At 43.2% G+C, this 288,358-nt stretch overlaps 1 protein-coding gene across 2 annotated transcripts; it reads left to right on the top strand.

The window, feature by feature from the left end:
- The first annotated feature begins 74,416 nt into the window (after positions 1-74,416).
- LOC102455952 (protocadherin-8-like) lies at positions 74,417-80,035 on the top strand. 2 transcript variants are annotated; one of them, XM_006119374.3, is made up of 5 exons: positions 74,417-77,069; positions 77,631-77,698; positions 77,793-77,926; positions 78,739-78,825; positions 79,302-80,035. In XM_006119374.3, the coding sequence occupies exons 1-5, from the start codon at positions 74,673-74,675 to the stop codon at positions 79,679-79,681; spliced, it is 3,066 nt and encodes a 1,021-aa protein (XP_006119436.3). In that variant the 5' UTR covers positions 74,417-74,672; the 3' UTR covers positions 79,682-80,035. The 2 variants fall into 2 exon arrangements, with proteins under 2 accessions (XP_006119436.3, XP_089631576.1); XM_089775450.1 differs by lacking the exon at positions 78,739-78,825.
- The last annotated feature ends 208,323 nt before the right edge of the window (positions 80,036-288,358 follow it).

Here is a 288,358-nt window from a genome sequence, read left to right as displayed (position 1 = left end):
ATCAAACACACGGTGCTACATAGTCCTGTATTTTGTTTGAACTTAATGATGAGTGGTTCTTTAAAACCAGTTTCAGCATACAACACGTTCCATACCTAGATCATTATATCACTCAGATCTTACCCCAAAATCATCTTATTGCTAATCTTTTAGTACCTAAAATCTAAAGGTTTATTTTAAAAAAAGTAAAGTTGTGAGTTAAAATTGTTTAAAGGAATCAAAACATACAATACTTGTCAAGTGCTCGGTTCAGGCTTTTGGAAGTGAAGGAATAAACTGCTGGCTTAAATCAAATCTCTGGTTATTTCCAAATCATTGGAGGGTCCTCAGTCCATTGGTTAGAATGCTCATATTAGTACAAGTCCATAGGAAAGAGGCTGGAGCAGAAAAGAGGCAAAATGGAGATGTTTCCTGCACCTTTTATAGCTTCTCCCACATGGAGGGAAACCATTATTTCAAACAAAGCCTTCAGCGCAGTTAGTGGAAAATCAGATACAAGATGGAAATTTGAGTCACATGGGCAAGTCACATGTCCATGCCTGACGTTGCTTAGCCACAGCAGTAGTCATTACCCATACTGGAGATGGAACCATCACAGGAAAGTCCATTCAATGTAGATAGGTGTCTTCCAGAATGGGCCACTTAGTTTTAATGATGTGTAATACCTTCTGAGCATTTCCACAAGAGCCAACATATTTAAAATCGAGATATAGAACTAATACTCATAACTTAAAATACAAAAATGACACATGTATACAAACAGCGTAATCATATTCAGAAAATCATAACCTTTCTACAGACACCACATTATGTACAAGATTCATTGCAGTAAAATCACAGTGGTAGCAATAATGATCCACATCAGTGTTTCTTAAACTTTTTAAGACCAAGGAACACCAAATAATTTTTTTTTATGAGGAACACCAAGGATTTTTTGTTGAGCCCTTTAAGGGCGGCCATTTTGAACACTGTTGTTCTCCACGGCACACCTCCGACTGCCTCACAGCACACCGGTGTGCCACAGAACACAGTTTAAGAAACACTGATCTACATGGTCTTATTTTAATGAAATAACATCAGAGAGAATTAATTACATGTCTAGTCCCTGTATCTTAAGCCCAGTCTAGTTACCATTTAAGATCTGGTTTCTCAAGGCTTTGACGAATATTTCTAAATCTGACCCAAGCAGTCAATCCTATTGCCTAAATCTTGGATTCTTAACAGTATACCAGCAGCTGAAAAGTGACAGTCTCTCCTTGGTGACCAAAAAGAAAATCTTGGGGAAAAGAAACCCTGAAGTAATTTGTAGTTTGTAAAAGCCCACAAGACAACAGTGTGTTTCTGTTATTTGACCTTGTAAGGACCTTTTCATTCATTAGCCAAAACAGGAATTTCTTTTTCCATGGCTGAACCTCAACTGGAATAGTTCAATAGTTCAACTGGAATAGTTCATCTTTCTCTACCATGACTCACTTAAAAACTTCCTTTCTCTGGTCTGTAGAACCATTCAGTTCTGGATTCATTTGGGTTTGTTTAATCTTCGCTGTCATACCCAAAGCACTTTCAGAATGAGCAGGGAGTTTACTCCTTTTAGGACCTGACTCAGAGCTCTCCTCCCTGCACTAGGAACATTGCTATTATAGCCAGTGGATTTTTATAGTTAATTTCTTTTCATATTTCAGATTCTAATATAGTCTAAAAATCCCAATGACTCTCAAAGGCTTTCTAGAGGTCTATTATCTCACTATCTTTTACACTGTATATGGGGACTACAGTCACCAGTACTACTGAGAGAACATTTATTGGCTTTCCAAATCCCACTACTGCCTTAAAGAATGAAAAGTGTTGAGGCATGTATATCTGTGGACTTTTGGGGGTTTTTTTTGTTACACTTTCACCCACTATCTGCTTCTAAAGGAAGCAAGACACTATAAGAAATGAAAATCGTATATGACAAGTGCTCAATTGCCAACCATGAACATAGAGCGCAAAAGCAAATTAAAAAACCCTATGCCAGGAGATACCATTAAGAGCAATTTGACATTTATTGAACAACAGATGGTGATTAAAAGCATAAAACCTAAATTGTCTTGCTAAAAAAAGGGCAGCTCCATTTTAAAAAGTCTAACGTTTCAATTAAAATACCTCTAGATGTCAGTTAAATCATGTGAAGATCAACCTCATAAGGGCTTCTATCTGCACTATAATCAATAGCGCAGTTAAAATTGGCCATCTAAAAGCAGCATGGCTTTTAGCTTGATAACTTGCCCAAGAGATTTAGCCAAAGCTTGAAGGGATCTTCCCCGCCCAGACAGAGTTCTCTGTGTAAACACTGAACAAGGAGAACAGTTATTTATAATAAACAAGGGGAAATTATTAGAATTCCCTTTCCCCGTTCTTCACCCTAGTCTTCCTATCTAGCCTGGTTTTCAGTGGGTCAAATCCTGACATGCTTCTCCTCTGCAACAAGAAGTCTGAACTGGGATTATTCCATTTTGCTAGAAACTGTACAAACACCTAGTGAGAAACAGTCAGGGTCGTGAAGAGCTTGCTTTCTAAATAAACAGGACAGGGAAATGAAATGAGGCCCAGAGAGGTTAAATGACTTTCTGCAGAACATGGGCAGAGCTTAAAACAGAACCAAATTCTTCATATTGATGCCAAATCCAATGCTCTAGCTCAGGGTTTGGCTTCCCACAGCCAGGAATGGTCGAACCGTGGCTACTTGGAGCTGTGGGGATGCCATGCCTGCAGATGCACAATGTAAACAAACTGTCTTGTGGCCAGCTAGCGAATTTCCCTGATGGACTGCACACCAAAGGTTGCCAACCCTTATTCTAGCCACTGGATCACACTGACTTTCATTTACATTCTTTTCTGGGTTCTTACGTGGTCTCCAGCACCCTGCTGCCTTCTGTAGCCAACCTTGGCCCTTGGCTGTGAGGCAAAACAAAATCCTGGAAGAGGCCAGGTGGCCAGTGAGCCAAATGCAGGCTTTCAGGCCTTCATAGATGTAAATAGCATCTAAGGCTTTGGGGAGCGACATCAGGCAACACAGTAGGGGTTGGGCAAGACAAATGACAGCAGCGCCTCAGAGCTGGCAGTCTGAGACAGAAATGTCAACCAAGTCAGACAGGCCCATTGGGATAATCCCCTAGCAAGCTGATGGTGATCATAGCTCCTTGTTACCTCCCCTGCCTGTTATTAGGCTTATATGTAAATACATCTGTAAGCTGAGCAATGAGTTTTGCTTCATCCCTTCCCCAGGATATTATGTGCTAAGCAACTATCTTTATATTTTGGAAAAAAACAAACACAATGAGGATCAGATGGTGAGGGAGACCTGGAGGAGCTACACCATAAAAGTGCAGGATAACTCTGCTTATTTAACTGTGTTTAATTGTCTGCTTCCCCAGTTCCTATCTCACTGCCCAGTCATCAGTTATCTAGCATATCCTCCACCCACCCTCGTGAGAAACTCATCCCAATCATTGCTTGTCATTACTCTTCCTTTTCTCTCATGCTAACACCTCCTCTTTGCATTAGCATCTCCTTTCTCTTCCTCTGTCCCTATCGCCTTCCCTCTTCCCCAGCTTCTGTATTTTGTCCTTGATTCTACCTTCCCCTCATATTGTACCCACCTTAGTCAATGAATTTTGGATTAGTAATCACTGGCTTTTGCACTGAAAGCCCAAGTAAGAGTTATATTCACTCAGCCAGTGAGCAGAAATGTGCCGTGTGACCCTATCAACGGACACTGCGCAGCTCCTCTTCTGGTAGCAACTCTGGAAACTCTTGTGTATATAAAGGTACTGGTTACTGCTGACATTTTAACCACGGTGGTGTCTAGACCTGGCTGAGGAGGGTACTGGCTGCACTGATGTTCCTGCTGCAGGTTGTATCTCTCTAAACCAGGACTCTCTGGTCCAGCAATATCCATGGTTTGGCAGGACCATGGATATTTTAGGACCAGAGAGTCCCGGTGGAGGACTGGTGGCTAGGAGCCCTGAGGGCTGGCAGGGCAGCTCAGAGCGACTGGGAAGCCTGGCATGCAGCCCAGTGGGACTGTCCGGAAGAACCAAGAAGCTGGTACACGGCCCAGCATGGTTGAGTGGAGGGACTGAGACACCTGTGGGTGGCAGTGACAGAGAACAGGGGAAGAGCTGGCAGCAGGGGGACCAGAAATGACCTATTCTGTTTCAGCAAAATCCTTCATCTGGGATCAGTCAGGTTCTGGGGGTGCCAGACCAGGGAGGCCCCACCTGTACTGATACTATTAGCAGAGCTGCATTTATGGTAAGAATCAGACATTTCTGGCAAAGAAGCCTGAGATAGGCCCAGACAAGTCTGTAGACAAAACGACATGAATGCTGAATACGTGAAGCAAACAGCTTGTGAATAGGATAGAGATGAAGCATTATTTCCCAAAGTTATGCAGTGAATAACTTAGAATAATGAATACAAGACAAAAAAATCACAATCTGCTCACAAAGCTTGCAAACAGAGGGAAAAAGGGGGCAACATTTGTCAAATAAATTATTCATGCAGTTTTCACTCAGTTCTAAGAAGGAACAATGGCATACTCTTTGCTGGGTTTCTAGGCTCACCTTTGGCCTCCCGAAAATAATAATAATAATAAAAAAATCCTCTCGGTTAGATTGGGCAATGAATTTGCCCATTATATTTTGCAAAAGGGTGAAGAATCTGTAAACAAAAAATCAAACAGGATAACACATTAAAGCTGGAACAAGAGGGGAAAACAATTATGAGACAGGGGTACAGCATGAGAGATGTAGTTTGATCAGAAAGCCCAGCCTACACAAGGAAATGGACACACGAGGCATTAAAACTACAATTTCGATGTGGTAGCATGGCAGCATTTCAAAATCAAAATATTCCTTTTTGCCAAAATATTTCAGACTTTGATTTTCCTCAAAAAGTTGCAATATTCCACAGGAAAACAAAGAGCAAACAAGCAACCCACACTTTTCTGACTAACTCTCTAAATACAGTTTACTACATGACTACAAGAGCAAGAAGGGGGAAGAGACAGTTGTTAAGATCATTCTTCAATGGCAACATAGAAGTTTGCATGGGGTTAGTGTGACATTGTTCTAAATGTAGGCATAAAAAATTGCAGAAAATCAAGGGCATCCCAGATAGTTAATGGAGCTACATTTTACAATTTACACCACCTCAGGATCTGGCTGTGTGAGTGAAAGGAGAAGATAATGAGCAGCTAGGCAGGCCAGTAGAGAAGAGCATAATGAGAGATGGAGCGATTGTAAGGGGAGAGTGGAGGTGTTGGTGTGGCGGAGTTTTGAAGAGCCTTGAAACTGAGGATCAGGAGTTTGAAATAGATACAGAAAGCAAGGGAGAGCCAGTGAAAGGTGTCAAAGGGGAGAGGCAAGATACATGGCTCAAACGGCAGGTGAAGAAAGAAATCAGAATACTTTGTTATGTTTCATGATATTGCATAGGTTCTTCTGGTCCAACCTTCAGCCAAAGAAGATCAGTATTTTAATCCAAACACAAACAAATTGCATAATCTCTTTTAATCACAGACTCAGCTACCCCAATGCTGTCACAGATTTTATATCCTTTTCTATTGGAACCCCAACCAAAGCAAACCTTATTCACTTGTATAGGTTTGCAAAAGTTAACATATTTGCACTGCTACAAAAGGAGGGAGGGACACACACACACACACACACACACACACACACGGGAGAGGAAGAAAGCAAACATTTACTTTCTGCTTATGCCAGCAGTAGGTAATAACAATATCAGCGGTAATGAACTATTAATGTACCACAAATTAGTAACTGATTGGCTTTTAAAAATATGTTCATCAGTTAATTCATTAAGAGTGTTTGTTGTGAGGTTTAAGACGTAGGAGACAAAAACATCTCATTTGCAAGTAATTAATACAGAATTACTTAAGCAATACAATTTCACATTCAAATGGAATACTTATATTTGGATTACTTTTAATCCACTTGAAAGAGAGGTTTAGATGTTTAATCGTGAGATAAATTAGATATGTTTAGCAATTACCTATCAATCAATATTCCACTTTAGCATCCACATTGCTTTAGCAAAGAGCATGCTGTGTGGACAAGATTGTATTTATCATTAAATGGTCTTTCCTATTTAATTTTATTGGTGCAGATAGAACACAGGGAGGTTTTATAGTTAACCAGTGCAGATATTCAATAATTCAAGGGAGAAATATTATTTTTGCCTCCCCACTAATGAAAGCAAATACCCAATGAGGCTTGAGTTTGTATTCCTGCGGAGGCAAAAACCTCTCTTGACTCCAATGAGCATGTATGTACTGTAATAATTTCCGATTAAGTCACCTTGGATTTACTTTCTACTTTAGATCCCAATGCTTGTCTGAGGCTATGTCTAGACTACAAAGAAAAGTTGGAAAAAGAAATGAAAATTGCGAACCGCAATTTGCGTATGTTTTTCTGCTTTTCTTTTGAAAGAAGCTTTTCCAAAATTTGGCACATTTACATGGTGCCAAATTTTGGAAAAACCTGCTCTTTTGACACATCCCTTATGCCTCATAGAACGAGGTTTACAGGGATGGTGAAAGAGTGCATCCGCTTTTCCTAAAATTCCTTGGACATGGCATTGTGTTTCTGGGATACCTCTGGTATCCCGGAAAAGCACTGCAGTCTAGACATAGCTTCAGTGGTTTTACAGCTGGGTACATTAAAGGACCCAGGTTCCTGACTGAGGAGTTTAGAGCCTAAGGGATTGCTCTGAAAAGGTGTGTGTGTGGGGGGTGGGGGTGGGAGAAGGGGAGCAATGTGCATTAAGAGCACTCAGCACTTTTCAGAATTGGCCCTTCTCCTAGAGCAATAAAACAAGATACAGATACCATGATACGCTGGGGTGGGAAAGAAAGGGGACAAGTGAAATGACAAGAAAACGGGGGGAAAGAGTGAGCAGTAGTAATTTTTCACAATGCAACCAGCACTGAATTAAAAAAAAAGATTTTTAAATAAAAACGGCTCATTTAAAAAGGCTAAAATGAAAGAAAGATTAATATACACCAATATTAGGCAAACCCACCTATCCCTTACCAGGAGCCCTAAAGCTGGGGCCACTGATTGCTGGCCACAACACACCATAACCAGAGAGAATGCAGGTGGCCTCTTGTGCCCAAGCAACCTCTTTTCAAATGATAGCAACATGTCAGATCTGCACTAACAACAGAGTGCATGAATTTTCCCTGCTACTAGCAGTAATTTCTTGGCGGGGGGAGGGGGACTTTAGTCACATGGGGATAAAGAAGGAAATGCAATTGTACATGGAACCAGTACCTAGGACCCAATGGGACAGAAGGCTTCTATCTTACCTTGCCCACACACCTGGATCCAGGACACAATTTGATCCTCCATATTAAAAATGGTCAAAAAGGAATTCAGTTTGAAGCAGACTATTTCCACCAGTTTTAAGATAGAATCTGAGGTGAAAAGCACTGAAAGAAATAGGGGTCAGGAATGGAATGCTGACACAACCTTATCTCCAGCACTTTTAGCAGCTCTGCTATAATAAAAAGAGTAAGGTTCAATAAAGCGCAAGGCAGAAATCATAAATAATATTAGATGTGACACATTAGCCATAAGGCCTTTCCTAGAGCACAGTAGAAACATTTAGGACAAGGGTATGGTAGTGTGTTTCTACCCATGCTGTGAGAAAGGCCTTCTACCCACAGCATTCCCTCTAAACTTATTTTCTATTTCTAGCGTGTGTTTTATGAACTTTTATTTTTGTTTTGCAGGCTAGACACACAGGACCCGCCTTAACGTCAAATTAGATAATGAACTGTAATGTTCATTTTAAAGAAAAATAATTCAAATAACTGTCATGTTGCATTATAGCTCTTGCTGTTAGCAAAAGCTTTAATTAAGTCATAGAATGGTTCTCGTCTAACCCTCTGTCTTTAGATGCTTACAGCTTCCTGAGCAATTTTCTGTTCGGGCTGCATTTTTATATGCACAGACATAATCCTATTTATGGTGCAAAGAAAAAACACATTTTGTCGGGGCTTTCACAAGGTTAAGACCATTTTGCAAGTTGTAAGAGAAAGGCAGGAAGCCTTCATTTTGGAGGCTGTCAGATTTCATTTAGACAAACTCTAATTACTATTGCACGCTAGTGTCTGTAACAGTCAGAAATATATTAAACGGTATTAGCAAGATAAGGAAATACTACTATGAGCCAGACCCTGGCCCCTTGATATGGCCCCTTTATGCTACCATAAAGCTGCCCTCATTGGTATCTGATGACCCCCTTTGTGGCGCAAAGCCAAGTTAACTGGTTAAGTGGTTTGCCCCAGGAAAAGGGCACGTCTGGCTCATTGGTATGTTCCAGCAATCTTCATATGGAGTAGTGATTTCCAGCTGGGTTCTGATACAAGCTATTCTGAATTCTGCTGGGGGCTGACTTGACAACCTTAGCAACCAGGAAAGTGCAGAGGTAGGTGAGCCAGCTTTGCCTTTGTGCCTTGGGTTCTGGGATAAGTAAGACACAGCTAACCCAGTAGAGTGGACCTAATACATGCAAGGCACACACAAGGTGAAATTAATGTTATTGCAGGACTGGCAAACACATTATCATCTAAAATGTGTGAAGGAAAATCAATATAGTTAGCCCAACTCCACTTTAATTTATACCTGTATAACCCTGTAGCCGTGTTACTGACTTCACAGAAATTATTCTGGATTTAAACAAATGCATGTAAACAAATGCCGTGGGAGGGCGTGATCAAGCTCTTGCGGAAGTCAGTTGAAAGATTTCCATTGATTTCAATTTGGTTTGTCCCCAGAGGACCAGGCTGAGACAGGAGAGGCCCAGGCTAAAGGGGGCAGGTAGACTGGCCCCATTAGCGCTCCCCAGTCCCAGTCTGGTAGGCAAAGTGAAGGGCATGCAGGGGCTGGTGTGAGGTGGCTTTGCTGGCTGGCCCTGGCGGTGCTTTCCGGGCTGGGCCTAGGACATGATGAGGGCCATGCAGGCCATCTGGAGGACAGGTGTGCTGGGTGGTCTCGTGGTGCTCGGGATGATCTGTGGGTTCTCTGGGAAGGTAGTGGGTACTTCTTCCCCACATTTGGCTGGTTTTTTTCTTCCCTCATCCAGCAGGGGCCTTTTCTCCTCCCCCATCTGGCCGCAATCTTTCCCCCCCCATCTGGCAGGGGCCTTTTCTCCCCCCTGACTGGTGGGGCTTTTCACATCCAGAGGGGCCTTCTCCTCCCCAATCTGCAGGGGGTTTCTCCCTCCCCACCCACACTCTGGCCCTGTGGCCAAGGGTTAGGGGGGAGCAGTTTGAGGCAGGAGGACCACTTACCTGGCCCAGTGGCTGGCAGCCTGGTGAGCCCCAACCCCATTCTCTTAGTGATGCAGCTGTCCTCAGTGGGCAATTTGATGTCCCAAATGTGGTGGTGCCTGAAACAGCTGGATGTTTTGTGAATCAATAGGGATGGCCTTGCTCACAGTTAATAAAAGGACACACTTTGTCACACAACACATAACCTGATAGCTTTCTTTGACAGGATAACAAGCCTTGTGGATAAGGGGGAAGCAATAGATGTGGAATATTTAGACTTTTGTAAGGCATTTGACACAGTCTTGCATGACTTTCTCATTAATAAACACTAGGGAAATACAACCTAAATGGAAAAACTATAAAGTGGGTGCATAACTGGCTGGATAACTGTTCCCAGAGAGTAGTTATCAATTCTGGGAGGGTATAACGAATGGAGTTCCAAAGGGATCAGTTTTAGGACCAGTTCTATTCAATATCTTTATCAACTATTTAGATACAGGTCAAACTTCCCTTGTCTGGCACCCTTGGGACCTGAGTGGTCCCAAACTACAGAATTTGCCAGACAAGAGGAAGTCAAGGCTCCCTACCTGTGTGTAGGGCTCTGCTCCTGGATGGGGCTGTGCTCTGTACCTCCTGTCCTGCTGCGTCCAGCCCTCCATTGTGCTAGCCCCAGACAGGGGCCACACCGCTTCCTCCAGCCTTGGCCGGGAGCTGCGCCCCCCACAGCACTGACCTGAGCTGTGTGCCCAGGTGCTGGCCTTGCTGACTCCAGCCCCAGCCAGGCTGCATTCTTCATCTTCAGCCCTATCCAGGGCTGCGCTCCTTGCCATCAGCCCTGAGCAGGGCTGTACTCCTCATCACCAGCCCCTTCTGGGGCTGTGTTCCTGGCTGCCAGCTATGCTGCTTCAGTCCACCGCCAGCCTTGACCTGGGCTGAGCCCCCCATGCTGTGCCAGCCCCGACTGAGGCTGTGTTTCCCACCTTGCCAGCTCCAGCCAGGGCTGTACTCCGGGCTGCTGACCTCGCTGCTTTCAGCCCTGGCTGGGGATGTGCTCCTTGCTATCAGCCCTGGCCAGGGCTGTACTCCCCACTGTACCGCCCTGCTGGGGCAGCGCTCCCCACTGCCAGCACAGCTTGGGCTGTGCTTCTGAACCTGGCCAGCTGGGGCATTCTGGTCCAGCTATATCCCTGGTCCTGCTAGTCCACAGATGTTGCCGGACAGAGAGTCCTGGATTTTAGAGGTTCAACCTATAACAGTATAGAGAGGATGCTTCTAAAGATTGCAGATGATACCATGCTGGGAGTGTTTCCAAGTGCTCTGGAGGATAGGATTATGATTCAAAATGATCTGGACAAACTGGAGAAATGGTCTGAGGTTAATAGAGTGAAATTCAATAAGGACAAATGAAAAGTATTCTGCTTAGAAAGGAACAATCTGTTGCACACAGAGGGCATGTCTACACAACAGGGCAAAAGTTGAATTAAGATACACAACTTCAGCTACGTTATTGTGTAGCTGAAGTCAAAATAGCTTAATTTGGCTTTTGGCACTGTCTACACAACAGGAAGGCGAAGGAAGAACACTCTTCCTTCGACTTCTCTTACTCCTTGTGAAATGAGGGTTACAGGAGTCGGAGTAAGAAATCCTCCATTTCGAAATAATGGCTTGCTGTGTAGATGTGCTCTTGGTTATTATGAAATAATGTCAGTTATTCCAAAATAACGTTGCTGTGTAGGCATGCCCATACAGAACTGTGAATGACTGTCTAGGAAGATTTTCTGCAGAAAGGAAGCTATGAGGTCATAGTGGGCAACAAGCTATGAGTCTAAAGTGTGACTGTTACACACACACATACACACACAAAGCAAACATCATTCTGGGATGCTTTACCATGAGTATTGTAAGCATGACATGAGAAATCATTCTTCTGCTCCACTCTGTGCTGATTAGACCTCAACTGGAGTATTACGTCCAGTTCTGGGTGCCACATTTCAGGAAATATGTGGCCAAATTGGAGAAGGTCCAGGGAAGAGCAACAAAAATGAGCAAAGCTCTAGAAAACCTGTTGTATGAAGGGAGATTAAAAGAACTGGGTTGGTTTAGTTTGGAAAAGAGGCGACTGAGAGGGGACATGATAGCAACTTTTAAGTACCTAAACTGACATTACAAGGAAGAGGGAGAAATAGAGGCTGTGTCTAGACTACATGCCTCTGTCGGCAGAGGCATGTAGATTAGACACATAGGCAAAGTCAAATGAAGCTGCGATTTAAATGATTGCGGCTTAATTTAAATTTACATGGCTGCCGCACTGAGCCGACAAACAGCTGATTAGCTGTTTGTCCGCTCAGCGCACTAGTCTGGACGCTCCCCTGCCGACATCAAATCCCTTTGTCGGCAGCCCCGTTATTCCTCGTGGGATGAGGTTTACCGGGGCTGCCGACAAAGGGCTTTGATGTCGGCAGGGGAGCGTCCAGACTAGCATGCTGAGCAGACAAACAGCTGATCAGCTGTTTGTCGGCTCAGCATGGCAGCCATGTAAATTTAAATGAAGCCGTGATCATTTAAATCGCGGCTTCATTTGACTTTGCCAAAACAACAAATCTACATGGCTCCGTCGACGGAGCCATGTAGTTTAGACGTACCCAGAGTGACCACTGGACTATCTATAGATTCCAGCAACCAGCCGCATCCCCCAGCTGGGCCTCCTCCCCACAGATTGCCCCCACTCACCAGCTAGCAGTGATCAGTGCAAATCTGGGCCATAGAACTCAGGAGGAGTGGGGGGCAAGCGTGCAGTTCATGCCTGGAGAGAAGTATCGGTTTCCCTTTCAAAGAGCTGCTTCTCTCTAGCCAGCTGCTCCTCCTGGAGTCTGTTGGTCTGTACTCACACCACTTGCTACCACCTGTGCCTCCCCCGAGGCTGCAAGTGAGTCTCTTGGCCTGCCCTGCCTGTCTGTCCGGGCTGGGAGAGTTGGCAACCATAGCTCCTGCCTCCCACAGCTTTTGCCTGCACAACCCCTACCCCTAGGGGGGCTGGATGCCAGTGCTGGGCTGATTAGGGCACTGGTATTATTATGGATGGCCCATATTGTTAATTTTCCACCTTCTAATTTAATTGAATGGGAATGAGAGGGATGCACGAAGCTGTGTACTTTCCTCTTGCTCCCTCACAGTTAGGAGATGGGGAAGAAGAACAAGCAGTGTTCTGGTATACATGGCTGTATGCTGCCCCCCTCCTCCTGAAATGGTGTCCTTGCTTTATAAAACAGCCCATAGAACTTCCTCAAAATAATTCCTATGGCTTTTCTTTTGGAAAGATGCCTATTCTTGATTTAAAAATGGTCAGTGATGTAGTCTTCCCTACAGCCTTGGGTAAATTGTTCCAGTGGTTAATTACTCTGAGGCTATGTCTACACTGGCGCAATGTTGCGCCAGAAATATGCAAATGAGGCTAAGCATGGAATATCACCGAGCCTCATTTGCATATCTAATGAGCTGTCATTTTTGCAGAAGAGGCTTTTGCACAAGAAGGAGCGTTTACACTGCCCCTTTTTGCGCAAGAAAAACCCTCTTGCGCAATGCAATTATGCTGATTATTTTCAGGAATAACGGCATTGCGCAAGAGGGTTTTTCTTGTGCAAGAAGGGGCAGTGTAGACTCTCCTTCTTGCGCAAGAGCCTCTTCCGCAAAAATGACAGCTCATTAGATATGCAAATGAGCCTCGGTGATATTGCATGCTTAGCCTCATTTGCATATTTCTGGCGCAAGATCGCACCAGTGTAGACAAAGTCTGACTGTAAAAAGCTTACATCTTATTTCCAGTGTGAACTTGTTTTACTCTCCCGTCTAAAGTTGATAGTGTTATACTTTGATTAAATTGAAGATGTCATTCCTAAGTAGGTATTTAGAGAATATAATCAAGTCCAAGTAGTGAGGGGTGTGTGCTCACTGACCCCGAGGGGGAAGAACCCCTCTCTAAGCCTGCGTGGGCCGATCTCCCCAGAAACCAAGGGGCGGGGCAAGGAGGATAAAAACCCAGCCCAGGAGCTCAGTAGGGTCTCAGCTGCCAGAGAAAGCAGAAGTCTTCACTGAGCTCTCAAGCCAGGAGGGCCCAAAGGACCTTGGAGGGATTGAGGACATGGGTGGTGAGTTATATGGGCTCTTGGTGCTCATGCTCCAGCAATATTCAGAGCCAAGGGCACTGCTCCACCAATATTTGGAGCTGGGTCTCTCCCCTGGCTCTACCCCCCACCTGCTGGCTCCCCGCAGGTCCTCCAGCCCCAGAGCGTCCCCCTCGGCCCCGTCCCATCCGTGCCGAGTGCAGCTTTCAATCCAGCCCCCCTTGCACACTGCTGGCTGCTGCTGCCATGCGTGGCGTTTACAGGTGAGCGGGGAGACGCCCGGGCATGACGTAACATCACGGCCTGGAACTTTAAAACTGCTCGGCGTGGTGTTGTGCCATGTGGCCTAGCTCCAGGTTCAGAGTCCGGGGACTTCTGGGGCTCGAGCGCAGACTCCAGCCCTGCAAAGTGGAAGGCAGAAGGTAGGGGATGGGAAAGGTAAGGGCAGGAGGAGGGGGAGAAAGGGGCTTGTGCGGAGGGGGAGGGGGAAGAAAGGGGAAGGCACTAAGGGACAGCATGGAGGAGAGACAAATGCCAGGGGGCCAAGTGCAAACAATGAGGAAAAGGGCAGGAGGGGAGGTGTCAGTGGCAGGGGGGACAGGATGATGCTGGGAGAGGAGAGAGTAATGGCATCAGACGCTAGAGGGGGGAGAGGGAGGTGCTGGGAGAAGGCTTTGACAGAAGGGGTGGGCATGAGAAAGATGGGGATGGAGCAAGTCATGTGTGAGGGCACAGAGGGGCATGAGAGGAATGGGGGCAGAGAATGGTGAGGGGGTGGGCATCAGGGAAAAAGAGGGCAAAGGGAGCAGGGGCAGTAAGGGAAGGGGGAGGCACTAGGAGGGTGCAGGACTAAGGGAAGGTGCAGGTGCCAGGGGATTCTGGGGTGAAGCAGAAGGGCAGACACCTGCAGGGGAGGGACCAGCACCAGAGTAGAGAGGCAGGGCAGGTGTGTAGAGGGAGGTGTTAGAAGAGGGGATGAGGAGGGGTAGCTCACATGATCAGAGTGGGGCTACTGCAGGAGTGGGCACAGGGGGCAGAGAAGGGCTGGTGGAGGGGGGCAAGTCTCAGGAGGGCTGAGGGCAGTGAGAAGGGCAGGAGTCAGGACAGCAGAGAAGGGTGACGAGTTGGGGGGCAGCTGGCACTAGGCGAGCTGGTGGAGCAAGGGGAGGAGACATGACAGGAGATAGAAAAGGCAAAGGTTTATAAAATATTTATTAATAACTTGGGTGCCACAGTGGCACATCCAAACAAGCCACATGAACTCAGTACTGATGCACAACACAAAATTCATTCTGCTCATGGGAGGAAACTCTTAGGCTATGTCTACACTGACGGGTTCTTGTGCAAGAAGTCTTGCTCAAGAACACGTCCACACTGCCATGTGCAAGCTGTGCTTTTGCACAAGAGCATCCATAGCAGTGTGGACGCTTTCTTGCGCAAGAGCTCTCCGATGGCCATTTTAGCCGTAGGGGTTTCTTGTGCAAGAAATCCCTGCCGAGCATCCACACTGCCCTCTTGTGCAAGAGAGCTTACACCTGTTAGAAAAGAGCGTAGCTCTTGCGCAAGACACCTCTCTGATCACGCTGTACTGTAAATTTCTTTGCGCAAGAGCAGGCGGGCTGTGTGGATACTCTGTGGGTTCTTGCGCAGGAACGGCTGTACTTGCACAAGAAGCCACGAGTGTAGACCTAGCCTTAGAGGGAACACTTCCCCCAGCCTCTCTGCCCCCGAGTTAATGTCACACACAGTGGGTTAATGCAATTGCAGGATAGTTGCATGAGGGGGGCTTGGTGGGGGCCAAACTAATCCCTGTTGGTTGGAGGATGGTGGGAAAAGTCCTTCGAGGGGGTGACATGACACCTTTTACTTCTGGTCATGTGTCCATCTTGCTCCAAGAGTGTTACCTCCAGAGGCCTAGTTAACGGGGGTTGGGGCCGTGGCTAATGGGGCACCACCAAGAATTATATAAACCTGCCACCCCTGACTGAAGACTGGCCTGGACCTTGCTCTGAAGAGGAGATTTTCTACACTCTGCCCGAGGGTTCAAGACTACTATGACCCTGAGAAGCAGCAGACATCATGGAGCCAGGCAGATGTTGAGGGGGAATTAGGCAGCGGCCCAGGGGAAGTCAACAACTGTAAAGGCTGATTTCTAGAGTGTGTCAGCATGTTGCAGGCCAGATCCCTGCTGACCCCAGTGGCACCCAGGGCCTGGTTCTTAATAACTGAGACTGCGTTTGTTTGCTGCCCAGCCCTGAACCAGGGCCAGGCCTTACTGACCGTGGAACTGTGTTTGCCTTGCTGCCCTGCCCTGAACTAGGGCCGGGGCCTTACTAACTGTAGGACTGTTTGCTTTTCTGCCCTGCCCTGCACCAGGGCCTGGGGCCTTATTGGCTGGGGGACTGTGTTTGCATTGCTGCCTGTCTTGTCCTCAGGCCTGTGGTGTGAAAGGAGCCACTGGATCTTTATTTACAGGCCTAAGCACAGGTTAAAGTCCCAGGACTAAAACAGCTGGCTTACAGACCCTCTTTAACTTTCTCTTTGTGAATCAAATAGATTGAGCTCTTTGAGTCTGCAATTCTATGAAAGGTTTTCAAATACTTGACTCATTCTTGGGACTCTTTTCTGAACCCTCTGCAGTGTATCAACATTCTTCCTGAATTATGGGCCCCAGAAGGGGGCACAGCATTCCAGCAGTGTTCTCACCAGTGACCAATAGAGAATATAATAACCTCCCTGCTCTTACTCAGGATACCTCTGTTTATGCATGCAGGATCACAGTAACTCTTTTGGCCAGCTTGATAACAATGTTAAAGAGTAGGGGCAAGAATTTTATCTCTCTAGAATTGCATGGAAGCACACCTGCCTCATGATTTTTCCATTTACAGTTACATTTTGAGATCTATCAGTTAGCAGTGTTTAATCCGATTAATTTGTGCTGTGTTAATTTGATATTCTTCTGGTGGTTTAATCAAAATATCAAGTCAAATATCTTAGAGAATCTAAGAATATTAGGTTAACACTTACCTTTAGCAACCAAACTTGTAATCTCTTGAAAAGAAAGAGGAAAATATACTAAGTTATTTTGACAGGATCTATTTTCTGAAAACCCTTGCAGATTTGCTTTAATTCTGTATTAATTGAGTCCCATATGATACACCCCACTATCTTCTCCAGGAGAGATGTCAAACTGACAGTTGTAATTACCTGGGCCATTCCATTTACCCTTTAAAGAAATTGACACATTAACTTTCTTCCAATCTTATGAAAATTCCCCTGTGCTTCCAGACTTATTAAAAAACATCAGCCTTAACAGTCTAGTGAGCTACTCAGCCAGTTCTTGTAAAACTCTTGAATGCAAGTCATCTGGACCAGCTTTTTTTACCTGCTAAGGCAAGAAGACTTTTTTTGGTCTGATTGATAGAACTGAGACTAAGAACTAGGAATGGGGGCTTATTTGCATACTGAACTGAACGCAAGATCTATGGCAATCAGATGCTTTGTTTTTCAGCCATTTTCCAGCACCAGAAGTCCTTCCGTTGACATTACTGGGCAAACAACTGTCCTGTTTAGTGAGAGTTCTGCTTCAGCAAATGTCTATTGGTGGACTGGTGCTATGATTCAATTCTGCCTTCTAGTCCTAAAAGTTAAATTCTGGAGTCTGTATTAAATGCAAGAGGTATATGGATGGAAATGTAATCAAGGCTTCTAACACAGCAATATAGATTCCGAAATAGCCACAGTAAGAAAAACCAATGAGCCAGACTAGGAATGTATAAGATTTTCATTTGTCTTCATCACTGTGGGAGGAAATGCTCTCTACCTTGATAAATATTAACAGTTGTTTCTGCTGCTTCTCTACTGGTGCTGGTGATCTAAGATACACAGGAGCAAATGGAAGATTAGGATGGCAGGACAGAAAGATTATTTCATCAAAGTGGAAAAACTGTCAGTCCAACATCGCCTTAAGATAAACACGGTACAATGCTTTTGTAGTTGGAAAAGTCTAAGTATCTTCCAAAAAAGACCTTTCTTTTTGATAAATTTCCCCAAAAAGAAGGCCCTATAGACATTTAAGTCCTTAGTGTCATGACTGCAAATCTAGTTACAATATCAAAGGTACAAGAATAAATTGAACAGCCCATGGGTACTGGAATGTTGAAATAATATTGTCAACCTCATAAAGCAGAAATTGAGAATCTATCTAAAAAAAGCAGACTCATTGTTTCACACCCTAAAGGCACTTCTTTCATACAGTTAAATTAACTTGATATTGTGATTTACAGAAGAATATGTTAGTACATAGAATGTGGCATCTATACACATTGATGGAAACCACTCATACGTGAGATGAATTGTAAATGAAGCAAATAACTTAGAGAAACTGCTTAAATATGAACAGGATTGTCTGGTCTAAAAATAATTAATCCTTCTAAACACACCCTGATTTGTTGTTTAGATTCTAGTAGCACCCAAAGTGTGATAGGCACTTTGCAGGCACAGAAGAAGACACTGTTCCTACCCTTCACAAATTACAGCTGAAAAAATGACAACTCACACAAGGCAGGAAAAGGGAAGGTGACATACAAGCAAAGGTATTGGGGGGAGGGGGAAGGTGGAAGATAGGCAAACTTGTTACATAGAGAGGGGCAGGTGAATTGGTGGTGTAAAATGAAGTGAAATGAAGGCTATTTTAAATTCCCTTTGCACTGCTGCAGAGGGATAAAGAGAACTATATTAGGACTGGGATCTAGCTCAAACAAAAGATCCCAGGGGAATATGAGCTACTTTGTTCATCTTCATGCAATGTTAACTCTGAAACCTAATGTTTCACTGCTACAACCAATAGTCTAGTAGCACCTTAAAGACTAACAAAACATCCAGAATTCTAGAATGGGGGTGGAATGTGAATTCTGGGAAGAACTGAGTAGAGCACTAACATTTTTCCTCATCTACCTCCAAACAGTCTTCACTCTTCCCCCAGTGTGTTTAAACAATTCTAAAAATCAATCAGCAGGCAAATTTCCAGTCACATGGATTACAAAATATGATTTCAAGCAATCAGAACTTAGTAAATAAATAATGCTGCATATGATTTCACCTAAACTTTTAGGGTGTGTCTAGACAACATGGTTTTTTCCGAAAAAAGTGGCCTTTTTCAAAAAAACTGTATCCGTGTCTAGACTACTGCTGCGTTCTGCCAACAGTAAATCGAAAGAACGTGGCAGTTTTGTCGACAGCAGTAAACCTCATTCTACGAGGAATAACACCTTTTTTCAAAAGTCATCTTTTGAAAAAAGGTGCTATTGCATGAAAACAGGGCTTTTTCGAAAGCGTCTAGACTCTTTCAAAAAAGCAAGATGCTTTTCGAAAGATCTTCTTGTCTGGACACTCTTTTTCGAAAGATACTTTCGAAAAAGCCTCTTGCGAAAGAGGCTTGCAGTCTAGACGTAGCCTTAGAGAGGACATAAAGATACAGAGGAAGGAGTTTTGAAGTCCTTGACTGACAGCCTTTTTTCTTCCTCCCCTCTACAGAAGGGAAAAAAGATCACCAACTAAAGTAATAAAATGAATGGTCAGTGTTTCAAAGAGTTTCCAAATCTATTTATTCAAATTGTATGCCTACCGATTTGCATGTGTAAGATCAATATTTGAATATGCAAATAAAAATTATTACTGATAGACCTGAGCTGCAAAATTCAGATCCAAACACTTCCAATATTTGAAGACAGTTGATTTCATAATTTCAGTTTCTCCTTCAATGGAATTAGAGAAATTTGGATCTAGCAAAACCACTTCTCCAAAGGTTGAGTGTCAGGATCTGTGTATTAGTTATGCTTACAGCCCTACTACTCTATTATATGCTTACAGCCTTGCAATGGTTGACATCTTCTGACAACTGCAGCCAGGACATTTATAATCTCAGTTTTGTGGGGGTAATAAAGTGTCCCACAGGCAAAGGGTCCAGTCACTGTGTAGATCCATATGCCTCAGTCTGGGCTCTTTACTCTTTGCCTCCTCTTCTGCAGGGAGAATTTCCTAACACCTTCTGGGGAAAAACTTAAAAAACAACAAATAGTATAGTAGCATCTTAAAGACTAACAAAATATGTAGATGGTATCAGAGCTTTCGTGGGTGCAACCCATTTCTTTGGGATTGGTAGGGTAAACCAGATCCACCCTTCTTTCTGGGTTCCAGCCCAGAGGCCCTGTGTTTAAGCTGTTTGTAACTGCTCATTACAATTCCTTGCTGCCTTGCTAGAATAGGTCCTACATCTTTTTGTCCAGACACACCATTCCTAGGACACAACCCTCAAGTACCCTCTCTCTCTGTGGAAGTCCAACTTCTTGTGTGGCTACTTACCAGTCTTCTTCTTGAGGAACTGCCTCTTGGTAATTCTCTCAGGAAACCACCTACTCTATCTGATCTGTAGCCTTCTTTCTCTAGCTATCAATGGCTCAGCAATTAGCCACAACAGAGGTAGCTAATCTATCTGATACCTCTTTAATGACTGTGGTTAGGATGGGATCTATACCCCCATCAGAGTTCTTCTGAAAAAGTAGCTGTGGAACTTGAATCAGTTGAAGAGATCTGTGCTCTGTAGTTTTAGACATTAGGTTGAATGACAATAAAGGATAATCCATTTGGGAGTAAAGGAACTATAGCTAATAAATGACTGGCTGGACATGTACAATTTTGACAGCATTGAGAAACATGTTTTAGGGGCTGATGGTACTTGATCTTTTTAGCAGGTTTTGATCTTGTTGATCCAAGCTGTATGTTTTAAGGCAAAAGAGCCCATAGATGGCAGCTCTATGGCTATAACTCCAGCTACACTCCTGCTATAACTCCTGCTATAACTCCTGCGAGAGGCCGCTTCTTGGCACACAATACATATATCTAGCTAAACCCATGTACAACCCTATATCAGTATTGCTAATCCTGAGAGATTAAAAGTGAGTCAACCCCTTTAGAATCATGAGGGAACCCCTCAAATCAAGTTTTGTTCATTTTAAAAAAATGCAATACTGTATTTTTTGGCCTCAATTTGAAATTTTGATCGCCTGCCCATCCCCATGACCTGTCTTTGGCAATTAGTGTACTACCATTCCAAAATTCATAAAGTAAGGTGATTCAGGTCCCCTATGCATGGGTTCCCACGGGCTGCCAGATGGCCAGGAGCTTCTAGCCTCTCCCCCAAAACCAGCATCCTAATCCCTTAATTTTATGTCTCATCCTATCCTCTCACCAATGAATTATGCATACTGCCTGGCCCACACATCTCTCTCCCACCAGCCTCCCCAACAATTCTGTCCCCACCTCTGACTTTCCTCCTGAACCCCATGTGTGCTGTTCCCCCATCCCAGCCTCTTTTCTTCTTCCATGGTTCTTCATCTCCCTCCCAACTAGGGTTGGGGCAGATGGAGGGGATAGGCAGCTGCAATGGAGTCCTCTTCTTCCTCTCTCCAGGCTTTCAGGGAGGGGCAGTTCTAGCGGTTTTTCATCTCCTTTTTTTCCCTTCCCAGAGCTATTGTTGACAAGATGGAGAGAGGAGGAATAGAGAACATACTGACCATTTGTTCACTGGAGGGGAGGAGACAGAAAAGAGCAAGACCTCAGTCTTAAAAAAAAAAAAAAAAAAAAGCTTTGCAATTACCTACACATTCTTTTGTATTGTGAATTTTTGTGGAAAATGATAAATCTGCTGAATGGGAAAGAAAATAATGATTAAAGATAAACTAAAGGATACTTTCTCAGTTGAATATTAGAAAACATTATTCTGCAGCTGTTGTCTTTTAAAAACAGGTTTGATTATGGCCGGCACAGCATACAGGATAATATAATAACATAAAGAAGAAATGAAAAAAACACCTGCTTTAAATACAGCTGATCCAGTGCTTGTCTATTTTCCAGTTTATTTTTGTTATTTGCATGAAGTATCCTTGAAATGCATCTTAGATGTTTAACTGCATCCAGGTAAGAACAGCCAAAGGTCTGTCTATCCCAGTATTCTGCCTTCCAACAGTGGCCAGAGCCTGGTGCTTCAGAAGGAATGAACAGAATAGGTAATCATTGAGAAACTCAAAGCAACAGGCCCTGTCTTAAAGCTACTGAGCCAGTTTCCTGTATATGCTATTATACATCATCACATACTGGGGTCAATGGCACCACTAACCAGTATCTTGGGTTAGGATGCAAACATAAAAGCTAGATTCCCCTGTTGCCCATTACCAGTGTCTGGCAACCAGAGGCTAGGGATGCCATCCCTGCCCATTCTGGGTAATAGTAATAGTTCCTTAACGAATTAATATAGTTTCTATAGTCTTGGTCTTCACAACACCATTTGGCAAGGAGTTCCACAGGATGACTGTATACCGTATGAGATTCTTTCTTTTGTCTAACAAATTCTTTCTATTGTCTAAGAAATCTCCAGGACCGGATGGCATCTTGAATACTGTGTACAGATGTCGTCTTCTCACCTCCAAAAAGATATTTTGGCCTTGGAAAGGGTTCAGAAAAGGGCAACTAAAATGATTAGGGGTTTGGAACGGGTCCCATATAAAGAGAGGTTAGAGACTGGGACTTTTCAGTTTAGAAAAGAGGAGACTGAGGGGGGATATGATAGAGGTATAAAAAATCATGAGTGGTGTGGAGAGGGCGAATAAAGAAAAGTTATTTATTAGTTCCCATAATAGAAGAACTAGAGGACACCAAATGAAATTAATGGGTAGCAGGTTTAAAACTAATAAAAGGAAGTGCTTCTTCAGACAGCGTGTAGTCAACCTGTGGAACTCCTTGCCAGAGGAGGCTGTGAAGGCTAGGATTATAACAAAGTTTAAAGAGAAGCTAGATAATTTCATGGAGGTTAGGTCCATAAAAGGCTATTAGCCAGGGGTTAGAAATAATGGCTCTGGCCTCTGTTTGTCAGAGGCTGGAGAAGGATGGCAGGAGACAAATCTCTTGATCATTGTCTTCGGTCCACCTTCTCTGGGGCACCTGGTGCTGTCCACTGTCGGCAGACAGGCTACTGGGCTAGATGGACCTTTGGTCTGACCCAGTACGGCTGTTCTTATGTTGTCTGTTAAACTTTCTGTCTATTAATTTCATTTGGTGACCCTTAGTTCTTGTATTATGAGAAGGAGTAAATAACATGTCCTTATTTTCTGCACATCAGATATGATTTTATATATCTCTATCATATCCCTCTTTATTTATCTCTTTTCCAAGATGAAAAATTCCAGTCTTGTTAGTCTTCCTCCTATGGAAGCTGTTTCATACCCCTAATTATTTTTTTTTGTCCACTTTTGTATCTTTTCCAATTTCAAAATTTTTGAGCTGTGCTTAAAATTGCTTCAGAGAAAAAAGGGTAATAAATACTGATTTTCAGTTCAGTTTCAAACCTGATCTGTATGAAGTCTTAAAGATGTGGGAATACCATGGATTTATAAAGAAGCAATATGATATAGATCCTATATTGCAGTCACTATCCTTTAGAAAAGTGAATATGTCCTGCTGGGATGTGATACTTAATGCAGAAAATATTTCAGTAACATACAATTTTACAACGAAAGGGAAAGATCAGGTAGATTGTTGCTGTGGGGTGATTCAAACATTTTCACTATTTTCAGAAATGCTACAAATTTACCTAATCAAGAAAAAAAATTAAGGGAAATTATTTTCTGTATCGGGAGAAGGGTTATTGTGGCTGATGTTGCAAAAATGTGCTTAAAGTATTTAGATCTGGTGAAAAGAATCAATTTGATGGTTAAGGAGATAGAAGAACACTCTCTTCAAGACAAATACAGTCTGCACATCATTACAAGATCTTCAATCTTACCCTGTCCTCTGCCTTCATACCACTTTATCTTATTTTGTTGCTATTATGGCCTGGAGGAAACCAGTTTTATGGAACAGTTCAGTTTCTCAATTCAGTTATTATTACTTGGGAATCTCAGCAGAAAAGCTATGTCACTAGTGAATGGAGTTTTGTGATAAGACACCTAACCAACAAGAGCTGTATTCAGACAACATAGACCTTTGAGCAACTATCAGAAGTTAATTGCAATGCCCATTAGAAACTCAAATTACCATTGTTTAAATGGAAAGCTCAGAGCTTTTATTAACCATAAGAACTCTTTGCTTGGTGTGAATCAATTCTTGGAAATGCTCAGAAGCTGAATTCTAGACCAGCAGTGCATCTCTTTATTTGCCTACTTAAAGAGGTGATACTGGTTCTGGAAGTAATGAATTAGTGATATTGCAGCGAGAATAATTTGGCTATCATTAGAGAGCTGGCAAGTTTTTCCCGAAGTCGAAGTGGTTCTTTGAGAGGTTGTATTTCTCAAAACTATGTTCAAGACTACACCTCCATAAGGTGTTTAGCCATTATTGTGGAATTTGTTTACTGCACAATAACAAATTGTGTTCCCTGGGTGCAAAGAATACTACCAACTTTCAAACTGGTAACATGGATAGATAGGGCTTAAAATAGCTTCAGAGAAAAATGGGTAATAGAAACACTGATTTTTTTTCTCCAGTTGGGTTTCAAATGAACAGGTTTTGTGGGTACAGTTTCTTCTGTAGAAAACTGCAGGCATATTTAAAAAACAACAAATGGTCTGGTAGTACTTTATAGACTAACAAAACATGTAGATGATATCATGAGCATTTGTGGGCACAGCCCACTTCTTGTGCCCACAAAAGCTCATGATACCACAAAAGCTCTGTACAGGATAACTCGACTACCCCCTGAAGCTTCTGTAGGCATATTGTCATGCCCATAGTTAACTGTAGGTACAATATTGTTAATGTTTATATATTTGATTTGTGAGTATGAACAGGTAGTAGGGAGGCAACTGTTTTAAATTGCACATGCAAAACCAGAGTCCATTTCTAAAATGTGGGTCCTGAGAGCTGCCCAATATTACCTTATCATAAGTGATTTAAAAATTTCATAACTGATTAAATAGTAGTGGGGGAAAATTTTCAGTGGAGCATATTTAAGGAGACCGCTTGGTTATTTAACATCTCACCTTTTAATTCTCCAGTGCATAGTGTCTTCTGTGTCATATTACAGACTAATCTCTTCAGGACAAAGGTTTATGTGGCATTGTTCATTAAGCATTGTCAGAGCTATTTAAATGATAGATATACAATTTAAAAAAGAACGATTTCACCTACTCTAGATTCAGTTGTGTTTCTATTCCAATGAAGAGTATTTAAAAATGGTAGCTTCTTAATCAGTTGATCTGTTCCATGTGTATGTTCATGGTCATATATGCCACTTTTCTGAAAAAAGTAGCTGTCAGTTCTACGGAACCAACCCAGCTCTGAGAGATGGACTGGAATTCTCTTGCTCCATTTGCATCATCATCATAATCATTGAATAAAGTCTATTTGCTGGGCCACCTGTGCAATCATATTGTCTTCAGATCAGGCCCTCATTTACATATGTGTATCCCAGAGAAAATAATAGGCTTGCACAAGTGTCGCTGAAGACAGATGTAACTGAAAGCAACTTACGGGCTGCAGAATATTTATTTCTAGTGATGATAAAAGAGCAAAGCTTGACTTAGAGATCCCAATATGAGTTTTCAGGCCTGGCAGTTACGATAGGAATAAACAGTTTTACACTTGTAAACTCAGCACATTTTGCATGGAATTCAAAGAGACATGATAAATGTCAGACCCCACATGCCATTTTCTTAAAGCCACTTTCAGAAATAGAAAAACTCAAGACTGCTCTGCACCTTGCTTTTCCTCTTGTAAACTGCCATTGCAGGCAGGCATTTTGCCTGTGGTAAATGCACATGTTCAGAGCGCATTTCCCTCTATTAGCATTTTTCAACTCTGTAGCAAGTGCTTTTCATTAAAATATTTTAATTTATGCAGAAATTATGTGGTTACATTTACAAATTCCTTTCATAAGGCACATCCTGTAATTTCATGCTAATAATTTTCTGTCAGTAATGGTTATGATGAGCGGGAAACTATTCCCCAAATAACAGCAGTTTGCATTATTATTTCTCACTGGATGGCATTTTCTTTCATACATTTCTCATTATAATAGCTGCCTTTTTAAATAACTTTTACCTCATTTAACAGCATTTATTAAGTACAGGTTCTGATTCCAAAAAGCTTTTACATACATGTAACTGTCCTTGTGGTGTTCTATCATATAATGTACCACTAATATCAGTGACAGTCAGATGGACAAACAATATAGTCTCTTGCATCATTTTTTAGGGGGCAACCATTACATACTCCACTCTATCAGATCCAGTTTTACCAGACTGCCACTTTTTCAGTTGAATATTTCCTTGAATGGACAGCACAAGTATTAAACACATCTGGCTGTGTCTAGACTGGCAAGTTTTTCCGCAAAAGCACTTGCTTTTGCGGAAAAACTTGCCAGCTGTCTACACTGGCTGCTTGAATTTCCGCAAGAACACTGACGATCTCATGTAAGAAATCAGTGCTTCTTGCGGAAATACTATGCTGCTCCCGTTCGGGCAAAAGTCCTTTTGTGCGCAAAAGGGCCAGTGTAGACAGATTTGTTTTGCGCAAAAAAGCCCCGATCGCAAAAATCGCGATCGGGGCTTTTTTGCGCAAAAGTGCGTCTAGATTGGCCACAGATGCTTTTGCGCAAAAGTGCTGTTGTGGAAAAGCACCCGTGCCAATCTAGGTGCTCTTTTCCACAAATGCTTCAACGGAAAACTTTTCCGTTAAAAGCATTTCCGGAAAATCATGCCAGTCTAGACGTAGCCATCTCTGTATATGGGCCAATGTTGTTTCTGATTATTTTTTTTCAGGTATCGGTTGTAATTAGCTATTGCAAAGCAGTGATCACATTTCTATTTTTATAATGGACTAAGGAGCTCAATGCACTGACAAGGAAATATGTAGCTTTTTTCCATCTAGGTTGTTAGTGTGAATACAACTCAGGTTCTTAGTGACCGACAATTGCTACCATCTGCTGGCTGCTTGGAGCCCTCTGTGAAATAAGCGGGTGGTTTCAGTCCCTTTTCTAGCTTGCACATCTATATACTACAGAAAGAAATTAGCAAAGTGAGTCTTGTATATATAGGGAAATGATATCACAGTAATATTTTCAGAAGCACTTTCAGTGGGACCCAAGCTCTTAAGTTATTCAGGTGCTTCTGCAAATGTTGCTCTGCATTATCTAATAATGCTGAACACTTAGTTTAGACAAGGTCTGTCATGATAAAATCATGCCATCTGATAATGACTGAAGCACACCCAGAGCAAGTGATTTTAAACAGGCCAGTCTTTGTTTGTCTTAAATGCAAATCCTATTTAATAACATACTACTTACCGTGTATTAGCTTTGAATTAAAGCACAATGTGACTTCCCAGTGTAGACAAGCCCAAAGGAGCTAGGGGCTGATGGAATTCGGAGACTGAGGGTATATCTAGACTGCAAAAAAAGACTTGCAAAACTGAGTCTCAGAGCTTGCACTCTATGGCTAAAAATAGTAGTGTAGAGATTCAGCATCTGCTTAGAACCTGGAGTTGGAAATCCAGTGGGGGAGATGGGGAAGAGAGGGCAGGTAGCTCCAGCCCCAGCCTGCTGTTTCTGAGACTGCAGTGGGTTTTGTTTTGCAGTATCAGTGTATCTTGACCGATCCCTTCACCCATTAATGTGATCCCTCCAGATTGGGCCTGAAGGATTCTGTCTGAGGAGTTAAAGGAATATTGCTCTCTGCTGTCCAGGTTGTCCTTCTGTGAATAAACCAAAGAATGATCTTCTCCAGAGTTGACAGCCTGGCACCTTTCATGAGCACCATATTCAATTTAAAATAACCTACACAGCACCACGAAGCCAGCTTACATGGAGCTGCTTGTGCTTCAGTGTCTGAGGCAGACTCAAAATGTGTTATAATGGACATAGCCTTTTTACAATTCAACGTAGCCTTGTTATAATGGAAATATAGCAGAGAAGTTTATTTGAACAGCCCGAGGCAGGGGTGGACTAAAGTTGCAGAGTTTTGTGTACAGCAACACTAGTGAAACCATTGTGAGCTAACACAGCATCATGCTAATTTCCTCTTGGATTCTGACTCAATCCTGGCTGCCGAGAGCTGAGTTAGTCCCACTTTCCAGGCCACCTTACACAGCTGACAACATCCATGCCATTCATGAATGTCCCTATTCACTGTTCAGTCACCGTTCATTTTGAATACTTCTCCTGCAAACACTTCAGGTTTCCCTCGAGTAGCTTGGAATGGCATCTCCCTCAGCCAGGAGGGAGACACAGTAACACTGTTTCTTGTCCTGTTTCAGGCCCCTCAAACTATATTACCTGCTGCTCTTCAGGAACTCCATCCTGGGGCCAATTTACTTTCACTGACCATTCCAAAAAAGAAGCCTTTCCATGATGAAGTTATGCTTGATGTCTGTGAGGTGGTACAGTAGCAGGTCAAGTACCAGAAGGAGAGAGCCGAAAGTACAATGCCATGCTGACAGCCAGGTGGAGAGGCTGAGACTCACTGCTGAAGGGAGCAGAGCATTGCAGTGAGGGAGCTGGCACTTGCAAAGCTGTTCCTGGAATAGGAATAGTGGCTAAGGAAGGAGGAAAGATCTCAACAAAGAGAACTGCTCCAGCAACTCCTGTCTATAATGGCTGCAAGAGCATCAGCTGCTGCTGCCTGTCCGATACTATAGCATGATGTGCAAGCAACGTACCCTCAGCCCAGCAGTAGCTTGGACGGGGGTGGCCTAGGCATTCAGGACTCATGAGTAAGGCTATGTTTTGGTCACAGATATTTTTAGTATAGGTTGGGGTTAGGTTATAGGCAGTAAACAAAAATTCATGCCTGTGACTTGCACTATGTATCCCTGAATAAAACTTGGCTGCTCTGAGGGAGGCAGGGGCACTGTAGGTTCTCTGAGGAGGGTGGCCCAGGGGCACCATGGGTGCTTTGAGGAGGGGAAAGCTTGGGATCCCCATTGGTCCTGGAGGAGTGTGGATGGGGGCTGGGGAACAGCATGCAGCCCCAGATCATCAAATTTGCTGGAGGGGACAGATGGTGGCATGTGGTCTAAGACCCATGCTGGGGAGGACGGGTGTGGTGCTGGAGAGGTTGGCAGACTCTCTACCTGTCTCTGAATAGCTGCTGGAATTGGCTGGCATTACCCCGTGGCCTCTAGGTAGAGGCATGGCCAGGGGGCTCCACAATCTGCCTTAACTCACAGCACCTATTGGCCAGGAACCACGGCCAATGGGAGCTGCAGCGTGGGCATCAGCAGGCAAAGGCAGTGAAGAGCTGCCTGGCCACGCCTCTGCCTAGGAACTGGACATGCTGGCTGCTTTCAGGAAGCCTCCTAAGATAAGCACCACTCAGAGCCCTCCCTTCTGCATCCCAATTCCCTGTCTGAGCCCTGAGTCCCTACCCCCCCCCACGCCCAAACTCCTGCTGCTGCTGTGGAGGAGGGGTGCAGTGGCCGAGACCTTCCCAGTGGCGGCCAGCATGGCTGGCCCAGAGGCAGCCCCTGGGCCAGCTGTGTCAGTAGCTGCAGAAGCCATGGAGGAATCTGTGACTTCTGTGATGTCCATGACAGACTCACAGCCTTACTCATGAGCAGCTGGGCATGACAGCTAATTACCATGCAGCCTTTCTCCTTCCACCCCCCCTCCTGTGGAATCCTCTGCCCTCCCAAAGCAGACAAATTTAAATTTCTGAGCACTCTCCTGACTGGCAGGATATACGGGCAATTCGAACATCCTGAAATGTGCAGGGTGGGCAGTGGAATTTTCCCACAGTGCACCACTTTTCTAGAGCTAGAGGGAGAAGGAAGTATCCGTGATACAGAGGACTCAAACTTCAGAGACTTTCTCTATCAATGTATTGAATTGAAGCTAGAAATTATTAGTGAGCCAGCCATATTTATGTGGGGCACCAGGGAAATGTGCTTTTTCAATCACCATTAAATAAATGGGCAGCTGCTTTTTGTGCAATAGTTGAAATTAATAATGATCTTCATTAGTAGCTGCATGGAGAGCATATTAAGCAGCTAAGGACCTAACAGGACTTCTAGGCTTGCAAATCTTAGGCTTTGTCTACATGAGCATGATTGTCCACAAAACATTTATTGGTAAAGGGTGTGAAAAAACCACCTCAACAAAACACACCAACAAAAGTACTAGTATGGACAGTGCTATATTGGTGGAACATGGTTAATGCCACTTTGTGAGGGTGGTTTAATTTTGCTGGCAAGAGAGCTTTCATCTCTTATAGCAAAAGAATTGCTACAAGAGGCACCTTAGAGTGGCACAGCTTGTCATGGTACATCGGTATGGTTGGAAGGTTCAGACTAGACATAGGCTTGGTAACAAAAGGCAGACGTTACTCCTTCAATGGATGGGAATTGTCATCTCCACCTGCATCCCGATAGCCCACCAACATGTTCTCTGTTTTAATAAGCACTGAACTTTCATAAGCCTTGCTGTTGCCCAGATATTGGAAAGACTGAGTCATTGCACTATTCAACAGATGCAGTAGGGGACATGGGCTGGAGCAGCATCAGATCTTTCAGCACTGCACCCCTAATTAGTCAGGTGCGAGTGAGTTGGATGGCCTTGTGCTGGGTCCTCTTCTTCCTGAAGAGAGCCTAAAATTCTTCCCTCTAGCCTTGCACTTGTGGAGCCCTAATAGGTTCCATTGTGTCATACTCTTCTTCAGTATGTATGGCCGGCCGCTAGAGGGGGGCCAGAAATATTATGGGCTGCCACCACCACCATTCTGTAAAGGCAGCTCTGCTCTAAATCTCCACTTCTCAAACTCCATTCCTGCAGTTTGCCAGTGCCTGGCTGAATGTGGATGCAAATGAGAATGAACTAGAGCAGTGTTTCTTAAACTGTGCTCTGCGGAGCCCCAGGGCTCTGTGAGACATCTCCAGCGGCTCTGCGAGGTTGCTAAACTGGAAACATCGATAGGTACAACACATACAATCAGTGGACCACTGGAGCACTGCATAAATTTTTACTCATGTAAAGGACTCCGGAGCCCAAAAAGTTTGAGAACCGCTGAACATGTAACCCTGAAAAACTGGAACTGACGCTGAGTGGTAAGGAGGAGGATTAGAGATGGGGAGTAACTCTGCTTGCACCAACAGTTTGGGGGCATTTGCCCACCCTTTGCCAAAATGGTCTTCAGTCAAAGGGCCATGCTCAATCTGTCATTGCATATCCATTTACGGACTGTCGTGATGGCTCCTGGTGCCTTTTAAAATATTTTTTGACAGAGGACTGAAGCGTCTTCCCGTTCATGAGGAGCTTGTCACAGTTATTCATGTCTTTGTCACTTCCAGACAAGATTACTGCAGCGTGCTGTGTTTGAAAGGGATTTGGAATTGTCAGCTAATGCAGAAGACAGCAGTTCCTTCCCTGTTTGGTCACTAGGTGCACATTATAGTATTGCTCTGAGTTGTGATCTAGCTGCTGATTTGCTTCAGGGTGCAATTCAAGGTGTTAATTATGACCTTTAAAAGCCTAGATGGAGAATTTGTCAGGAAAAAAAAATGTTTTGCCATGAAAAATTCTGTTGAAATTGAAACAGCTGCTGAAATTAGACTATTTTTCTTTAGAATGGAGAGTTTTTAGTTTACATTTTTTATGAATTCCTCTTAATTTTTGACAGATTTTTTTTCACAAGAATTTCCATTCAGTTAAAAAACCTTTTTCTACTTAAAAACCATTTTGATAGTAAATTTTCAATCACCTCTGCCTGGATTGAATAAGACCTTTGACACTGTCTACTGCTCTTCTACTTGGCTATGTCTAGACTTCAAGTTTCTTTCAGAAGAAGCTTTTCCGGAAGAGATCTTCTGGAAAAGCTTATTTAGAAAAAGAGTGTCCAGACAGTAAAAGCACAAGGAAAAAGCAATATGCTTTTTTTGAAAGATAGTGTCCACATTGATTGGACACTATCTCACATTTAAGTTGTGATTAGTATGGCTGGAGTGGCCACCAGGGCACCTGTGTTATTTCCTGGAGGCCTCTTCTTTCCAAAAAAAAAAAAAAAACAAAAAACCCTCTCCTGCATTTACACACACCTTTTTCCGAAAAAGTTTTTTTGGAAAAAGGTTTCTTCCTTGTAGAAAGAGGTTTACCACAGTTGGAAAACCCCTCGTTTTTTTTTTGACTTTCTGTCAAAAGAATACAATAGCAGTGTGGATTTAAGTAAAGCTTTTTCGGAAAAATGGCCATTTTTTTGGAAAAAAGATGGAGTGTAGACACATAAGAACGGCCATAGTGGGTCAGACCAAAGGTCCATCTAGCTCAGACAGTGGCCAATACCAGATGCCCTAGAGGGAGGGATCACAACCGGTAATCCTCATGTGATCCCTCCCCTGTCACCCACCTCCAGAGAAACTGAGGCTAGGGATACCATTACTACCTATCCTGGCTAATAGCTCTTGATGGATCTAACCTCCATGAATCTATCTAGCTCTTTTTTGAACCCTGTTAAAGTTCTAGCCTTCACTGCATCCTCTGGCGAGGAGTTCTACAGTTTGACTGTGCACTGAGTGAAGACACACCCCCTACAGTGGTTAAAAAGCTTTGGAGGAGTAGTCAAGTTTGTCTGTAACTGTAAAAACTTAAAAAACAATCAATAGTGGAAGGGCATCTTCTGTGGAACATATTAGCCCAGGTAAAGTGACACAGCCTTTGGTCTCCAGTGCATGGAGTAAGGGATATTTGTTTATAGATTCTTTCATTAAACATAATGCCTTAGCAGATCTAGAGTGTATTCTTTAAAAATGGTTATTGCTAACAGGATGATTTTTTGTTACTTTGCCTTTTTCAGATATTGCCACTGTGTGGGTGTTAAATTAAAATATGTAAATAAATCGACTCTTTCAGATTATATATAGTCAGCACAAAATTTTGCCTTTATTTCTTTCCCTGAAAAAAGACAAGAACGGTAATTCAGAGCTCCTAAGTCAAAACATCTAATAATTTCTCAGGAAACATTTTCCATTTTGAAAGTGTGAAAAATAAACTTGAGCTAAATCTTGCTTGAGGTTTATAATACCTGACACTTTTTAAAAACTGGGACATATCTGGATGTTTTCATGGGCTGCCAAGATAAAAATGCCTCAGTTATAAATGCTGCATATTAGATACTCTTGTCTTGGCTTGTAATTGCCTTAAAGGTAAAAAAGAGCCTAATTCTAATAAGTCCCCTAGCATATCTCTTCTCCATTCCCATTCCACACTGAAGATAGAAGATGTGGTATCATCAAAGAGGCATGTGTTGAGAGAGGGGAGAACTAATCCTTAAATAGTTGTGCCCTGCATCTCAAATAGGAATGAAAAACTTGTGAAAGCATTTCCAGAAGTCTTACATATAGTATTTCCCTTAACCTATTAACCACTATAATTATTGCAGTAAGATAAGATCCCTCCAAAAGTAATCCAGGCTGGGTGGCCCTAGGTCAGAAACTATTTATTAATAACCCAGAGTTGTGCCATCCAGAGATAGTAATGGAACATTGGCAGACCAACCCTATCCCTGTCAAATAATAGAAGTGTGGCTTCATTTTAACCCAGATGCTTTATCAGGGTCATCTGAAGAGTATTCTAGTAGGGAATTTGAAAAGGAGGTTCCTGATTGTGGTGGAATTTGAAAAAAGAATAACAACACTGAGGGCTTTCTTTCTTATCCAGAACATTTGACCAACAGAAACAGACTTGATTCCTCTTTGCCTTGTGCCCTCAGTGCTTTTACATCAATTCAAAATGTTGCTAGCTCAAAAACACTATAATTTCATGCACACTATGCACTGATGCAAATAACTTACCCAAAACACAGGGCACTGAAGAACTGGGTTCAAGGAACTCATCTAATACTGCCTAAATAGAGTAGTATTATTGCCCATACCATATAAATGGGGCAAGAGACACATAAGTGATGGTCACAGATCAAGTTGCTGGCAGATGCATGACTAGAGATCACAAGTTCCTGACAGCCAGGTGTCAGTGCTCTGGACTCTGAGATATGAGCAATGCTAATTCTTTCCTCAAAGGGGCAGTAGAGAGGCATAGCTGACTACATTGGTTTATTAAGAGCTTGTCTTACTACTGCCAGTTTGTACATATTCTGGGATGGTAATAAATAAAAAAGCCCATAAGAGAATCAGTGTCTGCTTTCACATTCTGTAAGGATCACAGACACGGTGACTTAAACAAGGAGAGACTATGTGAAGGCATTTGAAAATTGTGATAAATCTTCGGCAGCACAAGAATATCATATGAATTATTTGAAATCTTAATTAAAAATAAGCAAACAAGATACCTCAGTGAAGAAGCAAGATGTGAAGCTCTCTAAAAATAAATAATTCCTTTTTATTCAAATAAGAAACACATGGCATAATCTAACACAGTGAACAGTGAAAATTAGGTTGGATCTGAATCTGAGATAGTGGAACAACAAGTTAAAAATTACTTAGGTTAGATGCCTTCAAGTCAGCAGGGGTTGATGAAATGCATCTGAGAATACTCAAGGAGCTGACAGAGGCATCTCAGGCATTAGCAATTATCTTTGAGAACTCATGGAAGACAGGAGTGATTCCAGAGTACTGGAAGAGGGCAAATATAGTGCCAATCTATTAAAAAGGAAATAAGAACAGCCCAGGGAATTGCAGACCAGTCAGCTAAGTACTCAAAAACATAGTGGAGCAAATAATCAAGCAATCAGTTTGCAAACATCTAGAAGATAATAAGGTGATAAGTAACAGTCAACAAGGATTTGTCAAGAACAAATCATGTCAATCAACTTAATACATTTCTTTGACAAGGTAACAAGCCTTGTGCATGTGGGAGAAATGGTACATGTAGTATATTTTGACTTTAGTAGGACCTCTGATACTGTCTCACATGACCTTAGCTTATATTTCCCTATGTTTGTTTATGATATGCAAGTTCATAACTGGTTGGAAAACTTTTCCAGGGAGGAGTTATCCTTGGCTTACAATCAAGCTAGAAGGGCATATAAAGTACTGCAAAGATCAGTTCTTGCACTGATTTGTTCACAGCTTTCATCTCTTCACAGTCTTCAGTTAATGATATAGAGAATATATATGTTTTAATGGTACCTACCTGGGAGAGGTTGCAAGCACTTTAGAATATAGGATTAAAATTCAAAATCATCTGGACAAATGGGTCTGAAGTAAATTGGATGAAAATTAATAAGGATCAATGCAAAGTACTCCACTAAGGAAGAAACAATCAATTCCACAAATACAAAATAGAAATGACTACCTAGGAAGGAAGAGTGCAGAAAAAGATCTCTGGGTTACAGTAGATCACAAGCTAACTTTGAGTCAACAGTGTAGCACTGTTGCAAAAGAAGAGAACATCATTCTGGGATGTATTAGCAGCAGTGTTATAAGCAAGATATCCAAAGTAATTCTTCCACTCTACTCAGCACTGATAAGGACTCTGTTTTAGTATTGTGTCCTGTTCTGGGCATTACATTTCAGGAATGATGTGGGACAAATTGGAGAAAGTCTAGAAGAAAGCAACAAAAAATGATGAAAGGTCTTCAAAATATGACTTATGAGGAGAAAATGAAAAAAATGGCTTTACTTTGGAGAGGAGAAGATTGGGGTGGGGGGGATAGTGTAAGTACCTAAAAGGTTGTTATAAGGAGAAGGGGGAAAAATGTTCTTAACCTCTGAGGATAGGGTAGGAAACAATGAGCTTAAATTGCAGCAAGGGAGGTTTAGGCTAGATACTAAGAAAAACTTTCTAACTGTTAGGGTAGTTAAGCACTGAAACAAATTACATAGGGAGATGGTGGATTCTCCATCACTGGAGATTTTTAAAAACAGGTTAGACATATACCTATGAGCAATGGTTTAGTTATTACTTTGTCCTGCCTTGAGTGCAGGAGACTGGCATTCTATTTCTCTGTTGCCATGATTCTATGGAATTAGAAAAGGTACAGGAATCTCTCCCCCTCTTCCCGATTATGAAAACTAGTGTCTATACTTCACATTACTAAGAAAATGTTTGAAAATTAATGACAGGTACCCTTAGCTACAGCTATATAGCAAAGGAATGATATGCATTCTAAATATTGTTCCCCTTCATTCCTATACAAAAATTGGTCAGATGAGGCACTGACTGACAGATGTAAGCAAAGTTTGAATGACTTCCTCCCTGACAGCTTGTTGGGAAGGGGAGAGACTTCAGAAGCAAACTGTATTTACATGAATATATCTACTCTGCATAAGTACCTAGAAGACAGGAGCTATGTTGCTCCAAGGGATAACTTTGACTGGAGATTGGTTGTAAATCACTTTAGCACTTATCATTATTGTCTGAGTAAAGGGGATCAGAATTGTGCTTAATCTCTTCAACATGAGGGGAGTCACCCTCAGCTGAAAGGACCTTGTTTTGCCAGGGGCTGGAATGCCAGACTCCTGTGAAAGCAGAGCCAGCTGCCCCAACCAGGAAGTATGCTAGGGTTGCCAGGTATCTGGTATTTACCTAGACAGTCTGGTAAAAAAATTCAGAAAATACTGGACATCTAAAATGTCTGCGATTTTCTGTTTTTTTCCCCTACCGGGAGATGAAAATACCAGACACCTGGCAACCCTATGACACACTCAGCAATTGGGCCAAGCCCCGGGACCCTCTGCTTATCTGGTTCTGCAGAGAAGCTCCTTTCTGGATTGACCAAGAAAACAAGAGGGCTACGGGCAAAAAGCCTAAAGGCCTGAGCAAGGGGAAGCAATGCCTTTTCTGAGTCTTAGTGCTCAACCTTTCCTCGTCCTATCCCTATTCTAACTCTGCATGCACTTAAAGGGGCCATGCTGTTTTAATGCTGTTTTATTTAATTTTATTTATTTATAATATGTGGTTTTTGCTTAATAACTGTTGGGTGCTTTTTTTTTTCTTTCTCAACAGCTTTGGTTTCCCCTCTTTTTTTCCCCCCTCAACAGAATTTTTCCCCCAGTGTTTTTTTTTGGGGGGGGGAGGGTGTTTGGTATTTTTGGCTAAACCATCTGGCAACCCTAAAGTATACACTCTTCCTAAAGGTTTCCAAAAGGGCCCCCTTCTGGTTTAACCTCTTCCTCCCTGCTGTTCAAAGACAGAGCTAAATGTGTTTCATTAGGGGCCTTTTGATATTTTAAGTGCACAAAAGTGCTGACAATAGCTTGTGGTAGAGCTGAAAATCAGTAAGAGCTGGGTGGAACCTCAAGAGAGTGACCTGTAGAGTTCACAGCAGAGAGGCAGGTGGCAGAAGGTGACCAGCAAGTGGAACAATGGTTGGTGAGGTGGCAAGTGGAGTGGAACTGAAAGAAAGGCAGAGTGGCCAGCGGAGAGGAATGGAGACTGGCAGGGTAGTAACTGGAAAGGAACTATGGCTAGTTGGGCAGCCCGCCAAAGCAAGTGCTTAGATGGTGGAGCAGGCCAAGCACCTTCTTCACTGCGTGGGAGGTGAACTCACACAGATGCACCTCTGAACTCTCAGTCTGCACTGACCAAGGACAACCCAAGTGAGGGGGGTGTGGTAAGGAAACAGGGAGGACTACAGAAAAGGAAGTTTTGGTTGCATAACTCAAGAACAGGCAAAAAAAAAAAAACCCACCAAAGCCTCTGCTTCATGCACTCTGGGATTCATGCCCTGCTCAGTTTTATGATTATATATCCTGCTTATGGCATTTTTCCTAATTAATGTCAGATGACTTCCCTCCTTTCATTAAAAGTTCCTTTTCGGCACTCAGACTCTGTGCTTGCAAGTGGGGAAGTATTGCCTTTCAGAAGTGCCCAGGGATGGTGTGTGATTTTTCCCAGGTTATTGGAAGGAGGCTTGAGCCGATTCTGTGTTCCATTATTGAAAAGCAGCCCCTAATTATTGAACTCAAGACCTGCCTACTGCGGGCTTGTAGGAAGAAGAAATTAAATTACAAAGTGAGTTGCAACTGCTTGAAATTCTGAAATAATAGGTAGCACCTTGATTAAAGTAGAGGTGCCTAGGCAGCTAGGAGAGGAAGGGTGAGCCAATAGTTTGAGATAAGACTTGGGAGCAGAGTTGGCTGAGTCTGGCATTGGGACAGAACACATGGCAGGGCTGCCTGACAGCGGGAATCCTGCCTGAGATTTGGTGAAAGTTCAGAAAATCTGCCTCACTTTTGTGAGATGTGTTAGTTATGACAAGGAAACTGTTTTGTCAGAAAATTTCATACCAGCTCTACTTGGAGGCATTGGTTCCATAGCCTGCTTTGCCACAGACTTCCTGTGTGACCTTGGGCAAGCCACTTAGCTGTTCTGTATCTCAATTCCTTACGTGTAACATGAGGATAATAGTATTTGCTCACTTTGCAGGAGGGACTGTAAGGATACATACATTAAAATTTGTGAGGCACTCAGCTGTCTCCCTTAGTTTTTGAAAGTTTCGGCCAACATGATTCAGCTGTTTCCAAACAAAGCTAGGAAAAAGTAGGTTGCTTTGCTTGTATTTAAAAAACGCAAACTGTTCTTTGAGCAGATCTTGCACTGCCATGCTTTGTAGTGGGGATTTAAAATTTGTCAGGGGGAGGCTTTTGTGTCAGGAAAGTGCTTTCTGTTATTGCTGTGAAAATCCTCTCAAGTTTGGGCAAGTTATAAGCCTTTGGAAAAAATCACAGTTTGCTATTGCTGAATAAAGACTTAATGCTCTTAACAACTAAAATCTCCAAAGATTTTTGTCACTGAGCATGCTTGACCCTCTGCTAAGTCCTAGAAGCCAGTTCTCCATGTGACCTTCCTTTCTCTTCTTGGAATCCCATGGCTCATTCACTATACATCTTCCAACTTCTGCAACAAATAATAGAAATGTATCCGTGTTAGTCTGGTGTAGCTGAAGCAAAATGCAGGACTATGTAGCACTTTAAAGACTAACAAGATGGTTCATTAGATGATGAGCTTTCCTCAGAAGTGGGTCTGGCCCATGAAAGCTCATCATCTAATAAACCATCTTGTTAGTCTTTAAAGTGCTACATAGTCCTGCATTTTGCTTCTGCAACAAATAAGACAGAGGACCTACGTGTAACAATTCATCCTCAGAGCAAGCCCATTCTGTGTACTGAATGACACGGAGTCCTGTGAGGAAAATAGTATGTGATCATATAATTAAAGACTAAATCACAATGCATGTGCATATGGGGACAGATTAACGTGGCACAGCCAACCTTAATTCTGCCATTTCCTTACTTTTGAGTGTTTAATGCTGCAGCATGGTTATTTATGTGCTTTTTATATACAGCTCATTTAAGGCGAGACCCTCAAAACTATGCTTCCTTTGCTTTTCCACTGAGGTACATCACAGTTGTATATGAGAGAAGGGAGAATGGTGTCTCTAGCTGATTGAGGATCCTAGCTATATATTATTAACCATTGTTGACTAGTCCAAGAGCTTGTCTACATAGTGCATTAGTCAGCAGAGCACAGTGTGCTAGTAGATTGTGCACTAACTGGCTCACGAGGGCCCTGCAAGCGTGCACTGAAAGTTTCCCTCGTGCATGTTAATGTAGTTCCATCCTCACTCTTTAGGCTTCAGTGTCAGACCTCCTGTCTGAGCTGCAACTTCAAAGCACAGAGCTATTTTTAGAGCACTCACCAGAGCTTCACAAGCCCAAGGCTGTCCACCCGGGCTCGGAGGCTTCCTGCTAGTGGACTGTGTAGTCGTATCCTTAGTGCATGATATGCTAGTGGGCACTAGAATTTACACCCCTTGGAGATGGACTAATGGATTTAGTCAAGCCCTTAGAGTTTTTATATTCCCTTTATGCAAAATATTTCTTTTAATTTTCATTGCATACACGTCTCATTTCATAACTTTCCAGAGTCCTAATCTTAGAGTAGAATGACAACAAATTGCACTGAGGAGAATTACACACAAACTCATGTGGCTGAAGTGGATGGGTTGCAGGAGTGGGGAGAGTTTCAAATACACAATCATTATTATAGAGGGTTGAATAATTAATCAGTTGAAGAGAGTTCATTTGATAAGTTTTGCCTCCTTTTTTGCTGGGGGACTTTCCGTGAAAAGATTGCAGTACTCTTAAAATATATTCATTATTCAAAATTATTCATCAAGAAATTCATTCATTATTCAAAATCATTCATCAAGAATGGAGTCTCTCATGCTTACTCATATTGAAGTGTGTCCAATTGTCTATGGAATAAGCTATTGCCTTGTGTACATAAGGATGGTAAAACCTGGTCTCAATTAATTTATTCAAATAATTCTTCATCTGTAGCTTGCTCCTTGGCAGCATTTTGTGTATGTGGTTTTCAGTTATGTGAATTGTTTTGATTGATGATCATTAACACGGTCTGTATCCATTCCATGACTGCATTTACATACCTCTTTGCATTAGGTTTCCAGTACCAATATCACACTTTAATTCCAAACTGGTTTTCTGTGAATAGTTTCCAATATTCACATAAAAGTCATTGTTTCTGCATTTTTGAGAGGGAGGGAGAGACACAAGAAAACATGGTCATAAAAATAAGCAGAGAGAACAAACACAATAGGGATGCAAACACAACTGAAGTGAGCTCATTTAACAGTCCTCAAGATCATGTGTCAGTTTTCTTTTCAGTATTTGCCTAGCATCATAATTAATGACTGAGGAAAGGATTCCATTTAGTGAAGCATATGAGAACAGTCAGACAAGAAAACAACCCACACAATGCTACTAAATTCTGTCATGGTTTTACACTGAAGAGGAGATATAACTGTTTTGCAGTTAGCAAAATGTTATGCTTTATAATATGCCTTTTATGCTGGTTTGTTGGAAAGCTTTTATATTTTGGTTGTTTGCCAAGGAGGCAGAATGGCATAATCATTCTTATGGCTTACAGTATGCAGTTTTATCCATTTGAGCAAGAGTACTTCTGAATGTGACCTTTTGATTGAATCGGGCCATTCCGTTTAATGCCATTAAGAACCTTTGCTGTTCTGTAAGCATTTCTTGAGGCTTATACATGAAGAACAATGGTAGGTAGAAAGGGATGTTTTTATCATCACTGATTCACATCTAAAACAACATACTCTAGGGCTACGTCTAGACTGGCATGATTTTCCGGAAATGCTTTTAACGGAAAAGTTTTCCGTTAAAAGCATTTTCAGAAAAGCACGTCTAGATTGGCATGGACGCTTTTCCGCAAAAGTACTTTTTGTGGAAAAGCGTCCGTGGCCAATCTAGACGCGCTTTTGCGCAAAAAAGTCCCGATCGCCATTTTTGCGATCGGGGCTTTTTTGTGGAAAACAAATCTCAGCTGTCTACACTGGCCCTTTTGCACAAAAGTTTTGCACAAAAGGGACTTTTTCCCGAACGGGAGCAGCATAGTATTTCCGCAAAAAGCACTGATTTCTTACAGTAGGAAGTCAGTGCTTTTGCGGAAATTCAAGCAGCCAGTGTAGACAGCTGGCAAGTTTTTTCATAAAAGCGGCTGATTTTCCGGAAAAACTGGCCAGTCTAGACACAGCCTAGAAGAACAAATTGCTGACAGCATAAGATAGAAATGAATGCTCATAATAACATGCATGGAAAAACTCCACAGATGTGAGTTAATTTTGGTGGCCTGATTTGAGGGGTTTGGATTCTCCACCATTTTTTCCATGGCCTTCCATTTGGAAAAATGATCATTTTTTTCACTGGGCTATTTTGAAAGGAAGCATTTGACTTGAGAAAGGCCAGTAAATCTTTCTTCTATGCCTGTGACTTAGCTGTTGTTGAAATTTAGTTGTGAGTTTTTTAAGTTAGGGTTTTCCAGAAATGGTGCAGCTGAAAACATATGTTTTTAAAAATAACAGCATGGCCAGGGGGACATTTTCCCCATTTAAATGTGGAAAGTAAATATTTACTGGAGTGGAAATTTTAGACCAAATGACATCATATGCATAGGGATGTGACAGGGCAGAAGACACCCTTTGTTCCAGGCCTACCAAAGCAGGTGACTATAGATAGTGGTGAGGCATGCAGCAGGGGCATGAAATGGGTGGAGCTATTTTCATTTTCCCTATGCATCAGGAGAGCTGCACTGAGGGTCATACATCTTTTACAGAGTTGAAATAGGTCCTTTGGCCCAGATGTCTCTCCAGCTCCAGGATGCTCTACAGTCTTTCAAAGGCATAATGTTCTAAGCATTACTTCTGAGTTAGCGCATCTTCTGCTACCTCCCCAGCTTTGCTCAGTTTTATGGGCCATAATTATGCATTCATAGTGTGAAACTATCCCTAAACATACAGATAAAGTGGTTGGCATTAGCTTATAAAGATACTCTTGACACACTTAGGTGTGTGTTGGGAGGGAGAAGTGACTGTTAGCCAGTTTTGCATTCTTACCGAGCTTGAGTCTGGCTGGTCCCTGAGGATGCTCTAAGTTAGATCTGGCTCCCCATGCCCCCAAAAGAAATAGGAATGTCCTAGCCAGGCAACCTTTCTTCCAGATATGCCCAGTATGTTTGAATCCCAAACTGGGACATTCCTATTTCTTTTGGGGGCATGGGCAGCCAGAGATGCATGGCATAGAGCCTCTTCACTGATACCTATTTATACAAGCTGAATCATTAGGCAGGTAGCTGCACTGTCTTTCCACCTCCTTTATGGAGTGGCATAAAAGAGCTAGAGAGGATCCAAGAATTGGCCCATTGCCCAAAGCTCTTTCTCTATTCACAGCCATGCTGTCTCTGTTGCTTTATTTATGAACAGGAACATGGGAGTGCATTACAACTCCTATACATTATCGGTCTTAGAGGGGATTTGTATTGCTTTCATGTTTCCATTTTGCTATGTATTTAACCATCTAGTTGCAAATCTGGAGAGTGCATTATGGGCTTTGGTGTGGAGAAGGATATAATTTTTAAATTCAGTGACCAAAATGGAAATGGAAATTGTCTTTGTATTCAGAGGACAGATAGAACATAAGCAGAAGTTCAGGTTTCTCCACAAGACCCACAGCTTTGATAAAAGGGAAATTTTCTAAGATAATGCCAATCTCTTATATGGCATTTTTATCACCAGATCTCAAAATACTTTACAAAGGAGGTCGATATCATTATTCCCATTTTTTTCAGATGGAGAATGTAAGCACATGGAGGTAGAGTAGGAAAGTTTTATCACCTCTGAATTTGACACTAGTGTGACTATTGCTAGTGCCTATGATTCTAGAAGGATATAGATAAATTGGTAGAATTCAGAAAAGAGCAATTACAATGGAGTCATCCATTTGCCGTCCAGACCTGGAATTTCAAAAAGTATGCTGCTTCCCAGGAGCTCGCATTCAGGATGTGACTGAGAGTCTTCCAAAACCGATCAAATATTTGTATCGCTACCCCTTCCAGCTTCTCCATGTGGGAACTAACGATATGGCCAAGAATGACCTTGAGCGGGTCACAGCAGATTATGTAGCGCTGGGAAGAAGGATCAAGGAATTTGAAGCACAAGTGGTGTTCTCGTCCATCCTCCCTGTTGAAGGAAAAGGTCCAGATAGGAATTGTCGAATTGAGGAAGTAAATGCGTGGTTGCATAGGTGGTGTCGGATAGAGGGCTTTGGTTTCTTCATCCACGGGACTCTGTTCCAACCAAGGATTGTTAAGAAGAGATGGGATCCACCTAACCAATAGAGGAAAGAGCATCTTCATGGGCAGGCTTGTAAACCTAGTTAGGATGGCTTTAAACTAGGTTTGTTGGGGGAAGGTGACCAAAGCCCTGAGGTAAGTGAGGAAGTCGGATACTGGGAAGAAGCTCAAGGAGGAACGAGCAACAAAGGAGGACCCCTGATTCGAATGGAGAGGATAGGGTGATCAACTGGTTATCTAAGGTGTTTGTACATGAATGCAAGAAGCCTGGGAAACAAACAGGAAGAATTAGAAGCCCTGGTCCAGTCAAAGAACTATGATTTGACTGGCATAATGGAGACTTGGTGGGATGACTCGCATGACTGGAGCACTGTCATGGAAGGGTATAAACTGTTCAGAACAGGCAGGGGAGAAAAAGAGGAGGCATTGCATTCTACATAAGAGAGTATGATTGCTCAGAGCTCCAGTATATAGAGGGAGAAAAGCCTGTTGAGAGTCGATGGATTAAGTTTAGAGGTGGAAGCAACAGGGATGATGTTGTGGTTGGTGTCTGCTATAGACCACCAGATCAGGTGGATGAGGTAGACAAGGCTTTCTTCAGACAACTGAGAGAAGCTTCCAGATCACAGGCCCTGGTTCTCATGAGGGACTTGAATCACCCTGTCATCTGTTGGGAGACCAATACAGTAGTACACAGACAATCTAGGAAGTTTTTGGATAATGTTGGGGATAACTTCTTGGTACAAGTGCTGAAGGAACCGACCAGGGGCTATGCACAGCTTGACCTGCTGCTCACAAACAGGGAGGAACTAGTAAGGGAAGTAGAGATGGGTGACAACCTGGGAAGCAGTGATCATGAGATGATAGATTTCAGGATCCTGACCAAAGGAAGAAAGGAGAGGAGCAAAATATATACCCTGGACTTCAGAAAAGCGGACATTGACTCCCTCAGGGTATGTCTACACTACCCCGCTAGTTCGAACTAGCGGGGTAATGTATGCATACCGCACTTGCTAATGAAGCCCGGGATTTGAATTTCCCGGGCTTCATTAGCATAAGTGGGGAGCCGCCATTTTTAAATCCCCGCTGCTTCGAACCCCGTGCAGCGCGGCTACACGGGGCTCGAACTAGGTAGTTCGGACTAGGTTCCTATTCCGAACTACCGTTATTCCTCGTGAAACGAGGTGTACCGGTAGTTCGGAATAGGCACCCTAGTCCGAACTACCTAGTTCGGGGTTCGAAGCAGCGGGGATTTAAAAATGGCAGCTCCCCGCTTATGCTAATGAAGCCCGGGAAATTCAAATCCCGGGCTTCATTAGCAAGTGCAGTATGCATACATTACCCCGCTAGTTCGAACTAGCGGGGTAGTGTAGACATACCCTCAGAGAACTGATGGGCAGGATTTCCTGGGATACTTACATGAAGGGGAAAAGAATCCAGGAGAGCTGGCAGTATTTTAAAGATGCCTTATTGAAGGCACAGGAAGAAAAGCAAATATGGTAGATTACCAGATTGGCTTACCCAGGAAATCCTTGGTGAGCTTAAACACAAAAAGGAAGCTTACAAGAAGTGGAAACTTGGACAGATGGCTGGGGAGGAGTATAAATATATTGCTCAAGAATGCAGGGGAGTTATCAGGAAGGTGAAAGCGCAATTGGAATTGCAGTTAGCAAGGGATATGAAGGGTAACAAGAAAGGTTTCTACAGGCATGTTAGCAATAAGAGGGTGATCAGAGAGGGTGTGGAGCCCTTACTGGATGAGGGAGGTAACCTAGTGACAGGTGATGTGGGAAAAGCTGAAGTACTCAACGCTTTCTTTGCCTTTGTCTTCACAGACAAGGTCAGCTCCCAGACTACTGCACTAGGCAATGCAGTATGGGAAGGAGGTGGACAGCCCTTCTTCTTTCCTTGGTGGGGAAAGAACAAGTTAGGAACTATTTAGAAAAGCTAAACATACACAAATCCATGGGTCCTAATTTAATGCATCCGAGGGTACTGAGGGAGTTGGCAAATGTCATTGCAGAGCCTTTGGCCATTATCTTTGAAAACTTGTGGAGATCAGGAGAGATCCCGGATGACTGGAAAAAGGCAAATGTAGTGCCCATCCTTAAAAAAGGAAGAAGGACAATCCAGGGAACTACAGACCAGTCAGCCTTACCTCAGTCCCTGGAAAAATCATGGAGGGGATCCTGAAGGAATCCATTTTGAAGCACTTGGAAGAGGGGAAAGTGATTAGGAATAGTCAACATGGACTCACGAAGGGCAAGTTGTGCCAGACCAATCTGATTACCTTCTGTGATGAGGTAACTGGCTCTGTGGACATGGGAAAGTCAGTGGATGTGACTTACCTTGACTTTAGCAAAGCTTTTGATACGGTGTCCCACAATATTCTTGCCAGCAAGTTAAGGGAGTATGGATTGGATAAATGGACTGTAAGATGGATAGAAAGCTGGCTGGACTGTCGGGCTCAATGGGTCATGATCAACGGTTCGATGTCAGGTTGGCGGTTGGTTTTTAGCGGAGTACCCCAAGGATCAGTTCTAGGACCGGTTTTGTTCAACATCTTTATTAATGATTTGGATGAGGGGATGGTTTGCACCCGCAGCAAGTCAGCAGATGACCCTAAGATAGGGGGAGAGGTAGATATGCTGGAGAGCAGGGATAGGGTCCAGAGTGACCTAGACAGATTAGAGGATTGGGCCAAAAGAAATCTGATGAGGTTCAACAAGGACAAGTATAGAGTCCTACACTTGGGACAGAAGAATCCCAAGCATTGTTACAGGCTGAGGACCGAATGGCTGAGTAGTAGTTCTGCAGAAAAGGACCTGAGGATTACAGTGGATGAGAAGCTGGATATGAGTCAACAGTGTGCCCTTGTAGCCAAGAAGGCTAATGGCATATTTGGTTGCATTAGGAGGAGCATTGCCAGCAGATCTAGAAGAGATTATTCTCCTTTATTCAGCTCTGATGAGGCCACATCTGGAGTATTGTGTCCAGTTCTGGGGCCCCCACTAGAGAAAGGATGTAGACGCACTGGAGAGGGTCCAGCGGAGGTTGACCGAAATGATTAGGGGGCTGGAGCACATGACCTATGAGGAGAGACTGAGGGATTTGGGTTTGTTTAGTCTTCAGAAGAAAAGAGTGAGGGAGGATTTGATAGCAGCCTTCAACTTCCTCAAGGGAGGTTCCAAAGAGGATGGAGAAAGGCTGTTCACAGTAGTGACAGAGGGCAGAACGAGGAGCAATGGTCTCAAGTTACAGTGGGAGAGGTCTAGGTTGGATATTAGGAAAAACTATTTTACTAGGAGGCTGGTGAAGCACCGGAATGGGTTACCTAGGGAGATGGTGGAATCTCCATCCATAGAAGTTTTTTAGTCTCAGCTTGACAAAGTCCTGGATGGATTGATTTAGTTGGGATTGGTCCTGCCTTGGGCATGGGGCTGGACTTGATGACCTCCTGAGGTCTCTTCCAGCTCTATGATTCTATGAATGATTAAGAGATTGGAAAAAATGCCCTTATAGTGATGGACTTAAGGAGCTCAGTCTATTTTAGCTTATAAAAGAAAAGGTCAAAGGGTGACTTGATCTACATTGGGAACAAATATTTAATTTTCCATCTAGCAGAGGAAGGTGTAACAAGATACTGTGGTGCAAATTGTGTATCTTATTTTGAATTTAGGGTGCTGTGTAGATGCAACCCTAGAAGCATATACTTGTTTACCTGACTCCTAGAACACTTGGGAAATTTGCTTTTCACAGAAAAGGGTTTGTGTTGTTTCTGCCTCTAGATTATATCCTTTTGCCTCTGCTGCTATAGAAATAGACCTATTTTCTGAAATTTCTGAGTCGTTATCTAACTTCAAAGGACACGGAGCCTCCACATGCCCATATCCAGGGTCCTGCCAAAGTCATGGTCATAAATGGATCATGAAATCTGGTCTTCCCTGTGACTATGAGTGTTTTGTGTGCTTTTACCCTGAGTTATACAGATTTCATAGGGAGATCAATGTTTCTCAAATTGGGGATCCTGACCCGAAACAGAATTGTGGGAAATGATGGTATTGCCACGCTTATCTCTACACTATCTTCAGAGCTGGGTGGCAGGAGAGCAGCAGGTGTTAGTTTGGCACCCAGGATAGAAGGCAGTGCCCTCTATGATATAAGAAAAGATGACAATGTCATACAATGCTACCCTTCTGTGCTGCTACCTTCAAAACTGGGTGGCTGGTGAGTAATCGTTGCCTACTGTGGATCCAGCTCTACAGGCAGCAGTGCAGAAGTAAGGGTGGCAATACCATACCATATCATCCTTACTTCTACAGTGCTGCTGGCTGCTTTTCTTCCTTCAGAGCGAGGCCCAAGCCAGCAGCTGCCACTGCCCAGCTCTCAAGGCAGAGCTGCCACTAGCAGCAATGCAGAAGTTGAGGGTAAAACAGTACCACAAGTCCCCTACAATAACCTTGTCACCCCACTCCCCCATTTCTCTTTTTGGTCAGGACTCCTAAGACTACAACACTGTGAAATTTAAGATTTAAATAGCTCAACAATGAAATGTATGATTTTAAAAAATCCAATGACCATGAAATTGACCAAAATGGGCTATGAATTTGGTAGGGTCTTACCCATATCTCTCCCTTTTCAGTTAGCAGCATGAGGTGAATGCCGGTCTCAGGAGACTGATGCCTTTTTTTAAAGAAGAGCTGTGTTTAATATTTCATATATAAGAGAATTGAATGTTTACTCAGGAAGGAATTTGGAGCCTTTTGTTTGCCTTTTGTTTTTTAATATTTTTGTTAGATAAAGGGAAGCCACTCTGCTGTTCATAGACTAAGTAGTTTTATGAGGAAACTCTCAGGACAGAAGAGCTATTCCCCAATGCTTAAGCATTATTCTTTATAATTATGGATATTTTTTTCCTCCAAAAATATTTTTTTAAGCAGCTGACATTTCAAAGGCTTTCAGTTCTGTGTGTCATTATCAAATAATCTTTTTTGTACTTGGCTGTTTATTATTGGATTGCAACAACGATAAAGCTCTAGGGGTTTTGTCTCCTTTGGTATGTTAATTAGCCATTTTCCCTTTGATCTTTTTCTTACTGAAAAGAGTGAAAAGCTATCTCGGTAGGGAATCTTACTGATGTACATTCATCCCCTCATCTCCATAATCTGAGGATCAGAGGGAGACAACAATTTCACTGCTGAATGAGGTTGCTATAGGCTTTAGTTATAATGTACTCTGCTTCTAAATAATCCCACCACCATTTATATTCGGAATATTGAAGAGGAAACCTCTGAGAACAAGAAATGCAAAATCACTCATTTTTAAGCTGCAAACTACCTTCATTAACTTAACTTTTTCTTCAAGTTTTAAACTCATGCATATGCTGCAAGCCTCCTTCTTTTCCTGTTGACTTGATGTATTTTCAGTAGTCACGGTAATGAAATATAGGATGGATGCCTAGAAAATAGGATGACTATCAAAAGAACTTCTTGAACCCTGGATTGCAGAATAGCCTTCCAACAAAAGTGGTGAAAGTCATATTGTGTGGGACATTAAACTGGGACTGAACATATTCCATGCAGGGCTGTTACACCGAGGAGGTTTTCAGTCTCACCAGGAAACATCTATAGCAAAACCCTTCATGTTTGAGTAAGATACTTTCAAAACTGCAGGAAAAATATTCCATTGAGGGAGTTGGAACAGATCTATTCTATATCAGGGGAATAGAGGAGCTGCTAGATATTTTCCATAGTTATTCTGAGCATGGCCATCCATTCCCATAGGGTAATATGTGGAAGTAGAGAATTTACTAGAAAATCTCATTGTAGTGAAAACCTTCTGCCAGGTAGCACCAGCAGCAGCCAGGGCTGGGTTCAATATCTAGGGGTTCCTCTCCATTCATCCAACACAGAACTGGCTCGACACAGTCATCTGGGAACATAGTCATCTGGGAAATTTGCACACACCCCTGGGCGCCTCTCAGAGGCAATGTTTCCCCCCTCACAAGCACAGAGTCTGAGTGTAGAAAAGAAACTTTTAATGAAAGAGGGAGAGAAATAATGTGGCATAAACTTGGGAAAACATCACAGACAGAATTCATAACCAAACCACGAGTAAACATCCCAGCTAAAGTAGATCGGGCAATGTCCTTTGCCTCTCAGGCTCACAAGTTCTGTCACATTCACATGCCCAACCCTTCTCTGTACCCCACTCACAGTTGCTGCCCTTGGTCAAGGCAGACCAGAGTTCAGAGGTGACCTGCAGAGCTCACCTCCCATCCTGAGGTGGGGAGAGGAAGTAGGAAGCATCTCACCCACTCCACTAGCCACTCACCATCCACTTGCTCACTGCTTTCGGGCTCCACCTTGCTGGCTACCTGCTGGCCACTCACTGCTGCTCCTGCCAGCCATCCCGCTGGCCACTCCCACCACACACCTACCACTGCTCCTGCTGGCTGCTGCTCCCACTGACCAGCTGACCCGCTGGTCACCTGCCACCCCTGTGATGAGTTTGGCTTTAGGCCAAACCTAGTGATTTCAGATCTTTTTGATGTGACTTTCTCAGTGATTTCAGCTCTTGACCCACAACTCAGGATGGCCAAAAGATTCCAGCATCCCTTGGAATAACATTTTAAAAATAATAAACAGATTTTAAAAATCTTACAGCTCATGCTTGAATGACATATAGTCTGCTGGTTCAGAGCTCTACTCTTCCCCCCAATTTATTTCACTAAGTCAGGAGGGGAAAGCCTTGTCCATCCAAGATGCTTTACAATGACAGTATCTCTCCTGCAAGCATTGGTGTCATATTTTACAATCCTTACATTTAGGGTTAACATGGTTTGGTGACCCCACAACAGCCAAATTAGTTACAATAGGCAAAATACCATTCTAACAGCTGGCTATCTATCAGGTCTATAACGCTGCCTGAACTGTATTTACATCACCACACCCAGGATTTCTTTCCTATTCTAGCATGAACTGTATTTACATAACAACAGTTGAATACCTTACAGGGCTGAACATAACCACACCCAGGATTCCTTTCCCCTTCCAGCTGCCTGCACTGGATGCATCGATTCAGATTCTACTTACGGTAGAGATACTAAGCTAGTTCCCTGCAGCCGTTTGTGTGTGCTAGCTAACTACTATTCTCATACATGTGAAGGGATAGGCTGAAGAATGAATTAGAGGCTTGGCCTCCTGACCATGTGGAGCTCAAAGAGCCACTGGGAATTCTCTGTTTCTTTAGCAGACGGAACAGGATTTTGTACATCTAAGGTTCCTATATTGTACACTGTGCTCTGGCCTGTTATACAGGAAATAGTAGTGTGAAATCAGAGTGAGTGTGGTGCAAAGGGCTGGCGTGGTTTTCTTATTGATCTCTCCCCAACCTTGGCATTTGGGCATTGTTAGCCACATGCATCACATTGCTATTTCCCCTTTCATGTTGTGTTTGGAGCAAGGTTAAGGAGCTCAGAGAGGCACATACGATGAGAACAGAGGAGAACTTGATTATGACTTCCCAGAGAAGGATTGAGTGTACTCCTACTGTACCAAGACCTACACTGGTAACTCTGCCTGCAAGCTCATCTTCCACAGGAACATCCTTTCTGATATCCTTATGGCCTCATTCTATAACACAGGTTTTCTCCATATGGGAGGGAGGGAGATGCTGAAAGGCAAGCAAAGGAGGCATGGAGAACACTGAAATATATATGGGTATGTCTACACTACCCCCCTAGTTCGAACTAGGGGGTAGTGTAGACATACCCTGTTACAATATAAAGGAAAAACGGTCCTGTTCTCCTACTTTGCACACACCCTTACTCTTCAAGGCAGAAGTATGTATAAGGGGGGACAAGCAGGGGCACCCCCCCAATAATCAGCAGGGGCACAGACTCCTCTGGACCCAGGGCTGAAGTGAGGAGAATTAGTTTCTCTGGTCCTGCAGTCACAGTGGGAACTGAGAGCTCCTCTAATCCCAGGACTGCAGCAGGAAGAGAGATCTCTTCCAGCCCTGGGGCCATAGCTGAGACTGGAGGAACTATCTGTCTTTCCCTACTGCAGCCCCAATCCACAGGGTTCCTGGATGAATGTGACAATCCCCATCTGCATCTTTATGTCCATAATTAGATTTCTCAATGTAACCACTAAAGCCCTCCTTACAACCTTAGCAATGGACCATGTGAAATGAGTCTTTGGGAGGGCAGGCCTTTCTGCAGTAGCTCTTGGGAGTAGAACTTTTTCAACCCTGGTGTGTGACCAATGAGTCTGCCTGTTTTCTGAGCTGGGGCTTTTCCTGATCTCACATCCATTTTCACAGTACTTAGTAGCGTTCTCTCTACATACGTGTAGACTATGGAGCTTTTCCGGGGTACCTCTGGCATCCCAGAAAAACTCTGCCACGTCCAGGGAAGGTGTCTGCTCTTCTGACATTTTTTGCAGAAGAGCAGACACGCTCCTTCAGAAGCCCTGTCTTTCTTGTTTCAGTGTTCTAGTGTAGACAGGCCAAATTTCGGAAAAGCCTCTTCTGAAAAAACAATCGGAAAAATTTGCGTATCTTTTTCTGACAAAAAACAGCAGTCTAGACATCGCCTCATTGGGTATGTCTAAACTACATGGCTCCGTCGACGGAGCCATGTAGATTTGTTTGCTTGGCAAGGGAAATGAAGCCGCGATTTAAATAATTGCAGCTTCATTTAAATTTAAATGGCTGCCGTGCTAAGCCGACAAACATCTGAACAGCTGTTTGTCGGCTCAGCGCGCTAGTCTGGATGCTTCTGCGCTGACATGAAAGCCCTTTATCGACCTCCCTGGTAAACCTCATCCTACAAGGCATAACGGGGAGGTCGATAAAGGGCTTTCAGGTTGGCGCGGGAGTGTCCAGACTAGTGCGCTGAGCTGGCAAACAGCTGATCAGCTGTTTGTCGGCTCAGCGCGGCAGCCATTTAAATTTAAATGAAGCCGCGATCATTTAAATCGCGGCTTCATTTCCCTTTGCCGATCAGCCTAATCTACATGGCTCCATCAATGGAGCCATGTAGTTTGTAGTTTAGACACACCCATTCTGTCTAAGGATTCAGCCCAGACCATTCTGTAATACAATGGAAAATTAAGAAACCTAAGATTTTTCCAATAGCTAGTCCTAGACCCCACTCACCTGATTTCTTTCTCCCACTTGAGGAGAAAGCACATCCACTTGAGGCTGGGGGAGGGAGAAGATGGCAGCAATTATTCTTGCAGTGAATTGCAGCAGTGGAACGGACTCAAGGGCTGTCTCTTCCTTTCAGCTTGCCCTGCAAAAATCCATCTCTCTTCTCCTTTTGTCTATTCAGTAATTAGTATCTAAGGATATGTCTACTCTATCCATCTTACAACAGTACAGCTGTTCTACTGTAATGCCACCCGACTATCTGCTCTATGCTGACAGGTGAGAGATCTCCCACCAACATAAATACACCACCCCTCAGGAGAGGTGGTAGCTGTGTTGGTGAGAGAGCATCCCTTGCTGACACAGCACTGTCCACATCGGTGCTTTTGACAGCTGGTCAAATATATTGGTCCGGGGGGTGTTTTTTCTCACCCTGATTGACAAAAGTTTTATTGATAATGGTGCTAGCGTATGTGTAGATGAAGATACTTATATGCTCTGCTTTGCCATGTATCAGATCAACTCGCATACAATGATGTGTGTATCCTCAAAACACCCCTGTGAGGTAAAGTTATACTATTATCCCATTTCACAGGTGGGGCTCTGAGACACTGGGGTGGTTAAATTAACTTGGTGAAGATCACACAGGAACTCTATGGTAGATGAGAGAATTGAAACCAGCAGTCTTAAGAGAACACCCAAATTTCAGGTTAGCAGGGATTTTTATGATCAGATCAGTGAAAACATCAGGGAGCTTGGGGGTCTTGGGAATTTTGCAGAAAATAATATTTTAAGCTCCAAAATCTATACCAAAAGAAATGGTGCTAATGTTTGCTTTCCTAAATTTCCCACTTCCACCCATCCTTCTCCACAACACTTCCAGTTCATGGATGACCTTTCCCTGCATACTGCTGTCTATGTCCTCTTCTGCGCAGACAGCATGGATCTCTCCTAAGAGATGCCACCACAGGCTTCCACGCTACCTCAGTGGTTGCAAATGTGTTCTGCTCATTATGACTAAATAGATTTCTCCCTCTCCCCTGAAACTCTGCAAAGCCCATCTTTGTGGAAAGACTTCTGTGAGCCTGGAAGGAAAGTGGAGAACATCCTTTTGGCTTTGTTCCCCTTCTCTTGATGGTCACTGATCTGAATATTCTCCTCCATACTTCCCATCAGCGTTATGCAGTGGAAGGAGTGATAGGATATAACTGTTTTTATTTTGCTGTCTGGCAATAATGGCCTTGGATTGTGCTAGCTACTTGCTTTAAATTTAGGCCTTGTCTACACTACTGTGGTCCATCGACCTAAGTTATGCACCTTCAGCTATGTGAATAACTTAGCTGAAGCTGGTGTATTTAAGTCCGCTTATTACAGTGTCTTCGCTGTGGCATGTCAATAGCTGACGCTATCCTGTTGACTCCGCTTACTCGTCTCGTTCTGATGGATTACCAGAATCATCAGGAGAGCACTTGGCGGTGGAACCAGCCTGTAGTGAAGACCTGCTCTCGGTATGGCGGGAAGGATGATTGGGTCACACCAGACATTTCATGTCAAACTTGCAAAGAACAAGGCAGCAACTTCACATCACAATCTGGAAATCGATAAATAGGAAGGGAATACTGTTCTGGAAAGCTTGGCCCATTAAAAAGAAATGATGCCTGCAGTATAGTTCTTGATCCTATGGATTTATTTAAACCATTTCCACTTTTGTTGCCCTAAAGACAAGCTCTCACTTGCCAGCCTGGCACTGGTCAGAGGCCCAGCAGCACCCCTCTGGTTTTCTAAGGGCAGCAGCAGGCTCTTTCCAACTATTTGTTGGTGGTTTAAAACTGCCAGCTTTGCAACACGAATTTGCTGAAGTTGCAAGCAATGGTCAGATCATGTCATCCAAGAGAGCTGATAAGTCTGAGAGGAAAGCAGCTGGGTATGGCTCTAATGCCACACAGACGACCATTTCCAGACTCATGTCATTGCTTTCACCTACTGTATCACCGGGGCTGGGTGGGGTGACATTTTCACTGCTTTCAGCTGAAGGTGCAGAAAGGCGCCACGGTGTTTTCATGGTAAAGTGCTAAAGCAGACACCCAGCCTCGCTTCTCCCCATTTGCTTGGCTTAGGCAAATGCCCTTCCATTTGCTCTGAAGCAAAGTGGCAGGAGAAGTCCAAATGCTGTGTAAACTGCATGCGGCTACTAATTCCAATGACTACCTGGGGTCAATGTGGCAAATGTCCTGGTTCAGTCCAAATGGATGTTTGTGTTTATTTTGACTTCACAGAAACAAACTGGCTTGATCATATCTGATCCAAAACATCAGGGTTCTGTGCTGAGATATGGTAGCATTAAGCAGAGAGGTGAATATCAGCAGCACAATATGAATCTCAAGCTGAACCCAAACTTTCCTGAAGTCCCAGTTCAGGAGGATTTAGATTCAGGGTTTCAGGTTCTTTCATAACTAGAATGATGCGTTTAATTATCCTTTCTGAATCTCACATTTTTAGTATTGCTGTTGGTGATGCCTTACTGTTCACAAGTGACACAAAAATATCCCTTCCTTGTATTTAGCTGTGACACTGTGAGGAAGTGATGTGATAACAGACCTGATGAAGAACTCTGTATAGCTCAAAAGCTTGTCCCTTCCACCAACAGAAGTTGGTCCATTAAAAGATATCAGCATACATACGCACGGGTATAAGCATAGTATATACACACTCTGTTTATATTACAAATACACACAAAAACCTCCCTCTAATAAAAGAACATTAAAGTTTCAAAAAGCTCTCAAAAAAGTTAGGAAATGCTAGAATTAACGTTACCTTAATTTGGCCTCATTGTGCATATGCACTAGGCCTGGGCTGAGAGAACTGGGGCTTTATGTGCAGTATAAACATACCCTTAGTATTCTTAGTGCTTCATCATCCTAATCATACTTTCCTGAGTTTGGAAAATTCTTTAAACTTCTCAAATGAAAGTGCTGGGGAACTTTTAAGTGATCATAAGTGGTCAGAACACTGCTGTATATCTAAATCTGAAATATGGCAAGGCAGGTAGAACAATTAGGACTTTTAAAACTAGATGGGATAAACGACTAAAATATGCATTGCATGGAACAAGATCTTGTTGACAAGAAAATGCACTCAATGACTTAACACATCTTCTATAGCCTGATTTCTATGATTTTTTGAAGGCCCCGATGGTTTGTTTATAATATAAACTTGCACCGATTTAAATAAATCTGTTTTCAAGTTACATGTATGGACTCATTGGCCCTGACTGGGTGCTTAGCACCCACCAGGAGCCTTGCTATCTGTGCTTGCTCCTCCGCTCAGCTGTGCCTCCCCCTCTCTGTCAGCACCTCCTGCCCACCACAGTCTGCTATTCTGAAGTGTGCAGGAGGCTTGGTGGTGGGTGTTGAGGGGGAAGAAGTGGAGTCCGGGTACACTTGGAGAAGGGGGACCAAACCGGATGGGAAGAAGTGGGCAAGAGGCAGGATGGGGGCAGGAGTGGGGGCCTGAAGAGGTGGAAGGGGTGTGGGGCTTTGGAGGAAGGGATAGAGTGGGGGCAGGCCTGAGACAGAGCTGGGGGAAGCCCACCCCTGCACATTAGAAACTCAGTGCATATATATGGATTTGCATTTCATAGAATTATAGAAATGTAAGGCTGGAGAGTGTGAGGAAGTGGGGAGTTTTGGGGCTTCAAAAGGGCGTTGCAGGTAGAGGGGGCACTTAGTGCCCCAGGATGTTACTGGTTAAATGTGACAAGGGGAGAGGGAATTTGTTGTTTCAGATTACAGCACAGAACTGGAGCCCCAGCAACTGGTGCCCTGGTGACGGGCAGAGCCGGCTCACAGGACACAACTAGTTCCGGCCAGATGAAAGACAATGGGCTGCAGAAGGAGACCTCGGTGACTGATCTAACTGGTTCCAGCGAGGGGAGAACGCTGGATGGAGGAGAGGGGAGGCAGAGAAGAGAGGGGCCCAGGTGACCCTGACTACCTGGAGAGAAGACAATGGACAGGGGAGGGGCTGTTGCTGGGGATATTGGAGGTTTTGCTGGAAGACCTTCTTCTGGACAGGGAACAGATCAGGCAAGGCTCACCTAGCTGCAGTGGAGACTCAAACGTGCAGGTTTGAGGGAGGCCAAGCCTACAGGCCTGAGAGATCCTTTGCTGCATTCAAAGCACAATAAACCCTCCTGTTTTGTGCTGGCTGAGAGCCGCTCTGGTCTGGAGAACAGGGTTGCACTATTCCCTCTGGGAGTGGAGGCCCCAGGGGTCCAAAGGGAGTGGAACTCCCAAGGGGGCTCACGGCAGAGGCAAGCGTGCTGAAGGCCCTGAGAGGTGCCATCCCAGAGGTGGAGGGGCGCACCCCCCAGGTGAGAGTGGGAACCCCAAGAGGGGTGCACCGGAGTGGACTCCCTAAGAAAGGGCTGTCTCTCTGCCACTGTACTGGAATGGGCTCCCCAAGAAGGGGCTGCCGCGCTGGAGAGGGGGGTCATACCTGGGGACGCATCGGCCTAGTGTGGGCACGACCTGTGAGCCATGACAGAGAGGACCTCAAGAAGTGATCTAGCCCAGCTCACTGCCCTGAAGCTGCATTAAGTACATTTATACCATCTCTGGCAGGTGTTTGACCTATTTTTATAAAACCTCCAATGACAGAGATTCTACAACCTCCCTTGGAAGCCTATTCTTACAGTTAGAAAGTATTCCAAGTTCCTAACCTAAATCTCCTCTGCTTCAGACTATTCCAGGTATTTCTTGTCCCATCTTCAGAGGACATGGACAATTGATCGCCATCCTCTTTATAACAGCTCTTAATGTAGTTGAAATCTAATACTAAGTTCCCCCCATTAGTCTTCTTCTTCTTTTTTTTTTTTAACAATGCTTAGTTTTATTAGCCTTCCCTCACAGGTCAGGTTTTCAGAATAGAAGTGGCTAATATTGATGTAGCTCCAGTGAACCTGTTACTGCAGCGGTTCCCAACTGCCAGTCGGCAGACCAGTGCCAGTCCGTGAACTGCTGGCTGTATGGGAGTAAGGACTGGAACAGGACAGGGTACAGTTACTGTAGCTCTAATATCTATGGCCAGGGTGGTGATCAGAGCTAGAGAATGTCCAGCGGAGTTTCATAGGTCTGTTCAGGAGGCAATAGTTGCCCTTTTGGGTAGAAAGTCCACAGCAATATGAACAGCATATAGCTAATCAATTCCAAGTTTACCACACCTAAGATTAATATTACAAGGGAATTTTATTACATATGCTATTATCTGTTAACCTAAAATGAATATTAAGGGAAATAAAAATAAGAAGAGAGATGTGCTTTTAGTAAAGACAAGTGATGAAAATGTTCTTCTAATTCTCCTGTGTTAGTTTTCAAAAAGTGTTGTCTATTTTGTGACTATTTACATTTTTAAAATAATGATAATTAAAACAGTAAGTAGTGAGGTGGTGGGAGGACTACATGTTCCTCCTCCTAGTCCTTGGATGGAAATCAGAAGCTTCAAATGCTACTGTAAAAGATAAAAGGCTTGTTGTATTGGCAACTTTACAGTCATTTTTCTAAACTGTCAGGTAGCCCTGCTGTGGTATCAGTCATTGTTCTTTTGGGTGCCATATTCTTCTCTGGTTTGATTAGGAAGATTCTATCATCATTTAAATTATGTTCCCTTCCGAAATTAAATTGACAATGAGACTCTGCAGATCGTTCTTTTTAAGTGAGAGAATACATCTATTATTTATTAACATCTCCAGCCCTGCCATTGCTGCAGCTCTGATGGAGAAACTCAACACACTACCCCCTGCAACAAGAGTAAAATAAATGAAAATGCTGTCATGTATTGAATTAAAGTATTGGCAATGCAAAGTTCTACCTTGATGTTGGGATTGGGGGGGGGGGGGGGTGCATTTATGTTACTGCAGTTAAGAAACGTAACCAATTCTTTTCAAAATAATTGGCTTCCTGCTGTCAGAAGTTCTGAGGAAAGTTGGACCTGTTTGTGTTTGGATGTGTAATCATGCTGTATTTATGCATAATAAGGCACTGTCCATATTGGACAGATGGACTTCCTCAGTCAAAAGTGAAATGTGCCATGTCTCTCCAACAGTCTAAATACCAAGCTGAGTGTGGATATGTTGCACTATATATATTCTCTGTATGTGTGCCTTTAAGCTATTTCCTTTGGGAAGAGGGCTATAAAATCGCTATGAGGCTAAGTGAAGAAGAAGTAAACAAAATTCTGAAAGAGTTCAGCTGCAAAGTTTACAACAGAGTGCTGAAATCCTCGCTTGGAAGGGTTTGGAAAGGAGTCGTGCCCTCAAAGCAACTCTTATTTTTTATCTCAGTCTAAGGGTTCAGAAATAGATCTCTCACACCATCTGGCAGGGAAAAAAATAACAGGCTGAGACCATGGAGAGGAAACAAGTAATTGACCAAAGGTTTTTCACTCAAGCAGCGCTGAATAGCTATCAGGCTCTTTCCCATCCTGGAGTGTTCAAATTACCCAGTGAACCTCTTCTCCAAAGTACAGAATTCAAGGATGCATGTGTATGTGCGGGAGGGTGTGGGTCAGGCTTGAAAATAAAGCGATCGATGTCTGTAACTGAAAAAGCAGCCTGCTTAGTTACAGTAAAACAGCATGTGACAAACAATACACAAAAATAGTTGGAGTTTTGCATTAAATCACAAGGCAATTATAATCAAAGGGAGCCTGGATAGATGTGATATGAAATCCTGAAGTTCCCTTAGGATAACATAGCCCCGCAGGGCTCTTCCTGACTCATGATTCTGCATCACATTGAAAAGAGAAAATAGGACACACTAGCTGATAAAATGTAGATAAAGAAGTAATAAACTCAGTATTAATGGCTGACTGTACAATCTCCCTCCCTTCTCTTTCTACTTTGCCATAAATGCAATTCTAATCTTCAGAGGGAAAATTCTGCTTTCCTTTACACCCTTAGTCAATAGAATTTTGAAATGTAGCTAACGGCATAATTTGGGTGGAAAAGCATGGCTTACTTGTGCTTATCTCTCAGTCAAAGCACAGTGTCTGTGCTTGGCAAGTGATAGGTAATAATAACAATAACTCATAATAATCTGTCTTTGCAACAGGTTTATTTTGCACATGATTATTTGATTTTCTTCTGTGTGGCTAAAGACTAAGATTGCAATCAAAATAAACTGTGGCAATAAATATCTTTCTTGGGAAATGAAAGAAATACAAAGGTGATTAAAAATGATCCTTCTGTCTTGAAGACAAGCTGTCTAAATATCAAAACAGCTGACACATACCAAAATATTAAGGCAGGGCTGTTTGTCTTGTCTACACTGTTTTCTGCATAGTTTTTGCTGCAGTTCATTTTCTGTTGCTTGTGTCTAATATTAATTGCTGTTTAAATGTCACATGACTCATTTAGAGACTCCTATTATCTCCAGTGAGCCTTGGCTCACACCCTAATTTAATGGTGTGTGTGTGTGTGTGCGTGTGTGAGAGAGAGAGAGAGAGAGACAGAGAGACAGAGAGAGAGAAAGAGTATGTCAGAGAGAGAGAGAGAATATTTCTTAAGCATATGAATAAGATATAGTTTTGGCATGGATGGTGAGTATGGCAGATCAGGTTGAGCCTCCCCAAACAGCCCTGCCTGGACCTGCCCATGCTCCATTCCCAGGCCCCCTCCTGCTTCTTCTATGAGCCTGTATACAAATGCAAGGAGTATGAGAAATAAGCAGGAAGAACTTGAAATGCTAATAAATAAACACAACTATGACATAATTCGTATCACAGAGACTTGGTGGGATAATATACACAACTGGAATATTAGTATAAAAGAGTGCAGCTTGCTCAGGAAGGATAGGGAAAAAGGGAGGAAGTGTTACCTTATATATTAAAAATGTATACACTTGGACTGAGGTGATATGGATGTAGAAATAGACTTGTTGAGAGTCTCTGGGTTAATTTAAAAGGGGTAAAAAACAAGGGTGATGTTATGCTAGACCACCTACCCAGAAGAGCTGGATGAGGTTTTTTTAAACAACTAACAAAATCATCCAAAGTGTAAGATTTGGTGGTGATGGAGGACTTCAGCTATCCAGACATATTTTGGGAAACTAACGCAGCAGGGCACAGATTATCCAATAAGTTCTTGGACTGCATTGGAGAAATGTTTTTTATTTCAGAGGGTTTAGAAAGCTACTAAGGGAAAAGCTATTCTAGATTTGATTTTAACAACTGGGGGGAACTAGTTGAAAATTTGAAATTTGAAGGCAGGTTGGGTGGAAGTGATAATGAAATCACAGAATTCACGATTCTAAGGAATGGTAGAAGGGAGAACAGCAAAACAGACAATGGATTTCAGGAAGGCAGATTTTAGTAAACTCAAAGAGCTGGTAGGTTCCATGGGAAGCAAAAGTAAGAGGAAAAACAGCTGAACAGATTTGGCAGTTTTTCAAAGGGACAATATTAAGGGCCCAAACCCCCACTGTATAGAAAAGATCTTAGATGATCTAACAATCAAAAAGGAGTCATATAAAAAGTGGAAACTAGGTCAAATTATAAAGGATGAATACAAGCAAACAAGACAGGTATGCAGGAGCAAGATTAGAAAGGTGAAGGCACAAAATGAGCTCACTCTAGCTAAAGACATAAAGGATAACAAGAAGACTTTCTACAAATATATTAGAAGCAAGAGGAAGATCAAAGACAGGGTATCCCAAGCTACATCTACACTGTAGCCTTCTTGTGAAAAAGCTTATGCAAATGAAATTCGGCGTGAAATATTGCTGCACTTCATTTTCATAATTAATGAGCAGCTGTTTTTGCACAAGAGGCTTTTGCACAAGAGGAGTGTAGATGGCTCCTTTTTGCACAAACACCCCCTCTTGCACAAGAGCAGGTGCATAACTGGCTGGATAACTGTTCTCAGTAGTTATTAAAGGTTCACAATCATGTTGGAAGGGCATAACAAGTGGGGTTCCACAGAGGTCTGTTTTGGGGCTGGTTCTGTTAAATATCTTCATCAATGATTTAGATGATGGCATAGAGAGTACGATTATTAAGTTTTCAGATGATACTAAGCTGGGAGGGGTTTCAAGTGCTTTGGAGGCTAGGGTCATAATTCAAAATGATCTGGACAAACTGGAAAAATGGACTGAAGTAAAAAGGATGATGTTTAATAAGGACAAATGCAGAATACTCCACATAGGAAGGAACAATCCGTTTCTCACATACAAAATGGGAAGTGACTGTCTAAGATGGAGTACTGCAGAAAGAGATCTAGGGGTCATAGTGGACCACAAGCTACGTATGAATCAATAGTGTGATACTGTTGCAAAAAAAGCAAACATGATTCTGGGATGCATTAACAAGAGGGTGTTGTGTGGTTCGATTTATTTTATATCCAAGGGAAACCAGGACACTCCAGGGAAACTTAACCACTTTCTTATTTATTGCAAGCTTTAAGCAGTTAATACAGTTGTTTAAGTTTTACAAGCCTTAAAAACAATTACTATACAATGTAAACCTTAAATATTATAAATTATAAAACAATTAATACAGTGCAAAGCAATGCAAAAGCTATTAATAGAAGATCTACTATAATACAATAATAAAGCCTAGTTCACTTACACTTCACTCATACACTATCCACAGTACCGGGCAGGAGGTCGTGGTTCCTTTTCTTCCCATGCATTGGAACACCACGCACTGGGTCGCTAGTGTAAAGGGTCCTGTGATGGGTCTGTGGAGACCCTCACTGAGACCAGCATACCACCAGCCACTTCCCCGAAAGGTGGGGAAAGCTGGGGAAAGCCGGGCTGGGGATGAAGCGACTCGCAGGCGGCAGATGCAAGGCTGCTGGTGGGTGGCCGCTGTGGGCGGGGGCGGGACAAGGCAGGGAAAGCATGGCGTGACGTGGCATCGGGCCACGGCTGCAGCATTGCCTTGAGCTGTCCCTGACGTTGGCAGGCTCATTCAAAAAGGCGCCCAGCCAAGGCAGCAGGGGGGAGACCAGAAGCAGAGCACCGCCCAGGAGAACCAGCCACCACGGCAACCAGAAGGCCCAGAGGAACTGAGGGAGCCCGGGAAGGACCGCACCAGGACACTGGAGGAAGGGACTATAGTGAACTCGGTAGGACTCCCGGTTGGGGCACGGGGAGGGGGGAAGGAAGCAGACTAGGACAGGGCAATATTGGTGCCCGTGGGCTGATGAGTTTTGGAGAGACACCCTGTCCGCCGTGTAGGGGAAGACACTCCCCTACACTTTAGGGTCCTGGGCTGGGACCTGGTGGAGAGGGAGGGCCTGGGTCCCCCTCAACCCTCCTCTTCCTGGTACAGAAGGGAGAGTGGGCTAGCACTGAACACTGCCTCAGCAGCAAAGCAGCCTCTCGTTCAGGGCACTAGAGAATCGGACTTGATAGACTCCCAGGATGTTGGGGGACAATAAGGCAGTGAGGATACATGGGGCCACCTCACCAGACTTGGGGTGGGGGACCCTGACCCAGACAAACCCGCCACAGGCCTATTTACTTCTAGTTACACTGAGCAGGACCTGTGGGTCAATCCTTCCCATTCCCTCCCATCAATTGTTCTTATTAAGCCCATTTCATAGCTAAGTGAGACTTGGTTGTTCTAGTAATATTTATCAATTGATTACGTATTATGTAGGATACGTAAGATGCCCAATACCCTATTTGGAGTACATTCTGTCACCCAGGATGTTGCTGCTATGTGCGTAGGTGACAGTTGTATGGCTGCTTCTGTAATTTTTACTTATCAGAAAACAGAAGTACCAGTACAAGGTTGCTTGTCATATGTTCTTGACATAGTCTTGCATACCATGCTTAATCTGCATTGTTATTCAAAACATTTCTGTCTCCCAAACCTTGCCTGCAAGCTTACATGCACCAGACTTGAGACAGGCCTAGGTTTTGCTTTTTCAAGATCCGTACTGTGTACAAAGCAGATATCACCATTTATTGTCAAGGCAGGGTAGTCCAGGCTCCCCTACAGAAAGTTGTGAGCAAGACATGAGAAGTCATTCTTCTGCTTTACTCTGTGCTGATTGGGCCTCAGCTGGAGTATTGTGTCCAGTTCTGGGTACCACATTTTAAGAAAGATGTGGAAAAATTGGAGAGGGTCCAGAGAAGAGCAACAAAAATTATTAAAGGCCTAGAGAACATGAGCTATGAGGGAAGACTGAAAGAACTGGGCTTGTTCAGTTTAGAAAAGAGAAGACTGAAAGAGAACATGTTAGCAGTTTTCAAGAATCTAAAAGGGTGCTATAAAGAGGAGGGAGAAAAATTGTTCTCCTTGGCCTCTGATGATAGGACAAGAAGCAATGGGCTTAAACTGCAGCAAGGGAGGTTTAGGTTGGACATTAGGAAAAACTTCCTAACTGTCGGCGTGATTAAACACTGGAATAAGTTGCCTAGGGAGGTTGTGGAATTTCCATCTCTGGAGATATTTAAGAGCAGGTTGAATAGATATCTATCAGGGATGGTCTAGATAATGACTGGTCCTGGTGTGAGGGCAGAGGGCTGGACATGATGAACTCTTGAGGTCCCTTCCAGTTCTAGTGTCCTATGATTCTCCTATGACTGGGCTGAAGCTGAGGCTGGGGCCAGGGTTTGGGGGGGTCTGGTCTGCAGCCCAGGACTCCAAGGCTGGGATGCTTGGGTGGTCTGGGACTGGGACAGAAGGGCCAGCAGCCACAGTGGGGGGCCTGTGGGCTACAGCAGAGGTGGGGCCTCAGGCATAAGGGGCAGGGCAGGAGCTAGTCTTTCTGATCCAGCAGCTCATGTACTGCCCATGAGTTTCAGTTTTCTTTTGGCACTATTGAGTACATTGATAAGTACTTGGGAAAGCTGAAAAATGGCAACGCTGAAAATTCAGGCACACCAGTCTTGGCACATGCAAACTTCCTCTCAGTTCCTTTCTAATTTGTCCAGATCTTCACAGAGAGCCCACCTGTAAATGGGAGAGGAAATTTCATTCTCCAGGTGCAGGGAAATGTTGCAATCTCTGCAGAAACTTTCACCAATGGTGCCAGATGTGGCTGAGAGTTGTGTGGGTACTTACCACGAGGGATTGGCCTGAGATCACCAGAGTATTTCCTAAAGGCTACACAACAGACATCACAATTTTAGTTCCCAAATTCAGGTCACTACAACTAAGCTGGTCTAGATTCCAATTAGTGACCTATGCTAGAGGTGAAAGAATGCATCTCCCATTACCAACTCCCTGATTTCTTCAGTTTCCCAAAGCAATTTTATTTTGCTCCAAGCCTGCTCTTCCAGACTACTGATTTTATATTTTAGCTGAGCACAAGCAGGAGTTTAGTCATTAAGTGTAAGCACAGAATTTATTTTATTGTGTAAAAATCAACTCATCCAAAAGCCAGTACAAACCCCAAGTAATTGAAATGGAGCACAATACTCTTTGGGGTTGAATAATACAAATAATAATAATAGGGGCTAGAATTCATACCATCACATTCCTATGGGCAATTCACAGTACAATTCCTATCTGGCAACTCTTCTGTCTTGGCCACCATATGAACTCTCCATCTGTATCTACACTGTTAGGGGCTATGATGATCTCAGAAGGTGCAAAGGGCTTTGTGTGGTATTTCATCCATATAAATATATTTCCCTCAAGTCCATGCTATGAAATGATTTATGTCAATATTATCCAAATTCAGCAGAACAGAACACATCAGCCTCAGGAAATTCTTGAAACATCTGAGCCTCTGACAATTCTGAAAAGTCATGGAGGGCTGAGGAGGTACTAGGATGCACCAATCCTCAAAAAGGACAGGCAGCTGATTCTGGCAATTGCTGTTGGGGGAGTCTAATTGATGTCCTTGGTAAAATAATGAATCAACACTCTGAGAAATATCACTAAATATCAGTTGACATTCAATTACAAACAGGAATTACAATGAAATCTATTTGTAAACCTCAAGTTTTGCAAGACAAACTTGGTTTTTCAAAATATACAATTAAAAAATTAGTGCCAGATTATGAAATTTGATCTGCCTGGGTTGATTGACGAGTTCATACGTAGTCCCAGTGTTACCTGAAAGTGAAATGGTCCACGTGGGCTAATCAGGTGATAGGATCAGGACTGCACTGAAGCAAACATTTACGATTGGGTACACTGTCTCAAAAATCTGATTTTCAGTATGACTTGGCTGTGAAGAATCTCCTGGGGAGGAAAATTAGAGTGAATGCTAAAAAAAAAGGCGGGAGGGGAACGTAGATGGAAATACATTGAACTGGGAGAGGCGTACACAGAAGTGACATATGGCAAAGTATTATATCAAATTTTATTTAACATCTTCAATAAGGTACTACATGACTGGGTAATAATTTGTCAGCATAATTCACAGGTGGTGTTAAATTGGGAACCATTGCAAAGATGAGTGTGGACAGAGAAATAATTAAAAAAATGGACCTAGAAAGTTTAAAAATATGGGTGGGAAACTAAAACTAACTAAATAAAAGATCTGATCATTGAAAAATGAAATGCACAAGCTAGCACATCTGGGGAAAATAATTAAAGCACAGATCAATGGGGTGAAGAAATGGAGTGATGTTGAGCAGCAAAGCTGTAATGCAATTTGGGTTGCATGTGAAGAAGCATCATTACATGAAAATAATATTTATCTATATATGGCTCTTTAATATTCTACTCAGTTCTGGAGATCTTAAATGACCAGAATGTCATCTCTCATTCTAGGAATATTGAAAAATTAGAGGGCATTTAAAGGAGAACAAGAAGAATAAAAATCATGAAAAGGTTGATTTGTGGGAAAAGAATACATGGTTTGGAAAAACAATAGATTACTGAAGGAGTGCAAAATAACAAGACACAATTCAAAGATGCAAAGATCAAGAAAAGGAGAAGTATTGTTTAGAGTGGCATAAGGAGAAATGGAATTATTAGGAAAGGGGAAATTCAGATAATACTTTCTGACAATGAGATCAATTAGATTATGAAACAGCCTCCCTCGGGAAGTAATAGAAGCCTCATAACTTGACGTATTTTACATGTTGATGGCATAAAGCAATAACAGCATTTTTCAACTCAGGTACATTATGCATTTCTTCTTTAGATGGAGATCTTCTTTAAAAGGGCCACATCTTCTGCTTCCTGGCTTAATATTTATATTTGGTCAAATTATTTTTCCTATTTGTGAGTCATACTCAAAACAAATCCTGATGTGTATGAATGATTTCTATTCGCTACACATAAGCATTCACCAAATAGCTGATGAGAAAAAAATTAAAAGCTACACTTGTTCCTGAAATGTTTACTTGGGCTATTTATTACAGAGACAGAATCAGGAGTCAAACCAGAAGTAGTGTGTAAGAGCAGGGACCTTAAGTGAGGTAGGAAAGCAGTAACTGGAAATAGTCAGAGGACTTGGATAAGGGAGACAGGAATAGGCTGAGAACCAGTAGCCAGGAACAGGCACAGCTCAGGAGTTAGGTAAATAGGCAAGGTTCATAGTATCTGCCAGCCAGAGAGTCAGTAAGTTACTCAGACCAGTGATTTAGCCAAAAGAGCCCAGTTGGGTAAGCCCTGATTTCAGCCTCCCAGGCTCAGTCAGGGTTAACCTGGATCAAAACTACATGGGCTACAGTCCACTCAGGCAGACCTGTAGCTACCTCACTGATTCAGATATCTTCCTGTGCCACTTTCTGGTTTAAATAGTATGTTTCAGCCAATTGGTGGGGTTGGACATCTACTCAAGTCAGAAGCTTCAGGTTTCATGTTTGGGGACCTTTGTGAGCTAGATATTTACTACTCCTCGTCTGCAGTGATGGGTGGTGGCCATGGTCTGAGCACTGCCTAGAACCCAGAGGGCCAGGCATGAGGCCTGCAATCCCTCAACTAGTGTCCACACTGCCAGGGATGCTCTTGTGCAAGAAAGCTCTGATGGCCACTCACAGAATTCACAGAATGGCCATCAGAGCACCTGTGCTTTTTCCGATATGGGTTTCTTGCACAAGAAACCCTTGTTGTCCGTCCACACATGCCTTTTTGCGCAAGAGATTTTGCGCAAAAAGGCTTATTCTTCATGGAAAGAGAAAGAACTCTTGTGCAAAAAGACCTGTCTTCTGCTGATCTATTGTACTTTTTCTTGCACAAAAATGCACTTGTATTGTGGAAGGTCTGCGTGTTTTTGTGCAAAAACAGCTGTTTTTACAAGCTCTGCAGTGTAGATGTAGCCTTAATTTGAGATTGGGCACTTAACTCCCATGAGATTGAAATGATAGACCCTTTTAAGTGGGAGAACAATAAGAACACAAGTACACAATGATTCATGAACAACAAATAACTAATAGTGAGTAATAAATGACAATAGTATGAAGTTGAGAATGCACAAAACTCAGCAGCCAACCAAATACAGGTAGTCCCCGAGTTACGCGGATCCGATTTACGTCGAATCCGCAGTTACGAACGGGGATTTTCTCACACCGGAGGACGCGAGCGGCGGGACGCCTGGTCCTGCCGCCCGCCTCCTCCGGGGCGAGAAAAGCTGCTCCCCGTCTCCCTGGTCTGCTGCGGGAGCTAGCAGACCAGGGAGATGCTGAGCAAAGCGGCGCAGGACCCAGGGCCGGACCCGCAGCCGCTTCCAGATCAGCTGGAAGTGCCGCGGGTCGGGCCGGGTCCTGCGCGGCTCAGGGAGACGCTGAGCAAAGCCGCGCAGGACCCGGCCCGACCCGCGGCGCTTCCAGCTGATCTGGAAAGCGGCCGCAGGTCCGGCCCCGGGTCCTGCGCCGCTTTGCTCAGCGTCTCCCTGGTCTGCAGACCAGGGAGACGCTGAACAAAGCCACACAGGACCCGGGCCGGACCGTGGCGCTGATCTGGAAGCACCGCGGTCCGGCCCGGGTCCTCCGCCGCTTTACTCCGTGTCTCCCTGGTCTGCTGGGGGGGAACGCAGCTAGTGCCCCCCCCCCAGCAAACCAGGGAGATGTGGAGCAAAGCCCGGGGCCTGTGGTAGAGCAGGTGGGGCGCTGCCGGTTGGTCCCGCAGCACCGCTCCTTGGCGCTACTGGACCAACCCGGCAGCACCCCAGCTGCTCAGCCCCAGGAGTCCTGATTCAGCCACTGCTGATCAGTTTCAGCAGTGGCTGAATCAGGACGCCTGGGGCAGAGCAGCTGGGGTGCTGCTGGGTTGGTCCAGTAGCTCCGAGGAGCGGCCGCGCTACTGGACCAACCCATCAGCACCCGAGCTGCTCTACCCCAGGCGTCCCCAAGTTAGCCGCTGCTGAAACTGACCAGTGGCTGACTACAGGAAGCCCGAGGCAGAGTTGCTCTGCCCCAGGCTTCCTGGAATCAGCTGCTGATCAGTTTCAGCAGCAGCTGACTTGGGGACGCCTGGGGTTCTTAAGTTGAATCTGTATGTAAGTCAAAACTGGTGTCCAGATTCAGCGGCTGAATCTGGATGCCAGTTCCGACTTACATACAGATTCAACTCAAGAACAAACCTACAGTCCCTATCTTGTACGTAACCCGGGGACTGCCTGTACTTACCATCATGCAAAAATATAATTCCATGAACAAATGCACAATAAACTTGCTATGTTTATTCATGAAAGAAGATGCAAATCCTCTTTTGTATTATCCTCCCAACCCTTCTGACTTCATAGTTCTCCAGAGTGCTTTGGCTACAATCATAACATTTTTTAGGACAGCATAAAAGTAGACTGTCGAGCCATTTTGTGCCTGTGTTGTTTATTTATTCTCTTTGGCTAAAGGATTTTATTAGTACTGAATCTCCCCTCTCCTCACCCTGTTGCTTTTCTGCGTCTTTTTGCAGTTTGTGTTTGTCCTCCAGTGTTTGCTAATCTCCAGTTTTGATCATGGTTGGATTTACACCAAAGAAACACTCAACAAAAAAAGACATGAAGCAGCTGTGTAGGCTGCAGATACACACTTGTTATTCTGAATTTAGTTGATCAAAATACCCCCTGGAACTCTCAAAAGAGTCCTGTGCTGGGCTACAAGTACTGTAGCAGGAAAGTGTCACTGCTTGCAGAGTAACTGATGTTTCGCCATTGTGACAGAAGCAGCGCCAAGGGCTGCATTTGGAGGACCACTGCACTAGAAAATACACAGCAGAAGTGAGCTTGTGTTGACAGTGGAGTAGATCACATCATGTCTTTTATCAACTCTAATGTCTATGATTTCATGAAGGATCAATAAGTAAAAGATGTGTCCCATGATATTTCTGGTCAGACAACAATCTGTGGTTGAAAGCTGTAAACTCTTTCAAGTTAATAGGGCTGGGGCAGGGGAGTGTTAGGTAAAGTTTGATGAAATGCTTGCTTTTACACACATAAAATTGTCTTTGATCAGTAAGGCTATGTGACTTCCCCCATGGCTAAATACACTGGGTGCTGGGTCCCAAGAGCTTTTAAGAATGAATGGGCCAGATCCTTTCCTGGAAAATTATTACAGCTTTCCTGATGATGGTGTGCTCAAAAGATAATCGCCAGCCTGTGTTGTTTACGTACCATAATTGGTAACTTAAAACCACAATGAATAGATGATATTGGTGGAAGCTTTTCCTGCCTAAAGAATGCAAGATTATTCGATCAATAAAGGGTACTCTCATACTCTCTCTCTGATGCGTCTAAGACACCTGCCACCTGAGGAAGTAGTGTGATCTAGCAAACAAGCACTGACCCAGGAGTCAGAAAAGCTGGACTCCATGCCCAACTGTGCCACTGACCTGCTATGTGACTTTGGGCTAAACATTTCACCTTCCTATACTTCAGTGTCTCCATCTAGAGAAAGAGGATAATGTGACTTCTGTTGCAAAGCCCTGTGATTGATTATTACTCGTAATGTGGAGAATGGAGAGAGGGTGGGTGGTCAGGTCCATGCCCTGACTCTAATGTTATTACATAATCAAAATGCCCCAGATCTAATGCGGAGTTTTGCCCATGCAAGGACTTTTTGATGAAAGTATTTGTTAACAACAAAAAACAAAACTGTATTAAAATGATTAAACTGACCTTTATTTTTATTATCATTACAGCATTCACTTTATAAACATAATGAGCAGACCTGTGGCACCTTGGAGACTAACAAAAATATATAGTATCATGAGCTTTTGTGGGTAAAACCCACTTTATAAGATGAGTTGCTGAAGCGGATTTTACGCATGAAAGTTCATGATACTCTATATTTTTGTTAGCATCTCAGATGCCAAAGAACTACTCATTGTTTTTAAAGTTACAGTCTAACACAACTACCCCCCTGAGTCTTTATAAACATGTTTCTCAATAAATACTTTGGGGAGAAAAGGCTTAAAAGATTTGAGTTAAGCTGAAGTGATGTAATTCAATGAATTCCTCTTCTGTATTCAGGTTAGATAACAATTAGTTTGGATTCTTCCTTAATTTTTCCTAGGTTCAAGAAAATATGGCTTTGAATTTGATAAAGATAATTTGCTTCTCCACAGCTTTGCTTTAATAATATTTTAACCTGCCACTAGGGTGCTGGATATATGGCATGCTTAGCTCTATGTGATCCTGAATTATCTTCTCAAAATATATTTTATTAAATAGATAGGTATTTTTACTGATATTTCTTCACAAGTCAAACCCTCTGGTTCTAATCACAAAAAAATTAATATCCAACAGTCTATTAAAAATATGCAATAACATGACATATCTCATTTCTATGTTTCGGCTCACATAAACTTTGGTTCTGTTTCAAGGAATGATTATAAAACTAAAACTAAAATAAAAAAGTCCCTGCCCTTCAGGTTTATTTTTCAAACCAATATGTCTGTTTCCTCTTGATGGCTTTGGGTCCTGGTGATTAAATCTTGACGTTATTGTACATGGTAACATGCTGTCATTAAACCTCCAGAATGTGCATGCATTTGAGAAATGCAAATTATTTTCAGCCTTTATAGGAATCTGTACTAAGGATAAAACTGTACAGAAATTGTTCATTGCAGAGGGAAAGCAAATTCGAAGAAGCAAAACTTTTCAAGGTCTTGTAAAAGTTTCTGTTCCCATTAGAACAAACCTTATCACCACTTGCTACATTACATTTGGGGAGTTTGAAGCAGCCTCCTTGTGGTTTCATTTGCTCGGAAGCATGCTAATGATAGTTTCATGATTAGGGCTAGTGGTTATGGAGTGTATAGAACGAGATCGGGAATGAACTTGAGAGGGCAAGGAAAGTCTAAATTGTATAGCCAAACATTTCACAACAGAGTTATTATCTTGTAATATTTTCCGAGTGGGAGTGGGAACAGGAAGGATAGCAAAGCAGTTTGATGATCTTGAAGGCTTAAACCTTGTCTAAAGCGGGATTTCAGCCACTGGTGCATCAGCTGAACACTAGTCCCTTGTATAGAACGAATTTCCAACGGTGCTGAGCCATATGTGCAGATTACTCCATTTTGAAATTGGGGCTAAACTGCATTCAGGCAAGCTGTATTGAAGGACTGTGAACTCGTATACATTAGGGATGCGATTCTGTGCTGCCCTCTAGCGCACCAAACCTAGCACCGGGTTTTGCGAGGTTTCTGAATTCACGTTGATTCAGTGCAATTGAATTGATTCAATACATGAAAGGGCAGTCTGCGGCGATCTTGCTCAGTTCCTCGTTTGGCGAAAAGCCTTCCCTCTCCTTCCACTCCCAGCCAAATCCGGGTCTTTTAGAGGAGATTTGCATGAAGGGACAGGGCTGGAGTGAGAATAGCAGCCCCAGGGATTTGGATCAGTGCAGCCCCTACACTTCTGGCTGAAATCCCAGTACAGACAAGGGTGGAGAGGCAGATTGTGAAGTCCTTACACACGTCGAGTAGCAATTTACGCTGTAAGTAGACACGAAAAAATGGCACGACTCGGTGAGCAAACTGCTACTCACTGTGATTTAGGATGTTAGAATTAGCTCTAATTTAGTTACACGTCAAGTGGAAGACAACTATTTTGGGCACTATCAGTGTGTGTTCGGCCACTCAAGGTTAGACATAGCTTACATTTAAACCATCCTTTCCGTCTCATATTATTTTCTCTTGCAAAATTGTAAATCCTGTTTGACGGATTTGATGTCACAACAATTTGGCGAAAAGTTAAGTGTATCACGGGGCTTTTGTTTCAGAAACTGAAGTGAACTCGCAGGGCAGAAGGGTTTTGTTTTGATCTTTTTTTCAAAGCAGCATCATTTGCTTTTACTAAACTGAACAAGAGGAACAAATTGCTACTTTCCTCGTCTGCATTCACTCACACTTTGCCCCGTCTGCTGCATTTTTAACTTTATTTTGATTTTGTTGTTTTTTAGCATCTACGAGGGTCCCCATGAGGTTCCTAGACCCACCTTTTGTCGGGGGGTGTTAGGAAACTTGAAAGTAAGTGTATCTTGCCCACACAACTTTTGATGGGAAGATCGATTGCTTTAATTTAACCCATGCCTAACAGAATGTAACGCGTGTTTCAACAGCTCGGGGTTGTAAACACAGCATGCTAAAGCCAGATGCCTAAAGGGACACATCATACGGTTTCTCTGTTAGCTCTCCTGTCACTCAACGGCTCCAGCGTTGATCTTGCCTCAGAAAACGTCTCTTTCCTTCAACTCCAAATGCCCTTCATTAACACAGAATGCTTTGTTTCTAATATAATTGTTTATTATAGCAGTAGTCATAAGTAATAACACAGTCTTACTGCACTTCGTTAGCTCCAGCATGAATTGATCATTTACACATCACGGAGGACTGGAGGGATTATAAAATACGTCCAGCTATAGATGACACAAGGATTTGTACTTTGTGCTCGATAGACTACATTTTTGAAAAAATAAGACCAAGAGATGCATGCTCATTGATATCTTTGGCAACCTAGTCGCTAAACATTAAAAAACATATACTGAAAATGAAACAATAATACTCGGGCTAATACTGAGTTAGTAGAATTTAATTTTCTGTAAAATGTAAGACAAACTTTGGACATCAGATGGTGAGCAACATATGCTATGGAACTTACAGCAGAAAGGGAATATTTATTATTCCTATAAAAGTGTTCCAAAATAATTTTGACAATATTGATATGATCAGAAACATATAAGGAGACCCTCCCAATACTGCCCTCCTATATATATATATATATGTAATCAGTCAATCTCAGAAATAATGAATTCTAGAAATAATGCATAATGCTTTCACTGTGTCATTTGGTTTAGGTTCTTTATGTGAAATTTTTACCTGATTTTTGGACTCCATTAATTTCTTTGACACAGGAGGTATAATGTCTTTTTTTTTTGTGTGTGTATGGAAGAAGAGAAATGGAGGAGCGGGATAAAACTTATGTGAAGTGATGCCAATATACATCAGGAAATCAGGCACTTTTTCATCACCACTTTGTAAACAAAGGTTAGAACTGTCAACAAGGTGACACTTTGGCACTGTTAGGGAACTTGACACCTAACGATTTGTTGCCACATGGCATTTGGGCAGATGGTTTCATCCCTGTTAAGCCTCCCACTTTTCAAACAACTGGGAGCTTCCTCAGTGAAAGGACTTATAGAATAAATATTCTAACAGCAATATTTTCTGGGAGTGCGCACACGCACACATTCACACCTTAAGCATACACCTTCTCTTCTTTCTTTCATCACCTAAGGAGACAGTACTGGAATTAAAAGTTGGTGGGCTTCCTGCCTAGTCTCTTGGTGATTAATTCCACCAGTTTCTCATTGATCAGCCCTGATACATACTGAGGTGGAAGGACTGTATTAATTCGTACTATTTAACCCATAAAATATGGTAAGGACTAACTATGTAGCCTACATAGATACACCATAAGTACCTGCTAATGTGGGAATCTGTGTCATTATCATTCTTCCTGCTACTGCCCACCTCTCTTTATTTAGACACATGTACATGCTTGTTTTTTTTTAAATAGTGTTTTCATATGCACATTCTGAAATGTATTACAGGGAAAGAGTCTCTACTTTTGTACAGACAGCAAGTTATTCTAGTGGGAAAACTTTAGTCATCAAGTGTTCTGTACAGCAATGTGTTTGCACATGCATAATTGACATATTGTTAATTTATTGGGGGAATGTCCCACAGAGCTGGTGCAGGGGGCTCTCTGACTCTGGTGTGCACAGGGATCAGAAGATTGGTCAGGGAAGATGCTGATTTGCATACCCTTATATATATAACCTCTGAGAAGGGTGCTGAAGGGAGCAAAAAGGAGAGCTCTAGACTGGAGCACACAGAGCTCCTTACAGAGTTCAGGCACCAATCACACAGCAAGTTTTGAGTCTGCCCGGATGTGCTTAAGGGGGGAACAGTGATCGGTCTGTGGATTCAGGAGTGCGGGGCGTTCGATCTCTTTCTTATCTGGCATTTTTAAAGCTTCTAAAACTCAAATTGCTAGTGGATCTGGGGGTGAGCGAGGGTGTGCGGTAAGATCTCAGAGGCTATGTCTCCTACTCTCACATTGCCCAAAGCGGGGCTAAGTTCTGCGCTGCTGTGTCTCCTGGTGGCAGGGGGCCTGAGTGAGATAGTCCGATACCGCATCGACGAGGAAGAAGCCCCTGGTACAGTCATTGGGGCGCTGCGGGACGATTGGCAGCCCCGCGCCGGGGACAGACCCCTGGGCGGTTTCCGGCTGATGGAGCAGTTCAGCAACAGCTCGCTGGTGCGGGTGCGGGAGGCGGACGGGCAGCTGAGCGTGGGCGAGGCGGGCCTGGACCGGGAGCGGCTGTGCGGCGCGGCCCCGCAGTGCCTGCTGGCGTTCGACGTGGTGAGCCTGTGGCAGGGGCAGTACCGGCTGGTGCACGTGGAGCTGGAGGTGCGGGACATCAACGACAACGCGCCGCGCTTCCCCCAGGCGCACATCCCGCTCGAGGTGTCCGAGAGCGCCGCGCCCGGCACCCGCCTGCCGCTGGAGCTGGCCCTGGACCCGGACGCGGGCTCCAACGGCGTCCAGCGCTTCCAGCTCTCGCGCAACAGCCACTTCGGCGTCGAGGCGCAGGCGCGGGCGGACGGCGGGAAAAGCGCCGCGCTGGTGCTGCTGCAGGAGCTGGACCGCGAGCGCCAGGCCGCCTACACGCTGGAGCTGGTGGCGCAGGACGGCGGCAGCCCGGCCCGCGCGGGCACGGCCACGGTGAGCGTCCGGGTGCTGGACGCCAACGACAACAGCCCGGCCTTCCCGCAGGCCGCGGTGACGGTGGAGCTGGGCGAGGACGCGCCGCGCGGCTCGCTGCTGCTGGAGCTGGCGGCGGCCGACCCCGACGAGGGGCCCAACGGGGAGATCGTCTACGGCTTCGGCAGCCAGGTGCCGGCCGAGGCGCGGCGGCTCTTCCGGCTGGACCCGCGCTCGGGCCGCCTCACGCTGGAGGGCCCGGTGGACTACGAGCGGCAGCGGACCTACGAGCTGGACGTGCAGGCGCAGGACCGGGGCGCCAGCCCCCTGGCGGCCACGTGCCGGGTCATCGTGCGCCTGGCCGACGTGAACGACAACGCGCCGGGCATCAGCGTCAGCCCCCTGAGCGGCGCCCCCGCCGGCGCCGGGGTGGCCTACGTCAGCGAGGCGGCGGCGCGCGACAGCCTGGTGGCGCTGGTCAGCACCTCGGACAGGGACTCGGGCCCCAACGGGCAGGTGCGCTGCGCCCTCTACGGGCACGAGCACTTCGCGCTGCAGCGCGCCTACGCCGACAGCTACGTGCTCGTCACCGCCGCGCCGCTGGACCGCGAGCGCATCGCCGAGTACAACCTGACGCTGGTGGCCGAGGACCTGGGCGCGCCGCCCTTCAAGACCGTGCGGCACGTGACGGTGCGCGTGAGCGACGAGAACGACAACGCGCCGCGCTTCGCCAAGCCCGCCTACGAGGTGGCGCTGCTGGAGAACAACCCGCCCGGCGCCTACGTCGCCACCGTGGTGGCCCGCGACCCCGACCTGGGCCGCAACGGGAAGGTCCTGTACCGGCTGCTGGAGAGCCAGGTGCTGGGCGCCCCCGTCTCCACCTACCTCTCCGTGGACCCGGCCACCGGCGCCGTCTGCGCCCGGCAGCCCCTGGACTGCGAGGCGCTGCCGCTGGTGGAGGCGGAGATCGAAGCCTGCGACGGGGGCGCCCCGCCGCGGTGCCAGCGCGCCCGCCTCCGGCTGCGGGTGGCGGATCAGAACGACAACGCCCCGGTCATCACCGCCCCGCCGCTGGCCAACGGCTCGGCCGAGCTGCTGCTGCCCGCCGCCGCCCCCCCGGGCTTCCTCCTCGCCCGCTTCGCCGCCCGCGACGCCGACCAGGGCGCGAACTCCAGGCTCGTCTTCTCCCTCCTGGGCGGCGCCCACCCGCTCTTCGCCATGAACCCCGAGCGCGGGGAGCTGGCCCTGCGCAGGCGGCTGCCCGCAGGGGCCCCGGCCGCGGCCTTCTCCCTGGTGGTCGCGGTGCACGACGGCGGGCGGCCCTCGCTGTCCTGCACGGCCGCGGTGCGGCTCCTCCCCACGGACACGCTGCCCGCTAACGCGGAGATCGTGCTGGTGCAGCCCGCGGCCGAGGAGCGGCCGCTGCAGCGCCGCCTGGACCTCTCCGTGGTGCTCATCGCGGTGCTGGCCGGAGGCTGCGGCGTGCTGCTGGTCGCTATCCTCGCCGTGGCCTCCACCTGCCGGAGAAACAAGATGCACTTCCAACGTAAGCTGCTGCAGGGCTCAGGCCCCCACTCAGGGAACTCCTCCCCGGGCCAGGCAGAGCTCTGCCCGCTCTCAGTTACCACCCCGTCTGACCGCCCCAGTGACACTTTCCAGGCTGAGGACTGTAGCAGAGAGTCCTTGTGTCATCATGTCCAAGAAGGGAAAGTCAAGGGCAGCGACTCCCAGGTAAGCACCCCTGATTTCTTTTCAGCCACTTGGCAACGCATTCATCTTTTAAATGTTCAGAAATCTTCAGTAAGTGCTTGCCATGACAGATGTCACCTTGACAATTCAGTTTGATTCATAGCAGGACATTTTTATCTTAGGAGAACTAGATCTGTGTTATTAAAGATATAGTGGACACTGGATTTAGCATCTGAAGAGCTGCATCTGTTTTCTGGTTCTGCCACTGAGTTACTGCCTATATTTTACCTCTCTATATCTCAGTTTCTCTATCTGTAGAATAGGAATAAGGTTATGCATCCCCTTTGAAAAGTGTTTTGAGATCTACAGATGAAAAGTGTTTTGAGATCACAGCTAAGTATTATTATAGAGATGGCATGTGTTTTAGTTGATATGTTTTGACTATGATTTATTGCTATTCGTTGCAATTATTATTTTTATTGTCTCGTGTTAGCATCCCATTTTATATCAATTTAAGTAAGCTTTTTCTTTGAATTATTGTTGGGCTACTTTTGTATTGAGGGATGCAAAAGTACTAACGTGGCTATTTCTTCCTTTTGCCAGGGTCAAGATCTTGTTCCTTTTCACCCGCCATCTCCTTGGCAAGAGCATGAGTCTGCTTCAAGTTTAAGGTAAATTAGTGTTTTCCCTACATTTAATATTTTGGGACATTTATAGAATTTCACATTCAGGCAGAGTACACTAATTGGTTCTTTTTGCTTTCAGCTCCCATTCAACTCCTGATCAGTTTAGTGTGCAAGACAGTGGGAAAGGAGATAGCGAGTTTAATGATAGTGCTTCTGATATCAGTGGGGAGGGGTTAAAGAAACCACCTTCACAGGTAGCTGAAAAGCAAGTTGGTAAGTATAATTTAGCTTTAATCTCTTTATGGCAATATGTATAAAAACACAGTTAAACTATAATGGCATCCCTTTAACTATACCTAGTATTAACAAAGACTGTAACATTAGATTGTAAGCTTTTTGGGGCAGAGATCATAGACTTGAATCACTGGGGCATTCATAGAATCATAGAGCTGGAAGAGACCTCAGGAGGTCATCAAGTCCAGCCCCCTGCCCAAGGCAGGACCAATCCCAACTAGATCAACCCAGCCAGGGCTTTGTCAAGCCGAGACTAAAAAACCTCTAGGAATGGAGATTCCACCACCTCCCTAGGTAACCCATTCCAGTGCTTCACCACCCTCCTAGTGAAATAGTTTTTCCTAATATCCAATCTAGACCTCTCCCATTGTAACTTGAAACCATTGCTCTTTGTTCTTCCATCCATCACTACTGTGAACAGCCTTTCTCCATCCTCTTTGGAACTTCTCTCGAGGAAGTTGAAGGCTGCTATCAAATTCCCCCTCACTCTTCTCTTCTGCAGACTAAACAAACCCAAATCCCTCATCTCTCCTCATAGGTCATGCGCTCCAGCCGCCTAATCATTTTGGTCGCCCTCTGCTGGACCCTCTCCAATGCGTCCACATCCTTTTTGTAGTGGTGGGCCCAGAACTGGACACAATACTCCAGATGTGGCCTCACCAGAGCCAAATGATCACTTCCGTAATCAATGGAGTTGCTCAGGCATGAAACTGTAATGATTCAGTAGAGATTTGGGTCTTCTAGCCTAAATTTACCAAAATGTGACCAACTTTAGGATCTTCAATGTTTAGGTAACTTGGCACACATTAAAGGGGCCCATTTGCAGAAAGTGCTGTTTCCCTACTTTATGGTGTCTCAAGCTGAGCATCCCAAAATAGGTACTCAAAGTCATTTGTCGCTTTTGGAATGTTAGACCCCTGTCTTTCTGTAAAGTGCCTACCAAATGTTTGGGCTTTTAACAAGTAAAATGTTTTCAGATAAATTACTCGTTGTTGAATCCTTTATATATCACACTGGCTTAGCTATTAATAAAGCCTGATCTTAGAAAACTTGTTCTCAGATTGGGTTCAGTTACTCATATGTGTAAGTGTTTCTTTGAAGGAGCCAAGTCTAATTTTAGGACTTGCTGTTGCTCCCATTGAAATCATTGGGAATCTGCTCCTTAAAATAATCACAGAAGTGTGGATATGATTTTCTCAATATATAATTTTTTTGGTAGAAATAAACAGGTTTAATTTCATAATGCTGGTGAAAGTAATTTATTCAACCCACTCTTATGGAAATTTGATATTTCTCTTCTGATATTGTATTCCAGGAAAAAAGTGTGATTGTTAAAATATTACTTCTCTTTCAGGTACTGCAGCCTGTATGGCTGGAAGGACTTATAAGGACACAGAAAGATACTGTAGCTTGTATGCCCACCAGTCCCAAAGAAGTAAAACCATCCCATTGCACTGTGAAAGTGATTATGTGATTGCATATTCTACAACTCCAATTTATCAGCCCATGGTTCAGCTTGAAAAGTCTCATTTTCTTCCACAACAGGCAAAACTGAAAGAGTGTTATCAAGTTAATATTCCTAAAACTGAAAGACTACAAAGTGTGTATGAAAGAGTTCTAAATGGTGGGTCAGAAGTGTCACCAACCAGTCTATCAAGACAGTATAAAGGACTAAATCACCCTCCGCCGAATACTTTCTTCCCAAATGCCTCTGAAATAGCAACATCATTTTGACATAGTTTAGGATTTCTTTACATTGCTGTCATTGGGGATATACTCAATGTGTTTGTGTTTATGTGTAAATGTTACCAGCCGAAATTCGTAAATGAAATCCCACTCAAAAATCAAATATCACTTTAAATTATGGCAAAAGCAATCAATGTCTAGACAAATCATCCTTCTAAATTTGTCCTTTTTATTTACCAAAGAGTCAAACAAAAAAAAAAATAAAGAATAAAAAATTAAAGGACGTAGTGACTGTTGCTAAAAAGGGGGTGAGGTAAAGCAAAGATTTATGTTTTATATTGAAACAATTCATGTAAATAAACAGTGCAGATGTACATTTTAAAGGTAAATGTGTACCTGTGTCTGTTTTGTTTCTTATGAAATACTTATTTCCTGATTTATCAGATGATCCACCTGTTATATTTGTGTTAACTGTCAAATAGTAAACACAAATTTAGGTGCCAATCAAATAGTAAACACAAATTTAGGTGTAACTGGATACAAGGCAGGACAGAAGCATTAGGTCTACACTACAGAGAATTACACAAGAATGGCCTGGATAGTTGACTTGGGCTTGGGGGCTCAAGCTAAGGAGCAGTTTAATTGCAGTGTAGATATTTGGGCTTGGGCTGGAGCCCAGGCTCTAAGACCCTGTGAAGGGGTAATGTCCGAGGGCTTGGGCTCCAGCTTGAGCCCAAAAGACTACAATGCAATTAAATAGCCCCTTAGGTCACGTCCGCAAGTCTAATGAAACTGGCATGGGCCAGCTGTGTGTTTTTCACTATAACATAGGGCATACCCTAATACTTCTACTTGTAGGTGTCTAATTGTAGGGCAGACATACACAAGTTATGTCTACACTACGAGTTTTCTTGGCAAAAAAATATGCTAATGAGGGACTCCTTTGCATGAGTTGCGATTTCATTTGCATATTTTCTGCTGATCCGTTTTTGTGCTAAGGTTTTTGTGCAAAAACAAGCAGTGTAGACATTTTCTTTTTGCCCAAAACCCCTTTTTCCGCAAGACCCCTATGCCCCAAAAAAGGAGGTATACCAATCTTGCGGAAAAAGGGTTTATTGCGCAAAAAGAAAACGTCCACACTGCTTGTTTTTGTGCAAAAGCCCCAGCCCAAAAATGGATCGGCAGAAAATATGCAAATGAGGTCATGACTCATGCAAAGGAGTCCCTCGTTAGCATATTTTTTGCCGAGAAAACTCGTAGTGTAGACGTAGCCTTAGAGACTAGTGTGAGTAAAGGCTGTAGTAGTGGGAGCTTAATACCTGATCAGGAAGACTATGTTGAAGGATTGAATTGTTCATGAGCCTTTTGAACAATGCTACAGCTGTGTCTCAGTGTACCTCTAAACTGATTCCCACTTAACAATTCCCTACACATATTATGTGCGTGTGTAAGAGAGAGTAATACTGATGCGAGGAGGATAAAGATAATAAGGTCAGTAGGTTTTACCACAAGGTCAATGTTAAATAAGATATTTATGAGTATGGGGCTGAAAGGAGGCAGTTGAGAGAGGGGGGAAAGATGGACAAGCTGAAAGGGAAAGTTACACCTAAGACAGCTTTCTCAGAAAAGGCCAGAGAGTAATTCCAGCAGCTGTTGCCTTTCAGACAGGGTCAGCTCAGTTTTTAGAGAGAAGCAGAATCCCACTGCTGTTCAGTAAAAGTTTTTATTGAGGATGGCTTCAGGGACACATGATTGTTGATAGGGCAATGTAGCTTTTGGAGATAATGGGGCAGGCATGAGGAGATCCTAATAACACAGGGAACATTAGAAAAAGAGAGAAGATAGTTAAGCAAAGTTATTAATAGCTTCTCTGAATTCTTATATCTTGGGAGCAAACTCATACACCCAAATTTGAGAATTTGCAGTCCCAGTACAAATCAAAACTTCCCCAAATTTCAGGGTGTTTAGATGTGGTGTTCACATTGAGATCACTTAGAGCTACATTTGCATACTTGGAGATATATCTGTGTGGAGACCTACACTTAACTAGTGTGAGTTACACTAGCTCAGTGGTCCCCAACACTGTGTCATGGCGCCCGCCGGGGCATTTATGTACACCCGCCAAATGATCTGGGCTGCCCCACCCCTGGCGTGCGGCACATGTGCGGTGCCGACCCTGGGTGTGCGGTGCATGGGCAGCCCCTGCCCCCGGTGCGTAGCCCATGCGTGGTGCTGGCCCTGGGTGCATGGCACATGAGCGGCCCCGTCCCCGGGTGCGCGGCTCATGCATCGCCCTGCCCCTGGTGCCCGGCAGCCCCGAAAGATTGGGGACCACTGCACTAGCTGGATATTGCTATACTGATTGCATATGGTGTTGGTTTAGGGTACATGTAGTCACATAGCCTTTCTTATTATATACCCATGACCTGTCCTCTACACCAACCAATAGGAAGCCAGCACGGAGCCCCTTTTCAGGGTTAAGTAGTGTGAAAAGCCTTGCAGCATGGGAGAATTTCGTGCTGTAGGAAATCAGGACTATATTTAGTAATGTAGTTACTCACTTTGTGATATATTTTCCTTTCATATATCCTCCATTTTACATTTCTGCTCTAATTCTAGTGATCCAGTCTGGAAATCAAAATATTGATATTACAATAATTCATGCTCTCAACCAATAACCTCATGTGGCAGGGAAATACACTATGTGTAGGGGTGTCTGGTCATGTATAGTCAGGGAACATCCATCCCAATTGCTAGTCTCTCTGATATTCTAATCCACAAGGGTATGTCTACACTAGCTCGTTAGGGCTAGGTAGGGTAATTAGGGCAACCGGAGTTACAAATGAAGCCCAGGATTTAAATATCCCGGGCTTCATTTGCATGTTCCCGGGCGCCGCCATTTTTAAATCCCCCTTAGTCCAAAGTCCGTGCCCATGGTTACACGTGGCATGGAGTAGGTAGTTCGAGTTAGAGATCCTAATTGGAAATACTGTTACTCCTCGTGGAATGTTTGTCCTAATTACCCTACCTAGCTCGAACTAACGAGCTAGTGTAGACATACCCCAACATGGGAGAGTGTGATTACTGATCAGAATTCTTTGGCCATCCTGGCTCCCAGGACAGTGTGACCTAGCAATCAGTGTAGATTGGGCTGTCACCCAGGGTATGTCTACACTACAGAGTTTTGTCAGAAAAAACTGCAGTTTTTCTGACAAAACCCAAGTTACGTCCACACTGCAATAGTGTTCTTCCAAAAGTAAATTGAAAGAACAGAGGGGTTTTTCCATCATTGGTTATCCTCTTTCTACAAGGAAGAAGCTTTTTTTCCAAAAGAGCTGTTTCAGAAAAAGGTGTGTGTGGATGGGGAAGAGGGAGTTCTTTCAAAAGAAAAGAAAGAGGAAAAAGCACAGGTGCTCTGGTGGCCACTCCATCCATAGTAAGCACAGTTTAAATGTGAAACAGTGTCCATTCAGTGTAGATGCTATCTTTCGAAAAAGCAGATCTTGTTTGATGTGCATTTGTGTGTGGATGCTCTCTTTTGGAAGAAGTTTTTTCAGAAGATCTCTTCCGAAAAAAGGTTCTCCCGAAGTCTAGACATAGTCTCAGGGTCTCAGGCCCTCAGGTAGGGTGGAGCCACAAGCCAACAGTCTCAACAGTCCAGTTTCGATTCTGGTGAATGGTAGACAACTACAAGCCTCCAGGCCTAAGGTGGGAGGAAGCTGTCATCCTGATTTGGGGTTTAAAGCAGAGGGTAGGTGGCCCTTGACCTACCCACTCCACTGGGTCCCAGCCTAAAGCCCTAACAATGTCAGGGTGGGGAATGGGCCACAAATGGGTAAGCAAGGGTCCCACTGAAATATGCTGATGTGTTTCCCAGTCTTATGAGCAGACCAGTGTCTATTTCCTCAGGGCCATTTCCTATCCAGTCTCCTAGTATAGCAGTTCTTGGATCTTTTTGGTCTCTGCAGGTCATCAAGTTGGCCACCTGGATTTCCATGTGCCTGACCTCTGTAAACGGGCTTCCAGAGCTTTGTGTAGGGCGCTTACAATCTGCATCCACCTTCCTCAGTGGTCTAACTCAGGTGAGCGGTGGTGCTTCCCTTTATATCATTTCCAGGCTGAGCATACCCAGCAGTGACAGAAAGATGTGGCTTCTTCGGCCTGCAATGTTGCTTTTGTTGCTAGTGAGGAGTAGATACACCCTGCATATCCAAATAAACTGTTGTGATTGATTTGGTAAATTGGGAGCTGCCTTTAGTATCTCTTTGTATCTTCAGATAGCAGTACAAGAAAACAAAATTAGGGACATCAATGAAAAGCTACTGAAATAAATCAAGGGGATATTTCCATCTCCAAAAAAATTCTAGCTCTCTGATAACCCAAAAGACTCATACAAACTTCTACAGAACCATTTTCAGAACTAGAAATTTGGAGTATTAGCTGGTCGGAGAAGGAAAATGTTAGTTCATCTACAAAACGAGGCCTGAGGGTGCAGTCCCCACTCAACCCTAGAACTCTTTGAGTCTCAAAAATGGCCCCACAGTTATAAAAAGTAACTTGTAAAAATCAAGACAAAATATCTCATCTCAAACTCTCATCTTGTAGGATGACTGACCATCATAAGACTCCAGATCTATCCATTGGTAACAGGACATATCTCTCTCCTTCCCACTGTTGTAGGTTGCTGCAAAAGCCAATTAGATTCCCTTCTTTTAGTGTCCACTCTATAATTTATTCAAGTCCTCTTCACCAACACCTGTATAGCACAATACAACAATTTGAATACATTTCAGCCCCTGTTCCTCAGGACCGTGGGAGGAAAAGCATTCTCATGTAGTGCAGCTATAGCTAGCCATAATCCCCTAACACTTCCTTCTTGCCTTCTTTGAAGCTAGTCATTTGATGGACTAGTTAGTTCCTTAGCTTATTTAGCCTCCCCATTTGATTGGCTAATGCCGTCCTATTTCCTCAATCAGTCACCACTGGGGAAGATAATCAATGCCACAGTGAGCAGAATGCTCCTTAATCTGTTAGGCCTCGGTATTCTGTCACATCCCTGCAATAGATTCCCCAATTCCTTATATGGTATGTAGTCAATTACAACGTCACAGTCTGTTCACTGAAGGAATGTCGAGGCACTATTCTGACTTGGCAGTTTTGTACCTGCTTTCCTTTCCTTTTGCACATCTGTCACGGACTACACAGGCAATGCAGATGCTGAACCCTGCCTCCCCAGCATCTCCTGGCTACCTTGACTAAGGCGTCTGCATGCAGTTGTATGAGGGAGTAGGTTTTGCCTTCAAGATTCATGGCCAGTTCTGGTTAGTTCACAGGAGGCAACAGCTGGAATTTAAAACCAAATATATCATAATGGCAACACCTGGAGATATGTTGTATTATGTTAATAGCGTTAAATACATCCTAATCATATGACAAATATAAATGATGCAATATGCTATCTGTTCACATGTTATGCGCTAAGGAGCTATGCAGGGGTATGTGAAATAGCTACAGAAGTGAGTGCAGAAAATGCTGAAGATGGCAGTACCACCTGGTTAGTGGGGCACAGTGACAGGTGGTTAGTGGGAACTCACTATGTTTTTTCAGGTATAAATAGTTGCAACACTTGTCTGTATCATTTGTCCCTGAAATGGTACACTCCTTTAATGAAAAGGGACTTTGGAAATTTAGCGTGAAATCCTGGCCCCACTGATATCAGTGGGAGTTCTGTCATTGGCTACAGTAATACTAGGATTTCACGCTCTCTGCATTTACTGTTATGTATGTTCTTTGAGGCGTAGATGTGCCTTCTTTTGACAGAAGAGTGTATGTTTTCTGGAATGAAAACATGAGCTACCCAACAACAGGAATTGTGAAAGAAACAACAAATGGTGGGCATGTCAATTTTCTAGTGTATCCAAGAAGACAGCATTTTTATTGGAAATAAGTGGCTAATGTGCTAACCTAATGGTTTGAGTACAGTGAGTACAAGTACAGTTATGAGTATAATGAGTACAGCATTCCCTCTGGCAAAGTTTAGCTTGGAAAAATCCAAGGCTGCAGTTCTTTTACAGTACATTTTATTTATGCAAACATACATTACAGGAAGAAAATTAAGGGGAGATCACCAACTTATCTACAACACAATCTCTACAAGAGACTGGCCTTATTAAAGAACGTCATGTCTTCAGAGATAGCTCCAAAGAATCCCCAAATGTGTGAATTATAATTGTGCTCCAACTTAGTTGAGAAGATCATTTCAATTAAGCAATTGATTATTCTCAGTCCTTTAAGTGATGGCTCAAGACAGGTTTCACTGTATTGTAATTAGCCAAGGAGGAAGCAAATCACCTTATAACTTAGTTCATGCCTGCAGTTGCTGTTTTGTGATATGCATGAAAATTAATTGCAGTTTAAATTTACTGAACACAAAGTGAAGCTGGTGAGTCACAATTTGCAGTTCATTGAATAAATGTCAGTTATTGATTTTTGTGGTTGAGCACTGGAGAGGTAATGGGATGTTTGCTCTCATTAGAGGTGGCGTAGCACAAGATACCATAAAATGTAATTAGGAGAACATCAATCATTTAAATATGCAGCCAAGATTAAATATATTGCCATGCACAGAGGAATGAAAGAACTCATTAACAATATAGTCTAATGCGACAGCATGAGAGGGCTTGATTTTCAAAAAAGGCATCTTCCAGAGTATTGAAGATCATAACAGGCTGTTCTTCATGTTTTAATTGAGGTTTGAATCTAATTTTACTTCTGTTGTTACGATAAATGAACTTTTATGTATGTGATTTGATAAAAAATGAATGTTTGTTAACTGTTGATTCGCAGAACTTTTTGCTATTGTGCACTTAAGATCATGCAAATATATTTTGAACTATGTATTCAGCTCATATTTGCCATATGGGTTTGGTGCAGCTTTTTGATGGCACCTTAGTCCAGTATGTTTCCATGTTCCTTCTGATATCTGACTCGCAGAGATAGACAGAGAATGAGACACAGAGAGGCTTTGGCTAGCTGGGAGCAAACTTCATTTTAGTCTGATGGTAGAAAACCAGGGGTTACCTTTTTTTCCCTTCAATTTTACATGTAATGCAAGTTATAGTTTTGGTGGTGGGAGGTGGTGGTGATTCTTGCTGTAGTTTAAAGTACTGTCCTAGTCAATGGGCTACTAGAAAAGCTCAAGACTTGTGAGATATGTAGAAAAGACTAATTTTAGCTCTTTGCGCAATGAGAGGATCCAGTTTGTATGAACTATAAGAATTATGGCTCTCTGATCTCTTCTTTCCCGCTTGCAGAGTCTCTCAACAGGACTGTCTTAGTGTGTATTCCTTTATGCTGTCATGCTGAAGCAACATGTGGGAATTAAAGTCTCCTAGGAGGTGAAACCCTATCAAATGGATTTATTAATTCTTTCCTTCTTTAAAACTTGTAACTGTAAAAGTTACTCACTCAACGGGCCTTTTGGATTTTAAACACAATTCATTTTTAAAAGCAAGGGTATGGGAGACAGGCTTTTATTGTACTGGGTTCTGAATGGAACACAGAGGTCTACCACAAAGGAATTTTCTCCTCTTTTCAGTAATTATCAGTAGTCCAACCCTTACTGTTTCGCTTAAATGTAGCAAAATTACACAAGTATTCCACTTTGTGTTACAGGCTTTTCTTTTTTAGATAACATGATAAAGAAAGCAAGACTAAGGTTTTTTTTAAAAAAGGCAGCAAAAACATGGCTATTTTAACTCTGGGCTCCCCAGAAAAAAATTTCTCTTTTCTTTGTTCTTGCCCCTGAGTGAAACTGACAGAATCTGTGTAAATATAAATCTAGAAATATGCTTTCAAGCAATATGTGCCTTTCAAGCTTCTTTTTTTTATTCTGAGCCTGACAAGGAAATTGTATTGTATTAGGAAGCTTTCAAAAGATATTCCAGAGAGGACTTTTCACTGTGTATTTGAGCCTCTTGGCAAATAATTTGTTGCATCCCCACATTATAATATTCAGTCTACTTAGGAATGCAAATAATAGAAATGTTTTTACTTTCCCTGAATTGTAGCTCATGTTTCCCATCCTTTGGCCCTATGACTTTTCTTGCTTCAAGAGCTTTCTTTTCCTACATAGTGATCAAAAAAGCCAATGATTCTGAGAATACAGAGGGACCAGACTCTGTGGATCATTGTCACCTCAGTATAGCATCCTTTTCTGTACATGATGCCCCCAATCCAATAATGCAACATGGCTGCCTTTGCTCCATTGCTTCCATTACTCCCTTCAGGTGATTTAACTATGACTGAACAAAGGGACATAGTCTCCTTCCAGTCAGATCACATGGAGGAACAGGCAACCATGCCCATCAATTCCAAGAGATTTGTGATTGCCATAGATCAAAGTCACACTTGCTGGGAGTCACCTATTCTCTAGCATAAAAGTATTAAATATCTACTGATTTGTATTGTGACTTTGAAATATATGTAAGCGGGGGAATGGTCCCGCTCTTGTGGGGAACTTTCCTGGCTTCTATACACCCCGGTGAAATGAACCAGCGAAAGGATCTGAGTCCCCGCTCCCACTTCCTTTACCCCACGGCTCCCTGATCCTGAGGGCTCCCCCTCCACTCTCCTGAGTAGCAGAGCCCTTGAAACCCCAACAAGGCTGGGCCCAGGTTTCCTGGGGCTTAATCCCTGACCTTGTAGTCACTAGGGGCAGGAGTTAGGGTGTCCCCACTCCGAGGTGCTCTCTTTACACTGCAGGCCTTCTTGGCCCAGTGATCACTTCATAAGGTTCAAAGCAAATACAATTTATTAAACATCAACTGATTAAAGAGAATAGAATAAGAAACAATGAGAATGGTTAAATGAGAACACACAGCCCTGCTCTGTAGCACAGGGACATCAAAACAGCAGTCTGCAGAGTGTAAGGACAGTTCACAGTCTCTTCCTTAGAAGCCCTGGATGTGCTGCAAGGGGCTGCAGGCTGGACACGCTTGCACTGGCAGTGACCACACAGCCTCAGTCTCTAAGTGGCCAGACCCCTCTCCCAGTCCAGAGCCTTTCCCCACACTTTGCAGGTCCCAGTAGCTCACCACATCCAGCTGCAGGCTGTGCTGCTTGGCCAGTTCCAGCTCCTTGTGTTGCCTCTCTGTTCCTTTTGGCTTTCTGAGCACTGCCAGTCTGCTGCTCAACACAGGGTCTGCACTGCTTGGCCTGTCTGTGTCTGGTTCTGTCGCTGCAGGACTTCTTCTTGTACTCCTCTCTCAGCTCTCTGTCTTTGCAGGACCTCTTCTGCACACAGCTTGTTTGTTCAGAGACAGAGCCAGAACAATCCCCACTTACAACCTGTCAGTCAGGCTGAGCTGGAGTGTTGACTGCTTTCCATTGTCTCTGGGGTCTGTCAGTCTCATGAACCCTTCCCCTTCTGAAGCTGGTAAACCAAAAAATTCCCACAGAGTTTTAGTAAGGGGTAACAGTCCCCTTACATATAACCTGATTGATAATAAATGAGCCCGAATTAATTATCATTAACATACGCCAATAGTTGTTTATGTGCCACATTCACAAGCTCCCACTCCCAAAGTTAACAAAAATCATACCCACATCTACAGATTACCTTGAATAATCAGCATGAAGATCACTCCACAACCGCAAGAGAACTTCAAAACCACAAGTCTCTACCCAGTAAGTTCAAGGATCAGTTTCAATAGATTAGTCATTGCAGGGCATTGATTAATACAGTGTTTCTTAAACTGTGTTTCGTGGCACACCATTGTGCCGTGAGGCAGTCGGAGGAGTGCCGTGGAGAACAACACAATTCAAAATGGCCACCCTTAAAGCGGCAAGTGACTTTTTTCCTCAATAACTTTCCCCCTGACCCTTCCCTCCCCCCACCACCTTTTTTCCCCCCCCCAACAAAAAATCTTTGGTGTTCCTCATAAAAAAATTGTTTGGTGTTCCTCAGTCTTAAAAAGTTTAAGAAACACTGGATTAATACATACAAGAGCAAGTCTAACACGTTCCATTCAGTGGGTGGCAGTTATTCATGTCCTGTACACTGTGGGTGAAATCATCATCCCATTTAAGTCAATTGTACAACTCCCAGTAACCTCAATTTTTTTCATTTTGATTTTTGAATTTACATTTTTTTTCTACAGCTGGGCTGGGAAAAGATTTTCCCATTCCGTAAAACTGAGATTTCAAAAAAAAAAAAAAAAAAAAGTTCCTTCCAATGTCAGGATGAAACTATGATCTTATGAAGTTTTCCACAGAGAGAGAGAGAGAGAGAGAGAGAGAGAGAGAGCAGTTAATAGCCTGGTGGTCAGATCACTTAAGGTATATCTACACAGCAGGGCTAAAGCAGAAATAGCTTAAGTTGAAATAGCTTATTGCAGCTTTTGGTGCTGTCTACCCAGCAGTAAGTCCAAGAAAGATCACTCTTCCTCTGACTTCCCTTACTCCTTGTAAAATGGGGGTTCCTCTGACTTCCCTTACTCCTTGTAAAATGGGGGTTCCTCTGACTTCCCTTACTCCTTGTAAAATGGGGGTTACAGGAGTCAGAGTAAGAAGTCCTTCAGCTTGACATTATTTTGACATTATATTGAAATAATTGCTTGTAGTGTAGACACAGACTATGTTATTTTGGTATGTCGTCAGTTATTCTAAAATAAAACTGCTGTGTAGACGTTCCTTTACTATGCTTAATTCCAACCAGGGTCCCTTTGTGATAATACACTGTGCCAACAGTTCTTGTTAGGCCTGAAATACTCATTACATCTAACACTACTACAATCTGTAACTAAATGGTGTCATAATACATCCCTGGAAAATTAACAGCTCACTGAGTATTGATATTTTTGCATGCTGTATGTATGGGGTGTGCACAAAGAGTTATGAATATGTGACAGAGTTATGTTATTTAAATGTGTTTGACAAGTAAGGCATAAGCCCAGGCTTCCCTAGACAAAGGAACGTATATTTGCTTGTCTGGCAGAGACAATGAAGGTCTGTTTACATATGAAGTAATCAAACCTGTCAAGAGGGGAAGGGGCAGGAGAAGACAACACAACATCTACACCCCAGAATGAAAGAGAATCGTCATCAGGACTGTAATGACAGGGGGTCTCTGAACCAAACGTAAACAATAGGTAATAGAAGCAATTGTAGTATAAGAGTGCATAGAATGAGCTCTTTTCTGGAAGCTAACAACACCCAGCGAAATGTGTACATGAACACTATATGAGAAAATATGATAATTAATGATCTTATGTGTTAAAGTCTGCGATCAAACACAGGGAGAAACAGGCACATATGAATCAGCAAGGTGATGGGAAGCATGAGGTCTGAGTCTGGAGACAAAACAAAGAATTTGGGAAGGTATGAAGTGAGAGAGAAGAGGCCATTTTGGCATCCATCACTGGAGTACAGAGCTCTTGCAAGTAAAGAAAGATAATTCCCTTAATGTGGATGGGGTGGGGTGGGGCGTGTGTGTGTGGGAGGGGGAGACAAGGTGGGGAGGGGCAGGACTGCCCTGCACTCATTGGTGGGCAAGTGGAATGATGCATCCAGGAGAGTAGAGCCCTGCTAATCCATGAGGTTGCCTTGGTTGGGAGAAGAGGCAGAATGGGGGCAGAGCAACGGTGGAGCATAGGCATGGAAAGGCAGGGCTTCGGGTCAAGGGGGGTTGTCCTGGTCCTTCCGTAGGCTGGGGAGGTCACATGGCCAATGACCCCCCACATCTTCCCTCACCAGTTGCCCCTCTATCTTAACCATGAGAGGGGAAGTCTCTGGCAATGGAGGGTTAGAAAGGAAACAACCTTGTATCTTGTTAAGTTAGATCTTAGCCACTAGAAACCCTTCCTGGCTTTATTCCTGGCAAGAGCTTTATTGGTATCACATAACCTCTGTCCCTTTGCTAAATTTGTTTTCATTTTTACAATAAACCAACTCAGTGCCGTTCTTGAAGGGAAAGGTGAATTGACCCCACTTAGGTTAATAAGCTACAATGTGCTTTCGTCTCTTTAAAGGAACAAACAAACCTGCTCTGAGTGTTCCCCTCCAGAGGGCTGGGTGCCTATGGGCTTTTTTTTGGGGAGAGGGAAGGGGAAAGAGGGGGAGAATTTGGGATTGGGAGTGTGGGGTTACCTGGGAAGTAGTAACCAAGACTGATGGGTATTAGTGAGGGGCTGTTGTACTGTAGGCAGCTTGCTGGGGTCAGAGTGCTGAATCAGGGTTCCATAGTAAACAGACATGCAGGAGACTGCATGATGGCTACTGACTGTTGATGTCCAGGCTATGATTCACAGCAGCAACGCATTTTAAGGCCCGGAGGGTTACAACAAGGCAGGTTTGACACATCCTCTAGGGCAGTGTTTCTCAACCAGTTGTACGAGTACCCTTAGGGGTACTTGTGAGTAGTCTGGGGAGGGGAAGATACATCAACACAACTGAAATTTGGAGAAAACTGAATTTGTTTTAAGTTTTACAGTACTTTATTACTTTTGTACTTTTTACACTCAAACGTTTCATTACCCGCCCATGATTAAGTCGTTTAAACAAATGTGTTGCAATGGTAGAAAAAAATTAGTGTGACTGAAAACTGTAGGTAGTGGAAGGTACTTTAAATATATATTTTAAAAGGGGTACTTTACAAAAAAAAGTTGAGAAACACTGCTTTAGGTGACAACAGGCAAATTTAATTCAGGCATTTCCTAGCTTTTGAGTGTTTGACTTTGCAACCTTAACAATGTTTTTATAAGGTCATTTGTGTGTGTGCTTCCTCATTTAAAAACAAAGAATCTCAAAAAATAGAAATCCCATAATGTAGCATTTTATTAACACTCTCTTGGTTCATCACCACTGTTGGAACCTTTTGATCCAGCACACAGCCTGCTGCACTTGATTAACAGAGTAAGGCATAGCAGTAGCAGGTTATCAGGCTTAATGTAGGCCAGCACCAGAGAAGGATGGGACTCTTTGCTAGTGTGTTCCACAAATATTTGTTGGCAGCAGAGGAAGGGTGAGATTCAGGGAGCTTGGGTTGCATTCCAGGCTCTGGTGTGGAACATACGCTAGGGCAGTGGTCTCCAACCTTTTTAAGCACAAGATCACTTTTTCAATTTAAGTGCAATGTAAGATCTACCTCAAATCCAAATGCTCTTGCTCCACTTCCTTCCTGCCCCTTCTTTGAGTCCCTGCCCCTCCTCCACCCCTTCTCCATGGCCTCACCTTGCTCACTCCATCCTCCTTCTTCCTCCATCCTCACTCATTTGCACAGGCTGGGGTAGGGTTTTGGGGTGCAGGCTCTGGTCTTGGGCCAAGGGGTTTGGAGTGTGGGAGGGGCTCAGGGCTTAGCCCAGGATGGGGTACTGGGGTTGTCATGACCATGAGGGTTAGCCAGCAGCCTGAGGACTAAGGGGTTAACTGTACCTAGCCAGGTAGCAGTCAGCCAATAGAAATGCAGATAGGGATTTCATACTGAGACAAAGAAATTTTGGGGTAGTTGACTCTCCAGCTACTGAGGTGGACAGACAACATGTCTCTCTCTAAGAAAAGACTCTTCACTATCTGTAAGTAGGGTAAAGTTTAGATAAATCCGTTATGTTTTATTGTTTGGGAATCTGATGTCTGTGCATTTTGAAATGGGTTTTCCTCTCTTATGTAACTAAGTTTTGTTCCCATGGGAAAATTCCCCATGAGTTTATTAATTGTTGGCTCTTACTATCTAGCCAATCCAATCATGCTTGTAACAGGAGTATTGTGGTGATAATAAAAGTTCTTTCTTTTTTATTAACCTGTTATTGGTTAGTTTGTGTGTCCTGGTTTTACTTTAGGGCTGAGATTTCCCAAGTGATCTCTTCCCTGGTTTTCTTACCATTACTTGGGAGGTGGCAGCAGATTTTTATGCCCAAAATCTAGTGTTTTAGTATTTTTTGGGGGAAGTTTTATACCAAAGTCTGGAAAGATAAGGTTTTGGGGTACTTTTGGGCTCCCACTTCTGCATTCATCATGCCAGAGTGGGGAATCAGCCTTGACAGAGGTCCAGGAGGCGTTTCAGGGTGCAAGCTCTGGGAAGGAATTTGGGTGCAGGGGGACTCATGTCTGGGGCAGGCGGTTGAGTATAGGAGAATTTTCAGGGTTGGGACAGGGGTTCAGGAAGCAGGTTCTGGCTGGACACCATTTAAATTGAGACAGCATTTGGATGGTGGGGCAGTAGGGTTAAGGCAGGCTTACTCTTACCCTGGCCTTGCACCACTCTTGAAAGCAACTGACATGTACAGCAATGTCTCCATGTGCTGCCCCTCATCTACAGGCACTGAGCCCACAGCTTCTGACCACTGTTCCCCATTATTGATCAATGGGAGCGGCAAGAGTGGTGTCTGCAGGCAAGGACAGCATATGGAGACTCCCCAACCCCCCGGCTCTGTCTTTTTCAGGGCCTGCATGGACATGCCAGCCACATCCAGGAGATGCAATTACCATTACTCCAGACATGACAGGTTCAGCATTTTAGAACTCACTCCTCAAAGAATTATATTTAAGCATAAGAGAAATGAAAATTATGACATGCACAGACCAGTCAAAAACTAAAAATAACCCACCTTGCAAGCAGTAACAACAACCCCCATGTTGGGTCAGGAGATGAGTGAAGGACAGAGTGCATTTGCGAGAACAGACACACACAGTGTGTGAGTGTGACAGAGATTTGCATTTCCAACCTCCCTCCACCCCCTTCTCTCTGTGTGGAGATGGGGTTCAGAAGTGAGGGGAGGAAGGACACTGACATCAGCGCCCCCTTCTCCCTCCTGCAGCCTGCACAGCAAGCAGGAGGCTCAAGGGGGGCAGCTCCAAGGTGGAGGGCAGGAGCAGCAGGATAGTAGGTGGAGGGGCAACTGAAGTGCCAGCACTTGAAGGCTTCCTGGCCAAACCAATCAAGATCACTTGTCAGAGGCTCCAAGATCTACCAGTAGATCCTGATCTATTGTTGGTGACCATTGCTCTAGGGGTTACAGACCCTTGTATATTTCCCTGCAAGCTTGACCCCTTCTGGTTCATTCTCTCCATGGGCACATCTAAACTACATTCCTCTTTCGAAAGAGGAATGTAAATGAAGCACGGATTTACAAATCTCATGCTTCACTTGCATAATCACGTGAGCGCTTTTTTGAAAAACGCCTTTTCAAAAAAGAAACTGCAGTCTAGACGGGGTTCTTTAAAAAACAACCCTTTTTCGAAAGAACTCGTATACCTGAAAAAATGAGGTGTACGGATTTTTGAAAGTTTTTTTTCCCTGAAAGAATTCCATCTAGACTGCAGATTCTTTTTAAAAAAATCCTTTTGAAAAAGCTCTCACGTGATTTCGAAAGAGGAATGTAGTTTAGACATAGCCCATGTATCCATGTCTTTAAACCTGTCTCTGTATCCAGTTGTCTTCTAATAATCTCCACTGCTCATGCTTCCTATGCCAGTCCCAATATATTTGCTCAATAAATTTGGTCTCATTCCTCTGGACTCCTTGTTCTGGTCCAATCCCAGTCTCTTAGCCCAGCCATTTCTGGTTCTACCCACTCCAAGCTTCTTTTCTCCTGTTTCCTGTCTCAGGCAGTCCAATGCTTCCCCTACCCCCACTCTCGGAGGCACCTCTTCTGATCTGTCTTTTCCCCCTCACACTGGTTTCCAATCACCACCATGCACATTCCATATACCCACTGGCTCCCAGACCCAATCTCTCTCCTTGGAGTCCTCATCCAATCTCAATGTTCCCCTTACTCCTTATCCAAGTCCCTTTTTCTAGCCAGGTCCAGTTCTGGTCCTGCATCCCATCAATGTGCCAGGTCTGCCACTACCCCTCTCCTCTCTGTACCATTCTATACCCAGCAATGTGCCACTACCCCACTCCTCTCTGTACCATTCTGTACCCAGCAATGTGCCAGGTCTGCCACTACCCCCCTCCTCTCTCAATCCCAATGTCCTTGCCCAAACAGTTCCACTCTCCCACCATTCCAGCTTCCAGTGTCTGTTTCCCTCTCCCCTCATCAACTCAGTTGTGTGCACTCTCCCTCAGGCTCTTGTCCGAATCTGCTCCATACCTCTCCCGGCTGCATGATTGGTTCTTGTACCCTCTACCTTTGAGGGCAGCTTTTGCCGTCACATATGCAGGGCTCAGAAATGGAGATGGGTCAAAGAAAACATAGGAGAGATGAACTTCCTGCTTCTAATTCAGGAGAACAGACTAAGGATAGTAAGGACTAGTCAACTATCTGATAAGCAAATTCTTATTGGATACTCAAGTTGACTCGTCAATCCCCCCTTCCTGCCTCTATCAGATAGAGGCAGCAAAGGGGAAGGGGAAAAGAAGGGTTACTTCAAAGTGGCAGCACCGCATGGAGCCCGTATTCGGGCTCTGTGTGGTGCTGCCGCTTTGAAATGCTGTGGCAGCGTTTCAAAGCAGTGCCGCATGGAGCTGACCCTTGGCTCCATGTGGTGCTGCTCCTTTGAGGGGCAGCACCTCACAGCTGAGCCCAGGCTCTGTGCAACACTGCCCATTTGAAACACAGCATTTCAAAGGGACAACACCTAGGATCAGCTGTGCGGTGCTTCCCCTTTGAAAAGCCACCGTGGCATTTTCATGGAGTCTGGGGTCAGCAGGGGACTCCCCAGGTTCCAATGCAGCACGCAGAGCCCAGGATCAGCTGGAGAGTCCCCTGCTGACCCCATGATCTGCTAGGCACTTCAAAGTGGCAGCACAGCATGGTGCCCGGGGTCAGTGGGGGGGACTCTGAATCCCCTGCTGACCCCGGGCTCCATGAGGGCCCTTCCGCTTTGAAATGCACAACAGCCCCAGTGAGGGCTCTTGTACATTTCAAAGGAGGAATGCAGAAGTGCCTATCAACTAGTCAATGGAAATTCCATTGACTACTCTACTAGTAAATTACTTGATATTTAACATCCTTAGTACAGATCTGACTCTGGCCCAGCCTACATCAGTATAGAGCTGTGACTGAAAAGAAAGTTCTACTCCACCCTGGGCGTGCAGTGTGGATGGAAGCTGAGGAATATAGCTGGTCAAATCTAAGAAGTCTCTTTTTAGCATGTACATGCTGATTTTTTAAACGTGATCCAATTCGGGCATATGTAACTGGGTGCACCCTTTGTGCAAGGGCCCCTTGGGGAGTCTTACAGTTTCTACTCACCTGTCTGCAGGCAAAGCAGCATCCAGTAAGTGGCCAGAGATCAGGCCTCTTCTTTTACCACTCCCCAGGTGCAGTTTGCAAGGGCAGCAGTGACACCCAGGCCCACCCACTCCTCTAGGTCCAAGCTCAGGGACTCTACAAGTAGCAGTTACCTGCTGAGTTTCATGTAATTAGTTGCTGTCATGTCCCTGGGCCACTTCCCCAAGATGCTGTTTCATCTAGCCCTTCTCCAGGGCCTTGCGGTTGAGTTCCCCTTGTCTGGGGTTCTTCAGGGTTGTCTTTGGCTTCCCATCAGTTGCAGGACCTAGCTCTGACCAGGTACGATGCCCAGCTCCCACTTAGAGCTTTCCAGAGTGTTGGTGTTCCCCAGTCAATCCTGAGGTCTGCCTGGTTCAAGCTCCAAAAAGGAACTGACAGGTCCTGGCCTAGCAGCTCCTTTTATATCAGTTTGCTGAACCATAATTGGCTGCAGCGAAGGCTGCCACTCTGTTCTTCTCGGAGGACCTCTCTACTGCTCCTGTTGCTGGCCAGGTTGCTGAAAGGCCTCTAGCAGGGATGTCGGGCTTTGTCCACCCCATCAGAGGCAGATTTTCACAAGAATGGTAAAAGGCACATCTCCGCTGGAAAGAGCACTGCTCTGCCAAATATCAATCCTCTGCTCCAAAGCACAAGGATTTTAGTGCTTCCCAAAGAAAAGTTTGCCAGAATGTTTTAACATGGGCAAAATATATTTTTTCTCTAACCCCATTGTAAGAAATGGCTGAACTTATTTTGCCTGAAAATTTCCAGCATAATTCAGCCTGAGACAAACACTATGCATGGAAAATTTCAACTCAAATGGTTAAATGTTGACAAAGCTATAAGCAACCATAAATGTGGATTCATAATGGAAACTGTTGAGTAATCTTAATTATACAGGGTGCTCGGAGCACTGCCTTTAATGTCCATATAATATTTTTATATGCATGTACAACATAAACCTGCACTGTGTTGGTCAATTAAAAAGGGCATGAGAAATTGCATATGCTGATTATCTGATAAAATTTCTGTGCTGAGACTGTAATGAGTTGAGGCAGTAATTGAAGAAGTTATGAGTATTGCAATTTTAGCTGAAAACTTATAAGCCTTATCTGCTTAACTATACACATTAAAATAATGTTTCATAATTCAAGGAAGACATGAGAGTGTAGGAATTAATCCATGACAAGTTGTGTTGAAAGCACCACGCAGAATATATGAATTTATATAATGAATTCACATGCATGCCCAAGTGAAGCAACTCAGAAGTTCAAAGCTAGCCTTTGTAAGAGCCTCTGTTGCTCTCCCTTTAATCTTCATTTTAGACGTGGAGGGATATTTTTTAAAAAGCCATTTAGCTAAATCAAGAAAAATAGACAATGTAAGAAAAAGGTCAGGAGCCAGCCAGCCAGCCTTGGCAGGAGGCCATCACACTACATAGGTGAGAGTGAGAGTTTGAGGGTCACTGAACACTGCATTTCCTAATGCATCAGCATTACAGAGACAACTGTGCTAAAAAGCCTTCTTTCTGATACAGTGTGGAAACCTAAAATGCATTTATTAGTCCTCTTAATCATTTGTTTGGATCCTGTGGTAAGGTGGTCAAATGGTTGCATACTGAGTTGCAGAGGAATAAACACAAGCACATTAGTTTAAGGATTTGAAAGATACACACACACACACACACACTATAGGCTGACTCTTTAATTAATGTTTTCTGCATTTATATCCAGAATATTTAAATAGGGTATTCTAAGAGTCTATATGCTAATATGTTACACAAAGAAGACATGAAAAGACGAGGATCTGGTCTAGACTGGAACCTTACATCAATATAGCTACATCTCTCAGGGGGGTGAAAACCCCACATCCCTGAGAGATGTAGTTATGCCAATCTACTCCCTGGTGTAGACAAAACTAGGTTAGCAGAAAAATTTGTTCATTGACCTAGCTATTACATCTCAGGGAGGTGCATCATCTATGTCAACAAGAGAATCACCCATCTCCCATGTGCATAGGCATGTTTACACCAGTGGTGGACAACCTGAAGCTTGCAGCTCACCAAGGTAATCCACTGGCTACGTCTAGACTACAGGCTTCTTGCGCAAGAAGCTTTCTTCGGAAGAGATCTTCTGAAAAAACTTCTTGTGAAAAAGAGCGTCCACACTGCAAAAGTGCTTCGAATAAGTGATGCACTTTTTCGAAAGATAGCGTCTAGACTGCTTGGATGCTATCTTCCACGTAAACAGTGATTGCTATGGACAAAATGGCAACCAAGGCACCTGTGCTTTTTCCTCTTCCCTCTTCCGAAAAAAACCCTCTTCCCCGTCCACACACACCTTTTTGCAAAAGAGCTGTTTTGCAAAAAGGCTTCTTCCTCATAGAAAGAGGAATACCAGTTGAGCAAAAACTCTAATCTTTCAATTTACTCTCAAAAGAATGCGCTTGCAGTGTGGATGTTCCACGAGTTTTGTCAGAAAAACTGCTGTTTTTCCCGACAAAACTCTGTAGTCTAGACATAGCCTGACAGGCTGAGACACATTTTGCTGATATTGATTGTCTGTAGGCACCATCCCCTACTGCTTCCAGTGGCCACAGTTCACCATTCCTGGCCAATGGGATCTGCAGGAAATGGTACTGGACACAGGGACATGCTGGCTCCCACTTCCTGCAGCTCCCATTGGCTGGGAAAGGTGAACTGCAGCCACTGGGTGCTGCAGGGGTCTGTGCCTGAGGATGCTCAATGTCAGGAAAATGTCTCATGGCCTGCCAATGGATTACACTGATGGACCACGTGTGGCTCGCAGGCTGCAGGTTGGCCTCCAATGCTCTAAATAGAAGCATTATAGTGGCACAGTTGCAATGCTGTAGCTGTACCACTGGAGTGGTTTAAATTTAGATATAGCCTAGGAGAAAACATTGAATCAAAGATATGAGACTACAATTGAACTAAACAATCTTTCACTCTAAAATCAAGACCATTGCTAAGGAGGAATGAGCAAGTGAAGTGACAGGCAATGGGTGTGATAACTTAACAGTTTACGTTTCTATGATGTTGTGATGATGATAATGAGCCCATAATATCTTAACTTTGAAATGCATTTGTGTATTTCATGGATATGTTGGGATGCGGGAAGGTAATCATGGCTGCCAGCAAATGTCTTTGATTTATAGGCAATTATTGACCTCATTCAAACAGATGGACAGGTTAGACCCCCTTTATCATGCTAGCTAAATGGAAGAAAAAATTGAACTCTTTTCTGGAGTAAGACAGCTGAAACAGTAGAAGCAACTGCCCAAGGCATTAGGCCACATAGGAAGACCTGAGAGAGAACTAATAAAGAGAATTACAGGGATTTCCCTGGGAACTGATAGCAAATGCGGAGGTTGGGGCATTGCTAGGTTGTAGTTGTGTTTGTGTGGGTGGGTGCCAGAGTCAGAAATCAACCAGAAATCCAGAGAAGCAGCATAGACTAAGGGACCAGAGAGAGAGAGAAAGTTCCATGAGGCAAAGGACTGGAAGGAAAAGCAGTCTTGGATTTCTTTGAATGGAAAAGTACCTCCTGTTATTTATCCCTACTGTGGCCAGGGAAACAAGATTTTGTGTACATTCTTGATAGACCTACAGGATTTCCTTAAAGAACTACCTGAATATCATCAATTTCTCCCCCTAATGGCACCAACCCAATGAGACTCCGACAACTGGCTAGCCGTTTGGGCCAATGAGGCCATAATATGATAGAGAGAAACCACCCATGTTGTCTGATGTCATTTTTATCGACTGCATAAATATGGAAGATATTAGTAGGTGAATTTCTAAATTTGTTTTGTAAAAATATAATGTCTCTTTGAGCCAGGCCATTTGCCAGCCATTCTGTCTCTGTTTGCATGGCAGCGAATCATGGTTTTGTTTAGAAGTGTTGTGCCTGACAGAAGAATGATGACTCATGACACTGAGCCAGATTTACCACTTGCATGAGTGGGTGCTGCCTTCCAGGGAGCTGTGCCTGATTACACAAGGATTATGTGAGAGACAACTGAACCTAAAACCATGGTTTTGATAAGACTATTTTTACACTGGCAGAGATAAAGTCTAACCTTTGATGCGCAGACATCATGTTTAAAACTCCTGTTCAAAGTTGCAGTGCTTACAGCTGCTTAGTACCAAAATGTAACAAGGGAAGCATCTGTCTATAGCACATAATTATTGCTTAATCTTCAGATAAGGATTTGGATTGTGCTGTTCTATGTGATTTCTGTTCCTATTTTTTTTTGCTAGATCTGTTCCTTTCTTTTCCCACTCCTCCCCCACTTATTTTGGGGTTTTGAGTTGGAACTTCTGTAGGATGTTTGAGATAGTGTGTGTTCATTGACAGAACTGGGAAGATTCACTCATATTTCCTTAGAGGAGGATAGTGGTTTGCATAAAGGTATCTCATCAAACTCTGTTGGGTAATGCTACTGGCTTAAGAAAGGGAGTGCTCTCTTTTGACTCCCCAAGATGAGTAACTACCAGGATCAGCCATCATCTTTACAACCACCTTCAGAGAAAAACCATTGCTTTTTTCTGATCGCATGGTGCCACCATGCTTCATGAAGAAGACCTGCTACCTCCATCATCCTTGCCAGCCACTGAGGCTATGTCTACACTGCAATTTGCATATCTTTTCCTGCTTTTTTTCCAATAGAAGCTTTTCCGACATTTGGCCTGTCTACATGGGGCCAAATTTTGGAAAAAACACCTCTTTCAGAATATCCCTTCTTCCTCATAGAACGAGGTTTACAGGAATGCAAAAAAACCGCGTCTTCTTTTCTGATTTTTTTTCAGAAAAGCAGACATGTTCCTTGGATGCTTTTGTGTTTGCAGTGTAGACATGGCCTGAGGCATAGGAATACAGCAACAATCAGGGTTTAAAATTTGACATCTACATACAAACAGCCACTAGCTAATCAGCTTTTGCCACCTGAGCCACTGAAACTTCTGGCTAATCCCTCCATTCAGTTTCCTGAATCTGAATGAAACCATGAAAATCACAACCACAAAAACCAGAATCAACTTTTTTGGTGCCAATTGCAATCAGTAAAGGAACTTCTTTGCCTCATCTCTCTTGTATTTGTTTTTCAACTCCCACAAGTGACTGGGAATGGGTGTGTGCATACACTGAAAGATGTAGGTATACCATACTGAATTTGTCTGAGAATGCAGCCTACAGAATAGTTTTTCAAAACCACAAAATTGTGGTAGGAGAATAGCTCCTATGTCTGAAAGGCCACACGCATTTATGAATTGGGAGATGTGATTAAGTCCTCAGAAATTGTTATTTTCATCTAGTTTCTTGTGTGCCAGTTAATATGGAAAGCTTTGGCATCCTAAACCATGATGGAAGGTCTCATATAACTCTATGTGGTGGGGAGACATTTGCTATCATCTAACCATCTGTGAGATGGGCAGATTGCTTTAATTGGCTGAAGTCTAAAGTTTCAACCTGGGAATCAATTTACCCTCCCAGTATTAACTAGGAGGCTACGTCTACACTGGCCCCTTCTTCGGAAGGGGCATGCTAATTTTGAACTTGGGAATAGGGAAATCCGCGGGGGATTTAAATATCCCCCGCGGGATTTAAATAAACATGGCCGCCGCTTTTTTTCCGGCTTGGGGAAAAGCCAGAAAAAAGCGTCTAGACTGTCGCGATCCTCGGGAATAAAGCCCTTTTCCGGAGGATCTCTTATTCCTACTTTGAAGTAGGAATAAGAGATCCTCCAGAAAAGGGCTGTATTCCGGAGGATCGCGCCAGTCTAGACGCTTTTTTACGGCTTTTCCCCAAGCCGGAAAAAAAGCGGCGGCCATGTTTATTTAAATCCCGCGGGGGATATTTAAATCCCCCGCGGATTTCCCTATTCCCAAGTTCAAAATTAGCATGCCCCTTCCGAAGAAGGGGCCAGTGTAGACGTAGCCTTAGTGTGGAAAATTGAGATTGACAAGCCCATATTATTTTGGGGCTGATAGCTAAACAAGGTCAGCTACTTTTTCAAATTATTAGATAAAGCTTGCAAGGAATTGTTTTATTTGGTATTTATCTGTCAGGGATGGTGTAGATGGAGCTTGGTCCTGCCTTGAGGGCGGGGGGCTGGACTCGATGACCTCTCAAGGTCCCTTCCAGTCCTATTATTCTATGATTCTATGATTAACCTGATGATCACATTAATATTGATATTAACACACTTTCTTTGGATATGATTTTATGTGGTTTATGTATAGAGCAGTTATTTAATTTGGTTATAAAACCTCACAATTGGAGAATTGTGTGGGCAGATGGTTTTCCCCCAGATGTCAGGGTCTAGAACTGTGAGAACTCCAGAGTAAATATGAGATAACTGGTAGTTCATAGAACCTGCCAATTATAATCACCAGAATGAAGTTGGCCCTTTTTATATGAAGCCTCTATAGGAGAAACTTAACTGGGATTCGGAGATGTGCATATTTCCAGTTAAAATACATGTACAGGCAGTCCCCGGGTTACATGGATCCGACTTACATCAGATCCCTACTTACAAATGGGGTGAGGCAATCCCGCACTAGCTGCTTCCCCCCAGCAGAGCAGGGAGACACGAAGCTAGCGCGGCCCCCTCCCCTCCAGCAGACCAGGGAGACGTGGAGCGGCTTTTCTCAGCAGACACCTCAGCTTGAGAATAAAGGACTGAGGGAAGTGAGGTGTGGGAGAATAAAACTGAGCTCTGGAGAAATCTTTGGCTAGAGTTTCCCCTACAATATGTACCAGTTCCGACTTACATACAAATTCAACTTAAGAACAAACCTACAGTCCCTATCTTGTACGTAACCCGGGGACTGCCTGTACTTTCAAAAATGTTATGACTGAAGCTGATCTTTGAAAGCAAATGTATTTTATCCTTTTATTAATAAGCAGACCCCAATCCAAGGAAATTCCTTGATTTGGAGTAGAAAGTAATTTAAGTCCAAGTGCTAAGTGATATTTACTCTTTTACTGGCAATGACCATGAGCAAAACATACACACTATGCTGGGACATGGACAGCTTTCTCCATCATGTGGTGGAACACGGAAGCTGTCAGAGACGGTTTTGTGGCTTTGCCTGCCAATATTTTGCAGTTAATCATGGAATCATAGAACTGTAGGATTCGAAGAGACTGTTAGAAGTCACCTAGTCCATCCCTGTGCCCTTAGGGTGTGTCTAGACTACCTAGTTTTGTCGACAAAAGTGGACTTTTGTCGACAAAACTATACCAGCGTCTACACTACCGCTGAGTTCTGTCGACATAACGTCGACAGAACTCAGCAGTTTTGTCGACGCTGGTATACCTCATTTTACTAGGCATAACACCTTCTGTCGACAGAACTCTGTCAACAGAAGGTGTTATTGCCTGTAACATTGCGTCCAGACTACGGAGTTCTGTTGACACAGCAGCTCGCTTTGTCGACAGAACTCAATGTGTCTGGACGCTCTTTGTCGACGGAAGTTTTGTCGACAGTATCTGTCGACAAAACTTCCGTTGACAAAACGCGGTAGTCTAGACGTACCCTTAGGCAGGACCAATTGTACCTAGAGTAACACTAATAGGTGACTATCTAAGCTTAAAAAATAAAATACTTCCAGTAAAGCCTGGAAGCCTATTCCAGAACTGAACAATATGTCTCCTTGGAAGCCTATTCCAGAACTGAACTACCCTTGTAGTTAACCATTTTCCCTAGCATTTAATCTACACCTCTCTTTCTGCAGGTTAAGCCCATACAAATCATCAAATTCATAAAAAATACATAAGAAAAGATACACAGGCAAGCAAGCAGGCTAGCCCTATAGGTGACAAGTCCTAAATCGACCAGTCAGTTTTGCCCAATCTCCTCAGACCCTATCTCAATTATGCCTCTATACTCCTGCATTTACCTGACTCCCAAACCTATCAATTAACCATTTCCCCTATCTCCCACATCCCCATGAGTGCCCATTAACCAGTCCACCAATTAATTATGTATCCCTCCCAATCACTACATCAATCATGCCCCTCCTCGTCCCATATCTGCTTTTTGCCCCTCTATGCACCTGCAGCTGTAGCACTTCTTCACCCCCTTTTCCCCTTCCCTGTCCTGGTGTTGCAGGGATGGAGAGGGAAGGCGATGGGGCAGGAGTGGGAGCAGAGAATTCAGCAGACTAATCCATGTTTCAAAGAAGGTAAGGGGGGAATGGGGCTGCTCTCTCTTCTCCCTCTCCTCACTCCTCTAGCTACCAATGGAGTGCTACAGATTCTCTCTCAAGTTAATGATTACCAGTTGTCACATAGTGAGCTGGCTCTTTGAAGGAGTTAGACTTAACTCCACCTGAGGTAGTGCTCTGCCTTGCAGGAGATAAATTTGGGCCCGCCGGCTGGGACAAGTCACCAAATGTCACATGATGGAAGCACAGGAGCCATATTTCCTATAAGAAGAAGCTTGAGGGGTGTGTGTGTGTGTGTGTGTGTCAGTGAAGGAGTGTTGTGAGTGGATACAGGAGAATAAGAAAGGCTCGTCTGAACCTGTATCCTAAGCAAAAAGACCACTAGGAAGCTGGCAGGTGAACCAGCTGAGGAGATAGAGGGGAAGACTACAGGTCTAAATCACAAAGAAGCATGGGGATTGACCTATCTGAGAGCAGGGAAGTGATGCATGGCACATAAAGACCCAAGAGAGGGTAAGATGATTGTATCACACCACACAACTTAACTAATGTGTCTGTAAATACAAGCTTGGACACACCACAAACAAGCATGGTTTATTCTTTGGCTGAGCTCTAGGGAAAGCACACGGGACCATACTTTCTTGGAGCATACTTAGCATTCACAAATGCTAACTAGTTTGAATTAAAAAAAAAAACCTGACCTCTCTAGTCTAGATATAACTTTGTAGTATTTAGGATGTTTTCACTTGAGATATTTTTCTACTGAAGGGAGCTTCCCCTCCCTTATTTACTTACGTATCAGAGGTAGCTCCTGGCCTATTAAGTTGCTTTTACAAGAGACTGAGATGGAGCACAAAATGTACTGAGGTAAAGAGCTCTAGTTTAGCAAAAGTGCCTCCTAAATGCAGGACACCAATGAAGTTTAAATAGCTAAATTAAAGCATTTTCTCTCTCATTACCCACTTTAAAGGAATCCCACAGGGGGCATTTGTTTTTCTCGTGTTTGCAGTAGCTATCATTGTTCCCTGTAAGCTGTGCATTCCTGGGGCCACTCAAGAGAGATTCAATGCTGCCCAGCTGATTAGCAGAGCACCCACAGCTAGGTTTTTGTTTCTACTGGTGGTGCACATTCGCACATGCCTCAGTGCACATACAAAATTTATTCTGCATGTAAGATAGAAAAATCCACACATAGATGGAAAAGATTAGAGGAAACATTGGTAGCTATCCCAAAATAACTAGAGCTTCTGATCCACAGAGCAAGCAAATTTGCACAGGTGGGTAAGCACTAGTTTTCCTTTGTTATGCATGGCATCACTAAGTATAGTGATTGCACCATGACTGATTGGCAGCCTCAGAAATAGAGTCCAGTTTCCCTGGGCCCCCAGCAGCAACTAGCTAGACAAATGGATGTGCCCATATTTGGGACATAGCAAAGAAGCAAGTCAAACATTAATTATTCATTATTGTACAGGCAAGAATGAAAATATATAATTGATGTCTCAACCCTTTTGAAAATGATAAGGTGCAATGTCTTCACATAAAGCACATTTCAGCTGCTGTTAGAGGGCTGTTTTTCATGCAAGCAATTATTTAGATTTTTGTTAAAAATAACTGGGAAATTTACAAACATGTCAGCTAGTGTTGGCACCGATGAGAGTGGATGTAAAATAGCATTTCCCTAAATCATGAGAAATTCAAATGGCGAGGAGAAAAATCAGGAGTCTGATGCTTAAATATACAGTGCTGTCATCATTGCATTACATTAAAATAACTTGCCTCCAGCAACTGCACAGTCTCTCTCCCTTTTAATATGTCATTTCTTCGGAGCCTGTGACTTCAGTTAGCGGCACCAGTAACTTTGTAGCAAGGGTAGTCTAACAGCAAGTAGGACACTTAAATAGAGGTGTTTCATGCACAATGGGGGACACTGAACGGAAGCTGCAAAGTATGGGACTTAATATCCTTAAGTCCTAGGGACTTAATGGAGCTCTACGTAACCTGAAATTTGAAGTATGGTTATATCAAATAAATGATTCGCGAACATGTTTTTCAGACAGAAAACTGTCTGGCTCCTGGCAAAATGAATCTTGTTTGTTTAAGGATTAGGATAATCTAAGAAACTGATCAGTGTCTGATTGCAGCCTCAGGTTTTAATACTTTTAATGATGTTCAAGCCATATGGCTATTAAAGCCAGCTTGTGTAATAGTAGCACAATGGAAAGACATTTGAATAAGATGGAGACTGAAGGGAGGTAATATGGCAACCTGACTCTCAGAATGAGTTGAAATTTCTCATTCTAAAGGCTGCAGGAACTGAATGCCAGTAAATCACTGCTGTTCCTTGGGTTCTCAGGAACTGTTGTCCTCTACCCTTGCCTTTAATATATATCTATTCTTCCTGCCTCTGGCATCTCCACCTCTCCAAGTAATGGACAATTTCTTGGACATGAGAGAATGCCCATGGGGCGGAATATTTTCCCAACAGTGGGGAATTGGTCTCTGAGCAGGCATGAATCTATTTGCTATAACTATGATTTGGAGTGTACAGCAAGCCACCAGATGGGCAATCTCTATTCTAAACTTCTCCAATTTTGCCATGATCATGAGAATTAGACAGCTTGGCCTGCCACTTAGATTGCCCATAGTCACCACAGCAATGGCAAGGCAGAAGTGAAGGAGCCTGCTGTGATGGGCTGTGTAAATCCCATACTGGTAGCAAACAGGGTGAAGAGCTGCTGAGGACAAGGCTGGCCCCAGTCCACTGGCCCTGTGTGACAGTCTACACCAGTCTTTAATCAAACATCTGGATGGAATTAAAAATGTTGCAGAAATGTCAACAATAATTTAAAATGTCCAGAAATGATTAATACTTTTTACCCTTTTAAGCACATGTTCCTGCTGCCGGTAACGTATATTTCTACACACTAGGGCCTATACATAACATGCAGGACTGGAAGACCAGTAGCAGTATTAATGTTATCATGTCTTCAAGGGATCCCAGCTCCATTCTTCCCAGAGTTGATCCTCTCCTTAGTAAAAGGATTACTTTGGTTTGAGTTAAACTAGGCTAATATTCTACTCTTCTGACAGCATCCTTCAGGTCTCAGTGAACCCATCAATTGTATGCCTGCCACCACCAATGTCCTCAGCTGCTAGTATTGGATCCCTAGTGGTCAAGAGAATATGTAGCAATCTCCCACCACCTAACTTATACTGTGAAACATGTTAAAAAAGAGTCCTAAACCTTTCTGATGAACTCCTTCATCCTGAATAAAGTGCTCCCACCCTCACTGAGAGAATGAAAGCAACAGGGACTTAGTCAACTCTCCTCCCACCCCTTCTGAGATTTAAAGAAGACTTTCCAATGGAGTTGGGCTGTCTCTGGTTTTGGAACAGATGTATCTGCATTCTAATATTGATGCTACCAGAAAGTTCTTGGTCACTATGCAACACACAGAGAGCTGCGACATACTTAAGTGACCACAGATCTGAATTATAACTGATCTGTGGTCACTTAAGTACTTCACAGCTCTCTGTGAATGATTGACCTAATGCATGATCTCCTTCTAAGGCTATGTCTAGACCGCAGGCTTCTTTTGGAAGAAGCTTTTCCGGAAAAGATCTTTTGAAAAAACTTCTTCCGAAAAAGCATGTCCACACTGCCAAAGCGCATCAAAAAAGTGATCTACTTTTTCTAAAGATAACGTTCACACTGAATGGATACTATCTTGTATATAACTGTGATTACTATGGACGGAATGGCCACCCGGGGAACCTGTGCTTTTTCCTCTTTCCTCTTCTTGCAAAAGAACTCCCTCTTCCCTGTCCACACACGCCTTTTTCTGAAAGATCTCTTTTGGAAAAAGTCTTCTTCCTCATAGGAAGAGGCTTACCAATGTCGGAAAACCCACTCTGTTCTTTCAATTTTCTTTCAAAAGAACACGACTGCAGTGTGGACATAATTGAAAAACAGCCGTTTTTCTGAAAATACTCTGTAGTGTAGACATATCCTAAGTTGCAGAATCCTATCTTGATCAATGAGCCCTGCACTACTTTACAGAAACATCTAATAAAAAATCTCAACAAATTGTTATTTCACATTCTCCATCTCCATGTATATCGAGGCACTGGCTTTTCCTTGTTCCAGGCATGACTGGTCATTCCAGAGATCATCAGCCAAACCCAAGCATACCAGTGTCAAGTTAGGCAAATTAACCGACTTTGAAATTCTTTTGAATGCTTTGTTGCAGATCTAGTTTCTCAAGCTACTAAAATTAAAATAAAATGGAGATGAAATGAGTGGAGGAATAACTTTTGATGAATGAAAATGTATTTGTGTGAGAGAGTGTGAACTTGTGATGTTTCTTACATGTATACAAGACAAATATGGCTAGAGATGGAGGGTATTAAAAATATTTGAATGACTACATCATTATTATTTCAGAAAATTCTAACTGGTGAATAAAGAAGTTTCTGCCATTAAAACACAAGAAAGAAAGACTGCTAAAGAGTCAGAAAGTTGAAGGATAAATTAATATATTTTCCTTTACTATGAAAAGTAATGATGGATCAATTCTTTTACTCTCCGGTAATATCTGAAGGCCTACAATTATTTGACAGCACTCCAGTTGTATGATAAACTGGAATGTAGGTTACATCATTACATGCCTCCTGCCAATGAGCCACTTTCCATAACTTGTTACGTGACTGCAGTGTTAGTCCATAGCTAATTATTGTGTCAGTTTTATATTTTCTTTCAAAATTTACCCATTTGTGTAGAAGATTGCAGTGAGTGTGAACATGATCTCAGTAAGGTACTATTACTTCTCTATATAACAATCTGTGCAATATAGACTGAAGAACATGTTAGGCTGCATATTTAAAATGATTATATTCATTTCCATCTCATTAAAGAAAATCACTGGAACTACCTACCATGCTTAGGCTGGAGATGAGATGGCAGAGTATTTAGATTTCACATTCTAATTTTCTAGTATTAAAGAACTCCAGCTGAACAAAACCAATAGAATTGTCCTTGCTAGTTAAAAAGTTATAAAAGAAAACTCACTCAAAATAGTAGTGCTATGGAAACACACATTCACTGTCATTGTAACCAGGCTGGAGTATCAGTCACTTGCAATGTGCTGACGGTGTGCTTTCTTGAATGGGTTATGCTAGGCTTTAATATAAGAATGGATCAAAACATGGCAGAGTGATTCCAAGATGAAGGTTATAGTGCCTTTAAAATACGGCCATGTTGCATGAGTTTCCAAAGAAACTAAAATATACAGTGATATTCACAAAAATTGGATTTATTCTAAAATGTAGAGATGGGCGTAAACAAAAACCTCAAATTCAACCCTCATGTCTTTATAATAGTGTGAAACTCAAACCCACGTTCTGAACATTCCTGCTTATAAAGTGTACACTTCTTCTGCTCTTACATTAAGAAACAACTGCCTTCACATCAGCCGTCCCATAGTGGGGAGTAAAGGACTATTCCCACTGAGTAATAGTCCATAGTGGGGAGTAAAGGACTATTCCCACTGAGTAATAGTCCCACTGGGACAGTGGTGAGGCCTTCCCACATTCCCTACAGACACTCACTCTACTTTCCTGTAGCTCCTACCTCTGTGAGGAGTGCAGGGGGCCCCAATTGCTGCTGCCACCCTGTACCAGATCTCCTCCTGCCCAGTAATCCCTGAAGCCATGTCCTTGAGGGACAGGATGCAATGAGGGCAGAGATGCAATGGGAATAGGGGCGGGAAGGAGTTGGGCTTAGGGATGGGTCAGGCCTCCCTGGTCCCACCAGGATTTCTGGGCTGGATTGCATATCTGCCCCAGCTGGGGATAGTCCACCAACCGTGAGTTTGAGACTCTTGTCATAGAGACTCCTTATAGCAGTAGAGGGCAACCTGTGCTCTGTGGGCTACATGCGACTCATCAGGGTTCTGCATGTGGCCTGTGAGACATTTTGTTTGTTGTTGTTGATGAGCAGGTTTGCCAGATAGTGCTGGTTTCCATCTGCATAGGTTTTTTTCCTACCGGTTTTACTGAAGTGGCTCACAGGTATAGCAAGGGCAAGTGAAGTGAGATGCATAGTGTGTGCTCCATCAGCATCCAATCAAAGCACTGCTACAGTTCAATTGGTGCACCCTGCAAACTTTAGGTACGCAAGCGTAATTAACAAAACTACCTAATTCAAGGGGAACATCTTGGTTATGACAAGCCCATTGAGATGAAGGATGGCCACTCATACAACCCACTAACTGGCCTAGATTGCCCATCACTGTCTTATAGGCTCTGCTTACACTGAAATTTTGACATGAAGGAGGAAGTACATTTCTTTTTTTATAGTGGTATCCCCAGATTTACAGAATATATTCTTAGTGTATAGTATGAATTACCTGACAATTTACAAGTTATTCTGTTCATTGCACAAGAAGCATTTAAGATGGCCTGTGGGATTTTTTGTTTTTTGCTTTGAATCTAATTTCTTCAGATTTCTCTAACAAAGAAATGGCTGACATCAGAAATTTGAAAATGGACTGACTTGTAGATTCTGGTAAAATCTGAGACCTACTGAATTTTTAAAGTTTAATAATGTGTTTATTATGGTTTTCAGATCAGTATTTCTCAGAATGTTTTTATCTTAAGTTTCCGTGTCCTTTATGGAATAGTATTTGCATCTAATTAGTTTGATGTAAATTGACTGTTACCACAAGTATTTTTTACATCTAAAGTTTTTGGTATGTGGGTGGAGCCAGTATGGAAACATTATGAACATTATGCAAATGAATACTATATAAGATAGCTGCATATTAATGGAAGATAATGAATTCCCTAATATATAATGGGTTCACGCACATGCCGACGTCCTGCATTTCTTGAAAATGAGGCAATTGTATTTCTGTAAGTGTGTTAATGTTTTGGGATAGCTCTCAGTGAATAAATAGAGGTTCAAAGCTAATCTATTTAACTAGTCCCTGGTATGTCAATAGAATTTCAGTTAAGGAAGACTGGGAAAAGAATATCCCCCTATTGGTTTAGACCAGTGCTTTTCAACTTTTTTTTTATTTACGGACCCCTAAAATTTTTCAAATGCAGGTGCAGACCCCTTTGGAAACCTTAGGCATAAACTGCAGCCTCCAGAGCTCCACGTACCACAGGTTGAAACCCACTATTCTATGGCAATGACAATCTTTTGTGGACCCCTCATATATAGTCTAAGATATGGGTTGAAAACCACTGCTATAAACAAGTGTGCCCTCTACGCTGCGGGACAGCACAGCTTTGCAGGTGATCAATCAGCCCCGCCCAGTCAGAGGCTCAGGGCTTGTTGCACTGAGCTTACAGTTTTGTAATACAGAGACATCACAGATATGACCAACTTTGCTTGCCAATACTTTCTCCATTGAGACTATCAGAGGGACTGGGTGAAATCCTGGCTCCGTTAATGTCCATAGGAATTTTGTCATTGATTTCAGTAGGGTCAGGATTTCATCCATGATTTCTAACATCAGGTAGAAATAGAGGGTAGTGGCTGTCGGATCAAAGTGTGTCCTTTTGCCAGTTGGTACCAAGGGTCCCTGGCTCACACACGATCACAGTAGCTGTATTAGTTGAAATGAAGGCAATCATAGCATAAAACTACAGGCAACTTCCAACTCTGTCCTTTAGCTTTGGAAGCATAAATGGAAGGAATAATAAATGTCTATAATATTGCTGTACTGGGTCTGTTGGTGGTGTTGTCACTTGACAATATGGACCACTGAAAACTTTAGGTCAACACATTTCCAAATTAGTTTTGATTTTGCCATGCAAATAGCATGTCGAATTGGCCCCCATTTCAACTCTTGTTGGAGTTGCTTAATTTTGTTAGGTTAAAAAGGGTTGTACAAAGTGTACAAAGTGTTTCACACAAAATTGCTTTGAGAATGTTATGTGATATGATAAAAGACAAATTCTGAAGGAGTCTATGAGTATCTTCTGTCATGTTCCAATCTTTTATGACTTTCAGAAGATTGAAAATATGTGGATGAAGCCGGTGGAAAATAATGACAGCATCATGTTGATCAGTCCATTTAAATGAGTAGAGCTATTCACTTGCAATGTCATCAGGAATGATATTCTAGATGATGGCGCTTCCGACAGGTAATTTTCTAGGTGGAGTTCTCAAAAAGGGATTGTTTTTGAAAATGCATTCCCAAAAGTTATGTATCGCTGTACATCACTTGGGCCAGATCTGCACTAGACCTGAAGGTTGGCATAAAGTATGCAACTCCAGCTACGTAAAATACGCAGATGAAGTTGTCTTATGTTAAGCTGAGCTTGGTGCCATTCCCACTGCAGGAGGCTGATGGGAGCAAACACTCCTTTCGTCTTCCCATACTCCTCGTGACTGCGAGGAGAACAAATACTGGCTGGAGCTGTCCTCAATGTTCGATTAACAGGTCTATGACAGGATTATGATGATCAATAGATGGCTTAGGCAGTGGTGCTAAAAGGAGGGTCACTGGGAGGCATTTATGGAAAGAGGACTGATCTCTTGGGATGGACTTCACCTAAGTAGGGAGGGAAATAGACTTCTAGGATGGAGGCTGGCTCAACTGATTAAGAGAGCTTTAAAGTAGGAATTTGGGGGAGACAGTTGGGAGATGTCCAGGTAATCTGTACGCCAGATTTTAACACTGAGAGGGTATGTCTACACTACCCCCTAGTTCGAACTAGGGTGGTAATGTAGGCAACCAGAGTTGCAAATGAAGCCCGGGATTTGAATTTCCCGGGCTTCATTTGCATCTTGCTGGGCGCCGCCATTTTTAAATGTCCGCTAGCTTAATTCAAACTAGGTAAACCTCATTCTACGAGGACTAACGCCTAGTTCGAATTAAGTAGTTCAAATTAAGGGCTGTGTAGCCACTTAATTTGAACTAGTGGGAGTCTAGCCCTCCCCAGCTTGCCCTGGTGGCTACTCTGGGCACCACCAGGGAAACTCATCTGCCCCCCTCCTAGCCCCAGAGCCCTTAAAGGGGCACGGTCTGGCTACAGTGCCCGTGCCAGGTGCAAGCCTGCCAGCACCCAGCCAGCAGACCCTGCACCTGGCACAGCACGAACCAGCCACCCGCTGCCACCCAGCCCTCCGCCTTTTCCCAGGACCAGGCTGGCGGCTCCTGGAAGCCTGCCCGGGGCCGCAAGAAGTGGGCGCCCACCTGGTCTAGTGCGGACATCGTGGACCTCATCGAGGTTTGGGGGGAAGCCTCCAACGTCCACGACCTCCGCACTAGGCACAGGAAAGTTGCCATCTAGGGCAGGATAGCTGCCAGCCTGGCCACGCAGGAGCAGGTTTGCATGAAAATCAGGGTGGTCCAGTGAGACCCCCGACCCTGAGCCCTGAGCTTAAAATGGCCGTACTGGGTCAGACCAAAAGTCCATCTAGCCCAGTAGCCTGTCTGCTGACAGCAGCCAACACTAGGGACCCTGGAGAGGATGGACCAAAGACAATGACCAAGCCATTTGTCTCATGCCATCCATCTCCAGCCTTCCACAAACAGAGGCCAGGGACAGCATTTCTACCCACTGGCTAATACCACTCCATGGACCCAACCTCCATGAATTTATCTCACTTCTCTTTAAACTCTGTTCTAGTTCTAGCCTTCACAGCCTCCTGCAGCAAGGAGTTCCACAGGTTGACTATTTGCTTTGTGAAGAAGAACTTTCTGTTATGAGTTTGAACCTGCTGTCCATTCATTTCATTTGGTGTCCTCTAGTCCTTCTATTATGGGAACTAATGAAGAACTTTTCTTTATGGACCCTCTCCACACCACTCATGCTTTTATAGACCTCTATCATATCCCCCCTCAGTCTCCTCTTTTCTAAGCTGAAAAGTCCCAGTCTCTTTAGCCTCTCTTCATATGGGACCTGTTCCAAACCCCTGATCATTTTAGTTGCCCTCCCCTCTCCCAGCCTCTCTCTTCCCCTCTCCCACCTCCTTTTCCCAGTCTTCCCGAGTTTTGTTCAATAAAGAGAGTTTCTATTTTTGAACGCACGTGTCATTTATTTTGTACATCAGGAAGGGGGACTAGGGAGAGGTAAGTGGAAGGAGGTGAGGTAGGAATGGGGTACGAGCCTCCAATGGGGAGGACTGGGGTAGCTCTGCGGGCTCCTTGGGGTGGAAGCTCTCCTGCAGCCCCCCGATTGACACCCCCCCCGGATGGCAGCCTGCGGCAAGTGCAACTGGGCTTATGGCCGAGTGCTGTGATGTGCCAAGTGTGGGCACTCAGGGCACTCCAAGCCAGGACTGCTTTGCAAGCTGGGAACCCCTGAGAACTGTCTGTCTGGGGTGGGGGTCGGGTCCCTTTAAGCACAGCCCTCGGCTAGCCTGAGGCAGCAACTCCACACTCTAAGGGCACGTCTAGACTACAGAGTTTTGTTGACAAAAGTGGACTTTTGTTGACAAAACTATACCTGCGTCTACACTACCGCTGAGTTCTGTAGACATAACGTCGACAGAACTCAGCAGTTTTGTCGATGCTGGTAAACCTCATTTTACGAGGCATAACGCCTTCTGTCGACAGAGTTCTGTCGACAGAAGGTGTTATTGCATGTAGGGTTGTGTCTAGACTACAGGGTTTTGTTGACAAAGCAGCTTGCTTTGTCGACAGAACTGAATGTAGTCTAGACGCTCTTTGTTGACAGTATCTGTCGACAAAACTTCTGTCGACAAAACCCCTGTAGTCTAGACGTACCCTAAGTTCTAATCTGTTGCCCTGCTGGCACTGCTTCCGGCCATCCTTAACCTCGGTTCAGGGTCCACTCAATGTGGACATGCTAGTTCGAATTAGCAAAATGCTAATTCGAACTAGTTTTTAGGTCTAGATGCACTAGTTCGAATTAGCTTAGTTCGAATTAACTTATTCGAATTAAGTTAGTTTGAATTAATGCTGTAGTGTAGACATACCCTTAGAGAGGTGATTAAGAAAAAGCAGAAAGCATATAAGGAGTGGAAGATGGGAGGGATCAGTAAAGAAAGCTACCTTATTGCGGTTAGAGCATGTAGTGACAAAGTGAGAGAGGCTAAAAGTCAGGTAGAGTTGGACCTTGCAAAGGGAATTAAAACCAATAATAAAAGGTTTTATAGCTATATAAATAGGAAAAAAACAAAAAAAGAAGTAGGACCGCTAATTACTAAGGATGGAGTGGAGGTTAAGGATAATCTAGGAATGGCCCAATATCTAACCAAATACTTTTCTTCAGTCTTTAATGAGGCTAATGAAGAGCTTAGGGATAATGGTAACATAACAAATGGGAATAAGGATATGGAGGTAGATATTACCATATCCGAGGTAAAAGCCAAACTTGAACAGCTTAATGGGAGTAAATCGCGGGGCGCAGATAATCTTCATCCAAGAATATTAAAGAAACTGTCACATGCAATTGCAAGTTCATTAGCAAAATTTTTTAATAAATCTCTAAACTCAGGGGTTGTATCATTTGACTGGAGAATTGCAAATATAGTTCCTATTTTTAAGAAAGGGAAAAAACACGACCTGGGTCACTATAGGCCTGTTAGTTTGACATCTGTAGTATGCAAGATCTTGGAAAAATTTTTGAAGGAGAAAGTAGTTAAAGACTTTGAGGCTAATGGCAATTGGGACAAATTACAACATGGTTTTACAAAAGGTAAATCGTGCCAAACCAACCTGATCTCCTTTTTTGAGAAAGTAACAGATTTTTTAGATAAAGGAAATGCAGTGGATCTAATCTACCTCGACTTTAGTAAGGCATTTGATACAGTACCACATGGGGAATTATTGGTTAAATTGGAAAAGATAGGGATTAATATGAAAGTTGAGAAGTGGATAAACAACTGGTTAAAGGAGAGAATACAGCGGGTCATACTGAAAGGTAAACTGTCAGGTTGGAGGAAGGTTACTAGCGGAGTTCCTCAGGGATCAGTTTTGGGGCCAATTTTATTTAATCTTTTTATTGCTGACCTTGGCACCAAAAGTGGAAGTGTCCTGATAAAATTTGCAGATGACACAAAGTTGGGAGGTATTGCCAATTCAGAAAAGGATTGGTATATCATACAGGAAGATCTGGATGACCTTGTAAATTGGAGTGATAGCAATAGGATGAAATTTAATAGTGAGAAGTGTAAGGTTATGCATTAGAGATTAATAACAAGAATTTTAGTTATAAGCTGGGGACACATCAGTTGGAAGTAACGGAGGAGGAGAAGGACCTCGGAGTCCTGGTTGATTATAGGATGACTATGAGCCGCCATTGTGACATGGCCGTGAAAAAGGCTAATACGGTCTTGGGATATATTAGGCGAGGTATTTCCAGTAGGGATAAGGAGGTGTAAGTGCCATTATACAAGGCATTGGTGAGACCCCATTTGGAATACTGTGTGCAGTTCTGGTCTCCATGTTTAAGAAGGATGAATTGGAACAGGTACAAAAAAGGGCCACTAGGATGATCCGAGGAATGGAAAACCTGTCTTATGAAAGGAGACTCAAGGAGCTTGGCTTGTTTACCTTAACCAAAAGAAGGCTGAGGGGGGACATGATTGCTCTCTTTAAATATATTAGAGGGATAAATACCAGGGAGGAAGAGGAATTATTTAAGCTTAATACCAATGTGGACACAAAAACAAATGGATATAAGCTGGCTAGTAGGAAGTTTAGATGAAGGTTCCTAACCATTAGAGGAGTGAGGTTCTGGAACAGCCTTCCAAGGGAAGTAGTGGGGGCAAAAGATCTATCTGGCTTCAAGATTAAACTAGATGGGTTTATGAAGGGGATGGTTTGATGAGATAACATGATCTTGGTAACTAATGGACCATTCATTATCAGTGGTAAATAGGTCAATGGAGGGATGATAGGAGTTACTATAGAGAACTTTCTGGGTGTCTGTCTGGTGAGTTTTGCCCACATGCTCAGGGTTTAGCTGATCGCCATATTTGGGGTCGGGAAGGAATTTTCCTCCAGGGTAGATTGGCAGAGGCCCTGGAGGTTTTTTGCCTTCCTCTGTAGCATGGGGTACAGGTCACAGCTGGAGGATTCTCTGAATCTTGGGGTCTTCAAACTATTTGAAGGTGAGAGGATTATTCTTGGAGGGGGTGGGTGAGATTCTGTGGCCTGCACTGTGCAGGGGGTCAGACTAGATGATCATAATGGTCCCTTCTGACCTTAAAGTCTATGAGTCTATGTTAGACCCACTATGTTAGACCCACATATACTTTAAGCAAATGGTCATTTATTCTTTTTTTGGCATTGTCTATTGTTTCATGTGCAAACACACTCACTAATTTTTAGCTGTTGATGCAGTTCATAAACACATTTATTATTTCTTGACTGGTACATTCAATCAATTGATCTTTGAATAGTTTTGCTTGTGTGCTGCACATTTTTGAGACCATATTTTAAACAATTCTTCTACTTCTTGTCACCGGTGTCAACATATACATGAAAAATCTCAAGCATGTGTCTATCATTCTGAGTTAAGTCATATTGTAAGACAGGACCACCAATGAAATGTCTGAGGGAGTTTTTACCTCCCACACAGCTATTATTTCAGACTGTCTACAACAAACTCACCGCAGCATGTTTCCATACGGATCAAGTTTGGAATATTTCCTTTGCTATGATGGGAGCTAGAACATTAATTTCTTTTAATATTCATTTCAATCCTGTAGATGCGAATGAACTGCATGGAAAGAGAGGCAGCAGGCCTCAATCTCTCTCCTAAATGCAAATTAAGGCACAAATTCTTGTGTTCAAATTGCTTATGTAACAGTAACGTGTGATTTCCTCAGTTTTTTATGGTTGTGTTTTTTAGTGATGGGATTAATGCTATGTCTTGCTTTGAATTATGTTGAGCCATATTAACTATGCATCAATGAAGCTTTTTGTAGTATCACTGACATTTCTCTGTAAGCTCTCAGGAATGATCACCAGGTTATATGATTGCTGAGAAAACTCAAGATACCTTTACTGTACATTATCTACCTTCACAGAAAACCCTCATGACCTTCCTATGTTTTGATAATGTCTTTCCAGTCATGCACACATTGCAAAATAATGTCCATTTCTTTATGTATATTAAAATTAACAAGTGTGTGAAAGTCACTTCTTAAAATGTCAATGGGTCAAAACTTGCAAGTAAAGAAGAACTGCATAATAACTGTATGATCAGGTTCAATACAAACCTGTTTTCCCTTAAAGCACTATAGGGCAGATTTTTAAAAGTATTTAGAAGCCTAAAGAAGCAGCTAGTTGCTTAGGAGGATTTCCAAATGGGGATGTCAGTGTGAGTTACAGAGTTAGGTGCTTTTGAAAATCCCACTAGGTGTCTAAACACCTTTAAAAATCTGTCCCTGTGTGCCCAATTCTCATCTATAATTGGGACCCTTTACTTCAGTGTAGAGGGGCTTTGTATCCACTTTAAAGCCTCTTTACTCTGCCATTGCATACAGGGACCACAGTGTACATGCTGGCAATGTAAAGGGAAATGATTGAAGTTGCTTGCTTCATCTTGTGCCCTTCTCTGATGCCAGCCTGAACAAAAAGCAGTTGTGATTTGATAACCTTGTTGATGTACGCACTGGGGCTACGTCTACACTGCACCGCTCTTGCGAGTTTTTGTGCAAAAACATCCCATGTTGACGCATCCATTTTGTGCAAAAAACCACAACAACCTTTTGCCCAATAACCTGTAAAACTCATTTACGGGTTCTTGTGCAAACGGGTTTTTTTTGCACAAAACAGACCCGTCTACACTGCATTTTTTTGCGCAAAAACCTCTTCCGCAAAAAGCATCCAAGAGAGTATGCAAATGAAATGCGAGACGTTGCTAATGAGCACTTCATTTTCATGCCCTCTTTCGCAAGAGGGATGCAGTGTAGATGTAGCCTGAGTCACTCCATAAGCTTGTATGTGACACAAAGGAGAGGAACGGATCAGTGATAGAAATGTAGCCGTGTTAGTCTGGGGTAGTTGAAGCAAAATGCAGGACAATGTAGCACTTTAAAGACTAACAAGATGGTTTATTAGATGATGAGCTTTCGTGGGCCAGACCCACTTCCTCAGATCAAATAGTGGAAGAAAGTAGTCACAACCATATATACCAAAGGATACAATTAAAAAAATGAACAAATATGAAAAGGATGCAGAACAGAAGGGGGATGCGGGGGGGGGGGGAGGGGGAGGAAGGTAGGTAAGTGTCTGTGAATTGATGATATTAAAGGTATGGAGAGTGGGATGTTTGTGAGTTAATGGTATTACAGTTGATAATTGGGGAAACTGTCTTGGTAATGGGTGAGGTAGTTCAAATTCTTGTTAAGTCCTTGTTGGCAAGTGTCGAATTTTAACATGAATGACAGTTCAGAGGATTCCCTTTCAAGTGCAGATGTAAAAGGTCTTTGTAAAAGGCCACCTGCATTCTGCTACAAAGACCTTTTACATCTGCACTTGAAAGGGAATCCTCTGAACTGTCATTCATGTTAAAATTCGACACTTGCCAACAAGGACTTAACAAGAATTTGAACTACCTCACCCATTACCAAGACAGTTTCCCCAATTATCAATTGTAATACCATTAACTCACAAACATCCCACTCTCCCTACCTCTAATATCATCAATTCACAGACACTTACCTACCTTCCTCCCCCTCCCCCTCGCATCCCCCTTCTGTTCTGCAATGTGATTTGTCCTTTTCATATTTGTTCATTTTTTTAATTGTATCCTTTGGTATATATGGTTGTGACTACTTTCTTCCACTATTTGATCTGAGGAAGTGGGTCTGGCCCACGAAAGCTCATCATCTAATAAACCATCTTGTTAGTCTTTAAAGTGCTACATTGTCCTGCATTTTGCTTCAGGAACGGATCAGTCATTGTTAGGGCTTTCCTGGTTTTGGACCTGTGTCTTGCATCTGATTTTTGGAATGCAGTTCTCCTGGAAAAATGGTTGAGGAACCAAAGCAGCCAGTTTCTGGGAGGAGGCAAAGTATGAACCTCAAATGCATATAATCCAGATTTGGAGGCTGTCCTGTTTTCATAAGCATTATGCCATAGTCATGCTCTTTGCCTAAAAAAGGAGCCATTGTATTTGAATCCACACCCGAAGCCTGCCAATTTCTTGGTAATCTTAGTTTTGACTGCATTACTCAAGTTCTGTGGACAGCCATTAGTTACTAGGTGGGATGCAACTGAATTTTCACAGTTTGCCAGGCTTTCTGGTTAGAGTGACTAAAGTCTTTTGAGACTGTCTCTCCATTAGTTATACTTGGTTTGATCTTACAGTTGAATGAGATCCATGCTCTTATTAATGGCTTCCTTTATGTTATCAGCCAAAGTCAATATAGCTGCCCCCTTTTTCAGGGCAGGATGGCCTAACAGTCAGAGTTGTCCTTTCTGACAGGACTGAGAGTCAGTAAGATTGGAGATGGGCTGCCGCTCCAGGGGCAGTGGTAGCCATGGTTAGGACTAGTCTCTGGTTCGATAGCCAATTCCTTGCAAAATTTACTTGGATTAATTCTTACCCATTTTTCCACAGTGGGGTTCCTATGGTCCCTTCTGCTTTTGGGCTGCTCAGGTTGTGGAGTTCATTGTTCATCACCGTCTGGCTGACCTCTGCATCCCAAAGTGCTGGTGGTCCTTCTTCAGGAGCCTGCAGCATACCTCCTTCTTCTCCAGCAGCTAGTTCTGATTGGGCTGGGCTGCTCCCTTTTATACCTGGCATCTAGCTGGAGCGTGCCCAGCAGGGCTGAGGAACTGATGTCTCCTTGGCGCAAAAAGAGGAGTTAACCTTTGCAGTCCCAGTGTGGGGCATACATGCCCCATCACAGGCTCCCATGGCAGATGGTTCTTTTGGGCTGATAAACGTTTTGAATGAGAGCCTGTATTCTGCACTTTGTCTGCTTCCATTTTACTTCTGAATGCTACTCCTAGTCAATGCCATGAGACAGCAGCAGACAGATTTTTCACCTCACACTAGACATCCTTTAGACACCCATGGCTGGCCTATGCCAGTTGACATGGGCTCTGGCTAATGGGCTATTTCACTGCAGTTTAGATTTCTAGACTCAGGCTTATGCCTGGGCTTGGGGACCCTGCAAGGTGGGAGGGTCTGTAACCCACTACCCTGGTGGCCACCCCGAGTTCGGGTGGCCCCATGTCCTATACAGAGGACTAGCCTCGTGACCTTCCACCTAGCCGCGGTCTACAGTCTGCAGTACAGTGTACTAGAGCCCGTGCCGGCTCGAGGGGCCGGGAAGGGGGCTCGGGCCCTCCCACACTCCGAGCCCCGACCCAGGGCCCTAAGACGGGGACGCTTGTCCCTAGTCAGTGGAGGGGGTCGAGTTCCCCCAAACCCTCCACTCGCGGGGTTCTTCTCGCTTCTTCCCGGCTTGGTCTCAGTCAAGTTCCCCAGTGAGGGGACAGACTCACCCGGAGTCCTCTCTCCCGGTGGGGATTCGGCTGCCAAGGTTCTCGTGCCTCTGGTATGTCTCCCGGCGGGCTGGGGTCCTCCTTCCAGCCCCAGGAGCTTCCCCCCTGTTGGTCATGGCCGGCCCCCTTTTGAATGGCCCGCCCCGCCGTTTCCGGGGCTGGCGTGGTCCCGTGGCTCAGGGCCCCGCCCCTCTGGCGTTCTCGCATCGGCAGGCGCCGGGCGAACCTGCGGATTGCCGGCCGTCCCAGCCACGGATGCAGCTCCCCGACTCCCCGCGGTTCGCCCCCCTTCGTCTGCCCCAGCCCTGGGGCGTCCGTTCTTTGCCCCAGTGTCCGCTTCAGTGCGGGGCGGCGCGGGCAATGCACCTGCCCCGTCACAGGGTCCCATACCTTGGCTGCAGCCCAGAAATGGAAAACTACACAGCAATGAAAAAGCCCCATAGTCTGAGCTCAAGTCAGCTGGCACGGGTCAGCTGTGGGTTTTTATCTGCAGCATAGATGTACCCGAAGACTAAACTGTGGCAGACTAATTTCTGTAAACCCATGGCATGGTTCTCCATGGAAACAATAACAAATTGGAGATGCATCTTGCAACCTGTAGTCAAAGTCAGCCAGTTTCAGTGTCTCCATGATGGACTCCTACAAGGATCCTTTCTAACGCTTCTTCTCTTCAACATATATACTTATGACCTTGCAACAATTATAGCTGCTGAGTATGTATATGCAGATGAGATCTGTCTCCCTGATGTGAGTAACAATCTATACAGCACTGAAGGGTGACTCAGTTAGGACATGAATGCTCTGCCCACTTTCCTGCATGAGTGTTGACTTAACATTACCAGAGTCTAAGTTGGCGGCCTCGACATTCCATTTGAATAGTTGTCTGGCCAATCAACTCCTTATACTCTGTTCTCAGGATTGTCCACTCCTATTCCAAGACACTTGATGCTTATTTAGGCGTCAAACTAAGTAAGTGGTATCAGGTTCAAAACAAACAAAAGGAAGCATTTCTTCACACAAAGCACATTCAACCTGTGGAACTCATTGACAGAGGATGTTGTGATGATCAGGACTTTAACAGGTTAAGAAAGGAACTAGATCTATTCATGGAGGTTAGATCCATCAATGCTTATTAGCCAGGATGGGTAGGAAAGGTGTCCCTATAGCCTCTGTTTGTCGGAGTCTGAGCATGGGTGACGGGATAGATCACTTGATGATAATCTATTCTGTTCATTCCCTTTGGGGCACCTGGCACTGGCCACTGTTGGAAGACAAGACACAGGACAGGACCATGACGACTGACTTCATGACATCTTTTTTCTGGTGGCCGTTAGGCAGTCATGTCCAGTGTGGCTGGCCCAAGGTCAGTTGGATGAACATTGGCATACCAGGGCCGACAGCTAAGCGACAGGAACTCCAGAATAGAGAGTTGAGCATGCTGCTGAATTTCAGAAGCCCTAACTTAAATCCACCTGTTTGCTATGTAGGATGCAAATCCTGGACTGGGTTTAAGAGATTGTTGAGTGGAATATTCAGAGCAGCTGCTACAATGCGGAAATTTGGCATAGCCCAATCCACATGGACAGTCAAACATGTGGTGGACTACAGCACAATTAGAAGCTTGAAGGGTGAATTGCAACACCTTGCTACTCTCCGTGATTCAGCAATTAGTTGGCTGAACAATCTAGACACTGACTTGTCGTGCATACCAAAGAGGCAGTCTCTGACTGTTCACTTATTAGTCTTACTGGAAAGATTTTTCTATTGGGAAAGGAAACTGTATTTATCAATTTCTAGATTAAATATGAAATGCTGTAAAATCACGTATAATATGTATAATATTATTTTCATTGCTGTAATGCAGGGACTTTTTTAATAGGTATTTGCCATCATGAATTAATATGGTACAAAATATAGCAAAATATTTTAGTCTTTATTTAAAGAGAAGCTATTAAAATAGCATTTCCATCATGCCATCTCCTCCATAAATTTATCAGACTCAGTCTTGAAGTTGTTCAGTATTCTCAGAAGTTTGGACAAGACTGACTGAGAATGGACTGAAATAAAAGATGAAAGAACAGAATAAACTAAGTGAAAAAGAAAAAAAGTAACCAGTCTTATCTTTATCATAAATTTTATCTTTAATGAATGAACATTGTAATTTATATGCCTCATCAGAGTATAGCTACTCAGGTATACATAGAGTTGCAGGATTATACGTCTGCTGAATACATTCCAAAATGGAAAATATCTCACCAGGCAGCCAGCAGCAAACAATATTTTGGCAAAACATTTGAACGTGAATTTCTACTGCATGGTAAATCTAGGAAATAGTCACTAGATGGCAGTGAGTCTGCATATCTGGGCCATAAAGTAGATCTTGTAAAGAAAAATTTGTTCCATTAAAATTGGTGCCAGAAGGTGGCAGATTTGGGCTATGAAAAAATCAAAGTCTTTAAGGTTCAGGGTAGCCTCCTGCAAAATTATTTTCTTTTCTCCATCTATAGTATTATATGTTCAAAAAATTAAAAAAAGATTATGATCTGAATAAAAAGAGACTGTTATAATCTGAAATGATGAAATAAATATTTTAAATAATCAAAAGTACACTAGAAAGCAAGAGCCTATTAAAGCCACCCATAAAAGGGAATCAAAGAATAATTGATCAATTTAGGAACACAATTACTCATAGACTTTAAGGTCAGAAGGCACCATTGTGACCATCTACTTTGCCTCCTGCACATTGCAGGCCATAGCACTTCACCCATCCATTGCTGCAATGGAACCTTAACCTCTGGCTGAGTTACTGATGTCTTAAAATCATGGTTTAAAGACTTCAGGTTATAGAGAATTTATCATTTGCAACAGTTTCAACTTGTAAATGACCCATACCTTATGCTGCAAAGGAAGGCAGATTCCGCCTCCCTGGGTCTCTTCCACCCTGACCTGGGGGAAAATTCCTTCTGCACCCCAAATATAGTGATCAGTTAGATGCTGAGAATGTGGGCAAGTCCCACCAGGCAGAGATCTTGGAAAGAGTCCTCTGTAGTAACACAAAGCTTTCCCCATCTAGTGTCCTGTCTCTAGCTATTGGGGACTTTTGCTACAGGCTGTTGTCAATGGACTACATGCCATTGTAGGCAGTCCCACCATACCATCCGTACCATAAACATATGAAGCTCAGTCTTGAAGCTAGTTAGGTTTTTTTGCCTATCACTGCTCCCGTTGGGAGGCTGCTTCAGAACTTCATTCCACTGATGGTGAGAAACTTTCACTTAAATTGGAGCCTCAACTTGCTGATGGCCAGTTTATGTGCCTTTGTTCTTGTGTTCATATTGACACTTAAATAGCTCCTATGCCTCCCTGGTATTTATCCTTCTGATCCAAGCATGTCTGCCCTCAACCTTCTTTGGTTAAGCTAAACAAGACAAGCTGTTTGACTCTGCATCCATTTATTGGATCACCCTAGTAGTTCTACTCTGCACCTCTTCAGGTCTAAATTCCATCTTCCTTAAACATGGGAAACCAGAATTGCACACTGTATTCCAGATGAGATCTTCCCAGTGTCTTGTATACTGGTACTAACACTTCCTCATCTCTACTAGAAGTACCACCTGATGCATCCTAAAACTGCATGAGCCTTTTGCCACTGATTTCAATGGAGTAAGGATTTTGCCGTAGGTGTCTTTAGGAAAGCAAAACTTTGGACCTTAGGCCCAGATGCATAGAGGTACATAGGTGTCCCACTAGCAGATTTAGGCCTCCAAAGACCAATTTTTAGGTACTATTGCAATCAACAAATCTCCTATTCTTCTGTTGACTTATCCTGTGGTTACCTAAACTCACTCAGTGCCTAGATTTTGGCAGAAAATGTTCCCTAGCTGCCTAAATTTTTGCCTCTGAGCATGCACACTGCTACCTCATTCTAGGAATCTAGTCTTAGGACATACCCTTCTTGTTGTTACCACCCAATGGCTAAATTCTGCTCTCAGTAATACCCTGTTCAAGCCAGCGAAATCAATAGAGACTTCAGTTAGGTTACAGTGCCATAACTTAGGCTATGTCTAGACTGCAGGCTTCTTTCGAAAGAGGCTCTTTCGAAAGCATCTTTCGAAAGAGCCTCTTTCAAAAAATCGCGTCTAGACTGCAGGCGGATCTTTCAAAAGAGAAATCCGTTTTTTCGAAAGAGAGCACCCAGCGAGTCTGGATGCTCTCTTTCGAAGACGGCCTCTTTACATTGAAGATCGCCTTCTTTCGAAAGAGGAACTTTTGAAAGAAGGCGTTCTTCCTTGTGAAACGAGGTTTACCGCCATCGAAAGAAAAGCCGCGTTCTTTCGAAATAATTTCGAAAGAACGCGGCTTGAGTCTGGACGCAGGGGAAGTTTTTTCGGGAAAAGGCTACTTTTCCCGAAAAAACCCCTGAGTCTGGACACGGCCTTAGAGTAGAATACATACCTCATATGTATTTGGTCTTGTGTCAGCAACCCTCTGTAGGCTCACATAAGTAGGTGTGTGTAGAGGGGATGAGGGAAGGAACACGCACCATGAATAATATGCCCACACACATTGTCTGGAAAGGATAAATGCAATTAGTTATACCTATTATGCTAATCCTGTAAATCCTAGCCCAGCCAGTACAACTCACTGACACTATTGAATATATTTTCCTTGACTTGTCATGCAAATTTTCCAATCCCATATTTGGAGGTGTAATCTGTGTCTTCTGTACATCACCGCCACAGGCATTCAGAGTGGGATAGCTCATCTGTCTTTGCACATACTACCTTTTTCAGACTTTTAGTGGATTATGGTCCTGTTCTCAAATTAGTCCTATCAGTTCTCTAATGGGTTGAATGTGGGCACTTAACCAACAGATACAGTACACATGCTATTGATATTAGGGCACTAGAGAATCTCTTCTATTTCTGTGACTACAATAAACACAGATCTAGTAGATCTGTCCTCGTGGACAATGCCAGTTCTGCAGCATTGTGCCCTGTTCTTCCACTGGAACTGCATAGGGTTAAGTCTCCCAAGCATTTGGTGTGAAGTGGTGGTGGAACTAGCACTTCTTCAGAGCCATTCTTACTGAGCCCCAGAAGTCCACTCCAGAGTTAATCCTGCTTCAAGAAGCATTTACTCCGACTACTTCCTTCTTAACTCTTGTTTGGGACTCAGCAAAAGGCATCTCACAGTTCATGAAGAACCTACAGTACTAGAGAGGAAGAGGAGACAGAAGAGCAGTGGCTGAGGGTGTCTAGGCAAATCTCTCTGCATTTCCTCTGCCGGGTTCTCAGAGGGTAGAAAACAATGATACATGGGCTCACCTATGCACCAAACTCCCACCTGACAGGAATATATATTTGGAAATTCTGCAAGTTTGGCTTCCTGGAGTTTTCTGGTCCCTTTCTTCTCCATGGAGAGGGATCAAGGAGCCACTGACTAGTTTGGCTGGGTTTGCATGAGGTAAGACCTAGCAAAGGTGAAAGTAAGCTGGGGCACCAAGGTGTGGTGCACCGACAGAAGAGTAGCTGGCTGGAGACAGGGCTCTGGATGCTGTCAGCCACTGTTCGCCAGTAAGGTTCTTGTGCCAGTTGCTGGGCATGGGTGGCCCAACATTCCCCTGTAGCCCCCTTCCCCATAGGAGCCTAAACCACCCCCTGTAACCTCTGGCCCCAATCCTGGGGGGCCCGGACCAGCCCCTGGGTGGTGAAGCCACACCACACCACACCACTCCCAGACTCAAGCCCTGGTGATGGGGTGGCCAGACAGCATGGTCACCAGCCTTGGGGATCTGGAGGCCATATAGCACAGAGGCCACATTCCCAGTCTGAGACGCACCCACACCCCATTCACTGGCCTGACTCCCTCTCCACCACCCAGTCCCCTACCCTGAGCTCCCCCACACTCCATCCCACACTTACATTTCTTACAGATACTGTCACATTGCAAACCCCAATCCCTTGCCCTAACCCCCACTTCAGGGGGTTGCAATACCTGTATTTTCATCCTTGAGGCGTAGACTTGTGAAAAATAAAAGAGGGGAAAATATGTGGAGCTATCATCCTATGAATGGCATGAATGCCTGCTTTACCTATGGAGTTTTTAAGATCCTTGGTTTGTGGCATTTACAGCTCTGATGGCTTCATCAGTGAAGCATTTACATTATTTGTGTGCAATTTTATAAGTACATTGCATTTATTTATAAATGCGGTGCTTTTAATCTATCTGACCGTTGTCCATGAGGGAGCAGTGGATCACAGGAACACATTTTGCATGTCCATGTGATGTTCAATAATCACTGTGTAAAGCGGGAAGAGACCGGATATACATTGATATCGGAAAAATAACTATGGGAAACAACTTGGAGTAGGAACTAAATAAGCTAAAAAGGAGAACAGTTGCTGGGCAGTTTGGGCTGGATTCACCCCTCACTTACTCTAGTGTCATACCATTCTAATTCCACTGACTTCAGTAAGTGACTCCAGTGCACAGGAGATAAGAATGGAGCACAGATGTTTTTTTCTCTGAATATGGAGAGCCACAAACAGGTGGAAATGTCCGTAATGGTACATTTTAACTCTTAGATAGGTTCGCTGTAATAAGGCATATAGTTTAACTATCATGGTCGCTTTTGTGGCCCTTGCATTAGTCAGTGTTTGAACTATTCCACTCACTAACGTCGGCATGTCTGAAACAAACTGAATTAGCAGATGATACACAGACAGCCCAGAGAGTTGATCACAGCCAGTCCATGTTGCAGAGGTGGATTCATCCCTGCACTGGTACAGAGCAGATGGGAAGCAATTTTCACTTCTCCCATATAAAGGCTATGGAGCCATCTTGACTATCCCCCAGTTCACCCCAAGTTGGACTCCTGTTTCAGTAACCCGTATGGACCAGTGTAAGTGCACAGAATCACTGGAGGAAGGTTCATGCTGGCCACACTCCCTTCTGGCCACAAAGCTCTTATTCTGGCCTGTTCCTTACTCCCAGCTTTCCTTAGAATACTCTTAGAACACCCTTAGAACACCTTTGGATCTTTGAACAGGTGTACTATAAGCTGGTGGAGTGTGGTCAAATGTGCCACATGTCCTCTTTTTTGCAATTGTCAAGGGACTGTAGGACAACAATCCAGAGGCTCCATCTGTCTCCCTCTACAAACTCCCATCACAAGGGGAATAAATCTATCTCTTTAGATTCCTGTATCATTACAATGGCCCCAATCTAAGATGCTAACAGGCATGAAAATTGGGCTCTCTACATTTTTCATCTGCAAGAAATCTTTTTTTTTTAACATCAAAAAGCAACTGTCTAAATCAAAGACTAATTGGCTGCCAAATTACAGGTTTATAAACTCACTCATTGCTGCTTGTTTTGCTTTTCTTTTTTCACCAGAGCAAAAAAGCATCAGAAAATACTAGAAATTATTCTTGTTTTCCGTTAATAATAAAACATCCTGATGTCAACCCATTTGTATAAAAAAATCCCATTCCCTGTAGAGAGAACCTGTCCACCATGCAGGATATTTTTTACATAGACTTAGAGACTAATCATGCGTAGCTCTTACTTAGAGCTTCCCACCAGTAGATCTCAAGGCATCTTATCATTATCTTCATTGTACAGATGAGGAAATGGAGGCACAGAGCAGGGAAGCAATTTGCTCAGGACCATCCAGCAGGAGAGTGGCACAGCTGGGAATATAACCCAGATCTCCTAAGTCCCAGTTCATGCTCTCCCCACGAGGTCACATACCAACGACGGGGTTGACAGTGATCCAACCTTATTCATATTGCTGTGAGCAGGGGATTGGAAAAGCTTCTAGTCTTTTGTTACATGAACTTTTTTTTTTTAGCAATCTGCAAAATTCTTAAAAGGTGTTCCTGGGAATTCCTTAAATCAAAGCACTGCAACTTCTTAATGGGGACAGGAGCTACAGTGTATATGCCGGTGGGCCTTATCCTGTCCCTACTAACCTTAATGAGAGCTACAAATGACTTCACGGGGAACACTATCTGGCCCCATATAAGTATTCACACCGTTGATTGACTAATTACCCCCAAATTATGAACAAACATTCACTGAGTTCATTAGTAACCTGAGGTGGATAGTTTAGGTCCACTCTCTTCTTGGTTGCTCCAAAGTCTGGAATTCAGGAAGGATATCCTGATGTAACAGGGTTCTGATCACAGTCTCTTTTCAGTCTCTGTGGCTATTACTTTTTTGTTCTGCCTCAAGCCCTCTTGTAATCCTCTCAAACGTGTCATCTACAGAAAAGTATCACGATACAGCCAGCTCCCTCACAGGAGTTTAATCTTTCTCTTTTGATGCAAGCTCAGTATATAAATTCACACTTAACATGAAGAATAAGCATTTCAGGCCAACTACAGTTAAGCAACGTGAGTTTCCAGAAACTTATTCACCTAGATCTGCAGTTCCAATCATTTTCTTCTTCCCTACTATTGCCAGTGACCATTAGAAAGACAAAGTGCCAATATATTTTACTGGACCAACTTCTGAAATATATTGTGTGGCATGCTGATAACGGATAGGCAGATTGGTGCAAATATAATTCCAAGATTTTTCTTCAGCATATTGCATCTTTGCTGTGTCAAAAATAAATTGCAAAATAAAAAGATGAAGGATGATTCCACCATTTTGTATCCTCACCTCTTAAAATAAAGGAGTAGTTTTAAAATGCATAAAAATGTTCTGCGATGATAAATTACACATTTATAACCCTATTTAGCCAAGTATTTTACCTTTGTAATTTTAAAACTGTCATTTTGACAAAAAGTATAGATGAGCGAGTTGGCCTTTCACATTTAATGTTTTCTTTCCTATTTGCAATTCACCAAGTTCAGCTCTGATTAAAGAAGAGGTATAAATGGAATGCATAATGGTCAGCACTTGAAGAATACATTTCTCTGGAGGATAAGACTTTTTTTTGTGAGCAGATGTGGTTTCTTCACCTTAGAAACTTCTTGAGCATGATCCCCACTGGTTTAATCACATCAGGTATGCATCTTGCCCTCAACATCTAATGTACAAAGAGAAAGATACTTGATTTAAGAGGGAAGAAACAAAATCACAGTCTGGTTTTTTTTCAGAGCTATAGTAGATGAATCATCTTATGAAACCTGTCTGTAACATTAATATGCAACTTCTGGAAAAATGTCCTGATATCGAGCAACCTTAGGAGAGGCTCTGTGGAGTCAAGGGCACTTGGGAGCACTCGACACCTTGCAGGATTGGGGCCTGCAGGATGCTTCAGAGCCTTGTGGCTAGAAATGCAAGAATGTTTTACCTGGCATCTTATAGTATCTTACAGTATCTTATAGCCACAAAAATTTGAAAGCAAACAAATCATTTTATTGATCTTTGAATGCAGCTACCTCTGCAGTGGAATGTGACAGCTATTTAACAGCATATAGCAAGACTGCACAACTAGTTAAGGACTGGTATTGCATTAGAATCTTCTAATCCATATTCTTCTAAAACAGTGTGTCCTGGCTGGGTCACTCCGTTTCCACGGCTCTCACTGCCGCTGGGGAGTGTGTGTGTTCTTCTGAATACAGCAGGACTTCACAGGGGTCTGCATTTCAAAGCCTCTGATAGGAAATTAAGTGAAACACAGGGCCCCTCAGGGGTACAGAATTATCCAGTTTGAAAATGGATACACCCTGCTTTAACTTCCCAAACATATAGAAAAAAAAAACAGTTTCAGGAACTGAGATAGTTACACATTCAAACATTTATTCTCTTTATTTTTTTTCTTTGAATTCCAATTTTGTGGCAGAATTCCCTTAAGTATTAGTTAGAGCCATTAGATAATTGTAGACAATTTATTTCAGGGAAGAGATTGACGATCTTTGTCACAGTTTGTCTGCAATGATTGTTAAACAGACAACTCAGCTCGGTAAGTGAAATCCTTTACTAACTGTCCATTTTAGAATTAGGGAAGTGAAGATATTTAATTTAAATATGGCTTTTCCAGGCTGAATGTGATGCCTTCACTGTATCTTTTCTTCCTTCATTGCCAGTTACCCCACTTAGTGGTAGTTTGATTAGCTGGCTGGTGGATCAAATTTTCTCTGTCCCTATCAGCTCTTAAAAGGCCAGCACAATAAATGGAATTCAAATCTCAAAGCCTGACTTGCATCACAAAATGTCAAACCTCCCGCTTTGCCTGGATTCCATGTCCTACAATGCATTCGCTTCCTGGTATATATCAATGTATGTGTGTGTATGTGGTTTTTTATTAAAAGGTCACCATTTAATGTTGTTTTGCACTGTATCTACAGAAACAGCAAACCTTTTTACACTTAAATACACTGTATATGTATTTATAATATAAATATAATAATTTTCCACTCCTGCATACTATAGTCATGCAATATACAACCCCGTCTTTCCTTGGTACCAAGAAATAGGCAGATGCATTCATATCTTTTAATCCTGAGATCCCAATCCTACAAGTCTCACTAAAGTAAAACTACCATTGAAATTGGAGGGAGATTTGCCTGACAGAGGAATTTAGGGTAGAGCCCTAAAAGAATTCTCAGCATTTTCTAAAAAGGAAATTACTATTCACATTGTTTATCTTTTTTATGCCAGCTGGTGGCAAAACTGCATTTTGGGTTGAAGGCACACTATCATGGACATGGGAGTGCTATCATCTCTCTCACAGGGACAGTTTCATTACCTCATGTCATGTGCACCTGTGGCTTTTTGGTCAGACACTTGGCTTCTCACTGCACTAAGCTCATTCTGGTGAAAGGATTATGAGCATTTTCAAGAAGTTCATAATGAGGAAGTCATTGCTTTTCATAGTATTAACAAGATTACCATCGTGTGTTCATGACTACTTAAGCACATTCAATAAAAAGGATGGGATGTGAAGAGGGTGAGCTATTGCATCTCAAAGATTGTTAATTAAAGTTTTAAATTTTCCATATCCTTTGAATTCATGGGCAGAGGCTGTGGGGAACACAACAACAGAACACTCTTTCAAAAACTGGCAATAGTCAGAAAACAAATATTTATTTTAAAAGACCACTGCCATATTCTTGCAAGCTTTAAAACAGGGTTGAGGAACCTTTTTTGGGTCAGGGGCTCCTGACTCACAGAAAATCAGTTGGGGACCGCACAAAAGTAAGATAAAAAAAATCCAACTCACTGATGGTGGCCCCTGATTGAGAAGCAGAAAGACACTCCTGCACATTCGCCTCTCATACCAGAGCCTACGGGGGCCCAGGCTAGTAGATCTGGTGGGCCAAAAATGAGGGTTTCAATGTGTGTGAGGGCCTGCTTGGAAGCAGGGTTGGGATGTGGTTGGTGTCTGGGCAGAAGGAAGGGTGCAAGAGTGGGCTGGGGGTGAGGGTTCTGGGTCAGAAGGGGGTGCAGGAGCAAAGTGGGAATGTGGGGTCTGGTTGGGAGGGTGGACAGGAGTGGGCTGGGGATTGGAGTTGGGGGGACTGGGTAGGAGGTAGGCAGGAGCAGGCTGGATGTGAGATGGCTGGAGGGTAGATAGGGTGCAGGAGCAGAGTGGGGGTACAGGAATGGACTGGGGATTGAGGATGGGGGTCTGGGTGCGAGGTAGGATGCAGGAGAAAAGTCATAGTTTGAGGTCTGGGCAGGAGATGGGGTGCAGGATCAGGCTATGGGTGGGTGGGATCTGGGCAGGGGGCATGTGCAGGAACGGGGTGAGAGTGCAGGGTCTGGACAATGGCAAGGTGCTTATTTGGCACAGTTACTTGGGGGGTGCACATGGCTCCATGTCCTCTGCTGCTCCCAGGCACTATCCCCTGCTGCTTCTATTGGCCATGATTACAGCCAATCAGAGCAGCAAGGGAAAAAGCCTCCAAGCAGCACTTTGCTATACTACCATTTCCTCAGCTGTGGGGAAGGAGAAGGGGAGAGGAAGCTGCAGTGCACGGAGCCACTTCCTCCCCACACCAGACAGAGTCTCAGGTGGGATCCAGCTCTGGCCTGCCTGATTCCCTCCCACAGGGAGGGGCGGGGGTGTTGTGGGTCTGGAGAACCAGTTTGGGCTTCTCAATGTCTGGTCCAGATAAGCCTGGGGCTGGAGCTGCGCCCCGGGCCTTGGTCTCTCCTTTAAAAGGTAGGATATTAGTTTGCTTTGTTGGGCAGAAACCTTTTATGTGTTTCCTTGTTTTGTACAGCTGATTAGCAAGACATCAGAGTTTAGAGGGAACGTTCAATGACTGCGCAAGGGTTTGAGTGAGAAAATCCAGATTCCGATGTCACACAGTTAAAATTTCAGGGTTTTGCTTCAGGCCTACCTCCATTAATTTATTTTTATAATAATCATAATTGCCTAATTTAGTATTGTTATAATTTCTATAGAGCCTGATGCTGCACCATTGAAAACAGTGGGAATTTTGCTACTACTTCAATGGCCATAGAGTCATATCCTCCTAACCATAGATGTGTATAACACTGTGCAAAAGGTACAAAGACAAAGGGTTTGCAGACTAAGAGTATGATTACTGAGATATTCAGCATCTCACAGGACTAGACCCGAGAGGCGGGTCTATACTAAAGCTGAAGGTTGGTTTAAGTATGCACCTCCAGCTCTGTAAATAACGTAGTTGGAGTCAACGTACTTTAAGGCAAGTTTTGGTGCCATCCCATCAGCAGGAAGTCAATGCGAGAAATGCTACTGTCAGCTTTCCTTACTCCTCACCATTGTGTGGAGTCCCATGGTCTACATGGACACCGTCAACATTCGATTTAGCGAGTCTTTACTAGACCTGCTAAACTGAACACCAGAAGATCGACTACCCCAGGATCAGTCTCCACTTCAGAGAATCTTCTATTTCAGAGAAGACAAACCCTGGGTTACCGTATAGAATTTGTGAACAACTGAGCTAGGTGGCATGAAGAAGAACAGATATAGATCTGACCTTGATTAAACTCTGCTCAGAATGTCTATGATGAGCTCAACAGGAGTAGACAACAAGTCAGGAAACAAGGAGGAAAAGGATGAAGATAATAAGAGTATATGATCATTTGGAAGGTTAATAAGTGTGTCTTGAGTGTTGTGAGGGTTTTTGGTTCTATTTTTTACCATGCAGGAGTACAAACCTTAAGGTGCCTCGTGAAGTGGGTGTTTTAAGAAGGTAGTGGAAGGAGGTAAGATTGGTGGCACGGAGGATGAATTCAGGGAGGGAAAATCCATGAATAGGGGCAGCAGCAAAAATAAAAAAAAGGCACATAGGCAGGACTGGTAAAAATGGCATGAGGAGGGCATTCAGATAAAGGGTATCCAGGTAGAACTAAGTGAAGAAAACATGGTAAGACATCAGGAGGGAAAAGAATGAAGAGGTCAGGAGCTAAGTTGTGGAGGATGCCAGGGGCCAGGGCATAGGCAGTTTTGACTAGCAGTTATAGGTGAGTTTTATAAAGTTTGGGGATCTCAAGGCCAGATTTCATAAACAAGAGTTAGAGTTGGAGTCAGGATGGAGTCAGAGACCAAGAGACAAGGCAAAATCCAGCATAGTAGCAGACCAAGGCCTGTGTGGTTGCCCAGACAGCTTCTTGGAACAATACCTGGGGTTAAATAGAGGCTCATGGCCAATTAGAGGGCCACAGGATACTGTCACTCTTGGTCTCATGGGTAGTAATTCTTGTGGTACTTAGTCTGCACAGTGCATCCTGACTGAGCCTCTGCAGGGCCTTTCAGTGACTCTCTGGGACCATCAATCTGTCCCTCTCCAAGGTTTTCAGACCTGTGTTCTAGTCCCTTGATCCTTATAGAGGGCCTCAAAGATAAGCATGAGAGGTCTGTCCTTGATATCAAAAACAGCAGAGGGAGAGTGAAGGGGTTCTAATATGGCAGATTTTTGCATTAGAGCTTTCATGGGATAGGCAGAAAGGTGAAGGGAATGTCAGGATTTACCCAATTTACTTTGGTGTACAGGAGAGTAAAGATCCAACTTACATTGTCTACTTATCATCAGACAGGACCTTTGCATCCTGACACACCACAATAGCCCTTTCAATTTTTCACAGCACATTGTAAACATGATGTCTGTCTTGTCAAATCAGAAATGTAGAACAAGAAAATGTAAAAAGGTATGGTGGTCACTTAATGAGGTTTCAGCACATTATTACTACGTGTGTTTTTTCACAATTTTCTACAATGGGGTAGAAGCAATAAACATTTTTGTTACTGCATCAGTATTAATTTTCATTATCTTCCAATACATCTTGTTTTGCAGCCTGTGCTGTTAAGGTAAAAAGAATTATACTGAACAAATCTGACAGCGAAAGAGTGATTTGGTCAAGCTCTCTTCTCCGTTAAGCTTGTGCTATCTCAAGGTCCTCAGAGGGAGCTTAGTGAGAACAGAGTTTGGTCATCAGTGATTAAAATTCCAATGTGTACTTTTGGGAAGTAGACCTGCAATAGCCCAATATATAATACTGTGCTTGCAGAGCAACACCACTGCTCACGTGGTCCATTTGCATGGTGTTCTGATATTCTACCTGGAGTCTCATGTATGTCCTGTGGTGCATTTTAATGTCATTGTCCAATTGCCAGAACTTGAAGTGGCCACAAAGTCTTAGCTGAGCCACAGCCATTGTATCCCCAATCCAGAATGAGTGAGAACAAAATTCTTGTGCTGGTAGCCTCATCTGAATAAGCACATTTCTGAAAACTGTACAAACTGGTATGTTGAGAGGGGCCTTTTAACACCATGAAGAAAGAAGGACCCCTCTCTACTGAGGCTTTTTCTAAACTGCAGGCTCCTTTTGGAAGAAGCTTTTCCGGAAGAGATCTTTTGAAAAAAACTTTTTCTGAAAGAGAGCATCCACACAGCAAATGTGCATCGAAAAAATGATCTGCTTTTTCGACAGATAGCATCCATGCTGAATGGACGTTATCTTCATGTAAGCTGTGATTGTTATGGACGGAGTGGCCACCACGGTACCTGTGCTTTTTCCTCTTTCCTCTTCTTTCGAAAGAACTCCCTCTTCCCCATTTTGGCTGTCTACACTAGCATATTTTCTGCCACAAAAACTTGTAATGAGGGACTCATCAGCATGAGTCATGATATCATTAGCATATTTTCTGCCATTTTTTTTGTGCAAGGGGTTTTTGCGCAAAAAGAAGCAGTGTAGCCGCATCTGTTTTGTGCAAAACCCCCATTTTGCACAAGATCCTTTTGCCTCTCCAGGACAGGCGCAAAACAAAAGTGGCTACACTGCTTCTTTTTGCGCAAAAACCCCTTGCGCAAAAAGAAAAGGCAGAAAATATTCTAATTATATCGCGACTCATACTAATGAGTCCCTCATTAGCATATTTTCTGCTGCAAAAACTCAAAGTGTAGACATAGCCTTTCTGAAAGAGCTCTTTTGGAACAAGGCTTTTTCCTCATTGAAAGAGGTTTACCAATGTCAGAAAACTCCCTCTGTTCTTTTGATTTTCTTTTGAAAGAACACGATTGCAGTGTGGACATAAGTGAAGTTTTTCCAAAAAAACTCTGCAGTGTGGACATATCCTGAGTCTCGCTAACACTATGTCTACACTGCAGTGTTTTTGCACAAGAAGTCTTTTGCAGAAGAGTTCTTGTGTAAAAACTTCTTGTGCAAAAGCGTGTCCACACCTCAAAGCGTATCACTTTTGTGATGTGCTTTTGTGCAAGAGAGTGTCCACACTGCATGGATGCTCTTTTGCAAGAAAGCTCTGATGGCCATTCACAGAATGGCCATCAGAGCACCTGTGCTTTTTTGGATAGGCTCTTTTTGCACAAGAAACCCCTGCGGAGCATCCACACGTGCCTTTTTGTGCACGAGCTGTAGTGCAAAAAGGAGTTATGCCTCAAGAAGGAGGTTTACCTACACCACAAAAAGCCCTCTGTTCTGTCGATTGACTGTAGATTTTCTTGCTCAAAAATGTATTTGAGGTGTGGACACTCCACGGGATTTTTGCGCAAAACTGTCCATTTTTGCACAAAAACCTTGTAGCGAAGACGTAGCCTAAAAGTCTGTAATGTCACTGCTGGGCAAGTCCTTGCCTCACTCTCCTCCAGTTGCATTACAGACTTCCCTGCTCCACAATCACTTTTGGAGCTTCACAGGGTAAAAGTACAGTAATTGATTGGTCCACTCTAAAGTCCTTCCCAAAGTTTCAGATAAGAACAATTGACAAAATAAAACTCTCACAATCACTCCTTACCGCACGGGTGGGCAATAATTTTGGAAGGGGGGGGCCACTTCACAAATTTCAGAAGTGGCCGCGGGACCACCTGAAAGGAGTGGGGCCCTGGGCGGAGCCTCGGTTGGTAAGGGGCGGGGTTGAGAACTATCCTGCTGGGTATAGTGACCTTATTTTCTGAACCAGCTGCAGCTAGTAAGAACGGTTTCATTTAAATTATGAAACAAATTAAGCATTTTAACTTTCTCATGTTAGTTCATTAAACTTCATTTTAAATAAAGTAAAATATGATGTCCAGTACAAAAGGTTTCAATGTTTTCTTTATTTATGGCAGAGGTAGGAAACCCTTTTTGGATTGGGGGTCACTGATCCACAAAAAAAGTCAGTTAGGGTATGTCTACACTACAAAGTTAATTCGAACTAACAGCCATTAGTTCGAATTAACTTTCATAGCGGCTACACATGCAAACCGCTAGTTCGAATTTAAATCGAACTAGCGGAGCGCTTAATTCGAACTAGGTAAACCTCATTCTATGAGGACTAACGCCTAGTTCGAATTAAGTAGTTCGAATTAAGAGCTATGTAGCCACTTAATTCGAACTAGTGGGAGGCTAGCCCTTCCCAGGTTGCCCTGGTGGCCACTCTGGGCCATACCACGGAAACTTTTCTGTCCCCCTCCCAGCCCTGGAGCCCTTAAAGGGGCATGGTCTGGCTACAGTGCTTGTGCCAGGTGCAAGCCTGCCAGCACCCAGCCAGCAGACCCTGCACTTGGCACGGCATGAGCCACCCGCTGCCACCCAGCCCTCCGCCTCTTCCCAGGACCAGGCTGGCGGCTCCCAGGAGCCTGCCTGGGGCCGCAAGAGGCGGGCACCTGCTTGATCTAGAGCGGAGATTGTGGACCTTATCCAGATTTGGAGGGAGGCCTCCAACGTCCACGACCTCCGCACTAGGCACAGGAAAGTGGCCGTCTAGGGCAGGATAGCTGCCAGCCTGGCCACCAAAGGCCACATGTGACCCCAGGAGAAAGTTTGCATGAAAATCAAGTTGGTCCAGTGAGACCCCCGACCCTGAGCTTAGAACATAAGAACATAAGAATGGCCGTACTGGGTCAGACCAAAGGTCCATCTAGCCCAGTAGCATGTCTGCTGACAGTGGCCAGCACCAGGTACCCCAGAGAGGATGGACCAAAGACAATGACCAGGCAACTTGTCTCATGCCATCCATCTCCAGCCTTCCACAAACAGAGGCCAGGGACACCGTTCCTACCCCCTGGCTAATAGCACTCCATAGACTCAACCTCCATGAATTTATCTCACTTCTCTTTAAACTCTGTTATAGTTCTAGCCATAACTCTGTGGAGGCAAGGAGTTCCACAGGTTGACGATGTGCTGTGTGAAGAAGAACTTTTGCTTATTAGTTTTGAACCTGCTGTCCATTCATTTCATCTGGTGTCCTCTAGTCCTTCTATTATGGGAACTAATGGAGAACTTTTCTTTATGCACCCTCTCCACACCATTCATGCTTTTATAGACCTCTATCATAGCCCCCCTCAGCCTCCTCTTTTCTAAGCTGAAAAGTCCCAGTCTCTTTAGCCTCTCTTCATATGGGACCTGTTCCAAACCCCTAATCATTGTAGTTGCCCTTTTCTGAACCCTTTCCAAGGCCAAAATATCTTTTTGTGGTGAGGAGACCACATCTGTACACAGTACTGAAGATATGGCGTATCATAGTTTTATACTTCCCCTCCTCCTTCTTTTCCTGGCTTCCCTCTTCCAGCTCCCCCCTCCCAGGTTTCCCCCTCCCCTCTTTCACCCTCTCTCTTCCCCTCTCCCATCTCCTTTTCCCAGGCTCCCCAGAGGTTAATCCCCCCCCCCCGTTTTGTTAAATAAAGAGAGTTTCTATTTTTGAACAAACGTGTCCTTCATGTTTTACATCAGGAAGGGGGGCTAGGGAGGGGTAAGTGGAAGGAGGTGTGGGAGGAATGGGGCATGAGCCCCCGATGGGGAGGACTGGGGTGGCTCTGTGGGCTCCTCGGGGTGGAAGCTCTCCTGGAGGGCCTTCTGGATCCTAACAGCCCCCCGATTGACCCACCCAGATGGCAGCCTGCGGCAAGTGCAGCTGGGCTGATGGCCAAGTACTGTGATGTGTCGAGTGAGGGCACTCAGGGCACTCCAAGACAGGACTGCTTTGCTGTCCCTCATTGAGGTAGAGAAGCAAGCGGGGAACCCTGAGAACTGTCTGTCCGGGGTGGGGGTCGGGTCCCCTTAAGCAGAGCCCTTGGCTAGCCTGAGGCAGCAGCTCCACACTCTAAGTCTTAACCTGATGCCCTGCCGGTACTGGTTCCAGCCAGCCTTAACTTCGGTTCAAGGTCCACTCAATGTGGACATGCTAGTTTGAATTAGCAAAACGCTAATTTGAATAAGTTTTTAGATCTAGATGCACTAATTCGAATTAGCTTAGTTCAAATTAACTAATTCGAATTAAGTTAGTTTGAATTAGTGCTGTAGTGTAGACAAGACCTTAGGGACTACACAAGTGAGAAGCAAAAAAAACTCCTCCAAAAATCCCCAATCCTCACTGATGTGGCTCTAGCTGAGACACCTCACTTTTCTGGTGCCCCAGCCTCATGGGGTGAGGAGAGGAAAGGGAAGAGTCTGAGGTTCAGGAATTCCCATAGACCAGATTTACTTTTCTGGGGTTCTGGAGTTAGTGGATTTTATGGACCTTCTTCGGTTCTGAAGTAGGTACAAAAATGGGGGTACAGAGCATGAGACAGGGCTGCCAGCAAGTAGGATAGGGATGGGGTGCAGGATCTGGGAGGGAGCTGTGTGCAGAAGCAGGCTGGGAGTAGGGTGTCTGGCCAGGTGGAGGGAGCAGGAACAAGTGAGGGTGCAGAGTGTGGCCAGGAGAGAAGGTGCAAGAATAAGGGAGGGTGTCAAAGCAACCTGGGGGTGCCGGGTCTTGGAAGAGGGAAGGAAGGGAGGAGATTGGAGTAGTGGGGTTTGGGCATGACGGGGAACCTGACCTGGATTCGAGCCCCTTTGCAGCAATGGCTGCAGCCATGCTGTCTTGGCTGCCCTAGAGGGAGGCCCTGCTGCCACGGTCCAGGGCTGGCCCTGGAGGCCGGAGGCGCTGCAGCTACGTGGCCCCAGAGGCTGAAGGTGCCGCTGCCATAGCCACACGGCCTTGGGCCAGATCTTGAGGGTGGAGATGATGCTGCTGTGGTCACATGGTCCAGAGCTGGTCCCGGAGGCACTACTACTGTGGCCACAGGCCGGTGCCAGAGGCGCCACAGACTGGGACTGATCCTGGAAGCCGGAGGCGCCACTGCCGCCGCCACACGGACTGGGGCCGTCCCTGGAGGCACCACGGCCATGTGGCCCCATGCTGCCCTGGAGGCTGGAGGCACTTCAGGCCAGGGCCGGCCCTGGTGGCACTGCTGCCATGGCCCTATGGCCTGGGGCTGGCCTCAGAGGCATTGCTGCTGCAGCCACACAGTCTGGGGCTGGCCCCGGCAGTGCCACTACCATGGTCATAGACCGGCCCCGGAGGCGCCACAGCCCGTGGCCTGCCCCAGAGGCCAGAGGTGCCACTGCCACAGCTACACAGCCTGGGGCTGGCCCCAGAAGTGCCACTGCTATGGCCACAGGTTCCTCCAGCCTCCAGGGCCAGTCCCAGACTGCATGGCTGCTGCAGCGGCATCTCCAGCCTCCGGCCCCAGCGCTGCCGCCTCCCACTGCAGCCTAACCAGTTACAGGAGCAGGGAGTGCTCTCCAGAGGTTGCATGGGGGGAGGAGGGGCAGGGCTGAGCCTCTTACCCCGAAGCACGCATGCCACAGGTTGGGCACGCCCGTTAGGGGGCAGGGCCTGGAATTGCTTTGAGGGCTGGATCAAAGCTTTAGGCAGGCCAGATCCGGCACGCTGAGAAGCTCTTGCCCATCCTTGCCTTACCATTTCTATGCTCAAGTAACTCAAATGCCTGTGTTGGATAGGGATAGGTGCTGACTTGAGTATCCAGATTGGGCACTTCAATTTAAGCAGCTAATTTTGAACATAGGGTTCCCCACCTTTCATATTTTCACTGGCACTGAAGCAAAAACAGCCTAACCAGACAGTATCATTGAATAGCCAGTGCAATCCGAAAAGCACCTCACTCATTCTCAATGTCAGGGATGGTAGGGAAACAATTAGTTGCAGTGACTCTGTCTCTGCCCCTCACCACTGTCTTCACCACAGGTTTGTTTTCAAATGGTCTAGAAGACTTGTAATAATTGACTGCATTTTAAAGTAATGGCACTTGAGACTTCTGCAGTGCTTTCCATCCAATGTGTTTAGTACTTTAGCTTCATGAGACACGTGTGAAATTAGGTAAGCATTACCTGATTATCTCATATGGTCTGATCCTGCATCATTAAGATTGATTTGATCTAACTGATCCAAAGGTAGTTCAAGTACATCTATGTAGACTATGTCTACCCTGTTCTCAGGAGGTGTAATTACAGTACAAGTCTGTGGCTCTCAACTTTTCCAGACAACTGTCCCCTTTTCAGGAGTCAGATTTGTCTTGTGAAACCCTCTTTCCAGCCTGTAAGTCTGGTGCTTGAGGCCCAGATCAGGAAGAGCTGGCAAATCTTATGACACTCAGGGAGATGTTTTTTCACACCCTTGACTGACAGAAGTTTTGCCGACCTAAATGCGAGTGTTGACATATAGATATATATCCAGTGCTGACATTTTAGCACCCTTTGTCACCACAAAATGATGTTGGCCAATACTTAAACTATACGAAATGGCTTGTTATATTTTGAGATGCAAGAATGATTTGATTTTCCCTGTTTATCTTTCAGGAGTACTATTAAACATCACAGTTGAAATCTTTGCAATTATTGTAACCAAAGTTTTACAACATTCAACTCTGATAAATTAATGCAGACTCTATTATAAAAAGGCTCTGTACATAATTTGTCCTAAAGTTGACATGAATGCACTTTTAATCAGTAAGTCTGTGAATAAAATTCTTTCATGTTGTTATTATATTATGTTTATTTTATCTTTGTGGTTTTGCTTTTTTTCTGATTGAATCCACCTTTTTTACATTGCAGTGAACCATTAGTATTGCAATCAAAATGAACACATATTTTTCATTAAACACAATTTAGATCTCCTAGACCCTATCCAAATCCCTTTGAAATCCGCAGAAGTAGCAATCTGATTTGCCCATATTCAAAGCTTCCATCCTGAGAGAACAGTCAAAATATGTACGATTGCTTTAAACTTTAGATGAGGTAAATGCAATGTTCAATAACTTCATCAAATAAAGTCTGAATTTTATGGTGCAAATGCCAGTCTTCACAGTTCAGTGAGCTTTTAAAAATGGTATACAGCTTTCCTATATCAAATTTGTACAAAAGAATTGATTTTTTATGTTGGAATAAGGCCATTTCAGTCATGTTGCATGCTTTCCGGAAATAATAATGCTGTATTAAAAGATATATGATAAACAGATTACAGTTTTTAAGTATTATTCAGAATGCTAACTACAAACATAACAGACTTTCTGCTGGAAACCTAAACAGCAAGTTTTAACCTGATTATTAAAGTTCTGCTTCTTAGCAGTCATGTGGAGTGCAAGGCAAGCGTTTTTGTCTGGCTGACAGAAGCACTATGTTTTAGACTGTAACCTTCTATAGCTCAGTTTGTTTGTTCCTTTTTTTTTGTTTACTTCTTTGAGTTTCTACTGTTATTTCTAGGATAACTGTGAGAGCCAGACAGTGCCTTATGTGCAAAGGAAGCATTAGCAATTGTGATAGCAGAAGAATATACCACAAAAGCAGACACATTTAGACCATTATCCATTTCCAGTGAGAGTTTCATTGACAGCACAAGTGGTAGTTGTTTAATGAATTATTTGGAGACCTGACGAGTGCAATTAATTCCCTTCAGATTTTTCACTCTCTCTTTTCTGTGGCCATTTATATGCATTTTTCCCCCTTTCTTATTTGTTTGCCTTTATCTGTAGCAAGAAGATGAAAGAGCTGTGTTTAACTCATGCAGGCAGCATTGCCTTTAAAACCATCTAAAATGGAAAATGTGCCTGATGTGTGGGTTAAGAAAAATGTGCTGCCAGATTCCTAGCTGATGTAAAGGAATGTAGCTCCATAGAAGTTAATGGGTCTATGCTGATTTACATGAGCTGAGGTCCTGGCCCATAACACAGTACCAAATGATCAAAGAGTTCTTTTGCACCTTTCTACCAATGGCTTACATTTCATTCTAAGTGGTATATATTCTAGCTTCCTTCATGCCAGTGCCCACTTGTGGTGTTAGCACTTTTAATCAACATGTATCCATGGATCTCATAAGCAAAACTCAGCAATAAGAATCTTACTGATATAAGGCCTGTAGTAACTAGAACATAGACAAGATGGGCTTGCACAGCAGAAGGAAGATAATCAGGTGTAAGAAATCTGTGTCTGAGCACTTATATAATATGACATAGCTGGAAGTTTTATCTGGTGTTGCTCAGGTCCTTAACTCAAATAAGTTTTGCTTTTCTTCATTTAAATCATTGCTCTGGGGTGAGGCTGGAGATGAGGGGTTCAATATGCAGGCTGCCCTGAGAAGAGAGGACAACCCCAGCTCTCTTTCAGTGCAGCAGCTTGGGGCCAGGTGAGCAATGTCTGTCCATTGCACTGCCAAGGGAGGGGTGCATGCCTCCCAGCTGGGGACAGACAAACAGACACACAAGCAAACTCTCTGAAATATATAGTAGATATCTGTCCCTTTCTCTGACTCTGCCTTCTGATTTCCCAATGGGGTTATAGCTGTCCTGGTTCCCATCTATGGCCCCTTGTTGTCCCGCATGGTCATTCTGCAGTATAACACCCTCCTGTCCGACCATTCCTTTTATATTTTATGATAAACAATAAAATTGCATGCACATCCCATTATCTTGGCACAACCAAACCCTGACATTGCTTTAAGTTATGATAAGAGAAAGCTGCACATGCCAAATTTGGAGTTTAGGAGCAGCACTTAGTCTTTAGGAACAGTTCCTGAACAAACGGACTCACAGATGGACAGACGGACACAGACTGACACACTCACATTTCTAAAATATATAGTAAGAAGAAGATATAAGAGTGCCCAGCCTTCTGGTGAGGTCAAACCAAAATAGGGTAAAGTTCCCCATGACAACATAATACAAGAAGAAGCTTAGTGACAGCGAAAGTAGGAAAGGCCACACATAAAGCAAGGAAAGTCCAGCTTCAGGAGGCAGTAGGCAGCACCATGTAGGAGGCAAATACTGGATGGTGGCTTGGAAATCGAGTATGGTGATTTAATACCCATTAGTAGACAAGAAATGCTACTGGAGACAGGAAAAAAAAGGCGTGTGACATAGAAAAGTCTATATATAGAGGGTTCAGCTCCAATTTACTTTGCTGTAAATGAAATGTTAATCCCTTGATTTAAATGGACAAAACCTGGTGTGAGTGGAGAATCAGCATATTATATAGTGGTGTGAGGTGAATGAGATCAGACAAGTAAGAACAACTGAACAAGGATGACTGAGGAATCCAGCTTAATGATCTCTGCTAAATGCTACAGGTTTGGATTTTCAAAGGAGTCAGGCTTCCCAATGCCACTGAAAGACTAACTCCCTCAGGTTGCTCTGACAAGCCCAGCCTCAGTGTGTGAACAGTATGGTAGAAATGTAATCTGTCTATTTTAGATTTTACTACAATTCCTGTAACCTTGATCTCTAAGTGCCAACCACCAAGTAATTGGTGACAAACTACTCTGAGAAGTAACTCAAATGTGAATTTATACCACTAGTAGATGCCAGATGTCAGAAAAAAGGTAGATAAATATAGGGTAGTTAGAGCAATGGCTCCATTAAAAAGGTAGTATTCAGACAGGGTTAGAAATAAATTGTAGATTCAACCTTCCGCTACCTTTTTTCAGAGCAAGGGTCTAAATACTGAAACTGCCTGAATACTATTGACACTGGCTATAAAAAAAAATGTGACCAAGAATTATGTGAATAGTTTTTCTTGGTTGAACAAAGGGCAAGAGAATAATAATGAAATAAAGATAAGAAGGATAAAAAGGGGAAAGGGCTAGAGCAAGGAAAAACAAACTAATGTTGTGGAATCAGTAAGAAATAGGACTTTGGCCTATTGCAGAATATTGAAGAGGTTAACATGGTACAACATCTTGCAGTATTTAACACTTCCTGTATATAAACTCTTTCATTTCATATTCACTTGATACACAAGACAGTGAGAAGCACATCTGAACTTTCTCTGACATTGTTCATAACGATGGAATAGACTGAAAGAGAACAATAATGCCTGGAACATGAGTTGCTACATATACTAACAATTATACAGTTTAAAAAAATAGCCAGAAAAATGTGCAAATGAAACTGAAACCCTACTGACCCATGGACTATATTTAAAAAAAAGTTAAATTCCATTTGCATACATTAGAAATGTACAGGCAAATTCTCACACTGCCTACTTTAATGGAGTAGAAGTAAGAAATTTTCAAACCATGTTCAAAAGAGACAGATGAACCTCAAATGAGCGAGAATTTGGGTTACATATTGATGTGTGTGAAAGTGCAGATGATTCATCCAGATCACTGGAAAGAATTACCCCATTAGAAACATGCAGCCTTTTCTTTGCAGCGCACATATCTCCCACATCAAACTCCACACAACCCCAATAAGCTCTCCAATAAGGCCTAGTTCTGTCTCTCCTGAGAGACCTTGTAGCTTGGCTTAGAAACAGCAGGAAGTTACTTTAGAAGACAGAAAAGTAATTCTTTTCAAAATGGATTTAAATGTCAAACTATCATTTTAAAATATGGGAATAAAAATCTTTAGGGATAGATTAAAATTCTGGTTCATGTTTAATCCAAAGCCGAACTGCAGTGTTAATTTCATAATATATATTGGTAATGGGGATAAGAATATCTAAATAATGTGTTCTCTTTTATGAGATAATAAGGTTCATTAATTGTTGCTCTTGGTTTTTATTATGACTAACAACCTGATTAAATGAGAAATCAAATACAATACATGTGACTATTTATTGTTGACTACTATCCTGGCTTTAGCCAGATATAATTCAAAGGGATTTGGCTGAATACAATTAAATTATATTTGATATTCAGTATGCCCCTAATTAATAAACTCCTCTAGCATATTGTGAGGCCTGAGAAAGGACCCCTTGCACCTCTTTAGAGATGAGGCCCCCACTTCCTCAACACAAAATTGTGTGACTATTTTTCTCTGAATCCAGATCTGCTACTTTCATCTTTCATCTCCTTTGCTTATTTAATTTGTGCTGATGCTTGCCTGCATTCTAACTGTTAGAACCAAGAAGACTCCAAGACCTTCCTTAATTAAAAGACTCAAAGCCTTCTGTGGTGCACTACTGTTATGGCGAAGGCGTGTGTAAAAATAAACACACTGAGTAGCTTTGTTCACTTGAGTTTGAATGGGACCGACACGGGCAAGTGGCATTTATTTTTCACATTCCTTACAAATGATAGTCCTACTCTGGGATATAGAAGAGAACATGTCAGTTAACTAATAATTCAGGATGGTTAAAGGCTTCAAAAGAAGATAAAAGATTAAAAAAGCAAAAACAATCATCAGACTATGTTAGGCTGCTGCCTATTCCCATTTTTTGACACAGTCTTTGTCGCAAGGATAAAAAATATTATGTCAGATTGTGTTTCTGTTACAATTCTCTCCCCCCCAATGAAATATCAACATTTTCATTCTTTATACACTACAAGAAATATAGTATTTTGCTGGAATCCTTTGACCTTTTCAAAAACCTGTATTTTAATTGTCTGGCCAGTCTGCTGTTTCCCTGCAGGTTAGCCAGAAAAGCTGCAGTTTGTGGAGGAGCTGAATGCACAATGGCATTGCATTAAGTTGTATGACAGATATTTGGAAACATATTAGATAGGATATAGGATGTAGGAATGATGTAGTGATTAGTTCTGCAAAATATACCGGATTAGACTGATTGACCCAAGTGATCTTTTCTAACTATCATGTGATATGACATGCTTTATTAAAAACATCTCCAGGTCCTCACAAAGTTCTTTTTTAGCCAAAAAACAAACTCCACTAAGAAATGAGAACGCTATCTGCCTCGCATCCCAAACCCTCTTGTCTTTCTCCCTACACCACTGCCACTGATAACAATACAATTCTCTCCAGCAGCCAGGCATACAACTAAGGCAGGCTGAAAAATACCCTTTTGTAGTTTTTGCAAAAAACAAAAAAACAAAAACAAACAAACAAAAAACCCACAAAAACAAAACAAAACAAACAGACAAATAGGCTACGTCTAGACTGGAATGATTTTCTGGAAATGCTTTTAACGGAAAAGTTTTCCATTAAAAGCATTTTCGGAAAAGAGCGTCTAGATTGGCACGGACACTTTTCCGCAAAAGCACTTTTTGCTGAACAGCATCCGTGCCAATCTAGACGCGCTTTTCTGCAAAAAAGTCCCGATCGCCATTTTCGCGATCAGGGCTTTTTTGTGGAAAGCAAATCTGAGCTGTCTACACTGGCGCTTTTGCGCAAAAGTTTTGCGCAAAAGGACTTTTGCCTGAACAGGAGCAGCATAGTATTTCCGCAAGAAGCACTGATTTCTTACAGTAGGAAGTCAGTGCTTTTGTGGAAATTCAAGTGGCCAGTGGAGACAGCTGGCAAGTTTTTCCAGAAAAGCGGCTGATTTTCTGGAAAAACTGGCCAGTCTAGACACAGCCATAGAGAATGAATGTCTTCCAGAATAGACAAGAGCTCAATAGTTTCAGCTGGGATGGGGAACCCCTGTTTCAAGGCCCTTCTCGGAATCACTGGGCCTTAGAGTCAGTCTTTCTCTCAATCTTTCCAGCTGGACTATTTCATTTATTAATATAGAATTTTGTAGCACAGAGAAATAGAGAGAGAGAGAGAGAGAGAGAGACTCTATAACATGCCTGGTTCAGAACAGGCACTTGAAACGGGGTTTTTCATATCCCAGCCAACTGCCTTATTGGCAAATGTGCTATTCTGGATCATCTGCTCAGAAATTCCTTCCTAGAGTTGAGAAATAGTTGTAACTGGAATTTTCCAACAAAAATATTTTTTGGTTGAAAAACTCTTGAATAGTTCTCTTACCACTTGTGGGTCATTTTTGAATTTCTCTGTCAGTCATCCTCTATATTCCAGTCTTTGCTGATTCCTGTCACTTCTTCTATGTCTCCAAATTCTCTCCTTTCCTTTCAAGCACAGCTGTTACACCCTGATACATCTCTGAGTTCTTTCTCACCTTCAACAGTGCAAAAGTGTCTTCCCAGCCTTTTGCCTACAATTATTTTAATCTATCCCAAATGCCACAATTAAATAATTTTCCTATCTGACCACTAAAACTGTATTGTTCCCCTGCTCTGATCTTTTTACTGGCTGCCTTTCTCCTTCTTCTTCTTCTGTATCAGGTTCAAGATTCTCCTTATCTTCTCTCTCGAGCAGATCTCTTCTTGAAACTAGCTTCTTTTTCCTTGCCCTCTGAGGGGTCTGTATGGTTCATATTTCATGTTCCATTCAGATCTGATCCAAAGCCTCTTGGAGTAAATGGAAAAACTCTCTGTGACCATAGCATTGAGACCATGAGCTTCAGGGTCAGAGGTCTTGCCTGGTACAGTGCACCAGTCAGTAGGACACTGTGCAGACAACAGCAACACTGCTATAACTGAGTTTGTTGGATATGCAAGTAACAGGATTATTTTTCAAGTGCCCACAAGTTATTGAAGATAACAAAATACTTGTGACAGGTCTGGATTGCTCACCTCCAGTTTTAATGTAGCTTTCAGATCTCTGATTTTAATGGTAGCACCCTAGACACAGCCTATTATGGATGACTTAGCTATAATGTGTGGTTTAATTCACCCTTTGAATAATAATTTCCTGCTTAGTAATTATCACATCTGACATTCACTTACACCTTTCTTGTATTGTAAAGAAAATAACTTTGATTCAGATATACTGTAATTTAACATTTGGTTCTTCATTACTTAGGGACTTTCAGATGTATAATATGTCTTGTCACTTTATTCACTTCCCCACCTCCATGCCAAATCACAGGAGAGCTATCAATACAAATGACAGTCTCTCTTAGTATTTCAGTTAGAGAAAGATACAAAATTTTCCAGATAACATGTTATCTCCTACAGAAAAATCTATTTTTATGATAGTAATGGATTTACACAAAGAAGATTCTTGACCTTAGAGACTTGATAACAAAAAGTTCTACACCGATATCTGATCTTTTAGTAGCTTTGGTAAATCACCTTATACTCATATATTTTTTTTAAGAGATGGGACTGCAGACACAAAATTCAATTCTGGATAGAGTTCAGCTTCTCTAGAGTTTAATCTGATGTTTCAGTTCAGGCCCATCTAAGTAATCTTTTTAAATTTATTTTTAAACAAATTATTTGAAGATTTGAGATCTGATCCTGCAGCTAGAATTGTACGGACAGAACCTTCAACCTGTGCAAAGCCCTTCTGAACTAAGCAGCTGGTATAAAGTAAGAAAGCAAGTCAGAGTAGATATCTGTTGCCATATACCTGTTGGGAAGTTAGCTTCATGTACAGGGAAAGGCCGGTGTAGAACTCCTTCCATATCCTCCAAGTCCAGGCATCAAGAAATGGAGATTGAGTCCTACTGCTGAAATTTCGCCAAGATTTTCTCTTATTTGGACTTTTAAAATTTCTCTCTCTCTCTCTCTCTCTCTCTCTCTCTCTCTCTCTCTCTCTCTCTCTCTCTGTATATATATATATATACTTTATTTATAATTACAATTCTCTTCTCCTTCTCAAAAATCAGAAATGCAATTTTCCTCCTGCTAGGTTCAACCACATCTGTATTCAGAATCTGACAGCGGAAACCTTTCTTTAACTCTCTTCTCCCATAATTCCTCCCCATAATAACTGCTGGTCTTTTTTCCCTGGTTTTAGAGAAAGAAATGCAATAGCCATACCAAAAAAAAAAAAAAAAAAAAAAGCAAATAAATTCAGTACTGAGAAATTGAACTGCAAATAGTCCAGAGCTCAAACATAACATGCAATCGATACAGAATTGCTCTTACTGTCTTGTGCACTGTCTTAAACTTTTCATACATTTTAAAATGGCTAAGACTCATCTGCACATGTTAGACTGTGGTTTTAAAGGAGCGAGACAAATTCTCCTCTCTTGTAAGTTCACTAAAGTAACAGACATTACATTAGAAATTAAACAGGTCCAGTATCTGCAACAAATGTTAGTAACAAAGACTTTGTATTTTTTTTAATTACATTAATTTCAAGTTCTAGATTTTTAGTCTGTTCACCAGATCTCTATGCAAATTTGAACACTGATCCCGGAATCAATCGTTTTTAGGCTCAAAGGTGTGTTTACATGTAACAGATTCCAGGAAGAAATTACTTGAGGATTTGACTTAATGGCATAACTAATTCTAAAACACTTTGGTTTACTTAATAGCTTGATTATCTTCTTTGATTCCCATCCATCAGCTCAACAGCGATGATGGGGTTGAGCAAATTCCATTCATCACTATTGATTGTGTACAAACTTTATGGCTTCTATCATATTTAAATCTTTTTTGTTCTATGTAATTCTTCTCTCTGTCTTTCCAATTCTTCCTTTCAGTCTGAGATGTATCATCTTATATGGTATCCTTTTGGGTCTATTCTTCACATGTATCCAAACCATCACTGTCACCTTTCTTCAGTCTTCTGAAACAGCATTGTTTCTTGCCCTAATCACTTTGTTATGCCTCTCATTTCAGGCCCGTATGCAGTGGGGGTGTGAAGGGTGTGAAAGCCAAAGTAAGTATGCACTGGCTGGCTAGGGGAAAGCAGGATTTGCATGCTGCCCAAGCTTTCCACCCCCATGTTCTGACTAGCTGGGGGAAGGCTGGCGCTGATTTCTCTGCTTACTTGGGTGACCATGGGGAGTGCAATCACACCCTTGTGGTCCACAATTACAAAAAAGCAACCCCCACAGAAATTCCTGAGTATGGGCCTGCATTTCATCATTTAAAGTCTATATTTTTTCATTATTTTCCAGGAGCTTAATTTTCAAGTCCTTACTTTTTTAAAACTCCCAATAAAACTTTCATGAAAATGTTTCCTGAGGAACAACTGAAAGACTTCGGGAGTTGATCCACAATTTTTGTTTAAATATTGGATTAAAATTACTTTAAGATTTAATTTTGACGTAAAGAGATATCACTTGTTTTCTGTAAAAAAATTAAAGTTCACTTACTGAGAAACACTTTGGCAGCCAAAGTCTGATTACAGGTAAGGGCCAGCTCAGTCTGGAAGGAAGAGATAATAAAGAAAAAAAATCCCCTCCAGAAGCTACTTTGGCTGTTCAATTTCCATTCTGTCCAGAGGAGCTATAAAACTAGAGAAAGGTTGAGTAATAGATTTGAGAGCCATCAGAAATATAAATTATAGCCAGACATTTCCTATCAGCATCCCATGCAGTTAATGATAAACAGTCAATGAGATGTATGCACTTCCAGCATTTTTATAATGAATCTGCTGCTTCCATGACAGTTTACTGTCAAACATTATGCTTGGGAATTTATAACTTTTGATACCATTTTAATAGATGGTCTAGATATGTTACAATCCTTTTTTCTGCTTTTCATAAGTGTCTTTTCACTTTCATCTCTGGCTTACCAAATGAAGCTTAAATGTCCAAGGAAACACACACACACACACGCACGCACGCACGCACGCACACACACACACACACACACACACCCGTCTTCAAATGAATCATTTAAGTGGCTATGTATCAGTCATTTGAAACCATATGATATCTCAAGAAAACAATGGTCCAGTGACTGTCAGGAAGAACAAGAAAAACTGAAAGAAGAATTGATACAAATGTGATTGTTTTAATTGTGTAATGACTTAAAAACACTGATAGCTACGCTTTTGCATGATTATTGATCTTTGTGCTAGTATTTTGTAATGTTCTCTACTACTTATATCCTAGCATCTTCAGGGCTGGCAGACTGCCAGTCCAGGGGGCTGATTCTTTACTGGATTATTCACTGGTTTGCTGATTCTTCACTATTCTCATTTGGTAGTATTTTTCATTCATATTAGATGGATGTAAATGTCCACACAAGGTGCTAGAGATTCCATCTCCATTACCAGGAAGACAGGTTCTACCTTGCTTTGGGAATATACTTGGACATCAGTCTTTTCACCTACAGACTTGGACTTTTATAGTTTATACAGAAAATGTTTGTTAAATGTTTATTGCTCTTTTCACCTAGCTTAAGATCAGGGAGGCTATACATATACCTAGAACACAGGAAATAGATAAGCGTCAGTTATATAAGCAGTTTTATTTCTAATACAAAGACTCTGATTCTCCCTTCTTTTACACCAGCTTTATGTTGCTTTAACTCTACTCATTTCTGTTGATGTTATTGGCTGTCAGGGTTTCCATTAGAGGGACATTCTCATCTACACTGCATGCCAGCCAATCAACATTCTCTTGTCCTCTGACCTGCCTTCTATGAGAGATTGAGACCATTGATGGATTTAGAGTTAATGGAGCCCTGTGCATAGCTTCATTTCCAGCCCCCTGCCTGACCTAGTTGGGAAAAAAGAACATTTTCTCTTATTTTTTCCTCCTCCTCCTCCTCCTCCTATAAGTAGTAGGAAGTAAATGAAAATAAAGTGATGTACCTTCATTGGGGCAAACAATTGGGATGCATGAGGCAGTGTGGGGGTTGGGCTTTGGGAGGGAGTTTGTGAGCTGAGTGTGGGCTCTGGGTTGGGACAGGAGGTTGGGTATGTTATGGGAGGAGAGGTATGGGCTCCGGGGGGGAGTTTGGGTGTGGGTTATAGGCTGGGGCAGAGAGTTGGGTTATAGAAGTGGCTGGGGGGATATGGTGCTTCCCTTGGGCAGTGTGCCTCCCAAAGCAACCAACATACCTTGCTGGCAGTGGCTCCTATGTAGGAGGATAGGGGGTCTCCACCCTCTGCTGTCCATAGGCAATGCCCCTGCAGCTCCCATTGGCCACAGTTCCTGGCCAATGGGAGCTATGAAGTGGGCACTTGGGAGGAAAGCAATGCACAGAACTGTCGCCGCAAGGGACACAGGACATGATGGCCACTTCCAGGAGCAAGGTGGCACAGAGAGGGGGGCAGTGGGTCTTTGTGCACTGTCCCCATGCCAAGCAATGCACAGAGTCACTACTCTCTGACCAGGGTTGTGTGGCACCAGCCATGGAATGCAGGTAGCCCACCTGCCTAAGCCCTGCTGCGCTGCTGGCTAGGACTCAGGGATTTGTCCTTCATTTTGGGGACCCCCTGCCACTGCACTGTTCCCTGGTAAATCTACCTCTGACTAGAGCAGTCACAGGCTGTGATTGCAGCTCAAGCCAGCATATCTGATCTAGCTTTAAATTAGTGAGCTAAGGTATGGAAACAGTTAAGTGCATCATGAGCTCCTGTGTTGCAACTGCAGGACTCCAGGTGGGTTTGTCCAGCCAGGCTGAAACTTGTGCTTCTGCAGCTGCACTGCTCTGGGACCTAAGCCAGCTAGATTCAAGCTGGCTTCGGTATGTTGACCTGAGCTGTAGTCATATTCTGTGACTGCAGTATGGGCATACTCTTAGAGCAGTGCCTACTTAGCATCGTGGCCTTGGACCTCACTTTTCTCCCATCCTGTCCCCCCCCCCCCGGATTATTTTCTTTTTTCATTCCCTTTGGCACAGCAGATAAATCTCCACCCCCCGGGAAGCAAAGCAGCACAGAAAGAATAGATGGCATATTCAAGTCATGTCCATAGATGAATTGCTTATTGTAAGATAAATAGCACAGAACATCAAAATGTACCAAGAAGATGGCAGGCTGGGCTTTTTGTTTATTTTAGCACCTTATAATTTGAATATTAATTCCTTCATTTGGAACAGTGTCACATGCTTTTCTTGAATGTCTAATCAAGGTATTTTTTACCTACTGTCTCACTTCTATCAGACACTCTGAGCAGCTGATAATAAGTCTGATGATTTTTCCATAAATCCATTCTGATATTAAATAAAAATTCTCTCTTTTTTACAATAAAATAGTTGGCAATCTGGTAACATCTCCATTAATTGATTCAGATTGCAAATAAATCCATTAGATAGACAATGCAGAAATTAATGTTTAATTTCTTAATAAATCCAATAACTATAAAGGAGTTGATAGTTGCTATCTAGCCTCCTTACAACTTACTCAAGTTGTAAGGAAATGTCATAGATAGATATAGACATTGGCATGCAACTTAGGGAAGCTAAGATGGAATACGATGGGAACATGAAAGGTGTTTTCAGCCGAGAGGAGACAAAGCAGAAGAACAGACAAGCAATTTTGCACAGATGGTAATGAGCAGATTTACAGGCATAAGGAGGAGAAACAACAATCAGGGTCGGCAATATGGGCATCCCTGTTTAATATCTAATCAGACTTTCAAATGTTATAATGTAGATAAGCCATCAAGGAGGCTAGAGGAATGATCAACTAATAAAGAACTAAGAGCAATTAGAGCAGAGCGTCTCTGGGGATCAAAGTGCTTGAAAGAGCAATGAGACAGGCTCATTTTCCAAGTGGTGAGGGAATTGAATTTGTGTGCCAGCCAACAATAGGTGGGTGTAGATAAGATCAGGAATAAAATAACATAGCTTTCAGGGATGTAGCCACAGGTGTGGCTAGTAGAGATGCTAGACTGGACAAAGCTATGGAATGCATGCTGAAGAGGAATGAAGAGGAAAAAAGAGTCACAAGGGATTACACATATAATTCCACACCATTTATGAAGCTAACTGACCCCAGAGCAGTATTATCTGAAGGGCTTTCCCCCCCTCACCCAATTCACACATAGGGGTAACTATAGCTGATTTCTGTAATTTCTCCTTTCACTATTCTTTTAAATCATCCTTCTTCTGAGACTCTGAACAGTTCCTAACAAACTGACAGTGCCAGAAGACAATTCATTGTCAGACAGAGTGATGGCATGTTTGAATTTCTAAAAACGCTAATTTATGCTATTAGCTGAGTTGTCTTGATGACCTTCACTATACTAGTATTTTACTCATTCTTTCGTATTCTTGTACTTCATACATCCCAGAGAATAATTCATATCCTTGGTAACCTTTGCAAATGATTTCCCTAGAGAGGTTTCTTCATCAATACCAGAGAAAACTAAACCATTGTCATCATCCTCTAAAAGTAATTAGCCATGAATAATTGCTCCTTTCTGACATCTTTCTAACTTTGCATGGAATTGATTTTTTTAAGTAGATCCATTAATTGTGGAAGCATTTGACTGCTTTCCCACTTTTATTCTTCCATTCCTTATTCTCTGTTTTGGTTATAAGTGCTCTGGATTACATTTTGCTTGTCTTGTTTAATGTTGCTTGCACATTTGCCCAGTTTATGATACTTTGAATACCAGACTGGTATAATAGATTTTTCTATCCGACTTTATTAGATTCGATTTTTGAATACTCTCGTCTAGTGAATTATTTTCATAGAAGCCTTATGGCCACATTTAGAAGAGGCTTTTTATGTAATTGGCTTACTAGGGCTCCATAATGTGTAGCTTCCAAGCAAGTTCCATCAAATGACTATACACTGGATAATACCAGTTCTTTCCAGGTGCAATTGAACAAGAACCTTGGATATAGTATGCACCCTAAAAGGTTTAAAAAAGAGGAAAAGGCAAATAAATTGATACATACTAGCCAGTTATTCCCATTCATAAGCACTAAATAGAATATATTTTCTTCAATGTTGACTATTCTCCCCTATCGTTGACACATTATTTACAAGTATGAATTATTTTGGAAACATTTCTTCAATGTGATATTAAGAACAAACATGCTTTTCTTTAACATAAGAGGCCCCAATAAGCATACAAGTGCAAGTAAGAAGAACAATCCTCATCTTCATTGACTTCAGTGGAGCTATGCTGTTATATAAGAACAGAACAGGCAGCCAGTATAGAGTTTTGTATTCCATGTATTTATCATGACACTGTAGAGTTCCTGCAAAGAAAAATTCCACTCTTTTTTCTTGCCAGCCAGTTTGGAACCATAATCAATTCTTCTTCGTGGTATTGTTGTACAGCATTTCCATTCATGGCCCCTGTGCATACTTTGCAGAGTTGTCTGAGTTTTGGTGCAGAGAATTTGCCCCTGTTCTCTCTCTCTCTCTCTTTTAACATTTTTTTAACTTTTGTTTTCTTTCTAAAGAAATCATAGAATCAGAGAATACTAGGGCTGAAAGGGTCCTCGAGAAGTCATCGAATCCAGTCTCCTGCCCTCATGACAATGACCCAATACCATGTAGACCATCCCTGATAGATGTCTATCTAACCTGCTCTTAAATATCTCCAGAGATGGAGATACCACAATCTCCCTAGGCAATTTATTCCAGTGTTTAACCACCCTGACAGTTAGGACATTTTTCCTAATGTCCAACCTAAACCTTCCTTGCTGTAATTTAAGCCCATTGCTTCTTGTTCTATCCTCAGGGTATGTCTAGACTACATGGCTCCATTGATTGAGCCATGTAAAATAGTTTACTTGGCATAGTCAATGAAGTTGGGATTTAAATAATCCCCGCTTAATTAAAATAAAAATGGCCACCTCATTTCACGGTTTACCAGAGCGGTTGACAAAGGCTTCCCTTGTCGACCATTCCACGTCTAGACTGCCGTGTTGTGCCGGGTCAGCTGATCATCGGCAAAGGGCGGTGGCCATTTTTATTTTAATGAAGCAGGGATTAATTAATTCTCTGCTTCATTGACTATGCCGAGTAAACTATTTTGCATGGCTCCATCGATGGAGCCATGTAGTCTAAACATATCCTCAGAGACTAAAGAAAGCAATTTTTCCCCTCCTCCTTGTGACACCTTTTTAGAAACCTGAAAACCGCTATCATGTCCCCTCTCAATCTTCTCTTTTCCAAACTAAACAAGACCAATTCTTTCAGCCTTCCTTCACAGGTCATGTTCTCTAGACCTTTAATCATTCTTGTTGCTCTTCTCTGGACCTTCTCCAATTTCTTCACATCTTTTTTGAAATGTGGTGCCCAGAACTGGACACAATACTCCAACTGAGGTCTAACCAGTGCAGAGTAGAGCAGAAGAATGACTTCGTGTATCTTGCTCACAACACATCTGTTAATGCATCCTAGAATCATGTTTGCATTTTTTGCAACAGTGTCACACTGTTGACTCATATTTAGCTTGTGGCCCACTATAACCCCTAGATCCCTTTCTGCTGTACTCCTTCCTAGACAGTCGCTTCCCATTCTGTATGTGTGAGACTGATTGTTCCTTCCTAAGTGGAGCACTTTGCATTTGTCTTTATTAAACTTCATCCTGTTTACCTCAGATTATTTCTCCAATTTGTCGAGATCATTTTGAATTATGACCCTGTCCTCCAAAGCAGTTGCATGTTGCAACCTCTCCCAGCTTGGTATCATCTGCAAACTTAATAAGTGTACTTTCTATGCCAATATCTAAATCGTTGATGAAGATATTGAATAGAGCCGGTCCCAAAACAGACCCCTGTGGAACCCCACTTGTTATACCTTTCCAGCAGGATTGTGAACCAGTAATAACTACTCTCTGAGTACGGTTATTCAGCCAGTTATGCACCCACCTTATAGTAGCCCCATCTAAACTGTATTTGCTTAGTTTATTGATAGGAATATCATGTGAGACTGTATCAAACGCTTTACTAAAGTCTAGGTATACCACATCCACTGTTTCTCCCTTATTCACAAGACTCGTTATCCTATCAAAGAATTCTCTTTTAATAAGCGTACTCTCTATGTTGAAATCTAAATCGTTGATGAAGATATTGAACAGAACCAGTCCCAAAACAGACCCCTGAAAAGAGTTTGGTATCTTGGTTGGTTTTGAGCAATCATTGTATTACCTAACCTGCCTTATTTAATAAGGGACTGCTTTTCTCCATAGTACATCTTCCCCTCTCCCTACCCCTCAAAAATTGTAAAAGCCCTTATTCACTTTGAACTCCTTGGTTAGCATTTACTCATTTTGCTTTTTTGTTGCTCTTATCCCCCTGCCCCACCTAATTATCTGATTTACTGACTATATACTCATCTTGTTTATACTTTTCCATCTCTAGTATAGTCTATTTTAAAATCTTAGACCATTGATCAGTCCCTTATTTTGCTTATTTCTTGTGTTCATCTGTTTTATTGAAAGTCTATCGGGCCTTAATTATAATGAATTTCAGGAATTCCTAGACTTTACCATGCTGATACTGACAGATTGTAATACTTTCCCCCATCACACCTCTTCCTATATCAACCTAATCCTGCAAGCATCTTCTTGTAAGGGTCTGTTTGCTTCCTTAGTAGTTCCATGCACAGGCCTGAGTTCTTATTTTGGGGAATTCAAACTGTACATTTCTGAAATCTAAAATCTGCACTGCTGTATCCCAGGAACTTATTCTTTACTCTGTCACATCCAAGTATCCTGTAGTCACTGATTCCCAGCCTCTCAGTTTCTTCCTGTCAAAATGCAGTATTAGGTTTCGTTTACACGGCGAGATCTTCTGGCAAAAAATATGCTAATGAGATGGTGACTCATGCAAATGAGTCCCACATTAGCATATTAGCAGTGTAGATGTAGCCTTACTGTCCTCAGTCACTGGTATCCACCTGCTAGATCTTAACGTTGTCTCTATGTAATGTAGTAATCTCTGGTTATGTATGTTTGGTTTGTTTCTGATTATGTATTATTATTTCTCATTTAGTAGTCTCTGAATGCTGGGTTTTATTCTTACTCTTCCCCAGGCTTGGTGTTCTGGAGCAGATGTCCATGGTCATTTCTCTTTCCTTTTTCATCCTTTGTATCTCTAGCTAAATGTTTCACTACCACAATCTTCACTGTGGAGTCACAGCTTGTTGAGATAGTAAAACATGCAGCACCATTCATTTGCTTTGTCTTCCCTTTCTATCTCCCCTAGTGCTTAGATTCTATGGTCTCGGTGCTATGAGGAACACTAAAGTAGATTGTACCCTTCTATAGTGATATTCAGTTTATAGTAGTTAAGTTTAAATTATGCTTACTAACTCTTCATCAGTATAATTTCATGTATTTATTATTATAGTTATTAGTACTGTAGTAGAAGCCCCAACTGAGATCAGTTCCCCATTGTGCTAGGAACTAAACCTACATGTACAGTAAGAGATGGTCTGAGGCCAGTAGAGTTTACCAGTAAATATTTTTCTTTTTTTTCTTTATCCTTATAAAAATATACCAGAGAATATACTAATGGATTCAAATACTGCATCAGCCCTATTGCATTGATTTCTACTCCTCTGGTAGTATTCATTTTACAAAATGCAAATGGATTGTAGGATTCCTTCATATCACCCCAACTCCATGAGCCTCCTTATTAATATATTTGATCCCTCTGTGTGCCAATATTATAAAATCCTTCTATAAATTCCAGTGCATGCACATTTCATCTTAATCAGAAAATATTTTGGGAAATTTAAAAACAATCCCAAATTCTTTGTTCGTGTCCATGAAAAGTTAACTGTCTCTGGAGGAAAAAGAATAGGAAATTGAATGAAAATCTCCTATTGACTGTTGAATACCAAAAACTTCAGAGTCTCACAGGGATTGTTATTTAACCTCAGATGCTTCTCTGCTGCTTTAGATATAATCTTGTATTTTTCATTTTGTATCTGAGTACACCTAATTATTTCTACAAAAATAGAACATATATGTGCATATAAATTATAGATTAGGGATAAGGATACCCTAGCAAGTTGTTCTGTATAGTTCAGTTACCTTTTTCCATTCTATTAGTTTAAGTTTCACGTGATATAATCTGTCTTTAAACTTCTTCCAGAATTGCTTGCATTATTCTTTACTTGCTCCTTTTAAAGCATCCTCATATGAAAAGTTATTTACTGTGGCACTTGCACTTGCTAAAACTTAATAGGAAAAATCCTTGTAAGCAGCACCATGGTATCTGTCAATCTCAAGCAATAATTTTGTTTCCAAAAAACGTCTGATACTCTTTTTGAAAAAAGATGCCCCGTTGATATGGAAATTGCATGTGTACTGTTCAAATGGACAGAAAATGAGAAGGACCAAATTTAATTCTGGAGCTACCTGTAACTTCCATGACTTCATAGCTTCTGCCTGAAATTAATTTGGCTCCAAATTCTTCTGCAGGATATTGAAAGAATGAATGATACGGGTCTTACTGCATCGAGATGTAGTGCTGACTCTTCTATGTCACTTCTGGACAGTGTGGTGAACCCTTGTGATTTTTAATGGGAGCCTTATGATAGAAGGTGTTTTTCTTAAAATCACAGTTCTGGAGGTGTATGATCTGGTAAGAATCACAGATTTCACTGAAAAAAAAAATGGAATAAGTTTCCAGTTCACACAGTTATGGACGAACACATGCAAATATGACTTGAGTGCACCTAAAGTCAAATCAGAAGGCAAAAACCCAACATTTATAAGATTTTTAAAAATCTCATGATTTTTAAGCTAATCTCTTTAACGTATTGGGGTTAACTACTGCTTTTGGACTGTTTGGGGCTGGTCCTTTATCTTCTCAGTTTTACAAGCTTTTAGCACAGCTGCCGAGAACCAGTTTGTTGAGTTCTATGGGAGCTTGAGCCTCTGGGCTAATTCCTTTCTCGTTATCTTGTAACCAGCCCTGCTGATGGGGGGAGAGCAAAGGGGCAATTGTCCCTGGGCCCAAAGATTCAAAGAGGCCTGGAACTTGCAGCCTTGGCAGCTGAAGCCCTGGGCCCTTCTGAATAGCTGTAGGAGTGCTCGAGTGTCCTGCAGCTCTGAGGGCTGGAGGGAGGGGAACCAAGTGCTGACTGCCTTTGGCCCTGCCCCTTCCACCTTTGACTCCTCCTCTTTTGGGGGTATGGAGCTAGCCCCCCACACCTTTCCTCGGGGCTCATGGTGGCTGTCAGCCCTGTTGCTTGTAACAACTCTCAAGTATTTGCTGTTTTACCTTGTATCATTCTGTTGTTTTCCTGTTTGTTTCATAAAGGCCAAGTTGATGTAATGAATACAGTACATGAATAAAGTAGATATTCCACTAACTGGGTCACAATGCAGTATTCATAAATTATTACAGAGCAGAACCACTGGCACCCGTTTGTTGTTAATATTATTAAAGCAGTCTTTTTATCTTAACAAATATCTGTTCCATTTTCCATGGCACATGAAAACAGCAATTTTCACTGTTAAACTATCTTTGGTAAATTCCTATTAGGCCAGGAGTGTTTTACAATATAAATTGCAAGTTTCATAGGAGTATTAGAAAGTAACACAAATTTTGCACTGCTCCAAAATTCATGAATTTACACCCAATATTATGAAATAGTTGGAGGTTTGTGTGTGTGTGTGTGTGTGTGTGTGTAAAGGGATATTACAGCAAGATTTTCTTTAAACATGGAACTTGGTTGCTTAACAGCTATATAAAGGGTGGCCACATTACAGCTGTGTTAAAAAATAGATACAAGGGGAAAGCCAGGCCCTATTGAAGTCAGTTGGAGTTTTGTCATTGATGTCAATGTGGCCAGATTTGAGCTGGACTTTGCAAAAGCACCAAAAGTATAATAAGCACAGATGGAAGAATACAGATATGCTTTATTTTAAAAATTGTCATCTGGACCTTCATGTGTATTCACAGTCTGCACACAAACCCATTGCGAATCCCAGTTGACCTGCTTTTTTCCTGCCCAAATGAGATTCAAAGGTGTGGAACCCAATTTTCTCCAGACTAGTAGTAAATCATGGTCATTATTATTATTGCATATGCCCTGACATCGTGCTTGATGCTGAATAAGGGCCACACTAAAGATATACAGCTTCCTGTTATCATAACTTAAAGCAAGGTGAGGGTTTGGTTGTACCAGGTAAATGGGATGTGCCTGGGATGGAATTGCTTCTCATAAAACCACACAGAAAGGAGACAGAGTTACCACACAGGTGAAAGGGGCTGCCACAGCCCTCCATACTGTTTGGGACTGCTCCATCCCTGAGCCTCCCATTCCCTAAGCACCCTTTTGGGGGAGGAGTGCCCCCTGATTTGTATGGGGACGTTGCTGGCTGTTCCCCTTCATCATGGAGGGAGGAGAAAGTGCAGTTTACTGCATTCCTCATTCCGGCATGGGGCCTCCCCCAATTGGGGGACATGCACCCCTCCCATGGCTGTGCCCATTGGAGCTTCAGTGGTCATGGAAAGGTGTTTTTTTACCTGACCCCAAGCTACTGCCATGAGAGAGGGCTGAGGTTGTCCTTTCTGCCTGGAGCAGCCTGCATGCCGAATCCCTCATCAGTCTGCACACAAACCCATTGCAAATCCCAGTTGACTGAAGAAAAACAAAAATGAATTGAGTTAAGGATGGGTAAATCTTCTAATGTATATCTGTATCTATAGGCTGCTATAGCTATCTATATAGAGAGAGGGAATTTGTGATGAATGTATTTCATTCACAATGGTTTTTTATTAGTGGAATTTTTTGAATGTCAGCATTTGCAATGCAACAGTTTTGTTAAAAATTTGATTTCATTGACAATTTCAGGAGGTTGACCAGTCCTATTAATGACATGCACGCCCTCTTCATTAGAGTGTTGCGCTGAGTGTGCACTGATGAGTGAGAGGCACTACAAATATAGGCTGATTCGAAGACAGGCTCTGTATTGTATGAGCCATCCTTCCCCGCTCAAGTGTTGCTATTACAGTTGTATCTGTGGGCATTCACCGATCTGTACTTTCCTCTTAGAGCAGAAGCACAAAATATAAAAAAGTACATACAGTAACAGTATAAATCTGTGTAAATGGCAAGAGTGCAGAGTGAGAGTCTACAAATGACAAAGAGAGAAAGAGAGAGAGAGCTTCTGAGTCTGACAAGTTGCTTCAAAGTTAACTCCCCCATCACATGCGTTTATATAACTATTTTCAAAGATGACATTTTGAGCTTCATGTTGCTTTAGTCAATGACGGGTTTTAGTGGGGAAACAACAGAATTCAAGTTCGGCTCAATTCAAACACATAAAGTATTTTACCGTCTTTTACTTTATCTCCCCTTTCGGAGACAGCATAAGAGAAATATGTTCGGAATGATAGCATCTGTGAGAATGCATGCTTTTTGTTCTTCCTTTTGTTCTCCTCTCTCAGAAAAGCCTGGTAGCAAAGATTGCAGGAGCACATTTTCTACTACTCTTATATAAATATGAACTACTTATTGCACACCTCCCAGTGTGCTGGAGGGAGCCTCTAGACTGTCCTAGGAAGGGGTTCTGCCCCAGAGAAGTCTGAGGAAGGAATTGTTACCAGTATTCCATGACTTCACCTTTGCTTCAGGACAGGCAGTACGTTCATGAAGCCCTTAAAAAGATGCAGCTTACTTCCCACCTTCCAGCCAACTACTCTAACCAGTGACTATAGGGCAGGGTGTCACCAAAGGTACGTCTAGACTACAGGCTTTTGTCGACAGAAGTTTTGTAGACAGATACTGTCGACAAAGCTTCTGTTGACAAAGAGCGTCTAGACTACATTCAGTTCTGTCGACAAAGCAAGCTGCTTTGTCGACAAAACCCTGTAGTCTAGACACAACCATAGATGCAATAACACCTTCTGTCGACAGAACTCTGTCGACAAAAGGCGTTATGCCTCATAAAATGAGGTTTACCAGCGTCGACAAAACTGCTGATTTCTGTCGACATTATGTTGACAGAACTCAGCAGTAGTGTAGACGCAGGTTTAGTTTTGTCTACAAAAGTCCACTTTTGTTGACAAAACCCTGTAGTCTAGACACACCCCAAGTCTCATCTCATTCCCTACTCCTCTTTGATCTTGCTCCTCTCTCTGAAGAATAGACCTTACACTCTGCTCCAGACCAAACCCAAGAGCCCAGGTGGCACAATCAGAGGGTGAATCACTGTACAACTGAATAAGACAACAGGGCATCCTACCCCCATTTAGGAAAGCCAAACAATGATTACAGTAGTTTATTGGAATAGGCATGGTCCAAGCATAATTTTTTTCAGATCCAGTACAAACTTGTAAAATGGGCCCTCTCCTACACACTAACCACAATTTGCAGCCTGGGCCAGGCCCCAGTAAAGGGTACTCTCCCCCTCACATGGGGGCCTTGGGGATAGATCACACCTAGGCACCAAGATCTGGCTGTCCGTTTTATCTGATAACTGGCCTACAGTTATCTGCACTGCAGCTGAGAACATGCTTCTTAGTTCAGCTAGACAGTCAAGGGATAGTTGTGCTCCAACAAATGTGCTAAAAATAGTAGTGTAGCTATGACTGCTTTGGCAGCAGCTAGGGCTAGTCATCCAAATATGTACGTGGTAGCATCGTGGGGTTTGTAGTCAGGAACTATTACTCGAGTTTGTGTATGTTTCTCTACCCATGTTGGGATAGACAATAAAGGTACATCTAGACTACTGAGCTTTTCTGGGAGACTGGAGTTATCTCGGAAAAGCTCTATGTCATGTCCAAGGAACATGTCTGCTTTTCTGAAAAAAATTTCAGAAAAGCAGATGTGTTTTTTCGGCATCCCTGTAAACCTCGTTGTATGAGGAAGAAGGTATGTTCCAAAAGAGGGTTTTTTCCTGACATTTGGCCTTGTGTAGCTGGGCCAAATGTTGGAAAAGGCTCTTTTGGAAGAAAAGCGGAAAAAAAGACACAAATTGCAGTTTGCAATTTGCGTATCTTTTTCCGACTTTTCTTTGTAGGGTAGACATAGCCTGAGACAAAGAGCGTCACTAATGACCCCAAAGAACAGGGAGTGTACTTGAAATTAGGGATGTGAAGGAGTAGTCGACTACCTGACAAGCAGGAGCTTATCGGGTAGCACTATTGACTACTTAATCACTCCCCACCTTCCCTTGCACTCTTAAAGGGACATTGAGGAGCTGGCATGCAAAGATGCTGGCTCATTCTCTGGTCCCCCGTCAGGTCTCAGGACAACTGTCACACTGACACTCAACATTATTAAATGGGACACAGGAGCGGCAGCCAACCCCTGACCCCCCTCATGCTACCACTCTATTACTCCCCCCCACTTTACCCATATGCATGGTATTACTCCCCCTCCTCCCATTTTACCTATGGGGAAACTGAAGTACAGCAGTTAAGCGACTAAGATCACATTATTTTTTTCATCAGTTATACATTTGAATAGTGTTATTAAAATTAATTGCTATGTATGATATTTACAATCTTAACTGTGTCTCAATTTTTTTCTAGGTATATAAAATAAGCAGTGTTCATAAGCATGGGTAAACTTCTCTGTCTAGGAAAGTCTATTAGAGAACAGTTCCAAAGTTTGTTATGGGTGTGTTTGTGTGCGTGAGAGAGAAATGATGGGATTTTTTCTAAGTGCGGCTCTAGCTTTTCTTTTCTTTTTTTCTTTTTCTTTTTATATCTGGCCCACCAACTGTACTGGCAGAACAGAGAAGTTTCCAAAGGCTGCTGAAGACAGTATGCAAAGCAGCAAAGATAATAAAGGAGCAACAAAGAGATGCACACAGTATATTTTCAGAGCAAGGTCACTGTTCATTAATATTGCTACAGAAAGCTTAACTCCACACAGTTCTCTTCAAGTTCAAGTTATCAAACTGCATGATACTCAGAGTCATTGTCTGCATACAGAGTGGTATCATTAGACTTTTGGCTGATAAAACTGGGATAGCTGGCTTAGCCTGCTCAGCTTAGTGGCATTTCTCTGTTTGGAAATAACACAAAAACTTTGGAACACTATCTCTGATCAATTCCAAAATTTCAAGGTGTTTTCTAGGCATCAGTGGTAAGAACCTAGGGTATGTCTACACTAGAAAGTTAGTTCGAACTAACGGACGTTAGTTCGAACTAACTTTCCTATGCGCTACACTAGCGCTCCGCTAGTTCGAATTTGAATCGAACTAGCGGAGCGCTTAGTTCGAACTAGGTAAACCTCATTTTACGAGGACTAACGCCTAGTTCGAACTAGCTAGTTCGAACTAAGGGCTGTGTAGCCCTTTAGTTCGAACTAGTGGGAGGCTAGCCCTCCCCAGGTTTCCCTGGTGGCCACTCTGGCCAACACCAGGGAAACTCTATGCCCCCCTCCCGGCCCCGGACCCCTTAAAGGGGCACGGGCTGGCTACGGTGCCCGTGCCAGGTGCAAGCCTGCCAGCACCCAGCTAGCAGACCCTGCACCTGGCACGGCACAGAGCCACCCACCCGATGCCCCCCAGCCCACCCCCTCTTGCCGGGACCAGGCTGGCGGCTCCCAGGAGCTTGCCCTGGACCGCAAGAGGCGGGCACCTTCCTGGGCTAGTGCGGACATCGTGGACCTCGTCCACGATCTCCGCACTAGGCACAGGAAAGTGGCCGTCTAGGGCAGGAGAGCTGCCAGCCTGGCCACCCAGGACCAGGTGTGCATGAAAATCAAGGGGGTCCACTGAGACCCCCGACACTGAGCCCTGAGCTTACAATGGCCGTCCTGGGTCAGACCAAAGGTCCATCTAGCCCAGTAGCCTGTCTGCCAACAGCGGCCAACCCTAGGGACCCTGGAGGGGATGGACCGAAGACAATGACCAAGCCATTTGTCTCGTGCCATCCCTCTCCAGCCTTCCACAAACTTTGGGCAGGGATACCACTCCTACCCTCTGGCTAATAGGACTCCATGGACCCAACCTCCATCACTTTATCTCACTTCCCTTTCAACTCTGTTCTAGTTCTAGCCTTCACAGCCTCCTGCAGCAAGGAGTTCCACAGGTTAACTATTTGCTTTGTCAACAACAACAACTTTCTCTTACTAGTTTCAAGCCTGCTACCCATTCCTTTCCTTTGGTGTCCTCTAGTCCTTCTTTATGGGAACTCAGGAAGAACTTTTCTGAATGCACCCTCTCCACCCAACCCCTGCTTTTAGAGACCTCTATCCTGTCCCCCCTCCGTCTCCTCTTTTCTAAGCTGAACAGTCCCAGTCTCTGTAGCCTCTCTTCATCTGGGACCTGTTCCCAACCCCTGATCATGTTAGTTGCCCTCCCCTCTCCCAGCCTTTCTCTTCCCCTCTCCCACCTCCTTTTCCCAGTCTCCCCCAGTTTTGTTCAATAAAGACAGAGTCAATGTTGGAAGAAACGTTATCTTTATTTTGTACATCAATAAGAAGGGGGGCTAGGGAAGGGCAAGTGGAAGGAGGTGAGGGAGGAATGGGGTACGAGCCCCCGATGGGGAGGACTGGGCTGGCTCTGCGGGCTTCTGGGGGTGGAAGCTCTCCTGCAGCCCCCCAATTACTCCCTCTCCCCAGATGGCAGCCTGCGGCAAGTGCAGCCGGGCTGATGGCCGAGTGGTGTGATGTGCCCAGTGTGGGCACTCAGGGCACTCCAAGCCAGAACTTCTTTGCAAGCGGGGCACCCCTTAGAACTGTGTGTCCGGGGTGGGGGTCGGGACCCTTTAAGCGCAGCCCTCGGCTAGCCTGAGACAGCATCTCCATGCTCTAAGTCCTCCTTTTATGCCCTGCCGGCACTGCTTCCGGCCATCATTAAGCCCTGTTCAGAGTCCACTCAATGTGGACTTACTAGTTCGAACTAGCAAAACGCTAGTTCGAACTAGTTTTTAGTTCTAGATGCGTTAGTTCGAACTAGCTTAGTTCGAATTAACTAATTCGAACTAAGTTAGTTCGAACTAGCGCTGTAGTGTAGACGTACCCCTACTGATGAAGGAAAGAGGAGAGAATGGAGGCCCTGGCTTGGCAGTGGGGGGAGCCTAGCATGAAGGAAGTGGTAGGAGAGAGTTGAAGGGAGATAGGAGGGCAGCAAACAAGGAGTTTGGAGGGAGAGAATGAAGGGATGTGCTCAGCCTACAAAAGCAAAAAAAAAAAAAAAAAAAATTGCAACCCCCCCCCCAGTTCAGTAAACTACAAATTTATACTCCAAGGACCAAATTCTGACCTGTGTGTAACCAAACTCTAATTTGGCCCAAATTGTCGCACTTTCTTGATAAGGATGGGACATTCTCCTGTCAGCATCACCAGTCAGACATCTCCTAACCCAAGCCATCCTCAATTTAAATATAACCATCATGGAGCTTTCATTTCCATGCTGGAAATGACCCTCTGAATATCCACTGCTCTTATAGATGTGATGCTCTTATATGTGATGCATGATCCGAGGGAGCAGCACTTACAAACTGAATATTAGGAAGTTGCAGCATTCAGTATCAATTGTGGACGCAGTGAAATGACATGGTCCAATGAACAAGTATTAGTTGGAACTAATACTGAATTCTAGAGCCCTGTACTCAAATGGGCAGTTCATCTGAAGTGGAACTTCTCATGTGAGAAAGGGATGGATCAAGCTGCATATGACTAACATATCAGAATATTTGTTCATTTTCTAAGTGAAGGCCATTTGGACTAGGTCATGAATGGCCATTCACACCACTCTCTCATAATTGTTACAACTGTGGGATTCTGACTGCAGGACTAGATCCCTCTAGAGGTTTCTGGGGGTACAAAACACCTCAAAGCACAGGGGAAGGAATGGGGGTGCACTCTAGTTGAGTGCAAGAACTTCTGTTATCATGAACTCTGTTCCCTGAGCTGAAATGTATCCCATTGTACATGGCTTTAGCCAATGAGCTAAACTAAACAGAGGCCCTCAAAGCAGCGTATCAACATTAAAGAAATAGGTCTCACAGCACCCCTCCAGGTGGCTATAAGCCATTTAACTCTACAGGGGCAGAAACTGAGCCCCAGAAAGATTCCTGTGACTTGAGACAAATCACACAGGAAGTGCCTGTCATCTCTGGGAAAGCAACCCAGATGTTCTCCCTTTTTGGCATGTGCCCTCCACTCTGAGGCCATTCATATGTCCTCTTGCAGCCATATTGATATTTTAAACAAAACAGCTATTGTGTATCAAAAGAAAGTGTCTCTTGGGAAATAAGTTTAGTTTGCATAATCGTGAGTGAATTCTCACTTGGATGCCTGCATCTCACTCACAACTGATTTCTTCATAAGCATAGGAGGTGTGGGAAGCGCTATGTAGCAAAGCACATAAGAGCATAGATTTTGTAGGATGAGGTTGCATTTATAAACTTAGGCTCTGTGTTTCAAGTGCCATAGGGGTGTTTCTGTCCTATCAACTGCTCATGCTGCAGTAGGCTGCTTTGGTTGCCCAATACATTCTAATTTATCTCTATCCTTCCTTCTGGCACAAGACATTTAATTGCTTCTATGATTTGGTCAGCTCACCTACTACCTTACTGTTAATAATCCCACCAGGTATCACACAGAATTAGAATAATGGGCCAAATTAAGCAAGTACAACATCAGCCAACAGAGTTCCACCTGCTCACACCAAGTCTGAATTTTGGCCCAAACACTTTGACCAGTCCCTAGCTAGGGGAAATAATCAGAAGGACATGCATCAGCTGCATAAGAGCTATGGGAAATGAAATAGTTCCCATGGGGAAACAAAACCTGACATGCTAAGTTTGATTAGAATGTAGTAGTCTGTTGCACCTTGTGATAGAGTGAATTACGAAGAAGCCACAGGTGTAAATGACATGAGCCGTGAAAATGTGATTATGAGTGGCAAAATGACGACTCTGTGTCAATAACACAGTCCGCGTGAAGTGCATGTGTTAAAAATTTCAAGCTGGTTAGCAACTTGAGCTGTCACAAGGATTTCTGGACTGATGTGATGTTTCATCCTTAACAGATAAGAGGTAGTAATACTAAATAGTTTTGTGATTTTTTTTAAATGCTTCACAGACATTAATTCCTCCAATAAACAAATAGGTAGGTAAGAGCCTAATATGCTATTGGCTTTCCACAAATAACAATTTATAACTAGGTAGGTAGATATTATTCACCACATTTACATATGAAGAGAAGAGAACATAGAGCAATTAAAAGATCATAACAAAACAGATATCAAAGACTGGATTAGAATTCTGAAGCCCTTACTAGGTAACCAGGTTTTGATCAATGCTAAATTGCCGTCCTTTATGCCTAGAGTAGGAAACAGTTTACCCAACCTGCAAGAATTTCAGATTCTGAAATATTTTCCCATCCCATATTAGGGTGAAAATCTTGAATTGTTTTACAAAATGAAAATTTTAAAAAGAAAGTCAAATCAGGTCTATCAAAATATTTTGTTTTGATAATTTTGAAATGCTGCCTTTGATTTTGACCTTTTAAAATGTTTTTACATTTTTTCTATAAATTAACTTAAATTTCAAAATAAAAAGTTGTCTTAGCCTGATAATAGGAATTTTTCAATGTAGAAATGCTGAAACAAGCCACTGTGACACTTAGAAGCCTTTTTTGAAATTGTTTTTTAAAATACAGGTGCATAGTTTGTTGTTTTCAATAAATGGCATTTTGGATACAAAAATCCTAATCAGCTCTGTTTACATCATATAACCATGCTCTTCTTTCCAATCTGCCTGATCCCTCTTTATCTTTTAGTCATTCTGTTTAAATGTTCCCTTCTGGAAGCTTTTTTCTAAGACTTAGGTGTTGGCATATCTGAGGCTTTAAAAGTTGTATAAAATACAGAAATGTTTGGAGTATTCCCCTTTTAAAATTAAACCAGTAAATTAAAGTAATACTGCAGAACACCAGGAATACATCCAACTCATTAAGTTTACACTTTTTTTATTGAACACAGTCTTAAACTAGTTTGATTGAACACTAGCATAGGTAGGTAAAACTGGTTTAGTTAACTATATAGATGCTAGAGAATCTGCCAACCAAAACCTAATCTGTCCCTCAAGATTTTTCAAAAAATGTTCTATATTAGAATTGATAGATGAATTACATCAGCTAGCAAACGGTGAGAAATTGATATGGATGCCTGTGTTTTTAAGGGAAAAGTCCATTTTCCAGTTAGGGAAACCATCTTGAGTACATTCAGAGTGGATGAAAGGCTATTCAAACAAAGCTTGGACAGACACAATGATTTTATCTTCCTAACGAAATGGGGACACTACTCTCAGAGCTAGATTGCAGCCCATCCTGTACACTATGCCAGAGAAAAAGAGAGGCGGTGGGAGAAGAACAAGGCCTCCTTATTCCCCAGTGTTATCTACCCATAAAGAGCAGAACAGAGGAGAAAGCATCTTTGAGTTTTCTGTTTCCAACTGCCATGCATGTGGGTGGGAAAGGAAGGAATCTCGACTCTTCCTTTACAGTGCACTGGCTGCTGTTGCTGCTCTAGTACGCCAGTAGATTTATGCTGCACTATGATCACTATGTCCCCTGTCAAAGAAGCTGGAAACTGAGAAGTAGCTTTTTGACTGAGCCCAATACTCCCTCCTGTCTGCTCTTGGGACAGGGCAGCAATGCACTAGGCTTATGGAAAAGTCACAATGGACCTCTTAGTTGGGCATCACCTGGCTGTATTAATAGGTTTGTGATATGACACATGCTATGATGTCATTATTGAAAGGAACTTCTTTCAGAGACTGCATTTCTAGCCAACATACACTGATCTTACTGAGCCTTTCCTAAGTAGCTAATGGGCCAGACCCTTTACACGTGTAAATAAGACTTGCACCATTAAAGTCAATGAAGCTATGCTACTTTACACCGACTGTGTTTGATGAGAGCTGGATTTGAGCCATAACTGGAGAAGGGAGTTTGACTTTAAATCTAGCTTAGTGCTTTTAGCTTTTATTAGAAAATGGTCTTCCCTCTTTTTCCATAGGTTTCTCCATGCCTTTGTGGACTTATGCCAGGACAATATTCTTGCTGAAGTTGTCAATTAGATTTTTACTCTTCTTAAATTATATTTATTGTGACATTTTCAACAATTGCTGTCACTTGGTTAAAAAGCTAGTGCATGTTTTAGCCCAGTCCTATCAGGTGTTGATTCTCCATTGCTCCCATTGACTTGAATGAGAATTTAGGATGCTTGGAGCCTCACAAGAGGTGTTTAGTATGTTTCAGGATCTAATCCAATGAGATACTCAGGACAAGCCTAATCCAACTGAGATTAAACTGGAACTTTTCCAGGGGAAAATGGATTAGGATAATGGTTAATTTCCCTATATTTCATATTAGCACATTTTGGCTATGTCTAGACTACATGGCTCCGTCGACAGAGTTTATCTGGCATAGGCAAAGAAGGCAATGTCTCGTGAAACAAGGTTTACCGGAGCGGTCGACAAAGGCTTCCCTTGTTGACCATGGCACATCCATATTGCTGCGCTGTGCCAGATCAGCTGATCATTGGCACAGCATGGCAGCCATGTTTATTTTAATGAAGCAGGGATTATTTGAATCCCCGCTTCTTTGACTATGCTGAATAAACTATTTTACATGGCTCCATCAATGGAGCCATGTAGTCTAGACATAGCCTTTCTGCTAGAAGAATTTGCCACACTTTACTGAAAAACCAAGAAGTTGCCCAGTACAAAGTACAAAAGATACCAATTTTGGTTGTTATATGCAAAAATATGTTGATCTATACAGGAAGGTATATAAATCTTAATGATTTGTTTCGTTAGCAGATCCCATAAGAACCAGAGTCTTATCTGGTGTGAACTGGCTTAGTTCTAACGACTTTTATGCAACCAGGCCAGTTTACGCTTGCAGAGGATCTGGACCTACACTCTACAGCAGTCACTCCACACACATCTGAAATGTTCCCTGCCAGTATATGTCTAATGCTTCCCATTTCATATAACTAGTGGGGTACTAACTGAAAGTAGGAAGAATTTGATATGTACAAATGGAGATGATTTGTCTCCATACTCTAGTCCTTCACTTACTCTCTGCTCTTCTTATTCTAACTTGAATGAAATCATGGGACTTCTGGTGATGTTTCCTGATGATTACGTTTGGGACTTGATGCTTAATATGTCATACATCCTGTACCTGGTACAGTAACAGTAGCACTTAGTTCAGAAATAGGGAGAAACATAGCAAATGGTCTTCATATCCAGTGCATTTTTGAAGTTTCCTTTCTTTACTTTATTATTTTTAGGAGAAAAATTAAATTGTGGCAAGTCTATGCCAGGATTAGACTCTTCACTGAGCAGCTCTGAAAAAAGGACTATAACTGTAGTTTTGCTAAGAGATTAATTGTAAAAATGAGAGGTAGGTGAGGTTAGCATTTCTATCCCCGGTCAACGCCGGGTTGTTTACTTTGGTGTATTTGGTGCTTTGCCCTGCCTAGTATTAAAAGGCTCAAGTAATGGGGCTTCTGCTGCTTCCCTGGGGAGAAGATTCCAGTCTTACTGGGGCAGATTCTCTTCTTCATTTTCATGAGTGGAAAGGAGCCCAAGCAGTTGAAACAGAAGGGGGAGAGAAAAAAGGAATAGGGCGGGTTCTGCTTCCTGGATCCTGCATTGCATGTCTCACAAAGGTCTGTGAGGTCAAGCCTCCGTGGTTTGGGGCAGGAGCTGGAGCTAGAATGCAAAAGCTATGTAGGCATATGGGATCAATTGGGTTTAAGTGCCTAAACACCTCTGAGGATCTCAGCCTTGCTTTCTACAGCATGCACCTCTGCTGACCCTCCAGCTCTACAGTTGGAGGTCTGAATTGGAGTTAATGGGGCTTCAAACAGCATTAGCACACTTAACTATGCTTTGTAGCTGTAAAGGAAAGTCAGTCAGTGACAGTATGATTTCTGCCAGAGCCCTGCAGTTGGGGTGAAAAAGAAACACAGGTATCCTTGGGCAATCCTCTGGTTTGAGGGCATGTCCATTTCTGTTATGACAGGGCAGGGGTAAACACTGAAGTAATGAAGAGGTAACTCTACTGAAATTCATAGGATTTCCTTCCCTAGATAGGAAAACCTGCATAGGGGAGAACATGACCCATAGTGGTGAAATTCTTTTCCTCATTGCCAACCTTAATTTGTCCTTGCTTGTTTTTATTCCACTTCTCTTCAATAGCCATGGGCAACGAGCAAAGATGAAGGGGTGGTCCCACAAGAATAAAAAGCAGGGAGTATTCTGGAAGCTTTGTAAATGGAGGATGTGTTTTAAATATCATGCTTCGTCTGTATCTAATGTGTTAATGAGGGGATTCATTTTAAAGAGAGTTTAAGAGCTCCTCATTCCACAGACACATACATCCAAAACAGATGGCAGCCAATGGCTAGAGCCCTGCAAATCCATGGATATTCCCCTTATATATATATTCCCATGGATGTGGAGGTGGATATTCACAGCTCATTTGTGCAGATATGAATGCAGATGTGGATTCAAATTTTGTATCTAGAACCCTGCAAATTTATGGGTATCTGTTTCATATCTGTGGATATCTGCATCTGTGGGTGTGGATGTGGATATCCATGGCTCGTTTTTGTGGATGCAGATATAGATACAAATTTTGCATCCATGCAGGGCTCTACCAATGGCAGCTACATCTTTCTGTATAGGGAATGATTGGGACTCTGATTTCAGATACAGAGGGTAGGACTGCATGGCGATAGCTATTTGCTTCAACTCTTAATCACAGCTGAAGTAAAACAATATACTCATGTTTCTGTCTCTTATAAGAAGGCATTTTTCAAAGATGTTGTTTTGTTTCACTCATTTTTCTCCTCCTTTCTTATGCCCTCCAGTTACTTTTTATTTTCCTTCCTGCTATTATCTGTGTCCTTCTCTGTTTTTCATTATAATTGCTGCAGCATTCTGATTCTGAACACTTAAGCTTTAGCTTTGCACCAAAATTGCACCAGTTACATCTTGCTATTGGAATTAACCCTCTGTCTTCTCATCTGTTTCAGTAGTTGACCTCTTTAGTTGTCAATTTAACATTTTCATTCCTTGCTCGTTGTCATTACTTTACTGATTCAACCTCACTAACGTTTCACTCTATAACCATTTTATGGAGAGAAAAACTGTGAACAATTTGGAACAGTAAGTTCATCCACAATGCTTTAAAGCAATTATCTGTTTCCCTAAAGGGTTATTTTTCAAGGCTAATCAACTAATACACCAGAAAGAACCACTTTGTTTTGTGAGTCAGTAGGTAGCTCTTTCCCCACTGAATCACCAGTGACCTATTGAGAATATAAGGTGGGAGACTGAGTCAGAAGTCTAATCAATTTTAGCTTTTATTTATACAATTTCACACAGAATATTTGTCATGTATAGTGTCTGAACATATATTTGTGTGGAACAATAACAAAGAAGGTAGTGTGCCCAAATTATCACATTCTGGGAACTGGGAAGTTCACCTGTAATTCATTATAGTTCATTCTGCCTCTGAACCCTGATCTTAGAGTTGTCTTTACCCATATGCAGAATAGACAGCTGTGCAGGCACCTGAAAGTTTTGGGCACCACAGGGTCTTCATATTCATCTATATGCTCTTTCTATCCCTACTCGGGGGCTTTTTTCACTAAAAAAGGACTTTTTACAGGCTCTTGTGTTTGTTTACCACAAAGCTTCCAGCATCTTTGTTGGGCAGTAACATCATCTGATGCAAATCAGAACATCTTTATGAAAGGAGAAGAATTGGCAAAACCACACTCATGCCAGCAAAGCTGTGGTCTGAATGTTACCTTATCTAAACTCATTTACTAATCATAATTCTATATAAAAGAATAACTAACAAAGCTCTTATTCTTACCATTCAGCAATTCATCATCTTTATCTTTCAATGCTATATCAGTATATTATTACAGTTATGTAATACTGCACCTGAATCTATTTGAGGGAAAGAGGTTGTAGAACACATTATGGACCTTAAACATCAATATTTCTTTACCATCTACAACATGGGTGTTTTCGGGGATTTTCCTCACACAAGGTCCAAAGTCCTATGCTTGTGAACATATTATTAGTAATCATCTCTGTTACAATTTTGAGGTGTTTGTGTTTATAGCTTTGATATTGAGTTAATGAAGAACTACCTCAACAGAACAATGATCCAAAACCCAAGTCAAGAAGAATGTTTTACTGGATCTACTATATTTGGATTAGTGGTTAATACCATGATATTGTCCACTACAGATCATGAAAGAGTCTGGCTGTTTACACATGAGTAGTGGTATTAAGTTTGATGTCATGACCAAAATTCATTATAAGCACATGTAACCTGCTCCTCCCTTCAGTTTTAATTAACTTTAACTTTCCAACTAAGATGTTACTGTGTTCCATTTCAAAGGCCATTGCATTCTAGAGATGAATGGAATAATTCCTATAAACACATGGTCTATATTGCTCTGAGATCACTAGGAATTTCCTGTTGGTCATGGATGGACATGAGCTTATGATTTATAAGATGCTTTGAGAATCCCTGAGACTAAATACGTGTAAAATGATTAGAAAAATCTTCTGCTCTGTTCCCTTAGATCAGGCATCATCCCCACTTGTTCTGCTAGAAGCATATGGGTTTCCATGTGGAAGACCAGTGTCTGTAATCTTTGCTTGGCTCTTCATAGGTCTGCACCGATAAGAATTCCCTGGCCAGTATCTATCCTCAAAACCCTTTTTATATGGGTTGAATAACTCCGAGATGGCTTTTCTCAGAAGTTTGTACAACCTCATATGTATTTAATGGATAGCATTTAAAATGTCTGTTTTTTCATGATGAATTACCCCTATAAATAAAAATGTTTGTATAGAAGACAGAAATAGTGTTCACAATTCACTGATTTTTTTCATAAACACTTGAATTTTTCGCTATGCTATGTTCTCGGTTATGATTACTGTTCCTGAGCCTAGTCTTTTAAGCACTCTGCACACAGAACTCCAGCTGAAGTTAACAGAAGGTCGGTATGCAGAACTCTTCCAGGTTCAAGCCCTCTCTCAAAAACTAGCTATCCTACTCTGCATGGAAACCCTACAGGATCTGTAATATCACAAAAGCTTTACTTTGGGTTGCTTTCTGCCTGTAAACAAGATCAAAGACAGCATGCTGCAGGTTTTCTTTTTGTTTGCTGTCTAGTTGCTGTCACCTTATTCTGTTCTAACTTGCCTTATATTGTATCTTGAACATCATCTCTCACAGCACTCCACAATTTGGAGCCGCTTTCTCTGTGTGGTAGATGATACCTTCAAGTACTTTTTCCTATCAGTATATCACAGTTACTGAGCTCAGCTAGCTAAGATAGGTTACACTTCTACATTCATTATAACTGTCTTTTTTTTCAAGACTTCTCTTATGAAAAAAGTGTGATTCTATGCTTCCTCAAGGGTAAATTCCCTTTTTCCCCTAATTGATACAGTTGTGATCATTTGCTGTAGTAAACTCTCTTATCCTTTTCTCTGGAGAGTAAATATAATTTTGTCTTGATGGGTATTATCAAAATTGCCTTGAATTGCCTGTAATACTGATGAAAAACATTGCCTATTTTAAAAGTAACTAAAAGCCAGTTTTAGAGGGGTAGTTGCAATGGTCTATATCTGCAAGAACAATGAGGAGTCTGGTGGCACCTTAGGGCACATCTATACTAGGAAATTATTTTGAAATAACTAAATTTAACTTAATAACTCTTGATTTTACAAAATCAAAATAACACGTCCCCACTACAGGGAAGCCTTAAAATTAGTCCAAGGCAGGCTCCATTAATGTGGATGCACTACCTCGACTTAGAGCCCCAGGAAGCATTGGGGAGTAATTACTTTGATTGACTCTGAGGAGCAGTTATTTCAAAATAGCGGCACCAGAACATCCACACTAATACTATTTCAAAATAATCATTCCAAAATTACTGTTATTCCCCAAGGAAAGCAGGAGTACACATTTCGAATTAACGGCCCATTATTTCAAAATAACAGGCTTGTTAGTGTGGATGCTCTGCTTATAAATTTGACCTAAGGGGATTATTTTGAAATAATGCCCTATTATAGACCATGGCTTAGAGACTTACACATTTATTAGGGAATAATCTTTTGTGGGTAAAACCCACTTCATCAGATGAATTGGAGTGAAAGTTACAGAAGTAAGAGTATATAGAAAATATATGTAAAATCTGTTTTGTTTTGTGGCTCAAACAATAAATGTGTCACTGAAACTGTTCAGGAATTTTTAATTATTTTCCAAAGGATTCCAACATGACAACTGTTAGACAAGGTCAGTTTTTAAATCTACAGACAAAACATGCAAAGTAGATGAGTGCAATACAAACTATCCTGATCTGCAAAATCTCTCTGAATCCCAAATTCCACTAGAGGCCAAATTATACCCTCAGTTCCATGCATCTCTACTAAAAAATTAAATCTTCTCAGCCAGATCAGATAAGCAGATGTTTTTCAAAAGAGCTATCCTTACTTCCTTCATGTCTAAATTTAGACCATTGTCTTCAATGCTTCATTGGAGTAGCCGAGGAAAGAATTTAGCATAAGAGTCATTCATTTTTAAAGTGTTGATGGAGTTGCAGCTGCTTACACCAAGCCTGAATTGCTCCTTTAGAAAAGAATGATTCTGACCAAAGGCGAAAATTGAGAAGCCAGACCAGATAATACAAATATGTAATCAAAAGTACTTTATTTAATCTAAAAGTAACTTCTAATTTATGCTTTACTTATATTTGTAATACATGGTATTTCTTTATCACTAGCACAGATGACTAACAGAGATAGGTACAGAAATCTTCATATGAATTAAGAAAGAACACTTTGCTGAAATATACTAAAACTTTTATTAAAGTTTTACAATATGGACCAAATTCTGCTCACAGCTACATTTGACCATTCTGGAGTCAATGTGTTGCACAGAGATAATGGAGAGCTCAATTTCTCCCCAAGAATCATATTTTTTCACTGATAAAACCCAATGAAATTAGGAAATAGTATTAACAGTGACTTTTTAAAACGTCCCTGTGTTTAGGCCCTGAGAGTCAGAGTTAGAACCCTATGAGCAGGCGCAGATCTACTCTGCTGATTCAGACCAGGTGGTTCTCATAAGTGCTCTCTTAGCGAGGAAAAGGGAAAGGGATGTCTCAGCAACTCTTCAGTGCTTTACATATGATCCAAAGTGCAAAATGCATCACCAGGAACATAATAGAAATGGTGCTACTGTTGTGAGTGGATGAGTTTGATTTAGCAGCACTATACACTCACTTTGACCGAATGTGAGTGACTACATGAGGTACACAGCAGTGAAGAATCAGGCCCTGAGTATCCAGCTCCTTAAGTGAATAGCTTGCCTTGGAGACAACAGGGACCAAAGTGCTGAACTGTTTGCAAGTGGTTTCCAGTCTCAGGGCTTTGTTGCTGAGTTTAAGACATACAGGCAGCAGAACAAAAATAGACTCCAAGAAGAGAGTGAATTTGGACAAGAATCCAGGTAGCAAGCCAAAGATGTGGAGCGGTGGGGGATGAAACAGATGGGTATGTTAGTTTACACACACATTACTAAGAAATCCTTGGCTTGTCCCGTAGGGCAATTTTCTGATTGCTTTTGCAGCTTTCTGCTGCATAAGGGCAGGTCTACACTTACTGGGAGATTGATGCTGCAGCAATTGATTCCCCGGGGCTTGATTTAACAGGTCTAGTAAAGGCCAGCTAAACTGAGCACTAATCACTCTCTCGTTGACTCCAGTATTCCATCAGAACGAGAAACATAACAGGAGTCAATGGGAAAGTTTCTCCCGTCGACTCTCCTGCAGTGAAGATCCCATAGCAATTCCATTTATAGTATAGGCAGTCCCCGACTTACGCAGTTACGAATGGGGCTTTTCTCGCCCCGGAGGATGTGGGCGGTGGGACCGCTCAGACGTGCCGCGGTCCCACCACTCGCATCCTCCGGGGCGAGAAAAGCTGCTCTGCGTCTCCCTAGTCTTCTGGCGGAGCCCCCCAGAAGACCAGGGAGACGTGGAGCAAAGCTGCGGAGGACGCGGGCAGCGGGACCGCCCAGACGCAACTCAGTCCCGCTGCCCGCGTCCTCCGCGGCTTTGCTCCACGTCTCCCTGGTCTGCTGGGGGGGGTGCAACTAGTGCGCCCCCCCAGCAGACCAGGCTTTTCTCGCGACGCCTGGGGTAGAGCAGCTGGGGCGCTGCCGGTTGGTCCCGCAGCACCGCTCCTCGGCGCTACTGGACCAACCCGGCAGCACCCCAGCTGCTCTGCCCCAGGCGTCCCCAAGTCAGCCGCTGCTGAAACTGACCAGCGGCTGACTACAGGAAGCCCGAGGCAGAGTTGCTCTGCCCCAGGCTTCCTGGAATCAGCCACTGATCAGTTTCAACAGCGGCTGACTTGGGGACGTCTGGGGTAGAGCAGCTGGGGTGCTGCCGGGTTGGTCCCCACAGCACTGAGATGCGGCGCTGCGGGGACCTACCCAGCAGCGCCCCAGCTGTTCTGTCCCAGGCATCCAGATTCAGCCGCTGTTGAAACTGATCAGCAGCTGATTCCAGGAAGCCCGGAGCGGAGCAACTCTGCCTCGGGCTTCCTGTAGTCAGCCGCTGGTCAGTTTCAGCAGCGGCTGAATCTGGACGCCAGTTCCAACTTACATACAAATTCAACTTAAGAACAAACCTACAGTCCCTATCTTGTACGTAACCCGGGGACTGCCTGTATGTCAATTTCAACTATGCTATTGACCTTGCTGGAGTTGCAGAACTTGGGTCAACATTTCCCCTTAGTGTAGAACTGCCCTAAGTTCTTTAAGCCACCTGAATGCTTCCCACATACTGGAGCTATGCAGCAGCCTGCTCAGGATCATTATGTTGTAGAGAACCCTATGTTTTGGCTGCAGTGGCCACCTGTGGCCAGTCCATCACCCAGACAGCCAGAGCACAGCATACTGCAGTCATACCTTCTTGCGTCTCCCCATCGTCCCTGGATATCTCCGTGGTCTGAGGGTGTGTGGCACAGAGACTATTGCAGTATCTATGTGCCGCAGAGGGAACCCTTTCATCCTGGGAGTATTCTCTGGAGCCCACTTCTGACCTCTTTATGCTGCTGCTGTGATACAAGGAGTCTGAGGCAGAAAGGGGAATTGGACTCCTGAGTTCCTGTTATTGTATTCGTTGAAAGGAGCAGTTGGATTAAGACACCGCCTTCTCTTTTGAACTCGTCTTATCCTTACTGAAATCACCCAGGCTGTACTACGCTGGATATCTGAGAACTTCAGAATAGATGTGCTATTTCATTCTTTTATTTTGTTATAATACATGCGACCTTCAATTGCTTTCACATTCTTTGTACTCCGTCAAGAAAATACTGTGCTGTATGGCTTAGCTGTGATTTCAATAAAAAACATACCAACAAAAAGACTGGGACAAAAGCAGAGCTGGCAATAACACCCAGAAGTGCTAGATGTAAATCTGACTGCACAAAGCAGAGTTCAGTTAATGTCACTGCCAAAACCCATCATGTGTTCTCTATACAATTAATCTGGAATGAAGCTAAATTGAGTTAGTGAGCCTCTCCGGTGTCTCTATTTCCCTAGTTATGTGTGTTAGGTGAATAGGCACCTATTCTGCAGCTACAGACATTTATCAATCCCATAGATTTCTCAGGGTCAGATCTCAGCTGGTGTAAATGGCACATACTGATTTGCATCTATTTAGGCTGTGAGCCATATTCTGTGCTCAGTTCTGTAGGGAATTTCGTGATTGGTGAGGCCTCCATTCTGTACCTGTTTATGAATTTATGTTTGACTGTGTCCAGTTTAAAATAAACATTGCGAAAGGTAGTTTTCTGTAACTTCCTTATAACTGACTTTATTCCCTCTTTATCTGCTCTGCTGTCTCTAACTTGTTTTCATTCAGATTAGATGGAACCCTGCATATGTCTGCTCTAATTAGCAGGTCCGGGTGTGAATGAAAATGTCATCCTTCATTGAGAGAGGCCAGGCAGCAAATCTCTCCTGATTAGCAGCAGTAGTAAGGACCAAGGGAGGAATGAGGAACTGCAAACTGTGTTTGTAGGATGCTGATCAAACCACAGTGAAAACCTGCTGATTCTCCACTGACATCCCACCAATGTGGCTGCATTTAAAAAAAACGTAAACATGTTTTTTCTTATATTAGTTGTTGCATTTCTTTACAGATTTCCCTACTTTTCTATTTTGTAGTTCACACATTACAAGCTGAGAAATGTTGGGATTCTGACTACTTATTCACTGAAAATAATGGAAAAATTCTACATAAGTTAAACACACACACATGATTTGCTCACAAGAAATATCTGACAAGCTCCAGTGAGCAGAGAGTTCACTAGTAAGCAGACAGACTTATTTTGATACAAGTGCCCAGAACGTAACCTTACCTTTACCCTGGCATGTTCCTGCTCAGACTTGCTCTTGAGGACAACTTAATTGCCCCCTGTGGCACACTGTGCATAGGTTCGCAGAATTGTGGCCTTTGTGTTTGACACTTCATGTGAAATGTGAGGCAGACATCCTATCAAACCAACCTTCTTATCTGGGGAAAAAGACAGTCCAAGAACTGGGTCTGATTTATTTCTTGCATTTATAAAAGCAGAGGTACAGAAAGATTTTAATCGTGTTGTGGGTTTAATACTGGCAGAGAAGGATGCATTAAAATGTCACACTCTCTGCAACATTTATGTAAAGAGATAAGGGGACTTGTGGTCACTATTCCAGTCAATTTCATTCCTACTTATTTCCCTGCACAATGACCACATAATTTACAGTGCAAGGGATAATTTTACCCTGAGTGGAATGCATGAGGTTGAGGAACTATAAAGCAAAAAGCAGCAGTCATGGAAACTATAAGTGTTTAACAATAAGAAATACTTTCCCAGATATAACTCTGCACCTGAAAATGAATATTTATTCCTAAAATGGTATGTTAAATCATGCTTCCTTAATATGTATTTATATATTTCTTCCTCAAGAAGTCTGCCTTCAAAAGCAGCAGGAACTGACATCCTGTCTTGCAACAAAGGTGACACCTCATCAGATGCTTAGAAGGAATTTATACAAGACTTTGTGAAGTGCCTAAAAAATAGCAGGCATTCTACAGAGGAAGGCATCAGCATTTCAAGACATAAAATAAACCTGTTCAGTGCTTTATAGGAGTTTGGAAGAGTCTAAAATGACTTCTTTTAAAAATGTAGACTCGCAGCTTAAGGTTTCTGTTGTATCCCTCTAGCTAAAAGTTTGTTTATAACATTTCTAAAGGCAGGCCCATGGAGCTCAGGTTAAATCTCAGACACAGGTAAGTTTTATTTATAAAACTAAAGTAATGAATTTTTTTCTCACAACTCTATTGACACCAAAGGATGCCAGTGATGAATACCATCTTAAAAACAGCCAACAGGCTTACCACTCAAAGAGTGAGGTTCTGATACATGAATATTTGCTCCCTTATCAGATTCCCAACCTCATTCCATTTGTCCCAAGCTTTGCTCCATGAGGACAGAGCTAGAGACATGCACAAAAATCCTTTCCACCCAACCCCACAGCATCAAATGCACATCTTTACTTCCCATCATACAGGTCTTGTTTTAACAAGCTACAACACTGACACTTCCAATACAAATCTTTCCAATGTTTCATCTGGGTTTTTTTACACATATCTGTTTATACATTCAATATAAACAGTCTATTTATTTCTATTGAAACAGAGATCATTATTTGCTTCCTATTCAAAACACATTCTATCTCGGATATATATTGGAAACAAATATTTCCCAGAAATCAGAGTACTTCTAGGTTGGATTTGAGTTGTGCCTTTGAGTAACAAAAAGTGTGGGTTGGGGTAGGTAATTGACTATTACTGGAAAGGAAAATGATTTTGGTACAGGATGAGAACTTGTAAGTATACTATTGTGTGAGACTAGGAAGACATCAGAACATAAGAATGGCCATACTGGGTCAGACCAAAGGTCCATCCAGCCCAGTATCCTGTCTTCTGACAGTGGCCAATGCCAGGTACCCCAGAGGGAGTGAACCCAACAGTTAATGATCAAGCCCTCTTTTTCCTGCCATCCATCTCCACCCTCTGACAAACAGAGGCTAGGGACACCATTTCTTACTCATCCTGGCTAATAGTCATTAATGGATTTAACCTTCATGAATTTATCTAGTTCTCTTTTAAACCCTTTTATAGTCCTAGTCTTCACAACCTCCTCAGGCAAGGAGTTCCACAGGTTGACTGTTTGTTGTGTGAAGAACTTCCTTTTATTTGTTTTAAACCTGCTGCCCATTAATTTCATTAGGTGGCCCCTAGTTCTTATATTATGGGAACAAGTAAATAACTTTTCCTTATTCACTTTCTCCACACCACTCATGATTTTATAGACCTCTATCATATCCCCCCTTAGTCTCCTTGCTTCCAAGCTGAAAAGTCCTAGTCTCTTTAATCTCTCCTCACAGGGGACCCGTTCCAAACCCCTAATCATTTTAGTTGCCCTTCTCTGAACCTTTTCTAATGCTAGTATATCTTTTTGAGATGAGGAGACCACATTTGTATGCAGTAAGACAAGAACCATGTGGATGCTTTTGGATGAGAACACTTCCTTAAATTGAGATTTCTTAGGTTTTTTAGTGTCTTGATGGGAAAGAAATTGTGCAATCTTATATGTAAGTTAGGAAAATTCTCAGTTGGAATAAAACATTATGAATATATAATTCTCCTTAGCTACAAAATTGTTAAGAACACATAGGACAAATGCTCTATATTAGTCCAGGTCATGCATTATTTATCATATATTATGATGGCGTAGGATCCAACTTCACCCAAGACAGCTGTCCTTCTCTGAGATGATGCCCAGGGCAAAGATTGCAAGAACCAGAGCTAAATGTCCCGGACAAAGGACAAAACTGCAGCTTAACAATTTTCAGAGCACAATGGTGACACTTGGGCTGTGTCTAAACTACATCCCTTTTTTGATAAAGGGATGTAGATTAGGCACGTCGATATTGCAAATGAAGCTGGGATTTAAATATCCCATGCTTCTTTTGCATAATGGCGGCTGCCGCTTTTTTTTCTAAATGGGGCTTTTTCAGAACCCTCCCCCCCCCGGCTGTTTAGATGGGGCATTTTCAATAGAAATGCCCTGTTTCGAAAGATCCTGTACTCTTCATTTTTTGAGGAGTCCAGGATCTTTTGAAATGGGGCATTTCTGTTGAAAATACCCCATCTAAACTGCCAGTTGTTTAAAAAAATCTCCATAAAAAAAAGCGTCCATTATGCAAATGAAGCGCGGGATATTTAAATCCCGGCTTCATTTGCAATATCAACGTGCCTAATCTACATCCCTTTATTGAAAAAGGGATTCAGTTTAGACACAGCCTAGCAGTTTTGCAAGAGCCTCCCTGTGATACTAGGGACAGGAAGCCAAATACCAACCTGTCCTTGCTGAGATTTTTGACAAGATAATCTCTAATGCAGCAAGAGTGACCATACTAAAGCTAGATGCTTTATTATGCTACATTGCAGCTCCTAAAAGTCCCAGATATAGGTTCTGTCTACATCAGAGAAATTTGCCTCCATGTAATTATGTCAGTGCAAAAACACTGGTGCTGTTTGCCTTTGATATGGATGGGCTGCACTGATGTAAAGTTCGGTTTACACCAAGACAAGGTAATCAAGTAAATTACTCTGATGTACCCACCTCCCTATGGTGCAGCCCTGTTGATGACTACAGTTAATGAGCCTTGATGTAATTACACTAGTGTAAATATCTCTAATGTAGAGAAGCTGAAAAAACAACCCGTTGGTGGAATACTTTGTTGAACTTAAAAAAAAAGGACAACAATATGGAAAACTGTAAAGGCTCAATATACAGTGGTCACAGGATCAATGTCAACTGGGTTGGCCAGCTCTTTTTGAGTAGTGCTATGGGCTTCAGACCCAGTTCTGCTCAAAAGTTAGCTGTTCATTGAAAAAGGACTCAGGTGGATCTATCCCACTGTGATGTTAATTATCTGTGAAAAATGAGGAAAAGAATACGTCAACAGTGTGCCTGAATTCAAGGCAGTTTTGGCTGTTCAATTCAGAACAAAGGTCTTATCTACACTCATAACAGTGCAGCTGGGCCACTCTAAGGCTGTGTCCAGACTCCATGCCTCCGTCGACGGAGGCATGTAGATTAGCCAGATCGGAAGAGGGAAATGAAGCCGCGATTAAAATAATCGCGGCTTCATTTAAATTTAAATGGCTGCCCCGATCTGCCGATCAGCTGTTTGTCGGCAGATCGGGAGAGTCTGGACGCGATGCCCCGACAAAGAAGCCTTTCTTCATCGACACAGGTAAGCCTGGTTTCACGAGGCTTACCTGTGTCGATGAAGAAAGGCTTCTTTGTCGGGGCATCGCGTCCAGACTCCCCCGATCTGCCGACAAACAGCTGATCGGCAGATCGGGGCAGCCATTTAAATTTAAATGAAGCCGCGATTATTTTAATCGCGGCTTCATTTCCCTCTTCCGATCTGGCTAATCTACATGCCTCCGTCGAAGGAGGCATGTAGTCTAGACACCCTAAGTGCTTAGTGAAGACTGTGCTATGCTGATGGGAGAGCTTCTCTGGTTGATGTAGGTACTTCACCTCCCCAAAAGGCAGCAACCATGTCAGCAGGAGAAACCCTCCTCTTGATGTAGAGCTGTCTATAGTAGGGGTCAGGTTGGTATAATTACATTGGTCAGAAGTGGGGATTTTATAAAGTGATTTTGACCAAGTCAAAGTCATTTGTTTGTATAAGCAGAAGGAGCAATGTACAGAGTGCTATCCTGGACTGTACAAAGTTTTCAAATGTGACCAGGGCTGTGAACAGTAATACATAAGTACTATGCCACAGTAAAACATGGTGCAAGTGATCAGAACTGGCAGAGATTCAGAATCAACAGTTGCTCAAAGTGATCTTACTAGCTAGACTGATGGTCTGGTTTGCAGTGAGCACTGCTCATGCTTAGAAGGTGTTCTCTGAGTTTTCAGATTTGCTATGGAGGGACTATAGGAAGTGTCAGGGAATCTGACACAAAGCTATTATGGATGCTCTAACACAAGCAAAGATTTTGAACATGAAAAGAAAATACTAAAAGGATTTTTATACTTGACAGTTCATTTCATTGTATCCTCTTTCTATAGTTAATTATTAAATAGAAAGATATCATTGTGAGTAGTTCTCGGCGCTTTTTCCCCAGATTAAACTATATTGGGAAAGGCAAACATTTCCCAACAAAAAGTCTTCAAAATGGTCTATAAATTTTAGACATCTTTTCCCTGCAAATTTGTATTGATTTTAACAATCCACTGTCCTCATAACAGATTAAGCTTTTTATTATTATTATTTGTTTAGCACTAACATTGTGATGCACATAATACAGATGGTTAACAACCTAATTTATCAGTTTGATCTAGCTCAGGTTTTTTTGGAAGTGTGCATCATTTTGGTAGGAAAGTCTCAATATCTCAACTTTAGAGCATAGTTTGAAGATGGGGAGTTTTGCCTTTGAATTCAGTGGAGCAAAGTTTTCAGTTGAGAAACTTACCCCCAAAAGATTTAACATTAAAAACAAAAAAGTAAATTAAAAAAATCTGATTTCAATTTACTAAAATCCTCTATTCCCAGAAAGTGTTTGGAGAAGATAAAAGTGAAGGCCCAGATTTGTAAAGGTATATAGGCATTACTCCATTCAGCACTGCAATGCTTAACTGATTTAGAAACCTCATTTTCAAAAGTGATGTAGGTACTTAAATCCAGATTTATAGAAGTATTTAGGGGCCTAATTTTCACTGAAACCAGTGGACGTTAGGAATCTAAATACCATTAAAAATCTTGAGTTTAGGAGTGTAAATTCCTTTGACTTTTAATGAGACATAGGCTCCTAGATGCCTAATTCACTTTTGAAAATAGATTTAGACTCCTAAGTCAGTTAGGCAATGCAATGCTAAGAAGAGCAGTGCCTTTTAAAACATTAAATGGACCAGATTATGTAGCTTCTATTCTGATATGGAAATCTTATTAATATGCTGAGTGCAGGGATAACAGTTTTTCCAGGATGATTTATTTTTAATATATAATCTGGAATTGGGGGTTGAAATGTGCTATACAAGAAAACATTCATGTAGGTATCCACACACTCCTTAGAAGATCAGCCACTGTATAGTTCTAATCAACCCAAGTTACCATGTAATCTTATTGTTGTAACTATTGTCCTCCCTTCCTCATGTTGCTGTTACTTTTTGTCTTATGTCAAAACACAGATGGCTACGTCTACACTGGCCCCTCTTCCGGAAGGGGCATGTAAATTTCAAGAGTCGTCGTAGGGAAATCCGCGGGGGATTTAAATATCCCCCGCGGCATTTAAATAAAAATGTCCGCCGCTTTTTTCCGGCTTTTAAAAAAGCCGGAAAAGAGCGTCTAGACTGGCCCCGATCCTCCGGAAAAAGTGCCCTTTTCCGGAGGCTCTTATTCTTACTTCAAAGTAAGAATAAGAGCCTCCGGAAAAGGGCACTTTTTCCGGAGGATCGGGGCCAGTCTAGACGCTCTTTTCCGGCTTTTTTAAAAGCCGGAAAAAAGCGGCGGACATTTTTATTTAAATGCCGCGGGGGATATTTAAATCCCCCGCGGATTTCCCTACGACGACTCTTGAAATTTACATGCCCCTTCCGGAAGAGGGGCCAGTGTAGACGTAGCCAGAGTGGAAGTTTTGCAAAGGAGGGTTCAGACTTTCATTTGACTCTAAGATGCCATACTCTATTATGCACAAACACTAGAATGCTGCTGAAATATGCTAACAATTGCTAACAAATGTTCTAATTTATTTGTATGAAATCTGCAAACAGTTTCCTCTGGTTCAGGCTAATTTCCTGGTTACATAGTTTAACATGGCTCTCAGTAGCACCAAACGGGTTTCCTTTTATTAAATTTTCTTTCACGGCATTCAGAATAGCTGTATCTTCTGTTTACACCTGTAGAAATCCTTGGGGCATTGGAGGAATTGCTAGCCTATAAAATAAATCTAGAAGGGTTGGACATTATTGTAGTTCACAACATGAAGTGTTTTCCCTGCAGGTCATTGCTCTCAAGATCGCAATAGAGATGTTGGAGGCTGTATAAACCATATGATTTTTCCAGGGAAAAAGAAAATTACAAGATCTTGATCAAAATTCCGACTGCCTTGAATGAGAAGTATTGCTAACTTCACCATGAATTACATGTATGATTAAGGATTTGGCCCTAATTTTAGTAATTAAACCACCTGTACTGTAACTACCATGAAGGACTATAATTGTTGGAATTCTAGTAGAAAAAACAAAGGACATAAAGACTGAATTCACTTTTCACTTCTGGACATCACCCCTCCATGACTCTGTTGTACATTGGAGAGGTAGCGTGCAAGTCCTTTTATTGCTACTTTGTGCTCTTGAGCTTTTTCTGCTGCCCTTGCTTAGAATGCCTACTTCATGTAAGTTAGAGGAGCAGAACTGGACCTTCTGTACATGCAAAAAAGGTCACTTTGGCATTCTTTCACAAGCATCCTTTGGCATCCCTTCACCACTTTTCACTTTGTAAAGCTAAATCCACAAACGTTTCAATAGTTCTGTAGCTCACTGCAAGAGGTAATCTGTTCCAAGAAGTTAATTTTTTAAATCATGTAGTTTTTAAAATTTCTTTTTCAAGAAAGGATGTGAGGGAGGGATGAGAGAGAAAGAAACCCTGATATGTTTACTATAGCTACTTTAAAAAAAGCCTAATTTTTCTTGTACACAGTTAACATAACTGAAAAAAGAGTCAGATTATTTTTCAGCTCAGTATTTTCCCAGGAAAATTGAAGTCTGAGAAATATTTTATATACTCATCTTGTTAGGTGTAAGTTGAATCTATTATTTTACTGACATCTGTACTAACTTGTTAGTCAGCCAAACCTCCCATTGAAGTCAATGGGAGACTTGCCTAGGTAAGAAGTGTGCAAAAACTGAATAAGACCTTCAGGATCTGGCATGTTAATGATTATAATTTAGCACTTCTGTATCACTTTCCAGCTTCAAAGTGCTTCACGAACATTAACCAGCCTAATTAATTTAATTTAGAGATGTTCTCTTACTACATCTCATCCTCTGTTGAACATTGTGATACACTTACCACTGTATTGTAATTCAAAGGTTGCTATGGTAAAGATTTTGACAAGAGCAGAGAATCCCTTGTGAAAATCTACAATTGTGTTAATTACATCAGAAGTGGGATGTCAGGATTATTCCTGGAAGTGATCCTAGTACCTCTGAATACACTTTAGGTCGACCAACTCTACTCAGTGGAAGGGCAGCGATTTGCTTATGTGCCATTGCTTTGGGTAGTTTTCAGCCATGGGGAACACAGACTTTATAAAATTGCAAGGGAAAGTAGAAGCTATGTTAACATTCAACTGCAAACTCCAAAAACACACAAGAAGGAACACAGCTACAAAGCTGACTTTAAATTTACTACCACCTCACTCATTGCCAGATTGTCACAGGTATTGCTCTGGGACAGAAGAATGAAATGTGATTTTGAGAGGATGAAGGAGGAGTGTTTTATAACCTACTTAGCCCAAGAGGCATTCATTAATCTGTTATATGCTTAGGTTTTGTTGTTAAATTTGTACCACCAGAGACACTGAACTAGATGAGCATCACTGGCTGTGACTCTGTGGGAATGCTATGAAAAATACCGATATATGCAAAGCACACAGAGCTCCCAGCAAATATGAAGCTAGTATCTGTGGGGATGAAAATTCAGGATTTTGCAGTGCAGCTGGTGGGTATGTGTAATGTAACCCACAGACCTTCTGGGTGTGGTGTACCTATGCACTCAGTAGTGCACCCTTTTATGTGTAACTTTGGAAACGTTGACCTTATTATTAATAAAAGATGTATGATTGTCTTGGGGTCTGGCCCTGAGGGCCAGGCATCCAGCCTTCCAGTGACAAACTATGCTAAAGAGAATCCAGATCCATCTGCATACACTTAGATAAGTAGCTGGGTGGTAGTGAATCAATTGAGGAACACATGGGCCTTATGAAAGGTGAAGAGGACTGTCATGACCATGAGGGATGGGCAGCAGCCCGGGGACTAAGGGGTTAACTGTACCTAAGCCAGGTAGCAGTCAGCCAATAAAAATGCAGATAGGGATTTCAAACAGGGACAAAGGAATTTTTGGTTTTTCCCGCCTTTGTCCCTGGTTTCGGTAACCGGGTTTGGTTCTTTAAAGGATTTGAAACCACAGAGAGAGGAATACTTCTTTTTAGGGTTAAACAAAGATTATTTATTTTTTCTATTTACTTTATAATCAATTTTCCATTTAAATCAATTCATTATTTTTGATTCTTTTAAGACAATATAATATACAAAGAAAAAGTAGAAAAACAGTACAGTTAAAAATAACAAGAAATAATAACTTCTCCTACTGATATACCCTCCTGAGTTACCTTTAAGAAATTTATGGAGTTAACAGTTATATAATACTCACGTTAAGAAAGATAGAAGCATTGCTTAGATTCAGGAGATATTCTTTTCTTTATGTTTTTCCTTTCTTTGGATTTTTCGTTGCAACTTACGACCGGTATTCGTTCCCCTTTCGGAGCTTATTTGTTCCCCTTTCGGAGCTTACGTACGGCAGCGAGATTCAGCGCCGGGGAGGGAGCCCTGGTTGATCAGACCTGGCTTTTCGGATTCGCAACCCGTCCGCTCGTGGTCTGTTTCAGCCCACCTTATATACCCTGTTTCGGTATTTTGGTACTCCTCCACTCGCCTGACAATTGCTGACGTTAGATTTTTGTTGTCTCATTCTGCCCTTACAAAAAACTTTCGTCTGCTCCATTTGGGGTAATCAGCACTTTGTTGCATACTGCTGTCTGAGTTACTTACTTCCCTAAAAGCGGGGTTATTGTTGGTCAACCAATCAAATTTTGTTTTTATTTTTATCTCCTGTATCTGAGAGTGCTGCCTTTCCTTTCCACTTAACAATTAAACTGGTGCTCATTTGACATATTCTGGGTAGGCCTCAATACCTTCCTTTCACACCTGGGAGTTTCTCCCCAGATACTGAGGGAGACAGACATGTCTTTCTCTCCAAGAAAAGACTCTTCACTATCTGTAGGTAGGTTAAAGTTTAGATAAATCCATTAGGTTTTATTGTTTTATGGTTTGGGAATGGGAATCTGATGTCTGTGTATTTAAAAATGGGTTTTCCTCTCCTTTGTAACTAAGCTTTTGGCCCATTGGGGTTCCCCATGAGTGTATGAATTAGTGACTTTTCCATCTAGTCATTATGCTTGTAACAGGAGTATTGTGGTGATAATAAAAGTCCTTTCTTTTTCAGGGCTAGCCTTACCATGAGGCAAACTGAGGTGGTCACCTCAGGTGCCAGACTGTGGGGGGTGCATATGCTGGTGCATATGTATTCTCTCTGATGGTGGAGTGCTGTGCTGGAGGAAGGAGGGCACAAGAGACATAACAAGCAAGCAGGAGAAAAGGTGGCATAGGGGTGTCATTTGAGCTCCCCGCCTCAGGTGCCAAAATGTTGTGGGCCGGCCTTTTTCTTTTTTTTATTAACCTGGTATTGGTTAATTTTTGTGTCCTGGTTTTACTTTAGGGCTGAGATTTCCCAAGTGTTCTCTTCCCTAGTTTTCTTACCATTACTTGGGTGGTGGCAGTGGATTTTTATCCCCAAAATCTAGGTTTTTAAGATTTTGAGGAGAAGTTTTATACCAAAGCCTGGAAAGATAAGGTTTTGGGGTACTTTTGTGGGCCCCCACTTCAGCATTCATCATGCCAGAGTGGGGATTTGGCCTTGACAAGGACACAGACTATAGGCCAGAAAAGTAGAGAGGAAAAAGCTCTATAGGGGAGAGACAATAATGCAGTGGTCCTCAACACAGTGCTTGCGGACGCCATGGCACCCACCGGGCCATTTCTGTGCGCCTACTGAGTGAACGTGGCCAGTCCTGCCCCGGGTGCACGGCGCATGGGCGGTGCCGGTCACCTGGGCACACGGCATATGGGCAGCATTGGCCCCGGGTGTGCAGCACATGGGCGGCCCCACCCCCGGATGCGCAGCATTTGGGTGGCCCTGCCCCCAGTTGTGTGGTGCAAGGGCTGTGCCGGCCCCAAACACGAAGCATATGGGTGGTGCCGGCCCGTGGGAGTGCGGCACATGGGTGGCGCCGGCCCTGAGCGCACAGCACAGGAGCGGTGCTGACCCTGGGTATGCAGCACATGGGCGGGCCCCCAGACGTGCGGCACATGGGCTCTTCCGGCCCCGGCACACAGCATATGGGCAGCCCTATCCCTGGGCGCGTGGCACAGGAGTGGCGCCGGCGCTGGCCCCAGGAGCGTCTGTGGCCCCGCCCCCAGGTGCCCGGCACGTGAGTAGCCCCACTCCCGGGAGCCTGGCAGACCTAAAAGGTTGGGGACCACTGCTGAATAATGTATTTCAGGTAAGGAGACCTGGATGATCCTCAGAGTTAGTAGGGTAGAAAGTGCAGAGCTCCAGGCAGTAAAAAAGCTCAGGGATTTGTACAGAATTATATTTGTTCACATACAGTGTTCGGTGACTTATTAAGTAAACTAGACCAGGGACGAAGGGGCATTGCTCACTGTATACAAGCCTCACTGAATTTCCCACTAGGGAAAATGAGACACAGGCATAACCATAGTTCCACACCAGCTTGCCAGGAGGTGCTCTAAGTGCAAGTACCTGTCATTACAGTGATAACACAGCAAGTGTAGGAAAGTGGGCTCAGACTGTGTGCTACCTGTGTGAATCTGAGAAACAAGTAGGGCTGCTTTTGCATTCAGGCTCCCATGGAGACTTTTCCATATATTCCTCTGAGAATTGTGAGTTATATTAGAAACTGGTTAAAAAGCTATTGATTTCAGTGGTGTTGCACTGATATGTAATTTAGAATAATACCATGAAGAATCAGGTCCTAAGCATTTTTCTCTGGACTCATGGGTACCAGTAATTTAGCAGCCTATAGCTTTATTTCATAGACGGTCCTTCATCTGTATCTATTTTTCCTTTGAAGAAGGAGTAAGGAAGTTTTCTAGGATCCCCAGAGGAAAAAAAATCTCACTGAATTTAACAGACAAATCACAACCTTACTATTGTTTTTGATCTTTCTGCAATGAGAAACTATCCCTGTGATGGATGGTTCAAAAATAAGAAATAACTTATTTCATTTTATTTCCTTATTCATTATTCAATCATACTGACTTTGAGTAATTCCTATGGAAATCTATTACATTTCTATAGAACCCGAATAGCTTTATCTCTGAAGTCCATAGAACTTTCCCTCTTTACTTCTTCATCCTCTTTAAAGCCCCCGACTAACAGTGACCATTCTGGGCACGGAATTTTAGACAATCCTTTCTGGAGCCAGAGAATGCTTCCTTTGCTTCTCATCAAACAACACAATGGATGTTCCTTCTTCTTTTACATTAGTGATTCGCAGTCTGTAGGTTGTGAATACAATGCGGGTATGGGTCTGCATTTATATAAATATATTGGCATAGCAGTCTATTCAGAAGAGTACAACAGCGGTAAAAGTTCCAGCAATCTCATATGTGGAGTTTGAAAGGGGCTTTGAATAATAATGTATAGGTCTTCCATATACAAGTCAGCTAAAAAACAGTATTTAATCCTGGGTTATCCAAATGTATTGACCTTCAACTATCTTCAGAAGCTGAAGAGCCAAGAAGTGCTTGCTGGGACTTGGGGCTTCTGCAAGTGTGGCAATGAAGCCCTTAAGTGTGCCCCATGGGGCAGAAGCCCAGAGACCACCCCAGCTGGGCAGAAGCCCTGAGAACCCCCTTCCAACAGGGCAGAAGCTTCTACCCCATCATCTTGCTGCAAGGCAGCGGTCCTGAGGGGCTCCCCAGTCTGGTAGATGGAGAATAGGTGGAGGGCCATAAAAACCACAGTTTGGCCACTGCTGATCTAATCAGTGCACAGTGGGAAAATAAGCCCAACTATACATACAAAATGATAAGGTCTAAGATGGCTGCTACCATTCAAGACAAGTTCCACAAGTCGTGTTTGCACCTTTGGGATTCTGGGACAATATGGATCTTAGCTCTCTGGAGAAAATTAGAGCATCCTGGGGTAGCAGCCACTGTTCAGAGCAGTCTAAAATATCTATGTCTTTTAGATTGTACGGGTATAGGTTTGTCCTTGATCAGTCCCCTCCTGACTATAGCCCCTGTTGTGCTTCCTGAACAGGGGCTGCTGAAGGGTGGAGCACAGGGCCGGCCCACAACATTTTAGCACCTGAGGAGGGGAGCTCAAATGACACCCTCATATCCCCTCGCTTGGGCCAAAACTTTGAAAGGTCTCAATTCTGCATCTAGAGCAGAGAGAATATATATGCACCAGCAGCAGACACAATTTTCTACACTCTGGGTCCTAGTGGCACCCCCCTGCAGTCTGGCACCACCTCAGTTCGCCTCATGGTAAGGCCAAGCCTGGTGGAGCAACATAGGTCTATCTATGGAAATCAATCAAACTGCTTGTGCCAGGGAAAGTCCCCCCCCGAGGGTTGTTTATGTGACACTGTGGTGGGGGCAGAATCCAGTCCAGTGTTGCTACCACTGTATCCACACTTCTTCCCCTTGCCCAGTGGACTGGCCCTTTCATGTTTTAAATTGACTCCTCTCTGACATAGGAGAAATGATTGAGTACCTTGAAAGCAGAGGTTAAAAAAAAAGGGGGTGTTTACTGGACTTGCCATAAGTCTTTCTCTTCAGCTGCTATGGAATATTAACAAGGGATATGATAATGTCAACATATACGATTCAAATATAGATTAACAGTATAAAATGAGTTAAATAGTTTTGTAACTGGTTATGCTTGATAATTAATGGGTCACGGTAAACAGGTGTGCAGGTACTATGACTAGCAAGGAGAGACAGAGCAGCTTCAATTTAAGCTACCCACAGAAATAATCAGGTGGCAAACACACTGTTTCCCCTGTCACAGGCCCAGGAAGCAAACATGAAGGTAAAACTGGCATTCTCTGGGAGAGTTCCTCAACTGTAGCACTCACTCCTTGCTCTATCCCTGTGGTTCAAAATTGTCAGGATGCAGCCCTCTTACCTAAGCCCTGGTCTGGATAGCTTCCATGCTGATTAATGAGCTCAGCTGGGCTGTGACAGGGCCATTTGATTGGCTGAAAGGAGCTAGCAGCCCTGCTTTTAAGCTGAGTAGTCTGAACAGGTCAGTAGCTACTCAGTAGGTAGCCTGCAGCTGATTGCTGTTGTTCTAGTCATGTCCCTACTCTGCTCTAGTCAATCCTGGCTTCAGCTCTCACCCTTGACTCTGATTATCTTCCTGACTTCGGTTCTGATCCCCTTCAGTCTGTTTCTAATCATTGACATAGACTTGCTGGTGCCTGGGCCTTTGATAAAAATAGCCTGATGCTGCTGACCACCAGGGCATGCTGTAGGACAGAGCTTTTCAAACTGATTTGTGAGCACCATTCAGGTGGTCTGTGGATAGTTGCCTCTAAGGTGTGTGCCTGAGCAGTGAGAGAAAGAGAGAGAAGGGCCACCCTCCTAATTAGGAGAGCCGCAAAGGTGTGGCTCCACTAATTAGGTGCCTGGACCCTGAAGAAGATGCACATGTAAGGTGAGGTGGTGGCCTTGGGAGCAATAAGGGTACGTCTAAACTACATGGCTCCATCGACGGAGCCATGTAGATTTGTTGTTTTGGCAAAGTCAAATGAAGCCGCGATTTAAATGATCGCGGCTTCATTTAAATTTACATGGTTGCCGCGCTGAGCCAACAAACAGCTCATCAGTTGTTTGTCCACTCAGCGCGCTAGTCTGGACGCTCCCCTGCCGACATCAAAGCCCTTTGTTGGCAGCCCCGGTAAACCTCATCCCACGAGGAATAACGGGGCTGCCGACAAAGGGCTTTGGTGTCAGCAGGGGAGCGTCCAGACTAGCGCGCTGAGCGGACAAACAGCGGATCAGCTGTTTGTCGGCTCAGCGCGGCAGCCATGTAAATTTAAATGAAGCCGCGATCATTTAAATTGCGGCTTCATTTGACTTTGCCTATGTGTCTAATCTACATGCCTCTGCCGACAGAGGCATGTAGTCTAGATACAGCCTAAGGGATTAGTGGGAGGGGGCAGTGAGGTGATAAGAGAAGGTTGGGGAATCTGGGACACGCAGGGCTGCAATGGCCAGATAAAGAGATGATGTTCCTTAGCTTCAGGGCTGCGGCTGCTGGGGAGAGACAGCCCTCCTTCTCAGCCCCAGCTCTGTGCCTGCTCTTGCAGGAGAGAGACCTTTCTTTCCAGTCCCAGCTTGGGGGCTGCTGCAACAGGGAAGAGAGGGCACATTCATCACTCTAGAAAGGCACCACTACTGATATTAAAATCTGAATTGTGTGCTTTTATTTGTAGAACAAAAATGTTAATTTTTGTATATAGCACTTTTATCTAGAGGGTATGTCTACACAGCAAAGTTATTTCAAAATAACAGCTGTTATTTCAAAATAACGTTACCAGCATCTACACAGCCAAACTGCTATTTCAAAATTAAATCAAAATAGCGGAGGGCTTATTTCAAAATTGGTAAACCTCATTCCATGAGGACTAATGCCAATTTTGAAACTGCTATTTCGAAATAAGCGCTGTGTAGATGCTTATTTCAAAATAGGGGGTCTTCAGCCCTGCCCAGGGTGCCCTGCTAGCCACTCTGGTCCCAACCACAAAAACTCCTCTCCCCGCTCCCCAGGAGCCTTTAAAGGGGTAAACTCTGGCCACAGTGCCTGTGCCAGCTCCAAGCCTGCCAGCCCAGAGCCAGCAGTCGCTGCACCTGACCCAGTGGCCCCAGCATGAGCCAGGCAGCCAGTGCCAGCCAGCCCTCCACCACTTCCCAGGACCAGTCTGCCAGCTCCCAGGAGCCTGCCAGGGGCTGGAAAAGACAGGCACCTGCCTAGTCCAGGGTGGAGATCATGTACCTAATTCAGGTTTGGGGGGATGCCTCCAATGTCCATGATCTCCGCACTAAACAGAGGAATGCAGCCGTCTACAGGCAGATGCCTGCCAGCCTGGCCACCAAAGGCCACATGCGAACCCAGGAGCATGTTCGCATGAAAATAAAGGAGCTGCGGCAGGCCTATGCCACGGCCACAGGGGGCAGCTCCCAACCAGGGGCAGACCCAGGCCCCTGCCCCTATTTTGATGCTCTGGACTGCATCCTGGGGGGCAGAATGGTCTCCATACCCCTCAGGTGGTCATCAACCCTGGGGCAGAGGGCTCTGACCAGGAAACGAAGGAGGAGGTCCAGGAACTGCAGGAGCCTGGAAGGAGTGGGCCGTGCACTGTCCCCTTATGCAGGAGGAGGGCGGGGGGGGGGGGGAGCGAGAGGGAGACCAGGGACCATGCGTAGGCTTTGTTGGCCATGGCTCACGCAGCAACTTGTGCATGTGCTGTGTCACCCCTGGGCACGTGGCCCCAGCTGTCTGCCACACCGGGGCCGAGGCCTGTTACCCACACGTGCGTATGTATGAAGGCACTGATGTGCTCCTGACCCCGGGGTGGGACACAGCAGGATGCCCTCCCTCCACAAGCCCCCTCTACACAGGGGAAGGGGACATCTCCTCCCCACACACAGACCCACACCACATACAGCACAGGGGCATGCATGCACTCCCGAGCCAGCTCCCACTCCTGGGGATATCAGGACATCCCAAAGATGGCCTCTGTGCTAGCACTTCGGCTCTGATGGTGTGGAGACCTGTCATCCTCGTCTTGCAGAGGGGGACTGGGCTTCCCTCTCTGTGTCCCCAGAGATAACTGACCACTTCTCTTGTTTGTCCACAGCTGCACCAGCTGCGAGTGCAGGGTGCACCACCCCGTCCAGGACATCCTCCCACACTCGAGCACTCCTCAGGCTGACCCGTAACCAGGAGGAGTACCAGCGGCAGCACCTGGCGATACTGCGGGGCCTGCACTGCACCCTGGACTACTGGGTGCATGAAGACCTGAAGCTCCGGTGGGAGAGTGAGTGGGAGCTGCTTGCCCAGGGCCGTGCCATCTGCTACCATCTGCAGACACTGGTGCAGAGATCGCTGCCTCTTGCCACTCCAGCCCCTGCTGCCTCCCTAGCTACCACTCCTCCTCCCATTCCTGCTCCCCCTCCCGCTTCTTCCTTCCCCCCCCACCCGCAATCTCCTGCCTTCATCCCTCCCCCTCTACCCCAGTTTTGTTCAATAAAGAGAGTTTGTTTTCTTCGACACATATGTCTTTATTGTACATAATGAAGGGGGGTTAGAGAGGGGTAAGTGGAAGGATGTGAGGGTGGAATGAGGCACAAGCCCCCAGTGGGGTGCTTTGTTGTCCCTCAGCGAGGAAGGGAAGCAAGCAGGGAAACCTGAGATCTGTCTGTCTGGGAGGGTCCCTTTAAGCACAGGCCTCAGGTAGCTTCAGGTAGCAGCCACACAAGGTAACTCCTGATCTGATGCTCTGCTGGATCTGGTTCCTTAAATGCGATTCAGCCTTAAATGCAATTCAGCATCCAATCAGTGTGGACGTGCTATTTTGAAATAGCAAAACGCTATTTCGAAATGCATTTTGCGTCTGAACACGTTATTTTGAAATAACGCTGTAGTGTAGACATGCCCAAAGAGCTTTACAATAGCTAGGTGATGGTGAAAACCGCATTTGGAAGGAGCATCAAGTGGTCCACTAAAACCTTCAGCAATTTTCAAGTGGTCTGCAAAATATAAAAAAGTTTAAGAACCACAGCTGTAGGAGTATTTGGGGAAGAAGGGCTTTTAGAGAGGAGATCGTTTCCCTCACTCTTTGACAGTAAGATCTATTTGGCGCCTGCAGTTTAGGGTGAAAGTCACGGTTGATTTTGACTTTATGCTTAATTGTGACTTTAAATAATCGTGGAAGTTGTCTAACATTTAGAATAGACATCCATTTTGGTCTGCTTTTATACATTTAAATAAGTAAATAATGTCAGATAAGTGACAAATTGAGGGCAACAAACTCTTAGGATAAAAACCTATTCTCAGACACTCATCTCAGTTTCACTATGTTCTGTACCTGACAGAAGACTCGAGCTCTTAAATCTAATCAGTTCTTTTTGTGACGAGCTGTTCTTTTTGGTTGCTTTTTAAAGACCAAATTCTGTCTGAATCTCCCACGTGGAACCCCGTCAAAGTCACGAGGGAAAATCAGGACAAAATTTTGACCAAACACCTTAAAAATAAAGGGCAGAAAACATTGTCACGTTCTTCAGAAAAACAAGATGGATGAGATGGTACCTTTTATTGGACCAACTTCTGTGGGTGAGAAAGATACTTCCTCTCTGAGTAAGCTTAAGAGCTTGTCTCTCACCCACAGAAGTTGGTCCAATAAAAGGTATCCCTCCACTCATCTTGTCTCATAGCCTGAGATAAACAGGGACACAACACTGCCTTCTTCAGGGTGGGAAAAACATACTGGGCTACATTAATATATGGTGTAACTCATGAACTTCCTAAGGTTTACACCTGGGATAACTTTGACCGTTAAACTGATCAAAGAGTTGTAGCCAGGAGTAAAGGAGTTGGCAGAGCATTCACTATAATTTGAAGGCATGGGGGCAGAGGTTGCAGGGTGGCAAGCTCTTTCCTGCTTGGAGCTTATTCAAGTCAGGGAGAGGAGGTGGGGGCTCTTTCCTGCTTGTAGCAGGAGAAAATGTCACCGTACCTCCCCTTTCATTAGTAGCTGAGTTACACTGTTGAATGCTTTGGGTTGAAAAGTAACATTTTTGCCGGTGAACAAACAGATGAGACTTTAGAATTTGAAGGCAATTAGGAGTTAGGTGTATCGATGTGACTTAACTTTGTCATTAGCTTCTCCTCTTCCTCTCTCTCAATCCCTGGGACATCTATACAGGGCAAATCCTGTTCCTTTTCTCCTGGACAGTGCCCATTAGCAGAAGCCTATATGGTTCTGCTACAACAGGATGGGGCCTGGGCAGATTTGGGGGTAAAATGAACAATATGAAACCACATTGGTGGGGCTGTAAGGTGAGATTTATGGGCCCTGGAGGCACAGTCCCTTGTACCACACTGGAATGATCTAGGGAAAGCTCTGTGAGAGGGCATCCTTATGGCATTATCTGTCTGCTGCCTGCTCCTTGGTACCCCCTTCACCCAAACCACCTCTCTCTTGTGTGGTCAAATCATTATCTTAGCAGGATGTGATATCTATATGGCTATAAAATCTGCCGGTTGCAATTAAGTGAATAATTAATATTGTCTACAGAAAGTTATTCAAACTATCATGAAGTAAGAGTTAATTTGTTTTAGCCAAAAAGTTTTTAGAAGACTTTTTTATTATTCTTATTATTTTCATAGAGCTGGTTTCTGGAAATCTCAGAAATATACTCTAAATTATTCCTACACTGATTCTGTGCATTCAGCCACCATCGGTATTTTTATTGTATTCAGAAACCACCAGGTCTTTAAAAATGTTTCCCTGCTGAGTTGTGTTTGTTCAGCAATAAGTATTTATTGGAGAACATTTGGTTTATTAAGGAACAATTTTTTTTGGTTGTCAAATAACATTTTGGAGACTATGCAATAGCTGGAGCTAACATTTAGCAGTTTTTAAATCTTCTTAATATTTCCGTCAAACTTTTCTTTAGTTCCTTGATATGCACATTTATGTCCATAGGTGGTTTTGTACTATGCAGCAAAGCAAACCTCCATTTCTTTCTTGTTCTTTAGCTACAGTCCGTATACAGAAATGCTCCTGTACTAAATGTATAAGTTGCATTTGTCTTTTATTAGACAGTCAAAGATTAGTGACAGTGTAGGTGCAGAAAAATCAACATTGAGAAAACATAATGCAGAGGGAACCTCTGTACTGAAAAAGAGAGCAATTAAAATCAGTGAGGCTCTAGACAGCTATGGAGGACTGAGCCATGTGGAGTTCAGTGCAGAGTAAGGGGCCATGAAAGGTGAAACTAAAGGAAGAATTCAGCCTAAACACTCAAAATGCAGCTGGTTTTAGAAGAAATTTTTCATGTGTTGTTCCTGTAATTTGTCAACGCTGAACCAAATTCTGTTCTTTGATACAAGGGTGAACGCTGGGTCTCCAGTACTTCTATGACATTGGGTTTTTTTTTTTTAGACACTGGAGAAGTGCAGCGAAGTCTAGCCCACTCAAAGTTACAGTAGCACATAATGTTAAACAGAAGGCACTTGTAGTGGGTGGGAGTGGCTGCCTCACTCCAGCAGGGAAGGAGTTAAAGCAGGCTGGAGTAAGCTTGCGCAGAGCCCTGACCAATCAGAATGAGGCTTATAAGGATCCAATCAAAGGTCTTGTTGCTGGTGCAGCCCTGACATAAGGAGCTGCTTTGCAGAGAAGAGGGCAGTTGGAACCTGACCAAGGAGGGTGCAGTGCTGGCCCTTTAGTGAGGGAGAAGCACTTAGAGTAGGGGTTTCAAAGTGCTAGAGCAATTGTACAGTCCAGCCTGGGACTCCTGGGCTGTGTCTAAACTACATGGCTCCATCGATGGAGCCATGTAGATGAGGGCTGTAGGCAAAGGGAAATGAAGCCATGATTTAAATAATCGCGGCTTCATTTAAATTTACATGGCTGCCACGCTGAGCCAACAAACAGCTGATCAACTGTTTGTTGGCTCAGCGCGCTAGTCTGGACGCTCCCGCGCTGACCTGAAAGCCCTTTATCGACATCCCTGTTATGCCTCGTAGGATGAGGTTTACCGGGGAGGTCGATAAAAGGCTTTCATGTCGACAGGGGAGCGTCAAGATTAGCGTGCTGAGCCGACAAACAGCTGATCAGCTGTTTGTCAGCTCAGCGCGGCAGCCATGTAAATTTAAAGGAAGCCGCGATTATTTAAATCGCGGCTTCATTTCCCTTTACCAAAAAAACCAAATCTACATGGCTCCGTCGACGGTGGGCTAGAGGTGTGTGTGTGTGTGTGTGTGCGGGGGGACTTTTTGTTACCAGCCCCCTTTCCTGCCATTACCCTGCCATCTCCCCCCCATGGCACCTTGTCCCCCCATGGCTCATTGGGAGCGGGGCTGGCACTACACGGTGACAGTGATCATTCTCGCACTCCCCATGGCGGCAGGAGATCTAGGGAAGTTCAGTGCACTGGACAGGTGCGCTCCCTTTGCTGCACTGCACTTCTCTAAGGCTTTGGCCACCACAGGGAGTGTGGGAGGGCCTGGCCGTTGCCATCGTGCAGTACCAGGCTCACCCTGGTGCTCCCCTAAGCTGTGCCCTCAGGGTAGGGTGATGGCAGGAAGATTTGGGGGCTGGTAATGGACAGCGTCTCCCCCTCCTCCTGCCCTGGCCTACTGGGACTTCCAGGCCAGATTGCACAATTGCTCCAGACAGGACTGGCCTATGGGCTGGGAGTCTGAGACCCATGACGTGGAGAGAGCAGTGCTCGACAAGCTTAGGGGAGCTAGAAAGAGAGGCTCCTGCCTGATACCTGCCAGATTGTAGTCCTTGATACAAGGTTCAAGAAAGGGCAAGGGTCATGGGGAAGTGGCCCAGGGAATGTGACCAGATAAGGGAGAGAGGAAGAGGGCAGGACAAAGCTTTTGTCAGAGAGTCCCTGTGCTAGGACCCAGAACAGTGAGCAGACCTGGTTCCCCATTTATACTGCACCTTGCCAATACAGAGGATAGCCTGTAAAGACAGTAGCGGGCCCCTGTGGAAAGGGCTAGACGTTGGGGCTGCAGTTGGCTACTGCTGGGTAAGACTGCTGATACCCCCGGAAGGGGGCAAGAAACTGGAACAGTGGACACAGCTGGAGGGCAGTGTCCCAAAGAGGACACCACTGTCCTGAAAGGGATGTGGATCCAAGGAGAGCTAGTAGTGTGATGAGTGTAACATCGGCCAGTGCATCTGCCCTACTGAGCTAATTCCTAGTGTGACCAGGAGGAGGTGCCACTCTGGTGAGTCGATCCTGTTACAGTCCTGAACAGAGGGAAAGAAAGAGTATGTCAACTTCATGATCAGAACAGTAGTATCTAACTCTCAGGCAGTGTTAATGAGATTATACAAATCTTCCACAAGAATTCACTTAGAGTACAGGGTTTAGCACTGACACCTTGTCATAAAATTGGATGTCTGAACATAAAGTATAGACTGGAGCAGTATAGCTAATTCTGGGACTAAACAGTGGAAACCAGAGCAGATGAAAGATTGGAATCCATCTAGATGCAAAACTGATGATTAAGAGAAAATTTATTGAAGCTTATAAAATCTTCAATTGCGCACATAATGCAACTGTAGCTCACTGTTTCCCTTAATGTAAACTAAAGAGAGACAAATTTAGAACAGATGGTGAAGAAACACATTTTCCATACAGCGTATCATAAGTGGATGTTCAATGATCTTACTGCAGACAGGTTGTCAGAAACCATTTCTAGGGGACTACAACATTCTAGTCTGCTATCCACCTGTGAAGGTTACAGGTAGAAAATACGGACTAGGAAAGTTTAGTCTTCTTTCTGCCTCAGTCTATTAAATCACTGGAAATAATTCAGCAATTCAATCTTGGGAGGAGACCATTGTAAAAGTACTGCATCACTGAGTTATTGTGTAAGACATTGAATGCTGAGGGACTTCAGGTCTGTCAGTCAAGTCAATAGGAATTGCATTATGCTGGATCAAGGCCTAAGTGAAGTCTTTTACAGTCGGTTCTTTCCTCCCCCCCTTTCACTTCAGGATTTGTTTATATTTCTGTAACTTCTCACACAGTGGCACAGCAGCATTATTTTGGAATAACTGATGTTATTTCAAAATAACAAGAGTGCGTCTACACAGAGGGCTAAATCTTGAGCTAGTTTATACTGAAAACATTCCAGAATTACTTCAGAATAAATACAAGCAGAAATGAAGCCAATTAATATGTAACTCCCATAAGGGTTATATGTTAAGGATGCAACTCTGCTCCCATTTACACCAACATCATTCCATAGTGATTTTGACGGCATTACACTGGATTTGTAGGGGGCTGAATGAGTAGAATCCTTTATTTCAGAAGTTGGTGTTATATTTTTTTATTTAAATAAGAGGACTTAAAAAAAAGGCTTTCCCACATGGAATGGCATAGCTCTGTTTCTGGCTCATTTTTTTTATATGTGCCCACAGTTACATAAAAAGATACACTTGCTACAAAATCTTGAAATCTACAAAGGCAAGCAAAAGTGTGGGAAGGGGTTAAAAACATTTACCAATTTAAAATATATGTACCTTTTACATTACCACTTTTAAGTAGATTATTTCTTCTTTATTACCTGGGACTCCAGTTACAGACCAGGGCCCCATTGTGCCTGGCACTATAGAAATATCACAAAGATGGTCCCTACTGCAAAGAGCTTACTGTCCAAATAGAAAGCAGACCCAAGAAACGGATGTGGGGGGAGCACAAGGTAACAATGGAACAAAATTGTTGAGCATGAAAAACATCAGCCTCCGCACACCATCTGTATAACCATTCCTGTGGGCATTATGGAAGAAAGTGATCTTGAGAACGCATTTGAAGGATAAGAGACGAATAGCATTATGGGTCATGCACTTGTGTGAAAAAGCAGAAAACTCCTTACTTTTATCTATTGCAGTTCTCCACTGTTTTTCTCTTAATGTTATCTCTATTTACTTCCATGATATAATCCTCTTTCTAGTTCCACTCACTGTATTTATTAGCTAGATAATCCATCTTTACCATACTGCCAGTGCTATGATAACAAATCTGTAGGTTCTCAAACAGACTATAAAGCAAAACTCTTTTAAGAGCCTCAGGATGGTGACTGGTTGCATAAAGCAGATTATTCCTGTCTGGGGTTTCCAGAAAATTGTTGTATTCTACTTATTACCTGCCCTGGAAATGAAAACATCAAGATAGTTTATCTCTGAAATGCTACACTCTACAGTATATGAGACCAAAACTTTAATAGCATCATGAATTTCATATAAAATAACAATACATTTATCCAAGAGAGTTTTCTCCCTATTCCACATCATGAAACCATAGTCAATAAACCTATACACCATTGCACCATATAAACTTATTAAAATCCTTGATTGACTGAACTAATCTTTTTTCAGTACAGCCTAGAAATAAGTAAGCATGGCATAAGAAGGCACCACACAGGGAACCATGGATATGTCCCCCTTCTGAGGAGAGAATCCAGATGTTCCCCTTCTAAAGAGACAAGCCAACTGGTCTTTTAGGGTATGTCTACACTATGGGACAAAGTCAAATTAAGATACGCAACTTCATCTACGTTAATTACGTAGTTGAAGCTGAAGTAACTTAACCCGGCTTTTGGTGCTGTCTACAGTGCAGGAAGTTGAAAGAAGAACACTCTTCCTTTGACTTCCCTTACTCCTCATGAAAGCAGAGTTACCGGCATTAACCAGAGTGCCCCTGTCACTTCAAATTAACTGTCTTAACTAGACCACTAATTCGAACCCTGGAAGATCGACAGCAGCAGCTTCAATCTTCCTCTGTAATGTCAATGTACCTTTATAGTCTTAAGAGCTATTGACTAGCATTGCCTGTCAATTATATCTATGCAATCATATGGACTACAGGGGAAGAATTAAATAATGTATTATTTCAAGCAACAAGGAAGCTTTCCCCTAGAGCTCATCATAAGAGTGTGTGGTTAGATTCAATCATAGAATCATAGAACATTAGAACTGGAAGGGACCTCGAGAGGTGATCAAATCTAGTCCCCTGCCCTCATGGCAGGACTCATACCCAGGATCATATATCTATATATGTGCTTGGGTCCTTCAAGGCAGGGAGGCTGTGGGTGTGGGGGGGTAGGAGTCGGGGCAAGAGCTTGGAAAAGTGGGGGGCTCCAGGGCAGAGGGCTAGGGCTGGGGCTGTGGGAGGGTGCAGGAATCAGGGCAGAGAGCTGGGAGGTGTGGGGGGCTCAGGGAAGGGGGATTCAGGAGTCAGGGAAGGAGGGGCTCAGGGCAGGGGGATGGGAGTTCAGGGGATGCTCACTGGAGTCAGCCATCATGGGAAGAGTGGTGCTGCTCCAACGGTGGCTCTTCCTGTGGGAGGTGCTTGGTTGTGCTGCCTGTGGCTCCTCATGCCTGCCCTCCGCCCCTCGGTTGACATCTGGTTGCTTCTCGCAGGACAGGGATCTCCTTTCAGGGAGGGGGTTCTGAGGCTGAGCTGGCTGTCCTTCCCAAATGGGTGGACTGCCCACCCACCTGACAGCTCCTCATGGTGGGACTGGAGCTGGGCTGCCTGTCAGCTCCTTTCAGGAGGAGTAGGGGGGCTGGGGATCCACTGCCTGGCTTGTCAGTGGCTCTTCTGGGGAGTCTGGGGGAGCAGTCTCCCCATCTGGCACTGTGGCTGAGGGCCGGGGGAGGGGGGAAGATTTGGGGGACAGGGGGACCACTTACCTGGAGCAGTGGCTGGCAATATGGAGAGCCTCGGTCCCAATTGGCCACTCTCTCCTTGCTGCAGCCACCCTCTGCAGTATAACCATGCCCCACACTCGCTGTCTCTCATGGCATTGTGAAGCATAACTGCCATCCTATGAGCCCCTTCCCTTTCCATGTTATGGAAACCAGTTGAATTCCAGGCACATCCCATTTTCTTGGGACAGACAAACCCTGATCTTGCTTTAAGTTATGAGACGAGGAAGCTGCATACCAAATTTGGTGGTCCTAGCTCTTATAGTTTAGGAGGAATTCTTGAACAAACCGACTCTCAGATGGAATGACAGACAGACAGGTAACAAACTATATAATATATTTAGCACATATCCAGCATCGTTCAGGTCCTTAATTAAGGGTTTTTTTTTAAGTAAAAGGAAAATGTACGTACTTTATTTAAATTATTATAATTTTTTAAAATAGTGTAATTTTTATGGATTTAATTTTTTATTTTAGATTTCTTCAAAAAGAGATTGCTAACATTTTTCCATTTAAATGTTTTTAGTAAATTGTTTAAAATGGTAATTCCATCAAGTGTGTTTTTTCCTTCATCTGTATAAACTCTTATCTCCCCAGCCAGAGTCAGGAATGCAGCAAACTGTACTTTCTCTGTGCTCCCTCACAAGGAGGAGGGGAACAGCCAGTAATGTCCCAGTACAAACTGGGTAAGGGGAGCCCCTACCTCCATAAAGGGTGCTATAACCTTTCGCCTACCTGGTGATTCTGTCTCTTAACTTTGTGGAAGAGAATCCCATTCTAGGCATATCCCATTTTTCTGGCACAACCAAACCCTGACCTTGCTTTAAGTTAGGATAAGAGGAACCCGTGTACAAAATTTGGTGTCCTAGCTCTCTTACCACTGAATAAGAGTTCTTGAACAAATAGCTCAGGAACATACAGACAGGCAGACAAAGAAACCTCTCTAAAATATGTAATATATATACACACACACACATACAGAGACACATACGCAAATACACAGAGAAAGACTTGATCACTCCCATACTTATTCTGGGATAATAACTATATTCACGTCAATAGATTTACATGGGGTTAAAACACCATGTGAGTGAGATGAAAAATTGGTCCATAGATTTTTTACATGCTAAAACTAATGATGTTTCATGATTAATGCTATATGGCTTATCCATTATCTTTGTTTTTTAAGAAATGCTGGTTCAGTGTGTTCTCAGCCACATTGGGGTTGCACAGAATAAAACAAGAACAACTCTTTTGCTTTAATATATTAATTGATTTTATCCATAAATAATCCATTAGCACCATCAAAATGTTCTCCTTCAAGTCCCTCCAAAAGTTCATTTCTTCAGACAACCCTTGTACCTCTGTACATATTCCCTTGTCTTCACACCTCAACTCACTAACTAAGCTCACTCTTGCAATGCAAGCAAAATTTAGAACAATAACATCTGAAATTTCCTATAAAACAAAAGTACACTCAAACTCCCATTGATTTCAATGGAGTTAGGATTTCACCCAGATCACATCTACACAGCAGGGCTAAAGCCAAAATAAGCTACGCAACTTGAGCTACATCAACTGCGTAGCTTGTCGAAATAGCTTATTTTGGCTTTCGATGATGTCTACATAGCCGGGAATTGGAGCAAAAGCACTTTTCCTCCGACTTTCCTTATTCCTCTTAAAATGAGGGACACAGGAGTCAGAGTAAGAAGTTCTCCAGCTCGACATTATTTTGACATTATGTCAAAGTAACGGCTTGCAGTGTAGATGCAGACTATGTTATTTTGGAATAATGTCAGTTATTCCAAAATAACACAGCTGTGTAGAGGTACCCCCAGAGACATCACAGTAATCATCAGTGATTGCACCTCTCGCTGGCCAAAGATTGCCTTTTACAGCAAATAGGAGTGGTGGAAAGTAGCACAGACAGGGACACACCTTCCCGTTGCTCCCTTTGTCTGTGAATAATGATCAGTGGTACCTGCGGAAGTTCAGGTAAATAGAGAGGTGGAAGCCCGCCAGTGACTAATACTAGTGGATCGGATCTGGCCCATAGTCTGAATAGTGATCAGTGGTACCTGCGGAAGTTCAGGTAAATAGAGAGGTGGAAGCCCACCAGTGACTAATCCTAGTGGATCGGATCTGGCCCATAGTCTGAATAGTGATCAGTGGTACTTGCGGAAGTTCAGGTAAATAGAGAGGTGGAAGCCCGCCAGTGACTAATCCTAGTGGATCGGATCTGGCCCATAGTCTGGTATTTGCCCATCCCTGATCTAATCCCACCAGGTCAGAGTTGAGGCCCAAGTGAGGTGGAGAAGTTTGCTACACTTTTGTCTCTAGTGAATTTTTCTGTGGGTACAAAGGACTTCATTTTCCACAGCTGTCAATCAGGCATCTTTCACAAACACAAAATTTATGTGAAGTTATTACATCGGTCAATTGAAAGAAATTAAATTGCAATCACTTGGTTTTTAACATTGCTGTAATCTCAGAGGACTGTGTTATTTGTAGTTACAGCATTTTTCTTTACTTTGCTTGGAATCTTAGGAGATAATGCTTTCACTAATATATCTGGTTTCTCTGTCTGTACAATAGCTATCCATCTTCAGCTCATCAATTTCAGTAATTTTAACCAATAAAAATAAAACAGGGAAACTGTACAATAGCTCCCCTGTTATGTAGCAAAATGTGTTTTTTTCATCCCAGTTACTGAGAACTAGTAAATTCCTAAGGGATGCATGTATAAGTGTTTACAAACATATGTGTGAATAAACTTATTGCTGCCTGAATTATTAATTGAGCTGGTGTTGTTCTAACATGAGGATAATGAGCACAAGAAAAGCGGATAGAGAGGTAGGTGGGTAAGAAAACATGCATATTACTTTTTGGACTTATTTAATACTTGAAATACAGTAGGAAGACTAGAATGGGCTAATGGAGATCTTTGGCAACAATGCAAAATTCCCTCAGAATGCATTAATTTGGGAACCAGGGAAAAATTCCTGTGTACAGTACTATTAACTCAGCAACTAAATACCCCTATGTAAAAATGGAGGGAGAATCTAAATATTTACCTATTGTTCCAGTGAACATTTAGAAAGATTTTGGCACCCAGACATCAATTGTAAGGGCTTTACTAATTTGAAGCCAAAGTCTTTTGGCTCGATCCATAAAGATTTGGCACATGCTAAACTTTATTCACTGCAGATAGATGCACTGACACAAATGTAAGTCCTCTCCAAAGAGCCTAAGATATGTTCACAAACTTCCTGTGATAATGACAGTGAACTTTGGCCTGTGAGGTGTTTGTTTGTTTGTTTTGTTTTGTTTTGTTATTTCTGCGAAGGACAACACTGAAGTTAGCAGTAGTGTAGCTGTGTTGGTTCCTAGATGCTAGGTGAGTGAGATAATATCTTTTATTGGACCAACTTCTGTAGATAAGAGACACAAGTTTTTGAGCGTACAGAGTGTAAAACTTGTCTCTCTTACCAATAAAGTTGGCCAAATGTAAGATATTACCTCACCCACTTTCTCTCTCTACTGGTGAAATATGAAACTTCAGTTAATAATGTTTTAGTTACTGAAATGATTTACTTGTAACACCATTCTTGGAAAAGATGGGGGCTTTGGTCAATTAGGGTGCTTCTACACAGCATCCTTACCTCAAAATAAGATGCTATTCCAAAACACCCCTTAATCCTCATGCAATGACGTTTACAGGGACATCAGAATAGCGAGCCAGTTATATTTTGATATAATGGGCTTGCTCTTAAGATGCAGAATAGTTATTTCAGGATACCAGAGGTAGTGTAGACGTAGCCTTAGGGTATGCCTGCACATCCAGTGTCAGTAAGCCTTCAGGCCTGGGTTGGTAGACTTGGGCTTTCACTACGGCAGTAAAAGTAGCTGTGTAGACAGTACAGTATTTTGAAACTGCAACTCAGGCTTTGAAGCCCAATCCTCTCTCTAGACTAATCCAAGCTACAAAACGTATTTATTTTTATTTTTAGCAAAGTATTGCAAACCTGAGTCTGCTGACTGGGGCTCAGAAAATAATTCCCCATGCTGTCAAACTAATTGTTAGAATTTTTAGAAATATCATAAGAACCACAACAGATATTAAAAACACAGACATGTGAGTTTTCTTTTTTTTCTATTTAAAAATAGTTTTAGTAGTTTCAGTAGCCCCTAATTATTAAATCTAGGTTTATGTATACAATATATTTGAAATGCAATGGAGAAATGAAGGAAACTAGCAAAACAGATATACCACAAAAAGCACTCTCTAAATGTTTCAATATTTAGAAAGTTAAGGCTATGACTGAGGAAAAAATTCAAACATTTGTATCTAAGATTAGTCATATTTGAAGAACAGGTTGCTTTTGTAAGCATCTAAACGTGGGTTCATATACTGGTTGGCGAGACAGATGGCTACAGGAGAGTTTGGGAGACATGGAGGAATTAGACTCCAGCCAGAAAGGGCAGGATGTGACCTACTGAAAACAAAGTATCAAGTTGGACTTTGTGGAGTTTATTTGGGACTTGTAATTTTGTTTTGCAACATAGCTAATAAATCCAGTCTCTAAGAAAGGGTGTGGCACAGAGGGAAGCTGGATAAAGTTTATTAAGGAGTCAAGAAAGAAGATGAAGGGTACCGCAAAGCCACCCTGGCCATGAGAGGGAGTGCATATAGTGGCCAATTGTGCAATAGTCTTGAACTTGAAAAGGCATGTGGAGGGCAGTGTTACTCAGGTGTTAGGGTTGCTGGCTTGCAGCTCAGAAGATACATGTTCTCCTGTTGCATCTGCTACCACTTGCCAGGTGACTTTGGACAAGTACATATCCCTATACCTATCTGCTAAAAGGGGGATGATAATGAGACTGAGGTATGAAAAGCACTATATAAGAATGCTCAGTTACATTCATGAGGAAGCAAGCAATGAGCCCCATACTATGAAACACAAACCACAATCAAGTATTCCTTTAGGTTATTTTAGCTAGATTGCGAATCATATACCACCTAGAGAATCAAATTAGAGAAAGCCAAAATACACATGAAATAAAAGAATTTACATTATGAGACTTGAAATTCTTTTGGCCAGATTCATTACATGATTATACTGTTTTTTTGCCACTCCTGCTGTGCAGATGAATCATACTCCTTGGTGTATCTGAGGTGGAAAAGGATGGAGCTGCATGATACAGAGAAAGATGGTCTCATGGTATGTGTGCTAGCCTCCAGCGAGAGAGACTTCCAACTCCCTGCTCTGCCATAAGCATCCCGAATGACCCTGGGCAAGTCATTTAGTCTCTGTGCCACAGTTCCTCATCTATAAAATGGGGATCGTAGCTCTGCCCTACCTCACAGGAGAGTTGTGAGGACAAATACAATGAAGACTGTGAGTTGTTCAGATACTACAGAATGGGGGTGGAGGCACATAAATACCTGAGACAGAGTGTGAAGGGTTATAACCAGTTCATGATGGAGCTCTGCTATACCTATTCTCCATGGCTGTAGGGTAGATTATGGTCCCACCGCCAGTAGCATAAACTAGAATAGCTCAGTGGTTGTTGGGGTTTGAGCCACCTCTAAGAATCAGGGATCTGTTAATGGTTCGCTGAAATTCCTCCTTGCCTTTCTTCTCTAGTTAAACGAGGAACATTTAGCCCAGTCTGTAGAAGAATTTTTCACTTTACCTCTTGTCATTAGTTAGACAATTCCTTCTTCAAATTCGTCTTTTTTCATGAGCTCTGAACAGTGCCTACTGCAGAATGTCTCCATCACTGTCAGCTTACACCATCTCCCAAAGTTTTGTGTGGGCCTGAACCATTTATCTGGCATATGCTCTAGATCTTAGAAGCCTGTGGGCAAGGACATTGAGTGGTTACATGTTTGTACAGTGCCAATCATACCAGTAGTGCTGATTACCTACTGAACGTTGAGACTAGTTATCTTCTGAGATCCTAATTATACTTCAGATTAAAAAAAAGTAAGTTAACCATTCTTTAATGGGATTGGATATGTCCTAGAAACTGTCTCAATCTACTTCTGGAGTCTTGCCTTTCACACTCTGTTCATGGTTTTGTGCTCTGAATTGCTTCCAGAGAATCTCAACATTCTAGAGCATCCTTCAAGATACAAGTCCCTCTGGCTTCCCAAGCCACAAGGTTAAACAGAACACCAGTTTGTTTTGAAATGTTAATGTTATAGTTTATTTTATTGCACTTATGACAGTTTCCCCAACAAACCTCTCTGCCATTCCTCCTTAACTGACTAACAGCCTCCCTCCTTCTTCCCAATGCAAAGTCACAAGCCCCAGTACCCATGGACCCATTCAGCTCTGGACAGCAGTGGTACTGGGTACAACTCTGGTTTGTCTTCTTGGGCAATTCCTTCCTGCACAGTGTTCCTTTTAGCTCCTGTTCTGGGGTGTTCCAATCAGGTTCTTTGTCCTTACTAGGTTTCAGGTGGATTCTTGGCTCCTTTAATCTGTGAGGACCTGCTTGCTGCAGCCTTTCTTTCTGGAGCTCCAGCCACACATCCTGTCCTCTCCTCTTTGCTTCACTCCTTCCCTTTCCTTTCCCCCACCTCCCAATAGCACTTCCTTCTTTTGGAACAATCAGCTCTTCTCCCCCTGAGAAAAAAAGATTTAAAGGAGCCATGCTCTCTAAACAGGTTAGGAAAAGAAAAGCCAACAAGTTCACAATGTCTGCTCAGCTGGCCCATTGTTCAGAGGAGGTGTGTCAGTTTTCTCAGGATTTTTTAAAGGATGTAGGCATTGTAAAAGCTATACTGTAAAACCCAAGCCACTTGAATTACAAGCACTATTCAGTGTTGTGTGCAGTGTTATTTTTGCCATGTTGGTTCCAGGGTATTAAACAAGATATTAATCCACATACTTTGTTTCTCTAAGTGCTATACAGGGGCATGGCTACACTAAGAAACTATTTCAAAATTAAAATAATTCCTGACTTTACAAAATCAAAATAGCATGTCCCCACGATGGAGGAGCCTTGAAATCAGTCTGAGGCAGGCTCCATTAATGTGGATGCATTACCTTGACTTAGAGCCCCAGGGAGCACTGGGGAGTAATTAGTTCATATTATTCTGGGGACTAGTTGTTTTGAAATACTGGCACCGGAGCATCCACACTATGCTATTTCAAAATTAGTATTATTCCCCAAGAAAAAGCAGCCTGTTATTTTGAAATAACAGGCATGGTAGTGTGGATGCTCCACTTATAAATTCAACCTAAGGGGGGGTTATTTTGAAATAAAGCCCTAGTGTAGACCAGGTCCAGATCTGTTAGCTGAAGTGGGAACTGAAAAATAAAGGAATGTTGAAGAAGCAATATTTTTTTTGTACAGTAAGTCCCTGCCCTTGCAAAGAAATTGTCTTGATAAACTAGCAGTGTAGCTGTGTAAAAAATTCATAATTTGAGGAATAATGTCAAGTTGCATTTTGATATTTGCCAGTTGTCTTTCTGTGATCAGAAGTTAAATTTCTACCCGGAAAAAGGGATTTGACTGGCTGAACCTGTGTTTTTTTGTGCTTCACCAGCTATCGTACCCAATCCTGCCAAATTTTACTTCAGTATGTGAGCTGTGTGACTATGTGGCTATGGACTAGTTGCAAGAAGTAAGCGCAACCAGGATTAAATGATTTACAGTAAATGCTTTACTGAATCACGAGTGATAGAAAAGTACAACAAATACTGGCATAAAAAATAACAGATGGTCTGGTAGCACCTTTATAGACTAACAAAACATGTAGATGGTATCATGAGCTTTCGTGGGCACAGCCCACTTCTTTAGATGACCAGAGTTTTGAGTTTAGGATGTGCACACCCAAAATAAATAGGAGAGGGGAAGGGGAGGGAGGAGGGAAAAAAGGAGGGGGTGGGAGACAGGGAACTAGAGGGAATCAGTAAATATCTGAAGATTGGGTAGTTAAAACGAAGCAGATAAGAATCAAAGTCAATTGATAGTATCCTTCCTGACACAGCAGTTTACCCAAAGAGCTGTTTGCACCTTCAATGACTATTAAGTTGATAGTGCCCCAAACAGCCTAAAAATGTAACAAATACTGGCTTGTATGCAACCATAATTAGAAAGCAGACACTGCTGTAGTTACTGTAGAAGACTCGGCTCATAAGTTGTCCTTAGACTACAGAGAAAGGAATGTTGAACACAAACGAATTGTGTCATTGACCCAGAACAATCCCTGTTTCAAAGGCACTCTTTGAAAGCACTCTTCAGTGGGCTTCACACGTTGATCATTACAAGGAATGACACACCGGGAATGACACAGCCCAGCAGATATTATTGTCCTCTCTTAACTTTCCTTTCCTTGATTCCTCTGTTTCTCTTTTAGATAGAAGCCAGTAATTAGTTTATCCAAAAAAATACCCAAAATATCTGTGCAAGTTTATAATATATATAGAATAAAAGCAATATTTTATTCTTTAAACTTTATTAGATTTTTACAGAGCAAATATGAAGACAAGGAGAAGTGGAAAACATGCATATGCATCCACACAAAGTCCTGCAAAATGTAAATGACCCATATCCGTCTACAAGCATCTTTACACTCTCCTTTTATCATTTTTGTAAGATAGTGATGACAGCGTTATTTCAGAATAACTGACATTCCGAAGTAACATAGTGCGCATCTACTCTCCAAACCTTTATTTCAAAATAACGTCAAGCTGGAGGACTTCTTACTCCGACTCATGGTAACCCTAATTTCATGAGGAGTAAAGGAAGTGGAGGGAAGAGTGTTCTTCCTTCGATTTCCTGCAGTGTAGATGGTACTAAAAGCCAAGTTAAGGTATTTTGACTTAAGCTACACAATTGACGTGGCTGAAGTTGCATAGCTTAATTCAACTTTAGCCCTGCAGTGTAGACATGCCCAATGAGAAAAGAAGAATAAGGGTACAATATTGTACTCAACAGTCAAAAAAGTACTTGCCTGAAGCATGGTTGAGTGAGTACAATTTTACATGGTTATTTTATGTATAGGGAATTTAGGATGGCGTGGCATATTAAAATAGTTAAAATGGCATGGGGTTGGATTAATCACATAACTCAGATGAATAGTAATAGATATGTAGCCGTGTTAGTCTGGTCTAGTTGAAACAAAAGACAAGACAAAGCCATGAGTGAAATACATAGGTCAACCTAAATAAATTCCAATAAAACTTTTATACCAAGCCATGCTTTTGTATATTATGCATGTGCCAGTTATGTTACAGAAAAAAATTAAGGCCTGTGGGTTTTATTTTTGGGGCTGATGACGTTAATTTTTATATTGTTGAAGTAGAATATTGTACAGTACACAAATGATTATAAAGCCATGTGCCATAGTTACTTCAAGTCCCCCTCTTCAGGACTGAGAGAAAAAAATTAAAACTAATAAATGTAAAATGCCTCTGAAAATGAAGCACAGAATTGGTCAAAAATCTTCATCTCTGGGAAATGTTTGTCTTCGTTTTTTGTTGTTGTTTTACAATGCAAATCCAAAAATGTTTGCAGCACCATTTCTATGAAAATGACAAATTTTGTCTTTTTTTGATCAGCTTCTTTCATGGATAAAATAAATCATTGACTCACTCAACTAAATAGTTCTACTACATAATAACGATACAAATTAAAGTATTTTATCTTGGGTCCTTCCAGGCTTTGAATAAAGTCAATGTTCTATTTGGGAAGTTAGGAATCCCTTCCTTTAAGTCAAAAACCTTTAAAAACAATAAATAGTCCTGCAGCACTTTAGAAACTAACAAAAAATGTAGAAGGTATCATGAACTTTCATGGGCACAACCCACTTAAGAAGGAAGGGGTTGTGCCCGTGAAAACCAAGGCTGTGTCCAGACTCAGGGTTTTTTTCGGGAAAAGTAGCCTTTTCCCGAAAAAACTTCCCCTGCGTCCAGACTCAAGCCGCGTTCTTTCGAAATTAATTCGAAAGAACGCGGCTTTTCTTTCGATGGCGGTAAACCTCAATTTACGAGGAAGAACGCCTTCTTTCGAAAGTTCCTCTTTCGAAAGAAGGCGTTCTTCAATGTAAATAGGGCTTCTTCGAAAGAGAGCATCCAGACTCACTGGATGCTTTCTTTCGAAAAAGCAAGCCGCTTTTCGAAATTTCTCCGTGCAGTCTAGACGCTCTCTTTCTAAAGAGGCTCTTTCGAAAGATGCTTTCGAAAGAGCCTCTTTCAAAAGAGGTTTGCAGTCTAGACATAGCCCAAGTGTCTACAAAAGCTACATGTAGTAGTCTCTAAGGGTATGTCTACACAGCAAAGTTATTTTGAAATAACAGCCGTTACTTCGAAATTACTTTCCTAGCGTCTACACAGCCAAACTGCCATTTCAAAATTAATTTGAAATAGCGGAGCGCTTATTTCGAATTTAGTAAACCTCATTCCATGCAGAATAATACCAAATTCAAAATAGCTAAATCAAAATAAGCGCTGTGTGGATGCTTATTTCGAAATGGGGGGGCCTCCAGCCCTTCCCAGGGTGCCCTGGTGGCCACTCTGGGCACAATCAGGAAAACTCTTCTGCTCCCCCCAAGCCCTGGAGCCCTTAAAGGGGTAGACTCTGGCCACGATCTCTGCACTAGAATGTGGCCGACTACAGGTGGATGGCTGACAGCCTGGCCACCAAAGGCCACATGTGCACCCAGGAGCAGGTGCACATGAAAATAAAGGCTGCGGCAGGCATATGCCAGGGCCTCAGGGGGCAACTCCAAACCAGCGGCTGACCCGGACCTCTACCCCTGTTATGATGCCCTGGGCGGTCAGACGGTCCATGCCCCCCAGGTGGTCATCGAGGAAGATGGCCAGGAGCCGCAGGAGCCTGGAGGGAGTGTGCCCTGCACCCAGGACCCTATAGCCGTCCCAGCAAGCCTGTTGCTGGTGTCATCTGAGGCCGAAGAGGCCTCGACGTGTGAGTGCCATCACTGTCCCCTTATGTGGGGCAGGGGGGCGGGGAAGAGGGAACCCAGGGACCATTCATGTGGGCCTTGCTGACCATGGAGCACACAGCAAGCGGTGCATGTGCCATGCCACCCTGGGCATGTGGCCCTGGCTGGCTGCCACACAGAGGTCCTGGTCTGTTACCCACATGCATGTATGTATGAAGACACATGACATGCTCCTAACTCCAGGGAGGGACACTGCATGATTCCCTCCCTCCAGAAGCCTCCTCTACGCAGAGGCAGGGCACATCTCCCTTTCCCCCCTCACATCCACACTATATACAGCACAGGGGCCAGCTCACACTCCCGGGGATAGCAGGACATGATGGTGCAGAGACCTGCCATCCTCGCCTTGCAGAGGGGGGCTGGGCTTTACCCACTGTGTCCCCAGGGATAACTGACCACTTCTCGTGTTTCTACACCACCCCGCCCAGGACAGCCTCCCGCACCCGGGCCGGCAGGCTCACCCGGAACCAGGAGGAGTACCAGCGGCAGCACCTGGAGTTACTGCAAAGGGAGGTCCGCAGCCAGGAGCACTGGGTGCATGAAGACCTGCAGCTGTGGTGAGAGAGCTTGCAGGAGCTACCTGACCAGGGACATGCCATCTGTGACCACCTGCAGACCCTGGTGCAGAGATTGCTGCCTACTGCTGTTCCAGTCCCTGCGGCCGCCCCAGGGGCCGCCCCAGCTGTCACTCCTCCTCTCACTCCTGCTCCCCCTCCTGCTTCTTCCTCCCCCTCCTCCCCACCGTCCCCACCCTCCATACCACTCCCCCCGGGGACATCAAGGCCCCCTCACCCATAGTGCTGGGAGACAGGTGGACCAGCAAGACCCCCAACCCTGAGCTGCTCCTTCCCCTTCCTCCCCTTGCCTACCCCTTCTAACTCCCTTCTCCCAGGTTTCCCCCTCCTCTCTCCCACCCTCATTCCTTCCCTCACCCCAGTTATGGTCAATAAAGAGAGTTTGTTTTTGGCAACACATATGTTTTTATTTTACATCAGGAAGGGGGGTTAGGGAGGGGAAAGTGGAAGGACGTGATGGTGGAATAAGGCATTAGTGGGGCACGCCAGGGAGACTTCATTCCTCTTCTGGGTGGAAGCTCTCCTGCAGGGCCTCCCGGATACGGACAGTCCCCTGATGGGCCTCCCATCTAGCAGCCGTAAGGGGCTGCGCTTAGAGGCCATCAAAGTGGTCGGCCTCTGCCATCCAGGCTGGCAGGAAAGCCTCCCCCTTTCTCTCGCACATATTATGCAGCACACAACACGCTGCCACCATGTGTGGAATATTCTGCTCAGATAGGTCCAGGCGTGTGAGGAGGCATCTAAAACGGGCCTTCAACCGACCGGACGCCCCCTCCATGACAATGCGGACCCTGTGAGCTTTGCATTAATTGCCTCTTGGGAGGGGTTGAGGTGTCCCGTGTAGGGTTTCATCAGGCAAGGTTGTAGGGGAAAAGCCACATCCCCCACCAGGCACATAGGCATGTTCACATCCCTGACCCTGATGTGGCAGTCTGGGAAGAAGGTCTTGGCATGCAGCCTTTGGCACACGGAGGAGTTGCGGTAAACCTGTGCGTCATGTGCTTTGCTGGATCAGCCCATGTTAATGTCTGTGAACTTGCCCCGGTGGTCAGACACAGCCTGCAGGGATGACTGAGAAGTATTCCTTCTGGTTGATGTACAGGGAGGCCTGGTGTTCTGGGGCATGGATAAGTATGTATGTCCCGTCGATTGCCCCCCCCCCCCGCAATTGGGGAAGCCCAGGGCACCAAACCCCTCGATGACTGTGTCCAAATTAGTGAGGCGGATGACTCTGCGGAGCAGCACTCTATTGATGACCTTGACCACCTGCAGAGGGACACACAAAACCAAGAGTCACTGGGGTACCAGGGTGGCTGAGAGTGCTCCTTCCCTGACACTGCCCCGTGCCCCCACTCTCCAAGAGCAACTCCCCCTGCAATCCTGGCTACTGCGGGCAGTCCGTAGTGTGGCTGGAACAGAACAAAACCTCATGGGGAGGGGACTCGCACCCCCTCTCCCCCTTTTCCCTATGGCAGCCCATCCCCTCCTTGCACCCCCCCTCCTGGCGCAGTCGCTGGAGATTGCCATACCTGCATGAGCACTGCTCCGATGGTGGATCTCCCCACACCGAACTGGTTCCCCACAGCTTGGTAGCTATCCGGTGTGGAGAGCTTCCGGAGGGCGATGGCCACACACTTGTGGAAGGGAATGGGGGGGCCTCCAGTGCATTTCCTGTCGCAGCAGAGCAGGGGCGAGCCACTCACAGAGCTCGAGGAAGGTGTCTTTCTTCATCCTGAAGTTCTGGGTCCATTGTTGGTCTCCCCAGCACTCCAGGACAATGTGGTCCCAGCAGTCACTGCTGGTGTCCAGACGCCAGATGCGGCAGGGCACGCTGGAGTCCGGGCGCCGTGGCTGCTTCTCCCTGGCCTCCAGGGGTTCTGGAAGAGGGCCTTGGGGTTGGGCTGCACCAGATGCTGCCAGGCAGTCTCCAGCAATTTCAGCGAGGCTTGCAGCAAGACATCCAAAATGAGCACCAGAGTGCCCAGGGGCAGCTCTGGCTCCATGGTGCCAAGTGTTGTGGTGTCCCAAGTCAGGGCAACTAAAGCAAGCAGAAACAAAAATGCTTTGTTGTCCCCCAGCAAGGTAGGGAAGCAAGCAGGGAAAGCTGAGAACTGGCTGTCCAGAAGGGTCCCTTTAAGCACAAGACTCAGATAGCCTCAGGCAGCAGCCACTCAAAGCAACTACTTACCTGATGCCCTGCTGGAACTGGTTTCAGCTGCCCTTAAATGCGATTCAGCGTCCAAGCAGTGTGGACGCGCAATTTCAAAATAGCAATACGCTATTTCGAAATGCATTTTGTGTGTAGATGCGTTATTTCGAATTAACTATTTTGAAATAAGATATTTCGAAATAACGCTGTAGTGTAGACATATCCTCAGGTGCCTCAGGACTATTTGTTGTTTTTTAAGTTTTTTCAGTTACAGGCTAATATGGCTACCCCTCTGAAACTTCTTTTAAGTGGTACACAACTTTGTTTATAGCCCTGACTTGAATGTTATGAGTTTTCTATGCATTTCAATTCATTTTGTTTAATATTAACATGAGAAATTAAGGTACTTATTTCAGGCATTATTAAAATAGTGCTCTTAATTTATCTCTGGCTAGAACTTGGAAGCCTGTCTGTGTATTTAAAATGCCATTGTACCATATTCTTATCTCATAGGCATGCAACTTAATATTCATATAGCTCTTTGAAGATGTACATTGATATTTACATGTTATGAGTGCCTAATTAAGGCTTACATAGGTGAAACTGTGAGACAGCAGATAGGAGGGTCAACAAACAAGTAGCAATACTTGCATGTGCATGAATAATTCACATGAATTTACTGATTCTACTACAATTTTTGAGTAAAGTTAAGCACAAATGTGTTTGCCAGCTCAGGGTCTCACTAGGTCATTAGTAAGCTGGATTGAATGATCCTATTCATATAGAGGCCAGGAGCAAAGATAGTGCCTCTAGAGTTATTGAGAGGGTCCTGAAAAATATAGCCAGTCTCTTAAATAATGCCTTGCTTTTATTGTAAGCCAGAGCTGAAGAATCATAACTTTATATTGTTCTGTGTGCTAGTTCTCCATAAGTAATATAGAATGGAATATTTTCATGTTGACATCAGCATCCAGGTATAGAGGTTCAATAAGGCCATGGAAACTGGAAGAAAGACTCTGGACATCATTATTATTGTAATTTTTTGTTCTCAGTTTTACAGTATTTTGGAAAAATTGATTCCATCCTGTTTCTGTATATTAAAAACATTAGATCTCGACTCTAAAATCCACTCTAGATATCTGATGCCAGTCCTTATTCTGCTAGTGGAATCTGTTTCTAATGCTTGGGTTTGTTCTATGAATTGGGTCTTCATGCAGTGTCAGCCAGACCTTAATATGTAGTGCCTTTGGTTCAAAGGCAGTCCAGTTTTTACCAATTGATCTAAAAAGATACTACATTTTGGCTGAGACGTAGGAGCTACACTAAGTTTATCTCAGCTGGAGATCATTCTTTGCAGATTCGATACTTATCTTAATTCTTGTTACCTGGTATGGGAACATCCTTGTTCATATGTTTTTTATCTTGCACTTAGAGGGAAAAAAATCAATAGCACTCAGTAAATCAACACATTTATCCTTCTGACTGACACATTCACTTCTGACTTGCTTCATCTGGCACATGTTTATATTATTCACAACAGGATCTCTGTTATAAAGTGGATGAATGCTACTGTTCATTCAGAACAGATGCACTTTAAGTGACAGCCTCTGAAACATTGCCTTTTATACATCAAGCAATTCAGCACAGAGTTGGATGTCAGTTGACATACTTACGTCAGTCACCCTACAAAGGATTAGTATCCTCCAGTACCAACAATAACTTCTTAATTTTTACTAATTTGTTGCCAGATTACTCTGTTTTTGCTTTTTGTGTTTAGGGGCATCAGTCAAAAGTCACTGCAACTCATTAGCAACTCACTTAGACTAGAGCACTATCTATCTCTATACATTGTTCTGGCTGCACAGATAAAAACTGCACAGATAATAATCTTTTTTTATGAAGATATGAAAAGCTCTGGAACTGGCAGGCTCCCAGTTTTTACTCTAAGTTAAATTATCCTGAGAAAATAATTTATACACTTTTGCTCCCTCTTTCCCAAGAGATGTTTAAGTTCTCTAATTCAGTCTTTATAATTCATAGGCTCCAGCGCCAGAAGAGACCACTGTGATCAGCTGGTCTGACCTCCTGTACATACAGGCCATGGACACATCCCCAAAATAACTCCTAGATAAGCTCTTTCAAACAAACATTCCATCTTTTTTTTAAAATTGCAGTGATGGAAAATCCACCATAACCTTTGGTAAGTGGTTCTAATGGTTCATTACTCTCACTGTCAAAAATTTACACCTTATCTCCAATTTAAATTTGTCTAGCTTCATCATCCAGCTGTTGGATAATATTAGACCTTTCTCTGCTCGACAGAAGAGTCCATTAAGATATATTTGTTCTCCAAGTCAGCACTTGTAAATAATGATCAAGTCACTCCTTTAATCTCTTTGTTAAATGGAACTCATAGAGCTCCTTGAATCTGTCACTGTAAGACATATTTTCTAATCCTTTAATCATTCCTGTGGCTCTCTGAACCCTTTCCAATTTATAAACGCCCTTCTTGAATTGTGAGTACTATAATTAGATGCAATTCCCACCATGTCCATGGTTTCATCAATGCCAAAATACAGGAGTCAAATAACTTCTTTACTCATGCTTGTTCATTCCCCTATTTATGAATCCCAGGATCAAACTGGTTTTTTTGGCCACAGCATCAAGGGCAGAGTTTGGGAGAGGAGAGCAGCAGCTGGGCGCTCTGGAATGCAGCTTGCTTTTCATCCCATTCCCTGGACTCTCAGGAAGTGAGGAGAAAGTATTTGCATTTCATGCATGCCTCTCACTCCTGGCTGGTGAGCTCCCCCCCCCCCCCCCGTGGCTGTCAGCACACCTGCAGCATGATACCATGTGCTTCTCAATCACCATGGTCATGGAGCGCATAGTTATATTTATGGAGCAGTCCACCCCTCCCCAACTCCCTCTCCAACTCCCTGCCCCCAACTCCCTACACCTGATTCCTCTACTCCCAGCACCCACACCTGCTCCCTGGCTTCTCCTCCTAGCCCTCCCAGGGGCCGCCAGGGCCAGTGAACACATAGTAGTGGGATCTCCTGGGTAGCTGAATCCTTATGATGTACCTGGGGCAGGCACCTGTCCCAGCCCCATCCCTGAGCCTCTCTTCCCCCTACTCCCACCAGGTTCTTCCCCAGTCCCTCCCTTGTTGTATATTCCCCAAATAAAAATTACAGTTGTGTTTCCAAACAAAATAGGCTTTATTATTTGGTCTGCGGGGGAGGGGAAGTTGGAAGGGAGGGCAGGGAAGGGAAGGGTTTGGGAGGAAAGTCACATGGGGCAAAGTAGAGGCCCCATGTAGTGAGGCCCAGGGTGAGAGTCTCCAAGGTGGTCTTGGCTGAAACTCTCCCTCAAGGTTTCCTGGATGAACACAGCCACCTGATAGGCTCACCAAATGGCACTGATGTGCACTGCTCAAAAGCCTTGGCCAGCCTCTTAGCCTCTGCCCCCCACCCTAACAGGAAAGTCTCCCCCTTGTTCTCACAAAGGTTGTGGAGTACACAGCAGGGCACCACCACCTGGGGGATGTTCCGGTCACCAACTTCCAGGCAGGTGAGGAGATGCCAGAACCTCCCTTTGAGGTGGCCTAAGGCACCCTCCACAATCATGCGGCACATTCTGAGCCTGATCTTGAAGGTCTCTTTTGTGGGGTCCAACCTGTCTGTGTACGGCTTCATAAGCCAGGGGAGCAAGGAGTAGACTACGTCATCCAGGATGCAGATGGGCATGTCCACCTTCCCAACCCTGATGGCTCAGTCAGGTGAAAAAGTGCCAGTGTGCATCCTGTGGAAGAGGTTCGAGTTATGGAAGACACAAGCTTCATGTGCCTTTTCCAGCCACTTGATGTAAATGTCTTTGAACCAGCCTTTGTGGTCCATGAGGGCTTGCAGCACGATGGAGAAGTACCCCTTCCTATTTATATATTTGGAGACAGGGTGGTCAGGGGCCAGGATGGAGATGTGGGTGCTGTCTATGGCCCGCCCCCTCAGTTGTGGAAGCTCATAGTGGCAAAGCCAGTGATGATGGGGTCAACATTGCCCAGGGTGATGACTCTCCACAGCAAGATGGCATTGATTGCCTTCACCACCTATAGAATCATAGAAACATAGAATCATAGGGTTGGAAGAGCCCTCAGGAGGTCACTGAGTCCAACCCCCTTCCCAAAGCAAGACCAACCCCCAACTAAACCATCCCCACCAGGGTTTTATCAAGATGGGACTGAAAAACCTACAGGGATGGAGATTCTGCCACCTATTCCAGTGCTTCACCATCCTCCTAGTGAAATAGCAAACCTGCATGAGCATGGCTCTGACCATGAATCTTCCCATGCTGAACTGGTTCCCAATGGTGCAGTAGCTGTCTGGCGTGATGAGCTTCCAAAGTGTGATGCTGATGCGCTTCTGGAGAGGGATGGCAGGTCTCATCTGGGTGTCCCATCACCAGAGGGCAGGAGCGAGTCACTCGCAGAGCTCCAGGAAGTGGAAGTTCTAGAGCAACTGCTAGTTGTCCCACCGCTGCATGATGACATAGTCCCACAGGTCGGAAATGGTCTCCTGTCACCAGAAGCAGCATTACACAGTGTGCAGGGGAAGATGGAAGGGAATGTGATACATGAGGAGTTCCAGAGCCTGGGTGAAGAGGTCCCCCTGTCCGTGCTGGCCATTGTCCTCCTGCAGCATCATGTCTGAACTATGCCATGAGGTGCAGCAGGAGGCTCAGAGCTGGTGACTGCTTTGCAGCAGCTACAGCTCCATGATGAAAGTGCTGTGGCATCTGCAAGGGCAACCAGAGCACATGCCGTAAGTTTGGTGTCCCTTTGGGAGTAGTCAGTGGAAAAGAGGAGGGTGAGATGTACCTGTGGAGAGGCTCAACTGGTATGAATCTCAGATAGCCTCAGGAAGCATCCACAGGAAGTGACTGCTCTCCTCATGTCCTGTCTGGAGTGCTTCCAGGGAGCTTTAAATGTGATTCAGGCTCCAATGAGTGTGGACACATTATTTTGATATAATTCTGCACTATTGCAATGGTGCCTTGTAGTGTGGATGAGCTATTTCAAAATACTTCAGCGGGGTAGCCGAGTTAGTCTTTAACAGGAAAATACAGTCTAGTAGCACCTTAAAGACTAAATAGTTATGAGAGGCTGATAAGAACAGTTAGCACCTTCATTGTTTGGATGGTTGGGTCGTTAACAAGTGGAAGATAATGTGGGAGCCATCCAATTATCCCATTCATACCATTTGCATAAGAATTAAACTTGTGAATAAAATTACATTCCAACCCTTCTCTGTGTATTTAGCTTGTGGAATTGGTCTGAAAGAAAATGGTGACTTGGAGATCCATTAATGTGTGTCCAGGAAGATTAAAGTGTTCTTCAACAATTTTTGTGTATTGTCCTTTAGGATATCTGATTTGTGTCCATTAATTCTTTCCCGCAGAGACTGTCCAGTTTGGCCAATATACATTGCAGTGGGGCATTGCTGGCATTTGATGGCATATGTCACATTAGTGGATGTGCAGTTAAATAAGCCTCTGATTTGATGGCTGATGTGTTGGGTCCAGAAAACAACAGAATTCCACCTACAGTCCAAAACATAAACCCCTCCAACGCATTATCAACAATCTACAACTTATCCTAGAACATGACCTCTCACTCTCAGAAGCCTTGGGGGAAAGACCAATTCTCGCTTACAGACAGCCCCCCTAACCTCAAATAAATTCTTTCCAGTAACCACACAACACACCTCCATCATAATCAGGGCTGGCTGTAGGCACCAGCAAAACAAGCAGGTGCTTGGGACGGCACATTGCCAGGGGTGGCATTCTGGCCCACAGGAGGAGCAGGGTGGTGGGGAGCTGCCCCAAGCTAGGAGCCCCGTGCCCGGCTGCTCAGAGCCTGCGCCTGGCCCTGGGGCACTGGGGGGGGGGGGGGCGCAGCACTGGGAGGGCGGGGTGTCTGGCCCCGGGGCACTGGGAAGGGAGGGCAAGGTGGGGCAGGGTGCTGGGAGGACAGGGCACCTGGCCCCAGTGCAGGGCGACTGCGGCCGGTGAAGCTGAGCCCAGCGGGGCAGGCCGCAGCCATGTTGGCTGCTCCCGACAGCTGGCTCACTGGAGTAGCGAGTGCTGGGGCTCTGCCACGGTGGGGCCCTGCCCCCTTTCCCTGAGCTAGGAACCCCGCTCCTGGCTGCTCGGAGCCTGCGCCTGGCCCCGGGGCGCTGGGAGCTGTGTGGGCAGTACTGAGGCACGGCCTCTGTTGGGAGGGCAGCGTGGGGCGGCCGCGGCTGGTGAGGCTGAGCTCGGCGGCCTTTTCTTCACCTTCGTGAGTGCAGACCCCCCCTGCCTGTGTGTCCCCCTGCCCGTGTGCCCCCCCCCGGCCAGCATCCCCCCGTGCGCCCTCTCTGCAACTCCTCCTGCCCCGGCCACCCTGCTGTGTTCTCTCCCCCGCAACTTCCCTGACTGTGAACCCCCCTTGCCTGGCTGTGCCCCGCCCGGTCTGTATGCCCCTGCCCACTGTCTCATAACCCCCCCACACTAACTTCCCCCCTCTCTTTTCCTCCCCTGGCTCAGCGTCTGCCCAGCAACCCCACATCCAGGCCCACTGCAACCCTGCTGGGACCCTGTCTCCTCTTCTCCCTCTCCCCCACCTCCCACCTGGATCCCCATCTCCTGTCTGGCTCTCTAAACAGTCCGCCTCTCCCCCTACTTTCTGGGTCCTGATCCCTTCCCCCCCTCCACACACACACCTGCCCAGGAACCCAGCCCCTTGTGCTGTGCCCTGACAGCCTCACCCCAGCCTGGGACCCAGGTGATTCTCCCCTCTCCTTTGTCTGAGGAAGGGGAACTCTGGTGTTCCCAGTGCCCGTGTCCACAAGTCCCTTCCTGTCTGGGTCAGGAGAGCTTTATTAAAATTGGAATTGTGATCCCATTTAAATAGGCTTTGTTTTAAATAATATATCTTCAAAATTAAATTAAAAATTGTTATGGCCTAAATTGATCATAACCTATTTAAATAACTAATGAATTAAATTTAAAAATTAAATAGAACATGTCTCCTGTCAACTTTTAAAGAAATTCTACCTAGTGTAAGTATCCAGAACCACTGTTTACATCAGCAGTAGCTTCTTCTGCAGGTGAAGAGAGAATATTTTTATCATTTTGATTTATTCAGCTAGTTCGATCCAATGATTAGTTCATTCACCGTTGCAAAACCGAGAGTCAATGAAGCAGAAAAACTTGTTTTCCTCTTCTCTCAGTAAAATACTGGTTATGAGAGTGTTCTAACATCTTGAAGAACAGGATGTCTAGATTCGATCTTAAATTCACTATGGATATTTTTTTGGTTTAATAAATGAATTTTAGATGCAAAATGTGTTTGGATACTTTTTTATGATGTGTCCTTCACATTTAAAGTAGTTTTATTTCATACAAAAATTAAATGCTAGTTTTGTTTATTTTAAATAGAATTTCTGTCCAGACAGAATTAGATGCAAATCATGTTTTTAAAAAAGTAGCCGCCACTTAGCAAATAATAAATAAGTGTTCTTGTTACACACTATTTTGTAATAGAATAAAAATGTAAAAATTAAGAATCTGATTACATGTAAGTTACACAATTATTTGAGCATTTATTTAATTGGTAGCTGTACTGAGTGTATTCTCCTGGTTAGTAAATATAAGCACCAAATTTGGCATAAAGCTTATATTTAGTTGTAAATCAACATGTTTTAAAGGTTGCTAATCAATAAGACTCACCCATCCTTTAAGAAAATATTTTAAAAGTATAATTTAAATGATTAATTGCTAATTTAAACCTAGGTTTTCTGCTTGCCGGTTTAAATCATGATTAAAATTAGAGATTTAAATCAAATCTATTTAAATCAATCCACCCTGCTTCAGAGGCTGTTTGGTCCTTCCCTGAAGGAGAAAGCATAGGGCTGCACTCATGGAATAGGTCCTAGGCTAGTGGGGTTTTGTTGTCTGGTGCCTGTCTTGTTCTGGACAGTTGAGCTGGGGAGTTAAAACAAAAGTTCTCTTAATCACTTTTAATTGTTTCATTTTATAGTGAGGCTGATTCTTGTCCATGGACACCAAAAGTTGGACAGCTTATGTGTTGGGGTTGGAGTCTGAGTGATTATAAAGCTTCACTTTGCAGAGTGGGGAGTGGGACCAGGACTCCAGCACAAGGTGATATGAACAGCCGTATGCTTTGGAAGTCTTTAACTGGATTGCTGTGGAAGAACCTGCCCTCCCATTGTCCTCACATGGGGAGTCCCTGGCGCTCTCCTAGGAGATGAAAATGCCCCGGGGTTTGGACTCCCTCTGAAGTGCGCGCCCCACCCCCAGGAAGTGGCAGAAGCTGCATTTGCACACGCACCCTCAGCAAGCCGTGCAAGCTGCATTTGTGCGCAGACCCTCCCTGGACACAAAAAGGTGGGGGGGGGGGGCAGCCAAAAAATGTTTTGCTTGGGGTGGCAAAAAACCTAGAGCCAGCCCTGATCATAATGATCCAGGAACCAACCCCTGAAATCAGTGCCAATTCTGCCCACACATTTATACCAGTGATTTCATCACTGACCCAACCAGATCAGCCACCAAATCAGAGGCTCATTTAACTGTACATCCACTAATGTGATCTATGTCAGCAATGCCCCACTACAATGTATATTGGCCAAATGTAGCAGTATCAAGTCAAATGTCTTATAGAAGTCTAAGTATATTATACCTACACATGTTCATGGTCTCATAAAAAGAGATATTTGTAATCTCATCAAAAAGATATTGTTGTTTTAACACGATCTATTTGCCACAAAGCTATGTTGAATTTATTTAATCATTACCCGCTTTTAATTATTGATACTCAAAATCAGCTGCACAATTATTTTGACTGGGATTGATGCCCGGTTGATAATTCTATTCTTTTTTGTGTTGCCCCATTTAACATTTTATATATCTTCCAGTCTCTCATAAATTCTCCAAAGTTGTAAGTCTTAGTGAAAAGCAACATTAATGGGCCAGAATGTTCCTCATCCTGTTCTTTTAAAACTTTTGCATGCAAGTTATTCGGACCTGTTGATTTAAACTGCTGTGTAACATCCTTCTGGGATACTAGAGGAATACAAAGACTGTTACAGTCATCATAAGATATGACTACATCATGGCTGTGTCTAGACTGGCAAGTTTTTCCACAAAATCATCTGCTTTTGCGGAAAAACTTGCCAGCTGTGTACACTGGCCACTTGAATTTCTGCAAAAGCACTGACGATCTCATGTAAGATTGTCAGTGCTTTTGCGGAAATACTATGCTGCTCCCGTTTGGGCAAAAGTCTTTTTCCAAAAAACTTTTGTGCAAAAGGGCCAGTGTAGACAGCAGAGATTTGTTTTCTGCAAAAAAGCCCCGATCGCAAAAATGGCGATTGGGGCTTTTTTGCGGAAAAGTGCGTCTAGATTGGCCACGGATGCTTTTCCGCAAAAAGTGCTTTTGCGGAAAAGCGTCCTGCCAATCTCGACGCGCTTTTCTGAAAATGCTTTTAACGGAAAACTTTTCCATTAAAAGCATTTTCGGAAAATCATGCCAGTGTAGACATAGCCCACCTGTTTTCCCCAATACTGAACAGAAATATTTCCTAAATGCTTCTCCTTTTCCTGCTTTATCTAATATATAAAGAAGAATGTTTGTATGTTTGTATGCTAATAACTTGGGCACTATCCAAGCTACCGCAACCAAACTTTGCATGGGGTAACCTTTCCTGGAGGAGAAGGTTTTAAGGTACTTTTGGCAGTGTGGGGAGAAGTGCCTTCCCGGGGGAAGTGGCAGGGACAGTCACTCACTAAGGCCGGCGGCGGAGGTGCAAGGGGAGGGGTGGTGCTTCGTGCGGCAGCTGCCCCACTCGCCCCTACCTGGCCGTTCCACTGCACAGGCGCGTCTGGGCCAGGGGAGCCCCCTCCTCCTCCTGCCCATGATGTCACTTGGCCTATGCCCCTCTCCTCCAGTGGTGGCCAAAGGTTGCCAAGCAGTGGGCTGGAGCTTGCGGCCACTGCTAGGAGGTGGTTGTGCGCACAGCGGGGTGAGCCTAGAGGGGAGGCAGTGGCGGCAACGCTGGGAGAGGCCCGGTGTCCAGCGCACCTTCCTGGTTGCATGGTGGGGAGTCCAGAACATGTTCACCGCGGCCCATAGGAGAGGGTAACCCCCAGCGTGGCCCATTGTGTGGCAGGTAGCGGGGCAAAAGTTTCAGGGTGGGTGGTGGGGTCATTGTCCCCCGTGGCACCTGCAGCCCTGGGCATGAGCTGGGCTGCCCCGCCCACCCTAGATTCTGTGCTTGCCCCCTCCCACCTGCCCCTCACATGGGGCACCTCCGGCAGGACCCCACCACCCGCTTTGAGCAATGCCGGGTAACTCCAGCTAATTATTCATAATTCTATTTACATCTAGCGATGGAGTATTATTATTATTAGGACTCCTTTTGTTATTCAGATACTCAACTTTATTGGCCAAAAATCACTCCTTGTGGTCCTTTGCTGCACATATAAATTTTCTATAGCTCTTAGTTTATGATTTGTATGTATTGCTATTAATTTCCCTGTTCTTCCATTATTTATATCTATCTATCTATCTATCTATCTATCTATCTATCTATCTATCTATCTATCTATCTATCTATCTATCTATCTATCTATCTATCTATCTATATGTGTATGTTATACCACCCTGGTCTGGCACCCTCAGGACCTGAACGGTACCACACCAGGAAATTTGCCATACCAGGCAAGGTTAATGCTGGCTCCTCTGTTGCCACCATTTATGAGACTGTGTTTTGGCAGCAGAAGAGGGGCTAGTCTTGACTGAGTAGGGACTGGGGAGCTCACTCAGGGGGAAGAGGCTGGGTGTGTCCCCCATCCCTGCTCCTTCTCTTAGCTTGAACGCTGCAAATAAGCTATTTGCAGCATTCTGGAAACTCTTGGAGTGCAGGGTAGATGCTGCGGAGCATGCTGGGGGAGGGAAGTCCAGACTATAGAGGTCCAATCTGCAGTGTTGTCTTCAAGTCGTCATTGTCAAGTCCAAGTCGAATCTCAAGTCACTACAGTTCAAGTCTCAAGTCAAGTCTCGAGTGTCAATTTAAAAAATGTCAAGTCACTTTTGTACAAGCCATCAATATTGGCATTTTCAGACAATTTTTTTCACCAAGTCGATTTAACAAAATTAGCAAGTCTCAAGTCTAGTCTCAAGTCACAAACAATGAACCTGAGTCGAATCTCAAGTCGAGTTACCTAGGCGACTTAAGTCAGACGGGAGTTCAAGTTGTAGGACCTGAGTCAACAACTCTGCCAATCTGTATAAATTTTGTATAGTTGCCTTCACTTCCTGTGTAGACCAGATCAGTTTTTATTCAGAACCCATTTTTTTATTATGGCTCTTTTGGCATATAGTAAAGTTCTTAAAAAGTTCCCAAATTCTCTTCACATTTTTTTTGTTTAAATTCTTTCTTCCAGCTGATTTGACTTACAATTGTTTTCAGTTTTGTGTCACTGGCCTGTTTAAAGAACGAAGTTTATATATGTATATAGTGAGATATTACTGGCTTATTTGCACATTAGAAAGAGGATCAAATCATGATCCCTTGGATGTAAACTACCATTTTTAATTCTTCAGTTTTTAATTCTGTGATCAATTCCTCTTGCTCTGTCAAGAAGAGGTCTAATATAAAATTGGATGCAATTCTTGTTAAGTTAGGAAATTGTTATCTGTAATACTTGGAAACTCTAAGGATGTTTTAGTCCTGGCAGTATGAGATCTCTAGCTTATGGCACTCACACTGAAGCTCCCCAGAATCACAAAGCTGTTTTCCTCCCATACTTTATAGTAAGGTGCTTTAGGAGCTGATGATCCTGTTCCCTATTATTCTCTGGTGGTCTATGGCTTACCCAAAGTAAAATGCCATTTTGAACCTTATCTGTTAGGAGCTTTATCCAGAAGCACTCTAGGGGTATGTCTACACTAGCTCGTTAATTCGAGCTAGGTAGGCAAATCAGACAATCAGAGTTGCAAATGAAGCCTGGGATTTAAATATCCCGGGCTTTATTTGCATGTTCCCGTCTGGCTGCCATTTTAAAATCCCCTTAGTTCGAAAGAACTGCCTGCGGCTACACGCAGCAGTTTAAAGTTCAGATTAACTATTACACCTCATTCTACGAGAAGTAACAGTTAATTTGAACTAAGGACTTAGTTCGAATTAACGTTTCCCTGCTGCGTGTAGCCGCATGGCAGTGAGTTTGGGCTAGTGAAATTTCAAAATGACGACTGGATGGGAACATGCAAATAAAGCCCGGGATATTTAAATCCCAGGTTTCATTTGCAACTCTGGTCGCCTCATTTGCCTACCTAGGTCGAATTAATGAGCTAGTGTAGACATAGCCTAGACTATTTTCTTCTGAGTTATTAGTGACTTGGAAACAGGTAATGGCATTTTTACATAGAGTACCACTTCCCTTCTTTATTTGCTCCCCCCCCCAATCCTTCCTAAATAGTTAACTATTCACTTTAGCATTCCAGTTATGTGAATCATCCCATCAAGTTTCTGTAGTACCAACAAGATCGATAATAATGGCAAACACAAGTTGAAGAAACATTCTGAAAGCAGTCTATACCTATCAAGGAAATGCCTTCTGCGCACCCAGGTAAAATCTATTTTATTCATAATATTCATTTTTCCAAAGCAACAGAACAACAAAATATTTCTGAATGTCAGTTAATAATGACAGCTGAGAAAGAGTTTGTGGAAAAGCTCACTTCTAGATACATATATTTATTTTTATTGCTAATTCGGTGTATCTTGTGTAGCTAAGTCTATAGATATACATTATCTCACTTTCCAGAGAGGTTTAAGTGTAATTAAGGAGATGATAGACAGGTTCAGATCAGCAAAAAGTTTAGATTTTTCTAAAATTAATGCATGTCATAGCAATGTTTGCTATTACAAAACTCATCATTGATGTTATTTATAGGCTGAAATCTATCACTAGTGATTCAGAGCATTCAGACTTTCAGTTTTGTTTTTGTAGAAATAAAACCCCAAAGCATGTATGGGTATGTCTACATTACAGTGTTATTTCGAAATAGCTTATTTCAAAATAACGCGTCTACACACAAAATGCATTTCGAAATAGCATTTTGCTATTTCAAAATAGCGCATCCACACTGAGTGGATTCTGAATCTCATTTATGGCCGGCCCGAATCAGGTCCAGCAGGGCACCAGGTCAGGACTTACTGTGTGGGGCTGCTGCCTGAGGCTATCTGAGGCCTGTGCTTAAAGGGACCCCCCCCCCCCCCCGACAGCCAGTTCTTAGGTTTCCCTGCTTGTTTGTCTACCTCGATGAGGGACAGCAAAGCATTTTATCTCTATGTGCTCCGCTTGCTGTCACTTGGGACACCACAGCACTCTGCAACATGGAGCCAGAGCTGCCCCTGGGCACTCTGGTGCTTCTCTTGGACGCGTTGCTGCGAGCCTCACTGCACTTTCTGCAGGCTGCCATCTGGGAGATCCATCGGGGGGCTGTCAGTATCCAGGAGGCCCTGTGGGAGAGTGTCCACCCTGAGCAGCACTAAGAGCCTCTCTGGTTTGCCCCACTAGGGGCTTATGCCTCATTCCTCCCTCACGTTCTTCCACTTACCCCTCCCTAACCCCCCTTCCTGATGTCAAATAAAATACATGTATTTTCATGAACACAAACGCTTTATTTAACAAAACTGGGTTGGGAGGGGGAATGAAACTCTGGTGAGACTGGGGAAAGGAAGCGGGAGAAGGGAGAAGAGAGAGTGGGAGGGGGAAACCTGGGAGGAGGGAGCTGGAAAGGGAAAGCAAAGGGAAGAAGGGGGAGGGGAAGCTCAGGGCTCATGGTTGGGGGTCGCGCCGGACCAACTTGATTGTCATGCAAACCTGCTCCTGGATTCACATGTGGCCTTTGGCGGGCAGGCTGGCAGCTATCCTGCCTTAGATGGCCGCATTCCTCCATCTAGTGCAGAGATCATGGACATTGGGGGCATCTCCCCCAAACCTGAATAAGGTCCATGATCTCTACCCTGGACCAGGAAGGCACCCACCTTTTCTGGGCCCTGGCAGGCTCCTGGGAGCTGGCAGACTGCTCTTGGGAAGCGGTGGAGGGCTGGCTGCCAGTGGCTTGCTGGTTCATGTTTTGGGGCTACTGGGTCAGGGGCAGCGACTGATGGCTCTGGACTGGTAGGCTTGGAGCTGGCACAGGCAGTGTGGCCAGAGTCTACCCCTTTAAGTGCTCCGGGGAGGGGCGGAGGGAGTGGAATGTTCTTGGTTGAGGCTGGAGTGGCCACCAGCGTACCCTGGGAAGTCTGGAGGCCCCTATTTTGAAATAAATGTCTACACAGCACTTATTTTGAAATAGCTATTTCAAATTTGGCATTATTCCTCACAGAATGAGGTTTACCAAATTTGAAATAAGTGCTCCGTTATTTTGAATTTATTTTGAAATAGCGGTTTGGCTGTGTAGACACTAGGAAAGTTATTTCGAAATAAGGGCTGTTATTTCAAAATAACTTTGCTGTGTAGGCATACCCTATATGATGTAAAAGTTAAATAATAAATACACCAATTATTATCTATCTTAAACCTATTCTGGCAAATTCACCCCTGGTGCAACCAATTTGACTTTTGGTTCCACTGTGTATCAATGATAGGATATACAAATAAGACTGAACATCACCTAGTAAATGTGAGAAAACTCATGGGCATTGTGATAGACTAATGGACAAGCATTTACTAGTTATTTACATGCTGCTAATGGAACAAATATGACCCAGTAGGTCTTTCCTTACTTTCACAGCTACTACTAGAGACACTAGTTACACAGCATTTTTGATTTTCAATAATAATAATCATCATAATAATTTATAATAATAATCTCAAAGAATAGGCAAATAAAAGCTCCACAGCAATTAATTGGTTTTATTTTTAACAAAAGAGGCTATGTACATTCATTGAAATCAGACTAGTGCTTGTAATTTCACTCAGGGGCTACATCTAGACTGGCATGATTTTCCGCAAATGCTTTGAACGGAAAAGTTTTCCGTTAAAAGCATTTGCGGAAAAGAGCATCTAGATTGGCATGGACGCTTTTCCGCAAAAGCACCTTTTGCGGAAAAGCGTCCGCGCCAATCTAGACGCGCTTTTGCGCAAAAAAGCCCCGATCACCATTTTCGCGATCGGGGCTTTTTTGCGCAAAACAAATCTGAGCTGTCTACACTGGCCCTTTTGCGCAAAAGCGCGTCTAGAGTCTATTATCCATAATAAACCTGTCCTCTTCTACCTCCTCCCCTCCAACTTTTTCTTGTCCTGTCTTTACTAATCTGACTTCTCATCCCGATCTCTTTTCTCAGTCAGACACAGTTTCTCCCCTCTCCTCATAAAATCATAGAATCATAGAATACTAGGACTGGAAGGGACCTCGAGAGGTCATCGAGTCCAGTCCCCTGCCCTCATGGCAGGACCAAATACTGTCTAGATCATCTCTGAGTCTCCCATCTGCCCACTGGCTTTCAGTCCAAAACTCCCTGCCCAATCCCAGACTTCCCATGAGTTCAGTCTCCTTAACAGACCAGTCACCTTCCAGCAAGATAGGATTTAAAAGACTTATAACATTGGTAAATTGGTGCTAGTAATGGAGATAACTTGATGTTCTTCCAGTGGTGGGGAAAAAGGTCAAAGGAGCCCACAAAAGGAAGTCCCCAAAACTTATAAAAGACTCAGTGAAAATATGACTTTTAACACTCCTTGGATAAAATTTTGGTTGCACTGATGTCAATGTCTTTCTCTTTAGTGGAACTTTTAGGGGATGGAGTGTAATGCAGGACAGCTGGTGAGATTGATAACGGTCTGCATCCCAGCAGTGGCATGTTCAGCTTGGTTGGAAGAGTGGTCACCTCTGCATCTGGTAGGGTTTTGCTGGAAGCCCAAAGCATACATTACTCCTTTTCAAAGGCCCAAGATATAGAACAGACCACCATAGTTCCTCCATTTATCTAAATTCCCCTCTCTACTAGTAAACTAAACAAATTAAATGGCATTCACTTATATTCCATGCACCGGATGTATGAGCTTTTCATTGCAGTTCAATTCACATCTTTTTAACACTTCATCATCTGTCTAATGTGAACTTTATTGGCTGCATGTTCTGATGCTTTACAGATCGGGGGAGGGAGAGCATTTTTCAAGATCTGCCTTGCCAGTCTTCTCCTTCAAAGTACTGCTATTCTTCTTTGAAAGAACTAAAAGTAAAATAAAAGGCATGTGGATGTGTGTACCAAAATAATCTTTTTATTCACATGTTACAGTAACCAAGCCTAATGAAACCAAGTGCAAAATGATTAGAAACAGTCATATTGAATGTATGCATGTTTTTTTTTTTTTTTTAACCCAAGTACTCCACTTTCAGCAGAGATGGAGCATGGATAACAAAAGCATTTTGCTCCAAGTAACAGCAGAGTCTCTGAGGTTATTCTTTCAATCGAGGATCAAAGTGACAGGCTCAAAAGAGCTTATTAAAGACTGTGTTGGAGCAGATAGAGTGGTAGTGGCACAGCTGTTTCAGGTGAAAAAGGCAAGATTCGTCAGAAGTTCCTCAGAAGGCATATAATAAAAAAAATAGGTTTTTTTTATTTGGGAGCTCTCCCCATAGTGAATGACCAGCTGCCTAACTCAGATCTATTGCAGCAGTTCACAGATGAAATACAGTGTGACCTGACCTGATTAAACCTTGACAGTGTCCTTGTATGAACAATGCACATCTAAGTGCTGCCCTCATTCACAAGAATGCTTGAGTGCCGTTAATATGTTGGGCTGTGTTTACAAAGTCATTCAGTCAGCATGGTGTTGGACAGTGGCAGGAACAGTCTATTTCAATCTAAGGTACAAAAAAGGCTGTCACACAGGAGGAGAAAGATTACATTTAGTTGCAGGGTAGCTGCAAAAGTGGACTATTAACTTCTAATGGAACCCTTTCTTTTCCCCTGAAAAGCTACAGAGAGATGGCATTCTCTGACTACTGCCAGAGAAAGAGCGAGCAGGGGTAGATTGGCTAGGTCTTAGGTCAGGATGTTATGCTGCAAGCACAGATCTCCTTCTAGATCAGGCAAATGCCACCCTCCTGCTTACAAATTGTATAATGTAAGTACTGTAGAGGCTTCTCTCATGCCAGCAAATACCTATTTTAAATCCTGGATGTTAGTGAATAGCAGCAATGGAAGGAGATTGGGAGAGGAGAGGGACTTCAGCTACTGGAAGTGAAGATGGTGTCACGTTACTGGATTTTGAGGGGAGCAGCCAGATCACTAATGCACCCATAGGTGGGGCTGTTGGCCCCAAAAATGGTATAAAAGGGGCCATGTGGGGTGTTGAATAGAAGTTTACAGTCTGCTAATCCTATGTACGCTAGTCATGTGATTGTATAATGTCTGTGTGTGTAGTTAGGAGTCTGTAATCTGTGTAGATACTTAATATTTCTCTGCATGTGGTTGAGCAGTGGGCAGGGCCCAGCCTATGGACATGCTAATCAGTGAGGCCCTGTGGGACAATGGCATTCAATGGGCCAAGGACACACCTAAAGAATGAGTGGTGACTCATACCTAAGGGCTACCAGCAGGGAACACAGGAATAAGCCGTAGGCCAGGTGACCTGCTGTAGTCAAGAAGAGACCAGGAAGGAGGGATAAATAGGCCATGTGGTGGACTCCATCTTGGTCTTCAGCTCAGCACTTCATTCCAGAGGCAGCAATGCAGGTATTGAAGAGCCAGAAAGACCTGTGGACCCATCCTGATCCTAGGATGTGCAACAAGGACTTTTAAGCCAGCAGCTGTAACATCTCTGCTAGAGCCTGCATCGAGAACTGGGAGATTCGATGCATGTAATGTACTATCCTTTAACAACCTTACTCTCATGCTTTTCTTTATTGTAGTAATAAACCTTTAGTTGTTAGATGCTAAAGGATTGGCTCAGCGTGATTTGTGGGTAAAGTCCAGAGGGTAAATTGACCAGGGATCTGTGGCTGGTTTCTTGGAACTGGACAGAACTTGTTCGGGGTAGGTGGGATTGGGTTCTAAGACCCCCCACCGGTGTATGAGGCCCGGGGCCATCTGGGGCACGGATATTGCTGGGGTGCCAGAGGGGTTTTGCTCGTGAGGCTTCAGGCAGGCTGCTGAAGCACTCTGTGGGACTGGTTTGTGGCCTATTTGGAGAGGTCACCAGTCTGAAGTCCCTTCAGTCTTGCTTCCCATGGGACCTTACCTACAAGTTCTCTGAGCTTATCAAAATCTGCCTTCCTGAAATCCATTACCTCAATTGTGCTGGTCTCCCTTCTACCTTTCCTTAAGATCATGAACTCTATTATTTCATGATCACTGTCCCCCATACTGTCTTCCACTTTCAAGTTCTCAACTAGTTCCTCCCTATTTGTTAAAATCAAATCCAGAACAGCTTCTCCTCTGGTAGCTTTTTCAACCTTCTGAAACAGAAAGTTGTCTCCAATGCAGTCCAGAAACTTATTGGATAGCCTGTGCCCCGCTGTGTTAGTTTCCCAACATATGTCTGGATAGTTGAAGTCCCCCATCACCACCAAATCTTGAGCTTTGGATAGTTTTGTTAATTGTTTAAAAAAGGCCTCATCCACCTCTTCCACCTGGCTAGGTGGCCTGTAGTAGACTCCTAGCATGACATCACCCTCATTTTTTACCCCTTTTAGCTTAACCCAGAGACTCTCTACACAGCTATCTCCTACATTCATCTCCACTTCAGTCCAAGTGTGTACATTTTTAATATACAAGGCAACCCCTCCTCCCTTTTTTCCCTGTCTGTCCTTCCTGAGCAAGCCGTACCCTTCCATACCAACATTCCAATCGTGCGTCCCATCCCACCAGGTTTCTGTAATACCAATGATATCATAGTTGTATTTATTTGTTAGCAATTCCAGTTCTTCTTGCTTATTACCCATACTTCTCGCATTTGTATATAGGCATCTAAGATACTGATTTGATCTTGCCTCCCTATTGTGCCCTGACCTTCCTTTCTCCTTGCCATTATAGCCATAGTCCCCCCCATTTCCAACCCATCTCCCAGTCCCGCACATTCAGCACTTACCTGTGGGCTTTGCTCACCTGTCCCCGTTGAACCTAGTTTAAAGCCCTCCTCACAAGGTTAGCCAGTCTGTGTCCAAACAAGGCCTTCCCACTCCTGGAAAGGTGAACTCCATCTCTGCCAAGCAGTCCTTCCTGGAAGAGCACCCCGTGGTCAAGGAAGCCGAAGCCCTCCTGGCGACACCATCCTCGCAGCCAGGCATTCACCTCCAGGATGCACCTCTCTCTGCCCGGGCCCCTACCTTTGACAGGAAGGATCGAAGAGAATACCACCTGCGCCCCAAACTCCCTCACCTGTACTCCTTCACCTGTACATGATGATGATCTGCTTTAGTTTGACTTTTTTTGCAATGCAACAATATGCTCCAATTACTGAGAAGCATTTTTAACAAATATTTGAAGTTTGCTTGTATTGGAAAAGGCCTCTTTCTTCCTTAAATAAAAAGTGCTTTTATAGGAGGGCCTTTGGTGTTGAAATGTAGACTCTTATTCTCCCATCTGAACCTAACTGAGTCCAAGAAGACTGTCTGCTCCAAGGAAAAATCATTATGTACATTGCAGCTATTCAAGGTGGTGGGAGGGGAGGAGGCTGGGTATTTAATCTAGGGCTGTAACAAATTATTTCCTGTTTTTGGAAATATTTTCAGTACCACCTGGAAATTGCAAGTGAGATTGCGTTAGGCGATTTACATAAATGTAGTGAGATGTCTTTGCTCCAAAGAACTTACATGCTCATGGATGAGATGGGAAAGAAGAATTACTGTTACCATTTTAAGGTTAAATAACTTGTCCAAGTTCTATGGCAGTTCTAGGAACTGAATCCAAATCTCCTGTATGCAGGACCATAGTTCCTCACTAGTAGTATGAAGATATATCTCTGATCATACTTGTAAATTCACTGCTAGATTCCAGATAAAAGGCAAACCTTAACAAGGCCAGTATTTCAGTCTGATTCAGCTGTTCATGTTTGGAAGAGATAATGTTCTGATTATTTAACACTTCTTACCCCTGAATATATTTGCAGGTATATCTAGGCACTGTGTTTTAGTTCTCTCTGGAATAGATTCTGTGCTATTAGCATCATTAAAGTTTTGGTGACAGCTTATGATTCATGCAAATATTTGATAATGAATTTATATAATGTTCAAAAAAGCGGGGAGGAGGGTTAGAATGGTTCCTAGAATGGTTCACCCCAACCAGCACAGCAGCTAAGATTTCAGCTTGCCATTGCCTGGAGCACTCTTTGTGTCTTGAGATGTATGTGACTAAGTAGTATGGTGTGATTTCTCCTGCCTCCCATGGGGTTCCCTAGGTGTAACCAAGGGCAAAATTTGTGTTGTACAGTATTTATTACTGATAATAATGCACAAGCTAGAAAGACTATGGTTTAGCTTCCTGATCCTAGGTTGAATTAGAATCAGAACAACCTCCCCACCCCAAGCCCCCATCCCATTGTATGTGTAAAACTAGAAGATTTACCCCACATTACTTCAGTCCTTAACTCAAATAAGTTTTATTTGTCTTCATTTAAATAATTGGTATGGGGTGGGGATGGATATAAGGAGTGCAATGTGAAGGCTGCCTGGGGCAGAGAGGATAATGCTAGCCTTCTCTCTCCACAGAAGCTTGGGGCCAGGTGAGAAGTGCCTGTCCATGGCCACTGCAGCTTCAGTGGGGACAGCCAGGGATGGGTGGATGGGTCTATGTCCCCCAAGTGGAGGACAGATAGACATACAGACAAACTCTCTGATATATATAGTAGATAGCTGTCACTTTCTCCACACATTCCGGCTGCTGGCCCAATAAGGTTATAACTATTCTTTATAGTCCCCATCTCTAGTCCCCTGCCGCCCTCCTGTGGTCATTCTGCAGTATAACTGTCCCTCCAACCAGACCCCTCCCTTTCTATTTCATGAGAAACAATCAAATTCCACGCATATCCCATTGTCCTGGCACAACCAAACCCTGACATTGCTTTACATTATGATAAGAGGAAGCTACACAACAAATTTGGTGGTTCTAGCTCTTACAGTTTAGGAGGAGTTCTTGAACAAATGGACTCACAGATGGATGGACGGATGGACAGATGCACGTTTCTACAATATATAGTAAGAAGAATTTCTTCTCAAATCTCCGAGGGACAATAAATGTGGAACCCCCTGTATGCTGATACTGTATTTACAAAAGTCATTTTTAGAGCAATACTACACATTACCCCCAAACTGATAAAAAGCTCCATGCCAAATTACAGACACACACGCTATCTGAATATGGAAGTAGTACTGTAATTGTTGGATGTAAGCTTGACTGGCTTTGAATTAACAGTTAAAGCTGTATTCATTAATCTGAACAGGGAAGAGCAGGCAGACTGTCACAACATACCTCAGTTCAGTAGTCATGTGGAGCAGGTGAAAGAACATTAGCCATTTACAAAGTGCAGCAGCTGATCTCCATCAGCCCCTATCATCCAATGATGGAGAAAAAAGCAACTAGCTGCAATATCCAAAAAAAGATTTATGATTTATTTAAAATTCCACAGTCCCAATGGACAAGATACATCCCACAATTACATAGAATGACTAAATTTAAAGTGTTTAAATGCTTCACCACCTCAAGTCCTGCTCAGGACACAGTTCATAAATGTATTATAATTTATGATCCGTTTGCTATATATACAGCTTCTAGAAAAATATATCCTTTGGGAAATAAGCATGAAATTCATTACTTTTGAATGAAGTAGTCAGCATGGGATAAACAATTCATATAAAATACAAAATGACCTGAAACCAGAGATGGGACACTGAGGCTATGTCTACACTACAGAATTTTCCCAGGATACTGGAGACATCCCGGAAAAACTCTTCTGTATCCATGGAACGGGTTTGCTCTTCTGAAATATTTTTCAGAAGAGCAGACGTGTTTTTTCAGCATCCCTCTTAACCTTGTTTTATGAGGAAGAAGGGATGTTCCAAAAAAGGTCCCCCCCCCCCAATATTTGGCTCAGTGTAGATGGGCCAAATGACGGAAAAGCCTCTTCCGAAAAAAGAAGCGGAAAAAGTTACACAAATTGTGGTTCACAATTTGCGTAGCTTTTTCTGGAAAACAGTGTAGTGTAGATATAGCCAGAGAGACTAATTTTTTCCAAAGCTGAGCAAGTTTATAGGGAGTATTTGGGCCAGAAGTTTGGTTTGAACCCATTCTGATCTGAAATCTGTGTCTAATTGAGCCAACTTTTTTGAGACTAAACAATTTTTTGTTATTAAGGTATCTGAATATCTTATCATATGGGTTGTTCTTTGACTTCTCTCTCCAATTTATGTAATAACAAATATACAATAGTATTATTGCATGTAGGCACTAGCATTCAAGACAGTGTTCGGCAAGCTGTGTCCTGCAGGCCACACACAATCCATCAGGGTAATCTACTAGTGGGCCACGAGACAGTTTTTTTTACATGGAGCATTCGCAGGCATGGGCCCCCACAGCTCTCAGTGGCCACACTTTGCTGAATATTTATTGAACGTGGGTGTTACTGAGCAATTGGCTATTCTGGGGTGGATCTCCCCTTTCAGCCCCACCAGAAATTGCATCCTGGATCTGAAAACTTCCTACCTTCATCTAGTTTGCATTTTTTTTTATGTAAAAACATGTGAGTAAAAAATTCCCAACTGTCGCTGGTGAACATGTGTCTACTATGAATACAAATGCAGTGAGAGTTCCAGGAGATACAGCAAGAAAGTGGACTGACACTCTTACCAGTCTTGTGAAATATATTTATTTCTGTGTATGTATCTTGGTTTCTCTCCTTCCTGAGTGTGGAGGATACATATTTAGGTCATCTGTGAATTTGTAATGTGAAGGGAAAAAGAGAATGTAGCATATGTGCTCATCATTTCGAAAATAAAGGTGATGAGTCGGTTATTTACGTCAAAGCTTGGCTTATGTTACCTTTGTAACTTCTTTTGTTAAAGTAAATTTAATAGAGTGATGGGGCATACTTATTTAGACCTCAACGATACTTCTTGGGCATAATGAGTGAGCAAAGCATTTAGCTGTGCCATTTGTATTCCTGCCAGCCAGCTGGAGTCTAGTACAGGGGATGTGAGTGCTTATACAAAGACAGATGTGCACTTACCCTGGATACTGTCTTCTTTTGAAAAATGACAAATATTAGTGGCATTAGTCAAATGCTTCATCTAGTTGCTTGAAGAGTTTAGCGTTCATGAAGAAACACGTCAATGCACATTTTTTCCTTCACTTTCCTAATTAATAGAGTGGATGAAGGATTCATGTTGTCCCTGGTTATATCCCCAGTTTCCTTTTACTCTGAGAATTGACTGCAACCATAAACCTATCACATAAGGAAGACTTCTGCAGAAATTGGACACATCACCACACCAGGAATTTGTAGGACATCTGGTAAATCAACAGCATTATCACAAACATCATGGCCAAGAATCTGTGCTTTAGCAATAGTGTGTTCATTTTCCAAATGTTCCAGCTGAGAAAGCTGCTCAGAACAGTCCGACCATACAGATGGTTAGTTGATAAGCCAGTATTTTCTATGTACACTGAAGCTTGCTTTTCTATCATTAGCCACCCTTCTACATAGATTACAAATATTTATTATAGACTGGATCTTCTCTTGTCCTACATTCTGCTGAAGAAAGATATATGCCATACAAATATGCCATCTCTGGAAAACTGAGATATTGAGAAAAGTTTCTGGTTCATTTTTTCCAATCATATTCTTGGATTTAGGTGAAATCTAAGGGTATGTCTAGACTACATGGCTCTGTTGCCAGAGCCATGTAGATTAGTTTACTAGACATACCCAAATGAAGCGGCAATTTTAATAATCACCGCTTCATTTAAATTAAAATGGCTGCTGCGCTGAGCCGATCAGCTGTTTGTCAGTTCAGCGCGCTAGTCTGGATGCTCCACGGTCGACATCAAAGGCATTTGTCGACCACCCCGTTATGCCTCGTGGGATGAGGTTTACCAGGGCGGTCGACAAATGCCTTTGATGTCAACCGCGGAGTGTTCAGACTAGCGCACTGAGCTGACAAACAGCTAATCGGCTCAGCACGGCAGCCATTTGAATTTAAATGAAGCGGCAATTATTTAAATCACCACTTCATTTGGTTATGTCTAATACACTAATCTACATGGCTCTGGCAACATACCCTAAGTGATAAATTGCCTCTGTTTCATGCTGAATGATGCTACAATATATTTAGATGAATTACCACATATTACATTAAGTTTTTTAAATGAAATCAAAATGTATATGATATAAAGTTTGTGGAGTTTTTACATACAGTCACCATAGGCCAAATCCTGAAGCCCTTATTCAGGCACAGTTTTGATGACATTAATGAAAGTTTTGACTAGCTGAATATGGACTTTATATATGACTCCCAGAACAGAAAATCAGATTGAAAGGTACGTCTACACTTCGGGCTGGAGTCAAATTAAGATATGCAACTTCAGCTACGTTAATTATGCAGCTGAAGTCAAAGTAGCTTAACTAGGCTTTAGGCGTTGTCTACACTGCAGGAAGTCGAAGGAAGAACACTCTCCTTTTGACTTCCCTTACTCCTCACAAATGAGTGTTACAGAAGTCAGAGTAAGAAGCCTGTTATTTCAAAATTATTTTGAAATAATGGGCTTGCTGTGTAGTCCTAGTGCCTGGCAAAACATACTTTGCCTTCTCCTATGGACAAAATGGAAAAACCCCTATATTAGGCAACTTTAATTGTGTCATTTCATTTTGGAGTGTCTGACTTTCATTTTGAAGTGTCCTATCATTCTTCTGGGCTTGCCACATTTGCCCTTTTCTCCATTTATGTTCTTAGGTCCCTATCTTGCTAAACCCTTACACACAACTTAAGTATATGAAAACCAGCAGTACGATTCATGTGGTTAAACACATGGGCAAATTTTTGCACATGGTTGGAGTCTTAATCTTGAAACCTGGGATTTTCCACGGGGCCTGACTCTCAGTGGGAATTGGGTGTCTTAGGTCCCTTTGACTTTGTTTCCTGTGTTGCATATTGTTGCTTAAAAGAAGCTAATATGTCAACTGGTTACGTAGTAGAATGTTAGCAAGCTTTGGTCCCTACAAAGTGTAGGAATGAAAGCTGGATAACAAAAACGACCTGGAGGAGTGTTCATTTGCCATGCCCAAACAATGTAGATTTAAACCCTGGTCCCAACAATGTGACTGAATGTTTTGCTGAGTGTCAGAGAGGAAAAATTAGTGTAATTGTGATGACCTGTTACTGAGCTACTATTCAAGAGATTGCATGATTTACAGGAATATTGAAAAATGCAAGTAAAAAACAAACAAACAGCAGACGAATATATTTGAAATAGGATAATAGAACAAATTAATTTTGATTTTTAGACAGCTGTTTTTAAATTATTGAGTGTACTTTTCTGTCACATCATGTGATATATAACTTTCCCAAATGATAACCTTGCCTACAACTAGCACAAGGTAGACAATTTGTGCTAAAAGCATACAAGACTTATTTTCCCTTTCTTCTTATCTCAGGGAAACAGTCCACTGACAGCAGCCTTTTGTCTGGAACAGATCTGGTCATGTTTCACTTTAAACCAAGGCAGGAAAAGAGAGGCATATTAAAAAAGTTTTAACAGCCAGTAGCAGTTACATTCATTTGCCGGTATTTTTGCCTTCTAACAAATAAACACAACTTATAGCTGCAACAGAGTTAAACACTGGCTTGTAATCCTTGTCATTCTATTAGAGACATCAAGAATAGAAAATGTTGGCAAAGAAACATTACCACACATTCAACACATACAGCAAATAAACAAACCAATAAAAAAAATCCCTCAAACAAACCATAGCCTGCAATCAAAATTGCAACACCTGCCTCCACCCAAGATCCCCACAGTAACAACCTCTGAACCTCCACTTTGGCATAGCTGCATGATAGGGAACTCTCATTTTGGAGGGCTGATCCATCAGTCTGTGAAAAAGGAAGCACTGAAAGTGTGTATGAATTGCAGTGTATAAATTGCATATCAGAATGAAATTAGCTGGGTGTCAGTATATTGTATTTTTAGCATTCTGTAGGACCAGGCCAAGAACTAAATATCAGGTTTCAAGAGATTATGCAGGTGAAGGGTACTGAATATCGAATATAAAGTTGTCACATCTTGACATGTGGCAGTTGGAATACGATTGAAGTTGAGAAAATTGGGATGACGTTTAATAAAAAGGAATTCCTCCCAGCAACATCTGGTATAAGTGAGAATCATTTATATTAACATGCCCATAGGCATGTTAACTCATAGAACAGATTTGCTGTATGTGGCTTCTGCCAGTCATTTTCAAGAGGAAAATATGTTTACATAATTCCTTTGGCTAGGTCCACCCTCAAAACAGAATAAATCCTTTTCTGTTTTCTGGTATCTTGTTCTTCCATACAAATGACTTGATTTCTCCACTGCCTTGCACATTGCACAGTGATTTTCGTGTATCACGGTAAGTGCATGAACTATTGGAATTTCCTAGCCTTTTGCAATTGCTTTGTGCAGGTTAAAGTACCTGCAATATGCTGAAGTTTAAAAAAAGCAGAATGTTTTTCTGAATGTTCCTGACAAATGTGGATGAATCACATAAGTATTTTAAGGTAAGTGAAAGTTCAGATGATGTTCTGTGGCAGTACGGAGGAATAGTTTACTTTTTTAAATGCTTCCTTTAATTTTAGCACTCAGATACACCAACTCAGATCTTGAGCAAAGTCATCCAACATTTCATTTGCAGTTATCAAGCCATGTATTTTAATAGTTATTGGTGTCTTAGAATGACCTCAATTATCTTACTGCTCCCAGTAACTAGACATTTGTAAGGACCAAATTTTATACACTGTTTTTGTCCTTAGGATAGCTGCTACCTTTGACTCCCCCTAAAACCTTTCTCACTCCGAAATTTCTCCCTCATTGCTCTCATGTCAGGGCCTTAATGCTAAACACATTTCTCTCGACTTCTCTTCTGCTTTATAACTCTGCTGAGCATATCCTTCTGCTTCACATTCCACCCTCCATGGATTTTTTGACTGTCCATTGTTGGTTCTTCTCTCACTTCCTTAGTAGATTTTTAGTTACTTATTTGATGAACCCTCTTTAACTATTCTACTGTTCCTAGGAATCTACAAGGTATCCATCCCCAGAACCCTCCCTTCTCTCTTGACATTTTCTCTTGGCAAAATCTGTAGTGAAATGCCCAAACAATATGATAATGTTCAGCCACTAGGTGATACAGTGTGTAACTTACCTTGCCTTAGGTGATAAAAGGTGATAGCTAGCAGCATATTAAAGTATTTCATAGAGAGCCCATCTCTTGTACCTCTTTCTCTGCAGTCAGTCCAAATGTGGTATAGAGGCCAGCACTGTTTAGGTATGTCTACACTACAGCACTAATTCGAACTAACTTAATTCGAATTAGTTAATTCGAATTAAGCTAATTCGAACTAACGCATCTAGAACTAAAAACTAGTTCGAATTAGCATTTTGCTAATTCAAACTAGCATGTCCACATTGAGTGGACCCTGAACCGAGGTTAAGGATGGCCGGAAGCAGTGCCGGCAGGGCATCAGCTTAGGACTTAGAGCATGGAGCTACTGTCTCAGGCTAGCCGAGGGCTGTGCTTAAAGGGACCCGACCCCACCCCGGACAGACAGTTCTCAGGGGTTCCCCACTTGCAAAGCAGCCCTGGCTTGGAGTGCCCTGAGTGCCCACACTAGGCACATCACAGCACTCGGCCATCAGCCCGGCTGCACTTGCCGAAGGCTGCCATCCGGGAGGGTGTCAATTGGGGGGGCTGCAGGAGAGCTTCCACCCCGAGGAGCCCGCAGAGCCACCCCAGTCCTCCCCATCGGGGGCTCGTACCCCATTCCTCCCTCACCTCCTTCCACTTACCCCTCCCTAGCCCCCCTTCCTGATGTACAAAATAAAGGACACGTGTGTTCAAAAATAGAAACTCTCTTTATTGAATGAAACTCGGGGAGACTGGTAAAAGGAGGTGGGAAGAGAGAGGGGAGGGCAACTAAAATGATCAGGGGTTTGGAACAGGTCCCATATGAAGAGAGGCTAATGAGACTGGGACTTTTCAGCTTAGAAAAGAGGAGACTGAGGGGGGATATGATAGAGGTCTATAAAAGCATGAGTGGTGTGAAGAGGGTCCATAAAGAAAAGTTCTTCATTAGTTCCCATAATAGAAGGACTAGAGGACACCAAATGAAATGAATGGGTAGCAGGCTTCAAACTAATAACAGAAAGTTCTTCTTCACAAAGCAAATAGTCAACCTCTGGAATTCCTTGCTGCAGGAGGCTGTGAAGGCTAGAACTATAACAGTTTAAAGAGAAGTTAGATAAATTCATGGAGGTTGGGTCCATGAGTGCTATTAGCCAGAGGGTAGAAATGGTGTCCCTGGCCTCTGTTTGTGGAAGGCTGGAGATGGATGGCATGAGACAAATGGCTTGGTCATTGTCTTCGGTCCATCCCCTCCAGGGTACCTAGTGTTGGCCGCTGTCGGCAGACAGGATACTGGGCTAGATGGACCTTTGGTCTGACCCAGTACGGCCATTCCTATGTTCTTATGTTCTAAGCTCAGGGCTCAGGGTCGGGGGGTCTCACTGGACCACCCTGATTTTCATGCAAACCTGGGTGGCCAGGCTGGCAGCTATCCTGCCTTAGATGGCCACTTTCCTGTGCCTAGTGCAGACGTCGTGGATGAGGTCCATGATCTCCGCACTAGACCAGGTGGGCGCCCGCCTCTTGCAGCCCCGGGCAGGCTCCTGGGAGCTGCCAGCCTGGTCCCGGGAAGAGGCGGAGGGCTGGGTGGCAGCGGGTGGCTGGTTCGTGCCGTGCCAGGTGCAGGGTCTGCTGGCTGGGTCCTGGCAGGCTTGCACCTGGCACGGGCACCTTAGCCAGACCGTGCCCCTTTAAGAGCTCCGGGGCCGGGAGGGGGGCAGACGAGTTTCCTTGGTGGTGCCCAGAGTGGCCACCAGGGAAACCTGGGGAGGGCTAGCCTCCCACTAGTTGGAATTAAGTGGCTACTCAGCCCTTAATTTGAACTAGTTAATTCGAACTAGGCATTAGTCCTCGTAGAATGAGGTTTACCTAGTTCGAATTAAGCGCTCCGCTAGTTCACATTAAGTTCGAACTAGTGGTTTGCCTGTGTAGCACCTATCAAAGATATTTTGAACTAACGTCTGTTAGTTCGAATTAACTTTGTAGTTTAGACATACCCTTCCAGACTAAAGGTTTGAACATCATTGCCGTGGTAACATTCAGGATACTCAGTGTTTCAGTGGTCCTTACAGCTTCAGTGTCATCAATACTAGCAGAAAGTATGGCCTGCTAATTCAGCAGACCTCAATGTTACACAGAAAGAAAGATCACTAGCACAGTTTCATTATAAAGGCACAGTTTCATTATAAAGGCAGATGATACCAAACCGGGTGGGGTTGCAACTTCTTTGGAGGATAGGGACATAATTCAAAATGACCTTAGCAAGTTAGAGAAATGGTCAGAGGTAAACAGGATGAGGTTTAATAAAGAGAAATGCAAAGTGCTCCACTTAGGAAGGAACAATCAGTTCCATACATACAAGATGGGAAGCGACTGTCTAGGAAGGAGCATGGCGGAAAGGGATCTAGGGGTCATAGTGGACCACAAGTTGAATATGAGTCAACAGTGTGATGCTGTTGCAAAAAAAGCAAATATGATTCTAGGTTGTATCAACAGGTGTGTTGTAAGCAAAACTCGTGAAGTCATTCTGCCGCTCTACTCTGCACTAGTTAGGCCTCAGCTGGAGTACTGTGTCCAGTTCTGGGCACCACATTTCAAGAAAGATGTGGAGAAATTGGAAAGGGTACAGAGAAGAGCGACAAGAATGATTAAAGGTTTAGAGAACATGACCTATGAAGCCAGGCTTCATGAACTGGGCTTGTTTAGTTTGGAAAAAAGAAGATTAAGGGGGGACATGATAGCGGTTTTCAAATATCTAAAAGGGTGTCACAAGGAGGAAGGAGAAAATTTGTTCCTCTTGGTTTCTGAGGACAGGACAAGGAGTAATGGGCTTAAAGTGCAGCAGGGGAGGTTTAGATTGGACATTAGGAAAAAATTCCTAACTGTCAGGGTGGTCAAATATTGGAATAAATTGCCAAGGGAGGTGGTGGAATCTCCCTCTCTGGAGATATTTAAGAACAGGTTAGATAGACATCTGTCAGGGATGGTGTAGACGGAGCTTGATCCTGCCTTGAGGGCGGGGGGCTGGACTCGATGACCTCTCGAGGTCCCTTCCAGTCCTATTATTCTATGATTCTATGATTCTATGATTAGCCAGGTCTGTTGCCCTCAAGGCCCACTATTAGCATTCACTGTGGCAAATCTTCGGCTGTGCCCTGAGGGTTTTGTACTTCTAGGTGGTAACCCTCTATGCAGCATTCAAGGTGTGAGGATACTCCAGATTTATATAGTAGCATTATGATATATTCTGATTTATTTTTCCTAGTAGTTTCTAATACTCTGTTAGGGTATGTCTACACTACAGCGCTAATTCGAACTAACGCGTCTAGAACTAAAAACTAGTTCGAATTAGCATTTTGCTAATTCGAACTAGCACGTCCACACTGATTGGACGCAGGGGGGCATTTAAGGGCAGCTGAAACCGGTTCTGGCAGGGCATCAGGTCAGTAGTTGCTTTGCGTGGCTGCTGTCTGAGGCTACCTGAGGCTCGTGCTTAAAGGGACCCCCCTGGACAGCCGGTTCTCAGCTTTTCCTGCTTGCTTGCCAACCTCACCGAGGGACAGCAAAGCGTTGGTCTCTGTGCCCGTCTGTGTCGGTGCTTCCCTTCGGGGGCGGGGCCGCCGCAGGTGGCCACATGGAGCCACAGCTCGCCCGCACCTTCTGGGGCACTTTCTGGACTTGCTGCTGCAAGCCTGCCACCAATGGCTCAAGGCTGCCTGGCACCACCTGGTGAACATCAGCCCCCTGCCTCTCCGCCTGGCCGCCCTGGGGGCCGTGGAGGAGCTGCGGTGGCGCCCCGGCACCGGCATGCCCCGCTGTGTCTGGCGTCTGGACACCAGCACCGACTGGTGGGACCGCATCGTCCTGGAGCGCTGGGAGGACCGACAGTAGACCCAGAACTTCAGGATGAGGAGGGACACCTTCCTGGAGCTCTGCGAGTGGCTCGCCCCTGCCCTGCGCAGAAGGGACACTCGCATGAGACCCGCCATCCCCCTCCAGAAGTGGGTGGCCATCGCCCTCTGGAAGCTCTCCACGCCGGACAGCTACCGATCCGTCGGGAACCAGTTCGGCGTGGGGAGATCCACCGTCGGAGCGGTGCTCATGCAGGTATGGCACTCGTCGGCCACCGAGCCGGGGGGAGGGGGGCTGCGAGGAGGGGATGGGCCGCCCAAGGGACAAAGAGGGGGCGGGAGGAGGCAAAAGCGCCCTGCACCGGAGGGGTCGGGCTGTCCCGGCCATACTACACGCCGCCAGGGGGGTTGCTTCTGGGAGTGGGGCGCGGGGCACTGCCAGGGCACGCACGCTCCCAGCCACCCGGGCACCCCACTGATTGGCGCTTTGCTGTGTCTCTCTCCGCAGGTGGTCAAGGCCATCAACCGGGTGCTGCTCCGCAGGGTGGTCCGCCTCGCCGACCCGGACGCCGTCATCCGGGGCTTCGGCGCCCTCGGCTTCCCCAACTGCGGGGGGGCCATCGATGGGACGCACATCCCCATCCGTGCCCCGGAACACCAGGCGTCCCGGTACGTCAACAGAAAGGGGTACTTCTCCGTGATCCTGCAGGCCATGTGTGACCACCGGGGACAGTTCACGGACATTAATTGTGGGCTGGTCCGGCAAAGCACACGACGCCCAGGTGTACCGCAACTCCTCTGTGTGCCAGCGGCTGCAGGCCGGGACCTTCTTCCCCGACCGCCACATCAGGGTCGGGGATGTGGACATGCCCGTGTGCCTGGTGGGGGATGCTGCCTACCCACTGCAGCCCTGGCTCATGAAGCCCTACACGGGGCACCTCAATCCCTCCCGCCAGGCCTTCAATGCCAGGCTGACCAGGGCCCGCATCGTGGTGGAGGGGGCCTTCGGGCGACTGAAAGCCCGCTTTCGATGCCTCCTCACCCGTCTGGACCTAGCCGAGCACAACATCCCTCCCGTGGTGGCGGCATGTTGTGTGCTCCACAATTTGTGTGAGTGAAAGGGGGAGGCTTTCCTGCCAGCCTGGATGGCTGAGGCTGACCGCATGGCTGGACACTACGGTCAGCCCCGCACCGCCGCCATCTGGGAAGCCCAGCGGGGGGCCGTCCGGATTCGGGAAGCCCTGCGGGAGAGCTTCCTGGTGGAGGAGGAGGAGGACTGACCGACCTCTCCCTGCATGCCCCACTGGGGCCTTCTTCCACCCTACCCCCCTTCCCCTTTCCCCTCCCTATCTACTGTACAATAAAGACACCTTTTTTTGAAACAAAAACGCCTGTTTATTTAACATAATTGGGTGCGGGAAGGGAGGAATGAGGGTGGGAGAGGGGAGGGAGAAACCTGGGATGAGGGAGCTGGAAGGGAAGGGGAAGGAAGGGAGAAAGGGAAAGGAAAGCTCAGGGGTGGGAGTCTGGCTGCCTCTCCCGTCTCGCCACACTGCGGGTCCGGGGGCGTCGGTGGGAAATGGTTGTGGAGGGGGGGCAGGAGGGACAGGGCGTGTGGAGGAAGCAGGAGCGGAAGCAGGAGCGGGAGCAGGGAGAGCAAGAGGGGGAGCAGGGGGAGGAGGAAATGGGAAGCGGTCCAGCAGGCTCTGGAGGTGGCCTCGCAGGGCACGGCCCTGCTCCTCCAGGGCCTCCAGACTCCTCCGGCGCAGCTTCAGGTCCTCCTGGACCCAGTGGTCCTGGAGACGGAACTGTCGATCCAGGAACCGGAGGTGCCGCCTCTGGTAGTCCTTCTGGTTCCTGGCTGTCCTGCTTGCCTGGGCGCGGGTGGCTGCTGCAGGCGGGGTGGTGTGCCCTGCAGTCCCAGGTGCTGCGGCTGTGGTGCAAGAAGACCAGCGGTCAATACCCCAGGGGCCCAGGTGTGTGAAACCCAGCTCCCCTCTGCAAGGCCAGGGCCCCTGCAGGATCCCCAGCTGCTGCTCCGTGGTGGGCAAGGCCCAGGTGCATGGTCCCGGGGCTCCCTCTCGCCCCAGCCCCCGTACACATAAGGGGAACACGAGGGTACTCACAGGTGGACGCCTCCCTGGCCTCAGACGACGCAGGCGAGCGGCTCTGTGGCGTGCCTCGGGGGTCCCGGGTCCTGGGCAGGCTGGCGGCAGGCTCCTGGCTCTCAGAGCCCTCTTTCTCCTCCTCCGTGTCCAGGAGCGGTCCCTCTGTCCCGGGTTCAATCACGTCCCGGGGGGCAGGGACGGCATGAGCCCGCAGGATGTGGTCCAGGGCGTGGAAGTGGGGGCAGGCCTCCGGGTCGGCCCCTGGCAGGCAGGCCTGGGAGTAGGACTGCCGCAAGTCCTTAATTTTGCAGCGGACCTGCTCCCGGCTGCGCTGGTGGCCCCTGGCGGCCAGGCTGGCAGCCATGCAGCCATAGACGGCCGCGTTCCGGTGGCTAGTGCGGAGATCGTGGACATTGGAGGCTTCCCCCCAAACCTCGATGAGGTCCACGATCTCCGCACTTGACCAAGCAGGCGCCCGCCTTTTGCGCCCCTGGGCAGGCTCCTGGGAGCCGCCAGGCTGGTCCTGGGGAGCAGTGGAGGGCTGGGAGCCCTCGGATGGCTGGCTCATCCTGTGGCAGGTGCAGGCTGTGCAGGCACGGGTGCTGGCAGCCTTGCAACTGGCACAAACTGTGTAGCCAGCCCGTGGCCCTTTAAGGGCTCCGGGGCCGGGAGGGGGCAATAGAGTTTCCCTGGTGTTGGCCAGAGTGGCCACCAGGGAAACCTGGGAAGCCTTAGCCTCCCACTAGTTCGAATTAAGGGTCTACACAGCCCTTAATTCGAACTAGCTAGTTCGAACTAGGCTTAATCCTCGTAAAATGAGGTTTACCTAGTTCGAACTAAGCGCTCCGTTAGTTCGAATTAAATTCGAACTAACGGAGCGCTAGTGTAGCGCCTAGGAAAGTTAGTTCGAACTAACGGACGTTAGTTCGAACTAACTTTGTAGTGTAGACATACCCTTAGGGTTTTTTACTATTGCTACACATGTATTCAGAGAACTATGAATGGGTATGTCTACACTAGCCCCCTAGTTTGAACTAGGGAGGCTAATGTAGGCATTCAAAGTTGCAAATGAATCCCAGGATTTAAATATTTATATATCCCGGGCTTCCTTTGCATCTTCCTGGGCGCCACCATTTTTAAATGCCCCCTAGTCCAAAATCTGTGCCCGCGGCTACATGCGGCACGGAGTAGGTAGTTCGAATTAAGATCTCCTCGTGGAAGACCTGGCTGGGTTGATTTAGTTGGAATTGGTCCTGCCTAGAGCAGGGGGCTGGACTTGATGACCTTCTGAGGTCTCTTCCAGTTCTATGATTCTATGAGGTGCACCGGTAGTTTGAATTAGAGATCCTAATTCGAACTACCTACTCCGTGCCGCGTGTAGCTACAGGCACAGATTTTGGACTAAGGGACGTTTAAAAATGGTGGCACCTGGGAAGATGCAAATGAAGCCCGGGATATTTAAATCCTGGGCTTCATTTGCAACTTCGAATGCCTACATTAGCCTCCCTAGTTCGAACTAGGAGACTAGTGTAGACATACCATATGATATCCCTAAAACCTTCCCTGAATACTAACAGCTAATTTAGACCCCAACGTTTTGTAGTACAGATGGGATATCCCTTCCCCTCCCCCACAAGAGCTATTGTTTCCAGAAACATCATGTGTGATAACAAAACCTGCCTGGAAAGTATTAATGGAAAGGCTGACTTCAAAATTGATTCAGAAGTTGATGTCAGTCATCCAAGAAGCTGAAATCCCTGACAGTCTTGACTAGTTCCTTGAAGTATGTTGAACTGCTTGGGTTAATTCACCACAGGAAAAAATAGTTACAATCTGAACGTACAGTTTTTGTCTTTGTATGTGATCAATGGCACAGAGACGAACAACTTCTTCAGCCAGAGCATGACAGCCATGATGGGCCTATTGAGAAAAGTGGAAGAACCCAACAGAGGAGAAATCCTAAAGCTTATCCATGGACATCAAGGACTAACTTAAATACCATGAATGGGCCTACCCAGCCAATCAGTGTGGTGCCCAGGCATCAGCAAGGACATAAAGAATAAAATATCTGCATGTGAACATTGCAGATTTAACAGACCAACTCAATAACAACTCCTCTGCAAATCTTGGAAGAGAATAGATGGAGATTTATGTGAATTCCAAGTATATGATTACTTGGTTATAATGGACTTTTCTCCTCCCCCAGGTATGTAGAAATAACCTACTTTATGTTGCAGTGTTTAAGCACACTTTTGTTCATTGTGGAACTTCAGAACAACTAGGGACAGACCACAGTTCACTATAGTGTAATTTAAGTCATTCCAAACAAGATATGATTTAAATCATATTAGTAGCAGTCCCCATTACCTGCAAGTGAAAGGAAAGGGTAAGAGCTATATAGATATCCAAGAAAATCGTACAGCAGGAAGATCCATTCCTTTCTTTTCTGAATTGCAGATCAACTTCTGATGGGAAGACCACTCAGAACTACTTTTTCACCTTTGGAAAAGTTATCTCCAAAGAGGTCACACGTGAAGACAATAGCTAAATAAGATAAAAGATCATATGAACACTTTCATAACTTTTAGCCTTTGTATGTCACTCAAAGAACTGCTAGATCTAGAATCTGAGGACTGTATTTGTGTCAAAATGGATAGAGGGAGAGGATGCAGAATTCCATCTATCTTAAAGAGAATTAATCTCATGTGTGAATGATGCCAAGAGTGGAGAATTAAGGAGAAACCATTAACAATTTCAGTTTGTTCTTCAGAAAGAATATTCAATAGAACAAAGTCTACAGATGGTAAATGAAGACTAAGAAGTAAGACTCAAAGATTCCAAACAAACCAGAAACAGCTTTGCAGTTGATGGACAGCAAGTTGATCAAGTTGTCACTCATTCTGGTCAACTAATTAGAAAACCAGTATGATTCAGAGACACGTAACAGACTGATACAGAGATATATAACAGACAAAACTGTACATATTACATCAACTGAAGCTTAACCTGTCTAAAACTGAATTCCTGATCTTTCTTCTGAAACCACGTCTACTGATTTCATTCTCTGACACCTCTAACATATCCTACAAGCCACTCGGGCCTGTAAGCTAATAGTTATTTCAGATTTTACCCTCTTTTTTGCTTGGCATATCCAGGCAAATCTTTTCTATGCCCAAAACTTCCTGATGCTTCTACAAACATTTCTACAATCCTCCTTCTTCCTGATCAGACACCCAAAACTCTCATGCCATCCTTAATTATATATTCCCCTCTATTCGTTGATTATCAAGTATATCTCCACAACTTCCATGATAGCCTTCAGCACAGAATGATTTCCATGGACTGATCCATTGAACTATCTCTCTCTTGCTCAAATCTCTCCTGCAGGCCCATCATTCCTGTCATACCTGTGGGAAATCAGCTAGCTACCAATGGCTAGTTTTAGGAGAATCTCTGCTTATATCTTCCTCCCTTTAGCCTTTGTATGTCACTTGTCTTTTTACAAGGCACAGCTATCTTTGAATATGATTGTACAGCATTTGGTACAATAGGGCCTGATTGAGACTTGTGGAGATTACAGAAACAGAAATATTTATTTAATAAAAATTGCAATTATATAACTTATATTCTTTGATTTGTTCATCAGTCTTCTCTGAAGTTTTTTTAGGGTTTGTCTGTTTGACCTTAACTTAATCATAAAGGAAAAGGAACACTCAAAGGAACTGAAGATTTTAAGAAGCATCAAAGGGTAATTAAATAAAGGTTAGATCTGTTCAGATATGGCTATTGATGGCAATCGCCTATTATTATTTTTTGCCTTCTAGCAGACAATATTCATTTAAAGTGTGCTCCTGGAATTTGCTGAGCATCCTTCTGTTCCATTAAATTAAAGATGTATCTTAACACTTCTCATATATTTTCCATAGACACTTTGTGTCTATTGGAAATAATATCTAGCACTTACACAGACCGTCCAACCTTCAAAGCATTTCACAGACAGTAACTAAAGCATATTAAGAATATAAATAGGGGTATTTATTCTCTGTTGCCTTGCATTGTCATTTGCACTTGTGCAAAGTGTGTGTAAAAAGGGTACCAAATCAAACTTCTTTATTTGAATGTGGCTATGCCTCTAAGTCCTATGGGTATTTTACTTACTAGTTTTTGTTATGATGATTTATAAAAGTTGCAAAGACTTCTGTATCCATGGAGTTCTGACACTCCAAACTGTGGATCTTGCTGTTCAGTAATAATAAAACAGCAAGATACACAAGTACGCTAAACTGAGCTTATTGATTTAGGTTTCTATAAACTTTTCAGTGAAACTAGGTGGCAACCATTGGGAATAGTTGAAATGTGTTCTAGCATGTTCCAAAACACTGTCTGACTAACTGATTTTAATCCTATCAGTTAGTTCTAGTGATGGAATTCTCAGAGCCAGCTCTCTACCTGAACTGTGGGGAAATCTGGATCCAAAGCCTGAATCTCACAGCTCCTGCCTATTTCTATAATGGACCAAATTAATAAACTGAATATTAATGTCAACCACGTTGCCAGAGATGAAGGGGCTACTTCCTCATTTCAGTAGCCCAGGCTGTGTACCCAGATTTCCTCTGATGACACTAGGGAAATTACCAAAACAATAGGTGAGTTTGGCTTTGGGGGATACTGGTCCCCCAGGTAGGCTCAAGTGAAGATAGAGAACTCTTACTCTGTAGCAATGCGCTCATGTTCAAGCAGCAGGACTCTGATCAAAGGTACTAAGTAATTTTTACTCCTTACCTATGAGGATTATGAGTGACTGTGTGGCGGACAGCTACAGATCTGAGAGTGCTGACTTTTGATAAACTGAGCGTTTAATCCAGTCTCCACTGGAATTAATAGGGAAGAGTGCAGATGAGTTCTCATTGGCTTCAGTGATAGCAGGATTGGAGTTTTATTCTTTAGGCTCCATATTATGGCTGGTTCTATCATGGCCTCACTATTCACAGGCGAGTAAAGGAAATAATACCACTCTCCTGCTAACTTATGAGGCCTTCTCACATCTCATCCCCTTATGCAGGAGGGAGACCAGGCTGCTTCTGTAAGCAAGTATGTGTGGAAGAAGTGGCAGGGAATGGACTGTGGGTGGAAATTTGCCTTGGTCACCTCAATACACTTGCCAGCACTGCTGAGCTGAAGCGAGGGAGAAAGATTCTACACAACGTAAAGGACCGTGTCAACCCAAAGCAATAGGGGAGCAGGGAACCTCCCTGACTAAGTCTCCCAGGGGCTTCAAAGATGGTAGCACAGTTATATGTTTCTCTTTCATAGGGCTATGCCTAAAGGCATAATCTAACCATAGGTGAAGCAATTCAGCCTGCTATTGAGTTGTAAGGTATCCCATTAACTCAGGAGGCTTATCAATTGCTCTAACTAACACCCTTTCTTGTAAATAGCTTCATACATTGCTATGTGTGAAATGTGAATAACCTCAAATATAGTTATGTCTGAGATAATTCCAAATAACTGTCTTTATTTATATGTGTGTAGATTGGCTTCGTGGCAGGATCTCTTACAATAAAATACAGCGTAACTACTTACTAATGATACTTTGACTTGAAATATGCCAAGATGTTTAAATTGGTATCCACCTATTTTTAGCTGGGAAGACAGCAAACAATTCACAAAATAAGCCCCAGCTGCAATAACAAGAAGAACTGACATAAAGCAAATGCTCTCAATGGGTGAATTTCCACCTACTCATCACAAATAGAATGAGATCATAAACAGTGGGAGGCTGGCCTGTCTCTAATTTTAATTGTTTTATTTTGCTAGTCACACTCTGATTAGATTGAGGATGGTAGGCAGGTATAATTTAATTTTAGCACTAGACCCCCTACAGGATGGATTACACAGAATCTTGAGCGTTGGTAAGAATAGACTATTTTAGTAAATTTGATGCATGTTAAAATCTTGTTACTCAATTTATTTACAGAGTATTCTACTTGTAGTTCAGAGCCTGAAATTTCTGAAAATATGTTGCAGTGAAATTCACCATGTAATGTAACATCACTGTTCAGCATACTGATATCCCTCAGGAGTTTTACGGAGTGATGCAATGAAATCTACCTTGTTTATTTTACTGGCAACATTCTCTCAGTCGATTATTGTTATAGTTTACAGGTTAGTAAATGGGAGTAAAGTAGTCCTTCCAAAGTTAAGATTAACATAGGTTTACCATAATAAATCTGATTAAATTCTACAAACAAAGGAGCACTAGCCTCAAAATTGGCAGGGTAGATTTGAAGCTAAAGTGGATTTTTTTTCACTCAAGTTGGACACAAGTTTGACTATGTGTTCCTGAATCACACTCCCCCCCAACCTAGAACTGTCTACTACAGTTAAACATCAAACTAATAAAACAAGCTTATTTGAAAATGCGGTGTCTGCCGCAGTTAGAAAATTCTTCTCCTTTTGAGTTTTTTCCCCCTTGGATCCCCATTTGAGAATGGAAAGTGGAAGAAATCTAATGGGGTTGTCTGTTCTGTGTGGCAATGAACAGCAGAGGGATGTAAACTGTTTAGTGCTCTAAAAAGAGTGTATACTCAGTGCTCTGTGTGGAACTTGCTGATATGCCCAAAAATACCTAATGTGAGTCAACAGTGCTATTTCAAAGGGGAGTGTGTCACGGGGTACCTTTCATAGTGCATCAGCAGGATCTACATAAAACACAACCCTTTACAGTGCTTTTCAGTTTACAACCCTGTGGTATGTATTGCTGCGCCACGTAGACAAGCCCTAAATTAATCCGATTCTCATAGTTGAGGATAGAATGCTCTCATCTCTCCTGCCAGACTACTTGGTTGCCTCAATAACTTCTCCTTCTATGAACCTCCTAATGGGCTCACTTCTTGCATACCTCAGGAAGTCCTCAGAATTACTGGGGGGGGGGGGGGGGAAGAGCGTGGAAAGTGGAAAACAGAAAAGAAGGGCACTGAAGTATCAGGGTTGGGTGTGTTGTAGAAGGATTCTAGCACAAATAGGAGAGAGGACAAATTAGAAAAGTCCCCAAGGAGGTGGGTGGTGAGGAGGAGCACGATGGGACAAAAGAGTGGGAGAATTCAAGTTGAACAATTTTGTTGGAGGATTATTTAGGGCAATTTTCAGGGTCTTGACCATCTGTCTTCAAGTCTTGGGATGCTTGCTGAGGGCCCATTTGTTGTCATTTTTATGTAAGAGAAACTGTAATTCTTCAGGGCAGGGGCAGTGCAGTGCAAATGGAGTCCCTCGTGGACTCAAGACACAACCACGTTACAAACAGTACACAAGCTTGGCTTTCTCAAAAAAATACCCCATTTTATGGGCAGATATTTTGAATCTTTTCTCCTGTTTCACTGTTATATCTTGCTTGTTCTTATAGCAGGAGAAAACTGTACTGTGACTCATATGTGCAGTCACATATTTTGATTTCCCACCACTTTTGAAATGGTGAGATCTGAAAAATAACATATGGCAGATCTCACACCTGCCTGCACCATGGCATCTGTCTGTTGCAGAACACTTTTAAATGTAACCCTTCTGCCAGGTGGAGGCAACAGCAACACAGGCTGGTTTTTTTTAACAATTCAAAACAGAACTGGCTCCAGCCCCCGTCCTGTAATCTGGGAAAATACTTTGCTACTCATAAGCATTCAGTCTATGTAGAGCAAAGAAAAAATTTAACCAAATCCAGCATTATATTGGGAAAACACCACAGCCTTGATTCTAAAGCATGTGGCCATGTGCAAACAGCCATCCCAAAGTATGATGGGCAGCATCCGTTGCTTCAGTTTCTCACCTCGTGGTGTGAAATTCTGACAACAAATGTTCCTTTAACAAACCACTCCCCTCTCCCTGTGCTGGATTTCATTCACAGTTGCTGTCCATGGTCAATGAGAAGCCAGGGTTCAGAGGTGCCTTCTTGTGAGTTCACAGTGCATGTGGAGGGGTTGGGGCTGGGACATCAAGCAATCACTCTGTTGCTGCTCCACTACTTCAGCTGGTTCCCAGTTGTTGTGCGTCACTCTGCCACTGCTGTGTGCTGCTGCTTCTGACACCACCCCAGTCTGCTGCCTCTCTCTTGCTCCTGTGACATTACGTGGTGAGGGGTAAGCAGTGAGGTAGTAAAGTTTGCAGATGATACCAAACTGTTTAGGATAGTCAAGACAGAAGCAGACTGTGAGGGACTCCAAGAAGATCTCACCAAACTTGAGTGATTGGGCAACAAAATGGCAACTGAAATTTAATGTGGATAAGTGTAAAGTAATGCACATCGGGAAAAATAACCCCAACTATACGTACAGTATGATGGGGGCTAATTTGGCTACGACAAATCAGGAAAGAGATCTTGGAGTTATCGTGGACAGTTCTCTGAAAACTTCCACACAGTGTGCAGCGGCGGTCAAAAAGGCAAATAGGATGCTAGGAATTATTAGGAAAGGGATAGAAAATAAGACCCAGAACATCTTACTGCCCCTGTATAAAACTATGGTACGCCCACATCTTGAATACTGTGTACAGATGTGGTCTCCTCACCTCAAAAAAGATATTTTGGCCTTGGAAAGGGTTCAGAAAAGGGCAACTAAAATGATTAGGGGTTTGGAACGGGTCCCATATGAGGAGAGGCTAAAGAGACTGGGACTTTTCAGTTTAGAAAAGAGGAGGCTGAGGGGGGATATGATAGAGGACTATAAAATCATGAGTGGTGTGGAGAGGGCTGATAAAGAAAAGTTATTTATTAGTTCCCATAATAGAAGAACTAGAGGACACCAAATGAAATTAATGGGTAGCAGGTTTAAAACTAATAAAAGGAAGTTCTTCTTCACACAGCGTGTTGTCAAGCTGTGGAACTCCTTGCCAGAGGAGGCGGTGAAGGCTAGGACTATAATAGAGTTTAAAGAGAAGGTGGATAAATTCATGGAGGTTAGGTCCATAAAAGGCTATTAGCCAGGGGATAAAATGGTGTCCTTGGCCTCTGTTTGTCAGAGGCTGGAGAGGGATGGCAGGAGACAAATAGCTTGATCATTGTCTTCAGTCAACCCTCTCTGGGGTACCTGGTGCTGGCCACTGTCGGTAGACAGGATACTGGGCTAGATGGACCTTTGGTCTGACCCAGTACGTGCGTTCTTATGTTCTTATGTTCTTATGTTCACTTAACTCAGCATTTAGTGATTTCAGAAAGTTGTGGGTAAAGCACACCACTACCAAAATCTTGTTCCCCGCAATACCATCCATCACGAAGTCTAAGACTGAGCTCCCGGAAAGCAGTGATTTCATCTCTAGGGGGCACTAAACAAAACTAGGACTCACAACTGAATCTAATCAGCGCTGTCTTCTCTCTCTTCCTGGGATTTGTCATCCTTACTCCTTGCTTAGTGAGTGAGGCTCAGTTTATGGGGATTCTCTCAGTCAAGACAGGTTAAGTAGAGTTCTACTGCCCTTTAAGCATCTTATAAGGAAAACAACATTTCATTGCCCTGGCCATCAATGCTAAAGAGCTTTATAATCCACCACCAGCCAAAATTAAAATTGGCAAAGCAGCTGAATGCCTAGGCAGAATAGGTATGTTTATGCAAATATGGTCTATTCCTGAAGTCTTTTCCCGTAGCTCATCACTAGATGTCAGGGGAGACTGCATTCAGAGCATCCTTACATAAATATGAATTAGAATTTTTCTTACTTATGCCCAACCACCTTTAAAAACCATATCATACGGTAAGTGGGGACATAATTAGCCATAACAGGGCAACTGGCCTGAATGTAGTCAAGAACTGGAGCAGAAAACACCAACATCCCACCCCAACCTATTGTACAGAGACAAGACCCTACATAGGCTGCATATGCAATGCCCACCATCTTGGCCAACCAACCCCAGGGGCTTTCAGAGAGAAAAACATGAGTGTCTACAGCTTCAGCTAAAAAACCTGCTTCTTACACTGAGAGCTGTAGCAGTCCCATATTCTGTGAGTGAACATAGCAGTTCATAGGGGAGGAAAGACTGGAGAGGGGAGCAACACACTCTGATCAGGTTTGCGGTTATATATGTAGAAAAAGAACCAGTTTCCCAATAAGCAAAACCTGTTTGGTGTCTACCTTCCTAAACTACCTGTTGATCACCTAATAAACCATCTTGTTAGTCTTTAAAGTGCTGCATAGTCCTGACTTTTGTTTCAACAAGACCAGACTAACACGGCTACATCTCTATTACTACCTGTTGATTGGTTTTCCTGCTATTCTGCCCCTTCACATGGTAAATTTTATCAGCTTACTCCCCTGTTCTCTTTTGTCCTCCATCTCTTCCTGGACCCAGATGGTCTAGAGCATATCACTGGAGCCCCTGAAAATACACTTGAATCCACATAACTGAAGGGCAGGTAGAGAGATTTTCACAAAGTCCCAAGAGGGATGTCCACAGGCAAATTGTTTCCTTTCCCCCTGAGATATTTCTATATTTGACTATCAGAGATCATGCTGAAGTTTGAATACATAATGCAAATACAGGAAATGTACAGATAAGGCTGACAATTTACTAAAATATACCTTTAAATAAAGTCCAGCATTGTAAATTAAAGAGAGATTCAGACTAGACCTTGAAACATCATCGTTTTTTTTTCTTATGACATCTCTAACAGTAATAGAGAAATAATTACTCCTGGAGCAAAGGTTTTCAATAATGGAAAAAGGCCAGCAGAAGAGAAAAAAGCCTATAGGAGAGAAAGGCTTGGTAGAAGTAGTTATTCATAATAATAGCTAGATAAACAATGAAGATCAAATTCAGAAATGATGTGTAAGGTGATATAATTGTGACTTACACTCTGACTCCTTTAAGCCTTCTTATAACACTCAGGTGGTATGTAAGAGAAGAGTTTATGGCATAACTTCCATGGCTAGGAACTGGAAAATGTAATTAAAAGTAGGATGCTATACAGTACCATCTTCTAGTTGGCGGGTTGGGGGACCTCTGGCCTGCAGGCCAGGTGCAGCTTTTCAGGGTTAGCTGCTGGTGGACTGCCAGACTCTTCGTTTACTTGAGTATCCACAGACATAGAGCTCCTACATTATGTTAGGTTGGAATGTTTTGGTCTGAAAGACCAGAACTGGACCAATGAGTTAAGTGTGAGCCCTGTTGGAAATCTCCTTCTAACTGACTCGGGAATAGTGATGACAAATGACAAGAGGGGCTGCATGCAGTCTTTTTTGGTTGAAATAACAGGTTAGTCCTAAAGCGGGGTGGAGAAAGGGAACAATGAAGACATTTGGGAAATTAACCATCAGCTTCATCTACAAGATCAGCATTGTGACTACCTCTCTAGACTCATTTTGTTTTAGCTGGAACTCTGTTACTGGCAACTTTAACACATCACTACTTTTTTTTCTCCTAATAGTCTCAAACCTTCCTAAAGGGAGAGATTCTCTGTGCTGCAGCCTCCACCTTAATGAGGCCACTGGTGACATTCTGAGCCAGGTAATGTTGTTGATCCCGAGGAAGCAGTGGTGATGGGAAGCAGAGAACACTGAATGCATTACTGATTATTTCCAACAGCTGCCCTATTCCATGGAGATACCCTAGACTCAGCAGGCATCCTAAAAACAGCAACAGTAGGTCAGACAAAAAATAATTAGTGAAATATTCACCCTGTATGGTTATTCTGAAACCAGTTTCCACCCATCTGATTTTATACATCACTTATAAGAAAGTTCAGAACGACAAGTATGCAAAATACAGCACAATGAGGACGGTGCTGCAGCACTGCATAACTTTTTCCTTTTCCTTTTACATTCGGTGTTATATTCACAAAGACCTGTTCCTTGACTATAAATGACCTACACTTATTTCATCGAGGATAAAAGTTATTAGATTTTCAAACGAGCATTTCATTTAAAGTGTGTGCTCATTCTGCCGTGTGAGCTTGTTATAAAGCCAAGCCGAACAACTTGCAAAATGTGAAGCATCTTGGTTTCCTACCTTGCAAACCCAGCAGGCAATCTAATTTTGAATCTAATTTTTCTTTTCATGGTGGCCTGCAAAGAAAAAATAGCTGGACTAGTATTTTCCTGTCCTTCTGCCCCATTGTTCCAGAAGTTTCATTCTATCCCAGAAATGCAAGAATATATTGTACTATTGAACATCAGAGAGGTGTGTTTTCATGGTGTGAATATAAAGAAAAGTACTTTGGGCTTCTGACTCAGAGAGAAATCAAATTAATTGTTTAGCCTAGACAAAATCACCTCTCTGACTTGGAAGCAGTGCTGAGGTAGACCCAGCAGGAGCTGTTGGAGGCATTTCACCAGATTTTGGCACAAAAGGACAAGTTCTGCTCTCATTCAAACCAGTACAAGATGTACATAAACTCCAGCAAGTGGACTGTCATTGTGTTTGAGAACAGAATTTAGCACCAAGTTTCCAGGCACATGAGAACATAAGAATATAAAAATGGCCATGTTGGGTCAGACCAAAGGTCCATCTAGCCCGGTACCCCGTCTTCCAACAGTGGCCAATGCCAGAAGCCCCAAAGGGCGTGAATAGAACAGGTACTCATCATATGATGCCTCTTCTGTCATCCATTTCCAGCCTTTGAGAAACAGAGACTAGATACACCATTCCTACCCATCCTGGCTAATACCCACTGATGGACCTAACCTCCATGAATTTATCTAGTTCTTTTTTTAAACCCTGTTAAAGTCCTGGTCTTCACGACATCCTCTGGCAAGGAGTTCCACAGGTTGACTGTGCACTGCATAAGAAAAAATTCCTTTTGTTTGTTTGAAATCTGCTACCTATTAATTTCATTTGGTGACCCCTAGTTCTTATGTTATAGGAACAAATACATAATTTTTTTTATTCACTTTCTCCATACCTGTCATGATTTTATAGACCTCTATCATATCCCCCCTTAGTCTCCTCTTTTCTAAGCTGAAAAGTCCCAGTCTTTTTACTCTCTCTTCATATGGCACACATTCCAAACCCTGATTAATTTTTATTGTCCTTTCCTGAACTTTTCCAGTGCCAATATACCTTTTTTGACATGAGATAAGCACATCTGCATGCAGTTTTTGAGATGTGGGCGTACCATGGATTTATATAGAGGCAATAAGATATTCTCTCTCTTATTCTATATCCTTTTTTAAATGATTCCTAATATTCGGTTTGCTTTTTAGACTGCTGCTGCACTTTGAGTAGATGTTTTCAGAGAACTATCCACAATAACTTCAAGATCTCTCTTGAGTAGTTGTAACTAAACTAGTTCCCATCATTTTATATGTATAGTTGGGATTATTTTTTCAATGTGCATTACTTTGCATTTATCAACATTAAAATTCATTTGGCATTTTGTTGCCCAATCACTTTTTTTGATGAGATCTTTTTGAAGCTCTTCACAGTCTGCTTTGCTCTTAACTATCTTGGGCAGGTTAGTATCATCTGCAAATTTTGCCACCTCACTATTTACCACAGAGCCAACACAGGCCACTCCCTGGAAACTTACCATACATTCCTACTCTTTGTTTCCTGTCTTCTAACCAGTTATCAATCCATGGGAGGATCTTCCTTCTTATCCCATGACAATGTACTTTACTTAAGAGCCTTTGCTAAGAGACCTTGTCAAAGGATTTCTGGACACCTAAGTACACTATATCCACTGGATTCCCCTTGTCCACATGTTTGTTGATCCTCTCAAAGAATTCCAGAAGATTAGTAAGGCATGATTTCCCTTTACAGAAACGATGTGGACTTATCCCCAGCAAATTATGTTCATCTATGTGTCTGACAATTTTATTCTTTACTATAGTGTCAACTAATTTACCTGGTACTGACGTTAGACTTCCCAGTCTGTAACTGCCAGGATAATCTCTAAAGCCCTTTTTAAATATTGGCATCACATTAGCTATCTTCCAATCATTAGGTACAGAAACTGATTTAAAGGATAGGTTACAAACCACAGTTAATAGTTCTAGAATTTCACGTTTGAGTTCTTTCAGAACTCTTGGGTGAATGCCATCTGGTCCCAGTGAATTGTTACTGTTAAGTTTATCAGTTGCCTCTGCTATACCTTTTAAATGGTGCTGCATGTGTTCTCCTCAAACATATTTGATCTTATGTAACCCTGCCATAAATTTTTCCTACAGTCCCCTCTCCTCCTTTCTCACTCCTTCATGTATGTACACGAGTAATTGATACCACCACTAATGTTGCGTTGGTACTTTATCCAGTGGCTTTGTTCCTTAGCTATGGCTAAGGAGCACAGAAGAGAAGATATGAAGCCACCTGTGCACTTTCTTGATCTGTAGCTGTCTGACTGTGTTAAGTTAGAGCAACCTATGGCAGATGGTCTGAACTAACTTGCAACAAATGCCAGTAGCTGCAAAGTCAGCCAAATGTTGCCAAATCTTGTGACAACTATGGCTGCTATCCAGCCATGACCCTATACTCATACCCATGGGAGCTTTCGTGCTAGCAGTAGATCCACTTTGATTAGAGCAATCCTTTTACCAAGTAGCTGCAGTGCAATTCAGGATCTGCCCCAATATGTTATAGCTTTAGCATTCAAGGTTGTTACAATGTTTTTGGAATTAGCAATTGTAGCAGAAGATTGTCAGAAGTATGAATATAAGAATGGCCATACTGGGTCAGACCAAAGGTCTGTGTAGCCCAGTATCCTGTCTTTTGACAGTGGCCAATGCCAGATGACTCACAGGAAATAAAAAGAACAGTTAATCATCAAGTGATCCATTCACTGTCCCCAAATGCCAGCTTCTCACAAACAGAGGCTAGGGACACCATTCCCACTCATCCTGTCTAAAAACCGTTGATGGACCCAACTTCCAGTTTCTGCTCAAAATAAATTGAATAATATTCAGATACGTTCTTCAGTATTTCTCTGTATCCTGGTTCCAACTGAGACCATAAGTAGAAGACAGAAAAGACCTAGGTGAGAGTCTGCTGCCCTTATTCACCTAGAGCAGGTGTTTTCACGCTTTGGGTTGTGACTTATCAGTCACGCTTTGGGTTGTGACTTCCTGCAGCTTCCTGCATCACTTCTTGCACCATTTCCTACAGCTCCCATTGACCAGGAACAAAGGTAAATAAATGTTTGGTGACCTGCCAGTAGCTTACCCTGATGAGACATGACCCAAAGTTTCAAAATCACCGACCTAGAGCCGACTCACCAGTTGAGTCTGCTTATTACATGGCATCAGAATCTGGTGTGTACTTCCATTCCACACGATGTGGAGTCAGGATCCCAGTTTTTCATGAGATTTCAAGCCTCATTTTATACACCTAAGCGGTCTGATTCATCCACACAAGATTCAGCTCTTTCTCCTCTGGTACAGGAATCTCTGAGATTAGTCTATTAATCACTAACATCACCATAGTTCTGGTGGGTGGGGAGAAGTTATTTATTTATTTAAAATATTTTTACCCCACCTCTCTATTTAAAATATTCTAGGCATCTTACAATTTTTTTAAACACAATAAATAAATGTATATAAAGTAAAATACAAGACCCCAAAGTGGGGGAAAACATAAAACCTGTTAAAACACCTCAAGAGGAAGGACTCACACACACACCAATAAAAGCACAGGTAAAAGGGGTGGCCTTGGCCTGGCATCAAAACAGTGCCAATGCTGGCATGAGGTGAATGTCCCGGGGGAAAGAATTCCATAGCCTAGGGGTGAAGGCTGAGAAGGCCCTGTTCTGCGTAGATGTCAACTTTATCTCCAAAAGTGAAGGAACATGGAACAGAACCTTCCCTGCCCAGAACCTCAGTTCCCGGGCAGGTTCGTATAGGAGGAGATGGTCAATCCATTAAGGGCTTTGTAAGTCATAATCGAGATGTTTAATTGTGCCCAGAAACATACCTTTGTTGATATTTCTTTATATATGCATGTTTTCAGTATTTTCAGAGTGTAGATTTATGTAGGTAACAGAAATATTGCAAAGATGTGTTTAAAAAGTTGTACAGAGACAAGACACTACATATTCTCATCGCCTTGATATTTACCTTTTTTGGACAATTTATTCTAAAACTATAATGTCTGTTGTTTGATTCTAAAGCTTGACATACTGTATATTGGAACATTAATCAACCTGAAAGTAATGTGACATGGACAAGTCAACCAAATGATGAAAAAAATTAATGTGAATTGCAAATCTACCTTTCACCTCAGCAGCTTTTTTTTATTATTCTCTTGGTTCTTCCTCAAGAACATGACCCAAAAGTAGCAGTGATTGTAGAATGGTTTCAAGCTGGCAGCTTTTTCTGAGGTTACCCTGGCAAATAGCAGTACAGCAATGGACTTCTCTTTTAGGTTGCTGAACTTATATTTTGCATTGTGTTAGAGTGAAAAAGCCTCATTTCTTGATTGGCTCTCATTATGCTAGGCATTATACAAAGGCTTACCATGGCTTGGCCTGCTAAGGCTTTTTCCATCGACGGCACTTCCATCTCTTGAGAAGGTGGAGAACCTATGCCAATGAAAGAAGCTCTACAATATGTCAACAAGCCCAAAGAGACATTCTCTTCTGTGAAGAGCTTGCAGTCATAGAATCATAGCATTGGAAGGGACTGCAAGGACCATTTAGTTGAACCCCCTGCCAAGATGCAGGACTCGTTTTGTCTAAACCAGTGTTTCCCAAATGGTGCTCCGTGGAATCCTGGGGTTCCGCGAAGCGAACGTAAGGGTTCCGCGAGAACCCGAACGTTCCCCTCCCCCTGCCCCTAAAGAGACAGAGGAGCCCGGCACGCAAAGATGCTGGCTCCTTCCCCGCTCCCCGTTCAGACATCTCCCGTGTCCCCCGCTGCCACTCTGCTTTTACCACCGGACCTAGCAGCAGCAACAGCTGCGTGTCCTGCTCCTGCCCGATCAACCCAAGATCCCTCTCCCACGTCCCCCGCTACCGCTCTGCTTTTACCACTGGAAAAAGCAGAGTAGCAGCGGAGGATGCGGGAGAGGGATCTTGGGTTGATCGGGCAGAAGCAGGACAAGCAGCTGTTGCTGCTGCTAGGTCCCTTGGTAAAGGCAGCATGTGTGTGTGTGGAGGGGGGGGGGGAGTACTATCAGTGAGTGGAACACCGGAACTCCTGCTCACTGTGAGGATCGGAACAAATCCCCATACACACTGTGAGGACATGTGGCTCCTGTGTGTGACTTTAAGTTTAAGAATTCAATCTAATATCAAAATTCCCTATGGATCGTTGGTTAAAAGAAGGAACTTTAAAGAGAAAAGTGAGTACTTCAAACTCCAATATTTTTACTGAAACCAGCAAGGAAAATACTGAGGCAGCTCAAGTTAATTATGAAAAATTTCAGCTGACTAATAAGAAACGCAGGTATTGTGAGGACTATTTGGCATTTGGATTCACAAGCAATGGAAATGAAGATGCTCCAGGTGCCCAGTGTGTAGTGTGCAACAAATATTATCTAATAGTTGTTTAGTACCTGCTAAATTGCAAAGACATTTTGAAACAAATCATCCAGAATACAAAGATAAAGACATTAGTTTTTTTAAGCAAAAGCTTGAATCGCTTGAAAAAAGTAAACTCTTCATGTCAAAAATTGCCAAATCTGATAATGAAAATGCAACAGAGGCATCTTACAAAGTAAGCTATCGTATATCGCTCGCCGAAGAAGCACACATTATTGGGGACTCACTCATAAAACCATGTGCAAAAGATATTGTGATGTGTATGTTAGATCAGGAGTCTAGTAAAAAATTGAGGCTGTGCCACTATCAAACAATACTGTCACACGTCGTATTCACAATCTTGCTGCTGACATCGAGAAGGAGCTTATTTTTTGGCTGCATTTATGTGATGCATATGCATTACAATTAGACGAGTCCACTGATGTTGCAGGTCTTACAGTTCTGCTTGTATTTGTCCGTTATGATTTTAATAATTCTATTGAAGAAGACTTACTTTTATGTGAATTTTTGCAAACCAATACAACTGGTGAGAATATATTCAATTGTATCAATAACTTTATGAAAACACATCAAATAAGCTGGGAAAAATGTGTTGATGTGTGCAGTGATGGTGCCAAAGCAATGGTAGGAACAGTGGCTGGCGCTGTAACAAGAATAAAAAATGTAGCACCAAACTGCACCAGCAGTCACTGAATTCTCCACAGACATGCTCTGGTAGTTAAGAATATTTTTCCCTCTCTTAAAAATGTGTTTGACAAAGCTCTACAGATTATTAATTATATAAAAACTCGACCATTACAATCAAGACTGTTCAAAATTATGTGTGAAGATATGGGTAGTCAGCACACAGCCCTGTTTCTACATACAGAAGTCAGGTGGCTATCACGAGGAAAAGTGCTGGTTAGATTATTTGAATTGCGTCATGAGCTCTCCGCAAATCTGATGGACCACAAATTCCAACTGTCTGATCGTTTAACAGACTTTTTGTGGTTATCTAGAGTTGCGTATCTTGCAGACATCTTTACAAAACTAAATGAAGTAAATCTGTCGCTGCAAGGAAAGAATGTAAATATTTTTAATGCGAAAGACAAAATTTTGTCATTGTCACGGAAGCTACAGTTTTGGATCTCATCTGTAGGACGAAATGATTTGGATTGTTTACCAACTCTGAATGATTTCCTTGAAGAAAATGGATACAAACTCGATGAAGATATTCGCAGCGACATTGCAGATCATCTCCGCGATTTATACACGAACATCATTAAGTATTTTCCAAACATCAATGACAACAATAACTGGATTCAAAATCCATTAAGTTTAACAGAAAAGCCAGTCAGTTTTTCTACACAAGATTATGAAAACCTAATTGAAATCGCTTCAGATGGCCAATTAATACAAAAATTTAAAGAAGTTTCTCTGATTACATTTTGGAGTGACTTATGTCAAAGTCAAGAATATGCATCTTTATTGAGACGCGCAATTCGTCAGCTGTTACCCTTTGCCAGTACATGCTTGTGCGAAACTGGGTTCTCGAACTATGCAGCAATGAAAACAGAATACAGAAATCGACTGAATGCTGCGCCAGATATGCGAATCCAACTTTCTAGTATTAAACCAAATATAAAAAGAATTTGCCAAGAAAAGAAGAAAAACCACTCTTCGCATTGAAAACTGTGAATATAATTAATATTATTTGATAGCTTTATTTTTTGTACATATTTAATATGATTTTTGTTGAATATAAATGAATGGTGTTATATTCAATATGTTGAATTTAAATGAATGGTGATCTCATGACCGTATTTAGCATCTTATTACTACCAATTGTGGTGTACTGGAAGTCTGTGTGTGTTTGGGTGTGGGTTTTTTTTGCTCGACAAACTTAATCCCTGGCTAGGGGGTTCCTTGAAATTTTTCTGAGTTTGAAAGGGTTCCATGGGCAAAAAAAAATGGGAAACACTGGTCTAAACCAAAGAAGACAGATGGCTGTCCAGTCTCTGAATCCATCTCATCCCTTGAATCCATCTCAGTCTGAACCTTTTGGAAGGACAGGGCAAAACCGGTACATTTCTTTAAAAAAAGAAGTGCATTATTGGCAATGTTAAAGCAGATACGCAAACACACACACACACACACACACACACACACACACACACACACACACACACACACACACACGTTAATTTCAAGTTCTAAAAAGTGACAAAAACTGATGTAATGTGCAAATTCTATGTCCTTTAGGGCTTACACAAGCTAAAGAGCTGAAGCACCCTTGCTTATGCGCACATGTCCTTGAAACCAAGCAGCACGGGGATAACAATTTTTTCTCAATATACATTTTTATTCCATTCCCCCAGAGCTCAAGTTGTAATGGGACAGGCATTTATAAGTAAAAAATTAATAATCAAAGTATTTTTTCCACAATGTCTGTTGTCCATAGGCCTTCTTTTGTTGGGCAGGAAATTACTCTTGTGGTAAACTAGTATTTCACACTAGGTAATGCTTTTTTCCTGACTAGGGGAGTTTCCAATTTCATAGCAAATACTTTTATATTTACAGAGCAAAAAAAAAAACAAACAAAAAAAAAACCCTTAAAGATTACTTTATAACATGGGATACAGATATTGTGAGATCAATGCCTGTAGCCAGGGCCGGATTAAGACCTTTAGAGGCCTTAAGCACTGAAAAGATTATGGTGCCCCCCCCCATATGTAAGTCAAAATAAAAACAATGCTATACCGTAAAATAAAATTTTATTTTTCGAAATGACACAAAACTTACATGTATGCTGAAATTAAAATAGCTTCTTTCTAGATTTTCTGATTGCAAAATTCTGGATAAGTTCATTGAAGCTGACTTGACGAAGCATGTCCACTTCCATACACAATAGGGAAAGTGAATCAAGTCTGTCCTGACACATTGTTGTTCTCTGAGGGTTTTTTATTCTTTTCAGCTGAGAAAAAGAGTGTTTTGCGGAGTTCTGATTTTTCCCATGATGACTACTTTGATGCTTTTTTTGAAATATCAAATATCGAATTTAAAAAAAAATCTCAGTTTTTTTGGTGCCCCTGCTTCATTGGTGCACTAAGCACGTGCTTAGTCTGTCTACTGAGTAATCCAGCCCTGCCTGTAGCAACGCACAAGTATTTCATAAAGACCAAACATTAAACACATCTCTATAAATCTACTACCTATTTTTTAACAGTACTAACACACAGGAGAGTGAGAGAGGTTTCTAGCTATACATTTGTCAGTATTCAGTAAAGCTAGAAGTCTTGGTATTAACTAGCATGTGTTCTTCCTACATCATTGCTAACAGGTTAGAAGGCTGTCTAGGGAAGTGTGTGATCTGGGCCTACAGCAATCAGTCTGGAAAGAGCTAGATTAAAGCAACATGGGGGGGGGGGGGGAGTTGTACGACTCTGCTGTAGGTAACAGTGTTTTCTTTCTCTGTGTTGCTTGGTTTTTGTGTTGGTTTTCTGAATTCTAGGAAATTAAGTACTATTGCATTGCAACCTTCCATCAAGAAACATTTGTTCTAATTTCTCTGTGTGTATACCTTGACCATAACCAAGCTGAATAAGGATCTAAAGCAAGATTGAAAGTTGGTTAGTTTTCTTGATTCAATGTCCATACAGGTAGTGTCACAAAAGAGGATTTTTCAACTAGAAGGGTACTACAGGTTGGACGTTCCTCATCCAGCACCCTCAGGAACCTGACTGGTCCCAAACAAGGGGACTTGCTGAAAGAGGGGAGGTCCTTCCCAACATGACCCATGCTGCCCCTGGCTAGGACTCCAGCCCAGCACTGCTGCTGCCTACCCAGCCATGGCTCCCCAGGCAGGAGCTCTGTGGCTGCCATGGCCAAGGTTCCATGGCTGCCAGGGCTCCGTGGCTGCCAGGGCAGCCAGGGCTCCACAGCTGCCAGGGCTGCTGGGGCTCTGCGGCTGCTGGGACCTTGAGGCTGCCTCAGCTACCAGGGCTCTGCAGCTGCTGGGGCTCTGCTGCCACTTCTAGACCCCACAACCACCTGGCAGCAGGGGCCAGAACTCCCTGCTGCACGGCCCACCCCTCCCTCAACACGGGTTACTTGGTACTTGGACTCTGTGGTCCTGGAATATCTGTGGTCCAGATGTTTCCAGACCAGAGAGTCCTGGTTGAAGGAGGAACAACCTGTGCCCATAAAAAGCCCAGAGAAGTTTATTATAATTAAGCGTAACTTTCCATTACATTTGACAATGTTTCTCACCATTTGACCATTCTGTGCATAATGGGTAATACCATTCTTCTTTAGCTAAAAGAAGGTAACTGGCATTAAACACACAAAGGTAAACTAATGAAAGTCCCTTCTTTAGAAATAACACATTTCACCATGCTTATGTTTTAACATCTTCATAATTAGCACATTCACTAAAGAGTATTTTTGAAGAAACTGAACTTTTTGCTTTTCTGTGAAGATAATTTATGATGGAAAATAAGAAAGCAGAACTGCTATATGTCACCAAATTGTAGGGTTGGATGAAAGGATCTAATATAGTCATTCCAAGTCTTCTCAATAATGGATCTTACTCTGCTGAAGTTGAACAATGTCATTCACAGTAATGCATGCCTTATCCTCTCCAAGCCTAGTGAAAATGAATTTTAACAGCAATGACAATACTATGTTGATTCTTCTGCTAAGAGAGCTGAGCTTGAGTTACTAGTTCTCTGTGCTCACAGACAAGGAAGAGTGAGGGGAATGCCAGATTTCATATTTATCACATGCCCTAGGAGCAATAAGCACTGTGAACCATGGAAGCGAAGTCATCAAAGAGTGAGAAAGACATGCTGTGAAGAACCCTGGGGATTTTAAATCACATCAGATTCAGAACAGAGTTTCTTTGGTGTTGTTTTAATATAAAGAGAATTGGAATTAGTGTGTCTGTCAGTCTAAAATGCTGATTTTCCATCATTTCCATAATTCTTGTTATAAAAGAAAATATTTTTGATCACTCCTGAAATACTCCATCAAAAAAGGGGGTGATTGTGACCTCCTCTATACCTCTTTGACCATTATGTTACTTGTAGTTCGCAGAACCAACCCCATTTTTCATAGTGGAGGTGCAGTTCAATATTGGGTTAAAGAGTATCCCTATGTTTTCATATATGACTGGTAAAAATTATAGTGTTAGGTGAACATATTTAATAAGGTTATTCTCAACCCTCTCACAAAAGGATTTTTTGATACTGTGGTTTATCTGGCAGACCAAGAAAAGGGTGTAGAATTTTAATCAGTTTCAAACTGAAGTTTAGGATAAAGAGGAGACCTCAGACTTAGGCCTTGCTTTGAAGGCAATAAATCTGGGAACAATCCTTTTTTATTAAAAATTGTTTGTTTAGTATTGGCAATATGTCTGATGCTGTACAATACAAGAAATAAATATTTTTTTCCTGCTAAGAAGGAATTATTGTCAAAAGATACCTAGAGATATGGATAACAGCTATTTTATTTTGTTTTATTTTTATTAACACACTGTGGATTTTAAGAGGTTCTTGGAGAATGAAGGGAAGATGGAGGTTGGCTAACCAGTAGTCCTGTGTATAATGGGAGACTTGGAAACATTAATATTTTGTCATACATTCACGCTGCAAAGAACACGTGATGAAGATTAAAGAGTGAATGGTGAATATCAAGCAAAATAGAATTTAGTTCACAGTAAACTAGCTGGATAATGAAAGTGAAGCTTTTTCAATTTTAGTGCACAATTAGCTCTTTACTAAAATCAATGTCTTATTTAATGTTAGCAAAGCGCATTAATATAAAGTGCCAGCTTTGTAATGTTATGTTCTGGCCTTGGGTCTGATCATATTGGTGGAACTCTGCATGAGTGTAAAGATCTACTACTAGCTAAATGAGATCTCCTTTATTTTAAGGGACAGAAATCTTTCTTTGTATGCAAAGGTCCAGATTCATGTCTGAGTTTCTATGTACGGGTTGTTCTTACATGTGGATTTGTTACAGGTTCATTCTGAGTCACTGAATATAAACTTCTATGAACCTTAGTTGTTTGGGATAAGCTTTGGCTATGGGGGAAGACAGTATAATGCAATGTATTTTTATGTAAATGATCATGTAATGGCTGCTTGTACATGGAGAGGATAAGGGACTTACTACAATCTAACAGAGATTTCCTTCCACTCAAATGATAGAGGTGTGTATTCTTGTTATTAAACATGCATTGTGTGTATGTCTGTGATTTGTCTAGACATTTTCTTGATTGTGTCTTTCATTCCAAAGCATGTTTGTGGAACCCACACACCTGGTTGGTATGATTTACTATCTCATGTAGTGGCACTTAGATCAGCCATAGGGAGAGTGAATGAGTTTCATCTGTGGCCTTAGGTGAGTGCCCAGCTGGCTTTTAGCTCAAGCAGTAGACGCTCATGTGCTAAGCTCCAGAGGTCCCGGGTTTGGTTCCGCCTGTTGAGGTTACCTTTAAAGACAGAAGGAACAGCACAGGATTGCCAGTCATTCCTGGCAATGGCTTCTTTCTCCATTAAGCTTAGCCTCGTTATCTCCCCCTGAATGAAGTCCCACCATGTAGCTGATGGTTGGCCTTTTGCCAAACTGACCTTGGCTGTAGACCCGGATTGCCTACTCTCCTAACTTCTTCACTTGTCTTAACACCTGCCATCTATCTCAGACCCCTCATTTCCTCTGCCTCCCAACTTCTGTCTATTTCACTTTATGAAGCTGCTTCCAATCCATATAATAATCTTATAATAATAGTACACTAATTTGACACATTTTCATTTTGGTAGCAAATGTAATGATTTTGTCAGCCCATAATGTTTCTGTGCAATACATGCCTTGGGAAGGACTAAACCTTGGAACAGCAGATAAGTGAGTAGAGCAGGGAATATTTAGTCCGCTATGATCAGATTATTTTCTTTATGTTTGGGTTTGTTGGTCTTCTCTGTGATGAGCCCATGTTTAACCCCCCCTCTCCCACCTCCCATACACTGTAACTTTTAAACGGAATCCTAGGGAAGCAATTCTCTGTGTCTTTTCATCTTTTTTTTTTTCAGTTGCTCTGAAATCAAATAAGTGTTACCAACTATGTTTTCTTTCATAATATTTGGTGCATCCCTTCTGAGTTTCAAGATGGGCTACTCCTATCCACCACCTGGGAGTTGTACCTCTATCCATTATATCCTAGCACATGGTCTCTACCTATGCCTACAGCCATATTGGAATGAAAACACCTGATCTGATTGCTGCTGTTGCAAAACAATTATTTTTTGCAGCTCTGTGATACTTATAACACTTAAATAATATCTTTTCTAATCTTCTTACACACAGGTCACAGAGAGGTATAAATGAGGTTTCTGATCTCTTAGCCAGTTAATGATGACATTTAAGATTCACAAAATGCTGTTAAAGTAAATAACCTAGAGTAATATATTGCCAAAACAATCTCTCTCCGTTGTAATGGATTTACCACTGACTAATTCATTTCTAGTGTGCATCTACATCTAGTGATCTACAAAACACTCTCCTGATTTCTCTCACCTATCTAATTAACATTCCACTGATGAGACAACAGCACTTCAATAGGTTATTCTGCTTTCAGCAACTAAAGTTGAATTTTTATCCATGAAATTTTCCCTCCCTTTTTCTATTCTTGTTGTGGGGCTGGAAGCGGGAGGGAGACAGGCATATTGTTTATCTGAAATTTTCCAATTTCTTGTTTTAACCTTTCACAGTTGCATATAAAGTATTTGTGACTCCTTCTGTAGCTACAGTGGACTTGGTTCAGAATTCTCACAGTGACATAATTCCAACTCTAAATTGTTTCATTTGGTGGCACATCATAGAATTATTCTATTTGCTTTTGCCCACTTTATTTAGTAGTGTGTGAATCCACCTAAAGCACCGTAATACAAAGGTTTACATATAAGTAGGCTACAGCTAACATATCTCTTCGTGTTTGGGAATAAGATAAAAAATGTAGGAATAACAGGTCTAGTTGGAATTCGTGTTTTTACTCATTCAGTGCTGCCAGAATGCACTGCAACTGGCCAGCAGTTTAGCTAGAATAGACACTCAAATTTAAAGAGTCTAAGGCTTTGTTGTGAATGTCCTTGTGTTCCGATACTTGTGCTTCCATAGAAACCGGACATCATGGACATGTTTGTGTTGCCATGGTTTGAAGTGACATTGTATTAAAAATTCTTGGTGTGTAGCAAAAGAATTTAGGTAATAGGTTGCCTGCTGAAGATTTCAATAGCAGCAAAGCAGGTTGAACTGACATTTTCATATTCATGCTTTTAAAAGCTCTCTTTGAGACACTAGATTATTACTAAGGAAGAGAGAGCTTTTTACTGGAATTGAGGAAACAATAATTCATTGATTCAAATTGAATCTGAGCTGGTGGTAATAATAATAAAAGTTGTTGTTTGGTGAGCTATATGAAATGAGTGGTGGGGATCATTGTCCAACTCCTAGAGTTTGTTTCTGCTGTAAAGTTTAATCTAGGTAGTGTGAGTAACAGTAGCAGCATAGACATGACAGCATGAGCTTCGGCACAATCTAATCCCTTTAGTACAAGCCTGCCAGGGACCCTGAGTATGCAGTCATGTTGGTAGCTTGTGTTGCCATATCTATCCCACAGTTGGTACCAGTGTTAGCTAAATTAAAGCTAGCACAATTCTACCATTACGAGTTCACTTGCAGTAAACACATACTCTTAGTAGACAGGTGTACACATCACGGAACTCACCACTACCACAATGGATGCTAGCTGAATTCCTAGCTGGCGTTCTCAGCAGAAAGGTCGGAGACTGCATAAGTAGGGAGATGTAGCTATTTTTCACTCTGAACCCTGAGCAAAGAAAGAAGAATGTTATGCTGAAGGCCGATTGATAGATACTCTGGTGGGTCTCAGATTCATTGAACTCTGGAAAGCTTTCTCGTGTAAGTCTGTTTTGCATTAAATGATCTGCTTGTGAGCAGACGAGTACCTTCTATGTGCAAAACTGGTAGAGCATTTTAACTGGGCTTTGTATAAATTAGAGGAAATGAGGAAGGGAGCTTCAGTTTAACTCAACTTGTGTCTTTTCACTGTAGGAAGCATGGCATAAACAGAATTCTTCTGAAATAAAAAATGAAGAATAAGAAGAATGTTAATATAAAAATGTTGGCATGTGCAAATACAAAGAAAGTATGGAAAGCAAGCATGAAAAAACTAGATGAGATATGATATAATGGAGATTACAATCTAGTGGTCATAGTTTAGACGATTCATACACAGTATCAATAATGTCTATATGCATGTGTGATTCGTTCAGGAAAGATAGAAAGGGAGGTAGAAATGGGGCACTGAATTAGGTCAGAGGTATTTCTAGTGCTACAATTCAACATGGAGTAAAGCAGGTGTGAAATTTTTGTGATAGATACAGTTGGAGAAAAAAAGGACACGGTGAGCAGCAAAGACACCGTTTGTGTTTTTTCTGGCAAGTGGACCACGTTCAACAAGGTTGCACGCTAGCTTTGACCCAGATTACATAGTGTAGTTAAACCAGGGGGTAGAGTCTGATGACTTCTTCCAGGGCGGTGTAATAAGTCCCCCTTCTCCCACAGACTTACTCTGAACATGTTCTTCCCCTCTTGGCAGCTACAGATGGAAAAATTGTGGCTACGTCTACACTGGCATGATTTTCCGAAAATGCTTTTAACGGAAAACTTTTCTGTTAAAAGCATTTTTGGAAAAGCACATCTAAATTGGCAGGATGCTTTTCCGCAAAAGCACTTTTTGCGGAAAAGCGTCCGTGGCCAATCTAGACGCGGTTTTCCGCGAAAAAGCCCTGATCGCCATTTTCGCGATCGGGGCTTTTTTGCAGAAAACACTACTGTGCTGTCTACACTGGCCCTTTTGCGCAAAAGTCTTTTGGAAAAAGACTTTTGCCCGAACGGGAGCAGAATAGTATTTCCAGAAAAGCACTGACGATCTTCTATGAGATCATCAGTGCTTTTCCGGAAATTCAAGCGGCCAGTGTAGACAGCTGGCAAGGTTTCCGCAAAAGCAGATGATTTTGTGGAAAAACTTGCCAGTCTAGACACGGCCTATGGCTTTAGATTTAGAACAAATCTCAAAGTTCGTGAAGGTTTTAATTCTGTCTGGCTATGGCAAAATGCTACCTATTATCTCTCCATTCAGTTTTGGGCTGTCACCTTCTTCTGATTGGTCTAAACATTAAAATTTCAGACATCTTCATGCTTTGTCCCACACTGTTCCATATGCTTGGACTGTTTGGACCCTTATAGGGCAGCTCACTATATGCAAAGTGCAGATCCCCAGAGACAATCTGGGTATTCTGAAAAGATGTTGGGAAACTGGCTGTTCAGTATGTCATTTCCACTGTTTAGAATGACCAGATATGACTCAAGCCCTGGCCGGGTTGATTTAGTTGGGATTGGTCCTGCCTAGAACAGGGACTGGACTTGATGACCTTCTGAGGTATCTTCCAGCTCTATGGTTCTATTATTCTATGATCTGTATGAGCTGCTTTGGCCACTCACTAGTACTCATTTCATTTTCGTAGTTAATAATTAGGGCCCTAACCAATTCACAGGCCATGATGGTCAATTTCATGGTCATAGATTTTAAAAACTGGCAAATTTCACATTTTCAGCTGTTTAAACCTGAAATTTCACAGTGTCGTAACTGTGGGGTCTTGACCCAAAAGGAGATTGGGGGAGGTGTGTCTCACAAACTTGTTGTAGGGCGGGTCATGGGATTTCCACCCTCACTTCTGTGTGACATCAGATCTCACAGAGAAGGGCTGATTTCATGGTGTGTCATGTTTTTCATGGCTGTGAAATTAGTAGGGCCCTACTAATAAACCTTTGGTTATTTTACAGTAAAACTGGTGACCAGCATTATCTTTGATGTACGATCTAGAGTATTGATTGAGTGAGAAAGGGAGCCACCTGACATGGTGGGATTTTTGGTATAAATAATCTTCCATGACAAAGTCCATTTTGTCTGAGTGGCAAGATAAACTGGAGCGCCTAAAGGAATTGTCTGTGACTCCGTAAGTCTAATATAGTGAAGGAGTTCATATTTGTTACTGGCTTGGTGAAATTTAATTAAAGAACACACCACCAATTTAGGGTGTAGGCTCTGTTTGCTACTGGTCTGCCCTGAGGTCAGCAATCATGGTAGCGAGCCACTCCCAGAAGCATGACAAAGACATGTTCACTTACCGTACAAAAATAAAAGTACAAAGAAAAACATAGGATAAAGCAATTAGAAATATATTCTAAAATGATCTTTTGGAAGGAAATAGCTTAACTTAAACTTCTGTGTGACACTTAACAGTTCCATAAACCCTAAAACAGCATTCTAAGAGGTTGTGCAAAATCCAGACCTCAGTATGTTCATTCAGCCCTACTTTGCAGTCACATTATGTTGAGGGAAATAATACAGAGGTGGGGTGATTTCTCATCTAAGCTTAGTCTATTGTTTACTTTGAGACAAGCTTTCTGCCTGGCTGAATTTTTAAGGTTGTTTTCTGGAAGGCTGGTGAGCAGCATGTCAGTTTGCAATGTACTCACTTTAACACAAAGAGCTAGAAACAAATCGCAGGGCCCAGTACTTCCACACCAGAATAAATCAGGGGAAACTCTATTAAAGTTAATGATGTTAGAGTTGTTTAAGGCCCCAAATCCAGGAAAACACTTATAACAGACACTTAACTTTTAATATTGTCACTAGTCCTACTGACTTTAGTGGCACCACTCACATGTGCTTTGCTGTATCAAGGACAAGTGGCAGGAGGAGCAAGTCTTTGAGGAATCAGAAAACTTTATCAAGATGTTTAGGAATTCCAGCAGCATTATACTTTCTATAACAAAATCTTGCTAACGTTTGTATCTAATAATAAAAGTTGAGGGTCTCATCAGTTTCCTTGACACTAGGGGTACGTCTAGACTACAGGCTTTTGTCGACAGAGGCTTTGTCGACAGATACTGTCGACAAAGCTTCTGTCAACAAAGAGCATCTAGACTACATCCAGTTCTGTCGACAAAGCAAGCCGCTTTGTTGACATGAGAGTGTAGACGCAAAGGACAGTGTGGATGCAATCCTGCCTTCTGTCGACAGAACTCTGTCGACAAAAGTCATTATTCCTTGTAGAATGAGGTTTATCACTGTCGACAAAAGTGCCGAGTTATGTCAACAGAACTCAGTGGTAGTGTAGATGCAGGTATAGTTTTGTCAACAAAAGTCCACTTTTGTCGACAAAACCCTGTAGTCTAAACACACCCTAGGAGCTGGAACTTTCAGAAGAACACCTAGGGTGTGTCTAGACTACGTGCCTCTGGTGACAGAGCCATGTAGATTAGGCTACCCTGCACAGGGAAATGAAGTGGTGATTTAAATAATTGCTGCTTCATTTACATTTAAATGGCTGCTGCGCTGTGCCGATCAGCTGTTTTTTGGCTCAGCGCGGTAGTCTGGACGCTCCGCAGTCGACATCAAAGGCATTTGTCAATCTCCCTGGTATGCCTTTATTTAAATCACCACTTCATTTCCCTGTGCTGGGTAGCCTAATCTACATGCCTTTGTCATCAGAGGCATGTAGTCTAGACATACTCCTAATGTTATGATGTGATACAAAAAAATCATAAGAGTTAGCTGCTGTATGGTCACACTACCATACACACTGAGAGTTGGGAGGCTCCGGAAAATCTGAGTTTCTGAATGAATTTTGTTTCAAAATTTCCCTTGATTTTTTTTTCAAAATTATTGACATTTATCAGAAGTGCTCAATGTAAGTCAAATGTTTGGTGCGTTTGATTTAGAACATTTTTTAATCTTTATGTTTATCCCAAAATTTTGGAAATTTGCTTTTTTTGGTTTAATCCAGAATAAGCCTCTTCTCCCTACAAAATTGCTAGCTAACAGAAACAAACCCAAATCAAATCATCTCTACTCTGAGGTCAGTATTAAAAGTTATTTAAGGTAGCTCTTAAAGAATTAATTCTAAAGTGTACTAGTTTTGGAAAAAAACCAGTAAGAACTTTGTTTAGAACACTATTCATAAATAGCTATTCTAAACAAATGGAAAACATTTCAGCACCAACAAAATTGTGGTCGCTGGTTTATATGGAAGACAGAGTATTAGTTCTGAAATCCTTTATAGCTCTTTTTTATGGATTTTAAAGCACCTTGAGAGATTGTATGAAAAGTGCAATATTAGATTATGTTGTATTTGTAAATGGATTTGCGTAGCTAAAGCCTTGTCTGAGTTCAAACTATACTCCTTAGGGCAAACATCTGCTGCCAGCAAGAATGAGTTATTTAGAGTTAGAAGCATACAGTTCCTCCCTAGGGTCTGAAAGAGAAATATAAGATGTTTTGAAAAATCCTTTACATTTGCATCCAGAGAAAAATTCCAGTGCTCAAAGTTTGTTTGATTTGTTCATTAATTGTGTAGCTAATGTTTAGGGAAAACACAAGAAAAGGAATGTAACCATGCAACCCATCAGGAAGCACTATGAAGAATTTTGAGTTCCCAAGACAGTACAGAACACAGAAAATGTATTGCATATAAAGTCCCTAAATAAACAGGATGAAAATCAATATATATGTCTATAATCTTCAGTGGTGCAAGCCCCACAGCATATTACAAGGAAAATAAAAAAGGATATAGCTGTGGAATTGGAATGGACAACAAGTTTTATAAATGTATTCCCATATGTCATAAAACACATTTGGGCTGTCAACCAATTTATAGATAATAAACTTCAGGGAACTGTGTACTTTGGACACAGCACCAAGTTTAAGGTAGCACCTAATCAAATATGTAGGGTGGTCTCACTGTCCAAAATAATTGTTTGTAGACTAGCTAAAGTTTTATGCAAAGGCTTTTTAAGGACATTGGCAAACCATGGTAATTTGGAATTGATTGGCCAAAGTGACAAAATAATGGTAAATATTTTAAGCCCTGTTTTATCACTATGGGGCAGGCTTTCTGCTAGTGTAAGTTGCCATAGAACTGTTGAAGTCAATATTATCAGAACAAAGTGAAAAACAGAATTCTAAGAGCGACCATATATCATTAAACTGTAGAGTCAGACAAAGTCGCCTCCCTCCATGTTTGATGTGGGGGAGGATGGGGATGCCAGGACGGGGCGGGGCGGGGAGAACCTACCATGGTGCCCTGGTGAATGGAACCAAACCAGCTCTTCCCCTCCACCAGAAGCATAAGAGCGAGGCAGGAAGTAGGAGAGGCCAGATCTCCAACAGTTGTGACCATGACAGAGAAGAAGGCAGACATCTTTAGCCTGCTGTGGGGCTCTTGATCATCTACCAAGTGGTGGAGTACTCCTCTCCTGGAAAAGGCCAAGTTTGGAGGAACTGTGCTGGGACTGCCATCTGCTGTTTGCCCAGAGGAGATAGAGTATGGAGAGGAGCTGCTGGCACTGATGGCTACTGTTTATGCAGTGAAGACCGAGGAATTGTAGATGATGGAGCCCTGCCAATGAACTGTGATAGGAAGTAGGCCAGGGAAACCATATATTAGCTTGGTTGTGCTGTCACAATAGATTGGAAGGGATGATACAGAGGAGGGGCACTATAGGTATAATTAAGTTTGCTAAGAAGAGGGAAGGGGAAGAGGGAGCTCTGTCAGTGTGACAATCTAGGGGTTAGGAGCAGAAGGGGGTTCT

Source organism: Pelodiscus sinensis, chromosome 1, assembly GCF_052426305.1.
Source record: "Pelodiscus sinensis isolate ZL-2025 chromosome 1, ASM5242630v1, whole genome shotgun sequence".
In the NCBI taxonomy this organism is placed as follows: domain Eukaryota; kingdom Metazoa; phylum Chordata; order Testudines; family Trionychidae; genus Pelodiscus; species Pelodiscus sinensis.
This window is presented reverse-complemented; position numbering and strand designations above follow the sequence as displayed.

Coding starts and splice junctions, on each gene's coding strand:
- LOC102455952 (XM_006119374.3), top strand. CDS start 74,673: ATGTCTCCTACTCTCACATTGCCCAAAGCGGGGCTAAGTTCTGCGCTG. Junction 77,699..77,792: donor GAGTCTGCTTCAAGTTTAAG/GTAAATTAGTGT, acceptor TTTTGCTTTCAG/CTCCCATTCAACTCCTGATC. Junction 77,927..78,738: donor GGTAGCTGAAAAGCAAGTTG/GTAAGTATAATT, acceptor TTCAATGTTTAG/GTAACTTGGCACACATTAAA.